At 41.1% G+C, this 266,534-nt stretch overlaps 8 protein-coding genes, 2 non-coding genes and 2 pseudogenes across 28 annotated transcripts; 6 read left to right on the forward strand and 6 right to left on the reverse strand.

Annotated features, from left to right (window-relative positions):
* Positions 1–2,792: 2,792 nt before the first annotated feature.
* NUPR2 (nuclear protein 2, transcriptional regulator) lies at positions 2,793–3,807 on the forward strand. 2 transcript variants are annotated; one of them, XM_032431061.1, is made up of 2 exons: positions 2,793–3,134; positions 3,463–3,807. In XM_032431061.1, exon 1 carries the CDS (start codon positions 2,832–2,834, stop codon positions 3,126–3,128), a length of 297 nt encoding a protein of 98 aa, XP_032286952.1. In that variant the 5' UTR covers positions 2,793–2,831; the 3' UTR covers positions 3,129–3,134; positions 3,463–3,807. The 2 variants fall into 2 exon arrangements, with proteins under 2 accessions (XP_032286952.1, XP_032286953.1); XM_032431062.1 differs by having other exon boundaries at positions 3,473–3,807.
* A 12,088-nt stretch (positions 3,808–15,895) lies between these two features.
* On the forward strand, positions 15,896–20,368 carry CHCHD2 (coiled-coil-helix-coiled-coil-helix domain containing 2). Its single transcript, XM_032431158.1, has 4 exons — positions 15,896–16,118; positions 17,885–18,134; positions 19,301–19,454; positions 20,063–20,368. Exons 1-4 carry the CDS (start codon positions 16,069–16,071, stop codon positions 20,071–20,073), a joined length of 465 nt encoding a protein of 154 aa, XP_032287049.1. The 5' UTR covers positions 15,896–16,068; the 3' UTR covers positions 20,074–20,368.
* A 2,799-nt stretch (positions 20,369–23,167) lies between these two features.
* Positions 23,168–30,893, forward strand: PHKG1 (phosphorylase kinase catalytic subunit gamma 1). Of its 2 annotated transcripts, XM_032430897.1 has the most exons (10): positions 23,168–23,679; positions 24,634–24,748; positions 25,246–25,424; positions 25,863–25,917; positions 28,173–28,238; positions 28,494–28,657; positions 29,060–29,150; positions 29,288–29,441; positions 29,616–29,741; positions 30,130–30,893. In XM_032430897.1, the coding sequence occupies exons 2-10, from the start codon at positions 24,666–24,668 to the stop codon at positions 30,373–30,375; spliced, it is 1,164 nt and encodes a 387-aa protein (XP_032286788.1). In that variant the 5' UTR covers positions 23,168–23,679; positions 24,634–24,665; the 3' UTR covers positions 30,376–30,893. The 2 variants fall into 2 exon arrangements, with proteins under 2 accessions (XP_032286788.1, XP_032286787.1); XM_032430896.1 differs by lacking the exons at positions 23,168–23,679; positions 24,634–24,748 and having other exon boundaries at positions 24,757–25,424.
* Positions 30,894–31,184: 291 nt separating this feature from the next.
* Positions 31,185–41,821, reverse strand: SUMF2 (sulfatase modifying factor 2). 4 transcript variants are annotated; one of them, XM_032430899.1, is made up of 9 exons: positions 41,720–41,821; positions 40,059–40,215; positions 37,208–37,322; positions 36,747–36,791; positions 36,228–36,378; positions 35,338–35,393; positions 33,366–33,450; positions 33,032–33,176; positions 31,185–31,618 (listed from the first exon to the last, which is right to left on the reverse strand). In XM_032430899.1, the coding sequence occupies exons 1-9, from the start codon at positions 41,781–41,783 to the stop codon at positions 31,534–31,536; spliced, it is 903 nt and encodes a 300-aa protein (XP_032286790.1). In that variant the 5' UTR covers positions 41,784–41,821; the 3' UTR covers positions 31,185–31,533. The 4 variants fall into 4 exon arrangements, with proteins under 4 accessions (XP_032286790.1, XP_032286789.1, XP_032286791.1 ...); XM_032430898.1 differs by lacking the exon at positions 37,208–37,322 and having other exon boundaries at positions 31,371–31,618; positions 36,228–36,502; XM_032430900.1 differs by lacking the exon at positions 36,747–36,791 and having other exon boundaries at positions 31,371–31,618.
* A 1,074-nt stretch (positions 41,822–42,895) lies between these two features.
* On the reverse strand, positions 42,896–52,645 carry CCT6A (chaperonin containing TCP1 subunit 6A). The gene is made up of 14 exons (XM_032431080.1): positions 52,403–52,645; positions 51,933–51,996; positions 50,512–50,646; positions 49,556–49,729; positions 48,948–49,051; positions 48,229–48,339; positions 47,787–47,946; positions 47,623–47,705; positions 46,366–46,462; positions 45,888–46,035; positions 45,346–45,479; positions 44,533–44,635; positions 43,567–43,639; positions 42,896–43,294 (listed from the first exon to the last, which is right to left on the reverse strand). Exons 1-14 carry the CDS (start codon positions 52,537–52,539, stop codon positions 43,222–43,224), a joined length of 1,596 nt encoding a protein of 531 aa, XP_032286971.1. The 5' UTR covers positions 52,540–52,645; the 3' UTR covers positions 42,896–43,221.
* On the reverse strand, positions 45,707–45,844 carry LOC116648894. Its single transcript, XR_004302585.1, has one exon. It is a non-coding gene; the product is annotated as a small nucleolar RNA SNORA15 (small nucleolar RNA).
* LOC116648895 lies at positions 49,833–49,966 on the reverse strand. The gene has a single exon (XR_004302586.1). It is a non-coding gene; the product is annotated as a small nucleolar RNA SNORA22 (small nucleolar RNA).
* Positions 52,646–73,969: 21,324 nt separating the features above from the next.
* On the forward strand, positions 73,970–103,765 carry PSPH (phosphoserine phosphatase). Of its 7 annotated transcripts, none has more exons than XM_032431042.1 (8): positions 73,973–74,012; positions 89,907–90,039; positions 90,287–90,433; positions 96,762–96,920; positions 97,633–97,767; positions 98,429–98,574; positions 100,190–100,338; positions 102,995–103,765. In XM_032431042.1, the coding sequence occupies exons 4-8, from the start codon at positions 96,781–96,783 to the stop codon at positions 103,100–103,102; spliced, it is 678 nt and encodes a 225-aa protein (XP_032286933.1). In that variant the 5' UTR covers positions 73,973–74,012; positions 89,907–90,039; positions 90,287–90,433; positions 96,762–96,780; the 3' UTR covers positions 103,103–103,765. The 7 variants fall into 7 exon arrangements, with proteins under 7 accessions (XP_032286936.1, XP_032286933.1, XP_032286931.1 ...); XM_032431040.1 differs by lacking the exon at positions 73,973–74,012 and adding an exon at positions 86,055–86,362 and having other exon boundaries at positions 90,253–90,433; XM_032431039.1 differs by lacking the exon at positions 73,973–74,012 and adding an exon at positions 86,055–86,362.
* Positions 103,766–109,892: 6,127 nt separating this feature from the next.
* Positions 109,893–140,139, reverse strand: NIPSNAP2 (nipsnap homolog 2). Its single transcript, XM_032430807.1, has 10 exons — positions 140,020–140,139; positions 129,774–129,913; positions 129,646–129,691; positions 126,543–126,637; positions 125,923–125,993; positions 124,969–125,109; positions 124,027–124,058; positions 117,325–117,419; positions 112,308–112,391; positions 109,893–111,057 (listed from the first exon to the last, which is right to left on the reverse strand). The coding sequence occupies exons 1-10, from the start codon at positions 140,109–140,111 to the stop codon at positions 110,993–110,995; spliced, it is 861 nt and encodes a 286-aa protein (XP_032286698.1). The 5' UTR covers positions 140,112–140,139; the 3' UTR covers positions 109,893–110,992.
* Positions 140,140–142,217: 2,078 nt separating this feature from the next.
* On the reverse strand, positions 142,218–243,454 carry MRPS17 (mitochondrial ribosomal protein S17). Of its 8 annotated transcripts, XM_032430716.1 has the most exons (6): positions 243,190–243,428; positions 228,390–228,478; positions 201,664–201,790; positions 201,236–201,328; positions 145,476–145,615; positions 142,218–143,694 (listed from the first exon to the last, which is right to left on the reverse strand). In XM_032430716.1, the coding sequence occupies exons 2-6, from the start codon at positions 228,474–228,476 to the stop codon at positions 143,425–143,427; spliced, it is 717 nt and encodes a 238-aa protein (XP_032286607.1). In that variant the 5' UTR covers positions 228,477–228,478; positions 243,190–243,428; the 3' UTR covers positions 142,218–143,424. The 8 variants fall into 8 exon arrangements, with proteins under 8 accessions (XP_032286607.1, XP_032286608.1, XP_032286613.1 ...); XM_032430715.1 differs by lacking the exons at positions 142,218–143,694; positions 145,476–145,615 and adding an exon at positions 190,065–191,511 and having other exon boundaries at positions 243,190–243,454; XM_032430717.1 differs by lacking the exons at positions 201,236–201,328; positions 201,664–201,790; positions 228,390–228,478; positions 243,190–243,428 and adding an exon at positions 146,170–146,315.
* On the forward strand, positions 154,432–157,005 carry LOC116648632 (annotated as a pseudogene).
* Positions 221,744–222,958, forward strand: LOC116648631 (annotated as a pseudogene).
* Positions 243,455–266,534: the final 23,080 nt, after the last annotated feature.

The following is a 266,534-nucleotide window of genomic DNA, read 5'->3' on the forward strand; positions in this document are numbered from 1 at the left end:
CATTCTCCAAGACTACTAGATTAATGCCAATAGAACATAGGAATTACATGAAGGAGCTCCCACTGGCCAAAGATGGAACAATTTGAGCATTAAAAAAATTATAAAAATGAATGAAATGGATTGAACACATTGTGTTTTAAAAAGAGCCATGTCCATCAGAACCCTGAAAACCCATCTTTTTTTTTTTTTTTTTAAAGATTTATTTATTTATTTATTTGACAGAGAGAGAGACAGCAAGAGAGGGAACACAAGCAGGGGGAGTGGGAGAGGGAGAAGCAGGCTCCCCGCCGAGCAGGGAGCCCGATGCGGGGCTTGATCCCAGGACCCTGGGATCATGACCCAAGCCGAAGGCAGACGGCCAATGACCGAGCCACCCAGGCGCCCCTGAAAACCCATCTTTAAAAGGGAATTAGGGGCACCTGGCTGGCTCAGTTGGAAGAGCATGTGACTCTTGATCTCTGGGTCATGGGTTCGAGCTCCACATTGGGTGTAGAGATTAAACAAACAAACAAACAAACTTTAAAAAATTAAAGGGAATTAAACATTTGTTTTGCCTTTCTTGTCACAATGTATTTCAGGGTAACCAAATGGCCTAGGTTCATGAAAGAAAGAATTCTAGCAAATAAATGTGGAAGGAATGATTGAATTAGAAAATTACATTTCATAGCCCATAATGAAATAATAGCAAATGAACATAATAGCAAATAAAGCAATGAACTATAGATGAAATCATTAGATAAAAGTTTATGTGGAACCTCAATTTCAAGGAAAGGCTGTTACCACCTGAGTTCACTGATAAGTCATAACATCACTAAAATTGAGACAATGAACTATGGTGGATATCCTGGTGTGATGCCAACACACTTTACTTCCTAGGAAGTTTTCTTGTCCCCAAAATTGAATCTGAGTATAAATAAGCCTCTAGATCCAACCTCAATTTATAGGAAATATGGAAGAGAGAGGAACAAGTTAAATGACACCACAAAGAAGCAGACAAATCCACGAAGTGGGACATTTTACAGGACAACTGACCCCGTTTCTGCAACAAGTCAATGTCAGGGGAAAATGAAAAGGACAGGGAGACTGCCCTAGAATATGAGACTTCCAAGCCAGCTTCATGTATAGAGTTCATGTATATTCTGAACTGTATTCTGATGTCTTTTAGACAATCAGAGAAATGTTCTGGACTGGGTATTAGCTAATAACAGGACTGGTTGATTTTGTCAGGTGTGAAAATAACACTGCAGTAAGTCTAGTTTTGTAGAGCTGTATATGGTGAAATGACATTAGGTCTGCAGCAGAGGAAAACAGAAAGGGATATATATAAAGCAAATGTGACAGGATCTTGATAATTGTTGAATCCGTGTGATGGGATATGGGAGTTCATTGTTCTATTCTTTGCACTTTTAAGATATCTGAATATTTTCATAACAAACTGAAAAGATTTTTTTAAAAAAGATCATGCGTCGGAGAAAAGTAAAAGGATAAATATTAGTTTCTCTTTTTCGCAATAGCAAATGTAAGACCTGGGTGGAAGAGAAAATCCTCTCGGTATTTTATTAAAAACACTCTCCCGGGACTTGTTCATTTAAGGAACCACCAAAATTGCCCTCAGAGCGTGGTATGTAGGCCACGCCCCACCAGGGAGAGGTCTTCACAGCGCCGAAGAAAAAAATCTCAAATCGCGCAACAAACTCAGCAAGATCGAATATCTGGGAAGGCCTTTTTTTTTTTTTTTTTTTTTTTAAGTAGGGAATTATTTTTGATCTATTAAAAAGAAAATCCCCGAGACGATAGCTGCAATTTTTGTGGGAAGAGAATTATCTGGGCTAGTTAAACCTCACCCAAACGAAGGCGTTCTTCGCAGTAACTCCCTGAGAGCAGCGTTTGGAGAGACAGTAACTAGGTAATGAGACCTGGGAGTCGCCGCGGAGCCTGGAGTGCCGCGGGGCGCAAAGACTCCCGCCCTGCGCTGCAGCTGCCGCCTCGGCGAGGGGGGGAGACCCGGCCTTTTCGGGCGCCGTCACCCGGCCTGATCGCTCTCGCACCCCCGGGCTAGCCCGCGGGGGCCGGACACAGCTAAGTCCCCTGCACCGCCGCTCCCTACTCCGGGCCCTCACCCCAAATTGCCGGCGCGCCAAGCTAACAAGTTTGGCGTCCCCTGACCGGAGGACCTGGGCATCCGCGAATAATGCGAAATCGCGCGCCGTTCCAGGCTCTGTAGCAGGCCTTTATAATCTCTCGCTTAATATCATTCATTCATACTCCTTACCAAAAACGGGGACGGCGGGAAGGAGAAAGAGCTAATGTATGTGTGGTCTTTCCAGCCACAAGTACTTTTAGCGCTTTGATGGCTTTCCTTTCGATCTTTTATATAGGTAGATGTTTTAAAAATACGTTACTGGAATACCAGAGATAGTCTTCAAAGCGAATTTTTCACTTTACATCATTACTGAGCACTTTCTCATGTCATCAAACAGCCTAACAAATGATTGCCGATAAAAGTCCTCCGGAGGAATGCATGGCCCGTGTTCTTTAAGCAGTCCCTCACCGTTGTTGACACTTGGGTAGTCTTCCAGTTCGGGCCGACAGATACAAAACGTTCAGTCGGATTTTGCCAAACGCCCCTCTCCCGCCAGCAGCGCACAGGCTGCCAGAGAAAAGCGTCACGCTTCCTGGGACCGCAGTGCCGGGAGCCTGGCGTGCGCCTCCTTCCGGGCTCTGTGACGTCACCCGTCAGCCCCACCCCCGCGGGCAGAGCCAATCGAAACGCGGGGCAGGTCCCTCCAGAAGCGCGCGCGCGCGGGCGGGCGGCCCCGGGGCGCGGCGCGATGGACGCGCTCCTTCTCAGCGCCCAGGCCCAGCTCCGGCCGCAGCCGCCCGAGAGGTGGCCGCCCGTGAGCTCCGAGGAGGAGCTCTACGAGTGCCTGGATTACTACTACCTGCGCGACTTCCCGGCCTGCGGGGCCGGGCGCAGCAAGGGTCGGACGCGGCGCGAGCGGGAACTGCGCACCAACTGGCCAGTGCCCGGCGGCCACGAGCGCAAGATCGCGCAGAAGCTCCTCAACGGCCAGCGGAAGCGGCGCCAGCGGCAGCTGCAGCCCCGGGCGCGCACTCGGCTCGGCTGAGCGCAGGTGCGTGCGGGCTGCAAGCGGCCGGAGCCCTGGGAAGCCCCGCGAGCACCCTGGCCGCCCGCGCGCCTCTCGCGTCGGCCGCCTGCAGCCGGGCAGTGTCGCCCCCTTCCGAGGCCGCTCCGCGTTGGCGAGTCACAGCTGAACCCCCTAAACGCCCAGCTCCTCTCTGGGCTGCAGTCAGAATAGTGTAAACCGCTACCTTTTGGATTTTGTAGTTGGGAGAAGAGGCTAGGAAATGCAGAAAACATCTTTTTAAAAAAATATAAGTGAAGAATTTACTTCCAGTGCCTATGCATGGGCTAAAGAGAATAATTTATTTTTTTGTCAGTTTTCTGCAGGATACCCGAAGGCCCTGATAAAAGTATTTTCTCTGACTCCAGCTGTAACTGTGGTCGTAAGGGGGAGAATCCGTGTTGGTCGACATGACTTCTTTTCGACGTCGCTTAAGTTTACCGCTTCAGTATCTTTTCCTTACTGCTTGTTAATTAAGTAACATCCAAGTGTCCAAGTGGGTATGCCCTTTTAGGGTTTTTAATTAAAAGCAGCAAGAACGGCATTTGAACTCTTCTGGTGGTTTTGTTTTGTTTTGTTTTGTTTTTTTCAGTTGCTACGGTAACTCGTTTCAAGTCCGCAAATGAACAAATAAGTTCATCTTATGTGTAAACAAGATGAATAGGGGGGAACGAAGATAGGAATCTGTACAAGATTTCATAGATGTGGTGTGCAAGTTTAATATTTGCCAGAACAGGAATATTTTCCGTTGTAATAGTGTACATTGAACATTTGCTAGGTTCTCTGCAATGTTGATCTCACAACAAGCCTTTCAGGTGGACGCTGCTATCTCCCATTTTATAGAGGGGATTCTGAGGCAAAGGACTTCAAGTCACTCTTCAGAGGTCATACAGCTAGTTACAAAGGACACCAGGGATAGCAGATACTCGAAAGCATTCCCTCCTTCCAGCATCACAGTTTTCCTCTATCATATGCAAGATTCTGTTCAGAACCACCCACAAACTCCACGTTCAAAGACAAGAGTTGAGTTGTGGCTTAAAAATTACACACACAATGTCAGTGTCATGGTGGCTGTCCTTTCTCTTCAGCCTGCATTCCGTTAGGCCTCTGTGCCCAGTGGTGAGCTCTTCTAAGGAGAGAAGAGTGCTGTGTACTGGAAGGAGCAACCTGAATTTTAATCCCCACTATGACTATTCATCGCTGTGGCTTTCGGCACACTTCTGAGATAACTACTTTCAAGTTACACCACGCTTCTGGTTTCTCATTTGTAAAATGGGAATGATACCGGATTACTGTACCAAATTATGGATTATAGATTAAATATATAAATCATCTCACACAGTTAAGGGCCTGGCACATGGCACATAAGAGGAACTCAATAAATAGCAACTATTTTTAAGTTTACAGAACACAATCCCTTCTTCCTCTCTAGTCAAAGTGTTATATTCTTCATTTACTATATTCAGAAGAATGAATAGAGTTTGCTAGAGTAGGAGTCCTGGCTTTGACGAGTCAAACACCTGTATGAACTTGGGCAAGCTGCTTAAACTCTTAAGTTATCTGTCCCTTATCTATAAAATGGGTATAATACTGTACCTATTTCAAGAGCTCTTGTGAGGTGTCGGGCGCCTGGGGGGCTCAGTTGGTTGAGCGACTGCCTTCGGCTCAGGTCATGATCCTGGAGTCCCGGGATCGAGTCCCACATCGGGCTTCCCTGCTCAGCAGGGAGTCTGCTTCTCCCTCTGACCCTCTTCCCTCTCGTGCTCTCTATCTCGTTCTCTCTCTCTCAAATAAATAAAATCTTAAAAAAAAAAAGTTCTTGTGAGGTGTAAATAAAATAATACATGTAAAGCTCTTAGTGCCTGGTATATAATAGGCCCTCACATGATTAGTATTTGTGCTGCTGAAGCAAGCACAGCACTTACATTGTTAGTAATGTTTCCATTGCCACTGTCTTGGCCTTCAGGATTTTTCCTTACTCCTACTCTCCTGCTGTGTTTCAGAGATACCATGTCCAGATTAATCTTCCTGAAGACCATTTTAAACATTAAAAAAAACCCTCAAGGACTGCTCTAACCCTGTAGGATAAAAAGCCTAGGTTCCTTACATTGTGCTGGAAATCATCTATTAGATTTTCTTCAATTTTGTATCACAACTTCCAAAAACACACTTGGTACTTGACACAGATCTTCTGTCCTGTCCTCACCATATTCGATTCTGCTTCTTCATGTGAATCTGTGCTGTCCTACTTAGCATGCCCTTTTCCCCTTTATCATTTTAATCTTTCTAAAATAAATTCCACCTGTACTTATTTTAAGTGCCACTTTCTCTCCGAATCTTTCACCCACAGTGAATATCCATCCCTTTGAAATCCATAGAACTTCATTTAAACACCACCTAACCACTTGTGTATATAGTATTTTGTATTTTTTTTATTTTTTATTTTTAAGATTTTATTTATTTGACAGAGAGAGCACAAGCAGAGGGAGAGGGAGAAGCAGGCTCCCCACTGAGCAGGGAGTCCGATGCGGAACTCGATCCCAGGACCCTGAGATCATGACCTGAGCGAAAGGCAGCCACTTAACAGACTGAGCCACCCAGGCATCCCGTATTTTGTATTTTTAGATCAACAGTTAAAAATTCATTCATTGGTTCATTCTTTTTTGTCTGGTATGTGCAAGGCACTGCATTCACATAAGTATGTCTTAGTTATCCAATGGAAAAAATTAGATTTAGAGTGTAAGGACCTTAGTGTAAGGACCTTAGGGCTAATGTCAGTTCGTACACAATTCCCAATTCATCACAATCCCAGACAGACATAAGCCATGTTAAAGCAACACTCTGTAGGTGTTCTAACGAGATTTTGCTCACCTTAGATACTAAAACTTTCATAGTTTAAATATAGTAACTGTAGAAATTGTGTATTAGTTACCTATTGCTGTGTAATAAATTACTCCAAAACCTAGTGGTTTACAGCAACATACTTATCTTAGTTTCCAGAGGTAAAGAATTCAGAAGTGGCTAACAGGGTGGTTTTAGCTTAGGGTCATGATGTTGGAGAGGAATTAGGCTCCACTTTTTGAAAGAAGTGTCAAAGAATCTGTGGACCTATTTTAAACCACCATGGTATGCTTAATTACTAAAAGTGTGTTCATTTTAGACGAATTGGAAAATATGAACAGCAAAAACAAACAAAAAAAAAGGAAGCAATCACTATCCAATCGGTAACATCACTACTTAAGTGTACATAATTCAAGTCTTTAAAATATGTATGAACTTTCTCAGAATATAAACATACTATGTATACCTACTCTTCCATTTAATATATTGTGAAGATACTTTCATGTCAGGTATTCTTTCATAATATTTTAAATGGCTGTATAACATTTCATCATGTGTATGAATCATAACATATAATTCTATATTGTAGGACACTTAAGTTATTTATTGATTTTCCCTATTTTATACAACTTGTTAAATGAACATCTTTATAGCTAATTTCTTTACACATTCATGACTGTTTCTTGAATTCCTAGATGTGGAATTTCTGGAACAGGTTTGCACAATTTTAAAACTTCTGGTACCTACCACCTGACTAGAATTTTATTGCAATCATCAGGGGTCCATTCATCCAAATGTTGGTATCACATATATGTAACAATTCCTCCAAGAGTTATTTGTTCAAATTTTGATCACTATATGTGAATTTGTTGAGAATGACTGAAATCACTATGGAATGAGAAGTTGTTACATAAATTTTACTAAAGAGTGATCTTCAGCAGCCTATCTCGCGTGGGGGAAGCCATGGCCGCAAGTTAGAGCCACATAGCCATTGGGTCCCCTCAGAACACAGTCATATAATTCTGGGCCCCTTTAACGGCGGTCAAGATATCAAGGGCTATTCAGTTTTGGAGGGCCATATTTTGAATTTGTGTAATAAGACTGTCCGTTGTCACTTTGTAGGGACCAAGGGAGTCCAAATCTAGGGATAATTTCTCTCAGCAAAGTTTTTGCCACCTCCATGGCTTTTTTACCCGAATCAGGAGCCTGGTGTAAACCCTGTATTACCTTCCATTGGTTATTTTTGGGTATAAAGATTTTTCCCTCATTATTAACAAGCCAGTCCTGTGCATTTCTTGGTCTGAATAGACTGGACTTACAGACTTTATTGGAGTTAAGGCTGGTAAAAGACTTAATATTTGTTTATTTTGTGCTGCCCGCTTGGCTGCACGGTCTAGTGAACTGTTTCCTTTAGATTCTAAGGTCATATTCTTTGATGTCCTTTGAGGTGAATTACAGCTACTTCCTTAGGTAGGTGTACAGCCTTAAGAGTAATAATTTCAGACCCATATTTGACTGGGGTGTTATGGCTTGATAATAACCCCCTTTTCTTCCAAATTGCTCCGTGGGGGACGCCTGGGTGGCTCAGTCGGTTAAGCGTCTGTCTTCGGCTCAGGTCACGATCCCAGAGTCCTGGGATCATCCCTCATGGGGCTCCTTGCTCAGCGGGGAGCCTGCTTCTCCCTCTGCCTGGCGCTCCCCCTGCTTTGTGTGCTCTCTTGTGATCTCTCTCTCACAAATAAATAAATAAAGTCTTTATTAAAAAATTGCTCTGTGGGCATGTAGGACTAGGAAAGCATATTTGGAGTCAGTATAAATTAATTTTTAAGGCTTTGGCAATTGCAAGCACGAGTGAGCACCATAGCATACCCAGCTTTTCTTATTCCCTTTTCTTTGAAACTATTGCCATCAGTAAACCAACTGTCATCGGCATTTTCAATAGGGGAATCTTTTAAATCTGGTTGACTAGAATAAATAAGATCAATAACCTCTGAACAGTTATGCTCTATAGAAGTATGATGGTCAGGTCCAGGCATAAGGGTAGCTGGGTTTAAAGTCTGACAGGTTTCAAGTATTATTTAAGGCATATCTATAAGCATAACCTGGTATTTAATAAGTTGGCCTCCCATCATCTATTGGTGGCCTTTGGTCTCTAAGACACTCTGGGCCTGAGGAGAAGTCATTATAGTCAGGGGCTATCCCATAGTGAGCTTTGAGGCTCCTTTTACCAGGAGGACTGTTGTATGTGTGGCTAAAGGCTTTGTTTGCCATTGTACCTCAATAGAGGTGGCTTTTAGGATAAATATGACTAAGGGATAATACCATCAAGAAGACCTCTGTTTGAGGTCCAGCATTAATAATATCCTATTTACAAGGAATCACTAGCAAGTGGGAGAAGACTTGTCTCAAGAGATAAGGGCATCCCCAAGTGTATCATCCAATCTAATCATAAAGAAAGTAGGGTCATCCATTATCTCCACAAGTCCATAGTTAACCCCATAGAGTGGGGTATGCTCTGGCTTTCAAGGAGCGATTTTGTCATCCCAGCCACATAGAGTTGGTCAAGATGATAGCTGAGTTATACAATTGTTGGGGAATCTATCCCATTTCCCAGTTGTTCAAATAATCATAAGCCCATGGGGTCCTGTTATTAGCCCCACAGAATAACAAGCAAGACGACTGCTTATACGTGAGCTATTGTGGCAATTTCTCTTGAAGTTTTTCTCAAGTTGTCTAGCTAAAGCAAACAACATCTAAGGACAATCAAAACTAGGATTTAACATCCACAAAGTTGGGTTATTGAAACATAATTTTTCCCTCTAAAATAACCCTCATTTCCAGAGATAGCCAAGTCAAGACTAATTTGTTTGCAAAACAAGTCCAATTTTAACAAACTTGGCCTAATTATTTACATAAGTTCAGCAAGAATAATGATCATATAGATCTTTTAGAATCTGCTTTGCTGGAACTTTTATAAGGAATCTCTAGGTTGAACTTTTAGTAGCCTCTCCAGGCCAGAAGCCAAGCCAAGTACTTGCCATCAGACATGCCTTATAATACCTGTAGGGGGAATTCCTCTTTGCAAGGTGCCCAAAGTATCCTGAGGCTCCTGCACCTGCCAGGAGGTGATATTCTTTACTCACCTGGTGAGGCTGCTGGGAACTCTTTAGCAAGGTATCAGGCCAACATTTCCAAGGGGCTTTATGGCTCCAGGTTTCATAAAGTCAACCTTAGTTCCTGAAAGCTGTTTGGTCGTATCTGAATCTATGCATGTCTCTCTCAAATATGACATTCCAGTCAAAGCCTCGGTAAAATAACCAATATTTCCAATGGTGTCCTATTACAAGGAGAACAGTCTTTTTTTTTTTTTTTTTTTTTTTGTCGTTGATTCATTTGAGACAGAGGGAGAGGGAGAATATGAACAGGGGAGAGAGATAGAAGAGCCAGATGAGGGGCTCAATCCCAGGACCCTGAGATCATGACCTGAGCTGAAGGCAGACGCTTAACCATCTGAGCCACACGGGCGCTCCATGGAGAACAGATTCTTATTGAACTTATGCAAATGACTATGATTGGAAGAAGGAATACTTACTGAGACCTTTTTGAATTTCAAAGGGTCCAGGTAGAAAAGTTAAATGCTTCAATATGTTCACAAATGAATACTTTATCATGTTTCTGTAAGTCATAGACATCTTAAGAGAAAGTTTGCTTAATGTGAAAGAGTAAACATTAGAGAACCAGCAATATTTCAAACAAGAGTCACAAAACTATAATCATCCTTTTAGTTCATTTAGTCCCATGTTACTAATTCTTGTTTAATTTGAATGCAGCTTTTTAGTTAGTTCTGGAAATTGTTACCCATTTCAGTTTTGATCTTAAGGATACTGAATACCTGTATTTGTCCTAAAAGTCCTTTTTATGGACTTCCTTGAAGATGAAACTCATTTTGCAAGAGAATTAGAACAATTATAAATGACAAAAACTCAGAAATGGACATTGTTAATGATCTGATATGAGAATTCATTATGATGCAATTGACTGGGAAACTCAGTTATTTCTGTGACATGTAATTCAATAGCCAGAACATCGAGTGATAATGACCTTATACCAGAACGTAACATACCAAACAAACAAGTCTAATTAGTCAAGATTTTGGTTCTGATTTAAATCTTGGGGAAGTTTGTTAAAACCTTAGAAAGTTTTAAAGCACATGCCTAAATAGGATTAGGGATGTTCAAAGACCTGATAAAGGCAAAACATAGAAAATGGTTTTTCTGGGCAGGCAAAGAGAAAACAACTATTTACATTTTCTTATCAAGAGCAGACCAACAATTCAAGAAAACTTTGTCCTTTTAACAGAGAGAAAGCTGACTTTCAATCTTATACCAATGTACTTTTAAAATCCATTCATTTCAATCGTAGTCCATCCTGACTACACCTAAAATTCCTTTCCAAAGGTTTCCCATCACAACCTACAACTTTACTTTGCATTCAGATTTTGTCCCAAGCCATTTCTTTCCAACCAGTCTCATTTAGGACAAAATTACCTTCGTTTACCTTCAACAAAAATGCATTTCCATTCCTTATGATGTGGGAAACAAAAGCAGAAGAAAAATTATTAAATTTCCTTACTACCCACTGACAAGTCCTTGAAACAGGTAGAGTGACATTTCTCTAGGGACTCAAGTGCCTTGATATTGACACTTTGCTAAGGGCAAAAGACAATCCTAGCCTGACCCCCCAACCCCCAGGATCCTGTAAGCCTACTTTAACATATAAAAATTCCTTTAGAAATTTCCTTTATCACTAAACCCCCCAAGCATATGGCCCACCGATATATACCTGAAGGGTCTCATGACTAAGGTTTTATTAGACAGTAATAAATGACCTTTTCCCAACAATAGCTAGCCCCTTCAAGGTCCTGGAAACCTTGCTTCCAAAATTCCTTAGACACTTAACGCTATCCCTAACCACCTCCCAACTTGAAAGTATATAATGGGCCACTCCTCATGACCCCATTGCAGCTCTTTCTGCCCATGGGTCCTGTCCCCGTGCTGTAATAATTCACCTTTTTGCACCAAAGACGTCTCAAGAATTCTTTCTCCTACATCACTTATATCTTTCTTACACATACAGAGTTGCTTTTATTTCCATCAGTCTTACAGTTAGTAGAATTTTTTCACTTTTAGAAATCTTAGTCTCCAGTGAAAACTAAGTAGTAACCAACTAGGAACTGTTTCACCCAAACTTTTTAGACGGCAATTTTATTTTATTTTTTTAATTTTTAATTTTTTTTTTTTTAAAGGTTTTATATATTTGACAGAGAGAAAGACAGCCAGAGAGGGAACACAAGCAGGGGGAGTGGGAGAGGGAGAAGCAGGCCTCCTGCTAGTTATAGCCATTAACCCGGGAAATGAGTGAAGAAGAAGCCCCCACATCTGTTAGGAGGAAGAACAGGGAGCAGGGAGCCCGATGTGGGGCTTGATCCCAGGACCCCGGGATCATGACCCAAGCCGAAGGCAGACGCTTAACGACTGAGCCACCCAGGCGCCCCTAGACGGCAATTTTATGAATCTATTAAGCACAAAGCATGTTTACCAAGAGACTCAAATATCCTTAGTTTCTTTGCAATAAGAAGTCAAAAGTGCAAACCTACATTCAGTAATCAATGATTTAGCACTTTATCCTATTTGGAAAAGACCTAGATGCCCAATGAATTTAATCCCACTCATCATCCAAGCAAAACTTTAGTTTCAGGTTACCAAAGACTTTGAAAGCAATTACCCATGAAAATTTTGATAAGACAATTAACCATCATTTTAGTCATCTTTTTACTAACAAATTGCAACAGAGATAACATGAGGTTATTTGACCTTCAGCAAACCTCGATAGAATAAAAGTCTCACATTTAGTGCTAACTTTAAAGACAGGTCTATCTTAAACCAACAAATTTAACTTAGTTTAAATACTAAATTATGTTCCACCTGGATCCTTCCCATTGTCAGTTTTTACCTGAGACGCTGGTGGGGAAATCTGGAGTGGGCGGTGTTAGGTCCAGGGGGTGCTCTTCTTGCTCCTTTATAGCGAGGGAAGGAGCCATGATGCCTGAGGCCCAGAGGATGGTCTAGAAGCCAGTTATGCAGGCCACACCCAGGTGGTGTGGAAATAGAAAGGGGGACCGGGAGACAGAAGAGGCCAAGTGCGGCCAGAGGCAGAGAAAGGGTTCCCGGTTCCAGAGCTCATCAGCTCCAACAGAGGCACAGACGCCATGTTTTCCTGCCAACAAGTGGGAATAGGCAGTCCATGTTGGGCTGGAGAAGACAGGGAATTTCCCCGAAACAAAGGGAGTTTCAGCAGCTGCTTGGGAATATCCCTCAAAGTTCCCGTCCCGAGGGAGACTAACCACAGTTGGCTCTAGTTATAGCCATTAACCCGGGAAATGAGTGAAGAAGAAGCCCTCACATCTATTAGGAGGAAGAACAGTGAGAGAGTCAGAGTCCCCTTTACTAGGGAGGGCCTGTGTTTCCTCCAGCAACCTGGGTTAATTCGGAGGCTTATTTAGATAACTATCATCCAATATGTCAGCGTGTGGAGGGGGCTTACTAGCCAGAATGTTCAGGCAAAATTCTGCAAGAGGCCCTTTTAGGTCGAGGTCTTGGTGTAGAGCAATGAAGGCTAGGTATGAGCAATGAAGTTACCCTAGATCTATTTGCCCTATTTCCTGCAGAGGAGCTCTAATAGATCCCGCTGAGGCCATGCAGTGTTACAGGAGCTCAGTCCTTTCCTAAGTTTTGCAATCTGTTTCCAGGGGGTTAAAAGGCACCCCAAGGGAGAGTCCTTGGGAACTGAAGAAAAGAGAAGGTCCATTACCTAGAAAATCCCCCTGCCCCCCACTCCTGACTCCCAGGTGGCGTTCCAGGGTAAGTCAGAGGTTCATGGTGTCAAAGCGACCCGAGGCATTTCCCGAACAAAATCGCTATAACCATTCGTTGCCAATAAAGGCCCCTGTAGGAGGGATGCTAGCGTCCCCCCATTTCCCCATTGCATCCCAGGCTACAGATGGGTGCCTTGAAGGTCATGTCTTATTTTAACTTGGCTTGAAGAACTTGCCATTTTTAACCCATGGAGAACACTAGAAAAGTTTTACAAGAAATTACCGAATTTTGTAGCTTTAGTTAATAGAGGACATTGATGGAAAACAGTAAAGATAGAAATCCATCATGATCTAAGCGACATTCCAACACATGTAGTCCTTACAGCCAACTTCCCTAGGAAACAGTCCCTGGTTGGGTTTTAATTCAGTCGGGTACTGGTTTCGGCGGGCTCCCAGTGGAGGTCCTGTGGCCAGAAGTGGCTAGACCAGGGATGTGAAGGGGATCACATTAGATCAATCAGGAGGAAACCTCACCACAGGAGTCTTAAGATTGGCGCTATCCTGATGACTTAGGTGGTGTCCCGTGCCCAGGACAAACAACTTCGTATAAGGACAGCAGTAAAGAGAGGGCATCAAGTTTCTGGGTCTTACTACCATTCTGGCCAGGGTACTAACTTTCAGCCAAAAGGCAGGCTTTCTCCCCCCCGTAGAGCAGCCACGGGCTAGAGGATTGTGGTCTGAGCAATCGGCATGAAAGTGTTCCAATAACACTTTCATGTGTCCCATACTCCTTGAAGGGCCCCTGGAATGAAAGTAAAGGAAGAGAGAAAGTACAGTACTCACCAAGTTTGCACCAAAGCTCGGAGTCCAGATGAAAAGACTTGGAAGCCCCACATTCGGGCGCCAAATGATGTGGTTTTGGAATAGAGGTGAGGTTTGGGGGGGGGGGGTGAGGTCCAAAGCCAACAACCAAGCAAGAATTCTTGAGACATCTTTGGTGCAAAATGGTGGTTTTATTAAAGCACGGCGACAGGACCCGTGGGCAGAAAGAGCTGCTGCCTGGAGCAGCTTTTTTATTCCTTTTTATAGTTGCGTATTATGTGATGTGACTTTTTAAAAAAATCAGTATTCTACTGACAGGAATTTAGGTTGTTTCCAATCTTATACAATTACAAAATAACCTTGTACAAATATCTAATATTCTCTCCTCAGTGTAGGAATTAATGACTTAGCCAGGTATGATTAAAATTGTCTCTGTTCTGGATGCTTGTCTAAACTGTCCGAAGTTATGTTTATTCTAAGCTCTTCTGGTGCCAGGATATCCTTTATAAGGCTCCTTTACTCCGTCTCTGCTTATGAATTATCCAAAGGCAAGTACAATGTCATATCATTTGTAAAACATTTATTAAGTTCTGTGAAAATAAAACTTTTTCATGAAAGGTTTTTGCATTATTTACACTTTGGTTCCACATTACTGGAAAGAATGCGTTAAACTCTGCTACCTCTGGTGGAAGGGGGAAAGAATGCGTTACTGGAAAGAATGCGTTAAACTCTGCTACCTCTGGTGGAAGGGGGAAATTCCTCTTTGACACCCAAGCGGAAATGGAGGGAACACCCCTGCTTTTCCTCCTCCATAAATCCCACCCCATCCCAAGGACCTTCCATGAAACCCTCCATGAAATGCCACTAGCCAACTTTTCCCCTGCTGTTGAGGTTCTAAAACAGTACTGTTACAAGCATGTCCCACCAACAGTCACTAAAACACACACCCTTGGGGCCTTTGCAATTGCTGTTCCCTCTGCCTGCCATGCTCTTAACCTCGATAAACATTTGGTTCTTCCAGTGCTTCCTCAAGGAGTCTATTCAAATGCTGCCTCTTCAAAGAGTCCTGCCTCTCCAGCCTCTAACCCCCATCTCACTTACCCTGCTTTTGCTTCATGTCGCCACTACCTGATTTATGTAGGCGTTTCTGTCTCCCCCTCCCTGAATTTAAATTCCACTAAGGTAGAGCTTTGTTGGGACGCCTGGATGGCTCAGAGGGTTAAGCGTTTGCCTTCAGCTCAGGTCATGATCCCAGGGTCAGGGGATCGAGTCCCTCATCTGGCTCCTTGCCCCGGAGGGGAGCCTGTTTCTTCCTCTGCCTGCTTCTATCTCTGCCTGGGGCTCCCCCTGCTTGTGCTCTCTCTCTCTGACCAAAAAAAAAAAAAAAAAAAAAAGGCAGAGTCTTGTTTTATTTGGAATGTATCTATCTCCAGAACCTAGCCAGCACTTGAAAATCATTCAGAACATTTTTAATTATCAGTGAATGAATACCATCCCAATTATGGGCTGGTACTATGATACGTATGAAAAGGGTCTAAAAATGTAGAGTAATGGGCGCCTGGGTGGCTCAGATGGTTAAGCGTCTGCCTTCAGCTCAGGTCATGATCCCAGAGTCCTGGGATCGAGTCCTGCATCGGGCTCTCTGCTCCTTGGGAGCCTGCTTCTCCCTCTGCTTCTCTCTGTCTCTCATGAATAAATAAATAAACTCTTTAAAAATAAATAAATAAAAAAATAAAAATGTATAGTAATGAATGTTAAGGCATTACTACAATCTCAACTTTAGTTGCCTGAATCCAGATAAAAGAAATACAAATAGAATCAATCAGCTCTGTCGATCCTGCCTCAAGTATTCGGTTTCCTTCGTTCAGTTCGTATTATGTGCCCACACTGGTCCTCAAAAAATATTTCCCCAAACAAGTAACGTAATGCTGAGAAGTTAACTTGTCTAAGGTCCAGTGGCAGTCGCGCCAGGTATCTGCCTCACTCTCAAGGCTGGATTTGTCTACCGTGTTAATAATACAAACGTCTGGAAGGAAGCAACGACGTCCTCCCGCCGCAGGAAGCAAACAGCCAGCGGTCCTGACCCAGGCTAGGATGGGAGGACGAAGACCGCGCGGGCTCCCTTCAGGCACTTCCGGTCTCCGGCACGAGCCTGGCGCGGAGCTCATGACGCAAACCGCGTACGACCAGGCGCCGCCGTGACGTCCTGTTCTTCCAGTGACCTTCAGGTCCCGCGGAGACGGCGGCGCGCGAGAGGCCTCTGCCTGTGCGCTGATTGGTCGCGAGCCGAGGCCAATCCCGCCGCCTGTTTTCCGGGCTGCAGAAGTCGCTGGGGTCTCGGCGGAACCTCGGACCTGTAGACGCCGAGCTGCTCTGCGAGTCGCCATGCCGCGTGGAAGCCGGAGCCGCACCTCCCGCATGGCCCCTCCGGCCAGGTAAGGCCACCGCGGGGGTTAGGGGCGCTGCCGGCGCCGTGACGCAGACGGAGGACGCGCTAGGCTTCGCCGCGGCCTGGCGGAGGCCGGTGGAGGCCGCGGGCGAGGGCGTCCGAAGGCCGGTGTGGCGGGGGCCAGCCTCCGCCTGCCGTAGGCTGGTTGTAAATGGGCTTTGGCTAGATTTCCCGTTAGTGGCAAACTTTCTAATTTCGAACGCCCATGAGCACTTGAAATACTTTACAGCTCATATTTAAGTAATCTGTACACCCAACATGGGGCTGGAACTCACGACCCCAAGATCGAGACTCCCACGCTCCTCTTCCGACTCAGCCAGCCAGGCGCTCCTAGAGCTCATTTTAAATTAAAACGGTCATATCCTATAAAGAAGTGGGTGTTTTTGAGTGTGAAACGGCTGAAACTTCAAAAGTAGCCCAAAAAGAAAGTAAGATTAAAAAAAACACCAGTGTCGTAGAAAGGTAGTATAATCGGGAAAATGATCGCATTTCAATAAACTGGATAATCTTTGAGCACCAGCAGTGAGCGTTACAGGGGCTCGGCCCAGTTGGGAACGCAGTTACTAAAGTAAAGCCTCACGTGTACGTGACGTTTTCTAGTTCTTTTTTTTTTTCCCCTAAGAATTTATTTATTTGTCAGAGAAAGAGCACAAGCAGAGGGAGCAGCAGAAGCAGAAGCAGGCTCCCCTCTGAGCAAGGAGCCCGATGTGGGACTCGATCCTAGGACCCTGGGATCATGACCTGAGCTGAAGGCAGACGCTTAACCCACTGAGCCACCCAGGCGTCCCTGTTTTCTAGTTCTTAAAATATTTTAAAAATATACTGCTAATTATACTTTAACCTTAACACCAGTGATGTTAGGGATAGATGTTATTCCTCTTTTCCGGAAATAAGGAAATTCGAGAATCGGAGTAAGTGACTTGTCCAAGGTCGCTCTATCAGTAAGTACGAAAGCCAGGTCTGACCCGAGTTTTCCGGTGACCACTTTAGGACGTTTAGCATGGTACCACATTGCTTCTCTGGAGTACAGTGGCTTGTGTTCAAATGATACGCTAGGAGTGTAGGGAAGTGGTTCACTTAACGGAAAGAAGCTTCTTTGCAAAGGACAGAAAACCACATTTTTGTAAAGTGATGCCAATCAGGTGGTGGAAGCAAAGTCATAAACTTCTGGCCTAGCCTTATTTGGGGGATGAGCACCCAGGGAGACAATCTAAAAATGGCCAGAGGGAACATAACATGTGAAAATTTTTACTTTATTTTTTTAAGATTTTATTTATTTGACAGAGCAGGAGCAGGGGGAGCTGCAGGCAGAGGGAGAAGGAGAAGCAGGCTCCCCGCTGGGCTCCATCCCAGGACCCAGGGATCGTGACCTAAGCCACCCAGGCGCCCCCATAGGTGAAGGTTTTTAAAGCAGTACTGGACGTGTTAGTGAAAGCCTACTGTTGACCAGAAGCCTTAGCGATAACATAAACAGTCGCAATAACACGTACTTTCTATGTTATATTACTGTAATACTGTATTCTTACAATAAAGTAAGCTAAAGAAAAAATGTTACTAAGAAATCAGAAGGAAGAGAAGATAAACACAGTGCTATACCTATAGTGTATTTATCGAAAAAAATCCACATGTAAGTGGACCCATGCGATTCAAACCTGTGTTGCTAAATGGTCAGCAGTACCGTTTCTTTAGGTTGACGATTTCCAAACCTGGTAGGAAGTGGGCACTTCATACTTTTGTCCTTTTCCTTCTTAGCCGGCCACCTCAGATGAGAGCGGCGCCTAGACCAGCGCCGGCCGCTCAGCCTCCGGCCGCGGCTCCACCAGCTGCTGTCGGCTCACCCGCTGCTGCGCCCCGGCAGCCAGGTCTCATGGCCCAGATGGCGACCACCGCAGCTGGCGTGGCTGTGGGCTCTGCGGTCGGGCACACGGTAGGTCATGCCATCACCGGGGGCTTCAGTGGAGGAGGCAGTGCTGAGCCTTCGAGGCCTGACATCACTTACCAGGTAAGATTTGGGGCAGTGTTGTCATTCAGTGGTATGTTACGAGAAAACCTAGTTATTTGTAAGTTCCTTAATGTATAGGAACTGTCTGTAATTTTATTTATTTTTAATTTTTTTATTTTTTTAAGGATTTTATTTATTTATCTGACAGCGAGAGAGGGAACACAAGCAGAGGGAGTGGGAGAGGGAGAAGCAGGCTTCCCGCTGAGCAGGGAACCCAGTGTGGGGCTCGATCCCAGGACCCTGGGATCATGACCTGAGCTGAAAGGCAGACGCTTAACGACTGAGCCACCCAGGCGCCTCAGGAACTATTAATTTTAGAATCCACAGTGCTCTTAGCAGAAGATGGTTTATCAAAAGCCATGTTTGGCAGTTGAGTTAGTGCCTTAGACCAGCATCATCAAGTACTGTACAAACTGTATTTGTTTCCAAGGAGTAGAATAGCAGTTCGGCCTGATTTCACTGTAAAACAGCCATTTTCCCCTTATTTTAAGTTTAGTCTCAATCTTAGTTAAGTATTTAAAAATCTCTTTAGTCGCTCTATGCTCTCTGACCTCTTACGATATTTGCCACTGCCCCTCTTTCTGAAGTATGTGAATTTTCTCCTCTGATGAGCATGAGTGTATAGCGTATACTCTGTTGTATTTCTGGTGTATTTGATACTCTCATCCATCTGTTTCTCTAGAATAGTCCCACTTTTCTCCTCCATGAAACCTCACTGGTATTTTGCGTCTTTGTTCTTGAATCTTTCTGATTATAACTGGATTAAAGCCCATTTGCTTTCTGCCTTTATTTATTTATTTATATATTTAAGATTTTATTTATTTGACAGCGAGAGAGGGAATACAAGCGGGGAAGTGGGAGAGGGAGAAGCAGGCTCCCCGCTGAGCAGGGAGCCCGATGCGGGGCTCGATCCCAGGACCCTGGGATCATGACCTGAGCCGAAGGCAGACGCTTAACGACTGAGCCACCCAGGCGCCCCAAAGACACAGATTTGCTTTCTGCCTTTAAAAATTTTCACTTTCCATGTTATTAGATGGAAACTTTAATTTGCATCTAGTTCTAGTTATGTTTCCCCAGCTGACCTCAAAGACATTGGATACTGTTCTTTGTTCAGGCGTAAATCTAATTTCCTTTCTTAACGGTCCTGAATGTTAACGCCTTTGCAGGAGCCTCAGGGAACCCAGGCCGCACAGCAGCAGCAGCAGTTTGGCCCATGCCATTATGAGATGAAACAGTTTCTGGAGTGCGCCCAGAACCAGGGTGACCTGAAGCTTTGTGAAGGTTTCAGCGAGGTGCTGAAACAGTGCAGATTTGCAAATGGTAGGTGATAACATCAATCCCTGATTGAACCTGCATCTGTGCAATTCACAGCATGATACTCCTGGGCCCTAGAGGAGATTTTGTTTACGTTCTAAAAACTAGTTTTTCTAACAGAGCTGGTCCAGAGGTTTCTAGTCATTATCTTACGCTTTTACCAGTTATGTTGTGAATCTGATTCCTCCTTAAGTGGGTGTAGATTAGCGTGCCCCGTCTTGTTCTGGTTACAGGATGTGGGTGTTACAGCCTTAAAGCTGTGAATAAAAAATTACATTCCATTTTCACTGAAGTCCAAGGTTGGGTATAAAGACTGATAAGTCCTTGACATTCTTCACAGATTATTTGAGAGATGAGTGTATTCAGTCCCTCAGTGGAACTCTGAGGTTTGGGCTGTGTGGAATGTTGGCAGTGAACTTGTTTTTATGTAACTTCCCCCTATTGACCTAAGAATTCACCATCTATTAAAATGTTCTGTTTTCATTTTCCTGCCTTCATTTAGGCAAGAAACTGATAACCTTGGGGTTTCATCCCTCCTTTTATCGTTTGGAGGGCTTCTGCTTTGTTAAGAATATACAGCTATTTCTCTTCTAACTTATCTTTTCTGTTTGCAGGATTAGCCTAATCAAGAAGTTCAAATTGAAGATATGGAAAATCATCTCCCATAACCAAGTTAATTTAGCATAAAAATATAATTGAAGGTGAATATGTAAGGTGTAAAACCACCAGTTAAGCTTCTCCTTCATCATTAAATACAGCTTTCTTCAGAATTGGAATGAAAAATGTTGTTCTTACTGTATAGAAGTTCATTGAGATGGTTTGAATTTGGGGTTGGGCAAATGTTTGTGTGCCTCCTTATATCACCTTTTGTGATGTTCTCATTTGTGAATTAATTAGAATAAAGTGATTTTCTCCCAAAATGTGGTGTCTTTGAAGTGTAAGATTATAAGTTAGATACGGTATTTGCATTTTGCAAAAGTACCCAATTGTCTTAACATTGTCTTTAAGCGTATCCGTTTTATAGTCTCAGTATTAAATTCGCATCCATCTGGATGATCTGGCCGAGCTCCCTGAGCTTTTGTAGAAAAGTAGTTCTGTACGGAGTAGCTCACTAGTAAACATAGTGCTTATTAAAAAGGTTCCAGGTTCCAGGTGGAAGGCCAGTGTTTGGTAAACTGAGCAGTAACAGGAAATGTGGAAATAGACCTATTACGTGAGTGGGTTCCTCTGGCCAGGTCAGCACTACATGTCCCTTCCCCTACTGTATCCAGTTAATTGGTCAGAGATGAAAACCAGCCTCTCAATACAGGCAGTCCCCCTGCAAATGTTTTTCTTCTATGTAAGGCACTGTAGCTTCCCTTTGCTGAAAGACTCAAGCTAGCTGCGACTGCCCACTCCATGTTGTCTTGAGATGGACTCAATTTGGGGTGCATCATTTTTTAAAAATGAACCCAGCTCCCTTCCTCACAACTCAAAATTTCATTCACTTCTGGAAGTTATCTCCAGCCTACATTGTGCTCTGCACTTTTTTACTTTCCAGTGGACCTTTCCGAGGCTATCTCATTTCTTTTCCAATCTGTAAGTTTCAGAGACCTGTGTTACTACAAGGTGAGGAAAAGTGCTATTGAGTAAATTTTTCAGTTGCTGTCTCCTGTTCTCAGCTGTGTTCTTAAAAGTGCCCCACTCTTTTTAATTCTTTTAAGATTTTATTTAATGACAGCACAAGCAGGGGGAGCGGCAGGGAGAGGGAGCAGGCTCCCCACTGAGCAGAGAGCCTGACGTGGGGCTCCATCCCAGGACCCTGGGATAATGATCCGAGCCAAAGGCAGACACTTCACCAACTGAGCCACCCAGGTGCCCCTAGAGGGCCCCACTCAGTATTACTGAGTTCCTGAAAGGGGCCAAGACCACCTTACCTGAATCACCACAGAAAGTTCATTTCTGGCAAATCCCCCACCATACTTCCTTCTGGATTCATCAGTGGGCTCCCTTGCTCATTTCCGGGAAAGCTCAGGACTTCTAAGTTCATAGTGCTATTGCTCCTTAATGTCCAAGGTGTGATGGTGTGTGGTGGGTACCCTAATAATGTATTGTTGAATCAATGAATCAAGGGAAAATGGGGCACCTGACTGGTTTAGCGGGTAGAGCATGTCACTCTTGATCTTGGGGTTATAAGTTAAAGCCCCACATTGAGTGTAGAGTTTCCATTAAAAAAAAGTAAACAGCCATCAAAAAGAATGAAATCTTGCCGTTTGCAATGACGTGGATGGAACTAGAGGGTATTATGCTAAGTGAAATAAGTCAGAGAAAGACAAATACCATATGATTTCACTCGTGGAATTTTAGAAACAAAATAGATGAACATGGGGGAAGGGAAGGAAAAATAAGATGAAAACAAGGAGGCAAACCATAAGAGACCCTTAACTGGGGAACAAATTGATGGTTGCTGGAGGGGAGGTGGGAGGGGGAATGGGGTAACTGGGTGATGGGACGTTAAGGAGGGCTCTTGAAGTAATGAGCACTGAGTGTTGTATGCAACTGATGAATCACTGAATTCTACCTCTGCAACTAATAATATAGTATATGATAATTGAATTTAAATAAGGTAAAAAGTAAAAGGAAAATGAACTGCTGACATCAATAAAATGCGAGAGTCTGGCTGTCCTGGCCTCTCCCTGGTAGGAGCCATGGCTACACAGAGATAGACCCAGGGAATAATCCACTAGATACATTGGCCTTTTGCCCTGAGGTTAGAAGGGATTTTATAAACATTGAGGTATAAAGCAGAAGTCAAGTCTATAGCTTAACATGAGGACAACAAAAGGGATCGGGGAGCTTAGTGACAGTGAGTGAAAGGACGAGATGGAAGTGTTCCCATCATTGGAGCCAGATGTTGCATCTCAGCAAGCAGAGGCCTTTATGCATAGACCCCAAGTCATGTGCAACTCCTGTCTATGCAGCATTCCAGGAAAGTACCTCCCCAGAGTGGAAGAAATAGGTGGTCAGCATGAATAATGGAAAGAGCGCTTGGGCCCACACCTGGGGTTAGTCTGGGCCCTCCTACTCACCTATTTCGTGACCTTGAGCAAGTCACATTCTCTTTACCATGGGCTTAATACCAGAGTTTTAGGGTGCAAGTGAAGATGTGCAAGTGCTTTGTGAAATGCTAATCAAATGGGTGCTTGTGGGCCCAGCCGCTGGGTGAAGCACTGTATTACGGCTCCCTTCATTTGTTATATTAGAATTAGGGGTTTGAAAAAGGGAGCTTTAGGGGCGCCTGGGTGGCTCAGTCGTTAAGTGGCTGCCTTCGGCTCAGGTCATGATCCCAGGGTCCTGGGATCGAGCCCCGCATCGGGCTCCTTGCTCAGCGGGGAGCCTGCTTCTCGCTCTGCCGCTCCCCCTGCTTGTGTGCTTTCTCTTTCTGACAAATAAACAAAATCTTAAAAAAAAAGAAAAGTAGCTTTAGAACAAGTAAGTATCTACACTGTGCCAGCACGTCACATACATTATTTCCGATTCTGTCAACCTCTTCATCATTCTGATGAGGACCCTCACCCAAACAGCCCAAAGGTGCACCCTGTCAGAGCTCATACGTTTTTCCTGGCACCCGGAGCTCCTCCCAGTGGCCCACAGGCTGAACACCAAATGGGTTAAGGATGAAATCACGGAGGTAGATCAGAGATGGATTCCTAACGGGGATGTTCCCTAACGCTTCAAGCCTGCATTTTGCGGGTCAGCCACACAAACTGTTCCTGGGTGGGCACCAACTCTGGGTCCCCATGGCAGCCAGGGCTGCTCTGTGGGTGTGCTGGGCTTTCTCCAGAGCCCTGCTCTCAGCACGTACAGAAATGGCTCCCAGAGAAGTGAATGCATTCCCACCAAGGCTGGCTTTGTCTCCTCTGTGCCTGGAGGCCAACAGAGCTCCAAAGAGGGGACTGGTCACCTCTGCTGAGCTTCCCTCACCCTCCAGCAGAGGTCACCTCCTGGTGAGACTTGGCCCCTGCCGGGCCTTGGCCTGCATCCCAGCTTTGCAGTTGTGATTTATTTCTGGTACGTCCGCCTTCCGTCACCAAGTAGCAAAGCCCAAAGGACGAGCAGCAAGATATCCTACTGTGGCCACGAGTGTCTGCGGGGGAACTGCTTCAGCCCTCAGTTGTCCCCATTCCCCAAGGGGCTCTGAGACCTTTGGGATTCCTGTCACATTCACTCAAGGGCCTGCGAGGACCTAACAGTGAGTAGCTGGGCCAGTGATGGACAAAAGCCAGGCGACAGGCAGAGAGAGGGAGGGGCTCTGCGGCAGAGAAGACAGAAACCCCAAGAGCTGTTAGACCCACTTTTCCCTTCTGAAGGCAGATGGATGCAGAGTGACACCATTGACTCTTGAAGCCCCCTCAGGGTATTTGCCTACAGAAAGTGGGTTCCCTGTATTTTCAGACTCTCTGAGCTTGGGGGAGGGATGTTTTGTTCCAGAAAGAACCAGGTTACCTACTCCCATCTGGGGACCCTTTCCAAAGGAGTCTTGGGAAAGGTGTGGGGAGTGTGGGTGGAGGCAATGGACAGAAGCACAAAGATGGCCCCAAGTTAGGCCTAGAGCAAGGGGCTGGCCCTCCGCCCCGCCCCAGAGAGGTGAGTGCATGCCAGGGAATGGAGCCCCCAGCCTGGATGGCTTCCTGGGGTGGGTCCAGATATACCCTCTACCTGTAGTGGGCTGGGGAAAGGGAGAGACCGTGTGCTACCCAGTTTGGGGAAGTGGGGGGCACAGATGCCCATCTTGGGAACTTAAAAAGGACTTGCGAGGAAATGGGCTTGTTTTAACAGGAACAGATATTTCGGTGCTCGGTTGGGGTTGCTGACTGGGAAGGCTGTGAGCGGCCCAGGCACCGGCTGTTGGCAGAGGACACTGTTGTTATTCTAATTCTTCCTCTGGTAACCAGGCACCAGCACTGGGGACGCCAGGCTTCCATTTATTTTGAACACTCACAATAGACCTGCTCTGTGCCAGGAGATACGGACGAGCAAGAAAGGGTTCCAGCCCTCAAACATCACCTAGATCAGGATGGCTAACAGCTTCTTCTTCTTTTTTTATTTTAAATTTTTAATTTAAATTCCATTTAGTTAACACCTAGTGTATTATTAGTTTCAGGGGTAGAATTTAGCTGACAGCTTCTTTCTATTTCTCTCTCAGAGCCCCTCAGAATCACCCCAGAGTTGCTGAGCATGACGCGGGACGAGGCACTTCCAGACTCATACTCAGCACAGGGTTTCTATGAGAACTATGAGCCCAAGGAGATCCTGGGCAGGTAAGGCCCAGACCTTCCCCAGGAAGTGCTGTCTTAGGCTCCAGCCAGTTCCATGGGCCCTGAGCACTGACCCTTTTCCATCCCCAAAGCACTGTCCACTTGGAGAAACCCTTAGTTTGGGGTCTTGCCCTGACCAGGACAGATGAGAAGGGTATAAAAGCACCCAGATAAGAGACCTCTCCCAGCACAGCTCTCCTGGTGCTGTTGACAAGCACATCCAAACCCAGCTTTGTGCCAAGTGTCAGAGATCAGGGGTCAGAGGGAAGATTATGGCCTTAGATGCTGAGAAAGAGCACTGAACTAGGAGTCAAGAGTCCTAAGACCAGGCTTATTACTCATCAGCTCCAGACAAATCATCCTCCATCTGCCTTCATCCTACCATCCCCCAAAGCTCCCAGGGAGTTGGTGGATGAGGCAGGACATCTCTGTGGGGGCTCGGACCTGGGCTCTCCCTGGGGTGAGGGGCCCCCGGGACCACCTGTGCTCTGCACCCCCAGAGGAGTTAGCAGCGTCGTCAGGCGCTGCATCCACAAGCCCACGCGCAAGGAGTACGCTGTGAAGATCATTGACGTCACTGGTGGAGGCAGCTTCAGCTCTGAGGAGGTGCGGGAGCTGCGAGAGGCCACGCTGAAGGAGGTGGACATCCTGCGCAAGGTCTCGGGGCTCCCCAACATTGGTGAGTAATGGCCCTACTCACCCCAGCAGGGTGCTCCACCATGATTCTGCTCTAATAACCCAAGTCAGGGAGTGCGGCCCCACTCTGCAGCTAGCCAGAACCCCCAGGGTGTCTCGTGTCCCCTGAAGCCCTGCCAGCCCAGTGCCCTGAGGCTTGAGTTCCCAGCTCCATGCTCACCGCTGTGGAGATTCAGCTCTAAGCCTCCTCTTCCAGCCAGACAGAAGGGGTTGCAAGCAGGCCTGGGGCTGGTTGCAGGTCGGGGAATGGGAAAGTGAAGCCCCTGGGCGGGTCCCTCCCTTGGGGTCCTCCTTTGAACGCCATTCTGATACGGCTTCCAGCTGTTGGGGTGGGTCCAAGCAGCTTTAATCCTGTTGCCCTCTACCCCTGCTGCCTCTCTGCCCAAGCTCTCCTGCTACAAGTTAGTCCTTTCCATTTCAGTACAGCTGAAGGACACTTATGAGACCAACACTTTCTTCTTCTTGGTGTTTGATCTGTAAGTACCCAGCCCCGGAGCCAGCCACACCCTAGGGCCTGTTGGAGAACCTCCTATTGTGGTCCCCTTTCCAGTGCTTCCTGGAGACCAACAGCCAGCTCTCTACACTGTGGAGGCCAAGTAGGATCACCAATGCTTTAGGTAGATCAGCCCTGGGGGTCAGGCTGCCAGGTCTTGAATCCTGGGTCTGCCATTTGGAAGCTAGATGATTTCTTTAAGTATCTGTTTTCTCATGGGTATTACAGAAGTAATAATAGCACAGTGAATGGCAGGATGTAAATGCTATAAATTATTAACTACAATGATGATGACAAAGGTGGTCATTGAATACTCATTCTAGACATGGAGGATACAGCAATGAACAAGACATATAAGGTCCCTGACTTCATGTAACAATTTTCACAGAAAGCGAACAGAAAGCAATAAAATAAGCCATACTACGTGCACAGTTATGTACACGTACAGATACATAAAGCAGAACAGGGGTTAGAGAGAGGTGGGGCTTCTTTAAATGGTCAGGGAATGTTCTCCAGAAGGTGACCTGAGCAGACACCCAGATGAAGTGAGGGAGGGATCAGAGCCAAGACCTGAAGAAGGCTCAGCAGAAGGGCAGAAGGGAGAGCCAGAGAGCAAGGGCCCTGCTCCCAGTGGGCCTTTTAGCTCCGGGAGCCTCTGTTTTCTCAAGAAAGGAAAAATGACACCAACCAGGCTCTCAGCATTAAATTCCAACAACACAAAGTGTTCTGTGAACAATGCATTCAGACTTATAATGATTTTTATCAGAAAAGCTTGCCAGAGAAGGGAGCTCTCCAGCTCCTTGTTCCCCCACTCCGCTGAGTCCTCACTAAAGAATGCAAATCTCAGCTGCATGAATCATGTCGTGGTGCTGTCTTGATTTCTCCATATATAACAGCTAATTTAGGGACTGGATTTACTTGAAATTATTCAAGTAGATTTTGTATTGTTTCATACTGTTCATACTGATTGTGAACGTTTCATACTGTAGCCATACTGAGTATGCGCAGGGTTATTTTACTTGGAGACACAAGGTAACTTGGTCTGTGTGTTCAATTAAACTACCAACTCCAGGAAGGCAGTACCCAGTGTTTACTGGTAAATCTTTCTGCAGCTGCTAACAGTGAATTCTCCTCGTGTATTTAATATGGAATTAGAATGATAAAAACTGGGGGTGGCTTGTTTGGTTAAGCGACTGCCTTCGGCTCAGGTCATGATCCTGGGGTCCCAGGATCGAGTCCTGCATCGGGCTCCCTGCTCGGCAGGGAGTCTGCTTCTCCCTGACCCTCCCCCCTCCTGTGCTCTCTAATAACTAAAATCTTTAAAAAAATGATAAAAACTGGATTCACACATTACCTTTTAGGAACACAGTACAGGTATTGTATAAGTAAGGCTCACCTCTGTAAATTCTAGGTTATCTCCTCAAACAGAACCCCCTCCCCACCCCACCAGCTAAGCTCAAGGGTTTTCTTGCCTCTGTGCCACCAGCCAAATCCCTTGTGCCTTAGGAATCCCACCGATTTCCCTGGAGGGGTGAGTGGGGGAGGGCAGGACATACCTTTCCTATTTAACCACGGGAGACTCTCCCAGGACCCCCAAGACTTAACCAGCTGCAGCTGTCCCAACTCCGCTCAGTGGCATGGTCCTGTAGAGCCTGTGGGGGCAGCTCGAATATCCCTAACCTTTGAAGAAGTTGCTTGGGGAAGCTATTTTTAATGCTGTCCTGAGTTGCCCTCCAGAGTATAACTAGATTGTTCTAGCAGAGACCTCTTTCTACGTCATCCCAAGAAGTGAGAAGACTGAACCGTAATTCTTAATCCTAAAATAAGCAAGCTTTGCTCCCCCAGCACTTGTACTATTGCTTCTACCATTTGTTCCTGGGAAGAATCAGGATACTCCTGTCCTTCTAATCTGGATCTGGGGCCTTGGGCCAGTGGCTCTGGGTCCCTCTTTCACCTCCCAGCCCTGATTTTGGCCCTCACAGATCCCAGTCTGTGCTGTCACTTCCACGATGGGGGGACCCCGACACTGGTGCCATCCCACCCCTTCAGCATCCCCTGCTCTTCTAATCTTCAGATAGCCTCTCCACTCACTTCCCCAGCTTTTCCCTACAGCCCTGGGTCCTTCATTGTGGCCCACTTTGTCTCTGGAGATATGAGGAAGGAAATAGGTCTCTGGGAGCAGGATAAGGAGGGGGTGGTCTTGGAACCAATCCAGCTACAAACACTCTGTCCCCACAGGATGAAGAGAGGGGAGCTCTTTGATTACCTCACTGAGAAGGTCACTCTGAGTGAGAAGGAAACCAGGTAAGGATCCATCTGTCCCCATCACCACTCCCTGCCCCCGAGTATGAGTGGTACCGCCACCAAGGTCTTGGAGGGGGCAAAGCATGCGTTTGTCTGGGCTGGGGGTGTGCCCTGCAGGCTTTTGTAGCCTTCCCCCAGCCTGTCCTGAGTCCTCCCTCACTGGCAGTCTGGTAGGTATATGGGCTTTGGTCTCCCTGCTTGTTACCTGGCCTGCAGAGGAGGAGATAAGAGTAACATGTGCCTGTCCCACCCCAGAAAGATCATGAGAGCCTTGCTGGAGGTTATCCGCAACTTGCACAAACTCAACATTGTGCATCGGGATCTGAAGCCCGAGAACATCCTCTTGGACGATGACATGAACATCAAGCTCACAGACTTTGGTTTTTCCTGCGAGGTGGAGCCAGGAGAGAAGCTTCGAGGTCTGGTAACATGACCTTGGCCCATGTCAAGGGCTCAGGCTCTCTCATCCATGCTCCCAGGAACAGAAAATGCTTGCATTTCTTCCCCAATTCCCCCTCCCCTCTCCCCTCCTCCCCCCCCCCAAGATAAAAATCCTACTGTTTCAGGCTGTCTCTTCAGGTAAGCCTCTTCCCAGGGCTGGGCCAGGTTCCCACCACCTGAGTTCCAGGCCAGGAAACCGGCCCTGGCAGGTGGTCCTAGAAGCCAGCACTCAGCCCCTACCCTTGGTCCTGGAGTTGGTCAGTGTTAGAATCTGAGTCCCAGCCCAAGCACCGTGGCACTTTCATCTCCATTGTTTTCTTTGGACCCTTGTCTTCCAAGTGCCCCCGGCTGACCTATCCTGATGGTAACTGTTCCTGCAGAGGTCTGTGGGACCCCCAGTTACCTGGCCCCCGAGATCATTGAATGCTCCATGAATGATGACCACCCAGGCTATGGGAAGGAGGTGGACATGTGAGTGTGTTGGGGAAGGCAGTGACCCATAGGGACAGGGATGTCCCCATGGCTAGGAGCACGTGGCTGGGGAGGGCAGGAAATGGCAGGAGCTGCAGCCAGCCCTCCTGCCTTCCTCCCTGTCCACCTGGTGCCAGGTGGAGCACCGGGGTCATCATGTACACCCTGCTGGCTGGCTCCCCGCCCTTCTGGCACCGGAAACAGATGCTGATGCTGAGGATGATCATGAGTGGCAACTACCAGTTTGGCTCACCTGAATGGGATGATTATTCAGACACTGTGAAGGACTTGGTGAGAGGCCAGGCCTGCTGGCTCCTCCACTCAGGCGAGGGGAAGTCCCCAACAGGGGTGGGGGGCATATTGTGCTATAGAACGGAGGACCCTGCTGGGAAGACCCTATGTCTTTTCAAGTGCTGGAGGGGAGCCTGCCTTGGTGTTTTCAGCTCCCCTTCCTTATTCTCTCAGGTTTCCCGATTCTTGGTGGTGAACCCCCAGGGCCGCTATTCAGCAGAAGAGGCCTTAGCGCATCCCTTCTTCCAGCAGTATGTGGTGGAAGAAGTGCGTCACTTCAGTCCCCGGGGCAAGTTCAAGGTACTGAAGCTCCCCTCCCACCCAGGGCCCTGGGGCAGGACTCCTCAAGTCCAAGCCCCCAAGTCCCCTTCCTTCCCCCAGGGACTCCTCCTTTCACCCACAGGGCTTCCAGAGCACCAGCCCTTCCCCTCCCCACCCACCTGTGATGCTTCCAGCTCAACTTCTGGCTTCAGAGAAGGCAGACATCACCCATCTGGCTCCTACAGCCTACATCTCTGCAGATGCAGGAGGGGTTGGGATGGAAGGGGGAACACGAGCAAGGGCCCAGCAGTAGGCACACAAGGCTTCATGGCAAACAAGCAAACAAGCTCAGGGACTCCCGGCACCGGAGGGGGAGGAGACCGGCCGGCAGGGGCTGGGCCAGCTTCCCAGTTCTGGCTCTCCACAGGTGATCGCTCTAACTGTACTGGCTTCAGTGCGGATCTATTACCAGTACCGCCGGGTGAAGCCTGTGAGCCGGGAGATCATCATCCGTGACCCCTATGCCCTCCGGCCTCTGCGCCGACTCATCGATGCCTATGCTTTCCGGATCTATGGCCACTGGGTGAAGAAGGGACAGCAGCAGAACCGGGCTGCCCTCTTCGAGAACACACCCAAGGCTGTGCTCCTCTCCCTGGCTGAGGAGGACTACTGAGGGGCTGGGAGGCGGGAAGGTAGGGTGGGGGGCAGGCGAGGAGGCAAAGTCACAGAAATATAAGCTGAGGAGTGAGATCATGTCCAGGCCTCTGTCCAGAGGGGGCCCTTGGCCCTGGCAAGGACCCCTGGAACTAGGGCCACTATCCCCTCTCAGAGGCTCTGCACAAGAAGAGCAGGGTGCTCCCATCACATGTTGGTAAGTGTGCTCAGGGCCAGGCCCCATGGAAAGGGAACCAGAGGTGGTCTGAGAGCCTTCCTGCTTCTCTACTTCCCAGCTGTACCACCATCTTGGGTCCTTCTCATGGGAGGACCAGAGTTCCTGACACTCACACGTACTTCCCTTAGGGTCCCGGGAGGAGGATAAAAGAGACGACGGTCTGATACACACAATCATGGAGATTTTACTGACCTCACAGCATCCAGTGACACCATGGGAGCAGGTTCTTTTCCAGGGACATGTGTTTACAGGCATATGGATGCCCTCATATAATTAACAATAGAAAGGGAAGGTTCTGGTATTTGTCTCTCTCGAGTATTATTTACTTTGTGACTCCCACAATGTAGTTTTGTCTGGCACATAATTCGGTTCTCCTAGACCCTTTGAAGACTCACATTGTGCTTTAGAGAGCCCAGCTACTGCATTCTACATACTGATAACAGAAATTAGGTTCTTTCAGAGGCATACGAAACACTATAAATGAGACTAATGAAGGAAGTATTTTCCTTCTACAGCAGTTTGCTGGGAAAACAAAGAAAAATGGGGAAATTCTGCCTTGAAAAAACAATGTCGGATCCCTGCATCAGACACTGAGAAAGGGAGAGGGAACAGATTTAAAAATTTTTAACAAAGTGCCTTTCAGAGCACTCTGCCCAAACTGTTTGAGGACTGGCCCCTACATGGTTAATATCTGACCTCTAAGAGAAACGCCCAGCTCCCCAGCCACCATCAGTAAGTCAGGTCCCTTCTTCAAGAGACAGCGGTACCCCTCCTCTGAGGTCAGAGTCCTCTCCTGGCCTGGTGAGAGATGCCTGCCACAGAGGGATGGCGGAAGGGGGAGGAAGTCATTCCTGAGGCTAAAGTTTGGCTGTGTTGGGAATGTGGCCAGGGAGTGACACGGGTACCACGGCGCTCTTCTTCTTGGCTCTGCATGGCCGTTCACAACTCCCCAGGCAGTCGGCCTGCACTGGAAGCACAGCGGAAGCCTAGGTTGTCTGAGGCTGAATCTGGAGTGTTGCCCATCCTGCCACCAGAGAAGAGGAAAGAGAATGGACATTCGTTGAGAAAGGGGCCTGGAGCCTTACCCAACTTTCATGCTCAACCTCCTAGGGTCTGCTCTGGTCCAGGGTGCCTGAGGACTGAGGGCAGGGTCTAGAAAGAAGCCTGGTATGAGGGCACTCCTGGGGAAAAGGGGATAAGAAGGGACCTGGGACAGGGTGGAGGAAGTGTGACTGAGCAGTCATGAGAGTCTGCTCTGGAAGGCAAGAAAGGCAATGACTAGTAACTTCAACTGCTCATAGTTTAGAATAACTCAGCCGAAAAAAACCTGTCAGTAAGAAGTGAGAATACCATAGTGCCAACGAGTACTTCATACTTTCCAAAAGACTTTCACATATATTCCTTCATTTGCCTTTTCTCCACACCTCTGGCAGGCAGGATTTGTTCACCATTTTACAGACCCAGAATCAGATACTAGGAATATTTAAATGTCTCGGCCAAGGCCAACCACTGCTTCATGGGCACAAGAGATTTAGTGGCAAACCCAGCTTCCTGGTTCCCAGGCCAGTACTTTCTCCACTACTTTGTCCTAGTAAAGGAGGTGAGGGAGAGCAGGGGCCTCAATGTATCCAAGAAACATCTGCAAACCTGACTTCCTGAGGCCACAGAAACCGTGGTCTCTTTCTAGTCCTTCTGGAACCCAGGAATGGGAGGAGGCAGAGGGAAATCATCAAAATAAACCTACAGATGAGCAAAGTAGAGAGAGTCCCAGCAGGGGACTTGGGAGCCTGGGACCCTACCACTCAGGTGCCAGCATTAACCATCTGTGTGACATGAGCGGGTCCCAGCACCTCTGCGAACCTATTTTTCCTTGACTGTAAAACAACATCGTTATAGAAAATGATTCTTCGGGGCACCTGGGGGGCTCAGTGGTTAAGCGTCTGCCTTCAGCTCAGGTCATGATCCCAGGGTCCTGGGATCGAGCCCCACATCGGGCTCCCTGCTCCTTGGGAAGCCTGCTTCTCCTTCTCCCACTTCCCCTGCTTGTGTTCCCTCTCTCACCGTCTCTGTCAAATAAATAAATAAAATCTTTAAAAAAAAAAAAAAAAAGGTTTTTCACGTGCTCTCCAGTTTGAAGGGTGTGTATTTCCATGACCAATACTGATGTGGCCATTCCACTGCCCCGCCTCTGCCACTAGTTATGAGGACGAGGGGAGAAACCCTTATGATGCTGGACACACAGTCTCTCCGGGTACCGAGAGCTGGCAAGAAAAGGCACAAGTTGCCTGAGGCCCTTTTGCTTTTCATGGCGAATGCTGTGTATGCTCTCTTCTGTCCCCACAACTTGGGGTGCAGATAGAGGAGTGGAAGCAGCACTAACACCAGCTCTGGGAGACCAGGACCCAGACCCTCGGCCCCCAGCTACCAGTCTCCTCACCTGGTGGTGACCCGGGCCCGGTGATTGGCAGAGCCATCAGCTGTGTCGATCCAGGATGCCCCCCGAAGGACACGCATGTCCTGCCCTGTAGCCTGGTATGGAGATGCTGTCCACTCCCACACGTTGCCCAGGAGGTCATAGAGCCCTGCAGCACAGCAGGTCGGTCAGTTCCAGGCTGGGCAGTACCATCCCCCATCCCCTGCCCCCCCAGGTATCAAAGGCTTCGGGAAGCAAACGCCTCCCTGGTGGTGGTTCTCTCTGCCTCATCCTTCAGGCAGAGTGATCCCACCAACCAGTTTGTGAGTGTTGACAGCAACATGATAGGAAATCTTACCATAGTTATTCTGTGGGGGGAAAGCATTCACTGGGGAGACTCCATGGAAGCCATCCTCAGCCTTGTCACCCTTGGGGAAATTTCCCTAAGGGGGAGAAATTTAAGCTAAAAAATTTACCATCCTGTTCCAAGGTGGGTGTTCCTGCTTGGCCAGAGGAAAACCAAGGTCATATTGCTGTGTCATCTGGGGTAGGATGAAGGGCATGAGGCAGTGCACTGAGGTGCCCATCCTGAGCTCCCAAACTAGTCGCCTCATGTCCTCCACCATTACCTCCCGGCTAGATTAGGAAATGTGTGGTTTCCCTGTGCCCACAGTGATCTATGTCAAGCCCATCCCACTCCCACTTTCTCCACTCTCAGCAGCTTCCACCCCCCTGCCTTGAACCCCATGTGCCTCAGTGCCTTGGGAAGGCTCCTCTTCCCCTCCTCTGTGCTCAGCACCACCTGCCTTCTCAAGGACGACTGATGCCTGCCCTGTGCTCTCCTATACCCTCTCTTTCCTTCTACCACCAACAGGTTTAACTCTCCCTCATCTGCCCTGACTCTAGTGTCCTCATCTGCTCTTTACCACCAAAATGCTTGAAAAAGGAACCTATATTTGCTGATGCAATTTGTTCAATCTTCTCAATAAAACTGGGGTTCAGCTCCCCCTACTCTATGGAAACTGATCTCACTAAAGGGAAGATGAAGAGGTAATTATTTACTCAACAGCTACTATGTGTTCGGGCTGCCACATTTATCTCTTTTAATCCTTACAAAGCTGTGAGGCAAGTATTTTCTCCCTTTAAAAAACTGGCAACTGAGGCTCAAAGTGGTTAATTTATCAAAGATCACACAGTGAATCAGATCTGTCTTTTTGCAAAGCTCTGATCCCAAGATCATCTAAAAGATCAGTTTACCCCTTGGGTTCTTTTTAATGCTTCCCCCTGAAATGCTGATGCTGTGCCCTGCCCCTTACTCTACAGAGTCTCCTTGGGGGATAACATTCTTGCCTAAGATATATGCTGATGACTCCCAAACCACTTGCTCTGACCCAGACCTCTGTCCTAAGATCTAGACTCATATTTTCAATGTTTGAGCATATAAATGACAAAGGGCACCTTAAACTAAGCTGATGCTAACCCCGTCAAGTTCTATCCCTCTGACCCCAAATGCATATCATCTGTTCTGGATAATGGTAGCACCGTCACCCTGTTGCCCAAGCTTAGATTCATGCTTGAATCCAACTCCCTCCCACTTTTCCACTTTGATTATTACCAAACCCCGTCTATCTTACAGGCATGCCTCTCCCATTTGGCTTCTTCCCCATTCCATTTCTACTTAACTCACATGTTCATAATCCCCTGGGCCATTGCCACAGCCTCAAATTCAGAGACCCCTCCCACCCCGCCACCACTGCAGCTCTATTTCATTTAGGCCTGCACAAATTAGCAACTAGCATCCTCCCCAAATCAAATTACGTTGTTAGTCCCCTGTTTAAAAACCTTCATCGGCTCCCCACTGCCTACAGGGGAAAATCTAAAACCGTATCTTGGCACACCCGCTCCTTCATAATCCGCCTACAACCCACTGTCTACCTCATCTCCTACACCTCCCGTTTCCCTGTGCTCCAGCCTCTCTGAATTTGTCCCATCCCTGAACACACAGTACCCTTTCCTAATACAGTGCTGACACTCACGTTGTTCCTTCTGCTGTGAACGCCCTTTCCTCCACTTTTCACTTGGCAAACTCTTATTCCAGCAGCACCAATGTCATCTTCTCTGTGAAGTCACCCCCACCATTCGCAGGCAGTCATTTACTTCTACAACTCTTCAGGATGCAGCCCCACCACACTGTCTCTTGCTTTACCAGTTTACCAGTCCCATTAGAACACAAAGCCCCCTGCAGTCCCACAGCCCAACGCGATGCTTAGCCTCAGGAGGTTTCATTCAGTGCTTTGAGAAAGGACAGGGGTGAGGAATGTATGTCTTACCTGCCACAGGTTGGTGCGGTTTGGCTGGAACTGGTTTCCCCATGGGTAAAGCTGACCTGCCAGTAGAACAAGGAGAGAGTGGGGGAGGGGGAGGCGAAGGGTCGTGGAAGAGGGAAAGACAGAGAGAGTGAGGGAACCAAAAGGAAGTCAGGAGGTGATGAGAAAAGGAGAGAGAGATTACTTACTTTTATTTCCCATGCCTGTCCCTTCCACTCACTGTCCTGCATTCAGAGCCCCTGGTCTCCTGATCTGCTCCAGGACAGTGCAATCCCAGGTGTGGTTCTGACTAATGCCAGTCTGGTAAGCTATCTGTTACCAGATCATGTCCAGATAAGTACAGAAATTGAGAGTAAGATTTCAGAAACTTGGCAATTGGACTTAGATTGGATAAATAAGCAACCTCATTTATCACAAGAATTTTGACTATTGGTATAGCTGGTGTTTAAAGAGTAGCAGAGGTGTGGAACATGGGGAGTTGCTGTTTCCTTCTCCTAACTTTTTGTTCAGTTAGGATTGCAAAACTTCATTGTTTGTACGAGTCCCTTCACACCTACGGAAAAAGCAGTCTGGGTAATTCTTTTCTTCTTCCCTGTGCTATGTTGTTCTGATTATATTAATTGAAATGTAACATGCCTGGGTGGAATCTCCAAGAATAACAAATTTTATGTCTGTTTCTTTATTCCAGTTTTCCAGTTATTAATTTTTTTGGCATTTTACACAAGTATTGATCTGAGATGGATCAGAATTGAAAACAGTAACAACTGGCCCTCCACCACACAGTTTAAGAAGTACTGCTCTAGGGAGTATGGACCCTTCCCACCCTTCAAAGCTCCCCATGCAGGACAGGATGGGGAGAAGAATAAAGGGAAGTCGCCGTGCCATCTCTATACCCTTCAAGCCCCCTCGGGCAGCAAACTCCCACTCTTCCTCGGTGGGCAGCCGTTTCCCCCGCCAAGCACAGAAGGCACGAGCATCATTCCAGCTCACGTGTACCACTGGGAGCTCCAGTCTCTCTCGGATGCCAGAGCCAGGACCTGCAGGCTGACAGCCAGGATGAAGTGAGACAGGCTTCTGGGAGCGCACAGAAGTCTGAGGAAGGCTAGGCTTAGGGTGCCTGAGTTCAGCTTTTACCACTAGATGGAGCAAGGAAGTTGGAGGAGATAGCCTGGTGAGTGAAGAGAGGCCTAGAGTCAGAAAGAGCATAAATATGAGCCAAGGGAGAAATGGGATGGGCAATGGGAAAAGAGCTCAGGGCAGAGGAAACAGGGCTGCTTGGCTGTTGCCTTGAAATTTCTGTCACCCTTTTTAATTTAGTGTCTCTAGATAGGCAAGGGGTCTTCCAGGGAAGCCAGGCCTCCAGAATAAGAGTCAACAGGGGTAGAAAATGAGGCAGAGGAAACAACCCTTACCTGCCTCCAGAACGCCCTTTCCACTGGAAGCCACCAGAGAAGAGACTGCAAAAAAGAAGTATGACTGCAAGATGCTCTGACCCAGCCAGGGCACCTTCCTGACTGACACACACGAGGCAGAAAATACTTCAGACAGGGACTCAGGTGGCCCAAGTGCAGCTGTTTCTGGACCCTGGAAAGCAGGACATCTCACTACCATTATTAGAGGGATGTCAAGCTGTTCTCCTGTCAGTTCAGGGAGTAACTTGAACCCTACATGTATCTGGTTCCTTACAGAGTCTCAGTATGCAGAAACCAGCTCAGGGTTAATGTCCCAGGAGTGTATGCCCCTCTGACTCTTCCACAGAGGATCTCTCTTGCTCCTTCCTTGCCTGCAGCTCTCAGGTGGGATTCTCTATGGTGGCTCTGGTGGGCCCATAACCCGCTCACATTCCCTCGGCTGCAAGCCCAGGTTCTCTCACCTCCATCTGATGGGTCATGTTGTTTCTAAGCTCATCGGAGACCAAGTCCTCAAAGACAAAACTCCACCCGAACATCTCAGCCTCTGTCCGGTACTTTTTTTCCCTGACAAACTCCCTGAGAAGAGATACTTCACTTGGTTAAGCTGATAAGGTTCCATGTCCCACTCTCACCCCCTCCTGCTCCAGAAAACCTCATATATCTTTCTCCTCAAAGCCACACATCACAGAGTTTCCATCAACAACAAGCAATTAACATGAAAGCCTGAGCAGGAGATTTTCTTTTAAAATCTGTTGCTCTACGTGTAATTCATATATAGAAAGGCACTCTTTTTAGTGCATGGTTTTGTGAGTTTTGACAAAGCATATAGTCACTATCACAGTCAAGATACAGAGCAAGTCTATCAAATACCTCTTAAAATTCCCTCATGCCTCTACAACCACTGATCTGTTTTTTGTCCCTATAGTGTTCCCTTGCCCAGAATATAAATTCACAGAAATTGAATCATACATTATGTAGCTTTTGGGTCTGGCTTCACTTAGCGTAATGCTTCTGAGATTCGTCCATGTGTTGCCAGTATTGGTTGTTTGTCCCTCTTTGTTGCAGGGCAGCATTTTATTGCATGGATGTACCGAATTTTGCTTATCCATTCACCAGGTACATGCAGGTCATCGGGGTTATCTCCAGTTTTTGGAGATTATGAATAAAGCTGTTGAGAAGATTTAAGGGTGGGAATGGGTCTCTTTTCTGAAAGGTCTTCATCACATACCTACTCTCACAACAATCACGAGAGGGAGGCAGAACGTGTGTTACTATCTCCATCTAACAGATGAAAAAAACGGAATCAAATAAAAATAATGTGTTGAAATTTTAGAATGGATGTTCACATAGTTTGCTATGGTATAGCAAATTCAGCAAGCAAACTGCCAGGGTAAGATGGATTGTTTTTATTGGGCTAAAAGTACCCCATCTGTGCCAGCCCTCTGATATGAGAAGACAGTGTTCACCCATCAAAGGGGCATTGAGAATGGAGGAGGTGATCAGATTTGGCAGCAATAGCTATTTACCAACCTCAGAGCATGTGAACGGTTTGAAAATCTTTTACCAGAGAAGCAGAGACAAATCATGGGTTCTAAGCAAAGTTTAGGGGCTTGCTGGAAGTCTATCATAAAAAGGTCATAAAAATAACTAAATACATAAGTGCCATAATTTGAAATATAAAAGATTTCTATCATAAAATATGTCATAACTTGAAATATATAAAAGTGCACACTGTGCATCTAGCTAGCTAGCTATTTCTGGTTGTCATGATATAGCTCAAGCCTGATCAAAAGTGATTTCTCCTTCAATTTTAATAAAAATTCTTTCAAAAAGCACATATAAGTAGTGCACATTGTATTATAGAAAAATGAGAAAATACAAGTAGATAAAAAGAAAAAAATTGAAATCATCCATTATCACATCAACTAAGATATAGCCCTGCATATCCCTTCCTGTTCTGCCCCCCAGCAAGAATTTTTAAATAGCTTTAAGAAGGTGCTTCCCGGGGGGAAAAGAAAAAAGGGGGACGCTTCCCTGGAATTATTTTCTTTTGGAAGTCACAAAACATGGGTAAAATCTGTTACCTAATACAATGTTACATCTTCCAGTTCTTTTTAAATGCATATACACTCCATGCACATACTTTTTAAAAACAGGATCATACCCTGTATATTGTTTGTAAGCTACTTTCTTCACTTAACATCTCACAATTCTTTTTGACAACAGGATTTTAATGGCTGCTAAATATTCTGTGATGTTGTTACAGTATGTTTAAGCGATCCTTATATTGTTAATATTTGTTTACAATGGCATCTTTTTAGCTAAATGTTTTAAGACCTTAATTCTTTCCTTAAGGAAAATCTCTAAAGATGGAATCACTAAGTCAAAGGGCCTGAGAAGTACACCAACCATCCTTATGTTTACTTCAGTCTGTGTCTCCTGAATCAATCTTTCCCCATAACTTTTTTTTTTTTTTTAAAGATTTTATTTATTTATTTGAGAGAGGATGAGAGGAGAGAGAGAGCACATGAGAGGGGGGAGGGTCAGAGGGAGAAGCAGACTCCCTGCTGAGCAGGGAGCCCGATGTGGGACTCGATCCCGGGACTCCAGGATCATGACCTGAGCCGAAGGCAGTCGCTTAACCAACTGAGCCACCCAGGCGCCCCCCATAACTTTTTATTTTAAAGAGTTTTAAATCCACAATGTAACATTTAAGTCATTTGCCACATTGCTTTGTCTTTCTGTTCCCTCCTTTTCCTTTTCCCACTCCTCTTTCTATAGTCCCCCTGTATCATTTAAGTTACAGATGTCTCCTGGATCATTTTCTGCTTTAGCCTACACAAACATACACAAAACATACCGCCTTGAGGAGACTGAGACAGCTCAACATGGCTTCTTAGACTGAGCTGGAACCATAATGTTTGTCCTAAACTAACGCCATTTCCCTAAGTAAATATAAAGGGAATTTAAGAGACTCTCAGCTACTAGGACCCTTCTCCCAATCCCTCCCCCCTGTGGAAGAGGTTTTTGTTGAGTGTTTGACTTCTGCCCATATTTCTCAGTGCTATACCCAATGTAATGGAAAATCCACTGGCTGAAGAGTCAGGGGATTTCAGTTCCAGGCCCAGCTCTGCCACTAACAGAGAGTGAGTCTCCAGACTTGATTCTTCATCTGAAAAATGTAGGTAATACTTATCCCACAGTACTATTGCAAAGATGATATGTTATAGTAAACAAGCTACTTTCCATTTAGATATTAGGAATGAAAATTAGAAAGAGCCTCTACCCCTCCTGGAAGAACACCTGATGTACCTGAAATCTTTGTTGGTGACAGGAAATATGTCAATGGCAAAGGGTTTTACTGTCACCTCTCGGGCAGGCCCTTCACCATCTCTGCCATCTGGTGAATTTGTTCCCATCTGGAATCTCCCACCTGGTAGCTGGACCATGTTAGTAGTCTGCCCATTCCCTGCAGAGAAAAGGAAGCATCATCAGTAACACATGAATATATATAAAACAAGTGGCAATATTTGGATTATATGTAATATTCATAATGGTGTAATAAAAAAAAATGTAGGCTTAAAAATTTGGCCTTAAATTCTTGTTCTGCCACTTAATTTGTTGGGTGACCTTAGACAAATTAGTTAATCTTGAGTTTTGCTTTCGCTCCACAAAATGGAGACAACATCTAACTATTTCAAGGGGTAGCTGTATAAATTAAAATTACATGTGTGAAATGTTGTGAGCAGATGGTAATTATTCAACAAATGTTTATTTCTGTCCTTACTGCTCTATTCCTGTACACAACAACTCTTTGTCCCAGCTAGGTAAATATAGACACTAAGAACCTGAAATACTTCTAGCACCTTTCTATCCATACTTCTGCTCTTGTTGTTTCTCTGCCTTTTCCTCCCCACTTCTTAATGATTTTCACCATTATATCATATGCTCCAGAAAATACCTATTTTGCCACTGTAGCATCTAGCACAAGAGCACAATAATTAGCAAACGATTGAGATCCTTCATATCTGCTGTTTGAACACCTCAGAAAATCAGAACTAAAAGGATCATTAACTCAACCCCCTTATTTAACAGGAAAAAACCAAGACCCCAAAAGGAAAATCACGTGAAGAGCTAGTTAACAAGGAATAAGGACTAGATCCAGGTCTCTTTAGTTCCAGGTCAGTGCTATTTCCAACCCACACTTGTCTTCACACTTTAGAATGTTATGTTTCTTCTTAAGGATATCTAAGTACCAAAGTTCCTTAATGGCAGCAGAGTCCACCGTCTTTTCACGTTTCTCTATCTTTAGCCCTCTTGTTCTCACTCTGACACACTCACACTGATGATTTCATCTACTTCAAGGGAGAAAAAAATGGAGCAAGCAGGGAAATCTCAGATTAAAAGGGAATTAAGAAACAACATACAACTGCAATGTATGAACTTTATTTTGACACTAACTCAACAACTATAACAAACACAGTAGGTGAATTTGAACACTAACCCGACGTTTAATGATATTGAGAACTGTTAATTTTTTAAGGCAGGGAAAGAGGACGGCATTTTTTTCATGACTCTTTGTCTTTTCAAGCTGAGTATTTACAAATAAAATTGTGTAATGCCTGGATTCACTTCAAAAAGGCCCCAGGGAAATGGGAAAGTGGGAGCGATACCGAAACAGCAAGATTAGCTATAAACTGGCAACTGTTTTCAGTTGCGCGACGGGTACATGGGAGGGGGTGTCTTTATGTTCTCTTTTACTTTATGTTCAAAAAAGTAAAAAAGAAGTTAGATAGGATACGAGCCGTTAACCACCTGACCAAGTTGGCCGCCTCTGGGAGGTGCCTCCGGCCGCTGCAAGCCCACCCAGGAAGCGGGCGGAGGGGCCACGGTCTCTTTCCCCGACCAGGGCGGGGGACCCACCCCCTTCCTGATGTTTCCCGGGGCACACAGGGCCAGGCCAGCACACTGACCTAGCTCGAACCACGGACCAGACAGGAGCAACAGCAGGGTCAGCGGCGGCGGCGAGGGGCCCATGCCGGGAACACGAGCAGCGCACACACCGTGGGCCCTGCCGCGCATGCGCCCCGCGTGCACCACGTCGGCCGCCGTACTGCGTGCGCACTGCCTGATTTTTTTTTTCTTTTTTTTTTGGCCGATGGGTTTGGTTGGTCCCAGGCTACAGCTGGGTCTAGAATTTAACGTGTGTGGAGCCAGATAGGTGCAATTTTCTCAGGGTTAGCGTTGAGGGACCAGGCCATTCCAGAAGCCCCTTCAATACCCCATGAACAGAACATTTTGACTGATTTCCTTCCCTTTTATATTCAAACGCCTTTTGGGCGCTGGAATACCATTTCAAGATCAAAGAAAAGGTTTCAGCTTAACGTTTATTGCACACTTATTGTACGCAACTGCCAAGTCCTCAAAAATACAAAGCTTTGCAACACACAACTTCACGGTCAAGGACTGCAGAGATATAAAAATTTTGTGCAAACAGGTGGGAGAAAAAGGGCACTGGAGGGTCTGGGATGGGTACTTCAGCATAAGCAAAGGTGCAGGGGTGTGAAAACATGGTCCACTGAAAATCTCCTATCCCTAAGCCCCCATGCTTGAAAGGTCTTCTACCTCTGCCTCCTTTTTCTATTTTCCCCACTTCACACTTTGAGCTTATTCAACTCCCTTGCCTCTACCTCACCCATCTTGCTGTTCACTAAAACTTTAGGAAGCATTTTTTTTTTTTTAAAGATTTTTATTTATTTATTTGACAGAGAGAGACACAGTGAAAGAGGGAACACAAGCAGGGGGAGTGGGAAAGAGAGAAGCAGGCTTCCCGCGGAGCAGGGAGCCCGATGCGGGGCTCAATCCCAGGACCCTGGGATCATGACCTGAGCCGAAAGCAGACGCTTAACGACTGAGCCACCCAGGCGCCTTTCTGGGGAGCATTTTAGCACAGCTACTTTGAAAGCATTACAAGTCCCAATGATCCAATAGTTTTACTCATAGGAATTTATACTAAAACAGGGATGCTTTCAAAATTTTAAGTTACTTTAAGTATTTATATTATCATAAAAACTTACAAGTGTAACAGTATAGGGACCTATTGGATAAATTAAAATACATCCATTAGAAGAATTATTAAACCATTATAATTTGTTTTTCAAGGAACATTTAATAACAAGGTAGATAACATACACTTATCTCACATGGTACTTTTATATCACTGAAGCTAAAGCAAAACATCCTTTTCATTGGGTAAAAACGGCCTGCTTAATGTGTGTACATTGCAGTGCAATTTAAAAAAATACTGTAATTTCAGAACTTCAGAATTTAAGTGTCAGTGTTCTCTTTTTTTTATACGGGAAAAGAAAATGCTTTTGAAAATTATTTGAGGCTTGGACAAAACTTCCGCCGCTATATTCTTAGGATCACTCTGTGGAGTCTTCATGATTTGGATGACACAAGGGAAGCTTCAAATTCAACCTTTTAGAGAAGACATTCCAGCTCTCATGATCTCATCAACCAGGAGTATGTTGGTGGCAATCACAGTGCTGAAAGGAGTGGAAAATCAGATGGCTCAGGTTTGAGATATGAACCCTAATTCAACTCAATTTCCAAACAAACTGCAAATTATATCCAAGTAAGTTTCTCCTTTCCCCTCCAAAACATGGAAGGCTAGTTTTATTTCTATACTTTCAGTTGATCACAATTTTTGCAAAACCAAAAAACCAAAACCAAACACAAGTAATTAAACAGAACATACCAAATTAAGAGTATGATGATTCCCTAAAGGTTATTTTAGTTTTGGCTTTCTCAAACTTACCAGGAGTGAAGAAGCTGTTTCTTTACACAATAGTTATCCCATATGCCTACTTCGGCTGCTACCATTGGCTCACCTGCAAAGTAACCCAGTATTCTTAAAATCACACATAGCAGGTTATAAGATCAGAATGCTACGACAACAGAGTATTTTGTGATTTGCTCATCACTGATTATTCTCATTATCCAAAGTTCCTCCCAATTTTGCTCCAAACCATGACTCCTGTATACAGTATCTTTGATTACGTGGCTGATCTCTACTCAGAAGACTTCTAGTAATAGTAATGCTCTATTTGGTTACCAAATGTTTGAACATCTCTATTTTTCAGGACACATTCTCGTTTGTCCATCTTAAAGTAAAGCACTTGAACTATATAATCTGGCCAAAATGGGCTTATCATTTCCCTCATCCCAGAAACCTTTTCTATTAACTTGAATGTAAATGATGTTATTGACAACAATAGGTCTTACACATACTGCATGGGTGTCTCTCTCAGTTCTCTTTCTTCCACTTATTGTATTTGTCTATTTTGTGTTATTGCATTTAAGATGAGGGCTTTAAATTATTTCACTAAGACTTGGTCCCATCTTCCAGCATTTGCTATCCTCAGCCTTTTTTCACCCATGAATATGATCATCTAATGTATTTTCTTATTAAAGTCCCTAATAAAAGACTGAGTAAAGCCAGCCCAACATGAAATCCTTCCATATTAACCTTAACCACCTACCACTACTCAGCAATATCAAAAATTCATCTTTGAAATTATACAAATGTCTACTCTATTCCATTAATTACTGTATCTAGTCATTCCATTTTTATATCATTTTTTAGAACTCAGGGTTCCCTAATAACACTGGTGTCAAACTGCAAAGCATCTCTCCAAGATTCGTTTGTCTCCATTTTTTATTCTTCCTGGCTTCATCTCACCTGAATCTAGTTCTCCCCCTACTAATAGCTGCATTGTCTTACCTGTGTTTAAGTCCACACCCACAAGTTGACCTGATTCTGAATGTTCTGCTTTGACTTTAACTAGTGTTTCCTGAAGGTCAAAACCAGAGTTCTGAGCAAGTACCTAAAGCAAACAAATTTAATCCTTTAAGGACAGAATCTAAGAAGTGATAGTCAATCTACAATAAATGAACCATAATTCCAATTAAGAAAAACAAACAAAGGGGCGCCTGGGTGGCTAAGTCAGTTAAGCATCTGCCTTCAGCTCAGGTCATGATCCCATGGTCCTGGGGTCGAGCCCGCATTGGGCTCCCTGCTCAGTGGGGAGCCTGCTTCTCCCTCTCCCTCTGGTTGCAGCTCCCCCTGCTTATGCTCTCTCTTTCAAATAAATAAATAAAATCTTAAAAAAAAAAAAAACAAAACCCTTAATGAAGACAGACCAGTATTCATGTTCAGAGAATAGGCATCTGTTACTAACTCTTTGATCCATTTCAAGCCCAGCAACACACCGATCATAAGCAATACCCCCAAATAAGCACACAATAGAATAAAAACAAAAAGCAAGCTTGTACTCTAGTATAACCCCTACACTGCAAACCCTCTAAAAACAGTTTATCTCCTGCACCTGAAACGTCAGATATTCAATTCTCTTCCAGAGGAACCAAATACATTTGGATGATGAGAGATACCTGCTCTAGCTATGTTCAGGAGAAAGCTGATAAAACCTGTTTACTCAAAATCTACATTATGAAAAAGACCCCACATTATCAAATACTTTCATCAGCTAACTCATTTTGATGTAGTTAAGAACACTGACTGTTAAAGCAATCATACCTTGGGAATAATGAGTAATGCATCAGCAAACGCTTGAACTCCCAGTTGGGCCCTGCCCTTTACACTGGGCTTGTACTTAATCAAGGCTTCTGCCATTGCCACTTCCACTGCACCTGCACCCGGAACCACACAGCCTGGGGGGGCGGGGGTAGGAGGAAAGAAGTGCTGAACCAACAAATAAAACTGTAGAATCATTTTAAGGAAAGACATAAAACATAACATAAAAAACATTAATTTCCCAAGAATGTAGTATAGCCACCACAATGTTAATACTGCACTTGAAAGCATTATAAGCAACACATCAAATAGCAAAATGGTTCAATTCAACTAGTACTTGCAAGCTCTTAGTATTAGTTCATTTACTTGTATCCACTTTTAAAAATGGTATGCTATGAAAAAGCTTAGCACACCATCACAGGCATTTTAAAGGGAAGACTACTTTTGCATGGTGTCTGGCTGTGTAAACTACTGATAAAAAGAACACAGTATTCAGCCATGCCTTTCACACTAGCCAAAGAATATAAATACAGTAAAGATCTTACCATCATCAATAGCATTTTTAACAGCCCTCAAGCCATCTCTTATTGCATCTTTGATTTGAGTGAGTGTGTGCTTATTTGGTCCTTTGATCAATAATGTGACAGAGCGAGGATTGTTACATTTCTCAATAAAAGTGAATTTCTCTTCTCCCTATGTGAAGGAAGAAGGGAAAATATTTTCAAAAACAGGATATGGTTGTACAAAGAATGAAAAGAGTAGAGGGCTTATGGAAGAATAAGTAGCATATTAATAAGGGAACAACACACCAATCACATTAAAGCAAATTACTTCACTTAAAAAAAAAATTGCATATAGAAGTGATTTTTCCCATCAATAGCTTATCATTATTACACATAACCTTCAAAATGTATGTAAACAAAGGAAAAATCTGATCCTAAGTTTGAATGAATTTTTACTACCAAAGAATTCATGAACCAAAAATTATTTATTATATTATCTTCAGAAAGAAAATACACTTACCAATGTATATTCATAGACAAGTCCTGCATATCCCAAACAATCAGGATTTAGGTCATCAAAGGAATTTAGGGCTACTCCACCGCAAGCAAGAGTCAGCCTGAAATATTGAAGTGTGTTTTGGGAGATGTATAAGCAGCTTTGTTATGTATGTTTAAAAAGATCATTAATAATTTTTATGAAGCAACCTTTCAGAATTACATACTAAAATCCTAAAGTTATTTTTTAAATAACCTTGAACCTTCCCATTCACCACCAACCAGCTAAAAACCAGTCTTTTCTCCTAACTCGACATTTAACCCACGCTTTCTTTCTTCTTTTTTTTACAAGATTTTATTTATTTATTTGACAGAGAGAGACACAGCAAGAGAGGGAACACCAGCAGGGGGAGTGGGAGAGGGAAAAGCAGGCTTCCCACCCAGCAGGGAGCCCCATATGGGGCTCAGTTCCAGGACCCTGGGATCATGACCTGAGCCGAAGGCAGACGCCTAATGACTGAGCCACCCAGGCGCCCTAACCCACTCTTTCAAAGTCAGCAAATACTCCTCTGATAAGAAATCTAAAGATGAACAAGAGCTCTTTATCGTGGTGAGATCCGGGGGAAAAGTAGTTCTCTGAAACCCCTTGATGCTCTTTTGACATGGTTGGTAACGTACATATACGTGTCATGGTTTAAAACTAAAGCATACACCAATGTTCACAGCAGCATTATTCACAACAGTCAAAAGGGAGAGACTTAAATGTCCACTGATAAATGGATAAACAAAAGGTGATATACATCCATACGATGGAATATTATTCATCCTTAACAAGAAATGACATTCATTCTAATAATGTTACAACATGGATGAACTCTAAAAACATCATGCTAAGTGAAATAAGCCAGCATAACAGGACAAATATTGCACGATTCCTTTATATGAGGTACCAAATTCATAGAGACAAAATAGAATAATAGTATTTACCAGGGGCAGGGGAAAGAAACAAAGTTACTGTTTAATGAGGAGAATTTCAGTTTGGGAAGATGAAGAAGTTCTGGAGATGAATGATGATGATGGTTGCACAATAATGTGAATGTAACTTAATGCCCACTAGATTGTACATTTGAAAAAATGAGTAAAATGATAAATTTTATATTATGTATATTTTAATCACAACAAAAAAGGAAAAACACAATAAGAACGGGGGGAAAAGAAGTAATCCCACTTAACTTGCAAAATAAGTAAAATCTACATCACTAAGGTAATATGCTATCCGTACCTTTCCATATTTCTCCTTTTAGCTCTACGGAGAGCTACTATACCTTCTTTTGCAAGAGCATCTAAGGAAAAGGGGTCAATTCCCTATAACAAAAACAAAAGTTAGTTACAACAGAAGTCACCTTAAAAATAACAATGGACAATATAGACTCATTTCATTCTCACCTTTTGATTAATAACAACGAATCCTTTATCTGAATCACCACAGACTTTCTTTTTCAGTTCTATTATTTTTTTAACTCTATCTTCAATGAATTTTCTTTCAGCTTTTACAAGTTTCTCTCTCTCTTCTGCACTCTTGTAAAAAAAGCCAGAATTCACTTCTCTATTTAAAAAAAAAGTTACAGAAGGGGAGTGGGGGAGAATGTTTATTGTTTGAGAAGATAAACCAGTAGCCTCAGAAACAGGTCTTGAGATTTAACAAATAGCCACTGAGCTCCAATCCTGCCCCTGGTGTATTTTCAGAGGTTATTTCCTGTAATTCACCCGAACCCAACTGAGGCATTACTGCCCTCACAGTGGGGAAACTTAAGTCTCATAAGTGATTTGCCCAAAATACCAAGCTCCTCCACCTCTCTATTCCATTTGTAACGGGCTATAAACTCACGTTTTCTCATATTCTAATGACACATTGCATGTGAGGATGTATGCATCTTCTACTCTTTTTTTCATATCTGGATGCCGTGCCCCATGGTCCAAAACAAGACCTCTGATTAAGCTGTTGAAACACATAATAAGTCGTGCTGTTATTGATTTCCAGATAATAACATACACTAATGAAATTCAAATACTGAATTGAGAGTGTATTGATAATTTTCACACAACTTTATTTCTTGAGTTTTTGAAAAAGACTTTTGGGTGAAACCTAGGCAGGTTCAATTATGAAAAAGCAATATCCAGAATACAGCACAAAAACAAGCCATTCAAACAAAAGTAACAATGCTTATCTTGTAAAGAAAATTCTGCAGAGAAACAGTTGCAACTGGTAGGCTCTCAAATGTCATCACCTCCTTTAAAAATTATTTTTTAACTAGGTCTTTGAAATGTAATATATATTCTAAATTCCGAAACAGTCTCCTACTATGCTTTGTAACCTACAGTTTAATAAATCATTGACATAGCTCGCTTTTCAGAATCATACTGACTATAAACACGTAACAATAACCTCATTTCAGGAGGAAACACTACTGAGCAAACTAAATATTCATCTAAGCAATACACATAAATTCAGAGAAAAAGACATCAGCCAAATAATATGTATTATATAAAGTGCCTGTAAATCTGTAAACACACTTTGTAAGTATTTCATGGCATTCTACCACCTACCTTGTATCAGTTTCAGATTTATGTTTCATCTCCATGATCTCAACCATGAAGAGGTCAATAGGTTCATCTTGTTTTTTAATGGCCAAAATGGAGTCCACTACAGCCTACAATAAGAGCAGAACCATTAGATGAATTTGATTTGCAGTCCAGACACTTACGTTGCTTGTTCTTCAGAGAAATATACGTTTCTTTAAAATCTGAATCAATCTTCGCCTTTTTCTATGAGGTAACAGAATACATTACTCGTAAAGGATTGAAGTCATTTACATTTCTGACATCTCAATTCATAATTATGTAAAGAATCACTGACATCCCTACTATTCTATTAAAAATATTGATAACAGGAAGTTTTTTCACAATAAAAATCTCAATTTTATACACCTTTAATGAAAACTCCAATATATCTTTATAGTATGGTCAGGTATACTATTATTTGATTTTCTCATTTCACATACATCAGCCGCTCATTGCCACAAAAAAAGAAACTACTTATCTCACATGGTATGATACTGTGAAAGTTTTAGATAGCACCTTGTAATTCCAACCAGAAAGTATGCCAGGGGTTTCAGTACAGGTGTACACACGGACATATACCACATTTAACATACCTCTGTTAAGACATCAGCAAGTTCAGCATGCACTTTAGTACGTAGAGATGTTCTGGCCACATCTATAAGTGTTTCCCTGTCCATTTCTTTGCTTACTTTGACTTGTTCCAAAAACTGAAGTGCCTTTTCCTTTGCAGCTTCAAATCCTTCTGTTATTATTCTGGGATGAAGACCCTGTTAACATACAATTACATAACCACCACTAACTGGAGTTCTTCAGTTAGATGAAAAAGTAAATTTTTAAAGCAATATTCTGGATCATTCATATGCTTTAATATAATGTGCTGATTTTTTGAATACATTTAAAAGGATAAATAGCCCTTTCAATGCAGAGGAAAAGAACAGACATTACTCTAGCACAGAATCAAAGCCAAGGGAACTATAAAGCACACTTGGGTGTTCACTGTGCAGACCACAAGGAATAATGCCCCAAACCTAAAACTGTACTCAGTAGGACCATTTATCTTTCCAATTCACATCATTTACTAACAAAAACAAACAGGGAGATGAAGGGTCCATTTTTTCTCTCTTCCCAAGAATTTCTTGGCACTGGATTACTACTAAGGTTTGCTTTAACCTTCAAACTAACTCAGGGCTAAAAACGTTGTGTAATTCTTCTTTAAATTTACGTTTTAGTTGGCTTTCCTTATAAATATGCCTAGTCCTGAATATCCTGTTTCTAGATCTCAACTATCAATCTGTTATAGACAGACATATATAAGTAATATGTGATGCAACTTGATTAAAAAAACCCTGCAGGCCAAGGAAGGTTCCTTAATCTGTCCAGGATCACAATAAACTTGTATTAAGACCAGGATATAGGCTCTGGTTCCCAGATTTAAGCCCCCTGCTCTTTACATTCTACCATATGGCCTTGCTACTATTAACACCTCAATTTACATAAATAAATTTCCTATATATATAAACTACCACGGAAACACAAGAATCATATATACTTCAGAAATGTAGAGATCCGCCTGTTTCAGTAGCTCTCCAATGATTAGAACATTGGAAGTGGTACCATCACCAGTTATGTCATCTTGGGCTGTTGCTACTTTGGCTATTAAGGAGGCTGTTGGGTGTTGAATTTGCTGAAAGTAGAAAAAGAAGAAAATTACTTAAGTTGAAATAGTCTAAGTATACCTTAAAATGTGTGAAGGGTCTCCTTAAGTGCATCTATTTGCATAAATTGCCCAAGTGTTCAGCTACATGCCATACTGATTTAAAACTCACCATTAACTATTTTGTACATCCATCTATGGTAACCCAAACATTTTCACATTTAGATTTGAGAAGATTATCTCCACTCTACTGATGAGGAAATCTGAGGCCCAGTTAAGTTTTACTGAAGATGACAGAGTTAACCGTAAGAAATAATTTCAAATCCATGCAAGCTTCCTTAGGACTCTTGTGAGAATAAACCAGGTTCCTTCTAAAATTAAACCTCACCAGCCTCCAGTATTACTTGGATTGAACAAAAAATTAAAAAGACCTTTTAACAAAGATCATCAGTGAATGCTAAATCGCTGAAAAGTTCTGTAAAAACAGGATATTCATTATGTCTCCAGTATCACCCATAGATTCTTAATTACAAAGGACGCAAACAATGCTCCTGAACTGCTTTTGGTTTTTAAGTCTCCTTATTCTCCTGTAATCTAGAACAGTTTCCCAGCCTTTTGTTTTTGGGGACACTGACAGTTTTAAGAATCTAGGCCAGAGGGACGCCTGGGTGGCTCAGCTGGTTAAGCTTCTGGCTCTTACTTCAGGGTCCTGAGTTCAAGCCCAGCCTTGGGCTCCAAAAACAAAAAAACCCCCCTAAATGTTATTCTGAACTCAAAACACAGGCAAATCATTTCCTTTTCTTGGATTTTAAGTGCTAGATTTTGGAAACTTAGGGATGAGTAAAACAATTGCTCCTCTCAATAGTCTCACACTCTTGGTCAGTGGGACTTTAACAATAGTAAAGCAAAGAGTTTTATCTCCCCTTCAGCTGGAGGTGGAGAGATATGTTGACAGAAATCCACGTTTTAAAAAGAGAAAAAGTATAACCATTTTGCGCTTACCTAACTATGTCAATCGCTTCGTTTTTCAGATTTTAACAGAGTTAATTTTAATAACTACAATCCTTTAACCAAGGACTTACATGGCAAGAATAAGGATTCAAAAATAAGTAATCAGATTCCAGGGCTCCTCCCCGCATCGTACTGTCAGTACTATTACTGACTGCATTCCTTTTCTATTTCCTCCATTGTCTGAAAGACCTGCTGAGAGCTGACTCATTTCTCCTATCTTGAATATGAACATTAAAAATCTCACTGCGAATCACATGCAATACGGAAAACCAAGACATTTTCGACCTAATATAGCAGCCTCTCACCATTTCATGAAGCAGCACATTGCCATCTTTAGTAAGCTTGATGTCTCCAGCACCAGAAACAAGCCTGTTCAACGGGCACAAATGAATCACAGTGTGACTTTTTCAACGGAGACCTAAGAGTCCCATTACTATCGGGCTTTACCCAGATCCTAAGGACCTGGGGCCACGCGGCTGGTTCTCCCCACCCGGTAACAGGAATGGTGCAGTGCCCACCCCCTCCCTTCAGAGAAACAGCCTGCCCAACTCTCAGTTAGGGTCCCAGGGCGCAGGGGCGAGCCGCGCACGCGGGCAGCTTTGTTCTCCGCAGAGATGGCATCGATTACAAGAGGAAACGGCCGGGGCAGGAAACAGGAGCGACCCGGGAGTCTGCGGGTAGGTAGGGACGCAGCGACGAGCGCAGAGGCCCGGGGGCGCCAGGCCCGTGATGGCGCTAGGTACCCTCCCCGCCAGCCCCGCCAGCCCCGCCTTACATCTTCATGGTGCCCTTAGGCCCCAAGTTGGTCCTCAGCACGTCCTGCAGGCCCCGGGCCGCGCTGATGTTCACCGCCAGCGCCGCCTGGGCTCGGGCCACCTCGGCCTTGGGGTTCAGGGTCTTCACGGCCGCCATAGCTAACCAGCACAGGAAGAGGAGGAGAGCCGGCGTGCGGAGGGCCCAGAGCCCGCTCAGCGTGGCCAGGAGGCGTTCGCTGCCCGGGTCTTCTGGAAAAGTCGGGCGCGTCCGGCCCGCCCCCAGCGTGCCCGTGCGCCGCTACCATTGGGCCGCAGGTCGGCCCGCGCCGCTCATTGGGTCGCGGCGCCTACGGTCCCGCCCCTCGCGGCCGGCCCCGGCGCCATTGCGCACAGGAGGGCCCTGTTCCGGGGCAGTAAGGGTTCGCGGTGGTCCGGTGTCGCCGCCCGCCGCGCCCCAGCTTTGCAGACCGGGGACCTGAGGACGGAGGCGGGGCCTGTGGGCCGCGCGCGTCCGGGCGTGACTGCAGAGCGGGCCGCTCTCTCCTGGAGGTCTCTGGCTGCAGGTGTAGGGTGGGCTTCCTCTTTCCCCCCTCGCGCGGTTTGCCCTGCTTCCTCCCCTCGCTTCTTTCCTCCCTGTCACCAGCGTCTTCTTGACTCTCTGCTGTGTGCTTAGAGGGGTTCTCGGTGCTGCGGGGATACAGAAGGGAATCTGATAAGGGCTGCTCGCCCAGTATTGTAGGTGTTTTAAGTTTAGGGGAGATGAATGCAAGGTAGAAAGTGCTCGATGCCTTTTTAGCAAGCTACAGGATCGGTGTGTTGGCGGCTGAGGAGAAGCTGGTCAGCCCACCCTTCCCGCTCAGGACACACTGCTCTCAAGGCAGGTTTTATTTATTTATTTATTTTTAACAATTTTATTTATTTATTTGTCAGAGAGAGAGAGCACAGGCAGAGGGAGTAGCGAGCTCCCTGCTGAGCAGGGAGCCCCATGAGGGACTGGATTCCAGGGCCCTGGGATCATGACCTGAGCCGAAAGCAGATGCTTAACTGACTGAGCCACCCAGGCGTCCCTCAGCAGGTTTTAAATCTCAAATGATTGAGTAGTAGTCTCCTTCTTAAGACAAAATTCCGAAAGATGTCTGTAGTTATTTTCTAGTATCCCGTATTCACCCCCTCATTAGATATACAAGATAACGTCTAGTATTTCATTTTTATAATAACAAAAATTGTTAGAATTCAAAGGTGCCAAAGGGCATATGGTGAAAAGTACGTCCTTGTCCCTCTAGTTCAACTTCCTTCAGACAAGCATAATCACCCTTAGATGCTCTGAATTTCCCAGATGCTTTCTGAATTTATAAATATGTATGTGGATATAAGCATTTTTCCCACACAAAATGTCGATTTATGATACACACTGTTGGGTGTATTATACTTAAAGTATCTTGGCGATTGTACCATATCAATATGAATAGGGATTCCTCATTCTTATTAACAGCTGCATGATATTCTTTGTAAGAGTGACAAAATTAATTAGTCATTCACTGGTTGATATTTAGGTTGTTCCCAATCTTTTGCTCTTGAAGTTGCAGTGAATACCCTGGTATATAATGCTTTTAAGTGGCTTTGTATATTTGAGAATCAAAAGCACATATATAAGTTTGAATAATAGCATTACACAGGAGACTTGTGCTTACCTTATTTGGTAAGTATGCATATTTATTTACTGTTACAGATGTAAGGGGACACATGAGCAGAGATGAAGATTGTGGAACTTTCAGGCATGTGCTTGCAGGTGGAGAAAGGGGGAGTGGATCTCCTGAGGTACACAATTTAAAGGGGGCACCATAAAACTCAGTAATTGAGATCAATAATATTTTAATGCAGTATTTTTTAAAAAATCAAAATTAATGCAAGAAATCCACAATGAATGGAATTTTAATTAGGCATCTCTACTAACATCACACCAAAGTCTCAGCAAAGCAGAAAGAGCCACATGATCCCTGTAGAGGCAGTCTGTTTGCATATATCATTCTACTGGTCTCCGTTACCACACTTTGAAGCAAATTAATTGTTTTCATTATATGATGCAAAAGAGTGTAGCAAGGGAGTGTTGTCTATATGGTAATGTATGTATAGAGTGGGAAGACTTCAGAATGTCTTTGGAGAATTTCACACAAAAGGTCATGTTGTGGGAGCAGATCCATTTCAATCCATGATTGAAAAAAATGACGTGGTAGCAGATGTTTAGCCATTTGATTCAGGAGGGATTTCAATAAAGAATAAAATTTTGAGGAATGAACCCTAATGAGGCAAGGTGGTATATTAGAAAGAATCCTAGAATCAAACAATTTGAGTTTGAATTCTAGATTTGCAATGTTTACCACTAGGTGAACTTGGACAACTTATTTAACTTTTTTGACTATTTCCTAATATATAAAGTAGGGGTAAATGACATCTTAGAGAAAATTAAATGAGATTGCATGTGTAACATGCTTTGTATTGTGCCTGACATGGAAGGTGTGAAGTAATTGCCACTTTTGCGTTCATATGGTGTAATTAAGGCATATAATTCTTTTTTTTTAGCTATATAATTCTTATAGCACCTTCACATGTAGTGTTTCATTTGATCCTAATATGAATCCTTTGAAATTTAATAGGTCAGGTATAATCAAACCGGTTTCATAAATGATTAAATCAACACAGAGAAAGGTTAAATGACCAACAGGGTCATGCTGTGTTGTATGAGGAGAGGGCCAAAAACCTAGGTTTCACCCTTGACTTCTCCCTTTGCCCCAGCCCCCCACATCCCCTTACTTCCTGAACACTTTCACTTTCTAGATATATCCATCTCCACTTACACCACTCAGGTTTAGGCCATGATGATTTCTTACTTGTACAACTACTCTAGTGCCCTAAGTAATTGTTCTGCCTTATTCCCCATGTTACTACTGGAGCAACCTATCAAAAGTAGATCTACAAGCCACAGCTCTGCTTATAGTCCCTGTTATCCTCAAGACCTTAGACTGAAATATAAATGCCTTAATTTGCTTCCAGAATCAACTACATCTTGTGCCTACCTCTCTGGGTTAAAACCCTTTTCTCTCTCTCTTTCTGTCACTCACTCCATGCTCTGGTCATTCTGAATTTTTCAGTGCTTGGAACATTCTACCTGCCTTTCTTCAGCCTGAACCACTCTTCAGGGACCACTTCTCTCCTCTCCTCATTCTTATCCCCATTCCCATCCAGTGGGTATAGAAATAAATAAAACCCCTAATCCTCAAGAAAGCACATGGCCTAGTTATGGAGATAAACTTGTAAACAGGTAAATGACCATAAAGTGTAGGATGTAATAGTTCAGAGATAAATGAAGTACAATGAGCACAAAGGTACTAGCTTTGAGCACCAAGGAAGGTTTCTTAGAGATGAGGCTAATGGGATTTTGAAAGATAGATAGATCCTTTTTGGAAGAAAAGGGCTTAGGAGAGTGATTCCAGACAGCAACAGTGAAAGGACCTGGCATGCCCATTGAAAGGTGGATACTTAGGATGGAGGGAAGAAGGTTGCAAGAGACAAATCTGGAGAAGTAGCATTTCCTGACTGTCATGTCCTGGTTAAGACATCTGGGCCAGCAGTGGGAACCCAACAAACTAGTGATGAAGATTACTCTGGAGGTGGAATGGAGGATGAACTAAGGGAGAAGACGAAGGATAGGGCATTCAGAAAGAAGGATGTTGAAAAGTCCACGCAGAAGGTGATGAAGGCATATTTAATGACATAAAGAGGTGTTCTTGATAAGAGGGAAAAACGTTTTAAGTGGTATAAATTATATGTTCTCATTTTTGTAACCACTCCCCATGTATCTATACCAAAATAAGGGTATGCATCAAAATATTAATATATTAAAAAATTCAGAATATTTTTATTTTTGCAAACCTCCCCAAATTTATGTATCCACAGAAGGGAGATGCAGAAGTATATACATGAAAATATAAAATATACAAAGTATGTCCAGTGTCTTATTTTTATTAAGTCCCCCAAGTGTATGTGTATGTGTGTGTGTGTATATATATGTATGTATATATACATACACATATGTATATATATCAATAAAGAACCAAAAGAATATACATCAACATGTTTAACATTTTGTTTCTATGTTTGCCAATCTTATAGGTGAAAAATGGTATCTTAAAAGTTTTGTTTATTGAGAGTGAAGGTGAGCATGTATCTTATATATCTTTGTAGTTCTATTTCTGTGAACTGTCTATTCATGTCTTTTGTCTGTTTTCCTGTTTGGTTTCTTGTGGATTTGTAGGAGCTCTTATGTTTTCTGTGTTGCAATTAACTTGTCTCAATACTGTTTGTACAGTATTTTGTATTTATGTCTTTTTTCCAATTAAAAGTTTAAAAAATTATTTTCATGTAGTCAGATGTATTTTTTTCCCCCCTTTTATGGGCACTTGGATTTTGTGCTATACTGTGTAAGACAGGCCTTATGCTCTTAAAAAGTATTCTTGGGCGCCTGGGTGGCTCAGTCGTTAGGCGTCTGCCTTCGGCTCAGGTTATGATCCCAGGGTCCTGGGATCGAGTCCCACATCAGGCTCCCTCGAGGGGAAGCCTGCTTCTTCCTCTCCCACCCCTCTACTTGTGCTCCTGCTCTCACTATCTCTCTTCTCTGTCAAATAAATAAATAAAATCTTTAAAAAAAAAAAAAGTATTCTTAAAGTTCTCCCATGTTTTCATTTGTATTTTTAAGGTTTTAGTTTTCATTTTAACCCTTGATTCATTTGAAATTTATTTCAGTAAGGAATGTGATAAGAATCTGTTGTATTATGAAAATATGTATTTGGTCTTTGTCCCTGGTTCCTGGCACAGAACTCCTTAACCATTTCTGAGTGATGGGAGTATCTATTGTTATCCATAACCATCCCCTTTAGAATACACCTGAGTCTTTGCTAATGATGTGAGTTGAGGTGGGAACCCTAGATAGCCTCAGGATGGGGACTGGTCACTAGAAAGACCAAACACAGTGATTAGAGGGTGGGGACTCTCAGTCCCATTCCCCCATCCTCTGGGGGAGTGGAGGTGGGCAGCAGATAGGTTATAAAAATGATTGAATAACCAGGGTGGGTAAACACATTGATACAGTGGTAGGGTGGTGTACCTAGAGGGCTTGGAAGCTCTGCTCCTTCCTCAATACCTGGTCTTGTACATTTCTTCCATTTGGTTTCTTCCTGAGTTGTATCCTTTATAAATAAACCATAAACCTAAGTGAAGTGATTTCCCAAGTTCTGAGTCGAGTCTCAAAAGTTTTCAAACCTGAGGAAGGAATTGTGGGAACCCCCAAATTTGCAGCCAAGTCAGACAGAAATGGAGGTAGCATGTAGGCCTGGAACTTGTAACTGGTGTCTGAAGTGGAGGCAGTCTGGGACTGAGCCCTTCACTGCAGGTCTGTGCTAATTCCAGGTAGAATTAGAACTGAATTGAGTTGCTGGACACCCAGTTGGTGTTGGAGAATCGAGGAAGTTGGTGTCTGAGGACTGAATTGGTTACTTGTGTTTGGAAAGAGCTCACACAGAATCCAGTTTTATTTTCTTCCAGAATAAGTCACATTTTCCACCATTAATATGTAATGCAGTTATTAGCATATGCTACGTTCTCATATGTATCTGGACCCACTTTGGACTATATTCATAGCTAAGTCCATACAAGTAGCAACACCATATTTTATTTACTATAGTTTTATAATATGTTTCAAAATTTGGTAGAGCTGGATCCTCTTCATCAGTCTTTCTTCAGACATTTTCTGGCTATTTTACATGTTTGTTTTTCCTAAATGAAGTATAGAATTATCTAGTTCTGAAAAATCTGTTCTTTTGACCTATGCTTTCAAAAATAAGCATGTATTACTTTTTTAATAAAACACATGTTTTATATGTGGGATATTCAAATTAAAGCAGTGGACATACAGATACCAAAAGGCCAGGGACTACAGGCATTCTTGAGGTAAAATTGACAGAATTTTGAAACATGTACTACATGGTTACCATTTCTAGTCTAGGAGTCTGAAGAGGTCAAAGAAATCCCAGAAGTGGGGCGGGTTTAGAATGGGTAGGTGGACTAATAGTATTGATTTGGGGTAATATTTTTCTGTTATTGGCCATTCATTCTTTGAGTGTACTTTGTGCCAGAGTACTATGCTTGGGGTAAACATGCACATGAAAAGAGAAGGCTCTTTCATTTAGAGCCTTCGTAGTCTATTAGACAAACATACAGTAGGACACACAATATATACGATGTACTGGACAGCTATAATGGTATATTCTGAGTGCCATGCTACCAGGGAAGACTTCCCAAAGCAAATCTTTTTTAAAAAACTATTAAAAATATATATTTACTTATTACAAAGATAATACATGATAATCATAGAAAAAGTAGCAAAAACAAATTTTTAAATAAATTCACAAACTCCCCTCAGAACCATTTGTGATGGTTAATTTTATGTGTCAGCTTGTCTGGGCCACGTTGGTTCCCAGATATTTGGTCAAATATTATGCTGAAACTTTCGTGAAGGTGTTTTTTGGATAAGAGATTAACAATTTAAATTGGTGGAGTTTGAGTAAAGCAGGTTATTCTACATAATATGGGTGGGCCTCATTCAATCAGTTGAAGGCCTTAATAGAATAAAGATTGACCTCCCTATAACAAGAAGGAATTCTGCCAGCAGACTGCCTTTGGATGCAAAGTGCAACTCTTTCTATGCTGCAGGTTTTGGATTTACCAAGCCTCCACAATCACATGAGCCAATTCCTTAAATTTCTTTCAATCTCTCAACAGTAGATAATGCCCTCACTATAGATGGATATATAGATGTATACACATCCTGTTGGTTCTGTTTGGAGAATCCTAACTAATACAGATTTTGATACTAAGAGTGGTTCTAAAGGAACAGAATCTTAAGGATGAATTCTCTGAATTGGCTCTGGTGTTTCTAGAATTGGCTCTCTGGTCCGATTAGATTTAAAGACACTAATGATTCCGTTTCCAGTAGTAAAGAGAGTAGAAGTGATGATAAAGTCTGTGACATGATATAAAAATAGAAATATGCAAAATATCACTATTGGATATTCCTAATCAAACACTTAATAAGAGGCAAGGAACTGGATTACCATGTACGTGATACCTTCAAACACTGTTGTCAAACTAATGAGTATAGTGAGATTGGCTGTTGCTCCTGATGGAACTGAACAAAGTGGGGAGAAAAAAGGATGAGATCAGGGATTCAGATTCCCGGCCCAAGCACTGTATAAAGGATTGAAAGCTTCTATGTCTATCCTGAAAGATACCCCTATAGCTGCAGAGCTGAGATTGCTGAAAACCAAACCCAGAATCTCACCATGTTAGTAGCCGAATAATAGTGCGAATTGAAAAGTGAGGGCATTGATGAGGAAGGAATGGGATCCTGATATTTGGAATGGAATGTGTGAGAATACCCTGATGAAGCTGGGGACATTGGACCTGTAAATTCTGTTGTACTTTGCCAGTAGAAGCAGTCTGTCTCTATAGCTCCTGTCTGAGGAGATATACCCTGCTTTGCACTAGGAAACTGTAATGGTCTGCCCCAAGGCAGTTGCCTTGAAAGACACTGCTGATTCTCTTCAGAACCCACCCCCACCACCCCTCTTTGCTTCTAGAACTGTAACTAGACTAATATCCCCGTAGGCCCTGGAAGCACAAGTAATTATATGAAGAAGTGGCCCAAATATTCATGGTCCCAACTCCTGCTATCCTACCTTCTCTCTCCTAGTCTGCACCTGTGGCTTTAGAGGAAGTTCCCTGTAATCAGGTGACAGAGGAAGAGAAAACTTGGCCCTGGTTTACAAATGGTTCTGCAGGATATGCAGGCACCACCCAGAAGTGGGCAGCTGTGCACACCCATGAGAGGCAGTGATAAAGGGAGATCCTCTAAGCAGAACTTCAAGCAGTTATGTATACCAATTCATGGGCTGTGGCCAATGGTTTGGCTGGATGGTCAGGGACTTGGAAGGAACATGATTAGAAAATTGGGGACAAGGAAGTCTGGGAAAGAGATACATAGATTGACTTCTCTGAATGGGTGAAAAACATGAATATATGTGTCCCATATAAATGCTCACTCACCAAAGGGTGACCTCAGCAGAAGAGGATTTTAATAAGTGGATAGCAATTGGCCTCTTCAAGCCACCACTGTCACTGCCCAATGAGTTTATTTTAAAAGTGGCCATGGTGTCAGGATGGAGGTTATGATGGGGTCAGCAACATGGACTTTCATTCACCAAGGCTGACCTGGCTGTGGCCACTGCCAAGTGTCCAGGTGGCAGCCGCAGAGACCAACACTGAGTCTCTGATATGACACTTCCTCGGGGTGATGAGCCAGCTACCTGACGGCAGGTGGATTACATTGGACCACTTCTGTCATTGAAGAGGCAACAGTTTTTATTGGAATTGACACTTACTCTGAACATGGATGTGCCTTCCTTGCACACAGTGCTTCTGCCCAAACTACCATCCACGGACTCTCAGAATGCCTTATCCCCCATCATGGTATTCCACGCAGCATTGCTTCTGGTGAAGGGACTCACTTTATAGCAAATGAAACGGCAATGGGCCCATTCTCACGGAATTCACTGGTCTTACAATGTTCCCCACCATCCTGAAGTAGCTGGTTTGACAGAATGGTGGAATGGCCTTTCAGACTCAGTTACAGTGCCAGCCGGGTAGCAGTACCTAGTGGGACTGGGGGAAAGGTTCTCCAGGAGGCTTATATGCTCTGAATCAATGTCCAAGATATGGTGCTGTTTTTCTCATAGCAAGCATTCACTGGTCTAGGAATCATGGGGTGGAAATGGGAATGGCATCCCTGGTAACCCAGTAAATTTTTTGCTACCTATCCCTACAACCTTATGCTCTACTAGCCTACTATCTTAGTTCTAAAGGAAGAAATGCTTCTAACAGTAATAATTCCAAAGAATTGGAAATTAAGACTGTCACTTGACCACTTTGGACTCCTCATGCCCTTGAATCAACAGATTTGTCTTTTAACTTTATGGAGTGTTTTTGTTGTGTGGAAACATTTTTATTTACATATGGTCAAACTTATTAATGTTTTTGTAAATTTAAGTACTCATTAAAAATACCTCCTTTACTGCAAAAGTAAGTTTATTTATCCCTATATCACTGGTAATTTTTGCTTTATGAGTATGATATTTATACAACATAATTACATAATTGATTTATACAATGTTATTACATAATTGATATTTGTAACTTTTCATTGTGAATTATAACTCTAAGCAATATTTCTTATTTAAAGATTTGTGGCCTCCACCTTATCTTCTATTAAAATTATTGCTCCTGCTTTCTTTTATTTGCCCTTGACTAGCAGATCTTTAGTCATCCTATTTCAATCTTCTGAATCACATTCGGTGAGCCTCAATAATGCAACATACAGTTTGGTTTCACTTTTAGATGCAAACTGAAAAAATTTTTTTAAGATTTTTATTTATTTATTTATAAATATTAGGGGTAAACACCTATTAGTGAAATTACTGGGTCATAGGGTAGCTCTATTTTTAACTTCTATTTTATTTTATTTTATTTTGTTTTTTTATGTTAGTCCCCATACAATACATCATTAGGGTTTGATGTAGTGATCCATGATTCATTGTTTTCATATAACACCTAGTGCTCCATGCAGTATGTGCCCTCCTTAATACCCATCCCCGGGCTAACCCATCCCCCCACTCCCCTCCCCTCTAAAACCCTCAGATTGTTTCTCAGTATGGAGGTTCCTCAAGAAGTTAAAAATAGATTAACTTCTTTTTTTTTTTTTTTAAAGATTTTATTTATTTATTTGACAGAGAGAGACACAGTGAGAGAGGGAATACAAGCAGGGGGAATGGGAGAGGGAGAAGCAGGCTTCCCGCGGAGCAGGGAGCCCGATGCGGGGCTCGATCCCAGGACCCTGGGATCATGACCTGAGCCGAAGGCCACCCAGGCGCCCCAAAATAGATTAACTTCTTGAGGAACCTCCATACTGTTTTCCAGAGTGGCTGTATCAGTTTGCATTCCCACCAACAGTGTAAGAGGGTTCCCTTTTCTCCTCATCCTTGTCAACTCCTGTTGTTTCTTGTGTTGTTAATTTTAGCCATTCTGACTTCTGTGAGGTGCTATCTCATTGTGGTTTTGATTTGTATTTCCTTGATGCTGAGTAATGTTGAGCATTTTTTCATGGGTCTGTTGGCCATTTGGATCATGTCTTCTGCCCATTTCTTGACTGGATTTTTTGTTTTTTGGGTGTTGAGTTTGGTGAGTTCTTTATAGATTTTGGATATTAACCGTTTATCTGATATGTCATTTGTGAATATCTTCTCCCATTCTGTAGGTTGCCTTTTAGTTTTGTTGTTTCCCTTGATGTGCAAAAACTTTTTGCCTGATGACGTCCCAATAGTTCATTTTTGCTTTTGATTCCTGTATCTCTGGAGAGATGTCTAGCAAGAAGTTGCTGTGGCCGAGGTCAAAGAGGTTGCTGCCTGTGTTCTCCTCTAGGATTTTGATGGATTCCTGTCTCACATTTAGGTCTTTCATCCATTTTGAGTCTGTTTTTGTGTATGGTGTAAGAAAGTGGTCCAGTTTCATTCTTCTGCACATAGCTGCCCAGTTTTCCCAAAACCATTTGTTGAAGAGACTGTCTTTTTTCCATTGGATATTCTTTCCTGTTTTGTCAAAGATTAGTTGACCATAGAGTTGAGGATCCATTTCTGGGTTCTCTCTTCTGTTCCGCTGATCTGTCTGTTTTTGTGCCATACTATACTGTCTTGATGATTATAGCTTTTTAATACAGCTTGAAGTCTGGAAATGGGATGCTTCCAGTTTTGATTTTCTTTTTCAACATTCCTTTGGCTATTTGGGGTCTTTTTTGGTTCCATACAAATTTTAGAATTATTTGTTCCAGCTCTGTGAAAAGTGCTGGTGGTATTTTGATAGGGATTGCATTGAATGTGTAGATTGCTTTGGGTAGCATAGACATTTTAACAATATTTGTTCTTCCAACCCATGCACATGGAATGTTTTTCCATTTCTTTGTGCCTTGCTCAAATTCTTTCTTAAATGTTCTATATTTTTCAGAGTACAGATCCTTTACCTCTTTGGTTAGGTTTATTCCTAGGTATCTTATGGTTTCTGGTGCAATTGTAAATGGGATTGATTCCTTGATTTCTCTTTCTGTTGCTTCACTGTTAGTGTAGAGAAATGCAGCAGACTTCTGTACATTGATTTTATATCCTTCAACTTTGCTGAACTCCTGTATCAGTTCTAGCACTTTTTTTGGTGGAATCTTTTGGGTTTTCTACATTTCATGTTGTCTGTGAGGAGTGGAAGTTTGACTTCTTCTTTGCCAATTTGGATGCCTTTTATTGCTCTTTGTTGAGTAGATGTCCTTATCATGTTCCTGACCTTAGCAGAAAAGCTCTCAGTTTTTCCCCATTGAGGTTGATATTCACTGTGGGTCTTTCATATATGGCTTTTCTTTTCTTTTCCTTTTTAAAAATATTTTATTTATTTATTTGACAGAGAGATAGTGAGAGCAGGAACACAAGCAGGGGGAGTGGGAGAGGGAGAAGCAGGCTTCCCGCTGAGCAGGGAGCCCGATGTGGGACTTGATCCCAGGACCCTGGGATCATGACCTGGGCTGAAGGCAGACACTGAATGACTGAGCCACCCAGGTGCCCCCGTATATGGCTTTTCTGATGTTGAGGTATGTTTCCTCTATCCCTACATCGTGGAGGGGTTTTATCAAGAAAGGATGCTGTACTTTGTCAAATGCTTTTTCTGCATCTATTGAGAGGATCGTATGGTTCTTATCCTTTCTCTTTTATTAATGTGGTGTATCACATTGTGGATGTGGATTTGTGGATGTTGAACCACCCCTGCTGCCCAGGAATAAATCCCACTTGGTCATTTGAATAATTCTTTTAATGTACTGTTGGATCCTATTAGCTAGTATCTTGTTGAGAATTTTTGCATCCATGTTCATCAGGGATATTGGTCTGTAATTCCCCTTTATGGGGGGATCTTTGTCTGGTTTGGGGATCAAGGTGATGCTAGGCTCATAGAATGAGTTTGGAAATTTTCCTTCCATTTCTGTTTTTGGGAACAGTTTCAGAAGAATAGATATTAATTCTTCTTTAAATGTTTGATAGAATTTTACTGGGAAGCCATCCAGCCCTGGACTCTTGTTTGTTGGGAAGTTTTTGATTACTGAATCAATTTCTTTGCTGGTTATGGGTCTGTTCAGGTTTTCTGTTTCTTCCTGTTTCAGTTTTGATAGTTTATATGTTTCTATGAATGCATCCATTTCCCCCAGATTGCCTGATTTGTTGGCATATAATTGCTCATAATATTCTCTTATAATTGTTTGTATTTCTTCAATGTTGGTTGTGATCTCTCCTCTTTCATTCATGATTTTATTTATTTGGGTCCTTTCTCTTTTCTTCTTGATAAGTCTGGCTAGGGGTTTAACATCTTTTTAATTCTTTTAAAGAACCAGCTCCTAGTTTTGTTGACCTGTTGTACTGTTGTTGTTTTTTTAAAATTTCTATATCATTGATTTCTGCTCCAATCTTTATTATTTCTCTTCTTCTGCTGGATTTGGGCTTTATTTGCTGTTTTTTCCCCACTCCTTTGGGTGTAAGGTTAGGTTGCGTATTTGAGACTTTTCTTGCTTCATGAGGAAGGCCTGTATTGCTATATACTTCCCTCTTAAGACTGCCTTTGCTGCATCCCAAAGGGTTTGAACTGTCATGTTTTCATTTTTATTTGCTTCCATGTATTTTTTAAATTCTTTAATTTCCTTCTTGACCCATTCATTCTTTAGTAGGATGTTCTTTAACCTCCATGTATTTGTGGTCCTTCCAAATTTCTTGTGGTTGACTTCAAGTTTCATAGCATTGTGGTCTGAAAATATGCATGGTATGATCTCAACCTTTTTGTTCTGATTGAGTCCTGATTTGTGACCCAGTATGTGATCTATTCTGGAGAATGTTCCATGTGTACTTGGAGAGAATGTGTATTCTGCTGCTTTAGGATGAAATGCTCTGAATATATCTGTTAAGTCCATCCAGTCCAGTGTGTCATTCAAAGCTCTTGTTTCAGGGCGCCTGGGTGGCTCAGTTGGTTAGGCTCCTGCCTTTGGCTCAGGTCATGATCCCAGGGTCCTGGAATTGAGCCCCACATTGGGCTCAGTGGGGAGTCTGCTTCTCCCTCTGCTCCTTCCCCTGCTCATGCTCTCTGTAGCTCTCTCTCGTGTGTTCTCTCTCTCTCAAATAAATAAATAAATAAAATCTTGAAAAATTTTTTGAAGAATTTTTTTAAAAACACACAAAAAAACAAAAAAGAAAACAAACCCCTCATTTCCTTGTTGATCTTCTGCTTAGGTGAGATGCCCATTGCTGTGAGTGGGGTGTTAAAGTCCCCTACTCTTATTGTATTATTATCAATGAGTTTCTTTAAATTTGTTATTTTTTTAAACTCTTTTTTTAAAGAGTTTATTTATTTGACAGAGAGAGAGAGAGCAGCAGAGGGAGAGGGAGAAGCAGACTCTCCACTGAGCAGGAAGCCTGATGCAGGACCTGAGCCGAACGTAGACGCTTAACTGACTAAGCCACCCAGGAACCCTCTGTAAGTTCATTACTAATTGATTTATATATTTGGCCACTCCCAAGTTAGGGGCATACATATTTATAATTGTTAGATCTTGTTGGATAGAGCCCTTTATTATGATATAGTGTCCTTCTTCATCTCTTATTACAGTCCTTGGTTTAAAATCTAGTTTGTTTGATGTAAGGATTGCCACCCCAGCTTTCTTTTGAAGTCCATTAGCATGATAGATGGTTCACCACCTCCTCACTTTGAATCTGGAGGTGACTTTGGGTCTAAAATGAGTTTCTTGTAAGCAGCATATCGATGTGTCTTGTTTTTGTTTTTCTTTCTGATACCCTTGTCTTTTGATTGGAGCATTTAGTCCATTTACATTCAGAGTAATTATTGAAAGATATTAATTTAGTGCCATTGTACTACCTATAAAGTTGCTGTTCCTGTAGATTTTCTCTGTTCCTTTCCAGTCTTCATTACTTTTGGTCTCTCTTTCTGCTCAAAAGGTCCCCTTTAATATTTCTTGCAGGGCTGGTTTAGTGTTCACGAATTACTTTAGTTTCTGTTAGTCTTGGAAACTATCTCTCCTTTATTCTGAATGACCAGTCTTGCTGGATAAAGTATTCTTGGCTGCTGCATATTTTTCCCAATTAGCACATTGAATATATTATGCCAGTCCTTTCTTACCTGCCAGGTCTCTGTGGACAGGTTGGCTGCCAGCCTACGTGCCTACCTTTGTAGGCACAGTACCTCTTGTCCCAAACTACTTTCAGGTTTTCTCTATATCTTTGTAATTTGCATGTTTCACTATACTATGTTGAGGTGTTGACCTATTTTTGTTGATTTTGAGGGGAGTTCTCTGTGCTTCTTGGACTTGAATGCCTGTTTCCTTCCCCAGATTAGGGAAGTTCTCAGCTATACTTTGTTCAAATGAACCTTCTGCCCTCTTTTCCCACTCTTCTTCTGGGACTCCTATATTACGGATGTTATTTTGCTTTATGGAATCACTAAGTTCCCTAGGTCTACCTTTGTGATCTAATAGTTTTCTTTCCCTCTTCTTTTCATCTTCATTATTTTCCATAGTTTTATATTCTGGAATTGAGCCCCACATTGGGGCTTCTTTCATCTTTGTTTTTGTGGTCTCCACTTGGGACTTCATCTTGGGACTTGGGACTTCACTCATCTGCTTCTTTCATCTTTGTTTTTGTGGTCTCCACTTGGGACTTCATCTCAGTTACAGCATTTTTACTTTTGGCCTGACTAGATTTTGGTTCTTGTATCTCTACAGTAAGGGATTCTCTAGTGTCTTCTATGCGTTTTTCAAGCCTGGCTGGTATCTTTATAATTGTTGTTTTAAATTCTAGTTTGGATATCTTACTTATAGCCATACTGACTAAATCCCTGGCTGTGGGTACTACCTCCTGTTCTTTCTTCAGGGGTAAATTTCTCCATCTCATCATTTTGTCCAGAAAAGAAAACAAAAATAACAACAAGAACAGAAACAAAAAACAAAAAACAAAACTAGATCCTGGGTGTGTTTTGGTCTGCTTGTTAAAAGAAACTGGATCCCAAAATAAGAAAGAAAGAAAAACATATATATGTAAAAGTAAAATAAAATACAATGAAAGGAAACTAAAAATACATATACAAAATATATATAAAATAAAAATTAAGAAAGAATTGAAAAAATAAGAAAATAACTGAAGAAGTAACACTAAAAGACTAAAGAATAAAAATACAAAGAATGCTAGATACTGTCTTCCCTTAGAGCTGAAGCTTTGCAGCCCTCTATGATCAGTAAACTGGGTGCAAGTGAGTTGTTTGTGGTGGTCTTCCGGGGGAGGGGCCTGTTGCGCTGAGTCTCAGGTGGACTTGCCCTAGTGGAGATGTGCCTCCCTCCAGTGCACAGGGAGGCAGGGCTCTGTGTAAGCAGCCCTGGGGTCCACTAGGTGGTGCTGTTTGGCTCCCTGAAGGCTTTCAGCACTGATGGGCAGGATGAGTATCTCCTTGCCCAGCTGTCCAGCCGCAGAGCTGAAAGTTTGCATCCCAGACTCTTCAGTGAGCCCTCACAGGAGACCAATCAATCACTGTTGTCCACCTGGTTTCTGCCAGAACTCTGGGTTCACCCTGCCTGTGTCTAAGCGTTTTTCTCTCAGGCATGCACTGAGTTCCAAAACTCTAACTTTTAGGGACTCCACCCGTTCTTGCGGACCTGGGGAATCTCAGACCCTGCGGTCACACCTGGGATTCCACCCTGCTTCGCCACCAGAGCACCTTTAAGCCAGGCGCATCCCCCACTCTAGCAGACTTCTACAGGTTCCCATGTTGGCTCCGCTGCTTCTAAGACTTTGGGGTAGTCTCCTTAGGCAGGCTCTCTCCCCGCCACCATATCCTTAGCTATATCACACTGGATTCAAGTCTCCGCACCTCCTACCTTCCAAATTAGTGGTCGCTTTTTTACTAGTAGACTTGCAGCATTTGTTTTCTCAGACTTCAGATTGATTTTTTGGGTGTTTAGAATGATTTGATAACTATCTAGCTGTATTCGAGGGATGAGACAAACTTAGGGTCCCCCTATTCTTCTGCCATCTTAGCTCCTGTCCTGAAGAGATCTTTAGATCCCCAAGAACTATATGGATCTCCAGACTGCATCTCTCACAACTCCCCCATTTCATTCCTCTGGGCCTGTTTCAGACACCATTATCTCTGGTGAGGGCAACGGCTCTTGCTTTCAAACGGCCTTTAGAAGTGAGGACCACACTATGGTTCATCTTGATGGGATGAGTGTCCTGCAGATGCTGGAAAGAACAGGAAGGCCTTGGCATGGAGCTATGACACTAGGTCCAGGAGGGGGAGGAGCTGAAGGAGAACAATGAGCTGATGCAAGCTCAGCCCCTGCCTCCCACCAACAAGGTGAGCAGGAAGCTGATGATGGTTTCTTCAACCGTCTCTCCTTATTTTTAAATCCAGTAGCTGTTATTTATATATCTTTTTTTTAAGTTTTTTTTTTTTTTTTTTTAAGATTTTATTTATTTATTTGATCGAGAAACAGCGAGAGAGGGAACACAAGCACGGGGAGTGGGAGAGGGAGAAGCAGGCTTCCCGCCCAGCAGGGAACCCGATGCGGGGCTCGATCCCAGGACCCTGGGATCACGACCTGAGCCGAAGGCAGACGCTTAACGACTGAGCCACCCAGGTGCCCCATTTATGTATCTTTAGATACTTATTTTGTTCTCATGTTTTGGTTATTTTCTTTGGGAAGTTCAGCTGTGCTTTTGCTGCCTCTCCCTTGTCTGTTTTCTATAGCATCATTTTCTCTTTCATTCTCTCATTATTTTATATAGTTTGCTTAATTCTCTTTCATTATAAATTGTTTGCTCATTTTTATCCTCTGTATTGGAAAATGAGTTTTTCATAGTATCTATTTTTATTTGTGTTCTTTTTAGTTTCATCTTTATTTCTTGATTTTCCCCCTTCAACTTTTCCCCGAGATTTTATGTTTTGTCTTATGTCTTCCTCTTCTCTTGTCATCTCTTCATCTCTTCCCTGAATTCCTGCTTTTGTAGTTTTGTTTGGATGGAGGCAATTCAATGTGTTTTTAATATCAAGACAGAATGTATAATCAATCTTAGTTTTCATCTTTTCTGTGACTAACAGTTTTCTGGTGTGTACTTTTATCTGTAGGTAAGATTTGCTGCCCTTTTCTACCATTCTTACATAGTAATTTTGTATGAAAAGTTGTATTAGTTTATATAACAAAAAACCACAGACTGGGTGGCTTAAACAATATAAACTTATTTTCTCACTGTTCTGCAAGCTAGAAGTCCAAGATCAAGGGGTCAGCAGGTTTGGTTTCTTCCAAGGCCTCTCTTTGGCTTGTAGATGGCTGTTTTCTCACTGTGTCCTCATAGGGTCTTTGTTCTGTGTGCACTCACATTTCTGGTGTCTCTCCATGCATCCCAACTTTCCTCTTTGTATTAGGATCCCAGTTGGATTGGATTAGGGTGCTATCTAAAGACCTCATTTTAACTTAATCATCTCTTTGAGAATCTTATCTCCAACTGTTCTCACTATTCTGAAGTGACTAGAGGTTAGAACTTAAGCATATGAATTTTGGGGGGTACACAATTTTAACTCGTAACAAAGGTATTTGTCACTTTGTGCTCCTTTATTTTATTTTTAATCCATTTTTAAATGAGTTGTGTTTTCTAGGACCCACGATTTTCAGGGATCTCCCGTGAAGGAAGGGCAAGAGGGGCCAAGGTAGTTTTCCAGGCTGAACAGTGCCAAAGTTTTTAGCTGCCACAGTCAGACTGCCTCGTTCCATGTGGCTCTTCTTTTTTTTTTTTTAAATATTTTATTTATTCATTTATTTGAGAGAGTGAGAGAGAGAGAGCAAGCACATGAGGGGGGGAAGGTCAGAGGGAGGAGGGGACTCCCTGCTGAGCAGGGAGCCCGATTCGGGACTCGATCCCGGGACTCCAGGATCATGACCTGAGCTGAAGGCAGTCCCTTAACCAACTGAGCCACCCAGGCGCCCCCCATGTGGCTCTTCTTTGCGGTTTTTGTGTAGCCCCTCTTCCTTTGCTTCCTTGTTCTAAGCTGGCCCAGTAGGGCTTCTGCTGTCATACCTGTGCTCCCTGGCATCGTCATTGGTCATTGCACCCAGGAAACATAGCGCCTGCATTTGAGGTGGGCTGTTTATCTACTTTCTGAGATTTACCATATGTGGTTTCCAAGACATTCTTTTGGATACTCTGTACCTTCTCTGTCTACTCTGTTCCTTGTAGCTTCAGTTCAACCTCACTTCTTATCTCTGTGGATGCTCTGGGTGTTTTGAACAACAAGCTTTTTCATTTTCATGTGAACTTTTCATCCTCAGGGAATGTACTTTCTGGTGTTTTCTGGGATCTGCTGCTGCTGGTTCCTTAAACACTTCCAAGTGCCACTTCCCATGTAGTTGCTGCCCAATCTCAGCTGTTCTTGGTAGCCCTTACTCAGATCTTGGAAACTCTAGTTGCTTTTCGTCTCCTAGTATTGTGGAATACAGGATTTTCAGGTCCCCCTCAATCATCTCTCTGTTGCTTTGTAGAATTTCTAGGAGGAGGAGAGGGAAGATTCAGTCATGAATTGCTGCACTTTTTTATGTTGTATCATATTGCTTTGTAATATAAATTTTCCTATTTTTCTCCATTATAAGGATAGCTTTGTGTTTTCCCTAATGACAAACATAATACATAATGCATAGCCACGTAGGAAATTCAAGTAATACAAAAGAGTACAAGGAAGAGTGAAAATCATTGAGAGGCAGCCATTCAGCATTTTGGTAAACATTTCAAATATCTTTCAATTACACACAGATTTATATGGATAAGTTCATACTATATATATTGTTTTGTATTCTGCATTTTTATTCAGTAATTTGTCCAAAGTTCTTTGTCAATAAATATAGATTTACCGTCCTTTTTAATTGCTATGCTGTATTCTATTGTTCAATAAATGTATATACCATAAATTGTTTAACTTATCTAATGAACATCCTAAAAGAGAAATATTTATGCATTGATTGAGCTCTTTGGGATAGGTAACTAGTTAAGTTAAAAAATTGCGTGGATTTATATTCACACTACTAATAAGTGCCCATTTTCCTGCATCCTTATCAACCTTTTCAATCTTGTATGTCTGTGAAAAAATTTGTAACTCATTATTTTTCTTTGAATTTCTTTACTAGTGTTAATTAGAACTTTTGTTTGTTTATTGGCCTTTAATGAATTGCATAGTCATGTTGTTTGCCCATTTTTCTACTGGAATTAGTTTTCTCCTCTTATTTGTAGGCCTTCTTTGCAATCTGTGCTGTTCTTTGGCCTGCCTTTGTCATAATCTGTTCCTTGCTCTTCCTTTGCTCTGCTCTGACACCTAGGAAAAATACATTTCCCCTCAGGTTCCTGTGTCAGCTGGCTTCTTGCTAGATTTGGCCAAGAGAAAGCCCTGAAGAGAGGAAGTGAGAAACCAGGGTATTTCTCCCCCATGTTTCAGGTGGCAATGTGTGTATTTCCTCTGTGGCTCCTGCTTCAGCTGGGCAGGTCACTGCGGTTCCAGCTCTACCGGATAATCCTGTGCCTAGTAATACCGCTTCCCCAGAGTTGGTAAAGGCTTCTTGCAATTGTTAATCTCTGAGCTGCTTTACCATACCCTGTTAGGCTTCTCAGTTCTTCCATTAAATATCTAACTATTTAGTCTTAACTATTTAGTCTTAACTTCCCTTTATTGTATATACTCAGAATGGTTTTAATTTTACTATGGCTTACTTTTTTAATATTTAAAGACTTTATATTTTTAGAGCAGTTTTAGGTCCAGAGAAAAATTGAGAGGAAGGTCCAGTTTCTATATACCCTTTGCCCCCATGCATGCAGAACCTCCCCCATTACCAATGTCCCTCTCCAGAATGGTACATTTGTTACAGTTGATGAGCCTATGCATCCTAATCACTCAGGTTCATAGTTTATATTAGAGTTCACTCTTGGTGTTGTACATTCTTTGGGTTTGTACAAATATGCAATGACATGTATCTATCATTATAGTGTCACACAGAGTATCTTCACTGCCCTAAAAATCCTCTGTGGTCTGCCTATTCAATTTATCCTCCTACCCCATACCACCCCCTGCAAACCCTAGCAACTACTGACCTTTTCACCTTTTCCATTGTTTTGCCTTTTCCAGAATGTCATATAGTTGGAATCATATAGTATATAACCTTTTCAGATTGGCTTCTTTCACTTATTAATATGCACTTAAGCTTCCTCCATGTCTTTTTAGGCTCAATACCTCATTTCTTTTTAGCACTGAGTAATTAATATTTTGTCTGCATGTACCACACACAGTTTATTTATCCATTCACCCGTTTATTTTAATTTTTTAAAAGTAAGCTCTATACCCAGTGTGGGGCTTGAACTCATGACCCCAAGATCAGGAGTTTCATGCCTACTGACAGCCAGCCAGGTGCACCCTTACCCAATCACCTATTGAAGGACATCTTGGTTGCTTCTAAGTTTTGGCAATTATGAATGAATAAAGCTGCTATAAACATCCGTGTGCAGATTTTTGTGTGGACATAAATTTTTAACTCATTTGGGTAAATACCAGGGAGTACAATTGCTAGGTTGTATGATAAGAGCATGTTTAGTTTTTTAAGAAACTGCCTGTCTTCTAAAATAGCTGTACCGTTTGCATTTCTCCCAGCAATGAATGAAACTTACTGTGTTTGCACACCTTTGCCACATTTGGTGTTGTTAAGTGTTCGAATTTTTCTAATAGGTGTTTACTCATATCTCGTAATTTGCATTTCCCTGATGATATATGATGTGGAGCATCTTTTCATATGCTTTTTTGTCATCTGTATATCTTCTTTTGGTGAGGTATCTGTTAAGATCTTTGACCCACTTTTAAATTTATTTCTTATTTATTTTTGGCCCATTTTTAAATTGGATTGTTTTTCTTATTGTTAACTCTTAGGACTTCTTTGTATATTTTGGATAACAACTCTTTATCTGATATATCTTTTGCAAATATTTTCTCCTACTCTGTGGTTTGTCTTCTCATTCCCTTGACATTGTCTTTCACAGAGTAGAAGTTTTTAATTTTAATGAAATTCAGCTTTAATGAGCATTAAGTATTTCTTTCATGGATTATGCCTTTGGTGTTGTATCTAAACAGTCATTGCCATTCTTAAGGTCATGTAAGTTTTCTCTTATGTTATCTTTTTTTTTTTTTTAAGATTTTATTTATTTATTTGACAGAGCGAGAAAGCACAAGCAGGGGAGCAGCAGAGGGAGAGGGAGAAGCAGGCTCCCCAGTGAGCCGGGAGCCCGACATGGGGCTCCATCCCAGGACCCTGGGATCATGACCTGAGCCGAAGGCAGACGCTTAACCAACTGAGCCACCCAGGTACCCCTCTTATGTTATCTTCTAGGAGTGTTATAGTTTTGCATTTTACATTTAGGTCTGTGATCCATTTTGAGTTAATTTTTGTGACGGGTGTAAAGCCTGTATCTAGATTCATTACTTTTTGCATGTGGATGTCCAGTTGTTCTAGCACCATTTGTTGAAAAGACTGTCTTTGCTCCATTATATTGCCTTAGCTCCTTTGTTGAGGATCAGTTGACTGTATTAATCTGGGTCTATTTCTGGGCTCTCTATTCTTTTTCACTGATCTATTTGTCTATCTTTCACCAATGCCATACTGTCTTGGTTATTAGTAGGTTTATAGTAAGTCTTAAAGTCTTAAAGCAGTCCTACTACTTTGTTCTTTTCCTTCAATATTGTGTTGCTTATTCTGGTCTTTTGGTTCTTCATGTAAAGTTTAGAATCAGTTAGTTTATACCCACAAAATAACATGGGGTTTTGAGTGGTATTGCACTGAATCTATAAATAAGTTGGGAAGGACTGACATGTTGACAATATTGAGTCTTCGTATTTGTGAACATGGAATATTTCTCCATTATTTAGTACTTGTTTGATTTTATATATCGGTTTTGTAGTTCTGCTCATATAGATCTTGTACGTATTTTGTTAGACTAATACCTAAGTATTTCATTTTGGGGAGTGCTAATGTAAATGGCATTTTTTAAAATTTCAAATTCTCCTTGTTCATAGCTAGCATATAGGCAAGAGATGACTTTTATATATTAGCCTTGTATCCAGCAACCTTGCTCTAACTACTTATTAGTTTTTTTTGTCGATTTTTGTCAGATTTTCTATTAGATGAACATGCCATTTCTAAACAAAGACAATTTTATTTCTTCCTTTCTGATCAGTATACCTTTTATATCCTTTTCTTGTTTTATTGTATTAGTTAGGACTTCTAGTACAATGTTGAAAAGGAGTGGTGAGTGGTAACATCTTTGCCTTGTTCCTGATCTTAATAGGAAAACTGGTTTCTCACACCATTAAGTATAATGTTAACTGTAGGGTGTCTTAAATTTTTTTGTAGCTATTCTTTATCAGATTGTGGAAGTTCTCTTTTATTCCTAGTTTACAGAGAATTTTTATCATGAATGAGTATTGTTGTGTTTGTATTTTATTTGTTGTATTTTCTGCATCTATTGAAATGATCATGTGATTTTTATTTTTTAGCCTGTTGATGTGATGATTACATTAAGTGATTTTCAAATGTTGAACTAACCTTGAATACCTTGGATAAATCCCACTTGGTTGTGGTATATAATTCTTTTTATATGTTGTTGGGTTTGACTTGCTAATATTTTGTTGAGAAATTTTGCATCTGGGTTCATGAGAGATATTGTTCTATAGTTGTCTTTTCTTGTAATGTCTTTGTTTTTGATATTAGGGTAATACTTACCTCATAGAATGAGTGGAAGTAAGTATTCCTACTTCTTCTAACCTCTGAAAGAGATTGCAGTGAATTGGTATAATTTCTTCTCTAAATGTTTGGTAGACCAGTTATCCCCATTTGGGCCTGGTCTTTGGTTTTAGAAAATTATCAGTTATTGGTTCAATTTCCTTAATAGATATAGGCCTATTCAAATTGTCTTCTCCTGTGAGTTTTGCTGGATGTGTTTTTCTAGGAATTGGTCAATTTCATCTAGTTATCAAATTTGTGTTTATAGAGGTGTTCATTAGTTTTTTTTGTTTTTTTTTTTTTTGAGGGGGGGGGGGGAGGTGGGGGGGGGGGGTGGGGTAGGGGAGGGGCAGAGGGAGAGGGAGAGAGAGAATCCTAAGCAGGCTCCATGCCCAGCACGGAGCCCTGTTTGGGGCTCCATCTCACGACCCTGAGATCATGACCTGAGCCGAAATCAAGAGTCAGACACTTAACCAACTGAGCCACCCAGGCATCCCCATAATATTTCTATATTATCATTTTAGTTGTCACGGGATCTGTACTGATGTCCCTGCTTTCATTTCTGATATTTGTAATTTGTGTCTCCTCTCTCTTTTAGTTAGCCTGACTAGAGTCTTAATAACTTTATTGATCTTTTCAAAGAACCAGCTTTTGATTTTGTTGCTTTTCTCTATTGATTTCCTGTTTTCAATTTCATTGATCTCTGCTCTAATTTTTGTTTCTTCTCCTTACTGTCAATCTAATTTGCTCTTTTTTCCCCTAGCTTCTTAAGGTAGAAACTTAAGGTAGATCTTATTTTTCTATTCTAATATAGCATTCAATACTATAAATTTCCCTCTAAGCACTGTTTTTACTGTATCCCATATATTTTGATCAGTTGTGTTTTCATTTGCATTTAATTAAAAATATTTTTAAAATGGGGCGCCTGGGTGGCTCAGTCGTTAAGCGTCTGCCTTCGGCTCAGGTCATGATCTCAGGGTCCTGGGATCGAGCCCCGCATCGGGCTCCCTGCTCAGCGGGAAGCCTGCTTCTCCCTCTCCCACTCCCCCTGCTTGTGTTCCCTCTCTCGCTGTCTCTCTCTCTCTCTGTCAATTAAATAAATAAAATCTTTAAAAAAAAAAAAATATTTTTAAAATTCTCTTGAGAGTTCTTCTTTGACCCATGTGTTGTTTAGAAGTGTTGTTTAATTGCCACATTTTTGGGGATTCCAATTATCTTTCTGTCATTGATTTCTAGTTTAATTTCACTGTGGTCTGAAAGCAGATATTGTATGATTTCTATTGTTTCATATTTGTTAAGGTACATTTTTGGTGTAGAATGTGGTCTATCTTGGTGAATTTACATGTGAACTTAAGAAGAATGTTCTGTTGTTGGGTGAAATAGTCTATAGGTGTCGATTATATCTAGTGGATTGATGGTGTTACTGAATTTAACTATGTCCTTATGTAACTTAACTTTTTCATTTAGTAAATATGAACATCTTTATCAGTGGGGGTATCCTATACACATAGGTATGGGTGACCATGTATCCTACACAGCATTATTGATGAGACCATATTTCATTGACTCTGAAATATATAATTTATTTAATCATTCTTTTTGGAACTTCATATATAATTCAGTAGTACTAAGTATATTCACATTGTTGTGGGTAATAGATATATAGAATTTTTTATTTTGTAGATCTGAAATTCTCTACTCATTAAACAATCACAGAGCATAAGCTTTTAATATTGATAAAGTCCATTATTATTATTTTTTTCTTCTTTTCTAGACTGGGATTTTAGTATTGTCTAAGAACTATTTGCCTAACCCCAGGTCATAAGATTTTCTCCTACATTTTTTTCCCTAAAAGTTTTATAGTTCAGTGTTTTTATTTAGATTTATGATACATTCTGAATTAATTTTTATTTTTAAAATTTTTTTAATTTTTAAATTTTTTTAAAAGATCTAATTTATTTATTTGACAGAGAGAGACACAGCAAGAGAGGAAACACAAGCAGGGGGAGTGGGAGAGGGAGAAGCAGGCTTCCCGCCGAGCAGGGAGCCCGATGCAGGGCTCCATCCCAGGATCCTGGGATCATGACCTGAGCAGAGAGGCAGACGCTTGATGACTGAGCCACCCAGGTGCCCATCTGAGTTAATTTTTAAAGGAAGTGTGAACTTTAGATCCTGGAGGTTCATTTGCTTTTTTTTTTTTTTCTGAGCATATTAAATTCCGATTGTTCCAATACCATTCATTAAAAAAGATATCCTTTCTCCACTGACTTGCCTTAACACCTTTGTAAAAAAAATCAATTGGTGATATTTGTTTGAGTCTGTTTCTGGATTCTATTCTGCACCCTTGATGTATGTGCCTAACCTTTTCTAATACCTTACTGTAGCTTTATTATAAATCTTAAAATCAGGTACTGTGATTCCTTCAAATTTATCCCTTTTCTTCAAAATTGTTACAGCTAATCTAGCCTTTTTCCCCCCCTATTTATTTATTTATTTATTTATTTATTTTTTAAAGATTTTATTTATTTATTTGACAGAGAGAGACACAGCGAGAGAGGGAACACAAGCAGGGGGAGTGGGAGAGGGAGAGGGAGAAGCAGGCTTCCCGCCGAGCAGGGAGCCCGATGCGGGGCTCAATCCCAGGACCCTAGGATCATGACCTGAGCCGAAGGCAGACGCTTAACGACTGAGCCACCCAGGCGCCCCTCCCCCCTATTTATTTAAACTTAGAATCAGCTTGTCTATATCTGTAAGAATATGCTGGGGATTTGATTGGAATTGCAAGAAATCTATAGATCAATATGAAGAAAGTTGATTTCTTTAGTGTATTGAATATTCCAACTTGTGAATATGGCATGTCTATCTATTTAGGTCTTCAAATTTTTCATCAATATTTAAAAATTTTCAGCCTACAGTTCTGGACATGTTTTATTAACTTTATTCAATTTATACCTCAGTATTTCCTTTTTAAAAAGCTATTATAATTGGTCTTGTTTTTTAATTCTTTTTTCAAATTCTTCGTTGCTAGTATGTTGACTTTTGTGTGCTGACCACATATCCTATTATCCTGTAACCTTACTAAACTTTTTAGCTGTAGGAGATTTTTTTTTAATCCCTTGGGATTTTCTATGTAGATAATCATATCATCTGAAAAAAAGGACAGTTTTATTCTTTTTCTTGCCTTATTGCACTGCCTAGTGCAATATAATGTTAAATAGGAATGGTGGTGAGAATGGACATCCTTGCCTTATTCCCCATCTTAGGGAGAAAGCATTCAGATTTTCTTAATTAAGTATGAGGATATCTCTAGGTTTTATGTAGATGCCTTTCATCAGAATGAGGAAGTTTCCTTCTATGCCTAGTTTGCTGAGAGCTTTTATCATGAATTAATGTTGAATTTTGTCAAATAATTTTTCTGCATTGGTTAATAAGATGTGTTTTTTTTATATTGTTAATATAGTGTGTTATGTTGATTGATTTTCTAATGTTGAACCAGGCTTGCATATTTGAAATAAATACCACTTGGTCATGGTGTATAGTTCTTTTTATTCATTGCTGGATTTGATTTGCTAATATTTTTTTGAGAACTTTTGTGCCTCAGTTCCTGAGATACCAATCTATGGCTTTCTTCTCTTTTCTTTCTTTCTTTTCCTTTTTCCTTTCCTTTCCTTTCCTTTTCTTGCTTCACTCTCTCCTTTTTTTGGTACTACCTTTGTCTACTTTTAGTATCAAGTAATATAGGCCTCATGAAATGAATTGGAAAGTATTTCCTCCTTTTTTATTTTCTAGAAGAGAGTGTGTAAAATAGATGTTAATTCTTCCTTAAATGTTTGATAGAATTCTCCAGTGAAACCATCTTGGCCTGGAAATTTTTTTTCAAAAGGTTCTTTAAAAACCCTGCAGATTAAATTTCTTTAATTAATATAGGAATATCCAGATTATATATTTTTCCTATTGGTTGAGTTTGGTAGCTTGTGGTTTTCAAAGGAATTGGTCCATTTCATCAAAGTTGAATTTATGTGTATAATATGTTCTGAGTATTTCCTTACTATCCTTTTAGTATCTGTAAGGTCTACAGTGATATCTCCTCTTTCATTCCTACACTGGAAATTTGTGTCTTTTTTTGGTCAATATTGCTAGAGGCTTGTCAATTTTATTGATCTTTTCAAAGAACCAGCTTTTGGTTTTATAGATTTTCTGTATTTTTTGTTTTCAATTTCATTCATTTTTGCTCTAATATCTGTTATTTCTTTCCTCTGCTTGCTTTGGGTTTGCTTTGCTCTTCTTTTTCTGTACCCTCCCCCCCACCCCCCACCTTGGTTCTTTATTGATCTATCTGCAAGTTTACTGACCTTTTCCTTTGTAGTCTTCTATATGCTGTTAAATCAATCCAGTAAATTTTTATTTAGTATGTTTAATTTTTAGTTCTATATTTTCCATTTAAAAAGCTTCCATTTCCTCCTGAGATTTCTCATCTGGGCAATCAATGTGACAATTTTTTCCTTTAGGTCTTTGAATATATTTAGTTTTTAGCTTCATTGCTTTAAAATCTTGTATGGGAATTGTAACATCTCTGTTATCTTGGGGTCTATTATATTGATTGCCTTTCCCCCCTTGATTGTGAGTTACATTTTCCTGTTTCTTAGAAAGTCTTAATTTTTGATTGGGTATTGGACATTTTGGATATTTTGGATTGAGTATTTTCGGGACTTAGTTTCCACTATCTTTTTCTAAAGAATGCGTACATTTGTTCTACCAGGAAGTTAAAATACTAGTTGATTGCTTTGTACTTGTGGTCTCTTGATATTTTACTTTGTTAGGTCACCAGCTGGCCCTGAGAGGGCTTCACAAAGCATCTGGGAGACACTCTGGAAGCTCGGCCACTCTGGGCTAAACTCCCTAGGCTGAGCCCAACACCTATGTCTGTCCCACTGTCCCCTCCTGACCTCTCAAGCAAACCCTTTGAAGACTTGGTCCCTTAGTTTCATCCTTAGCTCTCAGTTTTAGAGCAAATACTTTGTTCTGGGACATAATGTTTACTCCTAAACTGTGGTCCTTCTGGGGTTTTAGTGGAAAGCCTAAGATGTGTACCAAACCCCTCTACTTTGACAAGATTCAAATGACAAACTCTGTTACTCTGTGGTGGACAGCAGCTGAAATCTCTCTTCAGCCTCCTTTAGCCTTCCACCTATAGATAACAGAGGGCTCACCTGCACTGGCTTAAACAAATAGGATTTTTTTTAAAAAAGGAAATCTAAAGATGGGTGGCTGCTGGTATTGGGAACCATGGTGCAATCATTTCAGAGTTGGGTTGCTGTCATTCTTTTGGTTTTTCTTCATGGTTGCAAGATGACTGCTGTACCTCCATTCATCTCATTAATATTAGAGGTTGGAGGAAATAGAAAGGGAGTAGGCCAGAGATGTTATTCTCCTCATATTGGGAAAGCAAAAGCTTCCCCAGCAAACTCCTCAGCATGTTTCTGTATGAATCTCACTAATCAAATCAGGAATGCATGGTCACCCTAAGTTGAAGGAGAGCTGGGAATGTGGATAACAGGAATTCACAATTGGCTGAGATCAGTTAGCAACTTTAGATAACTTTTTGAATATGTAATCATTTGACTTAGCAATTTGAGGCATTTATTTATTTATTCATTCGTTTTAGATTTTGTTTTATTATTTATTTTTTACTGTGGTATAGTTGACATATAACCTTATATTAGTTTCAAGTGTACAACATAATGATTTGATATTTGCATGTATGGTGAAATGATCATGGTAAGTCTAGTTAATATCCATCACCATACATAGTTACAATTTTTTTCTTATGATGAGAACTTTTAAGATCTACTCTTTTTAAAAAATTTTGTTTATTTATTTGAGAAAGAAAGAGAGAGTGTGAGAGAGAGAAAGATCATGAGCAGGGGGGAGGGGTAGAGAGAGAAGCAGATCCCTGTTGAGCAGGGAGCCCAATGTGGGACTCGATCCCAGGATCCTGGGATCATGCCCTGAGCCAAAGGCATACACTTAACCGACTGAGCCATCCAGGTGCCCAAGACCTACTCTTTTAGCAACTGTCAAATATGCAATACAGTATCATTAACTCTGCAACCATGTTGTACGTTACAGTGAAATAATAGAAAATATATATTGGTTTGCCCCTGGTTCCTGGCACAGAGGTCAGAACTCTTGTTATTTCCTAAGTGATAGGAATGCCGGAAGCATCTCTTGTTTTAATATTGGTCTTTGACTTCTCTTCCTGACACAGAGTTCCTAAAACGCTTATAATTTCCTGGGTAATAAGAGTGTCTTTCGTTCTTTTTTTTTCTTAAGATTTTTTATTTAGGGGCACCTGAGGCTCAGTTGTTTTTCTTAAGATTTTTTATTTAGGGGCTCAGTTGTTAAGTGTCTGCCTTCAGGTTGGGTCATGATCCCGGGATCCTGGGATTGAGCCCCGCATCGGGCTCCCTGCTCCATGGGAATCCTGCTTCTCCCTCTCCCACGCCCCCTGCTTGTGTTCCCTCTCTCACTGTCTCTCTCTCTGTCAAAAAATAAATAAATAAAATCAAAAAAACACATTTTTTTATTTATTCATGTGTGAGAGAGAGTGAGAGAGAGCATGAGCAGCAGGGGAGGGTGGCAGAGGGAGAAGGACAAGCAGACTCCCTGCTGAGCAGGGTGCCCTCCGGGTGCTCAATCCCAGGACCCTGGGCTCATGACCTGAGCTGAAGGCAGATGCCCAACTGACTGAGCCACCCAGGTGCCCTGAGCGTCTTTTGTTCTAATAGAGCAACTCTGGGTGGGCTTCTGGATGAGACCTAGTCACCAGAAAGACCAGTCCATGACTAGAAGCTTGGAAATTTCAGCCCTGCCCCCCATTCTCTTGAGAAGAGAGATGGGCTGAAAATGGAGTTAATGATCGATCATGCCTATGTGATGAACACTCCATAAGATCCCAAAAGTATGGGGTTCAAAGAGCTTCCAGGTTGGTGAACACATCCACATGGGGAGGGTGATACACCCCAGCTTCATGGGGACTGAAGCTCCTGCACTTGGGACTCTCCCAGACTTCACCCTATGTGTATCTCTTCATTTGGTTGCCCATCTGTATCCTGTAGTAAGCTGGTAAATGTAAGTATTTCTTGAGTTCTGTGAGCCACTCTAGCAAATCAGTTAAACCTAAGGAGGGGGTCACCGGAACCTCTGATCTATAGCCAGTTGGTCAGAAGCACAGATTTATCATCCACTGGTATCTGAAGTGTGTGTGTGGAGGGGGGCAGCCTTGTGGGACTGAGCCCTTAACCTGTGGGATATTATGCTTTAAGAAGATAGTGTCAGAACTGAGTTAAATTAGGGCGCCTGGGTGGCTCAGTGGTTAAGCGACTGCCTTCGGCTCAGGTCATGATCCCAGAGTCCTGGGATCGAGTCCCGCATCGGGCTCCCTTCTCGGCGGGGAGTCTGCTTCTCCCTCTCCCCTCTCATGCTCTCTCTCACTCTCTCTCTCTCTTAAATAAAAACAACTGAGTTAAATGATAGGATAATAGGATATGCAGCTGGTGTTGCAGAGAATGATTTGATCTGGGGTAAAACTTCCACAGAAGTGAAGTGTTTTGTGTCAGTAGTAAAAGACAACACAGGAGGAAAGAATTGGGTTTTGCTTCCTACATGGGAAGGAAAAAACTGAGTTTTTCTCATTTTAATTACATACCCATAACTTATTTATTTATAGCTGGAAATTTGTACCTTTTGGCCACCTTTACCTATTTCACCCTCCCCCTACTCCTAAAGCATTTAGTTTTAATTGATTCACAAATCATTACAAAAGTAAAAAATGTTTTTAAACTAATCTCAACCAATATGAAACCAAATCAATGAGAAAGGTAAATTCTTCATTCCTTTTACTCCCCAGAATTAATTGCTTGCCAGAATTACTATTGACATACACAGAGTTTTCTTCTTTCAGAAATAGGAATTGACGAATATATATTGTTCTGCAGTCTGCCTCACTCACAGGACACATCATAGACATATTTCCATGGTGTGACTTATTTTGAATGTGAATGTTTACATTAAGTTGTATTTTTCTTTAACTATATTCTTTTAAAACATTTATGATATTTCAGTGTATTGGTATTTAATGTATTGATATACAAATATCACATGTATCATAAAATATTTTATATATACACACAGATATAAAAAAATCTATATAATCACTGCCATTAAAGAAATCTATAATTTCTTCCCAGTCTCATTTTCTTTCCTGTATCCAGAGATAACTACCATCCTGAATTTTATGTTGTTAGTTATCATTTATGATATTAAATGATACTCTCTTTTTTAAGTTTCTGGTCAATGACTATTTATATGTATACAGTATTGTTGTGAACATTCTTATATGTGACTCCTACTACTCATGGGCAAGAGTTTCTTCTGAGTGCATTCCAGAGGTGGAATTGCTGGGTCATAGAAAATGTGCATGTTCAGTGTTATTAAATGATATCATATTGTTTTCTGGAGTGATTGTTCCAACTTACTCTATTTTATTAGCACTGAATAATTTTTATTTATTTTATTTTTTAAAAATATTTTATTTATTCATTTGAGACACAGAGAGAGAGAGAGAAAGCATGAGCAGGGAGAGAGGCAGAGGGAGAGGGAGAAGCAGGCTCCCCGCTGAGTCAGGAGCCCGATGTGGGGCTCGATCCCAGGACCCCGGGATCACGACCTGAGCCGAAGGCAGACGCTTAACCATCTGAGCCACCCAGGCGCCCCTAGCATTGAATAATTTTTAAAAAGTACGTGATTCTAGGGCGCCTGGGTGGCTCAGTTGGTTAGGTGACTGCCTTCGGCTCGGGTCATGATCCTGGAGTCCCGGAATCGAGTCCCGCATCAGGCTCCCTGCTCAGTGGGGAAGTCGGCTTCTCTCTCTGACCCTACCCCCTCTCGTGCTCTCTCTCTCTCTCTCATTCTCTCTCAAATAAATAAATAAAATCTTTAAAAAAAATAAAAAGTACATGATCCTAACACAGTTAATTATCAGTCAATATATTAGCTTATAAAACTGTGATCTATAGGAAATTTTTCAGGAACACTACTAGTGTTACCTGTATTACTTCTTACTAGCCAATTATGATTAAAACTTTGCAAATAATTTGCTAATGTTTTTATTATACTGCATTGTATTTGGCTCACATGTGCTATTTAACATTATTCCAGAAGAACAACAATGAAGCATATTATAATCTGCTTGTATAGTTACGGCTTGTCAGGCAAGATTACTTTGTGATTCTTACATGTATCTGTGACCACCCATTAGCTTCCTCTGGACATTTTTTTTTTTTTTAATGTGGTTTGTGTCTACACTGCCACCTCATGACCACAAGTGTTAGTACAGGTGCGATCCAGAGACCATGAGTAGCTGACAGATTTTATTCAGTACAAATATTTTATTTGAAATTATTAAACATATATGAAATATGAACATAGCAGAAATTAATAGTTTTTTTCACATTATTGTACTTGGGTTTCTTTCCCCCTAGAAATACTCAATTACCACTTATATATATATATATACCAAGTATACTTATATACTTAAATATATTTATATACATATAACTTATATCTTATATTACATCTATATACAAATATTTGGTGTTTAACATCTTGTTCTTTTATTATGCTTATTTCTAAATTACTACAAAATATAAACAGGTTCTTGACTAGATTCTTGCTTTAGATCCCCTTATTTTGCCCTCCCCCATTAGTGGTATCATTTTTTAGCTCATATTTCAAAACACCAAAATTCCTCCTCTCCACTCTTCAGATCAGAAGCCTCTTTGACCCACCTTGGAGAAACTAAACCAGGTGTGCCCCAAACATGCCGCCATTTTCTTGCTGAATGTCAAGGGCACGCCTGACTAAAGAGCAGCAGCACTCCTGTTCCGGATAGAATTGTGTTTTTGAGAGGTTCTGTAGCAAAGGGCAGGCATGCGGTAACCAAATGTCCTGCTCCAGCAATTGCATCCCCTCTGCCTGAGTGACCACTTGTAGGGAAGCTGAACTGTTAGCATCTGAGGTTTCAGGTTGGGTTTTAGGGCGGGACCTCAGTGCCCAGCTCCAGCCAGCTGAGCCAAAGGTAAATGTTTGGAGGTGCTCACCCCATTTATTATAGTCAACTTAAAAGTAGCTAGGCAAATGACACCTAGAAGAAAATAAGATGACAAGAAAAAAGAAAAGAAAAAGGCTGCAGACTCATTTTGTCACTCATGGCTTTCTGCATTTTAGTTGCGAATATAAGTAGTTTTGCTTTTGATAATATATATTTTTAAACTGAAGTATAGTCGGCATATAATATGAATATAAGTAGTTACTGAAATTCTCTTGGAGACCTACATTCCTAGAAGAACAGGGCAAACGCGGATTCAGAAAAGGTCCCCAAGGAGCCTTCGTTAATTGCAAAATCAGCACAGAGGTCCCTGGCTTCTCTCTCTCACCCTCATCCCTAGTGGTGCGGGCGGGGAGCGCTTCGGCCCCTCCTCCGCAAAGTGGAGGCGGTGAGGCTCCGGGCTCCACCGCCGAGCGCTAGTCTCGGGCGGCCGCCCGGAGCCCCGCGGGGCGGAGGGGCGGAGGGGCGGGCTCAGGGAGCCCCACCCAGGGGCGGGGCCCGGCGCCTGTGCCCAGCTCGGCTCTGTGGAGTGTGAATGTGCAGTCCGCAGTTTAGAAAAGCACATGCGAAACCGACCAGAATCCACCGCACCATCGGCAGATCTCATATGACTGCTTGGTAAACGCTCTGCGGCTCTGCACAGGTCACCTCCTCGGATCTCCGCGACTGAAGGTCGGAGCCAGCCCTCGGCCCCCGCAGTCGCAAGGTTAGAGCCGCGGGAGCCCGGGAGGCGGTGGCGGCGGCCCGGGAAGGAACAGCAGCACCCGGGTGAGTCTGGGCATGTGTTTATCTCTCCGGGTGCCCAGCTTTCTGATTTACCAGTCTGCCTTTTCCGCATCCAGGGCTCTGAACCTACGTGCATTTTTCTTAATCGGGATAGGTAAAAAAATTTCATGGGATTTCAAGGCTTTCTTTTCATCAATTTACTTTTGAGTAGTTTTCCCTTGTTTTATCCCACTGGTGCCTGTTACCAAACAGCATGAATGAATGATGCAATCCTGCATAGGGGAGTCATCGGTACAGATTGGGAAAATCTCGGGAATTTAGAGTGGCTGTGTCTGTCTGACTTTGTCATCTTCTTTCCCATCTGAATTAGAATTTTAAATAAGCACTTACCAGATATATTGTTGTAAAGCGACAACTTCAAGGTGGGAATTAAATATTCTTTCATTCATAAAAGTTATTTACTATATATATTTTTTAAGCAACTTGCACATTGTAGTTACTCTTTAAATATTTGAATGGCTGGTATTGGAATGAGGATCAGGGAAGAAAATGATAAAATCCAGGATTTCTAAATTTTATTACAACTACCTGGTAGGTTTTCAGTATAATAATAGTGCTGTCGGGCGCCTGGGTGGCTCAGTTGGTTAAGCGACTGCCTTCGGCTCAGGTCATGATCCTGGAGTCCCTGGATCGAGTCCCGCATCGGGCTCCCTGCTCGGCGGGGAGTCTGTTTCTCCCTCTGACCCTCCCCCCTCTCTCTCGTTCTCTCTCTCTCTCTCAAATAAATAAATAAAATCTTTAAAAAAAAAAAAAAAATAAAATTAAAAAAAAATAGTGCTGTCACTTATATGTTGGTGAAATAAAGTAGTCAGGACGTTTTAAGTTTTTTTGTTTTTTTTTTTAATTTTATTTATTTATTTGACAGAGAGAGACATAGTGAGAGCAGGAACACAAGCAGGCGGAGTAGGAGAGGGAGAAGCAGGCTTCCCGCGTAGCAGGGAGCCCGATATGGGACTCGATCCCAGGACCCTGGGATCATGACCTGAGCCGAAGGCAGACGCTTAACGACTGAGCCACCCAGGCGCCCAGGACGTTTTAAGTTTTCAGATAATTTCATACATGCCTAATAACTTTTTTAAGGCTGATTTTTTCTTTCTTTTTTTTTTTTTTTAAAGATTTTATTTATTTATTTGACAGAGAGACACAGCGAGAGAGGGAACACAAGCAGGGGGAGTGGGAGAGGGAGAAGCAGGCTTCCCGCTGAGCAGGGAGCCTGATGTGGGGCTCGATCCCAGGACCCTGGGACCCGAGCCGAAGGCGGATGCCTAACGACTGAGCCACCCGGGCGCCCCAAAGCTGATGTTTTCTTGATGTATAATTTAATGCAATAATATGCACCCATTTTAAGTGTACATTTGGATGAATTTTGACAATTGCATACACACTTACAATCACCAGCACAATATAACACTTCCATCACCCCTGAAAATTTCCTAACGTCTTGTTGCAGCCAGGTCGCCCCACGCCTAGCCCTAATGACCTGATTTTTGTCATTATAGCATTTGTTTGTGTTTTCTAATGTTTCATATAAATGGAAGCATGTTGTATGTACTCTTTTGTGTCTGGCTTCTTTCAGTATAACGTTTTTTGTATTTATCCCTGTTTTGGCATGTAGTACTAATTCCTTCCTTTTTATTGCTGAGTAGTATTCCATTGTAGGGATATACCGCCATTTGTTCATCCATTTATCTGTTGATGGACATTCTAGTTTGGGGCTGTCACAAATAAAGCGCTCTTGGATTTCTCTTGGATAAACCTCCAGGGTGAGATTGCTACCCTACCATATATGTTTATAAGAAACTGCTAAAATGTTTTCCAAAATGGTCTTACCATTTTCTATCCCGGCAGCTCCAGCTGTTCCATGTCCTCACCAATACTTGTAATGGGAATAAATAATTAAGAGGGTTCAAAGAGTTCAATACTCTTTTTTATTGTAGTCATTTTTTTTTTCAGTTTATTTTCATATCTTCTTTTTTGGAATGTCTATCCCAATATTTTGCTCATATTTTAATAAGTTGTTTGTGTTATTACTGAGTTGTAAGAGTTCTTTATTCTGGATACAAGTTCTTTGTCAAATATGTGTATTGTAAATATCTTCTCCTGTTCTATGGCTTGTCTTTTTCTTTCTTTTTTTTTGTTTTTTCCATAATGGTATCTTTTGTTGTTTTGTTTCTGTTTGTTTTTTAGAGAGGTGGGGAGGGACAGAGGCAGAGGGAGAGAGAGAATCTTAAGTAGGCAGTATGCCCAATGTGGGTGGCCATCACACCACCCTGAGTCGTGATTCTGAGCTGAGATCAAGAGTCAGATGCTTAACTCACTGCGCCTCCCATGTGCCCCATCATGGTATCTTTTGAAGAACAGAAGTTTTTACTCTTGATGAAGTCCATTCTATCATGTTTTCCTTTTATTGTTCATGCTTTTGGGGTTTTATTTAAGAAAGTGTTGCCTACCCCAAAGCTGTTATTCTAGCTGTCTATTGCTGTATGACAAATTACCCCCAAACTTAGCAGCTTAAAACAACAAACATTTATTTTTTTCACAGTTTCTTTGAGTTAAAAATCTGGGAGCAGCTTAGTTGGGTGGTTTTGGTTAAGGGTCTTTTAAGAGGTCGTTGGCCAAGGTCAACTTACCTGAATGCTTTATTGGAGAAGATCTGTTGCCTAGCTCCTTGGTAGGATTCAGTTCCTTGAGGGTTGTTGGACCGAGGGCCTCATTTCCTTTCTGGCTGTTTCTGGGGGCCTCTTCCAGTTCTGCCACATGGGCCTCACCATCGGGCAGCTACCAACATGACAACTGCCTTTCCTTAGAGCAGGGAGGGAAGCTGGGCCAAGATGGAAGCCACATTCCTTTTTTTGCTTTTGAGATTAACTCAGAAATCGGATGAGAGAAAGGTTATGCAAAGACTGGATTTTGAACCCTCTGAATTATTTATTCCCATTACGGTTCCCCTCCTTTCCAATCTCTTTGCTTTTTCTTGCCTCATCTTCTTAATTATTTCTTTTATCTTTTTTTCTTCTGAGTTTTGGCACTTTTACCTACTATTTACAGTTTTAATTATAAGGATATTAATTCAAAATTGTTGGCTGTGTTCCCTTGATATTGGGCAACGGGACTCTTCTGTGACTGTTCTTGGCATGTTGGCGACTTTGTGTACTCATTTTGAAGATGGCAGGATCTGTTTTGCAGAGTCTGTGATACACCTGAGTCAGCTCCTCTGTGTCTGCATGTTGTTCTCTCAGTAGGTCCTCTCCCTTCCCTCTCCTTGGCGTTCTGCTAATCAGGTGTGGGTGATTTCCTGTCAGACCTGACGCTTTTACAGAATCGAAGCCACAGAACATAATGTGTTTACCCCTCTGCAGTGCTGAAAGGAGGCAGAAGTCAAGCATTTCGCAAGGGAAGCAGTCTTAGGGCACTTGGCATCTGACCCTTCTTCGTACCAGTCTAGCAGGGGGAGAGGGAAGCTCGACCGTTTCTCTTTCTTCTCTTGTGTCTGGACCTTGATGTTCATTTCCTCCTCTCCTTCTAGGCTCTTCCTCTTGCAGAACTCACAAGGTCTCTTGTAAAGAAATTTGTAGTCAGAACTTTATGCTGCGTTTTTATTCAGGAAAGAAGCAGGAAGAGAAGAGTGTCATTTCCTAGGAATCCAGCACTGGAGAAACGTGAGTCCGATTTGTCTTTTGTTGTTATTTATCAGTTACCAGTATCCTCTTCACCTGAATAAAATTGTCTGCTATAATGTATGTGGGATCCATAAAATCTCAGGTTCCCCAGAACAGCTGTTCTTTTTTTAAATCATAAAATGTACTATAAATGCATTGACCAGGAACCCTAGGCCTAGTTACCAGAGGCTCTTTGACTCTCCTTTGATCCAGAAGCTTCTCAGGCTGCGTTTGTGCATTGTTGCAGTGCCCAGAGGACCTGAAACAGACTCAGCCCTCCTACCCAAGGTGACATCCATCTAAGCCTAGGAAGTTTTGTTCTCTTGGGTGTGCTTGATCTCCACAATCTCCACAACCTCTGTACCAGCTTGTATTTGTTCTTACACAAGTGAAGGTAAGAGGTCAGTCCTAATAAAAGAGTAAGTTGGTGAAGGCAATTCTGGATGTCTTTCGTGAAATACATAGATGAAGAAGTTCAAAGAGAGTTTGGGTGAAGAGGTTTTTCTTATCTAAAATCGGACCTCCTAAGGCTGGCTCTGAAGGAACACTTGCTTTTGTACTTTTGGAGCTGGGGGTGAGAAGGAGTCGTCAGCAGAGGCTTCTTTAACATTTAGAAGAGGCTCTCTTTCCCCCAGATGGACCAGCTGGGTGCCGGGCGGGTGGGAGACCTGTTCTGACCCACAGAAGGGCAGTGGCTCAGCGGTCAGGACTGGGCCTGGGAGCTGCCATGTCAAAGCACATACCCTTCCACCAGAACTTTTTCCACCCCCAGTCCTGTCCCCCTCCCAGGGCCACATGTAAGGGATCCAGAGTCCATTCTCTGGCAATGATTTTTGTGTGTGTGAAATTCTAATGTACACAATTTACTTTGAAGCACCTGAACTTAGCAGATTTCCGCCCCCCCCCGGTAGCCGTGAGAATTTTGACTATGAATTATGAGTGGCTCCCAGTTGAGACCTGAAAAAAGAGGCAACCGAAGTGAACCAGGAGGCAGGGCATTTTACAGTGCGGGCTGGGAAAGGCTGAAGGAGGCTGAGGCCGTCTAAAGTCTGAGCAGGGAGCTGAAACCTGTGTAAACCCAGTGGTGGAGGCCATATCCCCTGCCGTGAGCATTTTGTGGGCAAAGTTAAGGTTATATAATCCAGCTCTGTCTCCTAGGGAGGGCGTGGAGACAGAATCAGCCTTCCAAGTAAATTCAGTGCAACTTTTGTCTCAAACATCCTCTTTTCTTGCCTTTGGTGCCACCATGCACCCCAGGAGGCAGGGATCAGCATTTTGGAGTCCTAAGTCAGGACTCGTGTTCATCTGGGGATCTGGAAATCAGTCCTCACTTTATTTGAGGAGGTGTGTCTTTCCTTTCATATTTGAGGCTGATGGTCTGGTTGAAGCTATTTCTATTGTCAGTGGTTGGGGAGAGGCTTAAGCCACTGGCTTTTCAGACATGAACAGTAATGATTTGTCTGGTCATCTCAGGGAGCCTGGTGGCCTCTTGGAGATGGTGCCCGTTCTGTACTTCCCAGGTCTTCGGCGACGCACAGGGGCCAGTGTGGACTGGCTTTGCTGTTAGGAATTTTAAGGCTTCAGAAGCCTGTCAGTCCTTCTCAGGAGTATTGCCCATTCTTAGGTACATTGTATTGCCTCATGCACAGTCTTTAGCCTGTCCCATTGACCTCATTTGAGCTCTTCTTATGTTATTTGTCTGTTCCTGGCTTTCCCTCCACTACATGTGACTCGTTCTCTATGCTCAGTGGGGTTGCATTGCACTAAGCACTGCTTTTCCGCGGACAGACTGCTGTCTTCTAGGCTGGGTTAGCGAGCCTGCCTAGCCGTGTGGTATGAATTGTGTTGATTCCCTCTGGACCAGAGCCATATGGGTGGTTACTGAGCCACAGAGAGAGTGGGATATGAAGCTCCTTGGTGTTCCCCGGCTTGGTGGAAATTTGACGATTTATGAAACCTGTTTCTATCTGCTGGTCTCCCAAAGAATGTGCAGACTTTCTTCTTTCACTGTTAATGAATCATCACCCATTGTGTTGCCCAGCTAGCAGAACTTTGGTCTGAATTCTTTTTTTTTTTTTCTTTAAGATTTTATTTATGAGAGAGAGAGAGAATGAGCAGAGAGAGGCACAGAGAGAGAGGGAGAGCAGGCTCCCTGCTCAGTCCCAGGACCCTGGGATCATGACCTGAGCCAAAGGCAGATGCTTAACTGACTGAGCCACCTAGGTGCCCTGGTCTGAATTCTTCATGAAAATCTTTGACATTTCCTGAGTCCACATAGCTTATTATCAAATGTTTAACCTTATTTAGTTCTGCTTAATTTATCTACCTCTCAATTTATCCACCTCTTAATTTATCCACCACCTTTTATGTTGTGTCTGTGTATTTGAGATCCAAGTTTTAGTTCTTTAGCCAGTGCTTAGGAGCTGTGTGACCTTGGATCATTTAACTTCCTTATACCTCTAGTCGTTAATCTGTGAAATGGACACATTAATATCATTCCTGCAGAAGGGCATGGGGCCAGACCCAGATGATGGCTTTGAGGTTTCTTCCAACTTCAGAATTTATGATGTCAGTTCTGTTTCATTGGTGATAGTTGTCATTGTGGTTAAGGATTTTAATTTTAGGCTAATAGCACTCTAAGATGGAATAGTTTTATTGAGAACAATAATCTCAATTCTTGCTGAGTTCTCAATAACTTCTTAGATTCAACTCTATTTAATTTATGAAACATTTACTTTACACCTGCTGGGTCCTGGAAACAGAGATGAAAGATATTTCAATCAAGGAGAGGAATGGGAGTGATTAATTAAATCTCTGAAGGAGTAGGAAGGAGATAATGTAGTATAGGGAAGGTTATTTAATCTTCATCTTGAGGAATAAATAGGAATTTGCCCACTGGGTATGAGGGATTAGGTGATTTCAGGCAGAGGGAACAGCATTTGCAAAGGCGTAGAGGTTTCAAAAACCATGACATATTTAAGGAACAAGATATCCTCTGTATGCCTTGAGCATAAGTTGTGTGTGTCTGTGTGTGTGTGTGTGTGTGTGTGTGTGTGTGTGTGTGGTGGGGGGGTCCAGTCTTGTGGAACTGAACCCTTAACCTGTGGAATCTGGTGCTATCAGGGTAGATCGTGTCAGAATTGAATTGACTTATAGGGGACACTACGCTGGTGTCTAAGAATTGCTCAGATATATAGGAATCCCTCCATGTTGGAATCGGGGTACAGAACCCTTTTTAGTGGGGTTGTTGATGAAGCATGATTTGCTATGATTGTTGAAGGAGGATGACGTATATATGGAATTCATGTATTCATTATTTCTGTTTTTGTATGTATTTGAAATTCTCTACAGTAAAAAGTTAAAAAAACAGTTGTGGGTATGTAATTCATGGTTATATCATTTCATTTATTCATTCAACCTCCAGAAATTAATTGATCATCTACTCAAAAGAGGCTCAGAATAAGTATTTTGGAAAATTTTGGATCTTAGTATAAAGAGCTTGAGATCCAGGAGTGGAGGTGACATGCACATAAATAAGTTTAAGATAAGTAGGAATATTATGGATTTCATATATTGAAAACAGGTCTACATAAAGTACTGTGGAAGTTCTGGGGAGAAATTTTTTCCAGCCCCAGGGAATCAGGGGAGACTTTATAGTGAAGACGGCATGTGAGCTTTATTCATTCACTTAAGTCAACAAATATTATTAAGCCCTACTGTATGCTAGGTACTGTTCTCAGTCCTAAGGATCCAGCTGTGAACAAAGGTGATAAAGCTCCTACGCTTGTGAAATTTACATCCTAATTAGGACAGATAGATAGTACATAATAAACATAATAAGTATATCTTATCATATGTTAGAAGAAGATAGATGTTATGGAAAAAAGAAAAAGTAAGGCATAGTGAGGGATATTAGTAAAGTTGGGTTAAGGATAAGGAGGGAGAGGTTGCAGTCATAAATAGGGTGGTTAGGGTTGGCTCATGGAAAAAGGTGATACTTGGGCAAACTCATCTTTTAAAATTTCATTTTTTTTTTTTTAATTGAAGTATAGTTGACACACAATGTTGTTTGGGCAAACTCTTGATAAGGGATTGGCCAACTGGGTATCCAAGTGAAGAGCATTCCCACCAGGGGCACAGCTGGACCAAAGGCCCTGAGTGGGAAGCCTGGTCCGTGCATTTCCAGGACAGCAGGAGGACCAGTGTGGTTGGAGCAGAGTAGCAAGGGGGAGATGAGTAGGAAATGAGGTCAGAGGTGTAATGGGGAGGGTGTGGTGGTGGTGGTAGTGGTATGAGGGTAGGGGGCAGACCTTATAGGTAATTGTAAGAACTTTGGCTTTTACTCTTAATAAAATGAGAAGCCATTGAAGGATTTTGAGCTAGAAGTGTGACATGATTTGGCTTTAGCTTACAGTGATTACTTTGGCTGTTATGTTGAGAACAAAAATGGGTGGGAGACCTTTTAGGAGGCTCTTGGTACAGTCTTGGCAAGAAACATTGGTAACTCAGGCTAGAGCGATAGCAGTGGATAGGGTAAGAAGTGGTCAGATTTTGGTTGGTAGAACCAACATAGTTTCCTGAATGATTGGATATGGGCCATCAAGAGAGAGAAGGAAGGTGCAAGAATGGCAGTTTTGGTGGGACAAGAAGATCAGGAGTTCAGTTTTAGGCATGCGAAGTTTGGGGTGTTTCCCAGCACCTGAGTGGAGGTCAGGTAGGTGGTTTGAGTTGAGAGTTTGGGAGAGAGGACTGGGCTCCAGGTACAGATTTGGGAGTTCCTTTCCTAGAGATGACATTTCAAGCCACGGGCCCAGATGAATTCATCGAGGGAGTGAGTATGGTTAGAGAAGATCAGAGGTGGGCCGTGGTCATTGCAACATTAAGAGACTGCAAGAGGAGCAACGAGCAAAGGAGCTGAGTCTCTGTTTAATGGAAACTTCATTTACATTGAGGCTGATATTAGTTTAGAGTTTAATATTCTATTATCATTGGATTCATGAATTGCCTCCTCTTTCCCCCTTTTTAGTGGGTCTCCTGTGAAACTCCTGTTTCCCATGAAGAGCACTCTTTTGTAAGGGTTCCACACAGGGGTCAGCAATTTTTCTGTCAAAGGCCAGGTAGTAAATATTTTAGGCTTTGCAGGCCTTTCAACCTCTTGCAGCTACTGATCCTCCTCTGTTGTACGAAAGCAGCCGTGGACACATAAGCAAGTGAACGTGGCTGTATTCTACTGAAACTTTAGTTATGGACACTGAATTTTGAAGTTCATGCGGTTTCCGTGTGTCACAAAGTTTTATTCTATTGATTTTTTTTTCAATTATTTAAAATACAGAGGTGCCTGGGTGGCTCAGTTGATTAAGTGTCCAACTCTTAATCTCAGCTCAGGTCTTGATCTCAGGGTTGTGAGTTCAAACCCTGGTTTGGGCTCCATGCTGGGTGGATCCTATTTGAAAAAAATGTTTAAAAAATGTAAAAATTAGTCTTACTTCACAGGCTCTACAAAAACAGGCTGATTTGGCCTACTGGCTATAGTTTGCCAGCCCCTGGCGTAAAATGTCTGCTTAGAAATCAGTTATGAAGTGTGTTGGCCAGCCCCTTTGAGTCTGTTTTTAGCCAGTGTCTATTCTAAATATAGGTTATTTGCATCATCTGTGTGGCCTCGTACATGACATATTTGATGAGAGATGGGTCTAGGCAACTTCTAGGATCCCATTTACCCCTAAGATTCTAGTCCAGCGATTTTCTTAAAAAATAAAAAACCCCACAGGATTCCTTTTGAAACTCCGTCCTCCATAGTTTCTGCAGCACTGTGGTCTCTCAGTCTCTTCCTGTGCATCTTGACCTCCTTTTCCTTTTCTTCCCAGGCTCCTGATCTGATCCTTTCTGTTCCTGCGGGCTCTGTTCTCAGCCCTCTTCTTTCCCCTCTCTCTCCACTCTCTGGTGACTTTCATTAGGCCATGCCCTCACTTACCGCCTCTGTACTGGTCACTAACAGATGTGCAGTTCAGCTCTCCCCTCTCTTCTGTGGCAAAAAGCCTTTCAAGGTTTTCCATCACCTAGATGTTAAAATCCAAACTCATCAGCCTGGCCCAGGGCCCCGCTGCTGCACCGCCTGGCAGTCGGACTCCACTGGGCAGCTTCCAGCATGTCGTCCATCATGCTTGCTCCTTGCCTTTGCCCCTGCTCTTCTCTCTGCCATCATTACCCTCTCTTCTTTCCTCCATCTCCCTGCCCCCTACTCCCAGCACCCACCAAACTGATACCCTGCCCTTTAACAACCCACTCAGGCCACTTACCCTTCAAGATTCGATTTGAATTTCTATGCCCCTGGAAGCCCTGTCTCATAGGCAAGGTTAAGCATTTTTCTCTGTGTACCCATAATATCTTTAGTATCTTATGCATATTTTCACTTCAGAACTTGCCTTATTGCAATAATTGTCAGGTCAAAAATAGCCGAATATTGGTTGAACATCAAATATATATACCAATATAAGTTGGTACCTTCAGTAGAGAAGAGTTTGGTCCTGTTCATCTGTGTATCCCCAGAGCCTGACATTTAGAAGGTGCTTACTTTGTGTTAAAAAACCAATGAGCCCATGAGTCCATGTTTATGTGGGATGTGCTGACTTTGATACGGATCAAAGTAGATTGGCATTAGTAGGCAAAACTGGATCTTTTTATGATGATGGGTCTTCAAATATATTTATCTTTTTCTGTTGCAGGAGGAAGATTCTTCCAAGGATGGTCTCCCACTCAGAGCTGAGGAAACTCTTCTGTTCAGCTGACGCAGTATGCTTTGATGTTGATAGCACAGTCATCAGAGAAGAAGGAATTGATGAGCTAGCCAAATTCTGTGGAGTTGAGGATGCTGTGTCAGAAATGTAGGAACAGTATTTATTCACTTTATGAAATGATAAAGAATTGCGAAAGAGAGTGACTTTCGGATGACATGCGGGACCAGGGCCACAATTCCCCGATTTTTAGTCCCTGACTGCAAATCATGGACAGTAAGCTTCTTCCATCACTCAGAGCTGAATTAGCTAGTGTATGTCATCCAGTCATCCATTTATACAAATTCTTATGACAAAAAAAAAATTGTTGCCTCTTACAAATAAATGTGGATGACATGCTTTTAGCTCAGTCAGGGAAACGATGGCCGTAACGAACCAGAGAAGATGACGAGGTGGGGGATCACCAAGCGTCCAGTGCTTTGTGTCGTGGTTGAATGTGTAGCCTTAGTAGTTTGCTAGAAAGCTAGTTCTGGTTCAGAGTCTCTCAGCTTCTGCCTGGGTGAGACTCTTCCCTCCTTCCTGCCCTCCGCACTGCTGCCTGCAGTCACCAGGTCACGGACCATTTCATGTCCGGCTGCCTTTGCTGCAAGACGTGGCCACAAAATACTAATATGATTCTCAAGCAAACTTTCAGTAAGTGTATTACCAGGCCTTGCTCCCATGGCGTTGTAGCATGTCTGTTGTATGGTGGGGCTCTAGGCAGCACCTTCCTCATGGTGGACGTTGGACAAGCTAGGGAGGTAAGGTGTAGACTTCAGGGACATCTGACACGGCTAGCCTGATTGTTGGGTCTTCCTCCTAGGACACGGCGAGCCATGGGCGGGGCGGTGCCTTTCAAGGCTGCCCTCACAGAGCGCTTAGCTCTGATCCAGCCCTCCAGGGAACAGGTGCAAAGGCTCATAGCAGAGCACCCCCCACACCTGACCCCGGGCATAAGGTAAGAGGAGCCCCGGTCTGGGTCCTGTCTCTGTCAGCACCTGCATTTTGGGGCATGTCCTCTTGAGAGTATCTCATCATCGCTCTAGTCCTCCCTTCTGCCTGCTTCTTTCAGCTCTTACGTGTGGTCCTGTCTGAGTGGTTGGCCCTGCCCAAGTCATCTCTCCCGAGGGAGAGCCTAAGCTTCCTCTTCATTTTGTGTTTCTAGGTTCATGGGCAGAACAGAGTTGTGGGATGGTTTCCTAAGCAGTCCAGCCCCACCTATTAATTTCTAAGTGCCATTTAGAAAAACATACATGGGGCACCTGGGTGGTTCAGTGATTAAGTGTCTGCCTTCGGCTCAGGTCATGATCCCAGGGTCCTGGGATGGGATCAAGCCCTGTGTCGGGCTCCCTGCTCAGTGGGGAGTCTGCTTCTATCCCTCTCCCTCTCTGTGTGCTCTCTCTCCCTCTCTCGCTCTCTGTAGCTCTCTCTCTTAAATAAATAAAAAAAAATCTTTTAAAAAATACATAAAACATTATAATTAACCAGGCAATATACCTTATCCAATATATTTGGGCAAATGCTTTGAGAAGAAAAAAATGTATTTTAGTTTCCTTTTCATGTTTCATGTTTTCTCTTTTATATTAATCATTTTGGTGTTTTATATTTCTTTTTTTCAGGGAGCTAGTAAGTCGCCTCCAAGAGCGAAATGTTCAGGTTTTCCTAATATCTGGTGGCTTTAGGAGCATTGTAGAGCACGTTGCTTCAAAGCTCAATATCCCGTCAACCAATGTTTTTGCCAATAGGCTGAAATTCTACTTTAATGGTAAGACTTTAATGTTACCATTTTCCCTTTCTTGTCAGTTTTATTGTTCAATATCTTATGTAATGTCTGTTGGAATGCAGCTTAAGCAAGACAGCCTCAGAGTTAAATATTGAGATGAAGGATTCTCTTTTTTTAAATTTTATTTTATTTATTTTAATTAATTAAAATATAGTGTATTATTAGTTTCAGAGGTAGAGTTCAGTGATTCATCAACACCCAGTGTTCATTACATCACGTGCCCTCCTTAATGCCCGTCCTCCAGTTACCCCATCCCCTCACCCCTCGCCCCTCCAGCAACCCTCAGTTTGTTTCCTAGAGTTAAGAGTCTCATGGTTTGTCTCCCTCTCTGATTTTGTCTTATTTTATTTTTTCCTCCCTTCCCCTATGATCCTCTGTTATGTTTCTTTAATTCTACATATGAGTGAAATCCTATGATAATTGTCTTTCTCTGATTGAGTTATCTCACTTAGCATAATACCCTCTTTTTTTTTTTTTTTTTTTTTTTTGAGATGGAGGATTCTCTCAACTGGTATCTTTTGCTCCTTGGTATCCTTTGTTCTGTGAAATAGACTTAGGCCATCACCTCTCCTGGCTTTAGTGTGTCCATCTAATCTCTCTCAGTATATAAATGTCTGCACTTGATTCCTGGGTACCCACGTGACTCATTTTGTTATGTGTTATATTTCAGTTTTTTGAGAGCTCTTATGTATTTGAACCAGTTTAGGCCCAGGAAGGAGAGTTTGTTAGCAGCGAGTCACTGCTCCGTCACTGGGTGTGAAGTGCCTCCTGGCCCTTCTCTGGACGATTGCAGAGCTGCAGCTGTGTTTACTACCATCTCAGGGGGTCTCTGGTTAAGGCAATGGGGGGCTGACATCCTTAAAACCAAATAATGGTTTTAAAAAAAATTTTTTTTTAAGATTTTATTTATTTATTTGACATAGAGAAAGAGTGAGAGAGAGAGCACAAGCAGGGGGAGCTGCAGAGGGAGAGGGAGAAGCAGGCTCCCCACCGAGCAGGGGGCCTGATGTGGGACTCGATCCCCAGACCCTGGGATCATGACCCGAGCCGAAGGCAGATGCCCAACTGACTGAGCCACCCAGGTGCCCCAAAACCAAATAATGTTAATTTTAAAATGTTAAATGTGTTGGTGGAACATTTTTGAAGGGTCTACAGGCAGAGACCATTAAAAAAATGTAGACAGGGAGTGTGGTAATTACTGTAAGAAAGAAAATCCATCAAATATAAGTTGGAATCTCCTCTTTGATGAAATTATATATTAACTTTTTAAAAAACGTCAATATATTATTGTTTCATGGTGTTCTGCCACCTCAGCGAGGTTTGGGAATTACAACTCTGACAGCTTAGAGGATAAAACCGATCGACCCCAAGGCGTTTATGACCTAAAGGAGTAACCTCAACAAGAGGGATCTGCAATTTAAAGGCAGAGGTTGTTTATGCGGGGAAGTAGGTGTGGAAATCCAGGCTGTGTTACTTTACTGAGGGCCATTTTTAGCTTTCTCGGTGACATTTAAGTGAGGGTATCATCTATGCACAAAGCTGGCCCTACTGGTAGAATTCTGTGGATCACTGACACTGTTTTAACTGCTCTTTTAAGGTGAATATGCAGGTTTTGATGAGATGCAGCCAACAGCCGAATCTGGTGGGAAAGGAAAAGTTATTAAACTTTTAAAGGAAAAATTTCAATTTAAGAAAATAGTCATGATTGGAGATGGAGCCACAGACATGGAAGCCTGCCCTCCCGCTGTATGTATCGAGTGTGCTGGTTTTTCTGGTTGTGTTTTTGTTTTAGACGGCTGATTTAGAACTCCGTAAGATTGGTGACCGTTAAACGAGAACATCTAGGTATCATTGTAAAAAACCAAAACAAATAAAACAACTTCAATCTCAGCATGTCAGCCGACTTTTGGCAAACCTAAGGAAGAAAACCACTTAGAACTTTATGACCCCGTTCCTGCCACCTCTCAGCCCAGGTGTGAGCTCCAGGTTCGGCTTTACTTCCCCAAACAATACCACAAATAATAAGACAGCTCTTACAACTGTAATCCAAATCTCGGGCGCCTGGGTGGCTCAGTCGTTAAGCGTCTGCCTTCGGCTCAGGTCATGATCCCAGGGTCCTGGGATCGAGTCCCACATCGGGCTCCCTGCTCGGCAAGAAGCCTGCTTCTCCCTTTCCCATTCCCCCTGCTTGTGTTCCTGCTCTCGCTATCTCTCTCTCTGTCAAATAAATAAATAAAATCTTTAAAAAAAAAAAAACAACTGTAATCCAAATCTTAATGTCTTTATATATATAAGATTTTATCATTTGAGAGAGAGAGCATGCACGTGCATGTGAGAGAGAGAGAGAGAGAGAGAGCGCGCAGGAGGGGGGGGTTGGGGGGGGGAGAAGCAGACTCCCCGCTGAGCAGGGTGCCCGATGTGGGACTCGATCTCAGGACCCTGGGATCGTGACTTGAGCTGAAGGCAGACGCTTAACCCACTGAGCCACCCAGGCGCCCCTGTCCTTTTTATATTTGATAAAGTATTTCTTCATTATCTTCTTGTTACTGATTAGGGAACTGAGGCTCATGAGGTTTGATAATGTGCCTGTGTTAAAGCATTTTGTTCTTCTGAGTGAATGCTCTTTTCTGAGACTAGCAGGAAACACAGGCTGTATGGCAAGTGTCCTGAATATCAGATGTGCCCCTTTCACGTAGGACTTTGCCCTTATCATCTCATCCTAAAGAAAAACTGAGCCAAAAATATAGTGGTGAACTTTTTATTAGTTTCCTGAGATCTAAAAATAGTTGTCTCTGTAAATGATTAACGCAGAATCTTTGGATCCTTTTAACTGACTTGAGTCAATTCGAGGTAAGACATCTTTAGATGATTTACAACCCACACTGGGGTTGACTAAGTCACAAAAGCTGGGCTAGTTTAACGAGGCGTGTGTGGAAGGAAAGGATGCCGAGTTCTGTCAGGGAGCCGCTCATCCTGATGTCAAGAAATGACAAAACTATAAATTCCAGAGGACCCTAGCAGTCGTCAGAAGGTGACGTGGCCTGACTGAACCAGGCGCGAGGGTGTGCATGCACGTGTGTAGCCCTCAGAAGGGGGCAGAGGAGTGAGTGGTCTGGAGGAAGGTCAGCAGCCACCGCGTGAAGGCCTGGCAGGACCGAGGGAGGGCGGCAGCAGAGCAGAGTGGGGATGTACTAGGCACGGACCTGCGCCGGTCAGGGGGCAAGACCCGGCAGGAATGGGCTTTCCCTTCAGCAACTGCTGAAGACTTTACGTATCTGGCACTTGGGTGTTACCGTTAGGTCGTGGGGAGCCCTGGAAGGCTTCTGGACAGAGAAGGAGTGCATCAGTGTGTTGGGACAGCTGAGTTGGTGGTGCACGCAGAAAGGGCTGCCACAGAGGCAGGAAGCTCAGTTAGGAGGCTAAATTTAACTGGAAGGTCAGACTCTTGTTATTTTTGCCCCCTTGTGTGGTCTGAAAACAAAAATGAAGAGAAAAGGCAAGTAAAAGGATTTTGAATGTCCATATTAGGTATAATGTGCCTATATCCTGGCAGAAAAAGAGAGAATACCATTTAAAAGATCAAAAAGAGAAAATACCAGGGCGCCTGGGTGGCTCAGTTGGTTGAGCGATTGCCTTCGGCTCAGGTCATGATCCTGGAGTCCCTGGATCGAGTCCCGCATTGGGCTCCCTGCTTGGCAGGGAGTCTGCTTCTCCCTCTGACCCTCCCCCCTCTCATGTGCTCTCTCTCATTCTCTCTCTCTCAAATAAATAAATAAAATCTTTAAAAAAAAAAAAAAAGAGAAAATACCATTTAAAAGAAGGTATCACTTGGTAGAAATTCAGGAAACAATGTAGACGTAACATTAAATAATTTTAATGATGGGAAGTGGAGTGCTGCCGGCAGATGGCGGGGCTGTCATCTCCTTCGGCCCAGAACAACACCCTCCCTGGCAGGGAGGTCCGTCAGATTCACACAGGGCACCTGTCAGGAGATGCCTGCTCTGGTCCCGGTTCTAGGCGCAGTGGGACTTCAGCTGCACCCCAGGCTTCTCTTTCATCTTCCCTCTTTGAGATTGCCTGGCTGGGCCTGCATCCAGTTGAGAACTAAAGACATTTACCACCTGATGGGATTTTATCTTTGTAATTGGCTTTAAAGGGGCTTGATTTCTCCTGGAAGCCTGCAATGTCCCCAGCCTGAATGGATTTGCAGCGTGGTGCACTGACTCATTCATTCTTGGGACAGGGGAGGCAAGGAGGCTCCCAGGGAGCTGGGGAGGCACCCCCTCGAGGCTGGGCTTTACCTCTCTTTGCACAAACAGTGTATTCTTTCAAATGACACTTACTGCCCCAGGTGCTGCTGTATCTTTTTTTTTTTAACTCCTTTTTTTTTTTTCCCTCTTAGGATGTTTTCATTGGATTTGGAGGAAATGTGATCAGACAACAAGTAAAAGACAATGCAGAATGGTACATCACTGATTTTGTAGAGCTTTTGGGAGAACTGGAAGAATAATATCAATTTTTATACGGTTCATAACAACTTCAGGTTAATTTTTTAAAGTTACACAGTTTGATACCGTTTGCTTACAATTGCCTATTACAACTTAATGTATAGATTTGGTACTGATTATCTGTGCTTCCAAGTGAACTATGGAAAATTGCTCTTGTTTAACTGCAGTCCCAGCATTAATATGGCCATTAATTACCTGGAGAGTTTTATAATCTGAGTTCTTTATGTATTTTCCTAGCGATATTTTATTTGAAACCTTTTAAAGGTGGATAGTAAATGAAACACCTTCCCTATTGGAGATATGGGTTAGGCAGCTTTAAGTGAATGTTGGTTTTCCCTTTGGTAGGTAAATAAAAGTTTATCCATATATCAGTACAGATTGGTGGCATTGTCACTTTCTGCTATCGTGTATTTCAATATCAAGTATTTCAAGTACTTTCAGTGTTTGAGTAGAAACAACCTCCAGGCCAGGAACCAAGGAGTTGGAGACCCCACCCTGCTCACAGGGCATCCTGCTGGTCACCGCGCAGCCCCCACCAACCCTCACACTGGGCCAGAGGGCTGGAGGTGCTTTCTTAGCTCTTGGAATTTGTCATATTGGGACTGTTACAAAGGCTTTAAAAAAATGGAGCCTTAAACAAAAGTAGTGACCTTAAAGAATGGGCATTTGAGGGGCGCCTGGGTGGCTCAGTCGTTAGGCGTCTGCCTTCGGCTCAGCGTCATGGTCCCAGGGTCCTGGGATCGAGCCCCGCATCGGGCTCCAGCCCCGCATTGGGCTCCCTGCTCTGCAGGAAGCCTGCTTCTCCCTCTCCCACTCCCCCTGCTGTGTTCCCTCTCTCGCTGTCTCTCTCTCTGTCAAATAAAATCTTTAAAAAAAATGGGCATTTGATAATCACATGAAGTAAAAGAACTAAAAACACATTTTACTCATCCCAAATGAGTTTCACCTTAAATGAATTAAGAAATACCTCCTAATAGCCTATATGAACCATTCTTTCTTAACAGAGGACTTGGAAAGACCTGAAAGCCAGGTTTGTGTTTATTTTGTGCAGTGCCAAGAGAAATTTCAGAACATGCTTTGAAAGTATGCGGTTATATACCCTCCCTGGCAGAAAAATGGGGGAGGATAAAGCACAGGTCTAGGGAGAGGCATGCAGTCGACAATTAAGTAGAAAAGGCCGGAAGGGTTTAATATAGGAAATTACTTGAAAAACTTATAATTTAACCAAATAATCAAATTTGGTCAAATAATCAGGTAATTATGTAGCCAAATAACCAAATCAGATGAATCAGATTTCCTTCCAAATCCGAGTTGCGGGCGGAGAGCCGTGACAGGTGTGGCAACGTTTAAACGAGACCCCACCCGACGAGGCGGTGAGGACGCTTGCCGACAGCTCGCCCGCACGCCGTCCGGGGCTTGGGCCCTTGGAGCCGAGCGGAGTTCCCGGCGGGCCCGCGCGGGCCGGCTCTGCGGAGCGCTGCGCACTGCCGTCCCCCAGGGACCCAGCGCGGGAGCGGGAGCGGGAGCGGGAGCCGCGGGCGGTGGGCGGAGGACCCAGGAGCCTTTGGCCCCTAACGCTTCCGAGGCCGGCCTTCCCCAGCTCCGCGGCCTGGACGGGCGGTGCGTACTGGATTTGGCTCGGAGGCGTCCGATCGGCCGGGAAACCGTGTGCCCACGTGGAAGCTCTGCAGCCGGTTACACAAGCGCTCTTGGCCCCGGGCGAGCAGCGCGCACAGCCGCCCCTCTGTCGTGTTGGCGTGAGTCCGGGGGACGCCAGCGCTGCGCGAGCCTCTTCCACGCTTTTCGAATTGTCGGCTCCCAGCAAACAGCCACAGATGGTGGTAGGACAGGAGGCGGAAAGTGTCGGCAGTGTGACGCGGCTTCCTGTCCTTGTGACGTCATTTTTCATTCTGATGACGCACCCTGCTTATGTAAACAGAGAAAGGTAAGACTTGGGGTCGTAAAGTTAAGAACTGAAGTTTTTCGTAGTATTAAATTGAAACGGTAGAAGTCCCTCAAAGCTTTTATCTGCTTAAAAAAGAGAACCCCGGGCGCCTGGGTGGCTCAGTTGGTTAAGCGACTGCCTTCGGCTCAGGTCATGATCCTGGAGTCCCTGAATCGAGTCCGGCATCGGGCTCCCTGCTCGGCGGGGAGTCAGCTTCTCCCTCTGACCCTCCCCCCTCTCATGCTCTCTCTCTATCTCATTCTCTCTCAAATGAATAAATAAAATCTTAAAAATAAAAAATAAAAAAAAAAGAGAGAACCCCATGGCATTTATCTCCTACGCCAGCCCCCTTCTCTGGTTTGCTGTTATGATTCTTCTCTCTCTTCTCCTGGAGACAAGTGTTTCTCCATGACTCCTAGGGCGGCCCCCTGGGCTGTCACTCCCAAGAGCTGGGCAGAGCGTCCCAGACCTGGGGCAGGAGCCTTGGAGGATTCTAGAGGACTCCAGAGATTCAAGTGGTCGGCCTCAGTAAATGTTGGCACCAGCATAATGGCTTTGGCCTCTGTGACCCTCAGGATTGTTACGATCAGGTTCAGAAAACCTGGGCGGTGATCTGGCCACATGTCACACTGCTTACTTTCACATTTCCCAGGTGTTTTCACATGTCCTCATGTGATTCTCACAACCCTGAGGTCAGCAGTATAGATATCACTGTCCTCTTTTTACCAGGCGGCAGCAAGCTCACAGAAGTTAATGACTTTCAGAGCTGGAGCTCGGGCCAGTGACTTCCACAGCATTCTTTATCGTGTGCGTTACTGGAGAGTTAATTTACTGGGGCCAGGAGAATCTACCGTAAGCTAACACTTAACACTTTGATCACAGGTGTTAATGTATATTAATGCAGTAGATGAGATTTTATTCCCTAGGTTGGAAGACCTGTTTTACAAAATATTCAAGTGGTTTCATTTTTAATGGTCATTGAACTCTGCAAAAAGTACTAGTTTTAGCACTAGTTAAGAGAGGACCATTCAGTACTTTGCTGATCAGTTTCCACCTCTGAACATATTTTGATGTATGTTTATTATTCTCCTTTTGAATTGTTTTTACTGAGTTTACCTAGGCATGTATCTTAATTTCCAAGGATCGCTAGAACTTGCATCAAAAATAGTATGAATAAAGACACTGCTCTGCTTTCTGAGAGCCTCATGTATTTTCCAGTTGGAGCTGACAGTCTCCATACTTTCTCTTTTAAGATTTTATTTATTTAGTTATTTGAGAGAGAGAGAATGAGAGAGAGAGCACATGAGAGGGAGAAGCAGACTCCTCGCTGAGCGGGGAGCCGGATGTGGGACTTGATCCCCGGACTCCAGGATCATGACCTGAGCCGAAGGCAGTCGCTTAACCAACTGAGCCACCCAGGCACCTTCCATATTTTCTCTTTTCTTATCTTCCCTTTCTCCCTCTCTCCATTTACTTTCCCCCTCCCTTCTTTCTGTCCATTCATCAAGCACATTATTGAACATCTGTGTCCCAGCCAGAAACTGAAGGTATCAATTTGATAAATACAATGTGGAACTGAAGAAAAGGCTCTTTCACAGGCAGCCATGGTATGAATAAGGGGGAAAGAAATAGGTTCCGTGAAATGTTGGTTTTAGGAGAGCAAAGTGTGGGTCCTAGAGGGCTTTTAAAAAGAAATAGGGATGGGGCGCCTGGGTGGCTCAGTTGGTTAAGCGACTGCCTTCGGCTCAGGTCATGATCCTGGAGTCCCTGGATCGAGTCCCGCATCGGGCTCCCTGCTCGGCAGGGAGCCTGCTTCTCCCTCTGACCCTCCCCCCTCTCATGTGCTCTCTCTCTCTCTCTCTCATTCTCTCTGTCTCAAATAAATAAATAAAATCTTTAAAAAAAAACAAAACAAAAAAAAAAGAAATAGGGATAATATCACATAAATGGTAATTAAAAATGAGTGGGCTTGTACAAGTAATATTCATCAGACTTACACCCAACGAATGGAAAATGAGTTTGGAAGTTTTGAATATTCCTAATGAAAATTCGTAGGACAAAATAATACAGTTCATTCTTCTATGGGCATTTAATAAAAGGATTTGACAAATTGGGCAGGAATTGGTAAAATAGTGATGATTTGATAAATTAGCATAATGAGAGAATGTTCTTGTAAGTCACCGAGTGACCGCCTTGTTACTCAGTTAGTGGTCAGTTTTTAGACCTCCTCTATCCCAGTCTTGCAGCAGCATTTGACACGGGTGGTCTCATCCTTGATGGACTTTGTTCACTTAGCTTTCATGACATCCCACTTCCTTGAGTTTTTTCTATTTCCCTGATGGGTTTTCACTCTCTTCCTGGCTCCTCCTTACCCTGGCCGTCTTCTCTGTCTACACTCACTCCCCATAAGACTTTAAATTCTATATGCAGACAATTCACAAATGCCTATCTCCAGGTGAGACTGCTCTCCTAAACTGCAGAATTCACATGTGCCTACCTGATATCTCCACCTGGGTATCTGCATAGACCATCTCAAACTCAGTATGAGCAAAACAGTTCCTGATCTTCACTTCCCCAGATCTGTTGCACCTACTCCACCTACAGCCTTCCATCCTTCCAGTTGTGGAGGACAAGACTTCGGTCACTTGATTTCTTTTTCTTTCATTCACACTCCGCAATCATTCGTTCAGGAAATCATCTTAGCTCTGCTGTCAAGATAAAATCAGAATTTCACCATTCTCCCTACTTCCACTGCTACGCCTAGTCCAAGCCACCATTTAAAATGTAAGTCAGATCATGCCCTTCCTCTGCTCAATACCTTCCAGTGGATCCCATCTCAAAGTAAAAGTCAAGGTCCCTCCAGGGGCTCCCAGCACTCTACTGATCCAGCCCCAGGACCTCTGGCTTCCCCCACCAAGTCCTCCCTCTCCTGTTTCAGCCACTGGTCTCCACTGCTCTAGTGCATGCCAGGCATGACCCTGCTGTAGCCATTCCCTCAGCATGGTGGGATTCCCTTCCAAACGCTGGCTAACTTTGTCACCTCCTTCACGTTTTTGCTTAGATGTCAGCTTTTCAGCGAGGCCAACTCTGACAATACTGCATACCGCCTCTCGCAGCCCACCCTTAGGTTCCTGATCTCCATTACCCTGTTCTACCTTCCCCCACTAGAACACGTATCAACTTCTACCATATCATGTAACTTAAGGGTATTTTATATTTTAATTGCTAGTCTCTTCTCAACTGGACTGTAAGCTTCACAAAGGCAGGGATCATGTTTTGTTCATGATGTTATTCCCTGTGTCTGATGCTTGGCACTAACAGAAACTCAGTATTTGTTTACTTGAAGGAAGACTAAAGCCTAGCGTGAGGCAGGCTGCTTTGTGAAATCCAATGACTTAATTAGGACAGAAATTCCTCTTCCTAGAGTAGGGTATATTCTGAAAGAGCTCCATTTTACAGTCAGTTTGTTGCTCTGTGCTTTTCTGAACAGAAAGCTCCTTTAAGAAAGCAACACAAAAAGAGAAAAGCGAAGTTTCTAAAAGAAAACCTCATTCTTGCATATTCTGTTTGGCATCTGGACATCATGGTGCTCACCAACCGAATGGCCCCTGGATAGGGAGTTGGGTGGATGATGCAATTTAGAGAGCCTCATCTAACTCATCCACCAACTGTGAGCTCAGTTGTGAGGGTTAATTTTATAGGTCAACTTGATGGCCTAAGGGATGTCCAGGTAGCTGCTAAAACATTATCTCTGGGTGTGCCTGTGAGGGGTGCTCCTGGAGGATTAGCATTTGATTCAACAGAATGAGTATACACATCCTCCTCATCGATGTAGGTGGGCATGTGATCCATTCGTGGCCCAAGCGGAACAAGGCAAAGGAAGGGCAAATGTAGGCTGTCTGCGTGAGATGGGACGTTCATCTTCTGCTCTCAGATACTGGAGCTCCTGGTTCTTGGGCCTCTGACCTTGGACTGGGAGTTAAACCATCAGCTCTCCTGATTCTCAGGCCTTTGGACTTGGGACAGAATTATACCATTGGTTTTCTTGGTTCTCTAGCTGGCAGATGGCAGATTCTGGGACTTCTTGGCTTCCATAACCATGAGCCAATCCCTGGTCTCTTCTTATGCATATCTTATCTAGATATCCTATTGGTTCTGTTTCTCTGGAGAACCTTAACGCCCCAGTGAATGATAGAAAATTCCGGACTTCTGCAGCGTTCAAGTCCACACAACTTGTAAGTGAAAATTCCCTCCGTTCCTAGCAATCTTTTCCCAGTTCCGAATAGCTAGATCACCAGTAAAGCTAATTCACCAGTAATACTAATTCTACCATTTTTCTTTATATAGTGTAGAAAGCAGTTTCATATAAATAATTCATTCACATCCTACAAACATGCTCTGAGCATCCAATCAGTACAACTGCTAAAATGCAGGTCTTCTATGCTGGAGCTCCCCATCCCTCCCGCTTCCCGTGGCACTAAGGAGTTACAAAGATCAGAGCTCAAGGGATGTTAAATGCCATCGGATTCCACCTCCCCATTTTATGGATTCAGGGAACTGAACACCGAAGACGGGAAGTACCTCGTCAAGGAGCAGAGCCTGGACTTGGAAGCGCCTGTTCTTCTACCAGCTGACCCAGCCCCCCAGGCCCCAAGCCCTGCTACAAACACCCGGTCCTCAAAACACTTCGCTAAATGGCTAGGGGGACGCTGAGGAGCTTTCTTAATATTTTGCTCTGTAGACTCACATATGCCCACTCAGCAGGGACAAGCTGTTTTTCAAGAGGGACAGGGTCATTTTCAGCACAAGTTCAGTAAAAAAAAAAAGATTGCAAACAAGTAATATGTGAAAATCAAGAGGATTTTATTGATTTTTATAGGTTCTTGGAGAAAACCATTCACATGTAAAAGTTTGACATTTGCTATGAGATTTATTCACACTTTATTTTACACAAATTCTTTAATTTGGGGGTCAGACATAATTTTTCACTTCAACGGGACTTTCACATGATGACAGTCACAAAATAGGCACACTGTGTTAAAAAAACTAAATCAAACAGAGCTAGACAAAGTATGCACTTTATTCCAACTTAAATCTCAACATGCACCACCCCTCATACATGATCTTGGAAGTACCTGCTATGAGCTTACTGAAACATTAACTACAGAACGTCTGAGGTCACAAATGATTGTTTACAAAATAAAACCTCTTTTCCTAATGCTACTCATTTTATTATAGAAAAATATTACAAATAAAAATTAGTGCTATTCAAGGTGTTCATTTCAAAATCACATATGATACACGGTTCAAGCCATTATTTCCCCTCATATCGAGCTATCACAATACACTATGTAAAGACTGAGTTACTGATTAAGTGTACCTTAGCAACCACCACCAGCTTAGTAATGACATGTCGTTTACTATGCCAACTGATTAAAAATGAGAGTGAATTAAAACATTTTCAGGTATTGGGTACGCTCTTAATTTGTTCCGAGTCTGAGGCTCAGAAAAATTGCTAGAGTAAAATGACAAAATTTATATTTCTTCCTGATACAAGAAATTTGTCTAAAAATCTGTAACTATAAAACAGATTTGCTTTTTATAAAGAAATTGCTAACTTTTTTTTCATGGTTAGGTTCCTATTTGGAGAGGATTCAAATTTTAATTTGGGCCCTCTTTTCCCAGAGGGTGGAGAAGGGTGGCTGGTATTTTAAGGTGTATTCAACTAACATAGGGATGTTTCAAAGAGGACTACAGAGCACTGTTACAATCCAACTCTAATAGTTTCCTTTCTTGTGATTATGTAAATTTTAAAGAAAAGAGGTCTCTCGTAAGCTATATACAGCAGTTTACACTTCAGTGTTTCTTTTTCACTTGATATATAATTAAAATTAATTTATGACAAATACTTGTCACATAAATTTATGTAGGCACATCTAAAATCTGTTTACTGGAGGGGTGAGGTCTTCAGTGGGATCATGATTCTGGATTCCATTTCCTGAATAAGTGGGACTGAAAACAAGGATCAAGATTATTGTGCTTGTTCTTTTCTACACAGATTATGGTAAATGTACAGTAACAAACAGGTTGCTGAGAATGTTCAGAAGACATGCTGCTTGGAATCAGAACAGAGTACCGGAAAACACAGAACTGATCTCAGCGACAGAAATATACAAGCTAATGGTAGATCAGTTAACATCCCAGGAGATGTTTTTAAAATTAAAACAGATTCTATCTGGAGATCTGTTTCATTTGTCGGAACTTAGGAAAGTCCATGTGTAACAAAAGTGGTGCTTTCTCAAAAGGTTGAGAACTCTGAGCTAAAATAAAGTTATATAAAATCAAATCAGACTGCATGTGACTGGATAACCAGCACTTCTAAAACTCACTGCTGAGTCAAATACGCCTCTGGGAACTGATGAACATGTAAGAATAAGCAGCCAGTCACATACAATTATATGATGTTTGGAACTAAAAGACAAGATAATACTTATTTTCTGGAACAAAGTACTCTTTGATTTTCTTAGTAGTATACGGGCTTAAATGTACCTGACATGCCACATGATTGGTATTTATTACCTGTGTCAGTATTACTGGGTCGTATTCAGCCCAATTGTTCTTATAAAAATCAAGCCACCAGGATTTCATAGTATACGTGTACATGGCTATCCATGCCCATGCATACACACGTACACACAAAAAGTCAAAATGTCAAATTAATTTTCAAAATTACTTTTTAATTGCTGTATTATAATGTTTTGGGGAATAGATAACTTTGATGAGAAAGGGAAAGCTTAGAAAAAAATTGTGTAATAAATATTCAGAGAATATAGAAAAGTACAAAAAAAAGTAATGATGGAAAATTTCCAACATACAAGTGTCTGAAAACTGTACCAGACAATATACACACTTGCTATTTTTTTTTAAGATTTTATTTTTAAATAATCTCTACACCCAACGTGGGGCTTGACCTCACAACCTTATGAGATCAAGAGTCGCACACTCCACTGACCAAGCCCACCAGGCGCCCCCCACACATACTTGAAAGAATGAAATTTCCTTATTGAAAAGAAGGCATGTACCTATTAAGGAAAAATCTGACTATTCTCCATCCCCCCAACCTTATGATTCACCATCCTAGAGCAACATACTATTTAACAACAACAACAAAAAAACCCAAAAAACATATTAGCCTTGGGGGGAAAGAACATAAAACAGTAAGATGAGAAGAATGACAAGTTTTATGTTTATGAAAGTATTACCTGTATAATATACCAATTCTTCCCAGCCATGTTTATGCCATGCTGCATTCCGTATATCTTCCCTGGTTTGAAGATCCTTGTAAGCTGAAAAAGAACCAAACAAAATGTCCTGCATTCCACTAGTATGTCCATCAAGCCAGCTGCTCAGCTAGTTTTCTCAAAGAGACCACTCTGGGGATGTAACAATAAGCTGAGATAACTGTGAGCTGGTTACTCTGAGCAAAATTATGTTAGGCCTTGTGAGAGAAGCAAAATAAACAACTCTTTAAATTTGAAAATCTAGTGGATCCAAGACCTGCCTTTCAAACCAAGTGAATTTCTTCAATAACACGTTAAATTCATAATCAGAAACCATCAGACTACAGATAAGCAATATTCGATTCCATTTTGCTCAGCATTTCCAAAGCACTACAATGATGTGCGTGACAGGCTGTGTTCAATGCAGTGAGAGCAAAAAGACAAGTGAAGGCAAGGTCAGCCCCTGCTGAGCACTGTGGTATATTTGAGAACAAAGCCCACAAGAGCACGGAGGAGACGAGAGAGCTGTCTGGAGGGTGTGATTTGACCAGGTGGGTCTCGAAGGTTGCAAAGAATGTCGACAGGAACAGAAGAGAAAGCTGCTCCAGGTGGAGCGAAGAACATGGTCAAAGGCATCAGAATGTTCGGTGTCATGTGGTACAATTCAGGTACCTCATCTGGGTGCCTTGGTTTCTGATTCGAGCCTAGGGAACCTCCTTCCAAGTACTCACCAGAGAAATACCTCCTAGGCATCTTGACAGCGGGTCAGTCAAGACAAGGACAAGAATCAGGGCTTCTAGTTTCTATTCTGGGACACACACCTGTTCTCCACAAGACTTTCCTTTTTCCTGATGAGAAGACCTACCCTTGTAGGCCTAGGAGTTTAACCATCTAAAGATAAAGTTTCCCTCAAGTAGTAAAGGAGCATACATTTATTACATGCAATTTTGAAGATGCTGAAAAACAGAAGGAAAACAAATCTTGTACCTCTCACCACCCAGAGCAGAACACTTAGCATTAACGTGACAAGCAGCAGCATTCCAACTGAGGTCAGGTGCATGGCCGGTGCACTGTGTGCTGACCCCTTGCAGGGAACACAGGTTGGGGAGGGCCGTGTTCTTATTTTTTCATTTCAAATTTTAATTTTCTTAATTAAAAATTTATTATTATGGTAAAATATGCACAGCCAAATTAATTTTTTTATTTTTTTTTAAAGATTTTATTTATTTGTCAGAGCGAGCACAAGCAGGGGGAGTGAGGCAGGCAGAGGGAGAAGCAGACTCCCCTCTGAGCAGGGAGCCCAATGTGGGACTCGATCCCAGGACCCCAAGATCATGACCTGAGCGGAAGCCAGACGCTTAACGGACTGAGCCACCCAGGCGCCCCAGCAAAATTAACTTTTAACCATTTTAAAATGTACAATTCAGTGGCATTAAGTACATTCACAATTGTCCCCTTCATTATTATCCATCTCTAAAACTTTTTACCATCACAAAGTAAAACTCTGGGCGCCTGGGTGGCTCAGATGGTTAAGCATCTGCCTTCGGCTCAGGTCATGATCTCAGGGTCCTGGGATCGAGTCCCGCATCGGGCTCCCTGCTCCTTGGGAGCCTGCTTCTCCCTCTGCCTCTCTCTCTCTGTCTCTAATGAATAAATAAATAAAATCTTTAAAAAAAAAAAAACAAAGTAAAACTCTATCCACTGAACACTAACTCCCCATTCTCCCCGCCCCCCCAGCCCCTGGTAACCTCTACTTGGCCTCGTCTCTATGGATTTGCCTATTCTAGGCACCTCATGTAAGTGAAATCTGATGTTTTCAAGGTTTATCTATGTCGTAGTATGTACCGGCATTTCACTCTTTTTTATGGATGAATGTGCGTACGTACCACATTTTGTTGATCTGTTCATCCGTCAATGGACACTTGGATTTGGGGAGGCTTTTATTTTATTGTTTTCTGTTAGCGAGGCTTTTAAAGGTGGGAGGCACTTGAGCATATACATATTACCGGGGAGGGAGCCCCTAGATGAGGTGGTGCCGGAGCAAATGGACGGAGCAAGGCCTTGAGGAAGGTGGGGAAGGAGTGGCATCAAGTGCGAGGGTAAAAGGAGAGGTGCTACGTGCTAGGAAGACCTGCTCTGAAGCCAGACATGCCCAAGTCTGAGCCTGGTTCAGTGACTCGACAGCTGCGGCTTCTAAGTGATTTATTTATCATGCATGAGTCACAGGTCCCTCACTGTGGTCTGTGGTTGTAGGGGTTAAAGAGAATGATGCTTGAAATAACCCACACACTGGAGGTGCCTGATCAGTGTGGTTCTCTAAAAAGTATGGGAAAGTGAGGCTAAGTTTTTGGGGCAGGCAATTGAAAATTCATTTCTGCATATCTCAATACTTTTTCCTGTAAAGGAGGAAGCAGGCAGTGGACATTTGGGACACTAACTGGGGACAACAAAGGAAGGCAGAGAAAGGCGCCGCCTCAGAAAAGACACGAGCTGCAATCTGGCCACTTTCCAAAGCCGAAGCACCACGTTGTTCCTAGCTTCTGCGTCTGTGCACGGAGGATGATCTTGGTGGACTCCTCCGCGTCTTACTGTTGCTGTGTGAAACCTCAAGTCCTTCCCGCGGGACAGAGTTAAGGGCCTGTGACCCCCTGGTGCCTGCCTGTCTCCTCCTTCACCTGGGAGTTCCCATCCAGACACACTGTAAGCCCTGACCTGAGTGCAGTCCCTGCGCTCGTGTACAGAGGACGTCTGGGAAGGCGTGCAGGCGCCAAGCCTGAGAGGAAAGTGAGCAAAGGGGACAGGCCTGACTTTTCAGTTTATATTCTCCAGACAGAACACATACTATTTAAAAATAATAATAATAAAAATGATGTCACCCCTACCTCAAACCCAAAAAGGTTAAATTATGTTTAGCATAATCTCTAAAGGCAGATTTTAAAGATGTGTTTCCAAATCTGTTACATGTGAGAACTTTTCCTTCCTTCCTTCCTTCCTTCCTTCCTCCCTCCCTCCCTCCTTTCAAAATTTTATTTATTTTGAGAGAGAGAGAGAAGGAGAGAGAGAGAGAGCACAAGTAGGGGGAAGAGCAGAGGGGGAGGGAGAGGGACGGGAAAAGAATCTCAAGCAGACTCCTTGCTGGGCATGGAGCTGGCCCCGGGGCTCGATCTCACGACCCTGAGATCATGATCTGAGCTGAAACCAAGAGTTGGACGCTTAACCGACGGAGCCCCTGGGTGCTCCTTGGTGCAGGGTTTTCAATTGCTCACACGCCAGGGAAGCCCTGTGTGTGCATCTGAGCTGAGCACCTGGTCGAAGCAGTGACTGATGGGGGTCTCCTCCCCAGACCCTGAAGATCTGGGGGGGAAAGGGATTCCCATTCAGACTTAGGTCCCCGGCAGCTCTCCTACCATTTAGCCAGTCTGCACGAGTTCATTTTCTGACCATTTTTTATAATCTCCCGTTTTCCCATCACTGTTCTGGCCCTTCCTTCCTGCCTCTACCTGCCAGCCCATTTAGACCCTATTCACCTTTTACTGATTTCCCCCAGTTACACGTAAGTTTATATCCCCTTAAGTGCTGGGGGTGCCCCTATGTTCCTGATCACACACACGGCCTCGGGGCAGGCCCCCCGCGTTGGCTTTCCCCTCCGCAGACCGTCACCAGCCTCTGGGCGCCTGCCGGGCCCACAGAGCAGGCGCACGGTGCAGCACGGGGTGCGACTGGACAGGCCAAACCAATACCTCGGCTGATTAATATGGTCTAGGAATGAGTTATGCTTTTCATTTTTTTAAAAAGTAGGCTCCACACCCAACGTGGAACCCAATGCAGGGCTTGAACTCATGACCCTGAGGTTAAGACCTGAGCTGAGATCCAGAGTCTCAGCTGAGCTTCATTTTTTTTAACTTTTTAAAAAAATTTTATTATGTTATGTTAATCCCCATACATTACATCATTAGTTTTAGACGTAGTGTTCCATGATTCATTGTTTGTGCATAACACCCAGTGCTCCATGCAGAACGTGCCCTCCTCAATACCCATCACCAGGCTAACCCATCCTCCCAACCCCCTCCCCTCTAGAACCCTCAGTTTGTTTCTCAGAGTCCATCGTCTCTCATGGTTCGTCCATTTTTTTTTTTTAACTTTAATAAACATATACAGATGTGCCCCAAATGTACCAAGCCATTACTCAGACCCAGTTCCTGTTCTAGCAGGGAGACAGACACAAATAGCCAGTGTGACAACCTACATGATACCGGGCTCTGGGGGCTCAGGAGGAGAGACATTCACTGGGGGGCAAGGGGGCACGCCCGAGTGAGGCCCTGAGAGATACCAAAGACGGTGCCAGACAAAAGTGGGTGGGGATGGAAAAGGTGACAGAAGGGCCTCCGGAACGATGGAATCAGACACAAGGCAGGCAGTGAGTGAACATGTGGAGAGCTGCCTCTCTGGATAAAATGCAGGGTAATTTCTGAGGAGCCATGGGAAGTGTCTAGAAAGGGACAGCAGCTTTATCATCTTCCCTCTCCCATGGCTGCGTGCTTCACTTCTCTTGTTCCTTTCACCATTATCCCCACTCTCATAATGAGCCTACTAATGTGCCCCGAGTCTATGGGCCTTTCACTGTTGACTCTTTCCTTCTAGATAGCCCAGCACTTACTTTCTATCTGTGATGTTTGGATTTGCTACAGTGTTTATTTTTTTAAAGTATTTTATTTATTTATTTGACAGAGAGAGCAAGAGAGGGGACACAAGCAGGGCGAGTGGGAGAGGGAGAAGCAGGCTTCCCGCGGAGCAGGGAGCCCGATGCGGGGCTCGATCCCAGGACCCTGGGACCATGACCTGAGCCGAAGGCAGACGCTTAACGACTGAGCCACCCAGGCGCCCCCTGCTACGGTGTTTAAAGTTACTGACTTGAGATGTGCTTTATTGCCTAGTATAGCTTATTTGGTAATGAACTCTGAAATCCTAGTAACACAAAAATGAAGGAAAAAATACATACCCCAAAGATGATGTACCATATACAGCTGCCCAATCTGAGAGAAGAATCCTCCCACTGCTTCATTACCATCCTGTCTGAAGCGAATCGCACGAGCCCTGTAAGGAAAAATGACAGTGTTCAGATACTGAACTAGGTATGTTGAAAAGAATCAGTAGATTTCTTCTGCCCTCAGAGCAAGTTGTACGATATGAAGACTAATTGTTTTTTAACTATCAAATGCAGTTGAAAATTATTTTAATGTAGATAACATATAAGATGTAAATGTACTTTTCTGTAGCTATAATAGTCATTTTTGGGGGAAGTGGACAGTAATTAATGACTCTTAGAATCAGTGCTTGAGAATACATAGTCGAGAAAATTGGCTGAGGATAAGACCCATCAACTTAAAAAGAACTGCTTCTCTAAGAATGTGCTGACAGGGAGTGAGGGAAACGTGGATGCCAGACCACTCAAGATGCCAGAAGTTACTGTGTCTTAGGGAGACAGGGACCACCCCCAGAGAATGGGGTTTAAGACAGAGATGAAGGGAGCACACCTTCAAAGCACCTGCAGACCATAAATTCTGGAAAACACACTGAAGAACCATGAAGGTGGAGCTTCTGGGCAATACAGCATCACTATCAAAATGGAAGCTGCCTCACGGTATTGTCATAGTGTTGTGGGGTGACAGATGGCAGCCACACTTGGGGTGAGCACAGCATAACGTACAGACTTGTCAAATCCCTGCTCTACACCTGAAACTAGTTTAACGTGTGTCAACTATACTTCAATAAAAAATGAAACAAAAAACCCCTGCTTCTTGTTTTCTTACCAGAACAAACCATCAGGATAATGAATACCCAATGGCATTCCTATGTGTGGAAGAATGTGTGATATATATACGTGTCTGTGTGTCTAATGTGAAATTGTGATTAAGTTGGCTAAGAATTGGCACTTGTCTTAAACTTTCCTTTTTAACATTTCCTACTGCAAAAGGTATCAGCTCCTTAAACACCTTCTTTCTTATTTGCACCAGGTACTTTATTTTTATATCTAGTGATGCATCTGAAATCCTAAAATGGTTTTTAAAAAATGTACAGGGGCACCTGGGTGGCTCAGTCGGTTAACCATCCCACTCTTGATATGGGCTCAGGTCACAATCTCAGGGTCCTGGGATTGAGCCCCTCATCAGGCTCCACACTCAGCGGGGAGTCGGCTTCTTGCCCTCTGCCCCTCCCCCAGCTCGGGTGTGTGCATCCGTGCTCTTTCTCTCTCAACTACATAAAATCTTTTTAAAAAATGTGTATGTTTTCCAAAAGCAGTTTTCTTTCAAGAGTCAAACTTGAAAATGAAGGAAGTGGCTTGAAGTGATATAAGGAGGTCACCTGGGAAAGCATGGCTGGAGTCCATCAGAGACTCCACACCACAGACCACCAGTGTATTTACATCAACACTGCCCAGGTTTGGGCCTCAAGTCTGTCACATCAAGGTACCAGAATTGACAGGACTTGGGAAGATGGATTCATTCTCATTAACTTAAAGGAGCTGGAGGCATATGAACAAGGATTCTAATCTACTAACATCTACAGAGAGACATAACTCTTGAGGGACAAGAGATTCGAGTTGGCTTGACCAGTACACTCTCGTCCTGGAGGCAAACTTTAGAGCGACTGAACTGGCGCATGTCAAGGCAGTGGTGGGGCACAGGCTCAGAGCAAGGGCAACCAGAGTGGGAGGGATAACGCAGACTCCTCAAGATCGATTTATGCATCTCGGCTCTCACCCCATGAGCTCAACTCTGAGGGGGACCCAAGCTTTCAGGTTCTTCTGTGGTGAAGGAGGGATCTCTTGCTATTGCCCCATGGGTTACCCCCAAATGATATTAAAATCTTTAACTCTTATATTTAGAATTAAGTGATCAATAACTTCACAAAAATTACAAATCCGATTGGTAAATTATTGAAATTAAGCAAATCACTTTAACGTGCACTCTAACTCAGAGAGGGAAAAACTGTCTTTCATTGATAGTGATAAATATTCAGGATTATTCATTCCATTATGACTTTTTCTAACTCAGTTTCAGTAGGCAAAGAAAACATACTTGCCTTAGCCTGGTAATAATCAGAAGCATGTACTGAAGAGGTGATCACCATCTTAAATAGTTACCTATGTGCCAAAATATAAATTGAATGCTGAACTGGCTTTATAAATACTTGGTTAAATAACTAAGAATAACCTCAGTACTTCCTTGCGAAGTCCATGGTGGGCAAGTCTTAATAGTAACGTGCAAACATAGAACTAATGAATGATCCTATTCTGTGGGCAACTAAATGATTACATTTATAAGGCCCCTCCCGAAAAAAGGTCTCTTAATAAAGTGGTGCCTATAACAGTGGTATCCAATTAAATAGGTATGTCTTAGTTTTCAAATTAAAAAAAAAAATCTAACTTGCATTATGTAGCCTTTGATGACCCAAGAAGAAAATATTTATTAGAAATAAGAATCACAGGGGTGCCTGGCTGGCTCAGTCGGTAGAGTGTGTGACTCTTGATCTCCGGGTTGTGGGTTCAAGCCTCACGTTGGGTATAGAGACTACTTAAAAATAAATCTTAAAAAAAAAAAAAAAAATCCAGAACCGTTTTTTGGAGCTAGAAGAGATCTTAGAAATTATACAGTTCAAAGCAAGATATTTCATAACTGAAAAAGGAGAACACATCTAAGTTGAAAATAAAAGTCACAGGTTCTCATTTAAAGATAAGGAAACCAAAGAGTTAATGTCTGACTAATGGCCAATAACCTACTCTTGTATCCCTCTTAATTACTGAGGCTTTATATTACTATAACTTCTATTTGTTTTTTCCTCACAATAGGATTTTCAAAAACTATATAAAATTATGATGGTAAAAGTTGGTGTTTTGTGATAATGCTAATGAGTATGCTTCTTGCGTTTCACCATTAAGTTTAATGTAGCTGTTAAGATGGAAGAAATGGAAAGTTTTATCATTTATAGATCAGGGCTCGCAAAATAGACCCTCAGACTAAATCCCACCTTCTGTAGCTTGTTTTCATGGCCCAGAACCCAAGAATGATTTCTACCTTTTTAAATGCTTGGAAAAAATCTCATCAAAAGAATAATATTTCATGACACATGAAAATCATGACATTCAAATTTCAGCATCCATAAATAAAGTTTTGTTGGAACACAACCATGCTCATCCATTTACAAATCATTCTTGGCTGCTTTCACACTAAAACAGCAAAGTTAATTGTTATTTTAGACAAAGAATGGTCCACAAAGCCTAAAATATTTACTAACTGGTGCTTTACAGAAAAGTTTGCCAACCCATGATTTAAATAAAATATTCTCTATTCCTAATTTTTAAAGTGCTTATTAGAAATTAGTGTCATGAATAAAATAAAACTGGTATTGAATCTTATCAAATGCCTTCTGAACATGTATTAAGATGATTTTTATATTGTTAATTTGTGCCCATTAAAACACTCTGGCCACCTAGATTTTTAAAACATCAATACTTGGGCGCCTGGGTGGCTCAGATGGTTAAGCATCTGCCTTCAGCTCAGGTCATGATCCTGGGGTCCTGGGATCGAGTCCCATATAGGGCTCCCTGCTCAGTGGGGAGCCTGCTTCTGCTTCTCCCTCTGCCTCCGCCTCTCTCTCATGAATAAATATTAAAAAAAAAAACAAAACAAAAAACATCAATACTTTACATTTTCTTATATTTCAGATCTTTTCAAAAAGAAATGAACACCATAGAAACAGATGACGCTCCCTTTGCATTCCTCATCCCCTCCCCCCATCTCCATTAGTCACCACTTTGTGGAAGCAGTTACCTGTCTTTTGAAGACAAGTCTTCCTGTCCATGGCTTTATATTTCCACTTCATGTGTATGTATCCATGAACAATAATTATATCTTTTTATAGAAAACTTGTTTATAAACTCTCTTGTATCATTTTAAAATTTACTTAAAAGACATCATGTTGTACATATTCTCTAACTAGCTCTTTCTCCTCATCTTGGTGTTTTCAATATTTATCCGTGACCTGATCTGTTTTACTTTATTTTTTTTGAAGATTTTATTTATTTATTTGACAGAGAGAGACACAGCGAGAGAGGGAACACAAGCAGGGGGAGTGGGAGAGGGAGAAGCAGGCTCCCGGCCGAGCAGGGAGCCCGATGTGGGGCTCGATCCCAGGACCCTGGGATCATGACCTGAGCCGAAGGCAGACGCTCAACGACTGAGCCACCCAGGCGCCCCTGGTCTGTTTTACTTTAACCACCGTGTAAGATTCTACTGCACGAATATACTATAATCCATTTCCCTCAGACACATAGGTTGTTCACAGGTTTGGCAATTGACCTTTGCTTCATATGTAACTACCAGTTTCCACCATCCATTCAGCGTTTACCAGCCACCCAGGATGTGCCAGGTCTTGCAGACAGAGTCGTAGAACTGGAAAGTGGGGCCTCCCTAGGGTGACAAGCGCTCTAACAGAGGCACGGAGGCAATGTGCTGGGGTGCAGAGGCCAGACACGGTTCACACACTTGACTGTGTTATATTGATCAATTTCCTCATTTTGAATTATCCTTGGATTCACGGTATAAATTCTCTTTAGTGAGGTGTGTGTCAGCAGCTTCACTGAGGTATATTTTATATACCATCAAATTCAATTAGATGCACACTTTTTTTTTAAGTAAATTTACAGACTTGTGCAATCATCAATCCAATTATGCTAAGATTCCTTGTGCCCACCTATAATCCTTTTCTGTTGCCACCCCCAGCCCCAGGAAACCACTCACCTTCCTGTCTCTATAATTAGACTTTTCTGGATATCTCGTACAAATGGAATCATAGACTATGTGCTCCTTTGGACTCTTCCACATAGCAAGTATTTGTGGCACATAGCACTAGTTCACTCCTTTTTACTGCTGGATAGTATTCCATTATGTGGATATACCACAGCTCGTTTATTCTTTCCTCGGCTGACAGGCATTTAGGTTGTTTCCACTATTTGGTTACTATGAAAAATGTTATGATCATTGTATATGAGTTTATATGATGGATGCATGCTTTCATTCTCTTGGCTATATACCTTGGAATAGAACTGCTGGGCCATATGGTAATTCCATGTTTAACATTTTGACTAACTGCCTGTTTTCCCAAGTGGCTGCACCATTTTACATTCTCACCAGCAATGTATGAGGGCCCCAACTTATTCGCAACCTCCCCAACATGTGTTATGTCCATTTTTTAATTGGGTTATTTGTCTTCTTATTATTGAGTTGTAGGATTTTTTAATACATGCTGGATACAAGTCCTTTATCAGATATGATTTGTAAAATTTTCTCCCAGTCTATGACTTCTTTGCCTTTTAATTTTAAAATGATGCCCTTTGAATTATAAAAGTTTTTAATTTTGATAAATTGTAATTTATCATTTTCTTTTGTGGGCTGTGGTTTTGGTGTTATACCTAAGAACTCTGCTTAGCCCTAGGTCACAAAGATTCTCTCCTATGTTTTCTTCTAAAAGCTCTGTTATGGCTAATTTTGGTATATATGTAAGGGAGGGGTCTAAATTCATCCTTTTGCAAAGATATCTAGTTGTTTCAGCACCTTTGTTGAAAAGACTATCTGTCCCCATTGAATTGACTTGGTGCATGGATTGAAAACTAATGGCTCATATATGCGAGTTTATTTCTGGACTTGCACTTCTGTTCCATTGATTATGCCTGTTCTTATGCAGTACCACACTGTCTTGATTACTCTAGCTTTGTAGTCAGTTTTGAAATTGAGAAGTGTGAGTCCTTCAACTTTGTTCTTCTTTTTCAAGGTGGTTTTAGCTATTTTGGGTCCTTTGCATTTCTGAAGCCTTCTGGGGTTTTGACTGGGATTGTGGTGAATTTATAGATCAGTCTGGGGAAAAACTGGTACTTTGCTACTTAAATGAAGAAAAAAAAAGAACAAGCAACTGTGTCATTGTGGTGCTGTTTATATGATAAAAACAACACTCAGGGGCACCTGGGTGGCTCAGTCGTTAAGCGTCTGCCTTCGGCTCAGGTCATGGTCCCAGGGTCCTGGGATTGAGCCCCACATCGGGCTCCCTACTCGGCGGGAAGCCTGCTTCTCCCTCTCCCGCTCCCCCTGCTTGTGCTCCCTCTCTCGCTGTGTGTCTCTCTGTCAAATAAATAAATAAAATCTTTAAAAAAAAAACAACAAAAAAAACCCCCCCAACATTCCAAAAAAGGTAATATCCAAGAAGAATATGAAATAACCTAATGCAACATTGGGGTTTTACTTAAAAAAAAAACCCAGAATCCTTACCTCTTAGAGATATATATAAATATTTATGGATGAAATGACGTATTATTTTATTGTGAAATTTTTAAAAAATTCAATTTAATGATATATTATTCAGGATTTACCTTCAAATAATCTGGGTTGGGAGAGTTAGACCTAAGCAAGGTTGGCCATGTGCTGGTAACGTCTGAAGCTAAGTAGTGGGTATGGAAGGTGGAGAGATCCACAGTATTATTCTCTCTAGTTTTGTATATGTTCAAAAAATTTCATAATAGAAACATCAAATAAAGCAGTCTAGTATCAAATCATGGCTTTATCCCCAGATTTTATTTCTAGAATTAACACTATGACCTAAAATAATCTATTAATAAGATTGCAAACTCACCATTTGGGAATATACTCACCAGTAATTGCCCCATTCAATCATAGTTCCTGGCTGAAAAGAGATTTGGATTTTGGTTTGTTAGTTCTTCTGTGAAGAAATATGGAAATAGTATAAAAAATATCAAATGACAAAACTAACTTAAAAATTACTTTTAATAATGGGAAGTATAACAAATAAAAAAGGTAACAAATTAATATTATTCACCATGCTCATTTCTATTCCATAGTGGGAGTAATATTCTATTCTATTTCATATAAGAAGGCAATATTTACAGTAAGTCATCCAATTATGGTCATCAAAACCATAGTTAGGTCCATCCTCCAGATGTACTGAACTTATGATTAAATTTTGGTATCCATTCAGACTTTACTGTGAAATTTTTAAAAAATTCAATTTAATTGAATCCCTATTTTTTCCCATATAATGGTGAATCTTAGACTATTAAGATCTACTGCTGCAATGTCCTCCTTTTAATAATGTTGCTATGTTGCTATCTGGGGCTTTCTTTCTAGTAGTCACTTAGTGGGGAAACATGAGAGTCTTACAAAATATTATTCCCTTTGACTCTTACAGTGCCGTGTAATTTATTCAGCAGTCTCACATTTATTAGTTGCTCTAGTTCAATTACAGCAAATGCCACATGTTACAGCTAGTCCTGCATGTTAGGTCTCTCCTCTTAAAAACAGCAATGCTACATGGAAAATGTCAAATAATAAACATTATATGGAAGATTATAAAAAACAAAAGAGCTTAGCAGAAGAGAAGGAATGATAAAGAAGAAGATAAAAAAAAAAAAGGAAAGAAGAGAGGGACTGGACAGCGGAGAAAACAAACCAATCAAAATATTATGCCAAACACACATCACAAAATGTAAACTCAACTTTTGTTGCTGGCACTAAGGGGTGCTCACGCCTCCTCACAGAAGAATGAGAGGGCCGTTATCCCGTATTTCAGTACTTACTCGGAGCTGGTAAGATCTGAGTTCATATATATTAGGTCCTGACCGTGGAACAGGCTCATTCCAGAAACTGAACTCCAACAGCAGCTGATTCCTCCTAGAGAGAAGCATGTTGCTTCTTGCCTTGCGGAATTCCACAAATTCCTTTGAGGGGAAAAAAAAAAAAGTGCTCATGATATCCCCTAATATTTACATATAAACCCATTTTAGTACCATTTATGTTCCTCCTATAATAGAATACTATCATAAAAAATGGTCCCAGGTGGCCCGAGACAGCCCTGGTTTACATTTTGTTGAACCAACATAGTAACTATAAGCACTCACTTTCACTCTCAAAAGTGTCCAGATTTAGATGACAAACTACATGGCCATCCTAATTATTTAAGTAACAATGTAAGCAAATTTAATTTCCTACATTTTTAAGTTCTCCTAACGGTGTCTGACAACATATTAATAGAAGTGACATAGAGACTACAAAATACCAGATGGCCCAAAAGCCACTTATATTTGGACTGGGAATCTACACAAAAGGTTTTCTTTCCTAATAATGTATGGCTGTTAAAATTCTCTTCCCTGACCTGCACCTATTACTGAAGGGAGGGGGAGGAGATGGAAGTCAGCCCCAGGGAGAGACTATGTGGTTGGCAGTTCCCGAAGCAGACAGGCGTTAGGTAATCCAGGGCGGACTGTGTCGACCATGCTGACTTACTGGCATCGAAGTACCAGCTCAGCAGTTTCAAAGTACAACTGACTTTTACAATAAGAACTGTTATGTTAATAGTATTACAACTGGTTAATTATGTTTCAATACAGCTTCAAGAATCCAAATAATAAAACTTTACTACAAAGAAGTTTATTACTGTTAAAAAAATGAGGACAGAAAAGAGTCATTTAATTCTGTACTATCATTTATGATATCATTAGTCTGAATAAGTAAACATTTTTCAAAATCATTACCTGATTTTCTCTGAGTTTACTCATGACCTCTGTGAGGGCTGGATAGCCTCCTTCATACCTCCAGAGGTGGACTGAAATATATTTTAAAAGATAACAGACATTTAGAGTTTCACGATACTCTTACCTTGAAAATAGTCTAATACACATAATGTTAACACAAAATTGTAATGTGCCATGTGTTGGCATATGAGTTACACCATAAAGTTTCAATAATGGATTCAAATGTTAAAACAACAAAAAAAAGTAGTTTTTGAAATCAATTACTGGAGAAACTACTTTAACCACAAAACTAGACTGAGACTTGGAAAGCTTTGATTATAAAAACAAGCATTAAGGGGCGCCTGGGTGGCTCAGTCGTTAAGCGTCTGCCTTCGGCTCGGGTCATGATCCCAGGGTCCTGGGATCAAGCCCCACATCGGGCTCCCTGCTCGGCGGGAAGCCTGCTTCTCCCTCTCCCACTCCCCCTGCTTGTGTTCCCTCTCTCGCTGTCTCTCTCTCTGTCAAATAAATAAATAAAAATCTTTAAAAAAAAAAGAAAGCATTAAATTGAATATTATTTAAGTCGTTAACAGTAAAGGCTTAGGGAACAAGTGCTTATTCCAAAGACTCCTGCTCCCTACCAGCTTGGTCCTGCTCGCCGTACCACGTGTTCCAGGTCCCCACCAGAGTGCAGGGGTAATGCTTATCTTCATGAATCTTTGGCAACACCTCTTGACTTGAAGAGAAGAAACAGCAACACTAATTAAACAACTGACAAGATTATACCAGGTCCAACACATGATCAACAACAGGAAAAAGGCCATCTACTCTGTTCTGACAACTGACCTCAGAAATATTTATGATAAAAATACGTGCAGAATTAACCTTTTAGCTGAATTCTACTGCACTCTAATATCCCACTTATCAGAGGCTTAGGTTTCTGTTACCCCAACTGCCTAGAATAGTTGTAAACAACTCAAGTATAGTGATAAAAATGGATAAAGAAGAGCCAAAGGTCCCAGGATTCCAGGAACTACATGGGTCTACTATTTGCTATTTCAGGAAAAAAAAAAAAAAAAAGAAAAAGAAAAGAAAAGAAGCACCTAGGAATGGTGAAGTTTCTAAGAGCTAAGTTCTGCTGGTTCCCAAGATAGGAAGGGGAGAAACAGAAATAGTAGAAAAAGAGCACGGAAGAAGAAATAAGAGAAGGAAGTGATGTTTGAAATAGGGGAGACAACAGAAGCGGCACGAGCAGGCAGAGGGGGCAGGGGCAGAGAGCAAGCTGGCTGTAAGGAGGGAAGAAGAAGACAGACCTAGAACCCAACACAGTCTGGAAGCAACCCAGTTCTAACAGTCCCCGAGGGCATCAACATGGCAGAGGAACCCAAATTAAAGATACAGCATGGAGCCTAAATTAGGTTCTATTCAATTCAACCCGCTGACGGGACTTAAGAAGTATCCTACAGTCCCATGTGCACACCCCCCAAGTTCATTACCAGTGATTGTGCAGGACTAGCAGGAAGGCCATGACAGTCATGGCCGTGTATTAATTTAACAGAGGTGCCAGAGCTTGGCTCCAGGGAAACCTTCCTATGGTACAGATTCTAATATACAGAGCAAGGCAAAAGGAAGAGACAGAACTGTGCCATCCCAAAATAAAAGCTAAAACCTGCACACTTTTTGAATAGAAAAATTATGATGAAAAAGTACAATACAGATTCAACAATAAATGCAAAAGGATATCAAGGGTCGGAAATGGAACCCGTTCGAACTATCTGCTGACACTGAGTGAAAATTAAGTTCGTGATCACCACCAGAGGCTGGGGCACGAGAACTGAGTGTATATGCAGTTAACAGAGAAAAGCTCAGAATGGTCTTCTGTCTAACTAAACGAAAACCTGTCCATTTTCATGACCTTGTACAATGACCACACCATGTGTGTTTTCTGAAATGCCATACACATGGTGTGGTCACTGTACAGGTCAAAAAAGATTTATGTTAGAAATAACATGGGGCTGATGGAAATCAGGGGTGGGGAAAGATGGATTATGTCAAGTTACTGGAAATGGATTTCCTTTTTTGTCATGACATAAACAACCCTGAATGAGAGCCAATGTAGAAGAAAATCTGTACAGATGACCCATGTGGGGTCCAGAAAGGGGCTGGGGCCTGACGGTGAGGCCTAGGTTATTCACCAATACAAAGTCGTATCTTCTTTGTTGGGGACTCCAAAGCTGCTCTTGGAAGCCCTGGCTTTCCTTACATGAATGAAGGCTGTAAGGAAGGTAGTACTTGTACCCAGAACTGGCTGGGTTGGGCAGAACCTCATCATTGGGGCCCCTAAAAACCAGGCAGGAGTTAAGTCTTGATGTACTGAAAACAGAGAGCTGCTGAAAGTTTCAGAGAAAAGAAAAAAACAGGATGAAGGAAAAAGGAGAACTTCAGGGAGATCATTTTGACAAACTTATAAGCAATGGACTGGGTGTGGGGTAGGGTACAGGTACAATCTTGAGGCCAGGAAGGCAGTCAGCAAGGAGGTTACTCAGAAATGCGGCTCAACAGGCTGGGAGAGGGAGATGGAGACGGAAATGAAAGAGAACCAAAATGCAAGTCAAACGAAGAATGCACAGCTCTTAGCAACCAATTGCAAAGAACTAAGGAAAAGGTTAAATAAAACCATGGTGACTGACACATGTGGGAAGCAGGAAGGGCCAGGTGATTCTACATGTTGAATTTGAAGGGGGAGGAAGACATCCAAATGGAAATATGAATAGACAGGAAATGAAAATCTGAGACAGGTGATGAAGTGATACAAACAGGACAGGAAAGATAATCCAGGGAAACATTAGCATAGACAAGAAATTTCATTTTATGAACAAAGATTTAGAAATAAGCATTTGCTTTGTTTTAGGACATTTTTAAATAAAGAGAACTGTGCTGAGGTGATTAAGAAACTCTATGCTAATGCTGTATTTCATGAATCACCTCCCAAAATAAAACAACAAAAGATTTTTGCATCTGAAAATTATGCTGATTCTGATGACAAAATCATTTGCTTTCTCATGAAAGTAGCAGATATGAAAGGTAAAAAAATGCTTTTTAATGATGTTTGCTCACAATTGATCATTAAAATACAATTTGTTAGCTTACTTAAGAACGAATACACTTCTCTCTTTGGTCTTAAAGTTTACAAATTCTGTAAAAGCATATGGATCTCATTATCATATGAAAATCTGCCAAAGGGACTTAAATCCTGGTGAATGAAGACTTGAGAAGAAATGGTGGCTATATTCAAATACATACAGGACTTTCGTGTGGCAATTTTACTTAGAGGTAAAACTGGAAACAACAGAGAGCACAGGGATGTGAGTTCTAATTCATAACACTCAAAGCTATCCAGAGATGGAATGTATGAATGTACTTAAACACACCAGTCAGGAAGGTCTGCAGAAAGGACTCAAGCACGGATGAGTAGATGGACTAGACGGACTTATAAGGTGCCTTCCAACCTTAAGGGTCTAGAACATTCTAATGTCTGAGAGCTTATGTGATGAGTTACCCGTGTGAGTCCTTAAAATCAAAATGCCCTTAGCAATCCCACACAGAGCTCAACTTAAGAGCCTCTGAACATTCAGCTTCAAGAAGAGGGATCAAAGATCTCACTCTGCTATCAAGTGTTAGCTGAACCAACAAATATTCAAATTGTTAATTTTCCCCAAGTAAAGGATAGTTTGGTATACACACCAAATTTTGTTGTATGCTTCTAGGCATTCCGGTTTAACATTGTGAACTGAAACAAAAGAAAATTCAACGATAAACTTATGAACAAAGGGAAAAAAGTCAACTATGAAGAGAGCAAACCTATCACTCACACTGCAATTTGTATAGACTGCTTGTTTCCTTTTTGGCTAGGAGATTAGAGTGAGCATCTTTTCTTGGATCAACTTTCCGGACAAATAAGGATTTTAACCAGCTGTCTTCTCGCGGTCTATTATTGGAGGACGTCAATCTCCTATGAATAACAAATATAAAAATTTGAGTCTCGTTAGCAGTATGAAGATTTCAGCATCTTTAGATAATGTCACATAGTACATTGTTTTCGTAAAATCAATCCACTCAGCAAACATGCCTTGAGCACCTATTCTAGGCACTGTTACAGAACCTGGGATACCACAAAGTGTCCACTCTCCATTAGGAGCAAAGTGTAAGAGATGTAACTTGTGGTTCTCCTAAGAGAGTTCTTTTTTTTTTTTTTAAGTTATAAGTATAGTTGGCATACAATGTTATTTGCGTTTCAGGCATACAACATATTGATTCAACAATTCTATACACTAAGCTATGTAAGTGCAGTTACCATCTGTCATCATTCAGCATTACTACAGTATTACTGACTACATTCCCCATGTTGTACTTTTCATCCCTGTGACTTATTTTATACCTGCAAGTTCGTACCTCTTTTAAGATTTTATTCATTTATTTGAGAGAGAGAGAGACTGAGTGTGGGGAGAGGGGCAAAGAGAGAGAGAATCCCAAGCAGGCTCTGTGCTGAGTGCAGAGCCCGACATGGGGCTTGATCTCATGACCCTGAGATCATGACTTGAGCCAAAATTGGACGCTTAACCAACTGAGCCACTCAGGTGCCCCTGGAAGTTTGTACCTCTTAATTCCCTTCACCTATGTTGCCCATCCCCCCTCCACCCACGTCCTCTCTGGTAATTACCGGTTTGTTCTCTATAGTTAAGAGTTTGTTTCTTTGTTCATTTGTTTTGTTTTTTAGATTCCACATATAAGTGAAATTGTATGGTATTTGTCTTTCTCTGACTTATTTTACTTAGCACAATACCCTTCAGTTCCACCATGTTGTCACATGATCTCATTCTTTTTTTATGGCTGAATAACATTCCATTGTGTATATGTGTGTATATATACGTATATCTATACATATCATATCTTCTTTATCCATTCATCTATTGATAAACATTTGGGTTGCTTCCATATCTTGACTATGGTAAATAATGCTGCAATAAACATATGGGTGCATATATCTTCTTAAATTAGTGTTTTCATTTTCTTTGGTTAAATACCCAGTAGCGGAATTACTAGACTGTATGGTATTTTTCTTTTTCCCTGTGTTTCTTATGCTGTACCCTTCATCCTTGTGATGTATTCATTCCATAACTGCAAGCCTTAAACCTCCTAGTCCCCTTGGCATTTCTATTTTTAATTTTTTGAGGACCCTCCATATTGTTTTTCACAATGGCTGAATCAATTTATATTCCCATCAGCGCATGAGGATTCCCTTTTCTCCACATCCTTGCCAACACTTGTTATGTCTTATCTTTTTGATACTAGACATTTTGACAGATGTAAGGTGATATCTCATTGTGGTTTTGATTTGCATTTCCCTGATGATTAGTGAGGTTGAACATCTTTTCAGAGAGTTCATATTTATCTTTGCCATTTCTGCTATGTGTTTTTCCCTCCTCCAAAGCAACTTCTGACATAGAAAAAATATATATGGTAACCTAGAATAGTCAGTTTCATAGAGAAAGAAAGTAGTAGAGTGGTTGCTAGAAGATAAGGCGAGAGGAGAATGGGGAGTTATTGTTTAACTGGCACAGAGTTTGGGAAGATGAAAAAGTTCTGGAGATAGATGGTGGTAATAGCTGCAGAACAGTGTGAATTTACTTAATGTTACTACTGAACTGTACACAAATATGATTAAAGTGGCAAGTTTTATGTTATATATACTCTACCACAATAAATAAGTGTGAAAATATACAGGGAAAATGAAATAAATTCTTTCTTTAAAAAAAATTATATCGGGGCGCCTGGGTGGCTCAGTTGGTTAAGCGTCTGCCTTCGGTTCAAGTCATGATCTTGGGGTCCTGGGATCGAGCCCCGCATCAGGCTCCCTGCTCGGTGGACAGTCTGCTTCTCTCTCTCCCTCTGCTGCTCCCTCTGCTTGTGCTCTCTCTCTGGCTCTCTCTCTCAAATAAATAAATATATTTTTTAAAAAACCCAAATTTAAGAATACAAATTTCATTGACACACTTTTTTTTTTTTAAGATTTTATTTATTTATTTGACAGAGAGAGAAGGAGACAGTGAGAGAGGGAACACAAGCAGGGGGAGTGGGAGAGGGAGAAGCGGGCTTCCCGCTGCGCAGGGAGCCCGATGAGGGGCTCAATCCCAGGACCCTGGGATCATGACCTGAGCCGAAGGCAGACGCTTAACGACTGAGCCACCCAGGTGCCCCCGACACACAATTTTCTCATTTTCATTTTATAATTTCTACTATACAGACTGTTAGAAAGTGAGGATAAATTTGACTGAACTATATATATATATAACAAACTGTATTTTAACTATGAACTTTTAAGTGCACGTTTAAGTTCCATTCGCTTGCTAGTCAGATTCCAAATCTCCCTAGAGGGCAGTGTAGCATTATCGGCATCAAAATTAAATCTGTGTAAGCCTTTCAGCCCAATAATTGTACTAGTAATTTTGTCTTACAGGCAGCATTATTCAGACAAGTGCACAAAGCTGAATGCACAAGAAATTTTATTAGCGCCTTGTTTCCAAGTTTATACATTATGCTATTTCACCAAGTGTAGCTACCAGATATGTTCATATATGTTACATCGCTCTTATAGTACCACTGACTATATTCTTTATGCTTTGCCTTTACTTGTGTGTGTGTGTATATATATAATTTTAAAGATTTTATTTATTTATTTGACAGAGAGACACAGCGAGAGAGGGAACACAAGCAGGGGGAGTGGGAGAGGGAGAAGCAGGCTTCCCGCGGAGCAGGGAGCCCGATGCGGGGCTCCATCCCAGGACCCTGAGATCATGACCTGAGCCGAAGGCAGACGCTTAACGACTGAGCCACCCAGGAGCCCCTCTTTTGTATATTTTTAAGTACATAGTTAGCCCCATAGTAAAATCGCTTAAAGCACTTAGGAAAGCACCTGACATATGGTAAAAGTTTAAAAAATTAAGTTTTTAAAACTACTTTTTCAATAAAAACTTTTAAAATTAAAAGAATAAATTATACATAAAATTATTAGCCTTTTAGCAAAACCCAAAACCATATAGTGTTTGTTTCTGTTTTCAATTTATTCTGATTATATAAATAAATTAATTCTGAAGGCGGCAATTCTCCAAATGACCACAGTAAAATTTATGTCAATAAAAACATTTTGTCAATTTGTTTAAGTGTTTTAAACATATCACGTTTTGGGATATTTGCTTAATAACATCGTGAAGCACAATGGCAAGCATGTAAAATTAGTGATATACAAAGCAGAAAGTTTTAAGATTTTTTAATAAGACTATATAATTCCTGTTTTTTATTTTAGATTTTAAGTTCACTAGACAGAAACTGTGTTTAAAAATTTGGGGGGTGGCTAAATAAATTGTAAGAGCTTAGGAATAACTATTATGAATAATTAAGAAAGGGGTACAATGAAAGTTTCTAAAAATATCAGCATTAGGGAATTTCATTTAAAATAACAAATATTCACCAAAGCAACCACTACTAACAGTTTTTAATTCCAGAAATGCACAGACATGCATCATGTGTACAGATATTTAATTTCTACATTTAATACTCTATAAACTGAGAACATTTATTAGCACCTTGTTTCCAGTTTTTTCCTGGTATAAGCAATTTAGATAACCATTAACAGGGACTGGTCAAATAAATTTGGAATATCCAAAATCAGAATAGAATGCAACCATTAAAAAGAATGAAGTAGATCTACATGCACTGATATGTTGATATTTCTGAAAATAAATTATGTGGAAAAAGCAGGTACAGAACTGTACCATAAATACACAAAGTAAACTGTTAATAGTGGTGATATCTGGGGAATGTGACTGGGCGTGGGGTGGGAGTAGAGTTTTTCCTTTTCACTGTATAGCCTTCTGGACTATTTGACAAATTTTCCATATACACACATTATTATTATACTTAAAATTAGCTATAAAAGTGCACGTCAGTAGTCTTTATAACATCATACATACGCTGAGTGGCACTTTACAGAGGGTGGGGTGGGGGGCAGTACAGTCTACAAAACATTAGACTTTATTTTTATTGTTTTCCCGAAGATTTTATTTTTTAAGTAATCTCTACACCCAACGTGGGGGCTGGAGAGATCAGGAGTTGCATGCTCTACCAACTGAGCCAGCCAGGCACCCCACAGAATATTAGACTTTAAATAGAATAAGCATTATGTGCCATGGAGCGCCTGGGTGGTGCAGGCGGTTAAGTGTCCGATTCTTGGCTTTGGCTCAGGTCATGATCTCAGGTGAGACTGAGCCCTGCGCCCCGCGGTGGGCTCCAATCAGTGCAGAGCCTGCTTGAGACTCTCCCTCTCCCCGCTGCATGCTTTCTCTCTAAAATAAATAAATAAATCTTAAGAAAAAAAATAAGCATTATGTGCCAGGCTCTGTGGATATAAAGGTGAACCAGATGCTTCGCCTATTCAGTCTCATAGGAAAAACACAGTAAGCATCGAGCGGTCTCAGATACTATAGACTTACACACACACACACACGCACGCATGCACGCACACTGTCGGAGCTCAAGGGAATGAACCACTGGCTTGGCCTGTTAGGAGAGGAACTCCAGCTGACCTTCTGGCTCTGTCTCGGAAGACAACACAGACTGGTGGACAAGGCAGGCGATAATCCCGTCAAAAGGAACAACATGTCCAGGGGCATGGAGTCATGAAGCTGTACGGCGTATTTCTGAGCAGCAAAGAGTTCAGTAAGGCAGGAGAACAGGGTGTGGGAGGATGGTGAGAGAACGAATGGGAAGGCAAGGAGGGCAGAGTGGTTAGGTTAGGCTCGCGCACCGTGCCCACCAGCCAGATTTTATCCTGTACATGGTGCAACGCTAGCAAGTCTGTGAAAAGCAGCCTGGCGGTGGTGTGGTGGGTGGACGACGACAACAAAGGCAGGGAGCATGGTTCCTGGGCTTCCTGCTGGCTGACGCATTCAGTACTCACCGGATGGACCAACGGACAGTCCTGGGTTACGACTATGGTGGGAGCAATGAAAGGGAAGGAATACCTTCAAAAGATATTCCTGAGGTAAAAAGCAGAAGACACGGGTCCTGACTAGGTGTCTAGACAGTGTTGTGATTTAGTTGGAGCAAACCACAGATGGGAAATACATTTAACACTGAGACCACAGGATGAGGCAGCAGTGGTGAAATGGATTTCATTCACTTGAGCACCAAATATCTATTGACTGTGCATCGCACGTGCCAAGCACTGGGCCAGGCTGAGGCTATAAAGATGAGTACACCCGGCCCTGACTTCACAGAGCTGTCTGCTGGTGGGAGCGGACGGACAACCATGATCACAGCCCAACGGGAGCTAAGTCCTCGATGGACACATGAGGTAGTGGTTGTGACAGCGGTGGGGGCAGAGGAAATGGAGTCTAAGTTGGCCTGGGGGAGACATGAACCAATTCTCTGAAGAAGGACTTGTTGAACTGAAGACTTGAAAGATGAGGAACACTTGTCAGGTAGATGCCCAGGAGAGGAAGCAGAACCATACCTGCCAAAGCCAAGAGTATGTGAATACAGAAGGAGATGAGGGGGAGAGAGGAGGCTGAAGGGCCTGATCCAAAAAGTCTTGCATGAAAGCAGTCCCCTCCTCACCACCAAACACCCTGCCACCCCAATAAACCTGTCTTCCACACTGCTGCTACAGAGAGCTATCTCCTAACTTTTCATTTTTAAAAACTACACAGAGGAGCACCTGGGTGGCTCAGTCGTTAAACATCTGCCTTTGGCTCAGGTCATGATCCCAGGGTCCTGGGATCGAGCCCCGCATAGGGCTCTCTGCTCCACGGGGGGTCTGCTTCTCCCTCTGCCCCTCCCCAAATCTTGTGTGCCTCACACTCTCTCTCTCAAATAAATAAATAAAATCTTTAAATAAAAACTGCAAAGAGATGAAGGAACAGTATAATGAAGACCTCTATACCCTGCATGTAGGTGAAAAAATGATGAACATTTTATCATTTTAAATCTTTCTATATATATTTGCTTTTTTATTTTTACCAAACCGTTTGAAAGCAGAGCACAGACACTACGATACTTCATCCCTAAATGCTTCAGTATGCACCTCCTAAGAACAAAGAGAAAACCATGATATGATTTTCACATCCGAGGAAAAGAATAATTCTATCTAATATACATTTCATATATTAAACTGTCCCCAGGGACGCCTGGGTGGCTCAGTTGGTTAAGCGTCTGCCTTTGGCTCAGGTCGTGATCCTGGGGCCCTGGGATAGAGCCTGCTGAGCAGGGAGCCTGCATCTCCCTCTCCCTGCCACTCCCCCTGCTTGTGCTCTCACTCTCCCTCTGTCAAATAAATAAAATCTTAAAAAAAAAAAAAATTGAAACAAAAAACTGTCCCGTTGTTCCCAAAATGTCTTTTATAGTTTTTCTTGGCAAGGGTAGGGTGGGGTGGGATGGGAAAGAAAAGGGATTAGCATCCAGTCCAAGTTCGCGTCATAGAGATCTTTCTAATAGGAAAAAGTTCTGCTCAGAATTCTTTAGTTGTCCCCTTCACCAACAGGTTCAAGTCCTTACTCTTCATAGGACTCCAGACAAGTGTTGCCAAGAGTTGAGGTAGGGGAATGGTGAGAGAGAAGGTAGAGTCAAGATGTGCTGGAGGTAGAACTGACAGATCTGGCAGCTGGCTAGCTGGGAGAGAGCAAGACGGGGTGGGTTTGGGGCCACTAAATGGAAGATGTACCATTTCTGGGGAGAGAACCCGGGAGGGACAAGCAGGTTCTGTAGGAGGAAGAGGAGTTAAATTCTGGGTACAAAGGCATCTCAAGGACCAGTAGGACACTAGAGCAATGTCCACTAAGCAACTGGAACTCCAGGCCTGGCACTGAGCAGAGCTGGCAAATAAGTCTGCTGGGAAGGCTTCCTCCTTCCCCTCTGAAATCCCTCTCACAAGGTCACTCAGACTCCTGTTGGCAAATCCAGTTTTCTGTCATCTTAACTTTTTAGCAGCATCTGGCACAGTTGACCACCACCTCCTTGAAATACCTCCCCTTGGGCACTGCCACAAGCAGTGAGTGACCTCGCTGGCTCCTCCTTCCCAGTCTCCCTTGCTGCCTCTCCTTCCTACATCTAGCCTGTGAATGAATGTTCCTTCCTTCCTTCCTTCCTTCTTCCCTTCCTTTTTTTTTTTTTTAATTTAAATTCAAGCTAGTTAACATATAGTGTAGTATTGGTTTCAGGAGCAGAATTTATTGATTCATCACTTACATATAACACCCGGTGCTCATCCCAACAAGTGCCCTCCTTAATGTCTATCATCCATCTAGCCCACCCCCCAGCCCTGTTTGTTCTCCATATTTGATTCTCTTATGGTTTGCCTCTGTTTTTATCTCATTTTATTTTTCCTTCCCTTCCCCTATGTTCATCTGTTGTGTGTCTTAACTTCCACATACGAGTGAAATTATATATGTCTTTCTCTGACTGACTTAATTTGCTTAGCGTAACACCCTCTAGTTCTATCCACGTTGTTGCAAATGGCAAGATTTTATTCTTTTTGAAGCCTGAGTAATATTCCAGTGTGTCTGTCTGTCTGTCTGTCTATCTGTCTATCTATCTATCTATCCATCTTCTTTATCCATTCATCAGTTGATGGACATTTGGGTTCTTTCCATAATTTGGCTAGCCTGTGAATGTTGACACACCTCAGGGCCTGTTTCTTAGCCCCTTCTCTATCCACACTCTTCAAGCAATCTCCTCCATTCCTATGGTTTTAAAAAATGTTTTATTAAGAAAAATTTCAATTAAATGCAATACAGTATAATGAAACCCACGGATCTATCAACATTTGGCATTCCTATATACCAACAACTCCCAAATGTAACCTGTAGTCCAGACATCTCCTTTGAGGGTCAAATAGATCAAACAGGCCAAATGCCTTTCCATTTGAATAGCTCACAGCCATCTCAAACTTTACCAGGTTCAAAAGTGCTCTGGATTCCCGTCTCCCCACCCTGTATCTGTTCTTCCTCCTCCCAATTAGGAGCAAGCTCCCAGATGGCAACAACTTTATGCACGGATATTTCCCAACAGCGCCTGGCACATGGTGGGAACTCATATGCCTGTGGAACCAGTGACTTTCAGTAAATGGCACCGGCATCTGCCCATTTCGTCACTACCCTTGATTCTGTCTCCTTTCCAAAATCAGACTGATATGTTAAAAACATAGATCAGATCATGTCACACTAGAATGTATACCCTTAAATGTCTTCCACGGCTCTTGGTATAAAATCCAAACTCTCTAAAATGGCTTGCAAGGCCTGGAATCATAGGGCTCGTGCTCCCTGCCACCTGTCTTCTGGCCCGTCTTCCCTTCACTCCTATGTTCCATCTTCCTAGGCTTTTCTGGAGTTTCCTGGTATGCCTTACTCCTTCCCAGTCAGGGCTTTCCTGCACACTGACCCTTCAGGTCTCAGCTTAATGGCACCTTCCTGGAGAGGCCTTCCATGATCTCACGGGGTAGGTTCCCTGATCTTCTCTCACACCACCTACTTCAATCTTTAAGTCTATATGAATTTTTACCTCTGCCATGGCTTCCTGGGGATAGTGACCACGGCTATTATGCTGAGTTCCACAAGGCTTCAAAGACATCGTATACATTCAAAATTTGTAGAATCAGTGAATTAATTGGGTCTAGATTGAGTCCCAAAAAACTCCTACAGTTAAGACAGTCAAAAGATACAGGGGGCCTGAGAGAGTAATCCAAGAGCCAACAGGTTGGGCTTCAGTTTCAAGAGCATTTGGCCCCAGCAGGAAGTGGGGGTACTGGGCAGACCCAGGTCCAAATCTCCAATTTACTAGCTTTGTGACTTTGGGCACTTTAGGTGAATATGTTGGGTGAACACCTTCAGCCTCAGCTGTCTTTTTGGAAAGAAGAAAATATGAATTTCAGTTTATCACCTGTGTGGAAAAAAACAAGACACAGTGGATGCTCAATAACAGAACAAAAATAAGAGGTTGACTTGTTAATCAACTTGGAAACATAAACATCAAATTTGGAAATACAAGTTGGGCATCGGTCCTAGGAAAGGTGTTGGGCCTGATAAACTTGAGTTCAAATGCCTTTTCTAGCTAGCTGTCTCACCCTCTTTGAGGTTCCATCTCATTTGTAAAATGCAGATCCTGTTACTTAAGATTGCTTCTAGGATTAGATTAAATAAACTCTCTGGCTCATAGTCAGAGTTTAACAAACAGGCAGTCCCTTTACTCTCTCGTTAAGTGACGACTGAATTTTCTAAAGGCTCATTATTTAACTACAAACAGGTAACGTTCAAATTTTCCAATGTAAAGAAAACAAGAAAGCCAAATCTGCGTGTAAGTCAGTATGAGGTGGGTTTTTGAACATGGGAAACAAGAACGGATGTCAAAGGGATGAATTAAACCGAATATTTGATCCAATGCGTTTTGAAGAAGTTTAAACTTGAACCCAATGTTGATAACTTGTACGTACTTTTTGACCCGTTACCTACTTTTCAATGCAAGTCGGACTGTTCGTAGTGCTGAGACTTCCCCACTACTCCCTTGCGTCTCCCTGAGGGCTCACCCCGGAGGAGTTGTTTTATTTCTTCCTCACCACCTCGGAGGTTAAGTAGTATCTCTACTGCCATCTGCAGACGCAGACATCGCGGCTTCGCGCGGACGCGCAGCCTTCTCCGGGCGCCCGCGACAAGCCGGAGGCCGAGGCCAGGGCCTGGGGCCTCAGCCGCGCGCGCGCCCTCGGCCACCGCTCGGGTGGCGCCGGGTCAAGGTCCCGCAGGCCGGGCCCGCACGGCCCGCGGACGTGGCCCTGGCACCGAGCGCCGTCCCCGCCGTGACCTTGAGCCCGGCAAGCCCGGAACGCGCTCCGACTCTGCCGAGGCTCCCGCCCGCCCCGGCCGGGCCGACCGCGGCCTCGGACCTGCAGCCCCGGCGGCCATGCCCGAGGGAGCGCTGCCGGGCCGGGGCGGAGACCCGCGCCGGGGGACCCCGCGCCCTCCGCCCCGCGGCGGCCACTCCCCGGCCGCTCCCGGAAAGGGCGGCGCTGCTCACCGGAGCGCGAGCTGGAGGCTGCAGGGGGCGGCCCGCCGCAGGACGCCGCCGGCCGAGGCCGCTCCGCGGGCGTGTAGTACTCGCGCCGCCATCTTGCTCTGGCGCCTGGGCTCCCACCCACCCGGGCCGCCGCTGACGCCGCCGCCGCCGCCGCCGCCGCGACCCCTCCCCCGGCCGGGCCCGCCGAGGCTGGGGCGGGGCGGGGCGGGGCGGGGCGGGGCGCGCGACCGCTGCAGCGCCGAGCGCCGCCGCCAGGGGCAGCAGCGCGCACGGTCCCCGCGCGGGGAGGCCCGCAGCTGTGAGGAAGGCGCGCTGGCCGGAGAGGACTACACCAGGAGGCAGTAATCCCCTGCGAAAGGAGCTGGGTGTCCTGAACAGGGTGCGCAAGAGGAACGTGGGCAAGGCTTTACTGTACAAGAAAAGAGTAACACTGTGTTAAATCCAGGCTTCTCCCCCAATACCTTTTGAACTTGGTACCGTGTAAATATATTACCTTTTCAAACCAAAGCCAGACCCCAAACAACGCTTTAATAAAAACATTCTGGATGAAAACATACTCAAGTTATCTCGTAGTCTTGGGACTACATTGTTCCTGTTCATTTCAACACTGGCGGGCGCTGGTCGGGCCTCCACTGTCAAGCCGGTCCAGTCTAGTAGCAGCAGGATGTGAAACGATTGGGTGTGTCAAGTGTTGAAGAGGTTCTCGGGACGGGAGGGGGGCACAGACGGGAGATCGGGTAAGTGGCCGTGGCTGTGAAGCAGAGGATAGAGGCCGAGTTGCTGGCACAACAGCGCAGTCCCAAGGGAAGAGGAGTTGACCAGTGGAAGGGAGGACATCTCGGCCAAGAAAACAACTTAAAGGCCTGGCTCAGGATGGGCAATGTATCCTGGGTAAGATAAAAGAGCCACAGGTGTAACCTTGAAAACTGCAACCAAGAGGGGGTAGGCAGAAAGGGAGCTAGACAGTGAGAGAAGGGGGAGGCACAGGGAAGAGTAGAGGCCCCAGCCAGCAAGGGGAGCATTTGAAGGACAGTGCAAGAGTCTGCAGAGGCCAAGAAGAAAATGCCCTCAGGACTGGGTAGCTGGGAGGTCTCCTTTACCCAGGCCAGTCTCTGCATAAGAGGGGTGGGGGCAGGAACTGCGCTTCTTGGAGGCAAAGGAAGGATTGGAGCTTAAAGGGTGCAGTTTTCTGACTGGGGGGAATATTTGAACATGTTAATATGTCAAGGAGCCGCCAGGGAGGACACAAGGGGTCCTGTGGATGGAGGAATGGCAACAAGGTTTCTTGGAGGCCAATGAAAAGAAGACCAAGGGACGCAGGACAGGAGGCCAGAGGCTGTGTGGCTGAGCAGGTTCCTGATCTCAACTGGCCAATGCTTAGTGAGCCTGTAAGAAACTGGAGAGGCCCAAAGGGAGGCTGAAGTGAGCTTTCCCCAGGGCAGAAAGGACATGTCCCAATCCTCCCCTGCAGGAGACAAGCCTCTTCAAGCCAGTGGTGTCACTGTACCCTTGTGACTTCACATAGGGTCTCCCAACTTCTCAGTTAATCCAGAGACAAATGCTTTCAAATGTATTTCCCTGAGATGTAAACCTGGTAAATATTTCTTGGGTTGACCGTGCTTTTGTGCTATTTAGTATTAGGCCACTTATTCTGCATTTTTTTCTCCACTATCCTCTTGCTCCAGAGTTCCATTAACCCAGTGCGTTTTACTGGGCGAGGTACTCTTATTTCACAGGTGTATAGCTTAGGTTACTCAATGCCATAGAAGAAATACTGGGCATATTCCTGGAACATAATTTTTACACCAAGATTATTCTGAAAGGTATCTTAAGATAAAAAACAATAGAGTGTATGTAAACATTTTAAGTATTTGAGGTTTTTGAGATGGCTTGTATAGGTGTCCTGTCTCTTCCAGGATAATGGGTTCCATATAGCTTCACCCGTGGGAGACCTGCACACCCTTTTGCTTGTTGGAATATCATCTATCCAACCTCTTTTCCTCTTTCCTTATCCAGCTCAGTTTAGGTCTTAGGGCCAGTCTTTGAATAAGTCTGTCTCCTTCCTTCTGATCTTTCCCCTTCCAGTCCCATTCTCTACATGATGCTATTACTTTTATAGGAGTGTGAATCTAATTATATCATTCTCTTTAAAAATGTCAAATAACCCACAACCACTTAAGTGTAATTTCCACCTATTTTCTTTTTTTTACACGATAGAAGTTTATTAAGCAAGGATACAGAAAAAGCTCTCAGAAGTGAGAGGGGTCCTGACAGGGTTGCCCTCCGCCTATTCCTTTACCTGAGCTCCACTCGTGTTCAAAATGTCCCAGCAGTCCTCATCAGCTTACAGAAGCCCTTGGTTATGCTCCTTTGTCTCATACTTTCAGGATTTTACACTGTTCCCTCTGCCTTGAATGCCCTTTCCACAACCCTCATCTACTAGCCTGGAGACTGCTCCTTTAAGATTCAGTTCTAGCACTATCTAGTCTCTTCCGGGGAAGTTATCCTAATTTCCTCCCCACCCATATGCTTCTGTTTGCTATTAAGGAAACCATGCATACCTCACTTACTAGATTATGAACCTTCAGTGGGTGAGCAGTGCTTGTGGTTACTGTTGAAACCCTGTGCTTATATAATACACATATTAGTTGAGGTTGAAACATGCTCCAAGTCTCTTTCTAGGAGCCAGGAAACTGAAATATGTAACTCAGTGTGTCTTCCGGTCAAAATATAGGTTCATAGTTTATTAATAAGCAGCAACAAAACTGAAACTCTCCAACTCAAATGCATAGTGTGAGAAGCTCTAAAACTTCATCAATGTATCGGATTTTATGAATTCAGTCCTATCTAATCTATGCTAGAATACAGGATAAAAGAAAAGTGAATTTTCAAATTTTATTTTCTATGTGTCAACATTCATAATACAGACTTTAATCTGATAAAGTCTGACCCCAATCAGACTGTTGATTATTTCGATTTGTAACTGGTTAAATCAGAGAAAAAAATTTAATTTCGAATATATGCCACCAAAAATAAATATTCACTTAATGCAGTCTTACCTGTTTTATATCAAAAGATTTTTCCTCCCCAAATAAAGATTCTAAGATAAATTCAAGATTCCTTTGAATGAAAAAAAAAATACAACTTCTAAAACAGCTTACAAAACAATGCAGGGGATTGCTAGGCACACTTACTGTAAGAGGAAAGTATGTTCAATGAAAAGGAAATTGAAAACATGACCTTAAACTTTTATGAGAATTTAACAAGGCCTTTACTTCATTTACTTTTAGCTATTCCATAAATACCGGAAGAGAAATTGGACACTTTGTTATGAAACTTAGAAAAATTTCTTTTTTCCATAAAGCAAACTTATAAATCCCTTTGGCTCCTTCTTCCAATCCTCCTTCACTGTGCTGAAGAGCTATTGAGTTCTTCCAGATTTTTGGTTAGGCAGGTGGTTTCCAAGCTGACTGGGCTTTCCAGGTAGGTAGTTCCTGCACAGGGTTTTCCAGTCACTGGATCTATAACTTGTCCAACTTTGAAAATGATCTCGGCCAGTTCATGTTTCACATGCTTTGTTCGTGGAACAGGTAGAGCTTTGAGAAGCACAATATCCCCAACTGTGCACTGCTGAAGAGCATCGTGAGCAAAGTAGGTTTTACGCTTATTAAAATACTGTTGAAAGAAGGAGGAACAGATCAGTAGTTCCCATCTGTGATCTGACAATACAGTTTAGAATATGAAAGAGTAATGCACAGAAAACAAGCTGGGACTTGGGGAAAAAAGATAATATACTTAGGAGGCTTCTAATACAAAAATTAGCTGCTTAATTTCTGGAAAACAGTATATTCTAGAGTGGATCATGTCCCTGAGCTCTCCAGCCTATTACCTTCAGTATCCTTGTCTATCAATCATCATCCTTCTTTACCCTTATTTAAACTCTTCCTTCCTAGGGGAGCCTTCTCTCCAGCCTATAAACATGCTACTTTCACTTCTAGTTCTGGGACAAGTCACTTAATCATTCCCCATCATAAGCTCAGTTTTTTTTTTCCCCAACATAAAATGAGGCTCCAATATCTGCATCTCTAAAGTTAACCAGAGACTCAAATGTTATAATATACATAAAACACTTAGCTCCATGGGTGGCTCGAAGTACTGCAAACAAGCCACAGATGGTCATAAACCTTGCTACAGAAGGTATTCTCATTCTACATATGAGAAAACAGGCTCTGGAGTAAGGTAATGGGCACAGCTAGTAAACAACAGTCAATATTCAAGCTAAGGTCTTCTGACTCTCAGGCCAATGATCATGCTGCCACTCTTCAGCTTGCTCCTGTGTTGTTGTTAATAAAAGACCACTTTATTTTGCTCCTTAACCCACCTGGTGCCCCCTTCCCTCAACTCTGTCACCTCTGGGGGCACCTGGGTGGTTCAGTCGGTTAAGTGTCTGCTTTTGACTTGGGTCATGATCTGGATCGAGTCCCGCTTTGGGCTCCCTGCTCAGCAGGGAGCCTGCTTTTCTCTGCCCCTCCCCCTGCTTGGGCTCTCTCTCTCTCAAAAATAAATAAAATCTTTAAAAAAAACAAAAAAAACCAAAAAACCCTGTCACCTCTGCTCCTGTTTTTGATCCTAGATAGCAAAGAGCATTTCTACCTTCCTGTGTGCCCAACCTTGAATGCAGAGCCATCCCTGCACTTTCCTCTTCCTTCCTTGCACATCTAACAAATCAAGGACTCTGACTCTTCTTTCTGAAATCTACTTTTCCCACTCCATTCCCACTGCTCCAAGGACTATTCAGGTCCTTATATCCAGTTCTAGACTTCTGCAATACCCTTCTTACCCACTTCCTTACCTCCAGTTCTCACTCTATGTCTCCAACTCTGCCTTCCTTTGCTTATAGGAAGAAATCCAAAAATACCACATCCAAGACCACTCTCAGTCCAGCTCCCAGTGTTCCTGCATTCACTCAGCAACAGTCAATGCCTACTTAGGGTCAAGCTCTGGGCTCGACCTTGCCAAAGCACTTGTTCCTGCACAGTGTCATGCCCTTTAATGGCTAAAAGAGCTTCCATAAACCACTCACCATGGCCTGAATGACCCCCCCAAACCCGTCCTTTGGATAAAAGCCTTTCTGAGATTCAGCCCAAATGAGTCTTAACTGAGGATGCTCTCCTTCAGCCATGTGGGAAGAAACAGGTGTCCTGCTCTCTGTTCCCAGTATTTTGCACATAGAATGACTATAGCAGTTATCAGCTGAGTTGAAATTAACTCTATGTGTCCCCAGAATTTGAGAATGAACCATGATCAATTCACTTTGTTATACCCACAGATCAGCGCAGTGGCTGGTTCAGAGCAGATGCTCAGCGCATCTGTACTGACAGGGAACTGTTTCTCTGCTTAGAACCCATAACATGCTGTGACTTATCAATGCCATCTGAAAAAGGGACATCCCTCACCTTTAATAAATAGGGATCCAAAACAAGCCTGGTCACTCTCACTTTAGCTGTTTTTTGCATTGCTGTTCCAATCACCTTCCCCACGATCCATTTGGCATGGACAGATGAACGAACTACGGACATTATGTGGCTTTGGTCACCTGAAAAACAAATTTCAAAGTGTAATTTGCTGGTTGTTACGACTCACCAAATGACTTTTGTTACTAGACCTGCTGAAGTTCAGAAACAGTTTTTGTTGGCCTTCCGGAATCACCACTCTAGAGATGCTTACACGTTTCACTATTTCCTTAGCCCAACCTTTCACCTTCATACTGTTTACGGAGCTGTCGTTTTAACCTAAGCCTCTATTTCCCCCTGTGCAAAACGGGAATAAGAACAGGATCTACTCACAGGAGTGCTTTCAGGGTTTAACCTAGAAGGCGCTCAATAGCGCTAATAAACGTGGGTCTTTCTTTACTGGTGTCCCTTACTTCTTTCCTTCCGCTGGGCGAGCCTGTCCCTGAAGGCTCCAGCCCCGCTACTCGCGCGCTCACGGCCTAGGCGGAACGGCCGGCGGCGTCCTCCTCACTGGAGGACACCTTCACCTGGGACTGCTTTCTCGATCAGTCAATGCTGAGTCCATCCGGCCGGACCTGGGGTAGGATGGGATCACTGACCCTCCCGCCCCGCACTACCCCGGGATCAGGCCCCTCGCCTCGCCGCCAGGTTCTCACGGGGGTGGCGTCTCGCTCCTCCGAATTCAGCCCCGGCAACTGCAGGGCTCGACCCGCGCCCACCTTCCGGCTCTGTCCTCCCGGCGCGTGTACTCCGGATGGGCGGCCGGAGCGTGACGACGTCACGTCCTTACAAGGCGCTGCGCCCGGGACGGCTCCTCTCATTGGCCGTGTGTCCCATCAGCGGAGGGTAGAGGCATGACTCCGCCCACTCCCCCTTAAAGGGAACCGCGGACGGTGGGTAAACGGGAGACTTGGACCTGCCCTTTTTCCGCGCGCGGAGCTGCTGGAGCGTGGAGGATTCCGGCCTTTCATTGAACTATTCCATTCGGTTTCCTCTTCTTCCGCCGAGCTCCCAGGCTTGGACAAGGCCTTGCAAATCAGAGGAACCTCATTCATTCATCAAACACGGAAACATCGGACACTGCTCAATGATGAGACTTAAGCATTCTACCCGCACAGCTCCTTTAAAGATAAACTTCTGTAGGTTTTTGTGCCCAATTTGATTTTAGGTGTTATTTCTCAATATCTACGAGACAGAGAGAAGTCCAGCGTTGGCACATATTTATGTGTGACAGTTATGAAGGAGTTCGATGGGCCGTGAGCAGGCTGCTTGATGGCGCCTTCTCAGAGGGAGGACTGGGAATGTATTAGGAAATTAAGAGAAACAGAAAACAATAGGCTACTGGCACAGACAATTTGAGGGCCCAAATATGGGTATAGTGCATTGTCTTTAACCATTGAAACATCTTAGCGACTGGTGAGGGAAGACTGGGAAAATAAGAATTCTCCCACATAGTCTGTCCAACACTCATTTCTTTCTTAGCAAACAGGTGTAGAACACTTCTTAGACTCTGTGCTAGGCAAAAAGGTGAATCAAAGGAGACTCCCTCTCTCAAAAAGGCCACAGTCTAGTAGGGACAGGTGAGTAAAGAAATAAGTGTAAAACAACTGTAGGTAATGTGAACCTTGAGAAAGGAATGCATACTTTTGCAGAGAGGAGACTTGATCAGTACATAGCCCTTGACCAGGGGCTATACGGCTTGAGAGGAGAGGGACGTGGGATGTGGGAAGGGCATTTGAGGCATAAAGGAGAGCATGTGCAGGGGTGCTGGGTTGTGAGAGACAGTAAGATGAGCAGGAGGCTGATACTGCCAGAATATACGGTCAGGAAAAGAATGGCAGGGATCTAAGTTGGTCAGAGATAGGCCTCTACCTAGGAAGCATTTATTGTTAAGGGCCTGTCCTCACTTTTTGTTCTAAATGATGAGAAGCCTTTGAGAGATATGAATAGTTTTGCTAGCCTTCAACATCATTGTGGTAGGAGTGTGAAGGAGAGAACAGAGGTTGGAGAGATTGGAGGCTAGATGCTTTGTCAGCGGATGGTGAAAACCTAAATTGGAGCAGCGGGAATGAAAGAAAGAAAGTGGGTTGGAGAAGTGATTGGGAAATTGGCCGTGTGAGGCAAGGGGACAGAGAGGTGGTAAGAGTTCGTGTAAGTATGGCATAAACAACAGAAATTTATTTTCTCATGGTTCTGGAGGCTAGAAGTCTGAGATCAAGGAGCTGCCAGGGTCAGTTTCTGGTGAGGGCTCTTTTCCTGGCTTGCAGATGATCACTTTCTTGCTATGTCCTCATGTGGCCTTTCCTCTGTCTATGTGTGCACAGGGAGAGAGAGCGCAGACAGACTGGTGTCTTCTTTTTCTTTTACAAGAACTCTAATCTTATTGGATTAGGCCCACCCTTATGACCTCATTTATTTATTTATTTTAATTTTAAAAAAGATTTTATTTATTTATTTGACAGAGGGACACACAAGCTGGGGGAGCGGAAGAGGCGGGCTCCCCACTGAGCAGGGAGGCCGATGTGGGCTTTGATCCGAGGACCCTGGGATCATGACCCGGACTGAAGGCAGACGCTTAACCAACTGAGTCACCCAGGTGCCCCTGACCTCATTTAATCTTAAATACCTTCTAAAGGTCTTGTCTTCAAATACCATCACATCGGGGGTTAGGGCTTCAACATCCATATGAATTTTGGAGGGGGGGACGACACAATTCAGTCCATAACAATAAAACCAAAGAAGCAAAGTAAAAGCCTTGCAATCTTAAATTCGATTTGGAAATACAGTATGAACTCATGATTTATTTTTCTCAAAAAAAGTTTTTCCTAGAAAGCCTACAAACCCAGTATCAATCAGTTCCAAGCACCTAGATTGTGGTATTTATATACCATTTTTCTCTGAAAGGAACAAAGGATCCTTGAAAAATCACTGACTTCAGGTCTGGAGCAGGAAGTGTGTGAGTTAAACTTGGGACATCTTGTGTCAGAAATCAAGAGAGCTATTAAAGGTGAATGGGGTCAGGTCAAAAGTCAACCTGATGGAGTTCCCACTGAACTAAGATGAAATTATGTGAGGCTAAAGAGAATTATAACTGCAATGCATTGAAAACCATAAAATATATGAAAATCCATGAGTTCATAATGGTACCTAAAAGTAAAGCCTCAAAATGGTACCTAAAAGTAAAGCCCCTAATAATGGGTGGCTCAGTCGGCTGGGCATCTGCCTTTGGCTCAGGTCATGATCCCAGGGTCCTGGAATTGAGTCCCACGTCGGGCTCCTTGTTCAGCAGGGAGCCTGCTTCTCCCTCTCCCTCTGCCTACTCATTCCCTGCTTGCTCTCTCTCTCTCTCTCTCTCTCTGTCAAATAAATAAATAAAATCTTTAAAAAAAAAAAGTGTGACCTGTGACCAACAAAGAATAACCAGACCCTAGGGGGAGGTGGGGCATTGAAGCTGTTACCGCTAGTCCCTGCTCAATGGTGGTATCAATAGAGATGTTAAAAAGATTTAAGTTCCGGGGCACCTGGGTGGCTCAGTCATTAAGCGTCTGCCTTTGGCTCAGGTCATGGTCCCAGGGTCCTGGGATAGAGCCCCGTATCGGGCTCCCAGCCTGGCGGGAAACCTGCTTCTCCCTCTCCCACTCCCCCTGCTTGTGTTCACTCTCTCGCTGTGTCTCTCTCTGTCAAATAAATAAATAAAATCTTAAAAAAAAAAAAGATTTAAGTTCCCTGGTTAGCTTTCTTCTTTTTTAAAAAAATTTTTATTAACATAAAATGTATTATTTGTTTCAGGGGTACAGGTCTGTGATTCATCAGTCTTACACAATTCACAGCGCTCACCATAGCACAACCCAGGATCACTTCCACCGAAGGGTGAGTAAAAGCGGACTCTTTTCTTTCCTGGGAGACGTCTCTCCCTTAGATGACCTCTTCTCATAAACAGCAAAGCCGGGCACCTGTTGGCCAGTTAAAGGTGATTAAAGGCCAGTTAAGCGCTGCTGCCAGTCTTAAATCTCAGGTGACAGGCTTCTGGACAAAGGTTTGGTCAATCCCACTTCCTCGAAAGAAGGGTCTGTTGGCCTAATTCTAGGCAGTTCTGCTTTCTCCCTTCATTGGCTCTTTTTTTCTTTAAGATTTTATTTATTTATTTGACAGAGAGAGACACAGTGAGAGAGGAAACACAAACAGGGGGAGTGGGAGAGGGAGAAGTAGGCTTCCCACTGAGCAGGGAGCCTGATGCGGGGCTCGATCCCAGAACCCTGAGATCACAACCTGAGCCGAAGGCAGATGCTTAACGACCAAGCCACACAGGTGCCCCTTCATTGGCTTTTCTTAAATGGCTTTCTCCCACCTCAGGGACTTTGCCTATAGTAGGGCCCTTTCAATCTCTGGTGGTACTATGCCCTTTTAATCAGGGATTCATTTCAGGAAGAGTGTTGCCTATGTAGATACAAAGTTTCTTCATGAGAACTTAGGTCAGGAAGAGAATCTTTTCCTCACTTTTGCTGCCTGCTAAGACATATGTTTTTCTGTTAGGTACAGTTTAGGTTTAATCAGGGCCAGGGATCAAAACCCAAGTTAATCTACAAGCAAGATTAGAGCTATCTCTTTATATGTTAAATTGGAGGGAGCCAAATATTTCCTGTGCATTTACTCCTCTTGGAATACTTTGGGTATTAAGGAGGGAATTACGAACCCCCCAGCCATTTCCTCAATTGGTTGCATTAGCGGCTGGGACTTTAATGGGTTATATAATTGAGGCTTTCTTGTTCCAACAACAGAAATATGAAATTATGATGATGCTAAATCTCGGGGTCTGTACCCCTCAACAGGGCCATGCTTGCAAATGGGACCTCAGGTATATGGACAGAAAAAGCGCCCAGGGGTAAGGCGAGGGAACATATTTGAATAAAAGTTTAAGCTGTTAACCTCCCTAAGCCTTTATGATTGGGCCAGATTTTTTGGTGGGGGGGGGGGGAAGGGGACGAGGGGAAATGAATCCAGAGGAGAAAAGGAGGATCAGGTGATGGATGGCTAAGAGTGGCTACTCCCGTCGGCCTGATGCCTCCCCAACCCAAGATGTTAGGCCAGTCTTTCACCTTGGGTAGGAAACCATGGGATGCCTTGGTTCACAGGGGAGAGCTGATATGTAGGGACACCTTCATAGTCACCTCTCTATTAACAGGTACGGGGTAACTCCTACCGGGATCGCGAGATGGGAAACCATTCTCTGCGGGGACTCGTGGATTCAGTACTGTAAAATTGGGTAATTTCCCCTTGTAAAACTTTTCTAGTGTTTTCCATGGGTTCAACGGCGGGTTCTTCAAGGCAAGGTAAAATAAGGTGTGACCTTGGGGCAAAGCATGGTCTCTTCAGTTCCCAAGGACTCTCCCTTGGGGTGCCTTTTAACCGGCTGGAAACAATTTGTATTGCAAATTTAGGAAAGGACTGAGCTCCTGTAACACTCACTGCATGGCCACAGTGGGATCAGGTCTCTCCTGCAGCGAACAGGGCAAATAGACAGGTACCCTAAGTCCATCCAGGCTTTCAGGGCTCTAAATCAGGACCCAGACCTAAGGCCCTCTTGCAGAACGTGTTTGGTGGTAACCAGACCAGTAAACTCCCTACCATACTGGATGATTGTCTAAGTGGGTCTCCTCCAAATAAAACCAGGTTGCTGGAAGAAACAGGCCAACCCTAGCAAAGCGGGGGATGCTGACTCTCACTCTCTCTCACTGTTCCTCCTCCTAATAGATGTAGGGGCTTCTCCCTCATTTCTCAGGTTAATGGCTGTAAGTGGAGCCAACTGTGGTTAATCTACCTCAGGACAGGGACTTTAAGGAATATTCCCAAGCAGCTGCTGAAACTCTCTGTTTCAGGGAAGTTCCCTGTCTTCTCTGGCCTGACATGGACTGCCTAACCCCACTTGTTGGTGGATAAACATGGTGTTTACTCATTGTCCAAGTGGATGAGCTTTAGAACTGGGAACCCATTTCCTCTGTCCTCTGGCTCTTTGCCTCTTCTGTCTGCCCCACCCCCTCCTTTTTCTTTATCTTGGGTATGGCCTACATACACTGCTCACTTCACATTCCCCACCAGTGTCTCATTGACAATGGGGAACAAACTGACTTTTAAAAGTGGACCCAGGTGGAACATAACTTGGTATTTAAACTAAGTTAAGTTTGTTGGTTTAATTAAGATAGACATATCTTTAAAGTTATCAGCATTAAATGTGAAACTTTTATTCTGCCAAGGTTTGCTAAAGGTCAAATAAGCTCGTGTTATCTCTGTTGCAATTTGTTAGCAAAAAGATGACTAAAATGATGGTCCCATCATTTTTGTCCCATTTTTGTCCCATTAATTGTCCCATCAAAGTTTTCATAGAGAATTGTTAAAATAGCTTTCAAAGTCTTTGGGATTAAATTCATTGGACATCTAGGTCTTTTCCAAATAGGATAAGGTGCTAAATCATTGATTACTGGATGTAGGTTTGTGCTTTTGACTACTTATTGCAGAGAAACTAAGGATATTTAAATCTGCTGGCAAACATGCTTTGTGCTTAACTGGTTCATAAATTTGCCATCTAAAGAATTCTGGTGTGACAGTTCATAATTGGTTACTACTTAGTCTTCACTGGAGACTAAGATTTCTAAGAGTGCAAAATTCGGCAACTCTGTATGTAGAAAAGTAGGAGATATGTAAGAAAGATATAAGGAATGGGAATACATTTTTGTTGAAGGCAAAAAAAGGTAACTTTGTCCTAAATAAGATGGTTATTTGGAGAGAAATGGCTTGGGACAAAATCTGAATGCAAAAGAAAGTTGTAGGTTTGTGAAGGGAAATCTTTGAAGGGAATTTTAGGTGTGGTCAGGATGGGCTAAAATTAAAGGGATTTTAAAGTACATTGGGGGGCGCCTGGGTGGCTCAGTTGTTAAGCGTCTGCCTTCGGCTCAGGTCATGATCCCAGGGTCCTGGGATGGAGCCCTGCATCGGGCTCCCTGCTCTGTGGGAAGCCTGCTTCTCCCTCTCCCACTCCCCCTGCTTGTGTTCCCTCTCTCGCTGTCTCTCTCTCTGCCCCAGAGAAATTATGTTTCAATAACACACCTTTGCGGATGCTAAATTTTCGTTCTGATTATCTTTAATGTTGTTTGCCTAAGCTAGACAACTTGAGGTAAACTTCAGAGCAATCGCCACAGTAGCTCATGTATAGACAGTCTCCTTGCTTGTTATTCTGTGGGGATAACATGACCCCGGGCATATGATTCCTCAAACAAATGGGAATGGGATAGATTGCCCAACAATTGTATAACTCAGCTATCACCTTGACCAACTCTATGTGGCTGGGATGACAAAATCGCTCTTTAAAAGCCAGAGGGTAGGGGCGCCTGGGTGGCTCAGTCGTTAAGCGTCTGTCTTCGGCTCAGGTCATGATCCCAGGGTTCTGGGGTCGAGCCCCGCATCGGGCTCCCTGCTCCACGGGAAGCCTGCTTCTCCTTCTCCCACTCCCCCTGCTTGTGTTCCTTCTCTCGCTGTGTCTCTCTCTGTCAAATAAATAAATAAAATCTTAAAAAAAAAAAAAAAAAAGCCAGAGGGTACCCCATGGAGATAATGGATGGCCCCACTTTCTTTATGATTAGATTGGATGATGCACTTGGGGATGCCCTTATCTCCTGAGACAAGTCTTCTCCCACTTGCCAGTGATTCCTTGTAATTAGGATATTGTTAAGGCTGGACCTCAAACAAAAAGGGCTTCTTGATGGTTTCATCCCTCATAGTCTTTTATCCTAGAAGCCACCTCTACTGACATACGATTGCAAACAAAGGCTTTAACCAAGCATACAACAACCCTCCTGGTAAAAAGAGTCTCAAAGCTCACTATGGGACTTCTAGGGCTTACATTAGGACTGCAATATAAAATAAGCAAAACAGTATGCTTGCTCAGCAGGACTCTAAATGATACTACCCGGGCACCGGGTGCACTCAAGCCAAGAATTAAATGAAGTTAGAGAAGAAATTCTCAAGAATTGCGCCACTATTGACTGAATTTCCTCATGTGTTTTAACATTACAGTTAACTCCAATTAATAGGGGACATTTGTGATCAATTAAGATCAAGATATCCACTGATCTATTTGACAAAATTGGTAAATGGGGATCTTATATAAGGGATGTGATCATAATTTTGGGCCTAATAATTGTTTTATGTTCATCCTTTTGCATGTGCTGATGCAAGTACTGTTTGCTGCCCATCGTGACCCACCTGGAGCCATACACAAACCCCTGGACCAACCCCTGGATAAATTCTAACTGCCATACAGCCCACCACCCCATTTCAGCAGGAAGCAGCCAGAGCAGTCATCGTCCCATTCCCTAATGGCAGTTAGGGTTATTATTCCAGGGGGAGGAATGAGTAAGGGACAGGCAGGGCTGGGTAGGGAGAGACACAATAAGGGGCTATGTGATCAGGCTCACAGAAATCCCAAAAACGTGGAGGTGTGGGGAAACCAGAGATCAGGGGACAAATCAGACAACCCTACCCTAGGACCACCCTGCCCTAGGCATGGGGGGGTGGGTGGGTGTCTTTTTTTATGATAATCACCTGTGACCAACAAAGAATAACCAGACCCTAGGGAGAGGTGGGCCATTGAAGGTGTTATCACTAGTCCTTGCTCAATGGTGATATCAGTAGAGATGTTAAAAGGGTTTAAGTTCCCTGGTTAGCTTTCTATAAAAGACCAACCCTAAAGGCCCTCATTGGCAACCCTGTTGGGACCCCTGTCTTGAGAGATTTTTCTGTATCTTCACTAACTTCTATCCCTTTACTCACTCTCTGTTGTCCGCGAGATTCATTCTTCGACTCTGTGAGACAAGAACCTAGCTCTCCTGCATCACCAGCCCTGGATAATGCCCTAAGATAGTGTTTATTAGTAAAATGACAACAGTTCCAGTTTCCAGACTGAATTGGCAGTGAGTGGAGCCTGAGGTTCCTGAGGCCTGCGGGGCCTTGCTGGAGATGGACAGCTGGATTCCTTATGATGACTATCCCGTGGTCTTCCTGCCTGCCTATGAGAATCCCCCAGCATGGGTTCCACCTCATGAGAGGGTATATCACCCAGAGTACAACAATGAGTTGACCCAGTTTCTGCCCCGGAATTGTCACACTGAAGAAACCCCCTGGAGCTCAGTAGGGATTTTTTTTTTAAAAGATTTTTATTTATTTGAGAGAGAGAAAGAGAGAGAAACAGCATGAGAGGGGAGAGGGTCAGAGGGAGAAGAAGGCTCCCCATCAAGCCAGGAGCCTGATGAGGGGCTGGATCCCAGGACTCCGGGATCATGACCTGAGCCAAAGGCAGTGGATTAACCAACTGAGCCACCAGGCGCCCTCAGCTGGGATTTAATATCCGAGGAGGAAAGGCCTCCCAGCTAGGCATCTTTATCTCCAACGTGATTCCCGACTTGGATGCACATCAGGCAGGACTTCAGGAAGGGGACAAAGTCCTAGCTGTGAATGATGTGGATTTGCAAGATATTGAACACAGCAAGGCTGTTGAGATCCTGAAGACAGCCTGTGAAATCAGCACGTGTGTCCACTTCTTTCCCTACAATTATCATCGTCAAAAAGAGAGGACTGTACACTAGAGAGTTGCAGCCCATAGTCCTCCACAGGGAATCTTCTAGGACAAGCTGGTTAGGCCTCAGGGAAGCCTCTTGGGAACCTCAACTCTTGGCGCCACCCTGGCAGAGCAGCATGGGGAAGATGGGGACACAGTGAGGCCCTGCCACTGAGCCAGCTAGCCAGCTGCATTACCCAAACTGTACTGTACTCCTTGTTCCCTCGTTCTGTAGGCGAACTTCATTCCCTGAAATGGGAAGGATGGAGATACCTAGGTATAGCCTGTGGAGAGCCCGGCTAGAAAAGGCAACTGACATTTATTGACTATCACATGCTAGACAACTACACACGTGTCATATCATGTTCATCAGAGTCTAGAAATCAATAGCAAAAAGGATCCTGGGGGCCTCCCATCTCGTCCCTTCATTGTACTACCAGTCTTAATCACTCCAGAGACTCCCTGGGACTGTTCCCCCACCCCCATTCTCTCTCCCCAGAATAGTAAAAAGCAATGCTGGGGTGGGGGGGAAGCAACACGACAACATCAGGAAGCAGAGATAATAGGATATAGTAGAAATTGTTTATGAGACTTGGACTGGAGAAACTTTGTATGAGTTAAGGAGATCCCCAACATTACCCTCAGGTTCAGTAAATCACTAGAAAGACTCACTCTTGTCAGGCAGGACATTCCAATAGCTTACAAGATTACCTCCCAGGAGCCAGGGCAAAGGGCCAAACCTTTCTTTGGGTAAGAGTAATCCTTTACTAAAAAGCTTGGTATGTCAAATATCCCTTCTATGGGTGCTATGTAAGGGCTTTGTAGCCTCCAAGAGTGTGTATAACCTCTACAGAACTCCCCCAAATTATAAAACCTTCTTAATGCCTAGACTCAGAATCCAGAACATCACATCTTTTGTGTTTCTATTGGATAAAGTAAGTCAGAAATTGACCTAGATTCAATGTGTGAAGGGGGCTACACAAGAGCATAAATATCACGAGGTATGGTTCACCAGGGCCACCTTTGGAGACTGCTTACTATGGTCCTTTCTTATTTCATAATTTTAATTCCAGTGTAGTTAACATTAAAGCATTTCTTATGGTGAGTTAGGTGTGAGTTTTTAGTCTTTTCCTTCATGTCCTTTTATATAGCAAGGTTTGTAAAAACAAAACAAACAACAACAACAACAACAACAAAAAACCCCAAACCAAGGTTTGTGTTCAGACTACACTGTCATTGGATTCATTCTAATTATGCTCCTTCTCATGAATGAGGGTTTTCCTGTGGATCTGTCATGGTTTTTGTGGGACTCTGGATGAATCATCACATTCTAGAATTCTCCAAGTATGAATTATCCCTGGTGAATCTTTGCATTATCATGCCCTGAAATAGCTCTTCATGATCAGTTTTGAAGTTTTGTGTTTTTTCTTTGGATTCAGGCCTAGTCCCCTAGATTTTGAAAGACAAACAGTTCTCTGGGGGGGGGGGGAATAAAACTAACAATAAATTTTATAAGAAATATGTAGTTCTCCCACTCCCACCCTGACAAGGCCCAGTCATGACGCTGAAGCCCAAGGAAAGAATGTAAGAGGGAAGAACCCATGAGCAGAGGACAAAAGTGGTTGTAAATGATGTTGCCTTTTGGTTATTCAAGGTGAACAGAGAGAGGATACCAAGAGTATTGGATGGAGAAAAGGTTGACAAGGAAACTAAAAAAAAGTCATGGTCCTTGAGTCCCAGAGGACTAGGTTTTGAAAATGATGTGGGAGAGCTAGGTTCTTGTCTCACAGAGTTGAAGAATGAATCTCATGGACAACAGAGTGAGTAAAGGGATAGAAGTTTATTAAGTGAAGATATAGAAAAAGCTATCAAGAGTGAGAGGGTTCCCAACAGGGTTGTCAATGAGGGCCTTTAGGGTTGGTCTTTTATAGAAAGCTAACCAGGGAACTTAAATCCTTTTAACATCTCTACTGATATCACCATTGAGCAAGAACTAGTGATAACACCTTCAATGGCCCACCTCTCCCTAGGGTCTGGTTATTCTTTGTTGGTCACAGGTGATTATCATAAAAAGGACAGCCACCCCACACACCTAGGGTAGGGTGATCCAGTTTGTCCCCTTATCTCTGGTTTCCCCACACCTCCACATTTTTGGGATTTCTGTGAGCCTGATCACATGGCCCCCTATTATATCTCTCCCTACCTAGGGCTACCTGTCCCTTACTCAAAAAGACAGATCAAATTCTGGAGTCTGGATCATCTCTGATTCTAGGGATTTTTAATCTGAAGTCAGTGTAGGAAGGTTTTAGGGAGCTTCTGAACTCTACATAATTGTATATGTAAAATTTGGTGTGTATCTATAGGTCTTTGTGGGGAGATAGTCTATGGCTTTTATCAGATTCGCAAAGAGGTCTGTGATCCTATTCCTCCCAAATTAAGAAATTACTGCCTTATACCCAGATTACTACAACAGACTTTTAATTAGTGACATTTATTGAATATCAAAGCCTGTGATACCAAGACAGCATGGTACTGGCACAAAAACAGACACATAGATCAATGAACAGAATAGAGACCCCAAAAATGGACCCTCAACTCTATGGTCAACTAATCTTCAAGAAAGCAGGAAAGAATATCCAATGGCAAAAAGACAGTCCCTTCAATAAATGGTGCTGGGAAAATTGGACAGCCACATGCAGAAGAATGAAACTCAACCATTCTCTTACACCATACACAAAGATAAACTCTAAATGGATGAAAGACCTCAATGTAAGACAGGAATCCATCAAAATCCTAGAGGAGAACATAGGCAGTAACCTCTTTGACATCGGCCACAGCAACTTCCTTCAAGACACATCTCCAAAGGCAACAGAAACAAAAGCAAAAATGAACTTTTGGGACTTCATCAAGATAAAAAGCTTCTGCAGAGCAAAGGAAACCGTCAACAAAACTAAGAAGCAACCCACAGAATGGGAGAAGATATTTGCAAATGACACTACAGATAAAGGGCTGGTATCCAAGATCTATAAAGAACTTCTCAAACTCAACACCCAAAAAACAAATAATCAAGTAAAAAAATGGGCAGAAGACATGAACAGACACTTCTCCAAAGAAGACATACGAATGGCTAACAGACACATGAAAAAAAGTTCAACATCATTAGCCATCAGGGGAATTCAAATCAAAATCACATTGTGATACCACCTTACACCAGTTAGAATGGCAAAAATTAACAAGGCAAGAAACAACAAATGTTGGAGAGGATGTGGAGAAAGGGGAACCCTCTTACACTGTTGGTGGGAATGCAAGTTGGTACAGCCACTTTGGAAAACAGTGTGGAGGTTCCTCAAAAAATTAAAAATGGAGCTACCCTATGACCCAGCAGTTGCACTACTGGGTATTTACCCCAAAGACAGAGATGTAGTGAAAAGAAGGGCCATATGCACCCCAATGTTCATAGCAGCAATGTCCGCAATAGCCAAACTGTGAAAGAACCGAGATGCCCTTCAACAGATGAATGGATAAAGAAGATGTGGTCCATATATACAAGGGAACATTACTCAGCCATCAGAAAGGATGAATACCCATCATTTGCATCGACATGGATGGAACTGGAGGGGATTATGGTAAGTGAAGTAAGTCAAGCAGAGAAAGACAATTATCATATGGTTTCACTTATATGTGGAACATAAGGAATAGCATGGAGGACATTAGGAGAAGGAAGGGAAAAATGAAGGGGGGGACCTGAGGGGGAGATGAATCGTGAGAGACTATGGACTCCGGGAAACAAACCGAGGGTTTTAGAGGGGAGTTGGGTGGGGGGGTGGGTTAGCCCGGTGATGGGTATTAAGGAGGGCACGTGTTGCATGGAGCACTGGGTGTTATACACAAACAATGAATCATGGAACACTACATCAAAAACTAATGAAGTACTGTATGGTGACTAACATAATAATAAAAAAAAAAATAGAAACAAAATTAGTGATAACTGTTCCTGCAGGCTCTTGATTTATTTCTATCCAAAACACTGCTCTCCTGTTAATCTTCCCATTTTAGTAATATTTCTGTAGCTTCAGCTCTACCTTCATTCTCATCTCAAGAAGTTTGTATTTCTGCTTTACATCTAACTACAATTAATTTATATATATTCAACGTAAGCAAGAAGAGTCATGCCCAGGAAAATGAAATCTAGCTATCATGGTAGAGAAACAGATTCTGTCTTATATTTTAATTGCTATAATTATCATCTTATTAAATAATAATTACTGAGCCATATAACATGGGATAAATTCCTTAATTTCTCTTCCTTCAGGCTTGTCATCTGAAAAATATGGATTATTTCACTTACCTAAATCTGTAAAGTGCCCAGCATAATATCTGACACAGATTGTGTGCTCAACAAATGTTTATTACCTTGAATCTCATACATCATTTGACTATTTCCCAGTGGACTTTTAAGAAATCCTCATTAAATGAGTATATAGTAACAGATAATCTTTATAGAATACTTACTATGTGCTAGGCACTACGATACTTTTTTAAAATTTAAATTCAAGTTAGTTAAAGTAATAGTGTAGTATTGGTTTCAGGAGTAGAATATGGTGATTGATCATTACATATAACACCCAGTGCTCAATCCAGCAAGTGCCCTCCTTAATCCCCATCACCCATTTAGACCATCCTCCCCACACCTCCCCTCCAGCAACCCTCAATTTGTTCTCTATATTTAAGAGTCTCTTATAGATTGCTTCCCTCTGTTTTTTTTTTTTTTTTTTAAGATTTTATTTATTTATTTGACAGAGAGAGAGAGCGAGCGAGCACACAAGCAGGGGGAGCGGGAGAGGGAGAAGCAGGCTTCCCTCTGAGCAGGGAGCCTGATGCGGGGCTTGATCCCAGGACCCTGGGATCATGAACTGAGCTGAAGGTAGACGCTTACCTGACGGAGCCACCCAGGCGCTCCTCTCTCTCTGTTTTTATCTCATTTTATTTTTCCTTCCCTTCCCCTATGTTCATCTGTTTTGTTTCTTAAATTCCACATATGAGTGAAATCATATATTTGTCCTTCTCTGACTGACTTATTTCACTTAGCATAATACACTCTAGTTCCATCCACATTGTTGCAAATGGCAAGATTTCATTCTTCTTGATTGCTGATATTCCATTGTACATATATACCATACCATCTTTGTCCATTCATTAGTTGATGGACATTTGGGCTCTTTCCATAATTTGGCTATTGTTGATAGTGCTGCTATAAAGATCGGGGTGCATGTGCCCCTTAGAATCAGCATTTTTGTATCCTTTGGATAAATACCTAGTAGTGCAATTGCTGGGTCTAGGATAATTCTATTTTTAAATTTTCAAGGAACCTCCATACTGTTCTACAGATTGGCTGCACCAGTTTGCATTCCCACTAATAGTGCATGAGGGTTCCCCTTCCTCCACATCCTCACCAACACTTGTTGTTTCCTGACTTATTAATTTTAGCCATACTGGCTGGTGTGAGGTGGTATCTCATTGCAATTTTTATTTGCATTTCCCTGATGATGAGTGATGTTGAGCATCTTTTCATGTGTCTGTTAGCCATCTGGATGTCTTCTTTGGAAAATTGTCTATTTATGTCTTCTGCCCATTTCTTAACTGGATTTTTTTTGGGGGGTGTTGGGTTTGATAAGTTCCTTATAGATTTTAGATACTCTTTATCAGATATGTCACTTGCAAATATCTTCTCCCATTCTGTCGGTTGCCTTTTAGTTTTGTTGATTGTTTCCTTTACTGTGCAGAAGCTTTTTATCTTGATGAAGTCCCAGTAGTTCATTTTTGCTTTTGTTGCCCTTGTTTTTGGAGGTGTGTCTAGCAAGAAGTTGCTGTGGCAGAGGTCAAGGAGGTTGTTGCCTGTGTTCTCCTCTAGGATTTTGATGTATTCCTGTCTCACATTTAGGCCTTTTATCCATTTTGAGTTTATCTTTGTGTATGGCATAAGAAAGTGGTCCAGTTTCATTCTTCTACACATGGCTGTCCAATTTTCCCAATACCATTTGTTGAAGAGACTGTCTTTTTTCCATTGGATATTCTTTCCTACTTTGTTGAGGATTAGTTGACCATAGAGTTGAGGGTCCATTTCTGGGCTCTCTATTCTGTTCCATTGATCTAAGTGTCTATTTTTGTGCCAGTACCACATTGTCTTGATGATTAAAGCTTTGTAATAGAGCTTGAATTCTGGAATTGTGTTGCCTCCAGCTTTCTTTTTCTTTTTCAGCATTCCTTTGGCTATTCAGGCTCTTTTCTGGTTCCATACAAATTTTAGGATTGTTTGTTCCAGCTCTGTGAAAAATGCTGGTGGCATTTTGATAGGGATTGCTTTGAATGTGTAGATTGCTTTGTATAGTACAGACATTTTAACAGTATTTGTTCTTCTAATCCATGTGCATGGAATGTTTTTCCATTTCTTTGGGTATTCTTCAATTTCTTTCATAGGTGTTCTATAGTTTTCAATGTACAGATCCTTTACGTCTTTGGTTAGGTGTATTCCTAGGTATCTTATGGTTTTGGGTGCAATTGTAAATGGGATCGATTCCTTGATTTCTTTTTCTTCTGCCTCATTGTTAGTGTATAGAAATGCAACTGACTTCTGTGCATTTTATACCCTGAGACTGCTGAATTCTTGTATGACTTCTAGCAATTTTTGGGTGGAATCTTTTGGATTTTCAACAGAGTATCATGTGTTCTGTGAAGAGTGAAAATTTGACTTCTTCTTTGCCAATTTGGACAAATTTTATTTCTTTTTGTTGTCTCATCGCTGAGGCTAGGACTTCTAGTACTATGTTGAACAATAGTGGTGAGAGTGGACATCCCTGTCATGTTCCTGACCTTAGGAAAAAGCTCTCAGTTTTTCCCCATTGAAGATGAATATTCGCTGTGGGTTTTTTTTTTTTTTTTAATATGGCTTTTATGTTATTGAAGTATGTTCCCTCTATCCCTACACTACAGAGAGTTTTAATCAGGACCGGATGTTGTATTTTGTCAAATGCTTTTTCTGCTTCTAATGAGATGATCATATGGTTCTTGTCCTTTCTTTTATTAATGTGGTGTATGATGTTAGTTGATTTATGGATGTTGAACCACTCCTGAAGCACAAGGATGAATCCCACTTGGTCGTGGTAAATAATCCTTTTAATGTACTGTTGGATCCTATTAGCTAGTATCTTGGTGAGAATTTTTGTATCCATGTTCAACAGGGATATTGGTCTGTAATTCTCCTTTTTGCTGGGGTCATTGTCTGGTTTTGGCTTCATAGAATGAGTTTGTAAGTTTTCCTTCCATTTCTATTTTTGGGAACAGTTTCAGAAGAATAGGTATTAATTCTTCTTTAAATTCTTTGCAGAATTCTCTTGGGAGGCCATCTGGCCCTGGGGTCTTGTTTGTTGGGAGATTTTTGATTACTTCTTCAATATCTTTGCTGGTTATGGGTCTGTTCAGGTTTTCTATTTCTTCCTGTTTCAGTTTTGGTAGTTTATATGTTTCTAGGAATGCATCTGTTTCTTCCAGATTGCCTAATTTGTTGGCATATAGTTGCTCATTGTATGCTCTTGTTATTGTTTGTATTTCTGTGGTGTGATCTCTTTCATTTATGATTTTATTTATTTGGGTCCTTTCTCTTTTCTTTTTGACAAGTCTGGTCAGTGGTTAATCGATCTTATTAATTCTTTCAAAGAACCAGCTCCTGGTTTTGTTGATCTATTCTATGGTTCTTTTGATTTCTATTTCATTGATTTTTGCTCCAATCTTTATCATTTCTCTTCTCCTGCTGGATCCAGGCTTTATTTGCTGTTCTATTTCCCGCTCGTTTAGGCATAAGATTAAATTGTGTATTTGAAACTTTTTTTTTGTATCTTGAGACAGACCTGTATTGCTTTTTGCTTCTCTCTTAGGACCACCTTTGCTGCATCCCAAAGGTTCTGAACTGTCATGTTTTCATTTTCATTTGTTTCCATGTATTTTAAATTCCTCTTTAATTTCCCAGTTGACCCATTCATTCTTTAGGAGGATGCTCTTTAACCTCCATGTATTTGTGTTCCTTCCAAATTTTCTCTTGTGATTGAGTTCAAGTTTTAAAGCACTGTGGTCTGAAAATATGCAGGGAATAATCCCAATCTTTTTGTACTGGTTGACAACTGATTTGTGACTCAGGATGTGATGTATTCTGGAGAATGTTCCATGTGCACTCAAAACAATGTGTATTCTGTTGCTTTAGGATGAAGTGCTCTGAATATATCTGTGAACTTCATCTGGTCCAGTGTGTCATTCAAAGCCCTTGCTTCCTTGTTGATCTCCTGCTTAGATAATCTGTCCATTGCTGTGAGTAGGGTGTAAAGTCCCCACATTGTTATCAATGTGTTTCTTTAATTTTATTATTAGTTGGTTTATATAATTGGCTGCTCACAAATTAGGGGCATAAATATTTACAATTGTTAGATCTTCTTGTTGGATAGACACCTTTATTATGATATAGTGTCCTTCTTCATCTCTTATTACAGTCTTCGGTTTAAAATCTATTTTTTCTGCTATAAGGATTGCTACTCCAGGGTTCTTTTGATGTCCTTTAGCATGATAAATGGTTCCTCACCCCCTTACTTTCAATCTGAAGGTGTCTTTGTGTCTAAAATGAGTCTCTTGTAGACAGCATATTGATGGATCTTTTTTTTTTTTTTTTTTTTTTTAAGACAATCTGATACCTATGTCTTTGATTGGAGCATTTAGTCCATTTACATTCGGAGTAATCATTGAAAGATATTAATTTAGTTCCATTGTATTACCTGTAAAGTCACTGTTTCTGTAGATTGTCTCTGTTCCTTTCTGGTCGTTGTTACTTTTGGGCTCTCTCTTTGCTCAAAGGGTCCCCTTTAATATTTCTTGCAGGGCTGGTTTAGTGTTCACAAATTCCTTTAGTTTTTGTTTGTTCTGGAAACTCTTTATATCTCCTTCTATTCTGAATCACAGCCCTGCTGGATAAGGTCTCCTTGGCTGCACATTATTCCCATTTAACACATTGAATATATCATGCCAGGCCTCTGTGGACAAATCTGCTGCCAGCCTTATGTGTTTACCTTTGTAGATTAAGGATCTCTTGTCCAGAGCTGCTTTCAGGATTTTCTCTTTATCTCTGAAATTTGCAAGCTTCACTATTTTTTGTTGAGGTGTTGAATTAGTTTTGTTGATTTTGAGGGGGGTTCTCTGTGTTTCCTGCACTTGAATACCTGTTTACTTAGATTAAGGAAGTTCTCAGCTGTAATTTGTTCAAATAAACCTTCTGCCCCCCACTTCTCTCCTCCTCTTCTGGGACCCCTATTATTTGAGTATTATTTCTCTTTATGGTATCACTGATTTCTTGAAGTTTCCCTTCATGATTCAGTAGTTGTTTTTCTAACTTTTCTTAGCTTCCTTATTTTCCAGCATTTTGTCTTCTAGATCACTGACCCTCTCTTCTGCCTTGTTTATCCTCACTATTAGAGCCTCCATTTTTAACTGCATCTCAGTAATAGCATTTTTAATTTTGGCCTGATTAGATTTTACTTCTTTTATTTTTCCAGTAAGGGATTCTCTACTGCCTTCTATGCTTTTTTCAAGCCCAGATACTATCTTTATTATCATTGTTTTGAATTCTAGTTCAGACATCTTTCGTATATCCATATTGATTAATTCCCTAGCAGTGAGTACTGCCTCTTATTCTTTCTTTTGGGGTAAGTTTCTCTGTCTCATCATTATGTCCAGAAAAGAATAGATGAAAGAGAGAAAAGACAAAAATAGCAGCCACAACACTAGAAAAATACAAATAAAACAAACCAGAAGAAAACAGAAACAAAATAAGAAAAAAAAAAATCAAAGAAAGAGTAAAACAGAACAAAATGATAAACTAGATCCTTTGTTTGTTTTGGTCTGTTAAGAGAAACTAGATCCCAAATAGGAAAGAAAGGAAAACTTATATATATACAAAAATAAAATAAAATAAAATAAAATACAATGAAAGGAAACCAAAAATAAAAAAATAACATGTGTATAAAAATAAAAATTAAAAAAGAATTTAAAAAATGAATTGATAAAAGAAGAAAATAGCTGAAAAAAGCCTGAAGGACTAAAGAATAATAATAATAATAAAACCTCACAAGTGCTATATACTGTTTTCCCCAAGAACTGAAGTTTTACAGTTCTCTATGATCAGTAAACATGGTATTATCTGGTTGTTCCTCCTGATCTTTTGGGGAGGGGCCTGTTTCACTGATTCTCAGGTGTCTTTGCCCTGGTGGTATTTCACTGCCCTTGCTAGGTGGCCGGGCTCAGTGTATGAGGCTCGAGATTGCACTATGTGGCATGTTTTTGATCCATGAAGGCTTTCAGTACTGTTGTATACTGTTGTATATTCCTGGCGACTCCTTTCAACTTTGTTGAAATTTTGTTGCCTTATGTGTCATATACTTCTGAGATCTCTAGTCTGCTCCATTGGTCTATGTGTTTCTTTTTATTAGCATAATGTTCTCAAGATCCATATTGTACTTACTTCCTTTTTATAGTTGAACAATATTCCACTTTATGAATATAGCACATTTTGTTTATCCATTCATCAGTTGATGGATATTTGGGTTGTTTCTGCTTTTGGCCTATTATGAATAATGCTATGAATATAAGTTTTGTATAGATGCATGTTTTTATTTTTCTTGGGGATATGCCTAAGAGAATTGCTGGGTCATATAGTAACTCCATGTTTATCTTTTGAAGAATTGCCAGACTCTTCCAAAGTAGCTGCACCATTTTACATTTCCAACAACAGTGAAGGTTTCAATTCCTCCCGCTATCCTCCCCAACACTTGTTATTATTTTGATTGTAGCCATACAAGAGGTTTTGAAGTGGTATCTCATTGTGCTTTTGATTTGCATTTCCTCAATGGTTAATGATGTTGAGTATCTTTTCATGTGTTTATTGGACATTTTTCTGTCTTCTTTGGAGAAGTGTCCATTCAGATTTTTTGCCCATTTTCAATTAGGTTGTCTTTTTAAAAACATTTTATTTATTTGAGAGAGAGAGATAGCGACAGAGAGCATGAGTGGTGGTGGGGGGGAAGGGGCAGAAGGAGAGGGAGAAGCAGACATCCCCCTGAGCAGGGAGCCTGATGCAGGGCTCGATCCCAGGACTCTGGGATCATGACCTGAGCCGAAGGCAGATGCTTAACTGACTGAACCACCCAGGCGTCCCAATTAGGTTGTCTTTTTATTGCAAGTTTTCCACAATGGCCTATTAGATCTTTACATATTCTATATACAAGTCCTTTATCAGATATGATTTGCAGATATTTTTTTCCAGTCCGTGGCTTGTCTTTCTACCTTCTTGATGATTTCCTTGGCTGCACAAAATTTTTTTACATTTTGATAAAGTCTGATTTGTCTATTTTTTATTTTGTCACTGTGGCTGTGGTGTTGCATCTAGGAAGACTTTGCCTAATTCAAGGTTATGAAGATTTAATACTAAGTGGTTTTTTTGGTCTGTTTATTTACCATTTTTTTAAAAAAAGCTTTATAGTTACAGATCTTACATTTAGTAGGTCTGTGATCCTTTTTGAATTAATTTTTTGTATGGTATAAAGAAGGGGCCCAACTTTATTATTTTGCATGTGGATTCCAGTTGTTCCAGTATCATTTGTTTAAAAGACTCTTCTTTCCTTATTGAATTGTCTTGACACCCTTATTAAAAATTGATTGACCATCAAAAATGTAAGGGGTTATTTATGGACCCTCAATTGTGTTCTATTGATCTATATGTCTAACCTATGCCAGTACCATTGTGTTTAGATTACAATAGCTTTGTAGTAATTTTTGATTTTAATTTCAATAAGTGTGAGTCCTCTACCTTTGTTATTTTTCAAGAATATTTTGTCTATTCTTGTTCTTTGCATTTCTATATGAATTTTAGGATTAGTTTGTCAATTTTTGCAAAAAAAAAAAAAACAAGCTGAGATTTTATTAGATCTGTGTTACATCTGTCTTTTGCCTTTCTTAGCCACTGTTCATTTCCTTCTTTTAGTGAAAACTTTCATTATCCTTTGTATTGAAATATTTTGGCTTCATGTTTCTCCTAGGTGAAATATTAGACTTATATAACAAATGTATTCATCTAACTATCTGATTCTGAATATAAGAGTGACACAAATGGACCCAGTAAAATAACTTTCTTTCTAAGGATATTGGAATGTTCAAATCTATTTGGAAACATTTTGGTGCATGTTAGCTGGTGCCATATGTTACAAGAAATCATAAGAAGATAAAACTGCTCTAAGGGCAAACATTTCCAGACAAAGGGCCTGTTTGTAGGTTCACTCCTTGCATTCCTCCTGATAATACTCCTGCCCCATTTGTCATGGGATGTGAGTTGTTATTGTGATGAAGGGATTGTAATGTGTGGAATAATGTCTGACCAAAATTCATGTCTGCCTGGAACCTGAGAATGAGACTTTATTTTGAAATAGGGTCTTTGCAGATGTAATTAGTTAAGGATCGTGAAATAATATCATACTGGATTTAGGGCAGGCCCTAAAGCCAATGTCCTTATAAGAAGAGAGGACACAGAGATACACAGGGAAAAGGGCCATGCAAAGATAGAGGCAGAGACTGAAGTGATGCAGCTATAAGCCAAGGATTACTGGGAGTCAGTAGAATCTAGGAAGAGGAAAGATTTTTCCCTATAGTCTTCAGAGAGAACATGGCCCTGCTGAAATCTTGATTTTGAACTTTAGCCTCCAGAACTCAGAGAATACATTTCTGTTGCTTTAAGTTACTTAGTTTGTGGTAGTTTGTTATGTCAGTCCTAGGAAACTAATAAAGGGGTGTATGTGAAATTATGAAATACTGTGAAGGTAGGAGATTTTGATAGAATAAGCGGTATATTCAAATATACCATTAAGGTTAGTTTAGGGATCAGCAAACTATAGCCTATAAGCTATATCTGGCCTACTGAATGCTTTTTTAAAAAAATTAATTCCAGTATAATTGGTGTACAGTGTTATATTAGTTTCAGGTTTACAATATAGACTAAACAATTCTATACATTACTCAGTACTCTTAATCCCCATCACCTACTTCATCGATCCCCCCACACACCTCCCCTCTGGCAAACACCAATTTGTTCTCTATATTTAAGATCTCTACTGGATGTTTTTTAAAATAAAGTTTTACAGAAATACAGCCCTGCCCATTCATGAATGTATTTTCCATGGCTGCTTTGGCGCTACAGTGGGAGAGTTGAGTGATTGCAACAGAGAACTGTACGTCCCACAAAGCCTAAAATATTTATTATCTGCCCCTTTAGAGAAAGGGTTGCTGACATCTGGCTTACATCATCAAATTGTCTACTCACTTAATGACCACAGGCATCACGATGACAACAAAACTTTCAAAAGATGCTGTTGTATTTGGTAGAATGAAGTTGTCTATGAATGCATGATTCTCCAAATAGCAGTGACTTAAAGGAGACAGAACTTTATTTCTCTCCTGTAAATTTACACAGTGCAAAGCTGGAATGGCAACCTTATGATCATCAGGAACTCTGGCTCCTTCTATATTGTTGATTTTCCATCCTCAGTATATGGTTTCTACAGCATAAGCCAAGATGCAGCTAGCACATCTATATTCTAGTCAGTAGGAAGAGGGAGAGGGAAAAAGAGCATACTTTCCTTTAAGGACTCTTCTAGGAAATTAGTCACACTTCTACTTATATCTCATTTGCCAAAACTCAGTCATGTGGACACATGTAGCCACAAGGGTGGCTGAGAAATTTATTCAGAGAGGCTAAGTGCACAGCTAAAAATCAGGGATTCTATTATTTTGGAAGGAAAGGAAAACAGATCTTAGGGAATGGACTAGTAATGTCTGCCACAGCTGTGAACCAGCCTGGCTTTTGTCCTTTTTGTTACTCAAGGATCCAAGGGAGGACACTATATCTCAAATAAAGTTGTCATAATATTAACGTACTTACACCTGTTGAACAAATGATTGTGTACCATAGGAGTGCATCTGTGGTTCTGTTTCAGGAGTCCCACTGGGCACGTGGTCAAGGATTTGATTCTACAGTGATTTCAGGGAGGCAGAATACATAGGACTTCATAACTGATTGTATGTGAGGTGGAGGGTGAGAGAAATCTAGGGTAACTCTCAGGTGTCTGCCTTCAGTGAATTGGTGGACACTTGGGTATACTGGCATTTGAGAGATGAGAGAATGAGGAGGCTGTTCAGTGTGATTTACTTGTAAGGTTTTAAAAGTTCTTAAGTTTTATCACCCCTAGGTAATGCTCAATTTCTCTACCTTTTAGTCCAACTGAATATTTTAAACTTCATTTTACACATGGCTATGTGGGCCTCAGAGACAAATTGTTCTTGCCTTGAGCTCCTTCCATATCACTCAGCCATCTCTCATCTCTTGGCAATTTCAACATGTGTGGCCCTGATAAAATACCAAAACATTTCTATTTCTGGACTTTCTAGGTTTCATCTTATTGAGATGGCATCATGCTCTAAATTATAGCATTGTAATTATGTAAAATGTAAATGTGTAGTTGTATATAATTGTGTAAGATGAAGTATCACATTATTGTGATGTAGAGGAAGAGAAGGGTGGTAGTCAGGAGTGTCAGGGATCTTGTAGCTGATTGGGAAATCATGTTATATTCAAAATATCATTATCATGAGGTGTGTTCTTATGGGGTTTTGCTCTAACTTATAAATTATCATTTTGATAAAATGATCAAGTTCTTCCTACGTTAGATTACCATTTCTTTCATCTCCTAACTCTTTTTTATAAAGTTTGGGCCTTTTTTAAGGTTCAATGAGTGTTGCTTTTTAAAATCAATTTTTTATTAAAAAATTCAAACCCACAGAAAAATTGTAATAGTACAATGAGCAACTGTACACCCTTCACTCAAATCCATGAACATTTCACTCAACTGTTCATCAATTGTTAACATTTTGCATGCTCTTTTCTCTCTTGCTATTATGTATTATACATAAACACACACAATCACTTGATATATATGTGTATATATACAGATATATACGTGTGTGTGTGATATGTATTTTTTGGAAACCATTTGAGAGTTTCTTGCAGACATCATGACACTTCAACCATAAATACTCCATTTATCATGTGTCTGCATCCTCATATATCACCCAGTGAAATTGTAAAATTTCACATTGATATAATACTATGAGTCCATAGCCACAATTTCTTAATCATCCCAATAATGTTCTTTATAGATTTTGTAAAAATTGATCCAGGATTTAACCAAGGATCATGCATTGCATTTAGCTGTCGTGTTTCTTTACTTTCCTTTAAGTCTTCTTTTTCTTTCATGACATTTGCATTTAAAAAGAGTGTAAGTCAACTATTTTGCCAAATAACTCTCAGTTTGACTTCACTTGGTAGTTTCCTGATGTGTGAATTCAGGCTAATATTATTTGCAGGAACATTACATATGATGTGTCCTTCTCAGAACATTGTTATCACGAGTCACATGATTTCAGTGTGTCCCGTTTTTTTGTTTTTTCTTTTTTGTAATTTAAAAATTTAATTAATTAATTAGAGTATAGTTGACACACATTGTTACATTAGTTTCAGGTATACAACACAATGATTCAACAACTCCATACCTTATGCTGTGCTCACCGCAAGTGTAGCTACCATCTGTCACCCTCCAACACTGTTACAGTACCATTGACTCTTTTCCCTATGCTGTACCTTTTATTCCTGTGACTTAGTAATTCCACAACTGGAAGCCAGTACCACCACTCCTCTTCACCCATTTTGCCCATCCTTCCACTGTCCTCCCCTCTGGCAACCATCACTTTGTTCTCTGTATTTCTAGGTCTGATTTCTGCTTTTTGTTTGCTTATTCATTTTTTTTTTAGATTCCATTATAAGTGAAACCGGTTTTGATATTAGCTTAATCTTTAGTTGAGGTAGTATCTGCCAGATCTCTCCATTGTAATTTGATTTGTAATTAATAATTAGTGATTAATATTAATACTTAATAATATTAATAATTAAAAGTAATAATTAGTCATTGCTGGGGAGATGCTTTTGAGATTGTGTTAATATACTGTTCTCCAAACAAATTTTCAGCCAACAGTTTTAGCATTCCTTCATGGTTCTTTTTTTTTTTTTTTTAAGATTTTTATTTATTTATTTGACAGAGAGAGACACAGTGAGAGAGGGAACACAAGCAGGCGGAGTGGGAGAGGGAGAGGGAGAAGCAGGCTTTTTTTTTTTTTTAAGATTTTATTTATTTATTTAACAGAGACACAGCGAGAGATGGAACACAAGCTGGGGGAGTGGGAGAGGGAGAAGCAGGCTTCCTGTGGAACAGGGAGCCCAATGTGGGGCTCAATCCAGGACCCTGGGATCATGACCTGAGCTGAAGGCAGATGCTTAATGACTAAGCCACCCATGTGCCCCTCATTCATGGTTCTTAATTATTACCATGGTGGTTATGAAATAGTAATTTTTCTATTTCTATTACACCTACTACATTTTTTAGTTAGCATGATTTTGTAAAAAAGAGCTTTCCCTTTTCCCCACATCACATTTAAACATTATTTTTTTTTTTAAAGATTTTATTTATTTATTTGACAGAGAGAGTCACAGCGAGAGAGGGAACACAAGCAGGGGGAGTGGGAGAGGGAGAAGCAGGCTTCCTGCGGAGCAGGGAGCCCGATGCGGGGCTCGATCCCAGGACCCTGGGATCATGACCTGAGCCGAAGGCAGACGCTTAACGACTGAGCCACCCAGGCGCCCCTAAACATTATTTTTTAATTGAGATGTAATCCACATACACTGAGATGCATATATAGCTTAAGTGTTCAGTCAGTTTTGATGAATACACACACACAACTCAGACCACTATGAAGACAGAACATTTCCATGAGTTCCCTCATGCCCCTTCCTAGTCAAGCCATCTCCTCCAGAAGCAACCACTGATCTAATTTCTATCACTATACATTAACACTGCTTATTCTAGATCTTCATATAAATGGAATCATATGGTATCTATTTTATTTTATTATTTTTTTAAATTTTATTTTATTTTATTATGTTATGTTAGTCACCATACAATACGTCATTAGTTTTTTTTTTTTTTTTTAAGATTTTATTTATTTGAGAGAGAATGAGAGACAGAGCACGAGAGGGAAGAGGGTCAGAGGGAGAAGCAGACCCCCTGCTGAGCAGGGAGCCCAATGTGGGACCCGATCCCGGGACTCCAGGATCATGACCTGAGCTGAAGGCAGTCGCTTAACCAACTGAGCCACCCAGGCGCCCCGCGTCATTAGTTTTTGATGTGGTGATCCATGATCTGTTGTTTTCGTATAACACCCAGTGCTCCATGCAGTACGTGCCCTACTTAATACCCATCACCAGACTAACCCCTCCCCCCTCCCCTCTAAAACCCTGTTTGTTTCTCAGAGTCCATAGTCTCTCATGGTTCCTCTCTCCCTCTGATTTCCCCCCCTTCATTTTTCTGTTCCTTCTCCTAATGTCCTCCATGCTATTCCTTATGTTCCACAAATAAGTGAAAGTATATGATAATTGACTTTCTCTGCTTGACTTATTTCACTTAGCATAATCTCCTCCAGTCCCATCCATGTTGATGTAAAAGTTGGGTATTCCTCCCTTCTGATGGCTGAGTAATATTCCATTGTATATATGGACCACATCTTCTTTATCCATTCATCTGTTGAAGGGCATCTCAGCTCTTTCCACAGTTTGGCTATTGCAGACATTGTTGCTATGAACATTGGGGTGCATATGGCCCTTCTTTTCACTACATCTGTGTCTTTGGGGTGAATACCCAGTAGTACAATTGCTGGGTCATAGGGTAGCTCTATTTTTAACTTTTTGAGGAACCTTCACACTGTTTTCCAAAGTGGCTGTACCAACTTGCATTCCCACCAACATTGTAAGAGGGTTCCCCTTTCTCCACATCCTCTCCAACATTTGTTGTTTCTGTCCCTGTCCATTTTTGCCATCCTAACTGGTGTAAGGTGGTATCTCAACGTGGTTTTGATTTGGATTTCCCTGATGGCTAATGATGAACATTTTTTCATGTGTCTGTTAGCCATTTGTATGTCTTCTTCGGAGAAGTGTCTGTTCATGTCTTCTGCCCATTTTTTTACTTGATTATTTGTTTTTTGGGTGTTGAGTTTGAGAAGTTCTTTATAGATCTTGGATACCAGCCCTTTATCTGTAGTGTCATTTGCAAATATCTTCTCCCATTCTGTGGTTTGCCTCTTAGTTTTGTTGACTGTTTCCTTTGCTGTGCAGAAGCTTTTTATCTTGATGAAGTCCCAAAAGTTCATTTTTGCTTTAGTTTCACTACTCTTTGAGGAAATGTCTTGAAAGAAGTTGCTGTGGCCGATGTCGAAGAGGTTACTCCCTATGTTCTCCTCTAGGATTTTGAAGGATTCCTGTCTCACATTGAGGTCATTCATCCATTTAGACTTTATCTTTGTGTATGGTGTTAGAGAGTGCTCGAGTTTCATTCTTCTGCATGTGGCTGTCCAATTTTCCCAGCACCATTTATTGAAGAGACTGTCCATTTTCCATTGGATATTCTTTCCTACTTTGTTGAGGATTAGTTGACCACAGAGTTGAGGGTCCATATCTGGGCTCTCTCTTCTGTTCCATTGGTCTATATGTCTGTTTTTGTGCCAGTACCATGCTGTCTTGGTGATCACAGCTTTGTAATACAGCTTGAAATCAGGCAACATGATGCCCCCAGCTTTGTTTTTCTTTTTCAACATTTTCTTGGCGATTCGGGGTCTTTTCTGATTCCATACAAATTTTAGGATTGTTTGTTCCAGCACTTTGAAAAATGTCATTGGAATTTTGATCGGGGTGGCATTGAAGGTATAGATTGCTCTGGGTAGCATAGACATTTTAACAATGTTTATTCTTCTGATCCATGAGCATGGAATGTTTTTCCATCTTTTTGTGTCTTCTTCAATTTCTTTCATGAGTGTTCTGTAGTTCCGAGAGTATCGATCCTTTACCTCTTTGGTTAGGTTTATTCCGATGTATCTTATGGTTTTTGGTGCTATTGTAAATGGAATCGTTTCTCTAATTTCTCTTTCTACAGTTGCATTGTTAGTGTATAAGAAAGCAACTGATTTCTGTGCATTGATTTTATATCCTGCCACATTACTGAATTGCTGTATGAGTTCTAGTAATTTGGGGGTGGAATCTTTTGGGTTTTCCACATAAAGTATCATGTCATCTGTGAAAAGAGAGAGTTTGACTTCTTCCTTGCCAATTTGAATACCTTTTATTTCTTTTTGTTGTCTGATTGCTGTTGCTAGGACTTCTAGTCCTATGTTGAACAATAGTGGCGAGAGTGGGCATCCTTGACATGTTCCTGATCTTAAGGGAAAGGCTCTTAGCTTTTCCCCATTGAGGATGATATTCGCTGTGGGTTTTTCATAGATGGAATTCAAGACCTTCAGGAATGTTCCCCATCCCTATACTCTGAAGAGTTTTAATCAGGAAAGGATGTTGTATTTTGTCAAATGCTTTTTCTGCATCAATTGAGAGGACCATATGGTTCTTCTCTTTCCTCTTATTAATGTGTTCTATCACATTGATTGATTTGCGAATGTTGAACCACCCTTGCATCCCAGGGCTAAATCCCACTTGGTCATGGTGGATGATCCTTTTAATGTATTGTTGGATCCTATTAGCTAGGATTTTGTTGAGGATTTTGGAATCCATATTCGTCAGGGATATTGGTCTGAAATTATCCTTTTTGATAGGGTCTTTGCCTGGTTTGGGGATTAAGGTAATGCTGGCCTCACAGAATGAGTCCGGAAGCTACCCTTCTGTTTCTATTTTTTGAAACAGCTTCAGGACAATAGGTAGTATTTCTTCTTTGAATGTTTGATAGAATTCCCCAGGAATCCATCAGGCCCTGTACTCTTGTTTTTTGGGAGGTTTTTGATCACTGCTTCAATCTCATTACTGGTTATTGGCCTATTCAGGTTGTCAGTTTCTTCCTGTTTCAGTCTTGGCAGTTTATAGGTTTCCAGGAAGGCCTCCATTTCTTCCAGGTTACTTAATTTATAGGCATATAGTTGTTGATAATAATTTCTAATAATTGTTTCTATTTCCTTGGTGTTAGTCGTGATCTCTCCCCTTTCATTCATAATTTTACTAATTTGGATCCTTTCTCTTTTCTTTGGGATAAGTCTGGCCAGTGATTTATCAATCTTGTTAATTCTCTCAAAGAACCAGCTTCTAGTTTCTTTCTAGTTTCGTTGATCTGATCTACTGTGTTTCTGGTTTCTAATTCATTGATCTCTGCTCTAATCTTAATTATTTCTCTTCTAATGCATGGTTTAGGCTTTATTTGTTGTTCTTTCTCCAGATCTTTAAGGTGTAAAGTTAATTTGTGTATTTGGGATTTTTCTGTTTTGTTTTGTTTTTTTTTGAGTGAGGCTTGGATGGCTATGTATTTCCCCCTTAGGACCGCCTTTGCAGTATCCCATAGGTTTTGGACTGATGTGTTTTGTGTTCTCATTGATTTCCATGAATTGTTTAAGTTCTTCTTTGATTTCCTGGTTGACCTAAATGTTCTTGAGCAGAGTAGTCTTTAGCTTCCAAGTGTTTGAATTTCTTCCAAATTTTTTCTTGTGATTGAGTTCCAGTTTCAAAGCATTGTGGTCTGAGAATATGCAGGGAATAATCTCAGTTTTTTAGTATCAGTTGAGACCTGATTTGTGACCTGGTATGTGGTCTATTCTGGAGAAATTTCCCTGTGCGCTCAAGAAGAATGACTATTCTGTTGTTTTAGGGTGGAATGTTCTGTATATATGTATGAGGTCCATTTGGTCCAGTGTGTCATTCAAAGCTCTTGTTTCCTTGTTGATTTTCTGCTTAGATGATCTGTCCATTGCTGAGAGTGGAGTATTGAGGTCTCCTACAATTAACGTATTGTTATCAATATGACTTTTTATTTTGGTTAACAGTTGGCTTATGTAGGTGGCTGCTCCCATGTTGGGGGCGTAGATATTTACAATTATTAGATCTTCTTGTTGGATAGACCCTTTAAGAATGATATAGTGTCCTTCTGTGTCTCTAACTGTAGCCTTTAGTTTAAAATCTAATTTGTCTGATATAAGAATTGCTACCCCAGCTTTCTTTTGAGGTCTGCTGGCATGGAGGATGGATCTCCATCCCTTCACTTTCAGTCTGGATGTATCTTTAGGTTCAAAATGAGTCTCTTGTAGACAGCATATGGATGGGTCCTGTCTTTTTATCCAATCTGCAACGCTGTGTCGTTTTATGGGAGCATTTAGGCCATTCACGTTGAGAGTGATTATTGAAAGATATGAATTTATTATCATCATGTTGCCTGTAAAGTCCTTGTTTCTATAGATTGTCTCTGTAAATTTCTGTTGTATATCACTCTTGGGGTCTTTCTCCTTTTATAGAGCCCCCCCTTAATATTTCTTGCAGGGCTGGCTTAGTGGTCACATATTCTTTCAGTTTCTGCTGGTCTTGGAAGCTCTGCATCTCTCCATCCATTCTAAATGACAGCCTTGCCAGATAAGGTATTCTTAGCTGCATGTTCTTCTCATTTAGTACCCTGAATGTGTCTTGTCAGCCCTTTCTGGCTTGCCAGGTCTCGTGGATTGGTCTGACGTTATTCTGATGTTCCTCTCTCTGTACATAAGGAATCTCTTCCCCCTAACTGCCCTTAAGATGGTTTCCTTGGTTCTAAGGTTTGCGAGTTTTACTATTACATGCTGGGGTGTTGGCCTGTTTTCCTTGATCTTGGGAGGGGTCCTCTCTGCCTCTAGGACACGAATGTTTGTTTCATTCCCCAGATTAGGGAAGTTGTTTTTTTTTTTTAAAGATTTTATTTATTTATTTGACAGACAGAGACATAATGAGAGCAGGAACACAAGCAGGGGGAGTAGGAGAGGGAGAAGCCTGCTTCTCGCAGAGCAGGGAGCCCGATGTGGGACTTGATCCCAGTACCCTGGGATCATGACCTGAGCCGAAGGCAGACACTTAATGACTGAGCCACCCAGGCGCCCTAGGGAAGTTCTCAGCTATGATTTGCTCAAATATATCTTCTAGTCCCCTCTCTCTAACCACCCCTCAGGGATTCCAATAATTCTGACATTGGAACTTTTCATGGTGTCACTTATTTCTCTGATTCTATTTTCATGGATTTTGAGTTGTTTCTCCGTGGCCTCCTCTTTATCCTTCTTTTTTATCAATTGGTGTTCTAGATCACTAGTTCATTCTTCTGCCTCACTTACCCTAGCTGTTAGATTATCTAGATTAGATTGGATCTCATTGATAGCATTTTTAAGTTCTGCCAATTCAGCTTTCATTTCTGCCCTTAGAGACTCTATGGTGCCATTAATTGATTTCTCCATTCTAGCCATTGTCTTCACAACTGCTACCCTGAATTCCATTTCCAACATCTTGGTTATATCTGCAACCATGTGTAAATCTGTGGCAGAAGTCACAGTCTCTGAGTCTTTCCTATTTTGGGGGTTCCTCCTCCTAGTCATTCTGTTGAGGGGTGGTTGAGGGAATGTACAGAGTCCAAATTATTGACCACCATCCAAGCAAGATGTACCTGTTTTATAGGGACCTTAGGGTTGTTGGCCTCTTGTTCTCCCAGCCTGTCTTCTGGGGGAGGGGCCTGCTGTCCTGTTACTCAGGCAACCCTGTTTGGGCAGAGTTGCCCTGTCCCCCATGGCAGGGGATGGGCTCAGTGAAAACGGCTTTTGTTCTCTGGAGTCTTTCCCTCTTGGCTTTCTGCGTCTCTTCCGAGAGTCAGAACAGAAGAGATCGTTTCCAACCTTCTGCCTCAGAGCAGAGAGATCGCAGTCTGTTCTTCATTGAGCTCTCCAGGCCACACTATCTCCATTTCTGTCTGTGCTGCTATAGACTGCAGCATCCTAGTTTGTGCATCCCTCAGCAGGGCTCCCAGTCCTCACCTCCAGGTCGGGGCACGGGGGCACGTCTCTGCCCTTTGTGCTTATAAAACCGCCAGCTGCCCCCAGTTCCCATGTGCAGCCTGGCTGCTCCAGGTTTCAGTCTGGGGGACTGCCCTGCAGTCCTTTCCCTGCTGCTACCCGTCTTCGAGTCTGTGTCCCGCCCCAGCGCAGGAGGTTATTGCTTGCCGGGGTGTAGGATTCCCACAGCTCCCTCTGCCTTCCATTTATCTTCCAATATCTGCCCAAGGAATCACAGCTCTGCGCTTCATATTTCGAAACCAACCGCCTATGATAATCTGTTTGTAGAAATCCAGATATATGTCCTTACATCTCAGGCTGATTTCTTGGTTGTTCCGAGTGGTCTGGTAGATATCTAGCTCAATTCAGGGGACCGGTTGGAATAGGGTCCCCTACTCCTCCACCATCTTTTCCACCAATCGGACTAGTGGATTTTTAAATTTACTGTTATATTCCTGCCATTCATTTTTAAGTCCAAATTTTTCCAAAATTAGCCAGGGGGGACTTGTTAAGCTGATGCCTGTGTCTTTCTGACTTGCCTCCATTAGTTTTTGTGAATTTCTTACTTTCTGTCAAAAAAATGTGATCTAGGCTTACCTGTACTTTTCCTGTCTCAGTTATTGGATATGCAAATTCTCCAAGAAGTTTCAGTGGGGAATGGTATTTAGAAATCACGCTTTAGGTCCTAGGTGAGGGCTTTGCTACAGGAATTTTTTTGCTTCCAGGATATTATAGAGGATGTAGCTAACTATATATTCAAATACACATACAGAAGCCTGTGTGCATGCATACAGGCACACAACACAAACCTCTAAAAACCAATGAGATGCTTCTTTCCTTCCTATTCTTTGTATGTCCTTTCCTCCACAGTGAAAACCCTGGTCCTCACTCCAACAACATCAATGATTGACTTGCCAAATGCTACAATACACACTAGATACTTTTGGAATTGTAGTAATAATATCACCACTAACAACAAAGTTGCTAAGTATAGCTTGAGATTGCTTTTTGAATTTTTTCTTTTGTCCTTAGTGCCTACAATGACAGCATTGTGTTAAAAATTTATTGGGATGATTTTTTTTTTTTCTGTATGGTTATTATCAATGTTCTATACAATTAGGTATACAATTTTGTATTGGATGATAGGGAGAAAGCTATCATTTTTTATTTAATCTTAGTTTTTGAATTTGCAAGTCATTAAAATGGTTCAAAACTCAGAACTATAAAAAGATATATTCAGAGAAGTTTCATTCCTTTCCTATCTCTTTAACCCTGTTCTTGTTCCCATAGGTGACCTATTTATTAGTTTCTGGTAAGTCCTTCTTGTATTTATTTTTGCAAAGATAATCAAATACTTGTGTATTCTTTTTCTTTCTTACAAAAAGTAACATTCTATATATGCTTTTTTCACACTTATTTCATTTAACATATTCTGAAAGAATCATTCACTCCAGATTAGCTTGTTCTTTTTCAGATGCATAGAACTTTATTGTGTGGATGTACCATAGTTTGTTGAGCAATATTTCTTGTGTAAACATTTAGTCTTTTTCTCCAGTATTTCAATAAGTAACTTTGTGCATATGTAATTTATTATTATTAGTGGTGTATCTTCAGTGTAAATTTCTAGAATGGGTTTGCTGAGCCAAAGGATAATTGCATGTTAGGTTTTGCTCTATACTGCCAAATTCCCTTCCACAGGGGCTGTGCCATTTTGCATTTCTACCAGTAATGTGTAAGAGAATTTTTAAAAAAGCTTTAAATAATGCTAGTCAATAAAATTCCTATACCAAAATGACAGGACAATGGGACAGATGGTTTTGGGAAAGTTCAAGAGTCCAAAATTTCAAATCTATACAAAAAGGTCTTAAAGTTCCCCATGACATAATAAGCAATATTTTATAATGAAAGGAGACCAAAGAAAAGTTACTTGGTCTGTGCAACTAGGTTTTATGGATGACCTAAGAATCAGCCAGTTGCTAATCTGTAAATTGCAACTTAATTTGTCTGACAGTATTATTCTTATTTTGGGTTAGATAAGATTACTAGAACCCAAAGAAGGTATACAAATAGTACCTGGAAGGAACAGCCTAAACCTAGAAACAAAAGAAAAACTGAAACCCTGGGAAAGTGTTCAAATAAGGATAAGAAAAAAAAAATTAAATCCATGTAGGTAACATTTTAGTGGTTTTGGTATAATTAATATTCTGAGTACATTTTACCTGTGGTTTTTCTTTCTTTTTTTAAGATTTTATTTATTTGAGAGAGAGAATGAGAGAGCACGAGCAGGAGGAGGGGCATGAAGGAGAAGACTCCCTGCTGAGTGGGGAGCCCAATGTGGGGCTCTATCCCACCACTTCAGGATTATGACCTGAGCTGAAGGCAGAGGCTTAACCAACTGAGCCACCCAGGTACACCCTTTTTACCTGTTTCATTTCTTTTCTTTCTTTCTTTCCTTCTTTTTTTCTCTTTCTTTCTTTCTTTCCTCCCCTCCTTTTTTTTTTTTTTTTTTAAATTCTATTCATTTATTTGACAGAGAGAGACAGTTAGAGAAGGAACACAAGCAGGGGGAGTGGAAGAGGGAGAAGCAGGCTTCCTGCTGAGCAGGTAGCCCCATGTGGGGCTCGAACCAAAGACCCTGGGATCATGACCCCAGCCGAAGGCAGACGCCTAATGACTGAGCCACCCAGGTGCCACTTTTTACCTGTTTCTTAAGGTATTTAAAACATTTAATACAATCTTAAATTTTAGGTTTGTGATTTTAATGAAATGTTTAGATGTGTTTAAATCTGAAATCAGTGCTTAAAAGAGTGGGGATATCTAATTTTAGAAATTCCTAAGTTTTTATTTATTAGTTTTACAGCTGTGAATAATTAGAGGAATATTGGCTGCTTAAAGAATGTATTTCTTAAACTAATAAACATTAATCAAAATACAAATAGTAACGAATATATTTCTCCAAGCCCACAAGGCCTTTGGACATAAGATAATCTATCAACATGACGATCCTTTAACACTCTGAAGTTCTGAAAAAGTCACACAGATTTTAATGTTGAGCAGCAACCTTTTGCTTTATTAACTTTATGTATTCAACAAATATTTTCAATGTGTTATAAAATGCTGTTCCAGGCACTGTTTTTATCCACTGAATCAGTAGATGATCCATGTTCTAGTGACATTTCTAGTGAGAAAACCTGAATTAATAATTTATTATTATGTATAAACTTAAATATCTCTTTTCATAAAATAAGGCCAATGACACCTGTTTGGATGGACCAAATGAACTAATATATGTGAAAGGGTAATGCCTTGCTCTCCTATACGGAAATAAGTCATAAGTAATGGGTTTTTGAATGAGTACTATTCCTCTGATTTCTCTACTCCAAGAACAAGTATTTCGATGTAATCAATATACTTAGGGTTCACTCCTTAACTTGCAACATTTTGAAGAGAATGAAGGACATGAAAAGAAATTGATCCCAGAATGATATCATTTACTGAATAACAAAGATAAGCATTATCATTTATGACCCTAAAGAATATTTAATAAGGTTCTAATTTTATAAGTCCTATTTATTATGAAGAATTGGTGAAAATCTTTGGCCAACTGTTGTCTGGTTCAGTCCAGATTCTTCTTTTCTAGGATTATCCAACTTCTGCTGAAACTCTCCCGAAAATCCCATTGTTTTCATTTTTCACCTGTGTCGATACACTGCCTTGTATTGGAGCCCTTAACACTCTTTGTGATATGTCTTTTTTTTTTTTTTTTTCTGGTTGCAAAATTAAACTTTGATCAAAGCCTTTACAAATTGTAATTAACCATTACTTTTATTTATTTTTATTTTTATTTTTTTAAAAGATTTTATTTATTTATTTGACACAGAGAGAGAGAGAACAAGTAGGCAGAGAGGCAGGCAGAAGGAGAGGGAGAGGCAGGCTCCCCGCCAAGCAGGGAGCCCGATGCGGGGCTCGATCCCAGGACTCTGGGATCACGACCTGAGCCGAAGGCAGCCGCTTAACTGACTGAGCCACTCAGGCACCCCTAACCATTACTTCTTTTAATACATACCTCTACTGTTTGAGATTTCACGTTGGCTCACTATCTTTCTGAAATCTGAGTACCCTCCTTATGGCAAATGAATATTAAATGTAGCTTATTTTGGTGAAGAGATATTTCCAGAACGGATCTGCCCTGAAAATGGATCCCTACTACACAACACAAAATACTATTAAAAATCCCTCTTGACTATAGTAATTCAGGATTTTATTAACTATTTCACATCCACTGATGCATGGGGCATAAATGTACTTTGAAAAGTTTAACGTCTGTGATGAAATGAGTTCATTTCATTACTTTCTTTGTTTTTAGTGTTTTCGTTTCTTTTTTCTTTTTTTAAAAATTTTATTATGTTTTAGTCACCATACAATACATCATTTTTTTTTTTTTTAAAGATTTTTATTTATTTATTTATTTGACAGAGAGAGACACAGCGAGAGAGGGAACACAAGCAGGGGGAGTGGGAGAGAGAGAAGCAGGCCTCCCATGGAGCAGGGAGCCCGATGTGGGGCTCGATCCCAGGACCCTGGGATCATGACCTGAGCCAAAGGCAGAAGCTTAACAGCTGAGCCACCCAGGTGCCCCCACATCATTGGTTTTTGATGTAGTGATCCATGATCCATTGTTTTCGTATAACACCCAATGCTCCATGCAGTACGTGCCCTCCTTAATACCCATCACTGGGCTAACCAATCCCCCCTCCCCCTCCCCTCTAAAACCCTGTTTGTTTCTCAGAGTCCATAGTCTCTCATGGTTCATCTCTCCCTCCAATTCCTCCCCCCCTTCATTTTTCCCTTCCTTCTCCTAATGTTCTCCATGCTATTCCTTATGTTCCACAAATAAGTGAAACCATATGATAATTGACTTTCTCTGCTTGACTTATTTCACTTAGCATAATCTCCTCCAGTCCCATCCATGTTGATGTAAAAGTTGGGTATTCATCCTTTCTGATGGCTGAGTAATATTCCATTGTATATATGGACCACATCTTCTTAATCCATTCATCTGTTGAAGGGCATCTCGGCTCTTTCCACAGTTTGGCTATTGAGGACGTTGCTGCTATGAACATTGGGGTGCATACGGCCCTTCTTTTCACTACATCTGTGTCTTTGGGGTAAATACCCAGGAGTGCAATTGCTGGGTCATAGGGTAGCTCTATTTTTAACTTTTTGAGGAACCTCCACACTGTTTTCCAAAGTGGCTGTACCAACTTGCATTCCCACCAACATTGTAAGAGGGTTCCCCTTTCTCCACAACCTCTCCAACATTTGTTGTTTCTGTCCCTGTCCATTTTTGCCATTCTAACTGGTGTAAGGTGGTATCTCAACGTGGTTTTGATTTGGATTTCCCTGATGGCTAATGATGATGAACATTTTTTCATGTGTCTCTTAGCCATTTGTATGTCTTCTTCAGAGAAGTGTCTTTTCATATCTTCTGCCCACTTTTTGACTTGATTGTTTTTTGGGTGTTGAGTTTGAGAAGTTCTTTATATAGATCTTGGATGCCAGCCCTTTATCTGTAGTGTCATTTGCAAATATCTTCTCCCATTCTGTGGTTTGCCTCTTAGTTTTGTTGACTGTTTCCTTTGCTGTGCAGAAGCTTTTTATCTTGATGAAGTCCCAAAAGTTCATTTTTGCTTTTGTTTCATACAGCTTTTGGAGATGTATCTTGAAAGAAGTTGCTGTGGCTGATGTCAAAGAGGTTACTGCCTATGTTCTCCTCTGGGATTTTGATGGATTCCTGTCTCACATTGAGGTCTTTCATCCATTTAGAGTTTATCTTTGTGTATAGTGTTACAAAATGTTCGAGTTTCATTCTTCTGCATGTGGCTGTCCAATTTTCCCAGCACCATTTATTGAAGAGACTGTCTTTTTTCCATTGCATGTTTTTTCCTGCTTTGTCGAAGATTATTTGACCACAGAGTTGAGGGTCCATATCTGGGCTCTCTCTTCTGTTCCATTGGTCTATATGTCTGTTTTTGTGCCAGTACCATGCTGTCTTGGTGATCACAGCTTTGTAATACAGCTTGAAATCAGGCAACATGATGCCCCCAGCTTTGTTTTTCTTTTTCAACATTTTCTTGGCAATTCGGGGTCTTTTCTGATTCCATACAAATTTTAGGATTGTTTGTTCCAGCACTTTGAAACATGTCATTGGAATTTTGATCAGGATGGCATTGAAGGTATAGATTGCTCTGGGTAGCATAGACATTTTAACAATGTTTATTCTTCCGATCCATGAGCATGGAATATTTTTCCATCTTTTTGTGTCTTCTTCAATTTCTTTCATGAGTGTTCTGTAGTTCCTAGAGTATAGATCCTTTACCTCTTTGGTTAGGTTTATTCCGATGTATCTTATGGTTTTTGGTGCTATTGTAAATGAAATCGTTTCTCTAATTTCTCTTTCTACAGTTGCGTTGTTAGTGTATAAGAAAGCAACTGATTTCTGTGCATTGATTTTATATCCTGCCACATTACTGAATTGCTGTATGAGTTCTAGTAATTTCGGGGTGGAGTCTTTTGGGTTTTCCACATAAAGTATCATGTCGTCTCCGAAAAGAGAGAGTTTGACTTCTTCTTTGGCAATTTGAATATCTTTTATTTCTTTTTGTTGTCTGATTGCTGTTGCTAGGACTTCTAGTCCTATGTTGAACAATAGTGGTGAGAGTGGGCATCCTTGACGTGTTGCTGATCTTAAGGGAAAGGCTCTCAGCTTTTCCCCATTGAGGACGATATTCACTGTGGGTTTTCAAAGATGGATTTTATGATGGGGCGCCTGGGTGGCTCAGCCAGTTAAGCGGCTGCCTTCGGCTCAGGTCATGATCCCAGGGTCCTGGGATTGAGCCCCGCATCGGGCTCCCTGCTCAGCGGGGAGCCTGCTTCTCCCTCTCCCTCTGCCTGTCTCTCTGCCTACTTGTTCTCTCTCTCTCTGTCAAATAAATAAATAAAATCTTTAAAAAAAAAAAAAAAAAAGATGGATTTTATGAACTTGAAGAATGTTCCCTCTATCCCTATACCCCGAAGAGTTTTAATCAGGAAAGGATGTTGTATTTTGTCAAATGCTTTTTCTGCATCAATTGAGAGGACCATATGGTTCTTCTCTCTCCTCTTATTAATGTGTTCTATCACACTGATTGATTTGCGAATGTTGACCACCCTAGCATCCTGGGGATAAATCCCACTTGGTCGTGGTGTATGATCTTTTTAATGTATTGTTGGATCCTATTAGCTAGGATTTTGTTGAGGATTTTGGAATCCATATTCATCAGGGATATCGGTCTGAAATTATCCTTTTTGATAGGGTCTTTGCCTGGTTTGGGGATTAAGGTAATGCTGCCCTCATAGAATGAGTTTGGAAGTTTTCCTTCTGTTTCTATTTTTTGAAACAGCTTCAGTAGAATAGGTATTATTTCTTCTTTGAATGTTCGGTAGAATTCCCCTGGGAATCCATCAGGCCCTGGACTCTTGTTTTTTGGGAGGTTTTTGATCACTGCTTCAATCTCGTTACTGGTTATTGGCCTATTCAGGTTGTCAGTTTCTTCCTGTTTCAGTCTTGGCAGCTTATAGGTTTCCAGGAAGGCCTCCATTTCATCCAGATTGCTCAGTTTATTGGCATATAGTTGTTGATAATAATTTCTAATAATTGTTTCTATTTCCTTGGTGTTAGGTGTGATCTCTCCCCTTTCATTCATAATTTTACTAATTTGGGTCCTTTCTCTTTTCTTTTGGATAAGTCTGGCCAGTGGTTTATCGATGTTACAGTTCTTTCAAAGAACCAACTTCTAGTTTCGTTGATCTGATCTACTGTGTTTCTGGTTTCTAATTCATTGATTTCTGCTCTAATTTTAATTATTCCTCTTCTAATGCGTGGCTTAGGCATCGTTTGTTGCTTTTTCTCTAGTTCTTTAAGGTGTAGAGTTAGTTGGTGAATTTGGGACTTTTCTATTTTTTTTGAGTGAGGCTTGGATGGCTATGTATTTCCCCCTTAGGACCGCCTTTGCAGTATCCCATAGATTTTTGGACCGATGTGTTTTTATTCTCATTGATTTCCATGAATTGTTTAAGTTCTTCTTTGATTTCCCAGTTGACCCAAACATTCTTGAGCAGAGTGGTCTTTAGCTTCCAAGTGTTTGAATTTCTGCCAAATTTTTTCTTGTGATTGAGTTCCAGTTTTAAAGCATTGTGGTCTGAGAATATGCAGGGAATAATCTCAATCTTTTGGTATCGGTTGAGACCTGATTTGTGACCCAGTATATGGTCTATTCTGGAGAAAGTTCCATGTGCACTCGAGAAGAATGAGTATTCTGTTGTTTTAGGGTGGAATGTTCTGTATATATCTATGAGGTCCATCTGGTCCAATGTATCATTCAAAGCTCTTGTTTCCTTGTTGATTTTCTGCTTAGATGATCTGTCCATTGCTGAGAGTGGAGTATTGAGGTCTCCTACAATTAACGTATTGTTATCGATGTGACTCTTTATTTTGGTTAACAGTTGGCTTATGTAGATGGCTGCTCCCACATTGGGGGCATAGATATTTACAATTGTTAGATCTTCTTGTTGGATAGACCCTTTAAGAATGATATAGTGTCCTTCTGTGTCTCTTATTACAGACTTTAGTTTAAAATCTAATTTGTCTGATACAAGAATTGCTACCCCAGCTTTCTTTTAGGTCCGCTGGCATGGAGGATGGATCTCCATCCCTTCACTTTCAGTCTGGATGTATCTTTAGGTTCAAAATGAGTTCTTTGTAGACAGCATATGGATGGGTCCTGTCTTTTTATCCAATCTGCAACCCTGTGTCGTTTTATGGGAGTGTTTAGGCCATTCACGTTGAGAGTGATTATTGAAAGATATGAATTAATTGTCATCATGTTGCCTGTGAAGACATTGTTTTTATAGATTGTCCCTGTAAATTTCTGTTGTACGTCACTCTTGGGGTCTTTCTCCTTTTATAGAACCCCCCTTAATATTTCTTGCAGGGCCAGCTTAGTGGTCACATATTCTTTCAGTTTCTGCTGGTCTTGGAATCTCTGCATCTCTCCATCCATTCTAAATGAAAGCCTTGCCGGATAAAGTATTCTTGGCTGCATGTTCTTCTCATTTAGTACCCTGAATATGTCTTGCCAGACCTTTCTGGCTTGCCAGGTCTCTGTGGATAGGTCTGACGTTATTCTGATGTTCCTCCCTCTGTACATAAGGAATCTCTTCCCCCTAACTGCCCTTAAGATGGTTTCCTTGGTTCTAAGATTTGCAAGTTTTACTATTATATGATGGGGTGTTGGCCTGTTTTCCTTGATCTTGGGAGGGGTCCTCTCTGCCTCTAGGACTCGAATGTTTGTTTCATTCCCCAGATTAGGGAAGTTCTCAGCTACGATTTGCTCAAATACATCTTCTAGTTCTCTCTCTCTCCACTCCCTCCGGGATTCCAATTATTCTGACATTGGAACGCCTCATGGTGTCACTTATTTCTCTGATTCTATTTTCATGGATTCTGAGTTGTTTTTCCCTGGCCTCCTCTTTTCCCTTTTTATCCATTATATTGTCTTCCAGGTCGCTTATTCGCTCTTCTGCCTCAGTTACCCTAGCTGTTAGATTATCTAGATTGGATTGGACCTCATTGATAGCATTTTTAAGTTCTGCCAATTCACCTTTCATTTCTGCCCTTAGAGACTCTATGTTGCCATTAGTTGATTTCTCCATTCTAGCCATCGTCTTCACAATTGCTAGCCTGAATTCCATCTCTGATATCTTGGTTATATCTGCATCCATTTTTGAATCTGCAGCATAAGTCATAATCTCTGAGTCTTTTCTATTTTGGGGGCTCCTCCTCCTAGTCATTCTGTTGATGGGTGTTTGAGGGAATGTATAGAGTCCAAATTATTGACCAAAACCCTAGCAAGATGCACCTGTTTTCTTGGGGCCTTAGGGTTGCTGGCCTCTTGTTTTTCCAGCCTGTCTTCTGGGGGAGGGGCCTGCCGCGCTGTTACTCAGGCAACCCTGTGTGGGTGGTGTTGCCCTGCCCCTCTGTGGCGGGGGATGGGTTCAGTGGGAATCAGTCTTTGGGGCTTTTGTTCTCTGGTGGCTTTCCCTTGTGGCTTTCCATGTCTCTTCTGCGAGTCAGAGCAGAAGAGACCATTTCCAGCCCTCTGCCTCAGAGCAGAGAGATCGCAGTCTGTTCTTCAGTGAGCTCTCCAGGCCACACTGTCTCTGTTTCTGTCCATGCTGCTATAAACTGCAGTGTCCTGGGTGTGCACCCCTCTGCAGCGCTCCCAGTCCTGCCGCACGTCTCTGCCCTTTGTGTTTCTAAAACCGCCAGCTGCTCCCAGTTCGCCCGGGCGACTCCACTGATCCGGGTTTCCGCCCCGGGGGCTGCCCTAAAGTCCTTTCCCGACGCTACCAGTCTGCGAGTCGGTGCCCCGTCTGCAGCGCGCGAGGCTGTCACCCACCGGCGGTGTAGGATCCCCACAGCCAGGCACCCTCCCGCTGCCCTTTATGCTCTGATATCTGCCCATGGAATCAGGGCTCCCGGCTTCGTACCTCAAAACCAACCGCCTGCGTATGCTGTTTGTAGAGATCCAGATCTTCTTACATCTCAGGCTGGTTTCGTGGGTGCTCAGAGTGGTCTGGTAGATATCCAGCTCAATTCTGGGGACCAGTTGAAATAGGGTCCCCTACTCCGCCATCTTTCCCCCCGAATCAGTGTTTTAGTTTCTTAAATGTCTTTAAATCATTTCAGCTTTGACCCAAGAACTTTATAATATCTAGTCTTTTGGAGGGAAAAAGAAAAGTCTTTGAGCTGGGAGCTATGTTAGAACAAAAAAGGTGAGGAAGCAAAGGGAAATGCAATTGTACCTTAGCCTCATGGCTTCTTCAAGCCATGCCTGAGGAGAGACAAAAACAGAAAACCAAGAAACTGAAGCAGCCCCAAAGGTGCAGCTGTTTGTGGCTTATGACAGTTTACATTTATAATGCTTTTTAACATCAAAATGTGATTATCTGTTAAACAGGGCAGTATTCACAAAAATAAAATTTAACCACCTTAAATTCTTTTTGGAAACGTGTTACATAAATATATTTCAATAAATAAAATGAATTACTAAGCCAATTAGTAATACTTCCTTAGTTGTTTACATAAGCCAGTTAGAGTCTTCCCTGGTTCTTATCCTTATCATGGCACCACAGCTCAACATCTGGTATAGTCTCCTACTTCCTGTCTCTCACAGTTGTGCAGGGATGTGTAGGGACTCTCAGCCCCTGGTCATTATAGAAAAACAAAGCAACACAAAACAACAACAAGAAACTCCTCTCTCTTCAAACCCACAAATACAGCAGGAATACCCATTTTAGTGAAAACAATCTGTTTGCTACAAGGAAATTTAAAACTAGAACAACAGAATAGAAAAGTAGACCTCTCTGAATCACTTTTTAAAGTTAATCACTATGACCCTCAGTCTCCTCCAAGACTCTTCTTAATGTGATCCTAGGACTTGTTTGATGAAAATTCAAAAGTTGCTAAAACAAACAAACAAACAAAGAAATAAACACTGTCATATAGCTGTCACATTGTTTCTCAAATAAAGGTACAGAAGATTTAGGTGGTACATCAAACGGATATTTTTAATTTGGAAGTTATATATATTTTGATAAATATCTATTTATTTTAGAACAAATATAATTGGCATATAAAACTCATAATTTCCACAAATACTATTTCCTAGGACAAGGTTAAAAATTCTGAGTCCCTTTAAAGAAAAATATTAAGTAAACACTGAATATGATAAAAACTGTAAAGGAAACACACAAATGACTGAAGTTTGAGAAATAATTGCTTTTATGTTTATTTCAAGTTTATGTGACTAGTTACACTACATCATTGCCTTAATCAATGTTTACATAATTTAAAAACTTTATATCATAAAAGTTACAGGTGAATAATTACAGATTATTGCCTACAAGATTTCTGGTCATTGAAAAAAGTTTTATATCAGATTTGGAACATGACTCTTAATATAATCTTATTTATAAAATAAATTATTTTCACTATTTATAATCTCTCCTGGGAACATGCTAATTTAAGACCTAAATTTATTTAGTTTCTATGTGTTAAAAGTTTATTTATAAGCTTTCTCTCCTCTATGAATAATTTGATATTGAATGGGATGAAAAGATCTGACCAAAAGTTTTCCCAGATTTATATATTCATATGATTCCCCCCCCCATGAGTGACATGTTGCTGGGTAAGTGAAGGACTGGGACTTAAGGTTTTCTCACATTTATTATATTCACATAATTTCTCCCGAGTATGGATTTTCCTATGTTGGTTAAGGTGTGCACTCTGGCTAAAGGCTTTCTCACATTCATTACATTTATAGGGTTTCTCTCCTGTATGAGTTCTCTCATGCTGATTAAGATGTGTCCTCTGGCTGAAGGCTTTCCCACAAAAACTACATTCATAAGGTTTCTCTCCGGTATGAAGTCTATGATGTTCAGTAAGGGATGTGATACGGCTAAATGCCTTACCACACTGATTACATTTATAGGGCTTCTCTCCAGTATGAATTCTCAGATGTTGAGTAAAGGATGAATGTTGACGGAAGGCTTTCCCACATTCATTGCATATAAAAGGTTTTTCTCCTGTGTGAATTCTCTGATGTTGAATAAGATGTATCCTCTGGCTGAATCTTTTCCCACATTCATCACACTTATAGGGCTTCTCTCCTGTAAGGACTATCTGAGGTTGAGTAAGAGATGAATTGTGGCTGAAAACCTTTCCACATTCACTGGGTTTCTCTTCAGTATGAATATGATTAGTAAGAAGAATATGTTGATTGAAGATTTTTCCACACTCATTATATTCATAAGGATTATTTCTTACATAGTTTCCCTGATAGTAAATCAAGTCTGAATTACGTTTGATGCTATTTCCTTGTGTGTCAGAATTAAGGGGTATTTTAATTGAAGGAATTCTCTGATGCATAATAAGGTTTGAGTTCACGTTATAGTTTTCTCCAAATCTATTACAGTCATGGCTTCTCTCCTGTGTGATCTTTTTGTGGGTGAAAGATACTTGTGCTAAATGTCTCTGCTGGTTTTCTTGGTTAAACTCTAACTGGTAATCAAAATCCCAGAGTCCTCCCAAGATGGAGTACCAGAAACTATCTCCTGTTAGTCTCTCCATTATCATGTCATGATTTTGATTTTCATCAGAAATATTCTGGTTTGGAGTTGATTTTTTGATTTCAGGTCTACTCTCCCCATCTAAAAGAAATTCAGAACATACAAATATTTTGCCATCTTCTCTGTTTTGAGAAAGCAAATTGTTGCACAATGAATTACCAAGTGAAACTGATAGTAATGTGGACAAAACATATGTGGCATAAGTTTTAAAATATGGCCATGTAACAAGGGAGACTATAAAAGTATGACAGAAAGCAGTGAGCAGGGGGAAATTTTAAAATCTGTATGGTAATCATAAGAGATCATCCAGGAGTACCCATGGTTGAAAGGAAATGGAAAGGAGAATAAGAAATATCAGAGAAAGGTCTGTGCTTAGAGGTGGGAGATATTAGAGGAAAGACTATATTTGGAGAAGACAGGTCCAAGTACACCACCTTATAAATCTCATCTGTGGATTATTCTATTGTAGTGCCAGCTACTTGTTTATTTAGTATTTCTTCTTATTTTTAATCTTTTGTTTAAAATGATAAAATGAACACTTGCTTATAATAACACATTCAAATAATATGGAAATGCATAAAGGAAGAATTTCACCCTTTAGAGGTCATTATTGTTAATAGGTTGGAGCCTGTCTTGCCAGTTTTTTCCCCTGTTCATATAAATATAAATGTAAATCATATTTTGAACAAGCATGAATTGTGATAAAAACAAAATTTCATTTCAGTCCCCTACCACTTCTTTAAACTTAATTTAATGGGGGGCATTCTTATTCTGCTTCTGGAAGAAGATTTGGGCAGGTTCCATGGTTCCCCCTAATTCTTAGATAACAGATACTCCTACTGTTACATTAAGTTACAAACACAGTCTCTATTCAGTAGTTAAAATGTTTAGTCACTTGTTTAATAATCAGAACTCCAAAATTAATCCCTTTTCCTTCCCCTGGGCATCATATTCTTCCTTTCTCCCCACCACCTGCCTCTTTCCCCACCCTACTCTCTTCCTGCTAGTTTTTTCCCTGGCTACTCTCTCACTTCTTTTCCCACTTTAACTATTTCCCTGGCTACCTCTTTCTTCACTCACTAACTGTTGTTTAGTTCCCTTCCTTTTTTTGCGGGGGGGGGGGGGAGCAGAGGGAGAGGGAGAGAGAGAATCTTAAGCAGACTCCACACCCAGCACAGAGCCTGATGTTGGGCTCGATCTCATGACCCTGATATCATGACCTGAGCCAAAATCAACAGTTGGACACTTAACCAACCGAGTCACCCAGGTACCCCTGTTTAGTTCCCTTCTAACAAGAGTTGGAGGGTAGAAGCTATGTGGAGGGAGGGATTAAGAGGCCAATTTTTGTATGACTGGGTAGCTTCGCATTCTCACTTTGGCAGAAGATTAAATAGGACCCACTTTGGGAACTCTTATGACTCTTGGGAGGTTTTAGCTGGACCTCTCTTTCTCCTCTCATTTCCATGATCTGGATAGATAAATCTCTATTTTGGATAGTCCCTTGGGACCATCCCTACAGCAATGAATCCTATTGGACAAGATTGAAGATGTTGGATGACTCATAAACACTCATGACACCTTGTCTTGACAAACTTGGGTAGTGCAGACAGATCCTAACTCAACAGTTTCTCCTGGCTCACCTATAAAAGCCATTTCATCAGTCAGCTGTTCTTGGGCCTTGGACTGCTTTAGCTTTCTCAAATGTAAGTTATGCACTAGTCTTGGTCTTTCAACCATAAGGAATGCATATAAAAGCTGAAAGAGTGTTTCCCTTGAAGCTGGCATATATGATTATCATCCTAATTAGGACACTTGACAGTAAAAGGGTGCACCATTAATAATTATGCCAAGAATCGTCCTGGAAAAATAAAATGGAATTACACCATAATACTGTTTTGTATTTTTTTTTTTTTTAAGAGAGAGAGAGAGTGGGGGAGGAGCAGAGAGAATCTTAAACACTCAGTGTGGAGCCTCATGTGGGGCTTGGTCTCACAACCCTGAAATCATGACCTGAGCCAAAATCAAGAGTCCGGAACTTAACGGACTGAGCCACTCAGGTGCCCCTGTATATTTCTTTTTTTCATTACTGCATATCTTGAACACATTTCCATGTCAACAAATACATTTCCATAATTTTTAAAGGTTGTAAAATATCCAATTTTATGGATGTATCATATAAGTATTTTTAATCAATTCACATTGAGGTTGCATTGGACTTAGTGTTACCGCAAACAGCATGGCAAGAATAGTTAGTTGGCCAAACATGAAATAGAAATTGTAGAAAGAAAAAAAGAAAATTGTGAAAACAGATCAATATGCTTAAAGATATACAAAAAGATACTCAAACAGAACTTACTCTGGTCTAAAATTGTATGTGGAAAAATAGTGATTTAAAAGATTTGTTTTAAACCAATTGACCATTTCAACCAAATTATCAACTGGATCACTTTATTTTCAGCCAAAATTCTTTTGTCTGCCTAGGGACTTTGGCTCTAAAATGTTTAGAATAATTGACTGGAGTTTGAAGACACAACTCCTGCCTAGGAGTAGAATTCAGGGCCTTCATTCCCTATGACCTAGCTTCCAAAACTTTTGTTTATTCCTGGAAACATGGCAGCTTGATCAACATATTCATGGCCACTTTGTTGACTGCCTTCTTTCCATGTCTTGTCTCTGAGTGGAAAGGGAAAAGTGCTGCTGGTTGGCAGACTTGCCATCTACTGATACCAGGAGGAGTGACAATGCATGGACTATACAGGCACTGTTCCCCCACTCTGGATACCCTCAAGGCACATCAGATCTTCAATCTCAGGGCTACCTATCTACATCCCAGTGGGATGCCAGACAGTGATTATCTTGGGCTATTTGTGAAGAACAAATTCTAATCCATTTGCTCTAGCTCCTTATCTAACCTAAGCCTTCATGTTAGCAGACATGACTGCAACTTACCTTAAAAGGAGGCATTGATGAGGATGAACACTTTCATCGAGCTATGTATATGAGATCATGTAGAGGTGCTGTTCTCTCATTATCCACTGTCTACTTTCTTCCTGGTTTGGCCTTACCTGGCTAGAAACCCAACCATTCACTGAAGCTCCCAAGTCCTACTTTATACTTCTGCTGAATCAATTCCTTATCACATCTTATATTGCCTACCCCTCTGTTGTCTGCGATTATAGAAAAAGTGCTGCTTGGGAAGAAAATGTTTTCAGACATGGAAGCAGAAGAGCCTCCTGTGCCTACACTGTGAGAATGACATGAATTCTATTTTGTGCCCAAGTTCTAAATGAAGTGCAATATCTTGGTCACGGCTACAGACTAAGACTCTTTAGCTTATTGCAGGAGTTCATCAGGCTTTCATTATTCTTGCAGGAGCCTAAGGGCTCTACATCAGGAAAAATAGGGGATTTGCACAGACTACTGTAGTCTCAATGTGGTTACTATTTGTCCCCACTGACTCCATATTCCCTGGATCAACTCTTGGGGTTATGAGCTTTTAATAAAATTAGATTTCTAGGGTACCTACACCTCTGACATCCTTTGTATGTAGGAGGGGATACCTTCTAGATAGGATCTTAGTATAAGCATATGGTGATGCCACTGGGCAACCACAACATCTTGAAGGGCCTTCTGCACTACTGCATACCTCACCTAGTAGACAACTTAGCCTCATCCAATGCCTTTTGAAAGAAATTATTTAGAAGTAGGAAGAAAGGAAACAAGAAAGGAAAGAGGAAGGGAGAGAAGGAGGGAGAAAAGGAAAGAATTAGGGAGAAGAGGGAGGAAAACATTTTTAAAAGTTTATCCTTTTTTTAAAGATTGTATGTATGTATGTATTTATTTATGAGAGAGAGAGAGCATGAGCAGGGAGCCTAATGCGGGCTCAATCCCAGGACGCCAGGATCATGACCTAAGCCGAAGGCAGACACTTAACCAACTGAACCACCCAGGCGCCCCGAGTTTATCCTTTCTATGTGTAAAGCACTATAGTGTTTCTAGTTCTCTTTTGTTAATTAAAAAAAAAGTGCCATGATTTATAGTGGGTTATAAAATTAATTTAGTGGGTAGAACAATAAATTAAAACTGAAACAAAATAGGCTAAAAAAGACTAGAAACTATCAAAGTTCATCAGACATAGCAGTAAGGATAAATGTTGTTTGGTAAGATTTTGTCTCAATTTTATAGATTATACATACCTTATGGGTTGCAATAAAAATGAATTTTTTAATGAGTGGTGGTTATAAATAATTAAAAACTACGTTTTGGCAGAGGTCAGTAAGCTTTTTCTGTAAAGGGTCATATAGTAAATATTTAAGGTTTTGTGGGTCATATGGGCTTTATTGTTTACTCAACTCTGCTGTCATAGTGTGAAAGCAGCCACACACAATATGAGTGACAGAGTGAGTGTGGCTGGGTTCCCATAAAATTGTTTACAAAAACATGTGACTGTAGACAATGTTTTGTTCATACATAGAGTCTACAACACCAAACAGGGTTATCTGGAAAGGGAACCCCCCCTTGATAATCTAAGATATCCTTATGTTGACTGGTGGTTCATCTTACACTAGCAATGTATGAAAGTACTTTCTTCCCTACAGACTTATCAACAGTGTGTGCAGACAAATTTTTGGACTTTTGCTAAACTGATGGGTGAGAAAAGGTCACCTGTATTTTCAATTTGTGTTTCTCTTATGAGTGAGGCTGAACATTTTTCCTTATGTTAAACATATTTGTATTCCTTTATCTAGGAACTGTTCAGATATGTGTATCTATTGGGCTGTTGGCCTCTGCTTCAGAGGAGCCTTTTATTAATGGGAGCTTAGCCCTTTTGATATAAATTGCAAATATTTCCCTTTACTGCCACTTGCCTTTTACCCTGCTTATTATTCTACATCATGCAGAGTTTGGGGATTTGTGTCTGTTGAATGTATAAATCTTTTCTTTTATGGCTTCTAGATTTTAAATCATAGTTGGAAATGATTTCCCTATTTCAAGGTTATAAAAGATTTTTCCTGTGTTTTCTTCCAGGTCTCTTATTGTTTCATGTTTTACATTTAATGTCTCTGATTCCTTTGGAGTATCTTGGTTTAAGGGTAAGTTATGGATCCAATTTTATCTCTTTCCAGATGGCTACTCACTATTCATTAAAAGGTCTACCTTTTATAACTACACCTGTGGTGAGCATAGCATAAAGATGAATCACTATGTTGTGCACCTGAAACTAATGTAACATTGTGTGTCAATTATACTCAAATAAAAAAAAGGTCTACCTTTTAAATACCAGTTGTCTCAATACCATTTTATTAAGATGTCCACCTTTTCCCTCCTGATTTGAAATAATGCCTTTATCATATACTAAACTCCTGCATACATCTGGGTCTATTTCTGGATTTCCTATTCTGTTCAGTTGGTCTGCCTTGTTCTAATAAAATTTTACTGTATATTATCTAGTTTAAATAATCCCTTTTATTGTTTTTCCTTTCAGAGTTTTCCAGATTATTTTTGTTTTGGCTCTTTTCTTTTCTATTTTTTTTATATGTTCAATTAGCCAACATATAATCAATACGAACTTTAGAATGAGCTTCTAGATTCCTCTAAAATCTTGAAGGCACTTTTTATGGGATTACATTATATGTATATTAGGGACACTGACATCTTGGTATGTCCACTTATTCAAGTTTATTTTTGTGTCTGTCAGAGTGTTTTTTAAATTTTTTTTTAAATTAAAAAAAATTTTTAAAAACATTTTTTAAAAGATTTTATTTATCTGAGAGAGAGAGAGTGAGAGAGAGTTCACGAGAGGGGGTAGGGTCAGAGGGAGAAGCAGACTCCCCACTGAGCAGGGAGCCCAATGTGGGACTCGATCCTGGGACTCCAGGATCATGACCTGAGCCGAAGGCAGTCACTCAACCAACTGAGCCACCCAGGTGCCCCTGTCAGAGTGTTTTAAAGTTCCTCATGCAGGTGTTGCACATTTCTTGTTAAAAGTTTATTTCTAGTGCATTTAATTTTGCTCCCTAATTGTTTTGAATTTCTCTTCCGTTTGAGCCCTGTATCCTGATGGCAGGGCTTTATTTCAAGCAAGCATTGGAGTATGTGTGAGTCACAAGGTGATTAATTTTGGCTGTGTGGAGATTGGGGGAAGGCAGGGAAGTGTTCTGCCTGGCTTGTTTCCAGGTGGGCCTTTGTAGCACTGGGGCTGCCTTCCTTCCTTAAGACCTGGTGACCCAGAAACAATAGACTCTGCTTCATGTATAGAGTGCCCGTTTTCCTGGAAAATGCCTGGATTTATTTTGCTTGGAGAGAAAGAAAGAGAGAGAGAGAGAGAACAAGCAGGGGGAGTAGGTGGGGGAGAAGCAGGCTCCCCGCTGAGCAGGGAGCTTATGCGGGGCTCAATCCCAGGACCCTGGGATCATGACCCAAGTCGAAGGTAGATGCTCAATCAACTGATCTACCCAGGAGTCCCATCCACATTCTTTATAATGGTTATACAGTAATTAATGTATGTGCATACCATAATTTATTTAACCTTTATTGGTCAACATTTAGGTAGTTTACAGTCTTGTTGTTTCCCCCAAAATGAATATCCGTTATATAAGTCAGTTGTCACATGTGACAGTTCAGGTGGGTTTTGATATATTGTTTGATATATTTGATATATTGTTCTGTTACTTATATTTATTTTGTGCATAGGGATGACTAGAAACCAACCAACACCATAAATGTCTTGATTGAACAATAAAGGATTTTCTATCAAAAGCAAAAAAATTTTTTTTCTAGGTGTTTTATTTTTTTAGTTACTATTAAATGGGCTCTTCTCTTCCATCTTATTTTCTAACTGGTAGTTGTTTGTGCTTTTATCTTCACTCCACTTCAACAATTATTTACCTGATTAATACAGTTATACTCTGAACTTAGATCCATATAAAGAATCTCAAACTCAGTGTCACACTCTCTTGCCCAGTGAGTAGACTATGCCCTTATTCATATTCTACTTGCTTTCTGATCTCATCTAGAACTCCACTGCTTTGACTCTTTCTAGTTTCCAGTCCTCTTCAGGCCTTACTTTACTTCTTCTCACTTCTTGGAATCTATGTCAAATCACCTGAATTAACAAACTCTGTTTTCCTCCTTTAGTTCCACCCATCTAACAGGCCCTCAGCCTGAGCTCTACAAAGCCTTTCTGGTGCTGAGTAGAACAGGAGAAATGGCATATGCATAGACACTGGAAACCACAAATCCACAGGGCAAAATCTCATTTGGATCCTGCTTGGTAATCTCTTTGGTCAGCTTCCACTGACCTTAGTAAGCTAGAGCAAGTGCTCCTCAAGTTCTGTACTTACCCCCACCATTCCTTTACATTCAATAGGGTACCTTGCCTTCAACTTTACCAAGAAAATAGAAAATAACCATGTGTGAACTCCCCCAAATCTGCCACCAACAAACTTACTTACACACAAAATCACCCTAATCTCCTTCCTAATCCCACTTCCATCTCTTCTAGAACCTTGCTCCGTATTTTGTATCTATTTTCTACTTACTCCCTCTTTTAACCCCTCCCCTTCAGTATTATAAACAAGCTAAAACCATTCCTGCTTAGAACAACCCTCTTTTGACACTACCTTCTATTCTCCCATATATCCTCTATTGTCTCCCTTTCTCATTCTAGCATCTTGTAAGAATACTGCATACTTACCAGGTCTACCTTTTTACCTCCTGTTCACTCAACAATGTACTAACTGGTAACTACTGATCACTCCCCTGTTATTTCTCTTATTAATTAATATAATTACTAACCTCTTTGTTGCTAAATCCACTGGACATTTTCTGGATCTTACCTTAGTGAGGAAGATGTTTCTAGGTAAATAGGCATCAGTAGATGCCAGTAAGGCAAGCAGTACCCCAGAGGGCAAGCCAGAATTAGATGAGTCCATCAACTGAAATGTTTTACCACATCCTCATAAGAGGAACCAGTCACTGTGTTCCTGTGTCTTACAGGATAATGCAAAAATGCAAGCTGTCTCCTTGGAGGAGACGGCCAGGCTGCTTATTCCTGACAAGGAATGAGGAAGTCATTTGTTCGAGCTGACCTGTGAACCAAGAGCCTTAGGCATCCACAAAATAAGTTCTGGAAATTTTAAGTTAGTGATTATTTTCTCTAGCTGGGGGTCTGTGGATAGGGACATAATAGGAGACAGCCTGGATCTTACAAATGGATATGCCTGTGGGGAAAAAATACATACCTAAGGAAAATTCTTTGCTGTAAGTGCCTATGCTGGCAAGTCACGTGGGAAGGGAGTTTTTCATTTTCTTCCTTTAGTTTTCTACCTCCCAGGTTTCAAGGTGTGGAGATTCATAGAAATAACGTCACCTACTGTTGTTGGGGAAAGTGTTAGGGGTTCCTGAAAAAATGTTTTATTAGCTTCTACCCATGGGATGCCAGCACTGGTCAGACCAAAATTCAGGTTCATTGAGGCTGAAAGAGGAACAGGTTTCCTACCCAAGATGACCTGGAGCACTAGAAGCAAGAAGGACAGCCAAGTCAAAGCCACCTTGAAAAAGAAGCTGAAGTTTGAATGACAGAAAACCAAGTCCAAATGGGAAAACCAGGTGCCAGAGCAAAGAATCAGGGTGGAAACTAAATAGAGATGGGGTAGCTTAGCCTGGCTTAATAAACTAGAGTGTAAAATACCTAACTCAGTATCTGGCATACATTTAAAAGTCAACTACTTACTAATATAACCGGACAGAACATTGTAGGTGGTATGCCAACAATAGGGAGCTGAGGTTTTGGGGTTTTTGTTTTGTTTTGTTTTGTTTTTTTGGTTAAGAACTCTCTTATTTAATGAATGCTTTAAAGAGAGAGTATAACGTCAACAGATCCAGGTTTTGAAATACTTAATTAAAATGATAGCATGACATTCATAAACAAAAATATAATCTAAAAATCTGGGAAGAGAATACGGGCGAAATATTGAGGCTAAAAATATAGAAATGGGAAAATACCATAGAAGGGTTACTTAAAAGCAACGTACTACAGAGCAGAGCACCAAGCCTGTAGGAATGCATGCTTTTAGAAGAATAAAAAGGGAGAGAAAGCAGTGAAGGAGCAGACAGAGATACTGGACACAGAGACTACAAGAAGCAAGAATTGTGTACATCACAAGCCAGAGTGGAAGAAAATTTCAAGAAAGTAAAGTCAACACAATCCAATGCAACAAGATCAGAGGAGACAATAACTGTTTTTTGTTTGTTTGTTTTAGCCACTGGATTTGACTGAAGGAAGTTAGTGGTAATCTCCAAGAAAACAATTTTAATAGTACAGATAGGATAGGGGTCATATCACAAAGGTAATCAAGAGAATTAAAATTGAGGCTATGCGTTTTAGACAAGTTTAAAGAGTTTGATAATAAAAGGAAAAAATGAAAAGTAGGTAAAAATGGCAGAAGACCTTTGATATGGAAAAGATTTAAAGAATACTGAGAGGATGTATGAATAAACAGAAAGTGCTATGTGGAGATTTGCAACATCAAGGTATTTATGAACGTTAAAATTAATACCTTCACACTAACTTTTGTGTTGTGTGAATTTTTTAATAATAAGTATATATTATCTGTTTAATTGGAAAAAAAATAAGAGGGCCATTTCCACTTTGGAACAAAGTCAAACATGAACTGGATTTTTAAAAAGGCCTCAGTATTCTTTAAATCCCAGAGGCAGAGACTTGGAGCACAGTCAGTTGAATATTTCAGAAGCAACTGCTTCTCTTCACTGAGCAGCAAATACCCAAATGCTTGCTCCTCACCTGTGTGAGTATCCAGTGGGCTGTCTCTTTCCATCACCCACTGCTCCTCTTGCTCCAAATGAGAGATCACCTCTGGCTTATAAAGTTGATGCCCTATTCATGGAAAAAATGTATGTCATAGAAGTTTGTACAAGGAACAAAAATTTCTCTCAGAACTCATTTCCAACCTTTTTGGTCTTTAGGGCCTCTGGATTTGGAAAGGGGAAACTTCAGAAGCAGCAAAATAAAGCTACCCATCTCAAACTCAATAAAGTCAAGACCTTTTACCTGAGGAGAAACAGCAGGAAACAAAGGTCCTTTGTCTCCAGCACTGATTAGCATTCTGTCCTGGCCTGAACTACATTCACAAAAGATTTGGAAATTTTCACCACTTAAGGAAATAAACCCATTTAGAATGGTTTCTACTTTTACAGGGACAACATCCTTACCCAGTGCTACCAGATTCCTGTAGTTCTCCAGCATCACATCTCGGTAAAGGTTCTTCTGAGCGGGGTACAGCTGGTCCCACTCTTCTCTGGTGAAGTTCACTGCCACGTCCTGGAATGTCAGTGATTCCTGAAAATATCAAGTACATCCCTGCTTAGCCAGAAACCAGTTTTTACAGGGGCCCGTAGGGGAAGGGGCAAAGGTGCAGCAGTGAAAAAGGTTAGGATGTCTGAGCCGTTGTGCTGTCTTCAGGGCTCTCTCTCAGTAATCTAGGTCAAAATTTTTGAAACAACAATTAGTATCTATCATCTTTCAAGTCAGACGTAAAAACATGCATGAAGTAATGCTTGCTTTTAAGCTTTTTACAGTTTGTTGCAAGGGAAAAACTCTCATCATCTAAACAATTAAAAAATATGGGAAATTTATGCTGTAAGATTTCAGAAATAAGAGATTTCAGAATTGGTTGAAATACTGTAAGGAGGTGTCAAGTTGGTGGATTTTGTGTATCCTTAACAGATTTTTAAACACTGGACAGAATTGGAGAGAGGATAATCCAGTGGGTTAAAAAAAAAAAAAAAAGCAACAAGGGCAAACAGTTGGTTCAGAGTAGGAGACACATGATGCATGTGGGGATCAGTAAAAGACACTGCCTCATTACAGTTAGGATATTCAAATAAAAAAGGGTCACCTCTAAATTTTCTCCACCGTCAATGCTTTTTTTTTATTATGTTATATTAATCAAATAACAATTATGTTATGTTATGTTAATACATCATTAGTGTTTGATGTAGTGTTCCATGATTCATTGTTTGTGTATAACACCCAGTGCTCCATGCAGTACATGCCCTCTTTAATACCCATCACCAGGCTAACCCATCCCCCCATTCCCCTCCCCTCTAGAACCCTCAGTTTGTTTCTCAGAGTCCATAGTCTCTCATGGTTTGTCTCCCCCTCTGATATCCCCCCTTTCATTCTTCCCTTCCTGCTATCTTCTTTTTTTTTTTTAACATATAATGTATTATTTGTTTAAGAGGTACAGTGTAGTTCAGAGGTGATTCAACAGTCTTACACAATTCACAGAGCTGACCATAGCACATACCCTCCACAGTGTCTATCACCCAGCCACCCCATCCCTCCCACCCCCCACCACTCCAGCAACCCTCAGTTTGTTTCCTGAGATTAAGAATTCCTCATATCAGTGAGGCCATATGATACATGTCTTTCTCTGATTGACTTATTTCACTCAGCATAATACCCTCCAGTTCCATCTACATCGTTGCAAATGGCAAGATTTCATTCCTTTTGATGGCTGCATAATATTCCATTGAATATATATACCACATCTTCTTTATCCATTCATCTGTTGATGGACATCTTGGCTCTTTCCATAGTTTGGCTATTATGGACATTGCTGCTATAAACATCAGGGTGCACGTACCCCTTCGGATCCCTACATTTGTATCTTTGGGGTAAATACCCAGTAGTGCAATTGCTGGATCGTAGGGTAGCTCTATTTTCAACTTTTTGAGGAACCTCCATACTGTTTTCCAGAGTGGCTGCAGGAGCTTGCATTCCCATCAACAGTGTAGGAGGGTTCCCCTTTCTCCACATCCCCACCAACATCTGTCATTTCCTGACTTGTTAATTTTAGCCATTCTGACTGGTGTGAGGTGGTATCTCATTGAGGTTTTGATTTGGATTTCCCTGATGCCGAGAGATGTTGAACACTTTTACATGTGTCTGTTGGCCATTTGGATGTCTTCTTTGGAAAAATGTTCATGTCTTCTGCCCATTTCTTGATTGGATCATTTGTTTTTTGGGTGTTGAGTTTAATAAATTCTTTATAGATTTTGGATACTAGCCCTTTATCTGATATGTCATTTGCAAATATCTTCTCCCATTCTGTCGGTTGTCTTGGTTTTGTTGACTGTTTCTTTTGCTGTGCAAAAGCTCTTTATCTTGATGAAGTGCCAATAGTTCATTTTTGCCCATGCTTCCCTTGCCTTTGGCGATGTTTCCAGGAAGAAGTTGCTGCGACTGAGGTCGAAGAGGTTGCTGCCTGTGTTCTCCTTTAGGATTTTGATGGACTCCTGTCTCACATTTAGGTCTTTCAACAATTTTGAGTCTATTTTGTGTGTGGTGTAAGGAAATGGTCCAGTTTCATTCTTCTGCATGTGGCTGTCCAATTTTCCCAACACCATTTGTTGAAGACACTGTCTTTTTTCCATTGGACATTCTTTCCTGCTTTGTCGAAGATTAGTTGGCCATAGAGTTGAGGGTCCATTTCTGGGCTCTCTTTCTGTTCCATTGATCTATGTGTCTGTTTTTGTGCCAGTATCATACTGTCTTGATGATGACAGCTTTGTAATAGAGCTTAAACTCTGGAATTGTGATGCCATCAGCTTTGCTGTTCTTTTTCAACATTCCTCTGACTATTCAGAGTCTTTTCTGGTTCCATACAAATTTTAGGATTATTTGTTCCATTTCTTTGAAAAAAGTTGATGGGATTTTGATAGGGATTGCACTGAATGTGTAGATTGCTCTAGGTAGCATTGACATCTTCACAATATTTGTTCTTCCAATCCATGAGCACGGAACGTTTTTCCATTTCTTTGTGTCTTCCTCAATTTCTTTTATGAGTATTTTGTAGTTTTCTGAGTACAGATCCTTTGTCTCTTTGCTTAGATTTATTCCTAGGTATCTTATGGTTTTGGGTGCAATTGTAAATGGGATCGACTCCTTAATTTCTCTTTCTTCTGTCTTGTTGTTGGTGTATAGGAATGCCACTGATTTCTGTGGATTGATTTTATATCCTGCCACTTGACTGAATTCCTGTATGAGTTCTAGCAGTTTTGGGGTGGAGTCTTTTGGGTTTTCCACATAAAGTATCATATCATCTGCAAAGAGTGAGAGTTTGACTTCCTCTTTGCAGATTCGGATGCCTTTTATTTCTTTCTGTTGTCTGATTGCTGTGGCTAGGACTTCTAATACTATGTTGAATAGCAGTGGTGATAGTGGACATCCCTGCTGTGTTCCTGACCTTAGGGGGAAAGTTCTCAATTTTTCCCCTTTGAGAATGATATTTGCTCTGGGTTTTTCACAGATGGCTTTTATGATATAGAGGTATGTACCCTCTATCCCTATACTCTGAAGAGTTTTGATCAAGAAAGAATGCTGTACTTTGTCAAATGTTTTTTCTGCATCTATTGAGAGGATTGTATGGTTCTTGTTCTTTCTTTTACTAATGTATCATATCACATTGATTGATTTGAGGATGTTGAAACAACCTTGCAGCCCAGGGATAAATCCCACTTGGTGGTGGTGAATACTCCTTTTAATGTACTGTTGGATCCTATTGGCTAGTATTTTGGTGAGAATTTTTGCATCCATGTTCATCATGGATATTGGTCTGTAATTCTCCTTTCTGATGGGGTCTTTGTTTTGGGATCAAGGTAATGGTGGCTTCATTAAACGAGTTTGGAAGTTTTCCTTCCATTTCTATTTTTTGGAACAGTTTCAGAAGAATAGGTATTAATTCTTCTTGAAATGTTTGGTAGAATTCCCCTGGGAAGCCATCTGGCCCTGGGCTTTTGTTTGTTGGGAGATTTTTGATGACTGCTTCAATTTCCTTAGTGGTTATAGGTCTGTTCAGGTTTTCTATTTCGTCCTGGTTCAGTTTTGGTAGTTGATACATCTCTAGGAATGCATCCATTTCTTCCAGGTTATCTAATTTGCTGGCATAGAATTGCTCATAATATGTTCTTATAATTGTTTGTATTTCTTTGGTGTTGGTTGTGATCTCTCCTCTTTCATTCATGATTTTATTTATTTGGGTCATTTTTCTTTTTGATAAGTCTGGCCAGGGGTTTATCAATCTTGTTAATTCTTTCAAAGAACCAGCTCCTAGTTTTGTTGATCTGTTCTACTGTTCTTTTGGTTTCTATTTCATTGATTTCTGCTCTGATCTTTATTTTTTCTCTTCTCCTGCTGGGTTTAGGCTTTATTTGCTGTTCTTTCTCCAGCTCCTTTAGGTGTAGGGTTAGGTTGTGTATTTGAGACCTTTCTTGTTTCTTGAGAAAGCCTTGTATTGCTATATATTTTCCTCTTAGGACTGCCTTTGCTGTATCCCAAAGATTTTGAACAGTTGTGTTTTCATTTTCATTTGTTTCCATGAATTTTTTTAAATTCTTCTTTAATTTCCTGGTTGACCCATTCATTCTTTAGTAGGATGCTCTTTAGCCTCCATGTATTTGAGTTCTTTCCAACTTTCCTCTTGTGATTGAGTTCTAGTTTCAAAGCCTTGTGGTCTGAAAATATGCAGGGAATGATCCCAATCTTTTGGTACCAGTTGAGACCTGATTTGTGGCCTAGGATGTGATCTATTCTGGAGAATGTTGCATGGGCACTAGAGAAGAATGTGTATTCTGTTGCTTTGGGATGGAATGTTCTGAATATATCTGTCAAGTCCATTTGGTCCAGTGTGTCATTTAAAGTCTTTATTTCCTTGTTGATCTTTTGCTTAGATGATTTGTCCATTTCAGTGAGGGGGTGTGTTAAAGTCCTCCACCATTATTGTATTGTTTTCGACGTGTTTCTTTGCTTTTGTTATTAATTGGCTTATATAATTGGCTGCTCCCATGTTAGGGGCATAGATATTTACAATTGTTAGATCTTCTTGTTGGATAGACCCTTTAATTATGATATAGTGTCCTTCCTCATCTCTCATTATAGTCTTTGGTTTAAAATCTAATTTGTCTGATATAAGGATTGCCACCCCAGCTTTCTTTTGGTGTCCATTAGCATGGTAAATGGTTTTCCACCCCCTCACTTTCAATCTGGGGGTGTCTTTGGGTCTAAAATGAGTCTCTTGCAGACAGCATATCAACGGGTCTTGTTTTTTTATCCAATCTGATAGCCCGTGTCTTTTGATTGGGGCATTTAGCCCATTTACATTCAGGGTAACTATTGAGAGATATGAATTTAGTGCCATTGTACTGACTGTAAGGTGACTGTTACTGTATATTGTCTGTGTTCCTTTCTGGTCTATATTGCTTTTAGGCTCTCTCTTTGCTTAGAGGACCCCCTTCAATATTTCTTGTAGGGCTGGTTTCGTGTTTGCAAATTCCTTTAGTTTTTGTTTGTCCTGGAAGTTTTTTATTTCTCCTTCTATTTTCTGTGACAGCCTAGCTGGATATAGTATTCTTGGCTGCATGTTTTTCTCATTTAGTGCTCTGAAGATATCATGCCAGTCCTTTCTGGCCTGCCAGGTCTCTGGGATAGGTCTGTTGCCAATCTAATGTTTCTACCATTGTAGGTTACAGATCTCTTGTCCCGAGCTGCTTTCAGGACGTTCTCTTTGTCTCTGAGACTCATAAGTTTTACTATTAGATGTCGGGGTATTGACCTATTTTTATTGATTTTGAGGGGTGTTCTCTGTTCCTCCTGGATTTTGATGCCTGTTTCCTTCCCCAAATTAGGGAAGTTCTCCGCTATAATTTGCTCCAATATACCTTCTGCCCCTCTCTCTCTTTCTTCTTCTCCTGGGATCCCAATTATTCTAATATTGTTTCGTCTTATGGTATCACTTATCTCTCGAATTCTCCCCTTGTGATCCAGTCGTTGCTTATTTCTCTTTTTCTCAGCTTTATTTTCCATCATTTGGTCTTCTATATCACTAATTCTCTCTTCTGCCTCATTTATCCTAGCAGTTAGAGGCTCCATTTTTGATTACACCTCATTAATAGCCTTTTTGATTTTGACTTGGTTAGATTTTAGTTCTTTTATTTCTCCAGAAAGGGTTTCTCTAATATCTTCCATGGTTTTTTCAAGCCCAGCTAGTATCTTTAAAATCATCATTCTGAACTCTAGTTCCGACATCTTACTAATGTCTGTATTGATTAGGTCCCTGGCAGTCAGTACTGCCTCTTGTTCTTTTTTTTGAGATGATTTTTTCCGTCTTGTCATTTTGTCCAGAGGAGAATAGATGAATGAGAGAACAAAATGCTAACAGGGTAAAAACGTCCCCAGAAAAAATATATACTAAACAAATCAGAAGAGACCTGAAACTGGGGGAAAAGAAAAGGGAAAGAAAGGAAAAAGATAAAAAAAAAAAAAAAGATAAAAACAAACAAACAAGAAAAACAAAAAGAAAACAGAATATGATTAAATATGATCAGGCTGATGCATAGATCAGTGCCACACACTAGATTTGGGCGTATTTTGGTCTGTTAGAAGAAAGTGCCTCCCAAAATTTTAAAGAAAGAAAAACTTATATATGTACAAAAATAAGGGTAAATATGATGAAGGGATGGAATATGACTGTAAATATGAAAATTATACAAGATTTTATAAAAGGAATTGATAAGAAGTTGGTTGAAAAAAGAAAGAAGATTTTTAAAAAAAAGGGGGGCGAGAATGTGATCAGGCAGGAGACTAGAACAAAGCCATACACTCAAGATTTAGGGTATATTTTGGTCTATTAGAAGAAACTATATTCCAAAATTTTGAAGAGAGAACAACTTACATATATATATATACCAAAAATAAGGTTAACTACTATGAAGGGATAGAATATGACTCTAAAAATGAAAAATAAAAAGATTTTTTAAAAAAGGAATTGATAAGATGTTGGTTGAAAAAGGGAAAAAATAAAAAAAAAAGGAAAGAAAAAGAAAGTTAAAAAAAATAACTTTGAAAGACTAAAGAATCATGGGAAAAAAGCGATGAATTCTATGTGCAGTATTCCCCTAGCGCTGGAGTTCTGCCGTTCTCATTGATCGGTAAACTTGGTCTTGGCTGGCTGTTCTTGCTGATCTTCTGGGTGACGGGCCTGTTGCCGTGGTTCCCAAATGTCTTTGCCGGAGGTGGAATTGCCCCACCCTTGCCCGTCCGGGCTAAGTAATCTGTTCAGATTTGCTCTCGGGAGCTTTTGTTCCCTGCAAGCTTTCCGTACAGCTTTGGAGGACGAGAGTGAAAACGGCGGCCTCCCAATCTCCGCCCTGGAGGAGCTGAGAACTCGGGGCCCCGCTCCTCAGTGCGCACCCAGAGAAAAGCAGCCAATCACTCCTGTCTCCCCCGTCTCCGGCCGCACTCAGTGCTCACCCGGCCTGTGACCGAGCATCTCTATCTCTGGCACCCGACCCCGTGTGGAGTCTCCAAACCCAGCAGATCCCTGTGGTGTGCTCCCGGGTCGCTCCTCCCGGGGGAGGAAGGGGAGTCTCCCCGGATCTGCCACTTGTTGGGTCCCTGCTGGAGGAGCAGTGGCCCGACTGTGCCACGGATCACGGTTTATGGCAACCCCGAGCTGAGAGCCCGCGCCTGGGCTCTGTCTCTGCAGCCGGCTTCCCTGCTCCGATACCTGGGAGCTCTGCCGCACTCAGGCACCCCCGGTCTTCCTGTGACCCCGAGGGTCCTGAGACTACACTGTCTCCGCAAGGGTTCCAGCCCCCGCTTAGCCATTGGAGCTACGTCACTCAGCAGAGATGACTTCTAAAAGTTCCGATTTTGTGCTCCGCGGCTCTATCACTTGCCAGAAGCGGCCGACGGAGGCCCCTCCCCCGCCATCTATCCTCCCGAATATCACCTTGGATTCACTTCTCCACATGTCCTACCTTCCAGAAAGTGGTCGCTTTTCTGTTCAGAGTTGCTGCTATTCTTTTCTTCGATCTCCTGTTGAGTTCGTAGGTGTTCAGAATGGTTTGATCCCTATGCAGCTGAATTCCTGGGACCAGACGAAAGTTAGGTCCCCTACTCCTCCGCCATCTTGCTCCTCCCTGTCCTCCACTGTCAATGCTTTTTAATTATACTTTTGCTCTAAGATACACACACATATAAACACAGGCACATAGAACCAATATATACCTCCCCCTCTTCCCTTACTACCTAATCCCTCCAAAATACCACCCATTTCATGGGTATAATACTCTTTTGAATGAGTGTGGTGTTACAAATAAGTGCTTTCCCCCATAAGTTAACAGTCAATATTTAAGTACAGCAGTAGCATTTTACTTAAATTAATTTTCATGCTTTGATAACATATCTTCCTAAAATATATTTCAATTAAGTGACATAGGCAATTTAGAGATGAATCACCAAGGCTGGAAGAAATTAAATAATTTATCCAAGAACATACAGCTAATAAATAGCAGGAACTGGATTTCATCTTTGATCTTATTCTAAAGCCTATGCTCTTACCATCATACCACAAAGATGTCTTTTCTGCATTTATGAATATTTTCTCTCTGTGACTTTTATTTCTAATTTCCATTCTACTTTCCCCATGCTTCTTAAGGGTAGCACCAGGGTGAAGAAAACAAGGAATTAATAGTCTACATTCTTTAATATCTGCATTTGTAGTTCCTTTTTTGGCTATTTTAATTAGTACTTTCCCTCTATATCTTCTTTTTTTTTAAGATTTTATTTATTTATTTGACAGAGAGAGAGAGAGAGAGATCACAAGTAGGCAGATAGGCAGGCAGAGGGAGAGGGAGAAGCAGGCTCCCTGCTGAGCATGGAGCCCAATGTGGGGCTTGATCCCAGGACACTGGGATCATGACCTGAGCCAAAGGCAGATGCTCAACCGACTGAGCCATCCAGGAGCCCCTCCTTCTATATATTCTAATGATGATCTTCCACTTGGGTTGCCAGTTTCTTCTCTTTTTTCTTCTTTTAAAAAATATCCTTATTTGAATTCTATTTTTAATTAGAATATTAATTTATATTAATATAAAAACATACAAAAAAGTACTTGGTGGAAAAAAAAAAAAAAAAAGCACTCTCCCAGGCTTCTTTCCTCTCTATCCAGCTCTTACTCCTAATCACTATTCATAGTTTTTAGTGTATTTCCCCAGAATTCTTTATGCAAATATGAATATGGATTCTCATTTCCTCCCACTTTTTTTTTTTTACCTCAGAGGTAATGTATTGTATACATTGTTTTTTAACTTAACAATTTAATGTTGGAAATCTTTCCATTTCAGACATATTAGGATATGGCTTCATTATTGTTTTTAAACTCAAAAAATTTTGACAATAAGGGGCGCCTGGGTGGCTCAGTCGTTAGGCGTCTGCCTTCGGCTCAGGTCATGATCCTACGGTCCTGGGATCGAGCCCCGCATCGGGCTCCCTGCTCCACGGGAGGCCTGCTTCTCCCTCTCCCACTCCCACTCCCCCTGCTTGTGTTCCCTCTCTCGCTGTGTCTCTCTCTGTCAAATAAATAAAATCTTTAAAAAAATTTTTTTGACAATAATTTCAGACTTAAAGTTGCAAGAATAAAAAAAATTCCTCCCTCTTCTCTCCCTTTTTCTTTCTATAATTTTTCTAGACTGTTTAAAAGTAAGTTGCAGATATGATGTCCCTTTGCCTCTAAAAAATTCAGTGTTTATTCTCTAAAAACAAGGAATTCTCTCTTTTTTTCATTTGATAGTTGCTCTATTGCAGTAGTCTGAAACCGAACCCATCATATCTCCAAGGTATGCCTATATTTTAAAAACAAGGAATTCTCTTACATAACAATAGCACAGTGATCAAAATCAGGAAATTAACATTGATACAGCACTGTTGTCTAAACCATATACTTATTCAGATTCCACTAAATGTCCTTTATAACAAAAGAAAATTCAAGACGGTGCACTGAATTTGTCTATCTTTTGTCTCCTTTAATCTGCAACAGTTACTAAGCCTTTCTTTACATTTTATAACAGATATTTGGAAAAGGACAGGCTAGTTATTTTGAGAATAAACCTCAGTTTGGGCTTCTCTAATGTCTCCTCATGAGTAGATTCACACCATACACTTTTGGCAGGGATAGTACGGAAAGGATACTCGATTCTTGTCAGTGAATCATCAGGAGGCACATTATTGACTAGTTCCATTCCTGGCAATGTTAACTTTGGTAATGTCGTTAAAGTGGTTATCTACCAGTAATATCCGCTGCAAAATTACTATTTCATCCTGTAATTAATAAGTATCTTGTGGGGGAGATACTTTGAGGCTGTGTAAATATTTTGTTCTTCCTCAAACTTTTATCCAGTAGTTTTAGCACTGATACTTCTTGCCTGAATCAATTATAATTATGATAGTTGCTAAATGGTGCTTTTCTAAATCTATCATTCTTTGTATAAGTTGGCTTTCTACTGTGATGAAGAGGTTTCCCTTCTTATTCATTAATTAATTTATATTGGGTGGATTTATTCACTTATATTCAATGAGTTATAATCATTTGTTATCACCACTTATTTTACTGCTCAGATTGTCCTAGATTTAGCCAGTAGGAACCATTCAAACTGGCTTCCATGTCTTTTTGACATATCCCTATCATTTTTTGAGCATTTTACTTTTGGGTACAGAAAAACATCCTTTCAAGGTACATTTTGTGCTTTTTTGCCTCACAGCTGGAATTAGCCATTTCTCCAAGGATCCCTGGTTTCTTCTAATGGTCAAATACTGAGTGGCTCTGCTTCTAACTAGAGGATCTGCAGGGTTGCAGTGTCTCATGCTCTGTTCTGTTGGTCAAATACTGAGTGTTATGTCTAGTTCCTTTTAATGGAGAATGGCATTTAAAAACTAAGATATGGGCACTAGGTATGTTCAATGCTACTGGGATAGTATCGCTTCTAGGCCCCTCAGTGGTTGTATCTGGGAAATAGAGATATGTATGTAATGATGTATGTATACATGAACACACACACACAACACCACAATCATTTCTACACATAGCTATATGTATTAAGACCCATGAGTTCACACTGATACCTCTAATTCTAATCCAACGTGGCAGAGTTCATTCTATCCTCTTCTCTTTTCATGCTAACTCATGCCTCTGCACAAAAGAAGCCTACCAGTTCAGTGTTCACAGTTGCTTTGCTTTTAGCCTCTGGGGTAAGAGTCCCAACTATTTAGCTTTAAAGGTTAACTCCTTTTCCTGTTTCCTTCAGTGTGGCCATATCAGTAATTTGAAATACAGTTTCGTTCATTTGTTTTTGCTAGCATTCAATTTTAGGCCCTCCTCCCATTCTCCCTCCTTTTCGTCAACAACCAACAACCCCCAACCCTTTCATCTGTCTTTTTTTCACCCATTCTCATTCGAGCCCTATGGGCAACCAATCTCAGACTAAATTTCAACCTTCTGGTGTTCCTTTTTGCTCAAATGAGCAAATACATGTATATATATGCTTTTACTTCCTCTTCTTTCTTACGCAAAAAATAGTGTACTATAGATACTCTTTTGCATTTTTGCTTTTTTCACTGAACAGTTACACATTTAATTAATCTATTAAACATTTTAGCTGTTTTCTACTCTTGCTATTATAAATAATGTTACAATGAATTATCTTGTATGTATATTATTTTGTAACTGTGAACAAGTCTATCTGAAGAATCAATTTCCCAAAGATATCTAGTAAAAGAATCTATGGATCTGGAATTCTGATATATATTGTTAAACTGATCTCTTATAAGGGTTCTATTAATTTACATCTTATAACAATCTATTGTTATAGGATGTAAACTACCCCAAAATTTAGTAGCTCAAAACAACAACCACCATTTATTTTGCTCACAAAATCCGGAACACAGGCAGGACTCAGTGGGGCTAGCTTATCTTTGTCCCATTTGGTTTCAGCTGGGGTGGCTCAACTTTGGGCCATAAGATTCAATTTTAAGATGGCTTGCTCATATGGCTGACAAGTTGGTGCTGGCTGTCAGATGGAGGCTCAGTCAGGGGCCTCACTCTCTTTCCATATGGGCCTTTGAACAGCCTGCTTTGGCTTCTTCATGACATGGTAGTTGGATCCTGAGTATAAAATTCACAAGAGAATCACCTTTTATGATTCACCCTCAGTGGTCACATCACTCACTTCTCCTATAGTCACAAGCCTGCCCAGATCCAAGGGAAGAGACAGTCCCTCACCTCTTGATGACGTTTTTAAGTTACATTATTAAGAGGAGCCTGTGGGATGGGAGAAATTATGCCATTTTTGGAAAATACTCTCTGCCACAGTCTACCTTCCAGAATATAAAAAGTCAGGGGTGCCTGGGTGGCTCAGTCAGTTACTCTTGATCTCAGCTCAGTTCTTGATCTCAGGGTTGTGAGTTCAAGCCCTGCATTGGGCTCCACTCTGGATATGAGCTTACTTAAAAAAAAAAAAAATTCACATCCTTCCCACATACAAAAAGCACCCATCTTCTTCCTCAAGACCCCCAAGTTTCATTCCATATCTTGGCTTGAAGTCCAGGATCTTGTCATCTAAATTAGGTCCACATACAGATCAGGATCTTAGAGTGTAGATCCTCAGGTATGGTTCCTTGAATGCTTTCTCTCTATATCATGACCAGTGAAATAAAGAAGTAGTTATTTGGCCCCATCCTCAAAACCCCCCCCCCATTTACAATGGTGGGAAAGGCACAGAAATAACCACTGGAGACACCCCCACTCAAGGAAACAGCAGTTCGTCGAAATTCTAAAATGCAGCTGAACTGTGCACATGTTGAGAGGTGTGAATGAGAAAGTTTTATTTCCAAACCCAGTAACTCCTAGTTTCTTTATATTTACCAGTTCTTTTTTTAGCCTATGCTTTTTCTTTTACATTTTGCTTTAGGTATCCAGAACCCTAAAACAGTTGGGGCTTTCAATTTTCTACTTGAAAATCTCCTTAGATAGATCATTGAGCTTGTAAGTATATTTTCTATTTTCCTTGTTATAAAGGTGATAATGTTGCTCAATATTTCTTCTTTGAAGGTCTCCTTTTCCCCAGCTCATAACAACATTTTCTTTACTAGCTTTTAAGCTCTGACAAAGGTCCTTTAGGCTTCCACTAACTCTCCTTGAAGCCCTTTATGATTTCACTGTCTTTTCCTTTCTATCCTCTGTCTGTTGCTCAATTAGCTCTGTTAAAAAGCCAATGCCATATGTTCTAGGTCTCTGTTTTGACAGTAACCCACTTCCAGGTACCAAAATCTGTAACAGTTATCTATTGATAGACAGATAATCTATCTATCAATGGGGTGTGTAATAAACCAAATAATAGGGGATTAAAACAGCAATTATCATCTGTTTTGCTTACAAATCTGCAATTTGGGCAGGACTCAGCTGTGAGCATTAGTTCCTCTCCAGGTGGGCTTCTTCATGAGCTGTCTGGCTTTCTTTAGACAAGGTAGCTGGACTTAGAGCAAGCATCTGAAGAGAATGAGGTGAAAGTCTTACTGCTTTTTGACTTGCCTTGGAAGTTATATAGCTTCACTTCCACTGGTCACAGGCTTGCCCAGATTCAATGAGGGAATATAGACCTCAATGTCTCTTGATGCAATGTGCATCAAAGTCATATTGTAAAGAAAGTGTTTCTGATGGGAGATGTTTTGGCCATTTTTCTGAAAATGCAACTTGTCACACACTCATACCAGCAGTATAAGAGAGTGCCTGTTTCCCCGAAAGCTTTGTGAAGAGACTATGTTACCAAGCTTGTGGATTAGTGATAAAATATCAAGCTTTCTCTAGTTTTAATTTAAATTTCTTCTGTTAATGAGTATAGATGAACATATTACTTGTGTTTGAGATATGAATTTTCTTTTCTGTGAATTGTCCTTTTATGTTGTCAACTCTTTAATTGGACTCCTTTTCTCTTATTGATTTAGAGGAGTGTTTTGTATATTTCAAAGATTAGCCCACAGTTAATTTGAGTGGCAAAATATTTTTCTTCATTTGACAGTGTCTTTTTATTTTGCTTATAGTTTCTTTTGTCATGAAGATTTTTTGGATATTTTTAAGGAGTTGAACCCATCAATCTTTTCTTTTATGGCTTCTGGATTCCCAGAATTATAAAGTCTTTCCTCAGTGAAGGTTATAAAGAAATTCTCTCATTTCTTATTGAAGTATAATTGAGATAGATTGTTAGTTTCAGGTGTACAACATAATGATTCCACATTTGTATACATTGAAAAATGATAACCATATTAAGTCTATTACCATCTGTCACCATACAAAGTGACCACACTTTTTCTCTGATGAAAACTTTTAAGATTTACTTTCTTAGCAACTTTCAAATCTGCAATACAGTATTATTGACTATAGTCCCCCTGCTATACATTACATCCCCATGTTTTGATTTAATTAATTAATTAATTTGCAGTTTCTTTTATTTAAATTTTAGGTAGTTAACATACAGTGCAATATTGGTTTCTGGAATAGAATTCAGTGATTCATCACTTTACATACATTACTAGTGCTCATCATAAAAAGTGTCCTCCTTAATACCCATCTCCCATTTAGCCCATCTTCCACCAACCTCCCCCCATCAACCCTAGTTTGTTCTCTACTCAAAGAGTCTCTTATGGCTTGTTTCCCTCTCTTCTTTTTTTCTTTCCCCCTTTCCCATATGTTCATCTGTTTTCTTTCTTGAATTCCAATAGTATTTGTCTTTCTCTGACTGACTTATTTCACTTAGCATAATATACTCTAGCTCCATCCACATCATTGCAAGTGGTAAGATTTCATTCTTTTTTTTTTTTTTAAGATTTTATTTATTTATTTGGCAGAGAGTGAGCACAAGCAGAGGGAGTGGCTGGCAGAGGGAGAAGCAGGCTCACGGCTGGGCAAGCCCGATGTGGGACTTGATCCCAGGACTCTTGGATCATGACCTGAGCTGAAGGCAGACGCTTAACTGAGCCACACAGGCATCCCAAGATTTCATTCTTTTTGATAGTTGAGTCATATTCCATATATATATATATATATATATATATATATATATATATATATATCTCACATCTTCTTAATTCATTCATCAGTCAGTGGATATTGGGGGGTCTCTCCATAGTTTGGCTATTGTTGATAATGCTGCTATAAACATTGGGGTGCATGTGTCCCTTCAAATCTGTATTTTTGTATCCTTTGGGTAAATACCTAGTAGTGCAATTGCTGGATTGTAGGGTAGTTCTATTTTTAACACTTTGAGGAACCTCCATACTGTTATCCAGAGTGGCTGCACCAGTTTACATTCTGACCAACAGTACCAAGAGGGTTCCCCTTTCTCCCCATTCTCACCGGCATCTGTTGTTTCCTGGGTTGTTAATCTTACCCATCCTGACAGGTGTGAGGTGGTATCTCATAATGGTTTTGATTTGTATTTCCCTGATGATGAGTGATGTTGAGCATATTTTCATGTGTGTTAGCCATCGGGATGTCTTTTTTGGAGAAGTGTCTATTCATATCTTCTGCCCATTTCTTAACTGGGTTATTTGTTTTTTTTGGGTGTTGAGTTTAAGTTCTTTATAGATTTTTGGATACTAACCCTTTACCAGATACGTCATTTGCAAATATCTTCTCCCATTCTGTAGGCTGTCTTTTAGTTTTATTGTTTCCTTCACTGTGCAGAAGCTTTTTATCTTGATGAAGTCCGAATAGTCCATTTTTTTTTTGCGTTTCCCTTTCCTTGTGTTGATGTCGAGTAAGAAGTTGCTATAGCTGAGGTCAAAGAAGTTGCTGCCTGTGTTCTCCTCTAGGATTTTGATGGTTTCCTGTATCACATTTAGGTCTTTCATCCATTTTGAATTTATTTTAGTGTATGGTATAAGAAAGTGTTTTGGTTTCATTCTTCTGCATGTGGCTGTCCAGTTTTCCTAACACCATTTGTTGAAGAAACTGTCTTTTTTCCATTGGATATTCTTTCCTGTTTTGTCAAAGATTAGCCAGCCATACAGTTGTGTCCACTTCTGGGTTCTCTATTCTGTTCCACTGATCTGTGTGTCTGTTTTTGTGCCAATACCATGCTGTCTTGGTGATCACAGCTTTGTAATATAGCTTGAAGTCAGGCATTGTGATGCCCCCCACTTTGGTTTTCTTTTTCAACATTACTTTGGCTATTTAGGATCTTTTCTGGTCCCATACAAATTTTAGGATTGTTTGTTCCAGCTCTGTGAAAAATGTTTATGGTATTTTGATAGGGATTGCATTGAATGTGTAGATAGCTTTGGATAGCATCGACTTTTTTTTTCACTTTTTTTATTATGTTCAATTAGCCAACATATAGTACATCATTAGCTTTTGAGATATAGTGTTCACCAATTCATTAGTTGCACATAACACCCAGTGCTCATCACTCCATGTGCCCTCCTTAATACCCATCACCCGGTTACCCCATCCCCCCAACCCCTCCCTTTTGTAACCCTCAGTTTGGTTCCCGGAGGCCAGAGTGTCCCATGGTTTGTCTCCTTCTCTGATTTCTTCCCATTCAGTTTTCCCTCCCTTCCCCTGTGGTCCTTCCCACTATTTCTTATGTTCCACATATGAGTGAAATCATATGGTAATTGTCTTTCTCTGTTTGACTTATTTCACTTAGCATAATCCCCTCTAGTTCCATCCATGTCGATGCAAATGGTGGGTATTCATCCTTTCTGATGGCTGAGTAATATTCCATTGTATATATGAACCACATCTTCTTTTAGCATAGACATTTTAACAATATTTGTTCTTCCAATCCATAGCATGGAATGTTTTTCAATTTGTGTCTTCCTCAATTTCATTCATAAGTGTTCCAGTTTTCAGAGTACAGACCTTTTACCTCTTTAGTTAGGTTTATTCCTAAGTATCTTATGGTTTTTGGTTCGATTGTAAATGGGATCAGTTGCTTGATTTCTCTTTCTGCTGCTTCACTGTTGGTGTATAGAAATGCAACTGACTTCTGTGCATTGATTTTATATCCTGCCACTTTACTGAATTCTTGTATCAGTTCTAGCACTTTTTTGGTGGAGCCTTTTGGGTTTTCTACATAGAGGATCATGTTGTCTGCGAAAAGTAAAAGTTTGGCTTCTTCTTGGTTGATTTGGATGCCTTTTATTTCTTTTTATTGTCTTATTGCTGAGGTTAGGACTTCCAGTACTATCTTGAACAACAGTGGTGAGAGTGGACATTTCTGTTGTATTCCTGACCTTAGGGGAAAAGCTCTCAGTTTTCCCCCATTGAGGATGGTATTTGCTATGGGTCTTTTGTATATGGCTTTTATGATGTTGAGGTATGTTCCTTCTACCCCTACTTTCTTGAAGGTTTTTTATCAAGAAAGAATGCTGTATTTTGTCAAATGCTTTTTCTGCATTTATTGAGGGGATCATATGGTTCTTATCCTTTCTTTTATTAATGTGGTGTATCAAATTGATTGATTTGCAGATGTTGAACCATCCCTGAAGCCCAGGGATAAATCCCACTTGGTGGTGGTGAATAATTCTTTTAATGTACTGTTGGATCCTTTTGCTAGTATCTTGTTGAGAATTTTTGTATCCATGCTCATCAGGGATATTGGTCTGTAATTCTCTTTTTAGTGAGGTCTTTGTCTGGTTTTGGAATCAAGGTAATGCTGGACTCATAGAATGAGCTTGGAAGTTTTCCTTCCATTTGTATTTTGTGGAACAGCTTCAGAGAATAGGTATTAATTATTCTTTAAATGTTTGGTAGAATTCCCTGGGAAGCCGTCTGGCCCTGAACTCTTGTTTGTTGGGAGATTTTTGATTACTGCTTCAATTTCCTTGCTGGTTATGGGTCTGTTCAGGTTTTCTGTATCTTCTTGTTTCACTGGTAGTTTATGAGTTTCTAGGATTTCATCCATTTCTTTCCGATTGCCCCATTTGTTGGCATATAATTTTTCATATTATTCTCTTACAATTGTTTGTATTTCTGCCATGTTGGTTATAATCTCTCCTCTCTCATTTGTGATTTTATTTATTTGGGTCCTTCTCTTTTCTTTTTGATAAGTGTGGCTAGGGGTGTATCAATTTTGTTAATTCTTTCAAAGAATCAGCTCCTAGTTTCGTTGATCTGTTCTACTCTCTTTTTTTATTTCTATATTATTTATTTCTGCTCTAATCTTAATTATTTCCCTTCTTCTGCTGGACTTAGGCTTTATTTGCTATATTTCCTCCAGCTCCTTTAAGTGTAGGGTTAGGTTGTGTATTTGAGACTTTTCTTGTTTCTTGAGAAGGGCCTGGATTTCTATATACTTCCCTCTCAGGACTGCCTTTGCTACATCCCAAAGGTTTTGGACTGTTGTTTCTTCATTTTCATTTGTTTCCATGTATTTTTTAAATTTCTTCTTTAATTTCTTCGTTAACCCATTTATTCTTAAGTAGGACGTTCTTTGACCTCCGTGTATTTGTGGTCTTTCCAAATTTTTTTGTGTGGTTGACTTCAAGTTTCATAGCATTGTGGTCTGAAAATATGCCTGGTATGATCTCAACCTTTTTGTATGGGTTGAGGCCTGATTTGTGACCCAGTATGTGATCTATTCTGGAGAATGTTCCATATGCACGCAAAAAGAATGTATATTCTGCTGCTTTAGGATGAAATGCTCTGAATATGTCTGTTAAGTCCATTTGGTCCAGTGTGTTATTCAAAGCCCTTGTTTCTTTGCTGATCTTCTGCTTAGATGATCTGTCCATTGCTGTGAAGGGGGTGTTAAAGTCCCCTATTATTGTATTATTATCAATGAGTTTCTTTAAGCTTGTTATTGATTTATATATTTGGCTGCTTCCAAGTTGAGTGCATAAATATTTACAGTGGTTAGATCTTGTTGGATGTACCCCTTTGTTATGATATAGTGCCCTTCTGCATCTCTTATTATAGTATTTGGTTTAAAATCTAGTTTGTCTGATACAAGGATTACTACTCCAGCTTTCTTTTGATGTCCATTAGGGTGACAGATGGTTCTCTACTCCTTCACTTTCAATGTGGAGGTGACTTTGGGTCTAAAATGAGTCTCTTGTAAGCAGCATAGTGATGGGTCTTTTTTTTTTTTTTAATCCTTTTTGAATCCCTGTCTTTTGATTAGAGCATTTAGTCCATTTATATTCAGAGTAATTATTGATAGATATGAATTTAGTGCCACTGTATTACCTGTAAAAGTCACTGTTCTTGTAGATTTCTCTTTCCTTCTAGTCTTTGTTGCTTTTGGTCTCTCTCTTGTGCTCAAAGGGTCCCCTTTAGTATTTCTTGCAGAGCTGGTTTAGCGTTCTTGAACAACTTTAGTTTTTGCTTGTCTTGGAAACTCTTTATCTCTCCTTCTATTCTGAATAGATTAACCTTGCTGGATAAAGTATTCTTGGCTGTATATTTTTCCCATTTAGCACGTTGAATATATCATGCCACTCCTTTCTGGACTGCCAAGTTTCTGTGGACAGATCTGCTGTTAAGCTTATGTGGCTACCCATGTAGTTTAAGGACCTTTTGTCTCCAGCTGTCTTGGAATTCTCATTATCTTTGTATTTTGCAAGCTTCACCATGTCTTGGTGTGGACCTGTTTCTGTTGATTTTTGAGGGAAGTTCTCTGTGCCTCTTGGACTTGAATACCTGTTTCTTTCCCCAGATTAGGGAAGTCCTCAGCTGTAATTTGTTCAAATAAACCTTCTGCCCCCTTTTCCTGCTCTTCTTTTGGAACTCCTATGATACAGATATTATTGTGCTTTGTGGAATTGCTGTGTTCCCTAAATCTACTTTAGTGATCTAATAGTTTTCTTTCCCTCTTTTTTTCAGCTTCAGTATTTTCCATAATTTTATCTTCTATATCACCTACTGATCCTCTTCTTCCATCCTCATTGTGGTTACATCCAGTCAGTTTTGCATGTCAGTTATAGCATTTCTTATTTTGGCCTGACTAGTTTTTAGGTCTTTTATCTCTTCCGCCAGGGTTTCTCTGGTGTCTTCTATGCTTCTTTCAAGCCCAGCTAGTATTCTTGACTGTTGCTCTAAATTCTTGTTCATCTATATTGCTTATTTCTGTTTTGAGCAAATCCCTGGCTGTGATTTCTTCTTGATCTTTCTTTCGGGGAGAATTCCTCCATCTTGTTGTTATGTCTAGGTTTCTGGGTTTTTTTTGTGTTATGAAAGCTTGTTATGTTTCCTGCTCCTGAGAGTAATACTGTATTAAGAAGGGGTCATACACTGTCCACAACCTGGTGCTTCAGTAAGTGTTTCTGGTGTATGCTGTGTGCATTCTGATGTTGTGTTTTGGCTGCTCTTTCCCTCAGGTGAGTCCTCTACACAGTTCCTCCTTGCTTGCAGTAGGGTGTGGTGTGGTTTGATTTGTTTGTTAAGATAAACCTGGTTAAAAAAAAGACCTCATCCAAGAAAGGAGAAAAGGAAAAGGAACATAAAAGGAAACAAAGAAAAACCTATAAGCCTAGAGAGGAGCCGAACCCTGACACCTGCCACCCATAGCCACCAGGTGTCGCCGCCGCGTCCCCAAAGTGGGAGGGTGGAGCGGCTGCAGACTGGGAGCAGCATGTGGATGCTGGGGCGCCGCTCGGCACCCCTGGGCTCAGTCCCCGTGGGCACCGGCCCCGGGGACCAATGAGGAACGCCCCGCTCTACGGCCCCTGGGGCCTGCACATCGGGAACGGAGCGACCCACGTACCCAGCCACACTAGTCAACCTCCACCGCCTCAATCAGATCATGACTGTCAAAAAGCAGAGTGTCTGTTTGATATGAGGACAGCGGGAACTTCGGGCGACCCTGGCTCTCGGGATGAGACCACCTATGAAAGACTGGTGGAGAAGACACTGGATTCCTTAGCAGAGTTTTTCGAAGACCTCGCAGACAAACCTTACACATTCGAAGACTATGATGTCTCCTTTGGGAGTGGTGTTTTAACAGTTAAACTGGGTGGAGATCTAGGAACCTACCTGATCAACAAGCAGACCCCAAACAAGCAGATCTGGTTATCTTCACCCTTCAGTGGGCCCAAGCACTACGACTGGACGGGGAAGAACTGGGTGTATGCACACGACGGCGTGTCCCTCCACGAGCTGCTGGCCACGGAGCTGACTAAAGCCTTGAAAACCAAACTGGACTTACCTTCTCTGGCCTATTCCGGATAAGGCGCTTGATGCCCAGCCCAATCCCAAAGACATGAACAGCTCTGAAGCCCAGACCCCGGCTCCGTCCTGCAGCTGAGTGTCTGGTCTGTTCCATTCCCGCTTTTGAGGACAGCTGCATGGTGTGTAAGGAAGGGCTCTGTGAAACGAGCGTGTTGCCTCCCACCCTCCCCCAAGTTCGGATTTGTAATTTCCATAGTGTTTTTGGATTTATTGTCTGATTTCCTCCCTCACAGGAGATCCCTTCTCTTTTATAAAAATGTCCCTATACTCATACATTTATATATATATACCTTACAACAAAGAATAATAAGAAGGAAAAATTCAGGAGGAGAAATGACTTGATTTCACTCTTGGTCCTTTGAAGGACTTAACTGCACAAAACCACGTGAAGAGGGCTGGCCGACCTCCCCTTTCTGTCCCCAGATGAGACTCATTAAATAATGAGTTGCCTATAAACAAACAAACAAACAGAAAAACAACTATAAGCCTGATGAAGCCAACAATCTAAAACTGTAATCTAATCCCAAACAAAAAATAAAGATAAAAAATAAAATAAAATACTATATAAAAAATTAATTAAAAAAAAAAAAGAAAGCAAGCAAGCCTGGTCCTACTTCCACCAGAACTGATGCTGATGCGTTGGAGCACTCTACAGTCATCAGACCTGGTACATTCAGGGGTGCCTGTGTTGGTCTTCTGAGGGAGAGGCCAGCTGTGCTGGCTCACAGTTAGACCTGCCCTTGGAAAGTTGTCCCTGCAGGGAGCAGGGGATGGGGTTTGGTGTAAGGGACTCCAGCCTCCACTGGAGGTGCTGTTTCTCTCTGAAGTCTGACAGTGCTGGTCGGCAGGGAGGGTGGAAGATGGTGCCTCCCTGTCTGTCTGCGGAGGGGAAAACTTGGGGCTGCCGCTGTTCAGGAGGCCCTCACAGAAAAGGGAACAAACTCCTGTGTTCTAGGCTTTGGTCAGATTACTGCCCTCAACTTGTCTGTGCCCAGCTGTTGGCATGCCCGGTTCACAATTCTCCTGTTTTCTCTCTGGCTGGTGGTTGGGATTCAGAACTTCAAATCTTAAAGGGCCTGGCAAGGCTCTGACCTGCTCCCCTCCCCTGGAGGAGAGCCTCACAGTGCACCTGGCACTGTTCTGTCCCAGAAAAGCAGTCACATGACGTATGCACAGTGGCTGGAGTCTATTGTGATGCACAGCGAAAAGCTGTGACCAGGTCTGCCCGTGCCTCTCTGTCCCTGCTGCTGAACGGCTGCTCACTGGCTCCCTGTGTGCCCTTTGTCCTTAGAGAGGCAAAATACCCTCTTCCAAATGTACTCCAGGAAGGGAAGTGATCTCTTCCAGTGCGACCCAGGGGATCCCCTCACCATGGTGTATTGTACGAACACTACATGCTGCTCTCTCTCCCACTCTCTCCCTCTCTTCCTGACTTTGCTCCACAAAAAGCGTTCCCTCACCTTCGTGGCATCACAGCTTTTCTCTCCCCCAATTCATGACTCTGAACCTCGCATCTCCCATGTTTGCTCCCTCCAATTGTGCAGATTGTTTTCTTAATCCTCAGACTGATTTCCTAGGTGTTCAAAATGATTTGATCTAGCTGTGTTCAACGGACGAGGCAAGCTCAGGGTCCCGCTACTACTCCACCATCTTAACTTCTCTCAGATTGCATTCCTTTTTATGGCCAAATAGTATTCCATTGTTATACACACACACACACACACACACACACACACACACATACTGCATCTTCTTTATCCATTCATCCACTGAGGGACATTTAGGTTGATTTCATATCTTGGCTATTATAAACAATGCTATAAAGAACATAGGGGGGCATATATCTTTTTGAATTTGTGTTTTTGTTTTCTTCATATAGATACCCAGAAGTGGAATTGCTGGATTGTATGGTAGTTCTATTTTTAATTTTTTGAGCAACCTCCATACTGTTTTCCACAGTGGCTGCACTAATGTAGTCTCACCAACAACTCTACAGCCTTGCCAACTCTTGTTAATTTTTATCTTTTTGATAACAGTCATTCTGACAGGTGTGAGGTAATATCTCACTGTGGTTCTGGCTGGCATTTCCCTAATGATTAGTGATGTTGAGCATCTTTTCATTGGTCTGTATGTCTTCTTTGGAAAAAATGTCTATTCAGATCCTCTGCTCATTTTTTAAATCGGATTGCTTGGTTTTTTTTGTTACTGACCTATATGAGTTCTCTGTATATTCTGGGTATTAACCTCTTATCTGATATGTGATTGCAAATATCTTCTCCCACTCAGTAGGTTCCTTTTTTATTTTGTTGATGGTTTCTTTCCCTGTGCAGAAGCCTTTTGGTTTGGTGGAGTCCCATTTGTTTATTTTTGCTTTTGTAGCCATTGCTTCTGGAGTCAGATCCCAAAAAATATCACTAAGACCGATGCCAAGGAGCTTACCACCTTTGTTTTCTTCTAGGAGTTTTATGGTGTCTGGTCTCTTACATCTTCCATTTTTTTCTTATAATTTTTTTAAAAGATTTTTATTTATTTAAGAGAGAAAGTGAGAGAAAGAGAGAGAGAGAAAGTGAGCATGAGCAGTGGTAGGGGCAGAGGGAAAGGGAGAAGCAGACTCTCCTGCTAAGCAGGAAGCTCGACATGGGGGTTGATCCCAGGACTCTGGGATCATGACCTGAGGCAAAGGCCGACGCTTAACCCACTAAGCGGCCCAGGTGCCCCTCTTATAAAATTTTTATGGCTTAATTTTTCACATTTAAATCTTTGATCCATTTGAGGACTATCCTAATGTAAAGTATGAGGTATGGATTCACCTTTACCTTTATCCAGATGGCTCCCAGAAATGTCAGCATCAATTATTGAATAAACTATCTTTTCACCACTGGTCTGAGATGCAATCTTTATAATATGCCAATTCCTATTTGTTCAAGAAATATTTAGTACTTCCTATGTGACAATCATGGTGCTTGAGATATACCGGGGAGGGGGGAAGACTAAAATTTCCCACCCTTATGAAACTTACTTACATTCTAGCAGGGGAAAGTAGACAAAAAACATGGTAACTGGGTAAATTATACATTATGTTAGAAGATAAAAGAAGAGTAGAGTAAGAGGGTCTGACAAAGTGAGGGGTGAGGCAGTTGCAACTTTACAAAGGATGGTCAGGAAAGATGTCACCGGAGAGGTGATACTTGAAAAAAGACTTGAAAAGTTAGCAGTACAAAGGCCTTAAGGCAACAGTGTGTGTGGCATGTTCAAGGAAGAAGAATGTGACCACTGTGGCTAGAGTGGAATGAGCAAGGGGTAGAAAAGTAAATGATGAAGTTAGAGGGGTAACAGGCCCAGATTCCGTAGGACTGTCTGGGCCATCATGAAGACTTTGGTTTTCACTCTGAGTGAAATGGGAACCATGCATTTTGAGCAGAGCAGTGACATGAGCTGATTTACTATTACCCTGCCACTTCCTGGGCTACATCTTTTTGAAATCACCTTTTTTCTTCCTTTGCCTTTACCACTCTTGCTAATCTCTACTGTTTCCCAAAGCAAAGCCCTCAAATCCACCTATTTTTCTCCACCTTCTAGTTTTAAGCTATTATTTTCTATCATATACAATATGGCAGTAGCTTCCTAAGTGGATTTCTCCTCCTTCCTTTCTTGCTGCTCACAAATTCACTTGTCATATAACACACACCTGGGTGATTTTTTTTTTTTTAAGATTTTATTTATTTATTTGACAGAGCAGGAGGGAGAGGGAGAGAGAATCTGAAGCAGACTCCACGCTGAGCACAGAGCCCAATGAGGGGCTTGATCACACGACCTCAGATCACGACCTGAGCTGAAACCAAGAGTCGGACACTTAACCGAGTCACCTAGGCACCCCACACCTGGGTGATTTTTAAAGTAGAATTCAGTTAATTTTTATTTTACTATCCTGCTTAACTTCCTTCCAAGGCTTTCTACTACATTTAGAATAAAACCCAAGCTTTTCCTCATGGCCACAAGGGCCTGTATACTTAGGCCATGCATACTTCCCCAAGCTTATCTCAAGTCATTCTCTCCCTTCCTCCATTGCAACAATGGTGGCCTTTCAACTTCTTAAATATACCCATGGTTTTTACACATAATATTTACCACATGCCTAAAATGCTTTTTTTCCCCACTTAGTTTTTATAACTCTTATATATCCTTCACATCTGACCTTAAATTTCACTTCCCTAGAGAGTTTCTTCCCTGATTCTCTAATGCACATTCACAGCACCTTCTTATTTCATATAATAAACATCTTAATTTGCAATTCTTACTATATTTGTTGAGTGACTGTTTCTGTTACACTATAAGCAACTTGGATTTAAGAATACCTATTTTGCTTACTGATGTATATCTGATGCAAAGAACAATTTCTGGCACGTTGTAGCTGCTCAAAAAATACTTTGTTGAATGAACCATCTTCTTTCTTAACATAATAAGTCATTCTGGAGAATTAAAACAAACTCCTTTGGCTAGAATGCCAAGAAGCAGATATATCACTTTAGTTCTTGATGTCTTTCTAGTCCTGTCTGTGGGGAGTCTTATCATTAAGAGTAAACTGAATAAATCTATTCCCTGCAACCCAAAGATCCCAAAGCAGTAACATTCCAAATAAATGCTCAACTCGAGCTGACAGTCTCCTTATTGTCCCTGCTCTTGCATAAATTTTATTTCCTGTCTGCAATGGCCCCGTCTTCTTTAATCTTCAAATCTAACCAGTATCAGCACAAATTCAAACTCCACCTTCTTTATGAAGCCTACCCTCATCCTTCTAGTCTCAATAAAATTTCTCCTTTCTCTGAGTACCTCTTGTATTTGTTGTATTTTGTATTCTTAGTAGCAGTCCAACATTACACTTTTTTAAATGTTGTGTGGTTTAGGTGTGTAAAAATCTCCTCCGATGAGTTTATTGGCTACCTACAGATAATGTTTATCTCATATAATTTGGAACAAGAGATGTCTTCCTATTTGAAGCAACTGATACTAGTATCTGGTGTGTTAAGCTAAAAAGCTAGTTAAAGTTGAGATCCATAGAAGATATCTTAAACATTTTAATTTGAAATATATAATTGTATATTCATGTGCTCTTTTGATGTGAAACAAAACCTTTTCTGAGAGTGATTTTAATGATCATATGTCCATACCCATAATGCATCAGTTTCTGTTTCATTAAAATGCAACAAGCAAGGGACACTTGGGAACTAATATAGGTGTAGAATCCTCTAAGATTTTTATGATTTTGCTTCAGTGTGTTACAGTTTGCTCACACATAATTTGATAGCAATTTTTTAGAAGGTGACTGGCATTTATAAGGTCTTTCCAAAGCATTCAACTAGTTTTCACAGAAACAACTCCTCGTCATAGTTCTACCTCATCAGCTTACATAATACTTAATCAAATTATAGAACAGTAACAATAGGCTTAAACAGGTTTTGCAAGAGGTACAACAGATTCTTGATAAACATTAACTCCTGGCAGATGTCCTCAGGCATATTTAATAATGCCATTAGCTCCAAGCAGTCATTGTGACCTGGGCATCACTGATTGTTTACAGAGAGAACGGCAAGTGTTGTTTAAAGTCTGGTGAGTTGTTTAAGTGATGGGTGATCAAAAGATAGTCTATAGTTTCTTTTGTTTCTTATACAATATCTAGCCCAGACATGAGCCCATGATGCTGGAAGGAGAGAAGAGCTATAAAGGGGATATAAGGTGAATGGGAAACATCCTATAGAAATTATCTGTCCCAAGAGTCTAAAGGGCTCTGGATTCACTTCTGAGAATTGAAAAATAAAAGTACCCATATTCTTAGAACTGTAACAGCATTTCAGAGGAGAGTAAAACTGAACTTACCTGAGACCTGACTATCTGTGATCCATCACTCATTTCTTTCTCCTCCATGTTCCCCCCTTGGGAAAGTATAGCATTGTGAGAGGGCATAACTGGGAAAAAGAAAAAAAGAAGCATCTGGTAAATACATGGTAATAATGCTGAAACTAACTCTTGGAATTTTTGTTTCCTGTTAGAATGGCAGACAGTTTAGAGAGAAGCCCTTTAGGACATAAGCTTAAAGGCTGGATAACTTATTGAGGAATTCAATGTAAGATTTTCTCTTTCTCTTATTGTGGCATATGGGAAGCTCAAGAAAGCTCAGTGGTTTTTAGCCCTGACTACACAACCTGGGGATTTTTTTTTTAAGATTTTATTTATTTATTTGACAGAGAGAGACACAGTGAGAGAAGGAACACAAGCAAGGGGAGTGAGAGAGGGAGAGGCAGGCCTCCCGCTGAGCAGGGAGCCCGATGCGGGACTCGATCCAGGGACTCCAGGATCACGACCTGAGCCAAAGGCAGACGCCTAACGACTGAACCACCCAGGCGCCCCAACCTGGGGAATTTTTTTAAAAAATGCCAATGCTCAGCCCCTATTCCCAGAGATTTGTTTTTCGTTTTTGTTTTTTAAAATTTTTATTTAAATTCTGGTTAGTTAACATATAGTGGGATATTGGTTTCAGGAGTGGAATTCAGTGATTCATGACTTACATACAACATCCAGTGCTCATCATAACAAGTGCCCTCCTTAATACCCATCACCCATCTAGCCCAGAGATTTGGATAAATCCAGTATTATACAAATTGGTCTGGGGTGGGCTTGGGAAACAGCATTTTAAATTCTAAAGTCTCCAAGTGATTCTAAGTAGGAAATGAGAACCACTGAGATGAGCTGATACAGAAAACATGTTGAGGGACTAATCTTCTTCTTCTTTTTTTTTAAGATTTTATTTATTTATTTGAGAGAGAGAGAATGAGAGAGAGCACATGAGAGGGGGGAGGGTCAGAGGGAGAAGCAGACTCCCTGCCGAGCAGGGAGCCCGTTGCAGGACTCGATCCAGGGACTCCAGGATCATGACCTGAGCCGAAGGCAGTTGCTTAACCAACTGAGCCACCCAGGCACCTGGGACTAATCTTATTCTTTAAGGGGATAAATTCATCCCCAAACTCAAACTCCAGAGATCTTCTTTCCTTTACTCTTTTTAAGATGATCTAAGAATACACAAAGGAGATGTCACTCTTCTCATTTTTCAGAATGTTTACCTTCCTTTTTGAGTACCTGGAATCAGTCCTCCACCAGGATTACTACACCTCTTTGCAGTTCTTAAGTTGTAATATCACCAAAGCTTTGCTCTCTTCTAGAAGGACATCGGTAGATACACTATTACTAACAGCTTCAGTGTCCTTGTCAGTCCCTGAAAGCTGATTTTCCAGTGCCTTATGGAGAATAGTCACTCTCAGGTGTTAAAGGTGCCTCATCTCTGATAGAACCTCAGGAGCCAGTGGCTATCCCCAGAATGATTTCTGCTTCTCAGGGCAGCCACTCTCAGAATCTTGCTTTGTTCATGCAGAGTTGAGATGTGGCGGTTCCTGAAGGTGGCTATTACTTTCTTTCCCCTAAAGGCATCAATCCTTCATGTACAGACTTCACTATGATATTCGAATCTCTCTCCTGGCAGGGATCTTGTAAGATACAATATCAGATTGAGCACCTGTAATGAGATGCACCAGTCAACAAAAGAAATCCAGCAGCCTCAGTCACCTCGGGACCTAGAGAGTCTGTAAAGAAACATATAAACTACCCGTTCATAAAGATAGGGCACGCTACGGTATAGAATTCCTTAAAAACAGTCAAAAAGCATTTTTAGAATTTCTCAGATTCACACATTACAAAAAGCAGAGATGTACAGATCCATCAGCTACAATAAACTTTAGCCTCAGTTCTTACCCACCTTCTCAGAAAAAAAAACATGTGGTCCTTCCTTAGTGAAAGATTTTCAGAAAGACTTTCACCAAAATTAACAAGAGAGTAAAATGTATTGAATTGCTAATAAACATGGGAGAATACATTCTTTTTCTGTTCACAAAGCTTGGCCTGGAAAATTTCTCTCAAAAGTTAGTAATGGAACTGAATAATGAAGTCATTCCTGAGAAGCAATTTTTTTAAAAAGAGAAGATTACAGTTCCAGTGGAATTGTCCTATTAGATGAGGAAGCCATTCACTGCTCAAGATATGGCATGAATCCAAAATTTTACAACCAGCTGACTAAGAAGCAGACCTTTCAGGAGTAATTTAGAAGCACTTTAAGAAGCAGGTCCTAGGGGCGCCTGGGTGGCTCAGTTGGTTAAGCGACTGCCTTCGGCTCAGGTCATGATCCTGGAGTCCCTGGATCGAGTCCCGCATCGGGCTCCCTGCTCAGCAGGGAGTCTGCTTCTCCCTCTGACCCTCCTCCCTCTCATGTGCTCTCTCTTTCTCTCATTCTCGCTCTCTCAAATGAATAAATAAATAAAATCTTTAAAAAAAAAAAAAAAAAAAGAAGCAGGTCCTATTTCACCAAGCAAAGGTCTAAAAAGGTCCTACTCTCTAAAGAGACAGACAGAATCTATGTGAATGCTCTGATGTTTCAAACCCAATCACCTCAAAACCACCTATTCACAACCAAAAAAACCCTGCATTTACCAAGTTAGGCAGAACAGGGTTTCTCCTTCATTATGTGTAAACCCAAGGAGATGAGGACTGTGTCAGATATATTATATATTCTATGCAAATTTTGTTATTTGAGAATTTTTTATGGCATCTGGTGGGACTAGGGTTCCAAAGAACACATCTTTGGAAACACTGATTTAGTTCTCAGTTTTTTGGTTTAATGAAGGATTCTAAAACTGAAGATCCCCTGGTTCACAGCCCTAGGTTCCTTCTAGTATACTTTGAAGTTCTTCTTAGCACTTGTTCTCTACCATTTTTTTTTAAAAGATTTTATTTATTTATTTGAGAGAGAGTGAGAGAGCACAAGCAGGGGGAGCGACAGGCAGAGGCAGAGGGAGAAGACTCCCCGCTGAGCAGGGAGCCTGATACGGAGCTCTAGGCGACCCTGACATTTTGACCTGAGCTGAAGGCAGATGCTTAACTGGCTGAGCCACCCAGGCACCCCTCTACCATTTTTTAAATCTGATCTCCTTTCTTCTCATAATTTCCCTTTTAATTCCTGTATTGGAAAGATACATACACAAAACTGCCCAAAACCAACCACTCCCCACCCCCAAACAGTGTGTAATTTTTCATACAATACACACATAGACTTTTCCAGAGAAGGCTGTGGGATTACCACAGGCTTTTTCAAATAAGTAACCATGATGGCTTGGAAAGTAACAAATTCCCTTGACTGCCTAAGGAATACCAGAATTATACTCAATTCAGATGAAAAATGACTTTGGACTTAACACCCTTCCCTCCAAGCTCTTCCAAAAATCTGAGTGAACTTTATCGACCGTGTAGAAAACTTCTGTAGTAGTTCTCAATCGGGGCTGTGCATTAAACTCAGCCCAGATTTTAAGTTATACATATGTAAATGTATACATGTCCAGGCTCCACCCAAGAGCTACTAAACCAGAATCTGTTGAGATGAAGTCTGGCATCTACACATTTTTTTTAAGTGCCTCACAAGTGATTCTGATGCAAGCAGGAATTCAGAGCAACTAACAGAGCCTCTCATCTCCTTAACTTCCTCAATGCCAATGATTTTCACCTTCATTCTATTTCAGTCACCTACTTCCAGTACCACAGCACTTTTGAAGTCTTTCTTACCTTATAAAACACTAGACTATGAATCAGGAGACCTTAGGTTCTGGACTGGATGGATGGGTAAGGAAATGAAGACAGGAATGGCTTAACATAATGGAAAAATAGAAAAAAGAGCAGTGTTTGTCATAGTGTGGTCTGAAGATCACTTGAATCATGCCATTTGCTGAAAAGCAGATTCACTGGTCCTATCCCAGACGTAATGAAATAGCATCTCTGGGGGGTATTCCTGGCCCAGGGACTTGCTTTAAGAAGTATTTCTTCCCTTGAATCAGACCTTTCTCTCTAGACTGACTACAGGCCCGAATCTAGCATGTATCTTCTCATTCCTCTATCTTCAACTTTATCTGTCACTTTTATTGACTCCTTCCTGTCATAATTTAAAACCTTTTACTATATCTCCCAACATTAAAAACTTTCACTGAGGGACGCCTGGGTGGCTCAGTCGTTAAGCGTCTGCCTTCGCCTCAGGTCATGATCCCAGGGTCCTGGGATCGAGCCCCACATCGGGCTCCCTGCTCTGCGGGAAGCCTGCTTCTCTCTCTCCCACTCCCCCTGCTTGTGTTCCCTCTCTCGCTGTGTCTCTCTCTGTCAAATAAATAAATAAAATCTTTAAAAAAAAAAAAAAAGAAAAAAGAAAACCCTTCTAAAAAAAAAAAAACAAACTTTCACTGACTATGTGCCCATTTGTAACTACGATCCATTCTTTTTTCAAGGCTACAACTCTTCAAAGGATTGTCAATACTTGTCTCTACTTCCTCATTACCTATTTATTTTTCGATTATCTATGACCTTTCCTCTGTTCACCATCAGCACACCACTGAAACTGCTCTGAGTAGGAATACCAAAAACCCTGATGTTGTTCAAGCAATGGAGTTCGTTACTTCTTGAGCTCTGATGGGTATCTGACACTGCGGACAACTGTGTTTTGCTTTATGTCCACCGTCTTTCTCAGTGAGCTATGCACTAGTCCCTTTTCCTCTGCTTATCATTTACAGATTGTTGTTCCTTAGGATTTTCCATTATCTATTTTTGTTCCCTCCACAGATGAAGTAAAGGCATCTTTACTTGTAAAGTATACATACAAACCTGATCACATCAGTCCTTCACTTTGAAATTCTTTAGTGGCTCTCTACAGTTCTTAGGCTGGAGTACAGGGCCATAAAAAATCCTGTGACCGCTTCCTGACTTCTCAAGCCACTCTCCTGCTTGTTTTTAAGGCTTCATTTACACTGTTCTGCTTTTAAGTCCTTAAGTGTGCCATACTCCCCTGCCCCTCCTCTCCAGATGGTACCTACTCTTCCTTCAGGTCTCAGCTTAAATCAAGGAAGATTTTGGTATCACAGACCAAGTGAGGTCCCTCATTGACATCTTCCTGTTTTTGCTAGCACTTTTTATCATTGTAATTATTTGTATAGTCATTATTTTTATTTATACCTCACCATTGTGTGATGTTAATCTCCATGAAGGCAGGAAGCTGTTCTGTCTTATTTACTATTCTACTTTTAATGCTCTCAGTATGTGGCTCATAGTAGGTACTCAATAATATTTGCTAAGTGAGTAAATAAAAGGGTTCTGGTGTTTACTCTTCTATTTTTTAATTTTTTAACTTTTTATTTTGAACCAATTTTAGACTTATAGTAAAGTTGCAAAAGCAGTACACAATTCCCACATACATTCCACCCCACTTGTCCTAATGTTAATGTTTTATAAGACCAGGGTACAATAATCAAAAGCAGGAACTTAAATTGGTATAATACTATTAATTCAAACTATTCAAAATTTACCAGTTTCTCCACTAATATTTTTTCTCTGATGCAGGATCTCACATGGCATTTAGTTGCTTTTTTCCCCCTTGGTCTTCTCCAATCTATAAGTTCCTCAGCCTTTCTGTCTTTCATGAGCTTACTACTTTTGAAGAGTACTGATGAGTTATTTTACAGGGTCCCTTAATTTGGGTTTGTCTGATGTTTTCTCATGATTGGAAAGAAGTTAAGTATTTTTTGGAATATCACAGAAGTGATTTGTATCTTTCTTAGTGCATCATATTCATGGGTTTATGCTGCTGATATGCCTCATTAATGATAATTTTAACCTTTATCACTGGGTTAAGGTGGTGTTTACCCCGTTTCTCCATTGTAAAGCTACCATCTTTCTCTTCGCAGCTAATAAATATCTTGGGGAGATACTATACAAATATCTGGATTCTTCTCAAACCCACTAATTTTATTTTATTTTCATTTTTTTAGCTTGCCTTAAGTTTTATTTATTTAAAATTTTTTAAGTTAACATATAGTGCAATATTGGTTTCTGGAGTAGATTTCAGTGATTCATCACTTACATACAACACACGATGCTCCTCACAACAAGTGCCCTCTAATACCCATCACCCACCTAGCCCAACCCCCACCCACATCCCTCCATCAACCCTTAGTTTGTTCTGTCTTTAAGAGTCACTTATGGCTTGCTTCCCTCTCTCCTTTTTTTCTTTTCCCCCTTCCCATATGTTCATCTGTTTTCTTTCTTAAATTCCACATATGAGTGAGATCATATGTGAAACCCACTAATTTTAGCATCCATCAGTGTATCTTGTCTGCAACAATTAGTAGTATGGTGTTTGCCTAATGGTGATTTCTCTATTTCTCTCTTTCCCACTAATTTATTAATTGGAATTTTTCTGTAAGGAAAAGCTGCTCCTTATCTCTTATCATTTATTTACTAATTTATTTATATCTCTATAAACTCATGAATATTTATTTTGTTTTATAAACTCCAATATTATCATTATTTATTTTATTGTACAAATTGTTTCAGTTTTGGCTAATAGAAGGCTCCTATGTTATTTTGACCAGCCTCTATCCTATTTTGAGCACTTCCTGGCACCATAAAATGTTTCAGACTCTTGTATTATCCCTGCCCAGCCCTGGAAATCAACTACCTGTCCAACAGCCAGAGTTCCTCTTATTGGAGAAATGCTTAGAAACAAAGATCTGAGTGCTAGGTGTGCTCACTGCTACTGGGGTATCATTGCTTCTAGGCCCTCTAGCAGAGATAGGAAAGATATATATGTATGCATATTAATCATACACATACATACTTCTATTGTGTTCATCTATGTATTAAATGCCATGAGTTCATACTGACACCTGATTCCAATCCAATACCTCAGGGCTCATTTTAGTCTTCTTCCTTTTGTCATTGGTAACTTCTTTCTTCAACAATAAAAAATTGTTGACTCTTAGTATCCACAATATATTTACTTATTTGTTCATTTTAGTATATACATAGTTTCAGAATTAACTCATATCCCTGTGAGAAACACATTTATTAACTTGATTACAGCATTTATGTAGTGTTCTCTTTGTCTTTAGTTATACAGTATCCAACCAAGAGAGTGTTTCCTGAAGTTACTTGAGTTTTTTTCTTTGCCACTTCCTTCAGTGTGGTTATATCATTCACTTGTAATACAGTTATATCCATTTGTTAGTATTTGTATTTATTCTCTTCTATTTACTCTCAGGTGGCTTCCTTCAGCTTTACCCACTGCCATGGTTTCACTGATCATCTCTTCTGAGCTACATAACCACATACATACCCAACTACCTTAGTGGACATCCCCAGGCATATGTCTCTCAGATTTCTCAAACCTAACATGTCCAAAACTCATTTTCTCTTAAGTCTCTTGTCATATATTTGCAAGAGAGTGAAGTATGTACGAATACCAACTCTACTGCCAAACTGATTGGGTTTGATTCCCAGCTCCACAACTTACTAGCTGTGTGAGTTTGGTTGTGTAAGTTAGTCAACCTTTCTATGCTTCACTTTCCTCATCTGCAAAACTAATAATAATAGTACTTACCTCATGGGTTTGTTGTGAGGATTAAGTGAGTGAATATTCTGAAAACATTTAGAACATAATAGCACATGGTAGCCATATTTACATGTTACATATTATTTTTACTCTCCTATTAAATTCCCTATCTCAATGAATAGCACCAGCAAGCCTGAAACCTGAATGCCATTCCTGACCTCTCTTTCTTTCCCTTAGTCTCTCTCTTCAATTAAAGTCAAACCCTGGTAAATTTATCCCCTTAAATATGTAGTGAATGCTCCATCTTCAATTCCACTACCTTGATTCAAGCCACTATCATCTCTCACTTTGACTACTGCCACACTCATCGAACTAGTCCTTAACTTTAGTCCAATATTTTCTTCATACTGTAGCCAGACTGATCTCTCCCCACACCCTTTCTCTACCTTGGAAATACCTTCATTTTATTTTCTGACAAATATTAAAACAAAGTTTTTTTGTAGATATAGAAAAGCAGAAAGAAAATCATACCATCACCCAGAGATAACCAGTTACTTTTTTGGGGATATATACTTGCAGTCTTTTTCTATGCAAATATACACACATATTATAATTATATATACATATATATATCATTATTACATATATAATTTTCTTTTTTGAAACGTGGATTTTAATTGACAATATTGTGTATATCACTTCAGGACAGAAGACAAAACTCTAAATATCATTAAAAAATTAGGGTCATACAGTCTCTTCAACAAATGGTGTTGGGAAAACGGGACAGCTATGTGCAAGAGAATGAAACTGGACCACTTTCTTATACCATATACAAATTTAAATTCAAATGGATTAAAGGCCTAAATGTTAGACCTAAAACCATAAAAAATTCTATTAGACCGCACAGGCAGTAATGTCTCTGACATTGACTATAGCAACATTTTTCTAGATAGGTCTCCTGAGGCAAGGAAAATAAAAGCAAAAATAAACTATTGGAACTTCATCAAAATAAAAAGCTTCTGCACATCAAAGGAAACAATCAACAAAAGTAAAAGGTAACCTACTGAATGGCAGAAGATGTTTGCAAATGACATACCTGATGAAGGGCTAGTATCCAAAATATATAAAGAATTTATACAACTTAACAGCCAAAAAACAAATAATCCAATTAAAAATGGGCAGAAGAAATGAGCAGGGGTGGCTGGGTGGCTCAGTCGGTTAACTGTCCGACTCTCGATTTCAGTTCAGGTCTTGATCTCAGGGTTGTGAGTTCAAGCCCTGAACTGGGCTCCACACCAGGAATATTTAAAATAATAAGTAAATAAATAAGTAAGTAAGTAAATAAATAAGAAATGAACAGACATTTCTCCAAAGAAGACATCCAGATGGCCAACAGACACATGAAAAAAATGCTCAATATCACTCATCATGAGAGAAATGCAAATCAAAACTACAATAAGATATCACACCTGTCAGAATGGCTAAAATGAACAACACAAGAAACAACAGGTGTTGGTGAGGCTGTGGAGAAAAAGGAACCCTCTTGCACTGTTGGGGGGAATGCAAACCAGTGCAGTCACTCTGGAGAACAGTTTGGAAGTTCCTCAAAAAGTTAAAAATAGAACTACCCTATCACCCAGCAATTGCACTCCTAGGTATTTACTCCAAGGATACAAAAATACAGATTTGAAGGGGTACATGCACCCCAATGTTTACAGCTGCATTATCAACAACAGCCAAACTATGGAGAGAGCCCAAATGTCCATCAACTGATGAATGGATAAAGAAGATGTGGTATATATATACAATGGAATATTACTCAGCCATCAAAAAGAATGAAACCCTGCCATTTGCAACGACATGGATGGAGCTAGAGTGTATTATGCTAAGTGAAATAAGTCAGTCAGAGAAGGACAAATATCATATGGTCTCACTCATATGTAGAATTTAAGAAAGAAAACAGATGAACATATGGGAAGGGGGGAAAGAAAAAGAGACAGGGAAACAAGCCATAAGTGACTCTTAAAGACAGAGAACAAACTGAGGGTTGATGGAGGGATGTGGGTGGGGGATGGGTGATGGGTATTAAAGAGGGCACTTGTTGTGAGGAGCATTGTGTGTTGTATGTAAGTGATGAATCACTGAATTCTACTCCAGAAACCAGTATTGCACTATATGCTAATAAAATTTAAATTAAAAAAATGGTCACTTTCCACACAGAAAAAAAAAAAAAAAAAACAAATTGTAAAAAAAAAAAAATGTGGCACACACACACACACACACACACACACACACAGAGGAATATTACTCAGCCATCAAAAAGAATGGAATCTTGCCATTTGCAACAGCATGGATGGAGCTAGAGAATATTATGCTAACTGAAATAAGTCTGTCAGAGAAAGACACATGTCATATGATTTTATTCATATGTGGAATTTAAGAAACAAAACAAATGAGCAAAGGAAAAAAAAAAGAGAAAGACAAACCAAGAAACAGACTCCTAAATATAGAGAACAAACTCATAGTTACCACAGGGGAGGTGGGTAGGGGGGATAAGGTGGGTGGGGGATAGGTGAAATAGGTGATGGGGATTAAAGAGTACACTTATCATGGTGAGCACTGAGTAATATACAGAATTGCTGGATCATTATTGTACACCTGAAGTTAATGTAACACTATATGTTAAGTATACTGGAATTAAAAATTAATAATAAATAAACATAAATATATATTTATACACATATAAATATATAAACAAGTAAATAAAAAATAAAAAAAATTAGTGTCCTAGTACAATCAATGCATGCAATAGCCAAAATTTATTTAACAACTTCATTATTAATAAACTTTTTCAGGAACTTTCTATCTTTCTTTCTTTCTTTCTTTCTGCTGTTATAGACAACAGCAAACAATGTACAGTTTTGGCATAATTCTGTCTGCGTATTTCTTTAGGGTAAATTCCTAGCAGTGGAACTGCTGGATCAAAACGAAGGTAAAAAATTATTGAGGAAGGTTGTATCATTTCACTAATTCATCAACCATATATGAGAGTGACCATTAGCCAAGACTAATAAGCATTATTCTTTTAAAATATAATACATAAACAGTATATGATTGCTGCTTTAATATTAATTCTTAGATAACATGGGAGGCAGAACTTTTATATTTTTAGCTTTCATATTTCATCTTTTATAAATTACTCTTTGTGTCATTTGTCCACCTTTCTACCATTTTGCCTTTTATTGATTTGTAAGAATTCTTTATTACAAAGTATATTGTGCTGGAAAGGATTAATTGAATGGGTCTGGGTGGTCCAAACTCTGCACATTTTAAGGAAAGGTTTTAGCCTGGTGTGGTTCCTGAGAGATAACCTATATAATGCCTTGCAACATCCTGCCTGTTAAGAGTGTCTCTGTTAACGACAGATGTTGGCGGGGATGCGGAGAAAGGGGAACCCTCCTACACTGTTGGTGGGAATGCAAGCTGGTGCAGCCACTCTGGAAAACAGTATGGAGGTTCCTCAAAAATTGAAAATAGAGCTACCCTACGATCCAGCAATTGCACTACTGGGTATTTACCCCAAAGATACAAATGTAGGGATCTGAAGGGGTACGTGCACCCCAATGTTTAGAGCAGCAATGTCCACAATAGCCAAACTATGGAAAGAGCCAAGATGTCCACCGACAGATGAATGGATAAAGAAGATGTGGTATATATATACAATGGAATATTATGCAGCCATCAAAAGGAATGAGATCTTGCCATTTGCAACGACGTGGATGGAACTGGAGGGTGTTATGCTGAGCGAAATAAGTCAATCAGAGAAAGACATGTATCATATGACCTCACTGATATGAGGAATTCTTCATTTCAGGAAACAAACTGAGGGTTGCTGGAGTGGGGGGTGGGGTGGGAGGGATGGGGTGGCTGGGTGATAGACACTGGGGAGGGTATGTGCTATGGTGAGCGCTGTGAATTGTGCAAGACTGTTGAATCACAGATCTGTACCTCTGAAACAAATAATGCAATATATGTTAAGAAAAAAAAAAAAGAAGAAGATAGCAGGAGGGGAAGAATGAAGGGGGGGAAATCGGAGGGGGAGACAAACCATGACAGACAATGGACTCTGAAAAACAAACTGAGGGTTCTAGAGGGGAGAGGGGTGGGAGGATGGGTTAGCCTGGTGATGGGTATTAAAGAGGGCACGTTCTGCATGGAGCACTGGGTGTTATGCACAGTGAATCATGGAACACTACATCTAAAACTAATGATGTAATGTATGGTGATTAACATAACAATAAAAAATTAAAAAAAAAAGAAGTGCAAATAAAACCACAGTATGATGCTACTATTAAAAAAAAAAAAGTGTCTGTTTACCTGAGGCTTTGTCAGGTCAGAAAGTTTTTGCTAAAATAGGATTTATGGTGGGATTCTTGGGCCATGTGGTATCTCTGGAGGGACTGGAGACTGAAGGTCGGTAACACAGCCGGTCAGCTATGCCTACATGACCAACGTCCAATAAATACTCTGGATGCCAAAGTTTGGATGAGATTCCCTGGTTGGCAATACTGCATATGTGTTATTACACATCACTTCTGGGAGAATTAAACACTATCTGCATGAGTCTTATTGAGAGAAGACAACTGGAAGCTTTGTACCTGGTCTCTCCTGGACTCTGCTCTCCTGCTTTTTTTTTGTTGTTGCTAATTTTAATCTGTATCTTTTCACTGTAATACTCATGCTACTCTAAGTATAACAATTTTGCTGAGTTCTGAGTCCTTTTAGCAAATCACTGAACCTGAGGGTGGTCTTAGGGACCCCTGAACACAGACAGTAAAGAGCAACTCCCTTGTGATAACATAAATAACAAATGTAGTCTCCATGTTATCATTTGTCTTTTATTCTTTGCTTTTTTTTTTAAAGAAGTTAATTTAAAAATTTTCTACATCATAAAATGTTTTTCTCCCCTGTGTAGGTCCTAAGTGTGGGTGAGGGTTTTTTTTTTATTTTATTTTATTATGTTATGTTAATCACCATACATTACATCGTTAGTTTTTGACGTAGTGTTCCATGATTCATTGTTTGTGTATAACTCCCAGTGCTCCATTCAGTACATGCCCTCTTTAATACCCATCACCAGGCTAACCTAACCCCCCACACCCCTCCCCTCTAGAACCCTCAGTTTGTTTTTCAGAGTCCATAGTCTCTCATGGTTCATCTCCCCCTCCGATTTCCCCCCTTCATTTTTCCCTTTCTGTTTTGTTTTTTCCTTACACAAGTTATACATGTTCAGAAGTTTTTTACACATTCTACATGAAAACAAAAGCACACAAAATTTGGGAGTATATGAGTAAGACTGGGTGACCTTCAACCCCTCTCCTATTCTACTTCCCTCCCTGGAAGTAATTCACCGTCAGTCATTTGGTATACATCCTTTTTTGGGTATTTATGAACATATATAATATAACCACATCCCTACTTAATGTAACTCACACCATACTATGTGCCACTGTTCTGCAGCAGCCTTTATTCCCTAAATGTCTTAGAGATCTTTCCTTGTTTGTTAACTTCAAAATAAACTACCTTATTCTATTTTATAGCAGTATAGTATTCTACTGTATGGATCTATCATAATATATTTAACCATATCCCTAGTGAACATTTAAGCTGTACTCATTTCTCACAATTGCAAATAATATTGTAATAAACGTCTTTTTACATACCTCCTTATGTACCTGTGCAAGTATTTCTGCAAGACTGATTTCAGAATGAAATTTCTTTTTTTTTTTTTTTTTTTATTTCTGAGCCAGTGTGAGCTCATTTAACATTTTGGTAGGTATTGTCAAATTGCCATTCAAAGTGTCTTCCTCAGTCTTACAATTGGTGCCCTTCCCTGGGCACTTTCCTCAACACCCTGTATCATCATTATTTTTATATGTTGCCAGGCTACTGTGTGAAAGATATCTTTGTCTTCATTTGCATTCTATGGTTACTTATGAGGTTAAGCATTAAAAAAATTTGTGCGTGTGTTTTGGTTACCTGTATTTCTTCTAAAAATTGCCTATGTGTATCCTTTGCCTATTTTTTTTTTTTTTTTTTGCTATTAACAGAGGCTCTTTACATATTATGGCCATTAATCCTTTGTCTCTTACACATGTTGTAAATATTTTCATGTGTCTTGTTTTTAGCCCTTTGTTCTTTTTGAATACAGAAATTAAAAATTTTAACATAATCAAATTAATGAATTTTTCCCAGAAGGTTTTGGGCCAGGTTTAGGTAGTTTGGTATGGCTACAGCATGATGTGCAAGGGTGGAAAGCAAAACAGTATGCAATATTAAGATCATAAAGGGCTTGGAGGGCACTTCTAAGGAAGTCGACTATTATCCTGATGGCAACAGGGAAACGTAAGTTTTCAACAACACAGTGACTTTCAACAAACATTCCTCATTTAATAATTATCTACTGAGCACCTACTAAGTACCATGATCAAATCTGTCTCTTAGAGAATTATAATTTTTGTACCTTTACATTTTTCACAATTTCAAATACATCAAAAGAAACAGACCATTATGTCAAAGGACATAATTAAGGGAGATTTGCTCTGTCACATATTCAAACGTATTTTTAATTAAAACAAAATGGTATCAGTGCAGAAACTGTCAGATCAGTGAAAGAAACTGTCTGGAAACAGATCAGGGTTTGCAGAATATACACGCCTTCAGAATATAATAAAAGTGTCATTTCAATTCAGTGGGAAAATGATTCAATATCTAATGGCAGGACAAGTGGGAAAAGGCATATTCCTATCTAACAACTTACAGCAAAATTAATAACCCAACAAAATACAGGTAGAAATGTAAAAAAGATATTAAAAAATTCTTTAAAAGCAGTAGAAAAAAATAAAGGTGAATGTTTTAATGATCTTGAGATGGGGAAAAACTTTCCATGGGGAAAAACTTTCCAAAAACGATACCCACCCTTGCCCACACAAAAATCAACTGCAGAAGATACCAGAGGAAAATACGTTTATAATCTTGGGATGGGGAGGCCTTTCTACCAGAGAAGGGGTGCGGGTCTCGGGGAAGGCTGAGGGCGCTGCTGGGGGACTCCGGGTCGAACGCGGGCGGCGACGGCGACCCGGGTACCCTCCTCGGGCCGCCGCCAGCCCCTCCCCCTCGCCAGCCTCCCGGCCCGCGGCGCGCCGCACTCACCAGCCTCCACAGACAAAGGGCGCTCTGGGCGGCTCCGCCCCCTCACGCCGCCGCCGCCGCCGCCGGGCCCGACCTAGGCGGGACAGGGTGATGAGGGCCCTACTGCCTGAGCCAATGACGCCCAGCGGCTGGGTCCCTGGGGCTGGACCAGCCGCCCGTGCCAGTCGGGATCTGACGGAAGTTTTCCAGCGATGGCGACCGCGCCGCGCTGGCTTAGGCTCCCCGATACGCATGCGCCAGCGGCGACCTAGGCGGACCGCTTCCCACATGCTGGACTCGGAACTCCCACACGCTCGCTGGTCGGCTTTCACTGGAGCGGCGCTCACCCGGGAGCCTTGGACCTCCGGCCCAGCCCTAGTAGAATTTCGCTTACGGGAGGCGGGGGTGGGGGGTGGGGCGGGGAAGGGGTGGGGGGCGAGTAGGGCCGAGGGCACTCTCACAGTCCCTACCAATGAGAATATCGGACTGCTGGGTTCCCGGCCGGTGTAGCTGCTGCATCCGGAGGAGGCGACGCCAGAAGTCCTCGCCCTTCTGAGTCCTGGAATACCCGTCCCCTGCCCCCCTTTTGTATTGAGAGACTCAAAATATAATGATAATGAATGAATACAGTTTTCTTGTTTGTAATACAGGTCTGATGAGAAGAATGAAATTCTTTTAATAGGGATAACATTTTGCTTAATTGGGATGCCACCTCCAAAATGGATCGCAACGGTTGATCTGTTAATGCTAGTCTATTTCATCCTTGAAAACTTTTTGAATAGATAGGTACTGTCAAATGCTGACATTCACAAGCCTATGATTTAAACTGAACATATTAATTGCTTGGATGGCATTCATAGAATCCCATAATTTTTTCCCCTTATATTTGCTTTTTAGCATGTCAAAAATGGCAGCTCCTCAACTACACAGTTAAATGGATTGCGAAATACAGAAATGTCCTTTGCACTTGCATAAAGCCTTTTTTAAATTAAATGAATATTCTAAATAAAATAAAATCTTTTTAATTAAATGAATATTTGACAGAGACAGAGCAGGAGACCACAAGCAGGGGGAACAGCAGTGGGAGAGGGTGGAGCAGCAGAGGCAGAGGGAGAAGCAGCAGCGCCCCCGCCCCGCCCCCCCACAAGCAGGTAGCCAGATGTGGGACTCGATCCCAGGATCCTAGGATCATGACCTGAGCCAAGGCAGTCGTTTAACTGACTGAGCCACCCAGGTGTCCCATGAAATTGAAGTTTAATCCCAGTATAGTTAAAATTAGTTTATATTACTTTCAGGTGTAAAATATAGTGATTCAACAATTCCATATATTGCTCAGTGCTTATCGTGATAAGTGTATTCATATCCTCCTCACGGATTTCACCCATCCACCCACTCACCTACCATCTGGTAACCATCAGTTTCTTATCTAGAGTTAAGAGTCTGTTTCTTGGTTTGTTTCCCCCCCCCCCCACCTTTGCTTGTTTGTTTTGTTTCTTAAATTCCACATATGAGTGGCTCTTTCCATAGTTTGGCTATCGTGGACATTGCTGATATAAACATTGGGGTGCACGTACCCCTTTGGATCACTACATTTGTATCTTTGGGGTAAATACTCAGCAGTGCAATTGCTAGGTCATAGGGTAGCTCTATTTTCAACTTTTTGAGTAACCTCCATACTGTTTTCCAGAGTGGCTGCACCAGCTTGCATTCCCACCAACAGTGTAGGAGGGTTCCCCTTTCTTCACATCCTCACCAACATCTGTCATTTCCTGACTTGTTAATTTTAGCCATTCTGACTGGTGTGAGGTGGTATCTCATTGAGGTTCTGATTTGGATCTCCCTGATGCTGAGTGATGTTGAGCACTTTTTCATGTGTCTGTTGGCCGTTTGGATGTCTTCTTTGGAAAAATGTCTGTTCATGTCTTCTGCCCATTTCTTGATTGGATTATTTGTTCTTTGGGTGTTGAGTTTGATAAATTCTTTATAAATTTTGGATACTAGCCCTTTATCTGATATGTCATTTTTTAAAATTTTATTTTATTTTATTATGTTATGTTAGTCACCATACAGTACATCATTAATTTTTGATGTAGTGTTCCATGATTCATTGTTTTCGTATAACACCCAATGCTCCATGCAATACATGCCCTCCTTAATACCCATCACCGGGCTAACTCATCCCCCCACCACCCCCAAACCCTCAGTTTTTTTCTCGGAGTCCATAGTCTCTCATGGTTTGTCTCCCCCTCCGATTCCCCCCCTTCATTTTTCCCTTCTTTCTCCTAATGTCCTCCGTGCTATTCCTTATGTTCCACAAATAGTGAAACCATATGATAATTGACTTTTTCTGCTTGACTTATTGCACTTAGCATAATCTCCTCCAGTCCCATCCATGTTGATGTAAAAGTTGGGTATTCATCCTTTCTGATGACTCAGTAATATTCCATTGTATATATGGACCACATCTTCTTTATCCATTCATCTGTTGAAGGACATCTCGGCTCTTTCCACAGTTTGGCTATTGAGGATGTTGCTGCTATGAACATTGGGGTGCATACAGCCCTTCTTTTCACTACATCTGTGTTTTTGGGGTAAATACCCAGGAGTGCAGTTGCTGGATCATAGGGTAGCTCTATATTTAATTTTTTGAGGCACCTCCACACTGTTTTCCAAAGTGGCTGTACCAACTTGCATTCCCACCAACAGTGTAAGAGGGTTCCCCTTTCTCCACAACCTCTCCAACATTTGTTGTTTCTTGCCTTGTCCATTTTTGCCATTCTAACTGGCGTAAGGTGGTATTTCAATGTGGTTTTGATTTGAATTTGCAAATATCTTCTCCCATTCTGTCAGTTGTCTTTTGGTTTTGTTGGCTGTTTCCTTTGCTGTGCAAAAGCTTCTTATCTTGATGAAGTCCCAATAGTTCATTTTTACCCTTGCTTCCCTTCCATTTGGCGATGTTTCTAGGAAGAAGTTGCTGTGGCTGAGGTCGAAGAGTTGCTGCCTGTGTTCTCCTCAAGGATTTTGATGGATTCCTGTCTCACATTTAGGTCTTTCATCCATTTTGAGTTTATTTTTGTGTGTGGTGTAAGGAAATGGTCTAGTTTCATTCTTCTGCATGTGGCTGTCCAATTTTCCCAGCATCATTTGTTGAAGAGACTGTCTTTTTTCCATTGGACATTCTTTCCTGCTTTGTCGAAGATTACTTGACCATAGAGTTGAGGGTCCATTTCTGGGCTCTCTATTCTGTTCCATTGATCTATGTGTCTGTTTTTGTACCAGTACTATACTGTCTTGATGATTAAAGCTTTGTAATAGAGCTTGAAGTCTGGAATTGTGATGCCACCAGCTTTGCTTTTCTTTTTCAACAGTCCCCTGGCTATTCAGGGTCTTTTCTGTTTCCATACAAATTTTAGGATTATTTGTTCCATTTCTTTGAAAAAAGTAGATGGTATTTTGATAGGGATTGCATTAAATGTGTAGATTGCTCTAGGTAACATAGACATTTTAACAATGTTTATTCTTCTGATCCATGAACTTGGAATGTTTTTCCATTTCCTTGTGTCTTCCTCAATTTCTTTCATGAGTATTCTATAGTTTTCTGAGTACAGATCCTTAGCCTCTTTGATTAGATTTATTCCTAGGTACCTTAGGGTTTTGGGTACAACTGTAAATGGGATCGACTCCTTAATTTCTCATTCTTCTGTCTTGTTGTTAGTGTATAGAAATGCCACTGATTTCTGTGGATTGATTTTATATCCTGCCACTTGACTGAATTCCTGTATGAGTTCTAGCAGTTTTGGGGTGGAGTCTTTTGGGTTTTCCACATAAAGTATCATATCATCTGCAAAGAGTGAGAGTTTGACTTCTTCTTTGCCAATTAGGATGCCCTATATTTCTTTTTGTTGTCTGATTGCTGAGGCTGGGACTTCTAGTACTATGTTGAATAGCAGTGGTGATAGTGGACATCCCTGCCATGTTCCTGACCTTAGGGGAAAGGCCCTCGGTTTTTCCCCATTGAGAATGATATTCACTGTGGGTTTTTCATAAAGGGCGTTTATGATATTGAGGTATGTACCCTCTATCCCTACACTGTGAAGAGTTTTAACCAAGACAGGATGTTGTACTTTGTCAGATGCTTTTTCTGCATCTATTGAGAGGATCATACGGTTCTTGTTCTTTCTTTTATTAATGTATTGTATCACATTAATTGAATGCGGATTTTGAACCAAACTTGCAGCCCAGGAATAAATCCCACTTGATGGTGGTCAATAATCCTTTTAATGTACTGTTAGATCCTATTGGCTAGTATTTTGGTGAGAATTTTTGCATCCATATTCATCGGGATATTGGTCTATAATTCTCCTTTTTTGATAGGGTCTTTGTCTGGTTTGGGGATCAAGGTAATGCTGTCCTCATAAAATGAGTTTGGAAGTTTTCCTTCCATTTCTGTTTTTTGGAACAGTTTCAGAAGAATAGGTATTAATTCTTCTTGAAATATTTGGTAAAATTCCCCTGGGAAGCCGTCTGGCCATGGGCTCTTGTTTTTTGGCACATTTTTGATTACTGCTTCAATTTCCTTAGTGGTTATAGGTCTGTTCAGGTTTTCTATTTCTTCCTGGTACAGTTTGGGTAGTTTAGATGTGTCTAGGAATGCATCCATTTCTTCGAGATTGTCTAATTTGCTGGCATATAGTTGCTCATAATACATTCTTAAAATTGTTTGTATTTCTTTGGTGTTGGTTGTGATCTCTCCTCTTTCATTCATGATTTTATTTATTTGGGTCCTTACTCTCTTCTTTTTGCTAAGTCTGGTGAGGAGTTTATCAATCTTATTAATTCTTTCAAAGAACAAGCTCTTAGTTTTGTTATCTGTTCTACTGTTCTTTTGGTTTCTATTTCATTGATTTCTGCTCTGATCTTTATTATTTCTCTTCTCCTGCTGGGTTTAGGCTTTATTTACTGCTCTTTCTCCAGCTCCTTTAGGTGTAGGGTTAGGTTGTGTTTTTCAGACCTTCCTTGTTTCTTGAGAAAGGCTTGTATTGCTATATACTTTCCTCTTAGGACCGCCTTTGCTGTATCCCAAAGATTTTGAACAGTTGTGTTTTCATTTTCATTTGACTCCACGAATTTTTTAAAATTCTTCTTTCCTTGTTGACTCATTCATTCTTTAGTAGGATGCTCTTTAGGCTCCATGTATTTGAGTTCTTTCCAACTTTCCTCTTGTGATTGAGTTCTAGTTTCAAGGCTTTGTGGTCTGAAAATATGCAGGGAATGATCCCAGTCTTCTGGTACTGGTTGAGACCTGATTTATGACCCAGGATGTGATCTATTCTGGAGAATGTTCCATGTGCACTAGAGAAGAATATGTATTCTGTTGCTTTGGGATGGAATGTTCTGAATATGTCTGTGAAGTCCATCTAGTCCAGTGTGTCATTTAAAGCCCTTATTTCCTTGTTGATCTTTTGCTTAGATGATCTGTCCATTTCAGTAAGGGGGGTGTTAAAGTCCCCTACTATTATTGTGTTATTGATGTGTTTCTTTGATTTTGTTATTAATTGGCTTATGTAATTGGCTGCTACCATGTTAGGGGCATAGATATTTACAATTGTTGGATATTCTTGTTGGATAGACCCTTTAATTATGATATAGTGTCCTTCCTCATCTCTTATTATAGTCTTTGGTTTAAAATCTAATTTGTCTGATATAAGGATTGCCACCCCAGCTTTCTTTTGGTGTCCATTAGCATGGTAAATGGTTTTCCACCCCCTCACTTCCAATCTGAGGGTGTCTTTGGGTCTAAAATGAGTCTCTTGCAGACAGCATATCTATGGGTCTTGTTTTTTTATTCAATCTGATAGCCTGTGTCTTTTGATTGGGGCATTTAGCCCATTTACATTCAGGATAACTATTGAAAGATATGAAATTAGTGCCATTATATTGCCTGTAAGGTGACTGTTACTGTATATTGCCCATGTTCCTTTCTGGTCTATGTTACTTTTAGGCTCTCTCTTTGCTCAGAGGACCCCTTTCAATATTTCTTGTTGGGCTGGTTTGGTGTTTGCAAATTCTTTTAGTTTTTGTTTGTCCTGGAAGCTTTTTAATCTCTCCTATTTTCAATGACAGCCTAGCTGGATATAGTATCCTGGCTGCGTATTTTTCTCGTTTAGTGTCCTGAATATATCATGCCAGTCCTTTCTGGCCTGCCAGGTCTCTGTGGATAGCTCTACTGCCAATCTAATGTTTTTACCATTGTAGGTTACAGACCTCTTTTCCCAAGCTGCTTTCAGGATTCTTTCTTTGTCTCTGAGACTTGTAAGTTTTACTATTAGATGTTGGGGTGTTGACCTATTTTTATTGATTTTGAGGGGGGTTCTCTGTGCCTCCTGGATTTTGATGACTGTTTCCTTCCCCAAATTAGGGAAGTTCTCTGCTATAATTTGCTCCAGTATACCTTCTGCCCCACTCTCTCTTTCTTCCTCCTCTGGGATCCAAATTATTCTACTATTGTTTCATCTTATGGTATCCCTTATCTCTCGAATTCTCCCCTTGTGATCCAGTCGTTGCTTATTTCTCTTTTTCTCATCTTCTTTATTTTCCATCATTTGGTCTTCTATATCACTAATTCTCCCTTCTGCCTCATTTATCCTAGCAGTTAGAGCCCCCATTTTTTATTGCACCTCATTAATAGCCTTTTTGATTTTGACTTGGTTAGATTTTATTTCTCCAGAAAGGGGTTCTCTAGTATCTTTTTCAAGCCCAGCTAGTATCTTTTTAATCGTCATTCTGAACTCTAGTTCCGACATCTTACTAGTGTCCATGTTGATTAGGTCCCTGGCAGTTGGTACTGCCTCTTGGTCTTTTTTTTTTTTGAGGTGAGTTTTTCCATCTTGTCATTTTGTCCAGAGAATAGATGAATGAGAGAACAAAATGCTAAAAGGGTAACAACAACCCCCCAAAAAAAATACACTAAACAAATCAGAAGGGACCCGAATCCAGGGGGAAAAGAAAGAGAAAGAAAGAAAAAAAAAAGAATATGTTCAGGCTGGTGAATAGATCAGTGCCACACACTAGATTTTGGGTGTATTTTGGACTGTTAGAAGAAACTCCCAAAATTTTAAAGAAAAACTTACATATATACACACAAAATAAGATTAAATACAATGAAGGGATAGGATGTGACTGTAAAGATGCTAATTAAAAAAGATTTTTAAAAAGGAATTGATAAGGTAAGATGTTGGTTGAAAAAGGAAAGAAGAAAAATTTAAAAAAAGAAATAGAAAAAGAAAAAGTAAAATTAAAAAATTAACTTTGAAAGACTAAAGAATCATGGGGAAAAAGCCATGAATTCTATGTGCTGTATTCCCCTAGCGCTGGATTTTTGTCATTCACATTGATTGGCAAAGTTGGTCTTTACTGGCTGTTCTTGCTGATCTTCTCGGGGAGGGGCCTGTTGCAGTCATTCTCAAATGTCTTTGCTGGAGACAGAATTGCCCCGCCCTTGCCAGGGGCCAGGCTAAGTAATCTGCTTGGGTTTGCTCTCCGGAGCTTTTGTTCCCTGAAGGCTCTCCATACAGCTTTGGAAGATGAGAATGAAAATGGCGGCCTCCCAATCTCTGACCCAGAGGAGCCGAGAACTCAGGGCCCCACTCCTCAGGGAGCCCCAGGGAAAAAGTCAATCACTCCTGTCTCCCTGGTCTCCTGCTGCACTCCATGCTCACCTGGCCTGTGACCGAGCATTTCTGTCTCTGGCACCCGACCCCGTGTGGAGTCTCCAAACCCAGCCGATCCCTGCAGTGTGCTCCCATGCCACTCCTCCTGGGGAAGGAAGGTGAGTCTCCCCGGATCTGTTGCTTGTTGGGTCCATGCTGGAAGAGCAGTGGCCCGACTGTGCGGGGGCGGGGGGGTGGGTAATGGTTTACAGCAACCCCGAGCTGAGAGCCCACTCCTCGGCTCCGTCTTTGCAGCCAGCTTCCCCGCTCTGATACCTGGGAACTCTGCTGCACTCAGGCACCCCCGGTCTTCCTGTGACCCCCAGGGTCCTGAGAACACACTGTCCCACGAGGGTTCTACCCCCCACTTGGCCACTGGAGCGACATCCCTCAGTGGAGCAGACTTCTTAAAGTTCCAATTTTGTGCTCTGCTGCTCTATCACTTGCCGGTAGCTGGCTGACAGAGGCTCCCTCCCCCCGCTGTCTATCTTCCCAAATATGCCTCGGATTCACTTGTCCGCACATCCTACCTTCCAGAGAGTGGTTGCTTTTCTGTTCAGAGAGTTGCTGCTATTCTTTTCTTTGATCTCCTGTTGAGTTCATAGGTGGTCAGAATGGTTTGATACCTATCTAGCTGAATTCCTAGGACCAGACGAAATTTAGGTCTCCTACTCCTCTGCCATCTTGCTGAGCTTTCTGCCTCAACTAAATTGAATTTAAATGAACAACTTAAAAAAGGAAGAAACTTCTGACACATGCTACAACATGGATGAACCTTGAAGATATTATGCTAAGTGAAATAATTCATTCACAAAAGGACAAATATATGATTCCACTTACATGGGATACCTAGAGTATCCAAATTCTGACATTCACAGTAAGTACAAAGATTGCCAGGGGCTGGGGTGGGGTGAAGGGGATGGCCAGTTGTTCTTTAATGAGTATAGTCAGTTTGAGAATAGGAAGAGTTCTGGAGATGAAAGGTGGTGATGACTATACAACAATGTGAATTTATTTAATACCACTGAACTTAATATGGTAAATTTTACATAATAAGGTGACTATATTCTAACTTAATATAAAAAAGCAAAAAATTAAAAGATAATTCAATTACCATATCTGCTTCTACATTCAATCATTTGAAATATGTTATCTTGGTTGATGTTTCTGAAGAAAATCTGGTTTCATATAGATATGTAGTTGGAGAAAAGGAATCAAGTAGTTTTCTCACATAATTGTTAATGTTTTTTTTGATATGCCACTAAAATGTGACAAGATAAGTTGCAATGTAGAATCTGAAACCACATTAAAGAACTTTTTGTTTTATTACATTAAGATCTGTTGTTCTATCTCACTCTCCAAATACATCTTGAACTCACATATAACTTTGTAATATAATGCATTGGTCATTTGGAAAATATCTGTTCATGTTTTTCAACCCAGTGTTTCTTGGCTGAGGGTGATTTTACCCTTTGGGAAATATTTGGCAATATCTGGAAATGTGTTTGGTTGTCACACTCAAGTCTTGCTACTGTCATCTACTAAGTAGAGGCCAGAGATTCCACTAAACATCTTTTTTTTAAATTTTATTTTACTTTGTTATGTTATGTTAGTCACCATACAATACCTCATTAGTTTTTGATGTAGTGATCCACAATTCATTGTTTTCCTATAACACCCAGTGCTCCATGCAGTACATGCCCTCCTTAATACCTGTCACTGGGCTAACTCATCCCCCCATCCCCCTCCCCTCTAAAACCCTCAGTTTGTTTCTCAAAGTCCATAGTCTCATGGTTCGTCTCTCCCTCCAATTTCCCCCCCTTCATTTTTCTGTTCCTTCTCCTAATGTCCTCCATGCTATTCCTTATGTTCCACAAATAAGTGAAACCATATGATAATTGACTTTCTCTGCTTGACTTATTTCACTTAGCATAATCTCCTCCAGTCTCCTCCATGTTGATGTAAAAGTTGGGTATTCATCCTTTCTGATGGCTGAGTAATATTCCATTGTATATGTGGACCACATCTTCTTTATCCATTCATCTGTTGAAGGGCATCTCAGCTCTTTCCACAGTTTGGCTATTGCGGACATTGTTGCTATGAACATTGTGGTGCATATGGCCCTTCTTTTCACTATGTCTGTGTCTTTGGGGTAAATACCAGTAGTGCAATTGCTGGGTCATAGGGTAGCTCTATTTTTAATTTTTTGTGGAACCTCCATACTGTTTTCCACAGTGGCTGTGCCAACTTGCATTCCCACCAACAGTGTAAGAGGGTTCCCCTTTCTCCATAACGTCTCCAGCATTTGTTGTTTCTTGCCTTGTCCATTTTGCCATTCTAACTGGTGTAAGGTGTTATGTCAATGTGGTTTTAATTTGAATTTCCCTGATGGCTAATGATGATGAACATTTTTTCATGTCTGTTAGTCATATGTATGTCTTCTTTGGAGAAGTGTCTATTCATGTCTTCTGCCCATTTTTTGACTTGATTATCTGTTTTTTGGGTGTTGGGTGTTGATCTTGGTTACCAGCCCTTTATCGGTAGTGTCATTTGCAAATATCTTCTCCCATTCTGTGGGTTGCCTCTTTGTTTTGTTGACTGTTTCCTTTGCTGTGCAGAAGCTTTTTATCTTGATGAAGTCCCAAAAGTTCATTTTTGCTTTTGTTTCACTAGTCTTTGGGGACATGTCTTGAAAGAAGTTGCTGTAGCTGATGTCAAAGAGGTTACTGCCTATGTTCTCCTCTCGGATTTTGATGGATTCCTGTCTCACATTGAGGTCTTTCATCCATTTTGAGTTTATCTTTGTGTATGGTGTAAGAGAATGTTCGAGTTTCATTCTTCTGTATATAGCTGTCCAATTTTCCCAGCACCATTTATTGAAGATGGTCTTTTTCCATTGCATATTTTTTCCTGCTTTGTTGAAGATTATTTGACCACAGAGTTGAGGGTCCCTATCTGGGCTCTCTATTCTGTTCCATTGGTCTATATGTCTGTTTTTGTGCCAGTACCATGCTGTCTTGGTGATCACTGCTTTGTAATATAGCTTGAAATCAGGCAACGTGATGCCCCCAGCTTTCTTTTTCTTTTTCAACATTTCCTTGGTGATTCAGGGTCTTCTCTGATTCCATACAAATTTTAGGATTGTTTGTTCCAGCACTTTGAAAAATGTCACTGGAATTTTGATCGGGATGGCATTGAAGGTATAGATTGCTCTGGGTAGCATAGACATTTTAACAATGTTTATTCTTCTGATCCATGAGCATGGAATGTTTTTCCATCTTTTTGTGTCTTCAATTTCTTTCATGAGTGTTCTGTAGTTCCTAGAGTATAGATCCTTTACCTCTTTGGTTAGGTTTGTTCCAAGGTATCTTATGGTTTTTGGTGCTATCGTAAATGGAATCAATTCTCTAATTTCTCTTTCTATAGTTGCATTGTTAGTATATAAGAAAGCAACAGATTTGTGTGCTTTGATTTTGTATCCTGCCACATTACTGAATTGCTGTATGAGTTCTAGTAATTTGGGGGTGGAGTCTTTTGGATTTTCCACATAAAGTATCATGTCATCTTTGAAGAGAGCGAGTTTGACTTCTTCTTTGCCAATTTGAATACCTTTTATTTCTTTTTGTTGTCTGATTGCTGTTGCTAGGACTTCTAGTACTATGTTGAACAATAAGAGATGGCACTAAACATCTTACAGCCCCTTCATAACAAATAAGTATACAGCCTCGAATGTCAGTAGTTGTGAAACCTAGTGTATTTAATGCTGACGTACTTCATTATACAATATCAAAATTTTACATGTGTTAATATTACCACTAATCTTTTAGGGATAATTTGTAAGCATTAGGAATCTGTCAGGATCATGATGGTGGATATGAGTTCTCTAAAAACTTTAAGACTCAAATTTTACCATTTGTAACATATATTTCCAGTTATTTTCCTTCATGTTACAAAGCACATTTTATTCATTTTCAAGAAACTGTCCTAGAAATAATAAAGCCTGAAAACTAATGTTGTCAGTTGTTTTTTCAATGGAAATTGGTGTTCCTTGACAAAAGGAGTTATTATTTCTCAGAACCATAACTTGTTTTACCTAAGACATCCATCACACTTGCGTAGTATAAATATTTAAAGGTACTCACCTTCTTTTTCTTTTTGCATGAATGTGTGAAGTGACTAACACAAGGGCTAATAATACAATTTGGTGCCACTGCCTTTATTAAAGTAGCAGCAGTTCTACCTACCATTGCTTTTGAATCATCAGTGCAAAAGTCAACACATTGGAAAAAACAAACACCTTCATATTAGAAAAAAAATTGACCTTATGGATTCCCTGAAAGAGTGTCAGTGATCTCCAGAGTCCTAGGGAACATACTTTGAGAATTTTGCTCACGACTTATGTGACAGAAGTAAACTCCAATTTGTTTAAGGCACAGTTAATTAGGTTTTAAAATACAAGATAACTTGTATCTCCAGTTTTCAAGCCATCTCGTACAGGCTTGCCAAAAGTCAGCAGTTAGAGATACTTTTTTTCTGAAAATATTTTTCTCTTTTTTACAGCTTTCTTAAGATGTGACTGACAAATAAAACTATTTGTATTTAAGGTACACAATGTAATGTTTTGATATACATATACATTGTGAAATAATTATCCTAATAAAGCTTTCATTACCTCACATAGTTACCATTGTGTGTGGGGGGGTGTGGGGGAAGAACACTTAAGATCTACTCTTTTAGCAAATTTCAAGTATGCAATACAGTATTATTAACTATAGTCACCATGGTATATAGATCTGCAGAACTTTTTCATCTGCATAACTAAAACTTGAAACTCTTGAATTATAGTAACATTTCAAATTCTGAGAGGATAGGTAGAAAAACTTAAGAAACAATTCTTTTTTTAGTGGTTTAGATGTTTATTGTTAATTGCAATTAAAGGCTGGAAATACCCATCACTAAGTTCTGCTAAATAGTATAGAACCTTCATATATACTAGACTAGAGTAAACCATACCATAAAACAGAACACTATCTGTATTAGAGGACACTATTTGCTAGAAAGGAAAAAATGAGGTCAATATATACAAAAAAGAGGAATAATCCTCAGGATGTATCAAGTGAAGAAACCATGATACAGAGCCATTCTTTGATTCTGTTTGCTTTTCTTTTTGCTATACTTGTATATAATATTTCCTTTTAAATCATGCCTCATATTCTCATATCTTTGTGCTGTACTCAAAAGTAGGGTAACATGTCCTTCTCAGGCAGTTCTGCTTAGAAATCAGCACAACATGCTCTTTTGTACCTCGCCTCCCTTGTTCCACAGTGTTGCAAACACAGTGAATATTTGGTTCATAACTGGGGACAGTAGAAAGAACACCAGCTTTGGATCAGTTCAGACCTGTGTTTGCTGCATAATTGAAATCTTGGGCAAGTAAGTTACTTGAATTTTTCTGAATCTGAATTTTCTCACTTGGCATATGGCAAAAAAATATGTATATATCTATCTACTATGAGATTAAAGGAGGTGAAGCACATAAGCTCTCAGCACAATGCTAGGTGCATAATAAGAGCATCATAAATGAAAATTATTATTAATTTAGTTCAATGTCTGAGGGACTTGTTTAGATTTTATAAGCTCTTTCCCAAATCCTCCTTGAATAAGTACACTGTAACACCTTAGTCTTCCCTGGTAAGCTACTCTAGAAAGTTAAGTAATTATGTGCTTTCCTGGTTCTTTTAAGCACTTTTTAAAAGCAAAATTAACCTATTTCACACCCACATAGTACTTTAAAGAAGAATGCTCTCTGTTGTCTTGATTTCAAGAGTTTACCTTTCTTTGGATGATTTTGCATGTTTCTGCTTAAATGTATCTCTGTACATTAAAAGTTAAATATTACATATTATTTATTATATAGGAACCTCTCTAGCAAAACATCCACAATTTAAAACAGGTCACTTGTGTGGACTGGAAGCCAAAATCTGGGATAATGTCCTGTTAGACTCCCTTATTGATCTAAATTATATTACAGGAATATAGCCTTCTAAAGTAATTTTTAAAAGATTTTTATTTCTTCATTTTCAGCTCTTTTAGCCTGGCATGGCAGAAAAACCAATGTGTATGCCCACACAAATGCCCCATGATGAAGATATAGTTGAGTATATCTTTCAAATAGAACTTTCCATTTTGTACTTTAATGAGATTGGGTAATTTTAAAATATTGACTCAGTAAAGGCTTATGTTTGTTATGTTTGCACATTAACTTTTATATTGATTGGAGTTAAATACTAATAATGGTTTAAATAACAATTCCGTTTCTTGAGTTTGCAGACCTTTTAGTAGTGCAAAAGAGTATTCCTATTTAACACCAAAGAATAACAAATTAGGGCGCCTGGGTGGCTCAGTTGGTTAAGCAACTGCCTTCGGCTCAGGTCATGATCCTGGAGTCCCGGGATCGAGTCCCACATCGGGGTCCCTGCTCAGCAGGGAGTCTGCTTCTCCCTCTGACCCTCCTCCCTCTCACTCCCTCTCATGCTCTCTGTCTCTCATTCTCTCTCTCACAAATAAATAAAAAATCTTAAAATAAAAAAAAAAAAAAAAAAAAAAAGAATAACAAATTAAAACTCCAGGGTGCCTGGGTGGCTTAGTCGTTAAGCGTTTGCCTTTGGCTCAGGTCATGATCCCAGGGTCCTGGGATCAGCCCCGCATCAGGCTCCCTGCTCCACAGGAAGCCTGCTTCTTCCTCTCCCACTCACCCTGCTTGTGTTTCCTCTCTCGCTGTGTCTCTCTCTGTCAAAAAAAAAAAAAAAAAATCTTTAAAAAAATAATAAAAAAAATTAAAACTCCAGGATTTCCCAGTAGGTGAGAAGAATAGCATTATTTTGATGCATGTATTTGTGGAACTTTATGTGCTGATAATAACTTTTAAATGAAGTTATTTTAGGAAATGGTTGGGTGACTGCTTGTTTATTTCTTTGCTCAGTGGGAGATTGAACCAAGTTTCATTTTAAGATGAGCCTCTGTACTAGGGACAATATATAATAATTCACATAAAAATTTAACAAAAAGAGTAGTATGCCTGAATGGGTGAAAACTCAGTTTTGAATTCTTTTTGAGCAGAATTTCAAATATATACATGAATATTAATCTATGTTAAATAGCGTTCATTTATGTCTTTTTGAAATTTAAATTCGGGATTCCTGGGTGGCTCAGTCGGTTAAGTGTCTGCCTTCGGCTCAGGTCATGATCCCAGAGTGCTGGGATCGAGTCCCGCATCTGGCTCCCCGCTGAGCGGGTAGCCTGCTTCTCCCTCTGCCTGCCGCTCCCCCTCCTTGTGTGCTCTCTGGCAACTAAATAAATAAAACCTTTTAAAAAAATTAAATTCAATTAGCCAAGGTATAGTACATTATTGGTTTTTGGTATAATGTTCAATGATTCATTATTTCAGGATAACACCCAGTGCTCATCATATCACATGCCCTCCTTAATGTCCATCACCCAGTTACCCCATCCCCCCGCCCACCTCCCTTTCCGCAACCCTCAGTTTGTTTCTGGGAGTCAAGAATCTCATATGGTTTGTCTTCCTCTCTGATTTCTTCCCATTCTGTTTCCCCCACACACACCCCTTATTGTCTTAATAACTAATGGCTCTCTTCTTGGTGTTTTCTCTTCCTCCAAACATGCAGGTTTTTCTATATCCAAACTGCAATATTTTTTTTCTTTTCCTTCTCACTGGTACTCCTTTGGAGTGAATGACTTATTCAATTTTATTTTTGTATCAGTCACACTTTTAAAATCACACTTGATCCACCTTTCATCTTCACTCCTTTTTAAACTACTGTCAAGGTTTTGTTTCAGAAACTAAACCACTGACTTATGTTCATTCCATATTATCTTTGGTCCCCCCCTTTGCATTAAATCATGGTGAACACTCCTTTGTTTACATGATATTAAAATAATACAATTTTAGAATTAAAAGGGATCTGAAAGGCCAATAGTCAGACTTTAATCTGATATATAAATGCTTGTTACACATCTTTTTAAAAAAGATTTTATTTATTTATTTGACAGAGACAAAGTGAGAGAAGGAACATAAGCAGGGGGAGTGGGAGAGGGAGAAGCAGACTTCCCGCTGAGCATGGAGCCCAATGTGGGGCTTGGTCCCAGGGCCCTGGGATCATGACCTGAGCCGAAGGCAGACGCTTAATGACTGAGACACCCAGGCGCCCCTTGCTACACTTTTAGCAAGTAATCTTACAGCATCTTTTTTTGGAACCCTTTTACAATTGGCAACTAGTTTATTCTCTCATTTAAATATTAAAATTATCATGCTCAAACAATAGGAAAGAGAAAACACTTCTCTCAATCTAGGTGTTGTTGTTGTTTTACCAGCAATAACTAATCTTTGGACAACTTTTCATATCAGCACATGGATCAACCTTATTCTTTTTAATAGCTCTGTACTTTCTAGTACAGAGCTGTTATGAATGTACTTTTCTTCAATAACCGGTCCCCTCTAGGTAGTGATAAGGTAACTTCTGCTTTTTTTTTCTTTTTTCCTTTCTTCCCCCACCTCCTCCTTCTCCTTCTCCTTCTTTCTTCTTCCCAATTCCATATAATGCTGCATTTAGTATACTTCTACATTCTTTTTCATGTATATGTTTGAATACTCTGCTAGAAATGGAATTGTTGGGTCAGAAAATATACACAATTTAAAATTTGATAGTAATGACCAAATCACTCTATAAAGATATTATGCCAATTTACACTATAACCATCATAATGTGAGGATGCCTAGGTTTTTTTTTTTTTAATCTCTCTCCTGTATTGGATTTAAAGCTTAAGTAAACTCACTTAATTGTTTTTATTGAAGTGTAATTAAGATGCAGTGTTATATTAGTTTCAGGTATACCAAATTCAATACATTACTCAGTACTCATAATGATAAATGTACTCTTAGTCCCTTTTACCTATTTCCCCACCCCCCACCCATCTTTTTTCTGAGAACCACCAGTTTCTTCACTGTATTTAAGAGTCTATTTTTTGTTTGTCCTTTTTTCTTTGTGTGCTTTGTTTCTTAAATTCCAGATATAAATAAAATGATATGGTACACGTTTTTCTCTTAGTGACTCATTTCACTTAGCTTTATACCATCCAAGTCCATCCATGTTGCTACAAATGACAACACCTCATTCTTTTTCATGGTCAAGTAATATTCCATTGCATATAAATATACCACTTCTTTTCTCCCCCAAATTATTATTTAAATTCCAGTTAGTTAACATACAGTGTAATATTAGTTTCATGTGTAGAATTTAGTGATTCAACACTTACATACAACACTTGGTGCTCATTAAAACAAGTGCCCTCCTTAATCCCTATCACCTATTTACCACATCCTCCCACCCAAATTCCCTCTGGTAATCATCAGTTTCTTCTCTATAGTTAAGAGTCCTTTTCTTGGCTTGCCTCTCTTTTTTCCCCTTATGATCATTTGTTTTGTTTCTTAAATTCCACATATGAGTGAAATATGGTATTTGTCTTTCTCTGAACTGACTTATTTCGCTTAACATAATACTCTTTAACTCTTTCCATGTCATTGCAAATGGCATGATTTCATTATTTTTAATGGCTGAGTAATATTCCATTGTGTATATATACCACATCTTTATCCATTCATCAGTTGATGGACATTTGGTCTCCTTCCATAATTTGGCTATTGTTGATAGTGTTGCTATAAACATTGGGGTACATGTATCCCTTCAGATCAGTATTTTGGTATTCTTTGTGTAACTACCTAGTAGTGCAATTGCTGGATTGTAGGATAGTTCTATTTTTAACTTTCTGAGAACCTCCATACTGTTTACCAGAGTGGCTTCACCAGTTTATATTCACACTAACAGTGTAAGAGGGTTCCCCTTTCTCTACATCCTCACCAAAACCTGTTGTTTCCTATATTGTTAATTTTAGTCATTCTGCCAGGTGTGAGGTGATATCTCATTGTAGTTTTGATTTGTAATTCCTTGATGATGAGTGATGTTGAATATCTTTTCATGTGCCTGTTGGTCATCTGGATGTCTTCTTTGGAAAAAATGTCTATTCATGTCTTCTGCCTAATTTTAACTGGATTATTTGTATTTCAGGCATGAGTTTTATAAGTTCCTTACATATTTTGGATACTAACCCTTCATCAGATATGTCATTTGCAAATATCTTCTCTTATTTCATAGGTTGCCTTTTCATTTTGTTGATTGTTTCCTTCTCTGTACAGAAGCTTTTTATTTTGATGAAGTCCCAGTAGTTTATTTTTGCTTTTGTTCCTCTTGCCTCATATCTAGAAAGAAGTTGCTATAGCTAATGTTAAAGAGGTTACTGACTGTGTTCTCCTCTATGATCTTTAAAAAAATTTTTTTTAATTAACTTATAATGTATTTTTTGTTTCAGAGGTACAGGTCTGTGATTCATCAGTCTTACACAACACACGGCAGTCCCCACAACACATACCTTCCCAGTGTCCATCACCCAGCTACCCCATTCCCCCCACTCCCTTACCCTCCAGCAACCCTCAGTTTGTTTCCTAAGATTAAGAGTCTCTTCTGGTTTGTCTCCCTCTCTGGTTTCATCTTGTTTCATTTCTTCCCTTCCCCTGTGATTCTCTGCCTTGTTTCTTAAATTCTGCACATCAGTGAGATCATATGATAATTGTTTTTCTCTGATTGACCTATTTCGCTTAGAATAATACCCTCTAGTTCCATCCACATCATTACAAATGGCAAGATTTCATTTTAATGGCTGTGTAATATTCCATTGTATATATTTGTATATATATATACCACATCTTCTTTCTCCATTCATCTGTCAATGGACATCTGGGCTCCATAGTTTGGCTATCGTGGACATTGCTGCTCTAAACATTGGGGTGCAGGTGCTCCTTCAGATCACTACATTTGTATCTTTGGGGTAAATACCCAGTAGTGCAATTGCTGGGTCGTAGGGTAGCTCTATTTTCAACTTTTTGAGGAACTTCCATACTGTTTTCCAGAGTGGCTGCACCAGCTTGCATTCCCACCAACAGTATAGGAGGGTTCCCCTTTCTCCGCAACCTTGCCAACATCTGTCATTTCCTGACTTGTTAATTTTAGCTATTCTGACTGGTGTGAGACAACCACAGATTGTCTCTCATTGTGGTCTTGATTTGTACTTCCCTGATGCCGAGTGATGTTGAGCACTTTTTCATGTCTGTTGGACATTTGGATATCTTCTTTGGAAAAATGTCTGTTCATGTCTTCTGCCTATTTCTTGATTGGATTATTTGTTCTTTGGGTGTTGAGTTTGATAAGTTCTTTATAGATCTTGGATACTAGCTGTTCATCTGATATGTCATTTGCAAATATCTTCTCCCATTCTGTCGGTTGTCTTTTGGTTTTGTTGACTGTTTCTTTTGCTGTGCAAAAGCAGTTTTTAAAAATTTATTATTTTTTTTATTACTATGTTCAATTAGCCAGCATCATTAGTTTTTGATGTAGTGTTTTCTATAGTGGGGCACGTGTAGTGTTCAATGATTCATTAGTTATATATAACTCCCAGTGCTCATCACCACATGTGCCTTCCTTACCTATCATCCAGTTACCCCACCCCGCTCCCGCTCCCTTCTGTAGCCCTAAGTTTGGTTCCCAGAGTCTAGAGTCTCTCACTGTTTGTCTCCCTCTCTGATTTCTTCCCATTCAGTTTTCCCTCCCTTCCATTGTGGTCCTCCATGCTATTCCTTATGTTCCACATATGAGTGAAATCATATGATAATTGCCTTTCTCTGCTTGACTTATTTCACTTAGCATAATCCCCTCCAGTTCCATCCATGTCAATGTAAATGGTGGGTATTCATCCTTTCTGATAGTTGAGTAATACTCCATTGTACATATGAACCACATCTATTTATTCATTCATCTGTTGAAGGGCATCTCGGCTCCTTCCACAGTTTGGCTATTGTGGACATTGCTGCTATGAACATTCGGGTGCATGTGCCCCTTGTTTTCATTACCTCTGTATCTTTGGGGTAAATATCTAGTAGTGCAATTGCTAGGTAGTAGGGTAGCTCTATTTTTAACATCTTGAGGAAGCTCCATAATGTTTTCCAGAGTAGCTGTACCAGCTTGCATTCCCACCAACAGTGTAAGAGGGTTCCCCTTTCTCCACATCCTCACCAACACTTGTTGTTTCCTGTTTTGTTAATTTTTGCGATTTTAACTGGTGTAAGGTCATATCTCATTGTCCTTTTGATTTGATTCCCTGATGGCTAGTGATGTTGAACATTTTTTCATGTGTCTGTTAGCCATTTGTATGTCTTCTTGGGAGAAGTGTCTGTTCATGTCTTCTGCCCATTTCTTGACTGGATTATTTGTTTTTTGGGTGTTGAGTTTGAGAAGTTCTTTATAGATCTTGGATGCCTGCCCTTTATCTGATATGTCATTTGCAAATATCTTCTTCCATTCCGTGGGTTGCCTCTTAGTTTTGTTGACTGTTTCCTTTGCTGTGCAAAAGGTTTTTTATCCTGATGAAATCCCAATAGTTCATTTTTGCCCTTGCTTCCCTTGCCTTTAGAGAAATGTCTTGAAAAAGGTTGCTGTGGCCTATGTTGAAAAGGTTATTGCCTATGTTCTTCTCTGGGGTTTTGATGGATTCCTGTCTCACATTTAGGTCTTTCATCCATTTTTAATTTATCTTTGTGTATGGTGTAAGAGAATGGTCCAGTTTCATTCTTCTGCATGTGGCTGTCCAATTTTCCCAACACCATTTGTTGAAGAGACTCTCTTTTTTCCATTGGATGTTCTTTTCTGATTTGTCGAAGATTAGTTGACCATAGAGTTGAGGTCCATATCTGGGCTCTCTATTCTGTTCCATTGATCTATATGTCTGTTTTTGTGCCAATACCATGCTGTCTTGGTGATCACAGCTTTGTAATATGGCTTGAAGTCAGGCATTGTGATTCCTCCCGCTTTGGTTTTCTTTTTCAACAATCCCCTGGCAATTCAGGGTCTTTTCTGGTTTCATTAGGATTGTTTGTTCCAACTCTGTGGAAAATGCCAAAGGTATTTTGATAGGGATGGCATTGAAAGTGTACACAGCTCTGGGCAGCATAGACATTTTAACGATGTTTTATCTTCCTATCCATGAGCATGGAATGTTTTTCCCTCTTTTTGTGTCTTCCTCAATTTCTTTCATAAGTGCTCTGTGGTTTCTAGAGTATAGATCCTTTACCTCTTTGGTTAGGTTTATTCCTAGGTATCTTATGGTTTTTGGTGCTATTGTAAATGGGTTCAATTTTTAAAATTTCTGTTTCTTCAGTCTGATTGTTTGTGTATAGAAATGCAGCTGACTTCTGTGCATTGATTTTTTTATCCTGCCACATTGCTGAATTGCTGTATGAGTTCTAGTAATTTGGGGGTGGAGTCTTTTGGGATTTTCACAGAAAGTATCATGTCATCTGGGAAGAGAGAGAGTTTGACTTCTTCTTTGCCAGTTTGAATAACTTTTATTTCTTTTTGTTGTCTGATTGCTGAGGCTAGGACTTCTAGTACTATGTTGAACAAAAGTGGTGAGAGTGGGCATCCCTGTCGAGTCCCTCACCTTAAGGAAAAAGCTTTGTTTTTCCCATTGAGAATATTTGCTGTGGGTTTTTCATAGGTGGCTTTTATGATAATGAGGTATGTTCCCTCTATTCCTACACTCCGAAAAGTTTTAATCAGGAAAGAATGCTGCATTTTGTTAAATGCTTTTTCTGCATCAATTGAGAGGATTGTATGGTTCTTGTCTTTTCTTTATTAATGTGCTCTATGATGTTGATTGATTTGAGAATGTTGAACCATGGTTGCATCCCAGGAATGAATCCCACCTGGTCATGATGGATAATCCTTTCAATGTACTGTTGGATCCTATTGGCTAGGATCTTGTTGAGTATTTTGGCATCTATGTTCATCAGGGATATTGGTCTGTAATTCTCCTTTTGGATGGGGTCTTTGCCTGGTTTTGGGATCAAGGTAATTGTGGCTTCATAGAACGAGTTTGGAAGTTTTCCTTTTGTTTCTATTTTGAAACAGCTTCAGTAGAATAGGTATGATTTCTTCTTTAAATGTTTGGTAGAATTTCCCTGGGCAGGCACCTGGACCTGGACTCTTGTTTTTTTGGGAGATTTTTGATTACTGCTTCAATTTCGTTACTGGTTAATGGTCTATTCAGATTGTCTATTTCTTCCTGTTTCAGTCTTGGTAGTTTATAAGTTTCCAGGAACGTATCCATTTCTTCCAGGTTGCTTAATTTGTAGGCATATTGTTGCTGGTAATAATTTCTAATAATTCTATTTCCTTGGTGTTAGTCATGATCTGTCCCCTTTCATTCATAATTTTATTAATTTCGGTCCTTTTTCTTTTCTTTTGGATAAATCTGGCCAGTGGTTTATCTATCTTATTAATTCTTTCAAAGAACCAACTTCTAGTTTCATTGATATCTTCTACTGTTGTAGTTTTTATTTCATTGGTTTCTGCTCTAATCTTTATTATTTCTCTTCTCCTGCTTGATTTAGGTTTTATTTGCTGTTCTTTCTCCAGATTCTTTAGGATTCTTAGGTAAGCTTATGTATTTGGGATTTTTCTACTTTTTTGAGAGAGGCTTTGATGGCTATGTATTTCCTGCTTAGGATCACTTTTGCAGTATCCCATAGGTTTTGGACCGATATGTTTTCATTCTCATTAGTTTCCATGAATTGTTTAAGTTCTTCTTTAATTTCATGGTTGACCCATCCATTCTTTAACAGGATGCTTTTTAACCTCCAGGTATTTGCATTCCTTCCAAATTTTTCCTTGTGGTTGAGTTCTAGTTTCAATGCATGGTGGTCTGAAAATATGCAGGGAATAATCTCAGTCTTTTGGTATCAGTTGAGACCTGACCCAGTATGTGGTCTATTCTGGAGAAAGTTCCATGTACACTCGAGAAGAATGAGTTTTCTTTTGTTTTAGGGTGAAATGTTCTGTATATACCTATGAAGTCCATTTGGTACAATGTGTCATTCAAAGCTCTTGCCTCTTTGTTGATCTCTGCTTAGATGATCTGTCCATTGCTGTGAGTGGAGTGTTGAGGTCTCTTACTATTAATGTATTATTATCAATATGATTCTTTATTTTGGTAAATAGGTAGCTTATGTAGTTGGCTGCTCCCATGTTGGGGGCATAGATATTTACAATTGTTAGATTTTTTTGTTGGATAGTCCCTTTAAGTATGATATAGAGTTCCTCTACATCTCTTACTACAGTATTTGGTTTAAAAACTAATTTGTCTGATATGAGAATTGCCACCCCAACTTTCTTTTGAGGTTTATTGGCATGATAAATGCTTCTCCATCCCCTCACGTTCAATCTGGAGGTGTCTTTAGGTTCAAAAAAAGCCTCTTGTAGACAGCATATGGATGGATCCTGTCTTTTTATACAATCTGAAACAGTGTGCCATTTCATTGGCGCATTTAGGCCATTCACTCTGAGAGTAACTTTTGAAAGATATGAATTTAGTGCCATCATATTGCCTGTAAAGTCCCTGTTTCTATAGATTGTCTACATTATTCTTGGGGTATTTCTTCTTTTATAGAATCCCCCTTAATATTTCTTGCAGGAC

The sequence above is a fragment of the Phoca vitulina genome, unplaced genomic scaffold (genome assembly GCF_004348235.1).
Source record: "Phoca vitulina isolate PV1807 unplaced genomic scaffold, GSC_HSeal_1.0 scaffold45, whole genome shotgun sequence".
Taxonomy (NCBI): domain Eukaryota; kingdom Metazoa; phylum Chordata; class Mammalia; order Carnivora; family Phocidae; genus Phoca; species Phoca vitulina.

Coding starts and splice junctions, on each gene's coding strand:
- NUPR2 (XM_032431061.1), top strand. CDS start 2,832: ATGGACGCGCTCCTTCTCAGCGCCCAGGCCCAGCTCCGGCCGCAGCCG.
- CHCHD2 (XM_032431158.1), top strand. CDS start 16,069: ATGCCGCGTGGAAGCCGGAGCCGCACCTCCCGCATGGCCCCTCCGGCC. Junction 16,119..17,884: donor CGCATGGCCCCTCCGGCCAG/GTAAGGCCACCG, acceptor TTTCCTTCTTAG/CCGGCCACCTCAGATGAGAG. Junction 18,135..19,300: donor GGCCTGACATCACTTACCAG/GTAAGATTTGGG, acceptor ACGCCTTTGCAG/GAGCCTCAGGGAACCCAGGC.
- PHKG1 (XM_032430896.1), top strand. CDS start 25,028: ATGCTGAGAAAGAGCACTGAACTAGGAGTCAAGAGTCCTAAGACCAGG. Junction 28,658..29,059: donor GCCAGGAGAGAAGCTTCGAG/GTCTGGTAACAT, acceptor CTGTTCCTGCAG/AGGTCTGTGGGACCCCCAGT. Junction 29,442..29,615: donor CAGACACTGTGAAGGACTTG/GTGAGAGGCCAG, acceptor TTATTCTCTCAG/GTTTCCCGATTCTTGGTGGT.
- SUMF2 (XM_032430898.1), bottom strand. CDS start 41,783: ATGGGCCCCTCGCCGCCGCCGCTGACCCTGCTGTTGCTCCTGTCTGGT. Junction 33,177..33,365: donor CCCCCCACAGAATAACTATG/GTAAGATTTCCT, acceptor GCTGTGCTGCAG/GGCTCTATGACCTCCTGGGC. Junction 31,619..33,031: donor CGGGCCCGGGTCACCACCAG/GTGAGGAGACTG, acceptor CTCTGGTGGCAG/GATGGGCAACACTCCAGATT.
- CCT6A (XM_032431080.1), bottom strand. CDS start 52,539: ATGGCGGCCGTGAAGACCCTGAACCCCAAGGCCGAGGTGGCCCGAGCC. Junction 50,647..51,932: donor ATGTGCTGCTTCATGAAATG/GTGAGAGGCTGC, acceptor TTCTACTTTCAG/CAAATTCAACACCCAACAGC. Junction 44,636..45,345: donor CATTACTCATTATTCCCAAG/GTATGATTGCTT, acceptor TGTTTGCTTTAG/GTACTTGCTCAGAACTCTGG.
- PSPH (XM_032431045.1), top strand. CDS start 96,781: ATGGTCTCCCACTCAGAGCTGAGGAAACTCTTCTGTTCAGCTGACGCA. Junction 96,921..97,632: donor GAGGATGCTGTGTCAGAAAT/GTAGGAACAGTA, acceptor TCTTCCTCCTAG/GACACGGCGAGCCATGGGCG. Junction 98,575..100,189: donor GCTGAAATTCTACTTTAATG/GTAAGACTTTAA, acceptor TGCTCTTTTAAG/GTGAATATGCAGGTTTTGAT.
- NIPSNAP2 (XM_032430807.1), bottom strand. CDS start 140,111: ATGGCGGCGCGAGTACTACACGCCCGCGGAGCGGCCTCGGCCGGCGGC. Junction 126,638..129,645: donor GAAGCATACAACAAAATTTG/GTGTGTATACCA, acceptor CTTCTCTTCAAG/TCAAGAGGTGTTGCCAAAGA. Junction 111,058..112,307: donor AGAATTGGTATATTATACAG/GTAATACTTTCA, acceptor CCTTGTTTTCAG/TCCCACTTATTCAGGAAATG.
- MRPS17 (XM_032430715.1), bottom strand. CDS start 228,476: ATGCCCTCTCACAATGCTATACTTTCCCAAGGGGGGAACATGGAGGAG. Junction 201,329..201,663: donor CAGGAATCTGGTAGCACTGG/GTAAGGATGTTG, acceptor TTCCATGAATAG/GGCATCAACTTTATAAGCCA. Junction 191,512..201,235: donor CCCACTGGATACTCACACAG/GTGAGGAGCAAG, acceptor AATTTCTTTTAG/ATGGGGAGAGTAGACCTGAA.